Source organism: Larus michahellis, chromosome 4 (genome assembly GCF_964199755.1).
Source record: "Larus michahellis chromosome 4, bLarMic1.1, whole genome shotgun sequence".
Lineage (NCBI taxonomy): Eukaryota > Metazoa > Chordata > Aves > Charadriiformes > Laridae > Larus > Larus michahellis.
The window spans coordinates 29,504,719-29,793,076 of NC_133899.1; the positions used below are offsets into that span (position 1 = coordinate 29,504,719).

Genomic DNA, 288,358 nt, shown 5'->3' on the forward strand with positions numbered 1-288,358 from the left:
CCATGTGCTACAAGGAGTGAGTTTATCTGAGGGCATAGAGTGGGTAAAACAGCATTGTTCGGAGCTTTGTTTGCTTATTGACTTTCGTTTGATTCAAATTTAAGGCTTTTGTTGAGAAGTATGCTGATTTTTCTTAATATTCTGTGAACAAACTCTAGTGTGTGGGTGGCCGGTGCTGTGAAAAGTTTTTCCCCAGGTCTATGGTGTGACGCTTCACTATTGGCAGAGTCATTCTTGCACCATTTTAAGTAAATGAGCCATTTAGGGTTACTGGTTACTTTGGTAGTGACTTTCAGCTGGTAGATAAACTAGAAAAATGAATCTCGTATTGTTTTAAGTCCTTATTTCTAGTATAAAATATATATATTTAATGGTATGGGTGCTAAATAAAAATGAGAAGCAGAGGGGTTTAAAAAAGTGATTTCTTGAATGCTCAGTCTGAGTCTCAGATGGTATAAAACAGTGGAATTCAACATCCTAACTTGAGTGTCTTGCAGAAAAACTTCAGCTTTTCAGTTTCTCAGAGTTAGGACTTGAAACTTAACATCTAGTGTCTGAGGGGATGATTTGAATGACCAGGGTTTTGCTGCTGGATCTCTGCCACTGAGGTTCAGCTCCAAAATTTGTTTGAGGAGCCTGGGTCCTGCGCCGCTGGCTGTGTGGGGCAGTGGCTACTGCTTTTTTTTTCTTAAGCCTGGGTGAGGTCTTTGGGATTGTATGTGCCATTGCTTTTTGTTTGTTAATTTCTTTCAACACTGGTGGAACTGAGCCACCATTGCTAGAGTCAAAAGTGAATACAAAAACCTTTTGTATACACTCTAACTGTACTTCTCTACGTGTTGTAAGAAGAGAAATCTTTCAGTAAATCTCCTGTAGACTCTCCCCGCAGGTGCAGGGAGGGCAGAGTAGTTTCTGGCCTACAGAACGGTGTTTTTACTGCTTTCTGGATTGTTTGTCTTGCCATATGGCTTACCTGGTGGTAATACCTGTGTTGTCTGTTCTTTGCCATTTCCTCAAATGTGAAACAGTTTTGAATTCCTTCAATAAAAGTGATCAGAAACTACTTCCAAGTGCCTGCCAGAGATGAAGGCAACAGCATAGTGCTACAACCCTTCCTCCTCGTTATCAAGGCACTGAAAATCAGGGAAGAATAGCAGTGGAGGATTTACCTACTGCAGATCTTTTCCATGATTTTGCACTGTTGGTGTGTTGGTTTCCTTTTGTCAGTGAAGGTCTGAGTATTTGGCAGTATGTTGATGGAAGCAGCGGGACGGTTTTCTGTTTTTTGCTTACAGTCATGCTTGCTTTGCCCTTTTAAAACATAGCGTCTTAAGTTCATAGTCAGGGTCTTTCAGAATGCCTGAAATACCACCAACTGGTCTACACTTAGCAGACAGGTCTAGTGTAGATGTTATCACACGGTCGAGGTTGTCAGTATTTCAAGTACTTCCAAGCCTTTTTAGTAACTCTGCCATCTGTATAAATGCTCTTCCTTTCTAGCATCTCTGAAGGCACATCCTGGACCATTTTTGGGAGGGGGAGGAACAAATGTAGCTGCATACTGCTATCAGCAACTTAAATCTGGCAATTAAGTCAACTATTGGTTTGAAGGTGGAGGTGGAAGTGGATAATCCATCTTATTCCCTTATTTAATTGCCATCCCCACTTTCTGGTTGGTTTCCCTCTTCTCAGAAATGCCCATCAAGGGTTTAGTTAGGTTAGGCAAAGATCATGCTAAAGTATGTCCTTTGTAAGCCTCTAGAAGCTGAGAAGCACAGTTGCATCCTCTGTTTCTAGTACCAGCAGAAGAGAGGCCAGAGAAGACCATCCTGCTATCATGTGTAAGACTTCAGTCAGCAATGTAACAGCATGCATTTACTTATAGTTGTTTGCTTCCTCCTCTGCACATTGTGAAAGCAATGTAGACCTTTGTTCCTCCCTATCCTTGAACTATAATGTGTGGCATTTATAAGGCTGTTTCCAGGACTCTGATTGCTGATGGTGAAGTGGAAAAAGAAAAGTCAATAAATATTAATAACACTAGCAAATGTCAGTAGTGTTGCCATGTAAGCCCAAACCCTTCTGAGGTTCTTAAGAGTGTGTATGTTCACTTTGGTGTGCTTCTGACCTGAAAGGCTTGAAGACTCTTGCTGAGTCTATGTAACACAATGGATTAAATTCTTGAGTGTGTTCATGTTGTTCAGTAGTAATACTGCACCAATTTATGTTAGAAGGCTGGATTTCAAGTCAGCTTGCATGAGATATTTGGTACTAAAGGGGACATTGAATGACAAAACCCACTTATTTTTGAGTATTCTTTTTTTTTTTTCATACTGCAGAAGAGTATTTGGCAGTATTATCTCAATTTATTCTTGAAGAGCTTGGTGTTATGATATGCCAACAAAATAATTCCTACATGATTGTAGAGTGCGCGTTGTTAAGTAAACCCGAGGGGAAGTTCAGTGATGGTACATGAGAGCATCTAGATTTTCCTGATGATACTGCTCTTTCAAGGAGATGCAAATACTGATCCGATTACAATATGTGTTCTTTAAAAAACAAACAGCTTCAAAACAAAAACAAATCTCACAAGAACCTTAGCAAGAAGGCGTAGTAACCTGTTTCTAGCTCGCTGATGTCCAAAGGGAAGAATGTTCCAGATTACAAGTCATCAGCTCAAATGCTCCTTTTATCTTCACATACACAGTTATATGGGCAGGTGTTTACATGCCTCAAAAAAACCACCTAGGTAATGCATGGAAAGAACTTGGACCTTAATCATCTTTTCATGTTATAACAGCCCTTTCTCTTTTGAATTCGAGAAAGTTTGAGCATTTTGAGCCTTTTTTGGCAAACCTCCTTTGTATTAGAGCAGGCAGAAGAGCATGCAGGAGAATCTGAGTTTTCTGCTGAGTACTGATCTGAAATGGGAGATGCTTGGGGGTTTTATGGCATTCGGAACTACAAAAATGTCCCAGGAGAGGAGGTGAGCCTTTTTACTTTAACTAATGACTGAAAATTCAGGAAAGATGCAGGTTTCCAAATGACTATTGGATATGAAGGCTATTAAGGTTTTCGTCTACTGAGATTTCTGCTATTTAATTTAGAGTAAAAGTTTCTATGAAAACTAAGTTTTGAAATTACTAGAAGCATGAACGTGAAATCAAGTGAATACATGCCAGCGTATATATTTTTTTAAATATAGTTTATGTAGGTGACAAACACTTTAGGGTTCTTTGATGTGGAGCCATAGCCTCAGTTGATGTAAATTAGCACAGGTTCATTGAAGCTACGCCTGTTCATACCAGCCTGGGGGTTTGGTCCGAGATCTCGGAGCAAGTGCATTGATAAAGAGGAGCTTCATCGTATGCATAATCTGTCATTTCTTTGTGTTGAAGCCTGATAATACTGGGGCTTGTACAAAAACGTGGCCTTTTAAAATGTTGAGATATTTCAGTACTAAGACATTTGAAATGGCTCTGCTGGCACTGAAGAAGTGGTTTGAGAAGATCCATTCGTAGTTCCTTAAAGATAGCCAATACATAATAAACTTTGTGTGTGTTAGGAGAGACACTGTGCAGCTTCTGTTTAATTTGGTGTGGTGTCAGTGAATGTTTGTTAAGCATTTTGAGGAAAAATGTTACAACAGATCTTGTAACTCATTACTTTTAAATAGAGCCTGAACTTCAAGTGAAGGATTGAGGAAACTGAATCAGCAGCGCTGAGCTGTGCTATTATATTTACAACAGTGGGAGGTTTTACCAAGTGACTTATTTAATAACCTTTTCAGATCAATTTGTAATAATCCTGGAAGTCTTTCCTGAAAAAGATGATGCATTTTATTTATCAGAATTAGTTGTTTCACTGTCAATCCTCAACCAAACGAGATTGGTGTTACTTTATGAAAATTCTTGCATTTCAAGAAGCAGAGGAATATGAGGCCAGGACTCCTTTTTTTTTTCTTTTTTTGGAGCTTTTTTTTAATTTCATGCTGCTTGCAAGTGAGAATAGTAAATAGATTGTTATGTTAGAAAGAGAGTTACTAGAGGTTTAACTCCTTAAATTTGCCCCCTGCTCGCACCCGTTGGAAGAGATGGGAATATGCTTCAAGGAACAGAAGACTTGAAGTAATCCACATCAAACATAAAAGCTGCAGCTAAGCTAGAGAAATGAGAAGCTCTACTCTTGACCGCTTCGTGAATCTATTTGTTCTTTATTCATACAGAAAAATAAAATTTTGTATCTCCTACTTCTGTTTTGGTGGGTTTTTTTTTTTAGTTCCTAAAATCTTTGATCATGAAATACCTTGTTAACTGAAAGCAGTTGAGGAACACGAGGTGAAGGGATGAGAGCTTAGATGGAAGCAGTGAGGGAAAATGTCCAGCCTCCAGTCTGGAAAACCTAAATACAATGACATAAATGGTATATTTTAAAACCATGATGTAAACTAAAATTAGTTACTTTATCAAGAGTCTGCATCTGTCTGAAGATAGACCAGTTTGTGCCTAAAAGGTTGTTAAGTGAGAGCCTGACAGATGCCTTGGGGTTATCTTTTGCATCTTTTTTTTTGTGAGCCTGGTAGATGCAAAAGCAGAAGTGCTGAAGGAAGGGGAGCACTTAGTGGCTAGTTCTGTCAAGCCCATGTCCAGATAGCTCTTTTGAATAGCTGTGGCTTTTCTGTAATAATAAACACAATTTAATTACCATGTATCTTTCATCCTGAAGGGCAGAGCATAGCTAATTAAAAGAAAAAAAAAAAAGAGTGCTGTATTCTAGGAAAAAGCCAAGTAACCTACTTGAAAAAAAGTAGACTTTTCTTACAAGCAACCACTGTATGCCATATGGTTATTTTAAAACAGTAAATTACTATGCAAAAGTAAAATATCAGTGGGTTACGTTGTGTAGTAGGATGTAGCAGAATCACTTGACCACGTTCTGAATTAGAAATACTAATTTGGGAAACTTTTACCTTCTTACTCACACTTTCTAAGCAGGGAGGTAGTTGGGGTTTCAGGTCAGTTCAAGGCCAAATCCAGGTGACAGATAATCTTGGCAGTCTGGTCCTGTGCTGGCTTCAGGAGTTTCAGGCTCTGCTGCTGGCTCTTAGGTGTCATAATTTACTTCTCTGTAAAATGGCTGTTTATACAGACTTCACAGTCTTGATAGTAAAGACTTTGTAAGTTAATGCGTAGCTCAGTGGAGTCTTCTCGCTGCCTCTCCCCACTATCATTTTGCAAACGGCAGTGGGTTTCAGTGTTCACTCAGAAAGTTTGTGCTGTTGTAGCTAATTCAGCCTGAACTGCCTGCTTGCTCTCTTAATTCATTAGGTTTTTTTTCAGTTAGGGTTTTTTTTTTTTATTTGGTGGTAGTCAAGTTATGGTAAATGCCTGTAACTACCCTCATGTAAAGAAAATAAGCTGCTTTGTCAGAAGGTAACGCACAAAGGAATGAATTTTAAGAGTTTACATAGAGAAGTGTTGTCTCTGCTTGCATTTTAGGCTAGTTTCTGCAGTTAAATCTCTCTTAAATCTTTCTTACTGTATGGAAGGAATTTCTGATTTCTTTTCCTGAGTTGGATTACTGGGCTGTAAGGTTCATTAATTCATAATGAGCAAGACTTTCTTTTAGAAAATCACATGCTTGTGATTACACATGAGATTCGGATGTGGGGGTTTTTTGTTTGGTTGGTATTTTCCTTACAAGAACTCTACGCAGACTATAAAATAATGAGAATTGGTAAATGAAATTGGCCATAATGGTGAAAGCAATAATACTTAAAGTCATGTCAAAGCAAGAAGAGGCAAAGCTGTAACCCAGAGTTCTTCGTGAACTGGTAGCTGAGAGATTGTACTAATTCTGTAAGGCAGCTATAGAAGGAAGGAGCGCATCTCCTAACCAAAAAAAAGTAAAATTTATGGAGAATTTGCAAATACATTACAGTTCCCAGAAAGCCTGCCTATCCAACTGAAAATTCAGACTTTGCAATAAGTGTTTGAGAGCACAGTCCAAAATGTCTTTTCCCTCACCGTTGGGAGGAGTGCTTGGATACCAGAATCAAGTAGCCCGGTAAGCCGACACGCGAGGTGAAGCTGGTTCTCTGGCCCCTTTCCTCCCCCCGCTCCATTGCCTGTGTTTTCTCGTGTTTAAACAGGAAAAGTTGGGGCTACCATACAAGACCAACTGTAGTGGACCCAGCTGCCCCTACTATAACCTCTTCTGTCGTTTCCCTGATAAGCGATGTACAGTCTGGGCTGCTGCATTTTGGGTGGTGGCTGCTGTGTCTCAGCTGCAGGTCAGGCCGGACAAGTTACTGATGGACTGGGAGGCGAGAGGGGAAGGGGGCTTTTGGGGCTGCCTGTGACTCTGAGCCATGTTTTGTGTGGGTCTGTCTCAGGACTTGATAGTGTTAACACTGCAGCTCTGTTGCCCCTAATTGAGGTTGTTTAACATCAATTTAAAAGTATTTATAAGGGGATAAGGGGGCTAACTGGCAAGTTCTCCATCTATGCCAGGTGGAAGCTGAGAGGCTTTTGGGTATTGAGTGTGGGTTATATTGGGAGTTTTGCACGGGTTGTTTTGGTTTTGCATTTCTTCGGAAGAATACCTGCATCATTAGCTGGCCATATATTTAAATAACTGGATTTGATGTTCTCTTACATTATAAGCCTATTTTTCTTATGAAGTCGTCTTTAGGGAATTTGATTTACACTGTTTTAGTTGCTCTGTGGCAAACACTGAGCTTGCTTGGGACTTCTTTCCATATAAGAATAATTTAGTAAATATTGTGGCTAGCAGCTCTGTGCAAAATAAAGATTTAACAACCAGCAGAGAAAATCGAATGACTGCATATTCAGCCCAGTCAAAAGAGGAGAGCTCTGTTGTAATACCCTCTTTGGCATCTGCAGCTTTTAAGTGAGCTTGTATCTAGTTGGTATTTTGTTGGCTGAGGCGTACGATTGTGCTGTAGGCGAGAGTAGTTGGCGTGGATGCGCCTAGGGTTGAGGTCTTCAGATGGTCCCCATGAACACAGCCACTTGTGTAATGATACCTGCATTGGGGTGTTCTGCTGGGCCTCAGCTGCACAGCTGTACTGGCAGGGGAACTTGGTTTAGGCTAGGCAGGAGAAAAGAAAACCAATTTTGTACCAGCTGCAGGAATGAATTCGACCTTAAAAGCTAAATACCAGGCCACTCATGGGTCTGCTTTTTAAATTCAGTACCATCAGTGATGACATCTACTGTTAATGTATTATGGTATTGCAATAGCTACATCTTGTCTCTTTTTTTGCGTAATGAAGAAAAAATGAAGCAGTTTTATAGTGGATACCGTCTGTGCGACTCCATTCCTGAGCCAGATATTTCTAGTACTAGCTTTACAGTCTGAGGAGATGTTGCATCTAACATGTAAGTATTGTGTGTCTAGTCTTGTGCTGGCAAATGATGGGAATTAACATCAGAACTCAAAACTAGTTAAAGCTCAATAATGAGATGTTACTGGATTTGAAGCACATTATGCATTTGGATTATGTTGCTTCCACATGGTATACTTCCGTGAAACTGCTTAAGAACAGATGCCACGATAAATACAAAGCCAATCGATCGTAGGAAGCAGTTTTAAAAAGAAAAATGTGAATTGCTATCAGAGGATGCTTATAATTTTTTTTTTTTTTTTACAATGTGCTCAAAACCTGAATCAAGAAAGATGAGTCTGGATCAATTAATACATACACAATTGCTATTTTGCTTGGGAATTGAAACCAGTTATAGAGAAAAATCTATCTGATTAGAGAAACAGTAAGTTAGAATGAGAGAAAGGATAGAAAATAGACCACAGCACTAAAGCAACATACGGGGGGGGGGAAAAACCTAGCTGATTAATTGTGTTAATGTAATATTGTGTACACAATGTAAAATTTTCCTTGACACTGATTTAAGAAACTAGAAGGAGACAAAGTTGACATGCTACATATTTTAAGATACGACCATTGACCATTTTTAATCTAGTTAGTAATTTTTTTAATTGAAATTTATCAGTTACTGATGGCATTTTCCAGGATTCTTTTTGGATTTAGTTGCTGGTGGTAAATAAGTCAGGTTTAAATGTGGCTATTGATTAGTTTTACACTTGAGGAAATGAGAACCATGGGCTGTGTTTAGTCAATTGGGGAATCATTTGTGGAAATACGTAGTGGTGGGCAGAGGGGTCTTTGGGGTGGTATGGGGAACAGTGTATCATTTGAGAGATGCTTTGGCCCAAATGGTTCATATGACCGTAATGACAGGTCTTGCACATTGGAGTACAGAGGCTGTATTAACATCTGTAACTGGTGCACATGAGACTGCTGCTGGCGCGCTTTGTTCTGAAGGCTGTTGGGACAATTCTTGCTTGCTGCAAAAGCCTGCTGTAAAACTTTGTTTATTATCACCTTGCTATATTTTAAAGCCTTTTTGATTTGAGGCAGTGAGTGGGAGCCTGGGCAGTATCCTTCAGCTGAGGGCTTGGTTCAGCTGCAGTGAATCCTGGTGGTGAAATATCTTTTTGCTCTGGGTTGCTAGCTCGGGTATCTTTTGGAACTCATGATTATTCAGCTATTGCATGTAAACATCTCTTACATATAAAAAGTGCCTCGTATTGGATGTAAAACTGTCAGTGAAACACCACTTTCTGTGAGCTATGGCGCATAATCTGTTTTGGATTGCTTCTGCTTCTGTATTCTGGTGGCAGAAATACAAAATGGAAATGAATGTCTGGCACTGAAATTGTGCAGGAAACATCAGACCTGAAAATGCATGCAATTTCCTGTCTAGCACCGGCATTTCTGATATTTTCATTGCATGTATAATCCACTCTTCATCTGAGATTTTCTGCTGAGTCTGTAGGTGTTTCTCTTTTGTGCATGACTGGTAGCAGAAGGTTGCAGCTCTTAAGTTTTGGTTTGTTTTAAATGGAGCTCGGATTCCTGTTGTTCCTACAGAATGGTATTTCTGTTGTGAAGAGCATGAGTTTTACACACAGGCACTTCTGAAAATCTCTCTTAAGTTATATGACTTGTTTAAATGGATTTTGTACCAATTGCCGTCTCACTGCATAAAGTCCTCTTCCTTGAGCTCCCCTTTTTTCTCTAGTGAGAGAGAAATATATTTTCTTAATATATTTCACTTAAGAAATATATTTTCTTTACAGGAATTCAGCGTCCTTCATTTGACTGTACAGAAATTTGTGGGCAGGTACACACAGTGATTGTTGCTTTTTCATTTACTTTGTGCAACTAGAAGTAATAAAGCTTAGAGTAGTTGCAACAGTAAAGGATTTCTTTTTGGCTTTTTTTTTATTATTATTTGGTGGCATCCCATGTTGAGGCAACTCTGACTTCACTTGGTAATTAAACCTCATTTGTGACCTTTTTCCCCATTAATTTGATCCATTAAAGAAATGCTCTTTGAAGCTGGTAGTTAATCTCCCTGTTTAAATTGCTGGGTTTTACTCAGATTGGTTACAGCTTAGTTTTAAACAGCAGCTAAAAATAGCAAACTGTTGTGCTGTACAGTTTAAATATCTATCTATATTAGTAGCCTTTCTAGAAAGGAAATACTTAGGGAGAGGAGACTCTGCTGCTTGGACAGCACCGGTTGGTACCAACATTGCACTTGAGTTTTGCCCATTGCAAAGACAAGCAGCGCTCCAGCAGGCAGCACTTGAGTCCCTTACTCTGGGATTAATTTTTAACACCGTGAGCTTGATTTGAGGAGCGTTTCAGTTGGTAATTAATAATTCAATGGCCGAGAAATTTTGACTGTTTATGTTTAAGTCTGATGCTAAATGTGCTAAAGCCAGGCAAAGATCTAGAAACTAGTTGAAATACTTTCAAGAGCATTAGGCTTTCGGGAAGAAAATACAAGGGAAAGGTCTGAAATCACAACCTGTGAGGTTAGGATCTATTTTCATCGCTTGCGTTGTCCTTCTCTACATGCCCTTTGTGATTCACAGAGGCCTGACAAACTTGTAGACTTGAAGTGCACAGCGTTATTGCCAAAGCATGGGTTTTTTTAACTTAAAAGCGTCTGCAGTTGAAAAGGAAGCCGTGACAAGACTGCGGACGTCTAGGCAGATGCAAACCAATTACTTCCAGTAGTTCTCCCTTGAGTTTCTATTGTAGCAGGAACTTTCCGCAGGTGAAGGAATCTTGAATGAGTAGCTAATAGAAAAAAAAATAATCAGAGGTATAAAGGTGAATCTGTCTAAGGCAGCATAATTACTTGTGTTACCTTTGTCAGTGAAATCTGTGGTCCAAGAAAGAGGGCAAAAAGAATCCGGATTTTTTAGTATTGTTGAAGGTTAGACTTCTTGTAATGGCTGTTTCCAGATATACCTGTATGTCAGGAGCCTCAAGCTTCTCAACCAAGATATCCATGACTAGAGCAGGAACATCTGTTGTCACGGGGAAACTGAACGTGAAGAAATCTGCAAGACGGGAAACATTATCAGATATTTTAGGCTACCCTTCTGAGGAACACAAGCTTATATTCACAGAAACCGATAGAGCTATTGTATGTCCAGAATTTTTTACTACTATAAGACCAGTACTTTAGTTCTCCAAATAATCTCCATTACTATTACATTGATTTGGTACTGTTTCTCATTACATAGAAATAGTATTTCTGTGACCTAGTAGCCTGATTTTGCCACCAAAGGAAAAAACATAATCCTATTTAAAAGCTTGTACAAGCTTTTAAAACTTATGATTCTGAAAATCAAACTCCTAGCGCTTCTTTCTGCTAGCAGTGGCAGGGGGTAGGAGGGTGGGGTTGGGGGCTGGATGGAGATGCCGTACAGCTTTATGAAGTCAGAAAAAATGAAGGTAATCACAGAATGGCTTACTCTGTCTTTATCAGAGCTTATTAAACTTCTTTGGTGTTTCAGGGCATTCATGCTTCCAATGTCATTCTTAATAGTATTGTCACTTGCAAGTTTCTGCACAAACTAAGCAGGTTTTTGGCTATTATGGGTAGCACATCAAATAAAGGACTGAAAATGTGTTCATTTGGGTATGTGTTTGAGTGCTTGCATTAAATTTGGTTCATTATTTCTGGGGAATATTGGCTTTTTGAATCACTTTCCTCTATCGTCTGTGGTACCTCTCACAAGATGTGTGCTAATTAAAAAGTGCTTTAGCACAGATCTGCAGATTTAGCAATCTGAATTTGGCAGTGGTAGTATGTGACTTTTAAGTCTGGTGAAATTTGAAAAAAGTAATTCCTAAATTGTTAGTAGTAAATAGTGCAGTGGTTTATTCTCTGTCTTTTTCAACTAGTGACGTTTAGTCTCTTTATGATAACATTAAAAGGCATGCAACTTCAAATTATAAAAGCAGTGTTTATAGGCATATGTTTATCTTAAAACTTCCATGAAAGTCAATGGAAAAAGGTGATCCTACAGATCAGTGCAGCTGCCTTTTGTAGCTTGAGTGTATGCAAAATGAAGATAGGGTGCCCTCAGAAGGCATAAATGTATAAAAAGAAAAATGGACATTAGTACTGTATACTTGTGTATCATCCATTTAAAAATAAAAGCATGTTTAACTGCAGTGGCATAATGTCCTCGGGGACCAGAGCAACATTGAGTTCTTGTTCAAATGTAAGAAAAAAATTGGAGGATCCATCTCAAAACACTTAATTCAAAACTTATGTGACAGATGCTTGAGACAAACATGAACCAGTGTGGGTACTGGGCAAAAGGAGAATTACCCACGTTACTGACTGACGGAGAGTCTCGGTTATTTTGGGGCTTGCTCTTTGTAAGCTGTCCTTTACTTCATGCGTCCTGAGGGAGATGAGCCGAACAGAGGCAAGGGAAGGAGAATAGGGTAACTTCTTTACAGTTTTCCAGTATCGGGAGACTATGGAAGGGGCTATACTGCAGAAAGAGAGCTGGGAAAGAGACTTTTTGGATCACTTGAAAAGCAGGTCGCCTCATGCTAAATCAATATCCTTGCTTATCTGACCTGTTAGGTGTGCTTTGTAAGGATGGATGGTAGAAAGGGAAGAATTTGGAGAGTGTACGCAATAGTACTGGAGCATCAAGCTGGAAATAACTTATGCTTTAGTATTTTGAACGGTCTTAAGGGGTTAGGAAAGAAGAATAAAATGGGAATTGGAGGCTTAGAGAGGCAGCAGTCAAGGTGTGAGATAAGCATTTCGGGAGCAGTTCTGAGTATGTAGATGTCTGTTGGAAGAACTAATCTTGTTGGAAGCCTCTGTGTGTTTGAATTTAGTTCTGGCAGAGCCCAACTGCAACAGAACTCTATACACAGAATTACATTTACGCTTTTAGGCTGAGGTTTTAAATTATTCAACTTTGATAACTGTTTAATTGGCTTCTGGGTGGTTTAGTTTCAAATTTAACTTTTAACTTGCACAGAGAATTCTGTTTCCTATATTAACCCCAGACTTTGTTTATATAGGATTAGCTCGGAACGCAGAAAAGAGAAGTCAAGGGATGCAGCCCGGTGCCGAAGGAGCAAGGAATCAGAAGTATTCTATGAGCTTGCTCATCAGCTGCCGCTGCCCCATACCGTGAGCGCACACCTGGACAAGGCGTCCATTATGAGACTGACTATCAGCTACTTGCGCATGAGAAAGCTGCTAGATGCTGGTAAGGGAATAACATGGCAGAATCTGGAAAAGGGGCTGGAGGTATATCAAGGAAGAAGCTATTTCTAAAATGGATCAGCAGTTAAAAATAAATTAATTAATAGTTGCATCCTTTCCTATAGAAAGTTGGAAGACCTTACAGTAGAAATAGGCTATTGGTGATGGCACAGGAAAAATGGCCACCATTAAATAGACTTTTGCTTTTTTCCCTTTCTGTTCTGATGAGCCCAATTTGCTCATCACAGCCATAGTGCCATTTTCAGTCTGAGTTATTTGACCCTTGTCCCGAAGTTAATTTCTTGCATTTAACCCTCTTTTTTCCCCCCTAGAGTTGGTTGCTCCAACTGTGCTTTACCAAACTGTAGGTTGTTGGTGCAAGGCTGGCTTACCAAACTGTAGGTGTTTCTCCTTAATATAAACTGCAAGATTATTTTTTTTTTTTTGTAATTGTACTCCACTGACAGTGAAGTTTGCTGCATCTGTGTCTCTGCAGTTACACCTACCCATACAACTACAGGAGTATCTGAGTTGGCTCATGAACCAGTATCTGTACAGCAGGCCATAGGTGCTGTACTAATTATTTGTGCTCATGCATGCCTACTTATCCTGTACGGAGGAGTAACTTTTGTAGCCAGACTCTAAAATGTCCCCTAGGAAGCCCCTGAGAAAAGTTTGTAATGCCTTTTTGAGATAAATGCTAATATTTCTCCCGCGTAGACTTTTTCCTTAAGGTGGAAGGTTTATTGGTTTATGCATAAAAGCACAGACATTCAACCTCAAGCTGCCTTTCTGTGGTTTTTGATACCATTACTAGAGCTTGAAGAACTTAATCGATCGCTTACCTAATGAATATACTGGTTTTGAACAGTCTTGCAAGATTTACTCCTTGCAGACTGGTGCCAGAACTCATTCCTGATGGTAAGTGAAGAATGACTGGTGTTTACTTAAATGAAAATGTGTGGCTGCTTGTAGGTGAGCTGGAGACCGAAGCCAAAATGGAGAAGGAACTGAACTGTTTCTACTTGAAAGCTCTTGATGGATTTGTCATGGTTCTGTCCGAAGATGGAGACATGATTTACATGTCTGAAAACGTGAACAAGTGTATGGGACTCACTCAGGTGAAATACTGACGTTTCCTAAGACTGTTTCAAATCTGTAAAAGTTGTTGCATTTTTGTATGTGTAAAGTTAGACATTTGTATACCTCTCATTTTTTGCAGTTTGAGTTGACGGGGCACAGTGTATTTGATTTCACTCATCCATGTGACCATGAAGAGCTGCGAGAAATGCTTACACACAGAAATGGTGAGGAGAAAGAAAAAAAATCAATTTCATTTACCTATGGATAATTCCTTTTGGCTTTAGTACAGTTGGATATCTGCCAGAAAAAGGTGTTGAGAGAACAAACTAGTATGTTTTGCTGTTTAAATCTCAAAATAAACCTTGTTCAGAGATACTAACAGAAATAACCATAATGTTTTGGAAGATCCTAACTGTAGGAGAGATGAGACTTAGTACTCTTTAATCTAAAACAAAATTGACTAAAATGGTGTTATTGAGGGTGGAAAGAATTATTGTGCCTACAGGAATAAAATTAGAGGTAGATTGATTGAGAATTATCTTAAGCAATTGCTATAGAAGGATACGGAGAAGTTATATTGGTTCATTTGTCTTGGTCTGAGCTTGTCCTCACAGGACAACTTAAGCAAATGCTTTCTTCCAGAAATCTGTGGTGGTATACTAAAGATACTATATTTAAGACACTGAAAAACTAATCGGGGAATACTTGGACAGCCCCAAAAAAGGGCTTTGGGATTGATGCTTCTCTGCGTCTTCTAATTGGTGTATGAAATTGGTATCTTTTCACAGATTTCTGACTCTTCTTTTCTCCGTCCGAGGGAGTAGAACACTGTGTTCACTTATTCTGTATGCTTTTGAATTTAACAAATGCCCATGAATTACTACTTTTATGTCTTCTAAAGGTTTGTTAATGACTATAAAGACTTGGCAGCCTGCATGCCTCCAAACAAATCTGCTTTACTCAGTTGTTAGAAGTCTAAAATCTGACCTCTATAATTTCTGTTTCATCAAATAAGGGTTATATGGACTCTGAATCTAGACAGTGATAAATTACCAAGCCTGACCTCTGCTTTCCTGTAGCACTGTAAATCGGAAGTCTTTTATGTTGTCGTTCTATTTAATTCAGACGAAGAGACCTGATAAAGTATCATAGCAGTAAGGGCCCCAACTTTGATTTTGTAAGCGTTTTTCTAAACTCGTCTGCCCTTAATATTGATGTGTCTAAGGCTAGGTTAGACTCCACCCCCGCATTTGGAATACTGTAATGCATGCAGGAAGGGTGGGGAAACAACTTCACTAAGGCAGTGTAAAAACTGGTCCTGGTCTTGTTGCAAAAGCTTATTCTTAGAGTGTCATATTACTGAGTTTCATGCAAACCAACTGTCTAAATTGACCAGACTGGAATAAGATGTCTGGAAAGCATTATTACAAAATCTGTTTCGCAAATGAAGTTGGCAGACAAAAGTCTAAATTACAGTAATAATGGTGCATTTTTATATTTATTAGTATTCCCAGGTTGCTCTCTGCTGCTGCAGCTTTTACATCAGTGGAATTATTTTTGTTTTGAATTGAGTATTAAAGACTCCCCTTTGGGATTGTACAGGTGCAAATGAATACAAATGTGACTGGCAGAAGCTGAACTGTATTCTGATTTTATGAAGTTGCTATTGAAACTTTCAAAGCTGGCGATTTTAAAAATGATGTCCAATGCTCAGTCAGACCTGAGAAAGCTGTTCCATCTTTTACAGCTGCTTCTCAAAGCAGAGCCTTAAGCATTAGGAGTTGGTAACAATAATGTTTTGTGATCTTTAAGTTTCTAGATTGGTTTGACTGTTTTGAAAACATATTGAATTAAATAAGTTTTGGCTGCTTCTCTAAACTCTGGAGTTTTTTGTGTTTCCCCTCCTGCCCTTTACTTGAGGATATTTTGATGTGGCATTAAGTAGGCTTGTCCCTGTTAGTCTTTCCTCTGCTAGAAGCAATAGATAATGTAGTGTAGGGGCTTTAACATTTTTCTAATGAATCTTGTCAAACTAGCAGCTGCAGTGCAAGCCACCATGAAGCTACTATTGTCTGTGGAGGATGAGGGCAAGCTATTGTATTAACTTGTATCAGAAGTAAGCTCGCATGTTCTAAACTTCTACCCCATGCTATGATTTGGTCTTCACTCCTTAGCGCACCTCGGCAAACTCGCTCTTCCACTGCTCCATATCCGAGGTGCTTTATTTCCTGCTTCCACACACGATGAGCTGCTTGCAGCTCTCCTGATAGGATCGGTTTGCATTTTCTCTGCCCAGAATAGCCTAGCTACTTATTGACTCTGAAAGGTTCTCTCTTGTAAAGGCAAAAACTTAACTTAAAGCCTGCTGTTGGCAAGTAAGGCTAAAAAACGTAGTGCCGCTAATACTAATTTGTATTAGGATTTCTTGACTCTTTCTTTTTCTTCCCAGCAATGCTAATAATGTGTTTAAAAACTTGGTCCCTGTTTACTCAGAGTGTAAATCACTGCCAAAATATTCAGATGAATATAAACAGCAGAGTTGTTAATTCTGAATTTAAAAACTTAAAATACTGCAGTCCTGAAGAGCTATGGCCCCAAAATGTATTTGATTTGACCTCCATGCAGTGAGTTACTGATGCATTTCAGTGGAAACTGACTCAACAGTACTTCTTATTCTGCACATGCTTTTCTTGTCCTCTCTCACAATTTTAAAATACATTAAACTTTCAAACAGTCTCTCTCTCTCCCCACCCCTTTTCCTGAAATCTGGGAATGTGGAGATGGCTACAAATACAATACTGATCTTAAAGCATTGAATCTTCAGTTCTTTGCTTACCTTACAGTAAAACTCATTATGAAAAATGTTATTATCAAAAGTGCTGTTAGGTTTATCGATCTGTTTAATTTATTTTTTGGGTCTTCCCCTAGTCTTAGAGTTCTATAACAAGTTTGGGTTTGGGGGTTTGTGGGGTTTTTTTAATGCCTTTGGAAGATGATCCAAGAGCTCAAGAACTGGTTTGCTATTTGCTTTTGCTAGGTCCTGTGAAAAAGGGCAAAGAGCAAAACACGGAGCGCAGCTTTTTTCTCAGAATGAAGTGTACACTGACTAGCAGGGGAAGAACAGTGAATATAAAGTCTGCTACGTGGAAGGTAACAAATGCAAAGGAATACTTACATAGTTTGGCAGCTTCCTCTTCAGATGTCATAACACTATTATTTCAACATTTTTACTTCACGTAATAAGCTTGAGTTTCGCTAAGTACTTAACTAATTTAATGATTGTGCTTCAATATGCTGAATTTTAATACTGAATACATCACAGAGGTAACTGAAACAATGTTTTAAAATTAGTTTTTCAAAAATCTTTTAATGAGCTCTCCATTTTAAATTAGAGGTCATTTACTTACTAGAAATTATAATTACTAAATGTGTTTGCATAAAGCCTTGTCCTTTAAAAAAAAAACAAACAACTTGACACCACTTATGCTGATACCTGTTTTCTTTTGATTTGACACTGTAAATGTGACAGTTGAGGTCTCTGAAGGACTTCAATACCATTCATTCTGAAGCTGCTGGCTATCCCTTTTGTAACAGTTGGAACAAAAAGAGCACAGCCCGATAGCTTTCTGCAGTGAATGCATTTTCTCCTCTGGACAAAAAGTAACCTTCTACCGTATTGAGTGGTATTATGGCTCACAATTCTCTTTTACGACTTAAATTTAGTTATTCATGATTAAACAACTTCTTTCTTCTTTGCTGTTGTCTGAACAATTTCTACTTCAGAAAGGTTAAAAAAAAAAAAAGGCCACAAAATGCAAAACTTCTGTCTCTTGAAGACTGTATTTCATCTCTAACATCACTTCTGCAGATGATCTAAAATGGAGGTTGATACTGTTACCATAACTTTCAGATTTAAATAGTGAGATACCTTTTGCTTGAGGCAATTGCTTATCAAAGGAGAACAGTTCACAGAAATGTAGAAATGTCTAGCGTTGTTTCAGCCAGCACCCGAGAGGAAAGAGTTGGCAGCCTGCGTACTCATCGCAGTCTGCCTAGCGTGAGAACTGCTGCTCTCCTTCAGCCATCCATCTGAAAGCACTGCTGCCTTTCCGTTGTTGCTCTCCTGTCGAGGGGTGGGGAGGGGAAGGACTTCGCTCCGGGTGTGCTAATGGAAATACAGTTGTGTTGTCTGACAGACAAGAACCTGGTCTCTTTTTAAAATGCAACTTTCCCGTAGGTACTCCACTGCACTGGACACATTCGTGTATATGACACATGCGGTAATCAAACTCACTGTGGCTACAAAAAGCCTCCCATGACGTGTCTGGTGTTGATCTGTGAACCTATTCCTCATCCATCAAACATTGAGGTCCCCTTGGACAGCAAAACGTTCCTCAGTCGTCACAGTCTTGATATGAAATTTTCCTATTGTGATGAAAGGTAATATATATATACACTACTTAAAAAAGAATTAATTTGAAGGATTTGCATGGTTGGTACATGTTGGCTAGTGTTGGCCTTATACATTTACGTAGTTGTACTTGTTAACTTGATTCATCTGTGCAATGGAATCGTCACTTGGGATGCTTTGACTTTTACTAACTGATCAGGATGTCTTATTGAAAATAAGACAGACTTTTAAATGTAACGAGGGTTATTACTTTGGAATAAATCCTTTGCCTGCAGTTAACTGCCGGTTCAAACTGGTCTTTAGTGTAGTGGCAGCGATTAAATTGAAATGAGACGATTCTTCCAGACACTGAAAAAACAGGAAGGATTTTAGGTTTGTCAAAGATGGTGGTGCAATTTGGTGACTGAAAAGAGTGTGTGTGTAATACTTGTCAGATGCATTTCATTGCTACCACTTCCTCCCTCTCCCTTCTTCGGGAGATCGGTGTCTGCTTTCCCTAGTCCAACACCCCCCCCACCCCCCCACCCCAAACATACAGCTGTACTTCTAATGCAATACACCTGCTGTTGAAAATGAGATTTTCGTGTTCTGCTACAAATCATGGATGTAGTCAAATACATAAGACTGCTCTTACTGTCTGCTGGAAACTTAGCTTGACAAATCTGAAAAACAGAAGTGAAGGAAATAATTGTCCTGAGGCTTTTTTGTTTGGAGTTTTTTTGTTTGGTTGGGTTTTTTGTGGTTTTAATTGGGTATTATTTCTTACTGCCTGTTTCCTTTTCTTTATAACAAAAATGAACATCTGATTAGTTGCTGCAGGTATGTTAGAGATGTTAGTGCAAGTTACTTTCTGCCCTCTGCAGTAATTTTACCTTTCTAGGACTGATGGTGTCACAGAAAAGGTACTTATTTGGTCATTCTGCACGTAGAATGGGGCAAAATAAAAGCTTTCCCCTGGTTAGCACTGCCCTCTAGGGGCTGAAGAAAGTACCGTTTTCTTTAAGAACGAAGAATAAATCCGATTCCTAATTTCTTTTAGCTGCAGGTTTAAAACCATTGAAACATGTCGTTGTTATTTTGTTAAATTCTTATATTTGTGTAAGCTGGATATTCTAGTCCATAAGTAGCTGGTCTACCTTTTAAGCAAAAAACCCCAACCAAACAAACAAAAAAAATAACCCACAACCCTACATGGCAGGCTTTACTTAATCCTGTCCACCACAGGATGTGATTTATAAATATTCACTGAGAAGGAAAATCCTGCTGAAATTTCTCATAAAGCATAAAAAGCTATCATAAGCATAAAAAGTAGCAATTTCTTTCAAAATGAAAACTGCCAGTAACCCGAAATTGTAGCTAATGTGTATGGAAGTGACTCCTAGGATTTTTCTAGATGTGCAAGCATCCAAATGCTCTAGTAATTGTGCTAGTCCATGTCTGCTTTTATTTAGCAATTTTTCCCTGTGTTTTCAAGAATTACAGAGTTGATGGGGTATGAGCCAGAGGAACTCCTGGGTCGCTCAATCTATGAGTACTATCATGCGCTGGATTCTGATCATCTGACCAAAACACACCATGACAGTAAGTGAAAAGATGTATTTAATGCCCTCCAACTACAAGAGATGAGATGCGGAGTGGGGGCTTTCTTTCAATTGCAGATACGAATCTGCAGTGAATACTTATCTTAAATGGTTTTGGTTTTTTCTGCCTGTAATTAAAGCTGGTGTCCTTTCTGCTTTTAGTGTTCACAAAAGGGCAGGTGACAACAGGACAGTACAGAATGCTTGCTAAACAAGGTGGCTATGTCTGGGTTGAAACTCAAGCAACTGTTATATACAACACTAAGAATTCTCAGCCACAGTGCATAGTGTGTGTAAACTATGTGTTGAGGTAAGCTGAATGGACATCGCTATTCTTTGTTGTTATTTTTATTGAAGACAAAGACAGATTCTGATGGTGCTACATCTTTTTTTTTTTTTTATCTCGTTGAGCATGTGATCCCCTGTTGAATACATTATGTTACTATTTCCTACCAATTAAACTTTGCTTAGAATACTGCTAGTGCTAGGATTAGGAATTGTATTTGAAAACAAAACCATTTTTTGATCTAGTGATGTCAGTAGGAAGACCTCTGCAGTCAAACGAGTGTAGGGTCAGCCTCTTCTTAGTATTGCAATGGAAGAATTTGAGAATTTGTGTGCATTCTAGACAACTCTCTAATCTTTGTCCAGTCTGGAGCAGTTGATTTCACTAACAACTTTTAGTCATGGAATCAGAGCAGCATTAATGGTGTCTTTCTTAATACCATTTATCTTTTTCTTCCTTAGAATTCCTCTCTTAATTGATAGCTTCAACTAAAGGCAGATTTGTTGACTGTTTTTCTGCAATTGCATAATAGTCCTAAATGAGTTTTTCAAAACTCTAGTGAATGTACCAGTATCAATCTATCAACATATTACACAGTCATTTAAAACAAGAAAAGTGTCTTAGGAAATATCTTTTGTCTTTTTTCCTTACTTTCTCAATGCTTTCGGAAAAGCATGGTTTTTTTTGTTACTGTTTTGATAGCACCACAATTAGTGCTTGCTTTTTCTATTACATTTGAGGAAAGAATGAGTAAGAAAAAAAGAATTTTTAAAGCTCCTATCCTGGTAATTTTGTGGTGTGTGGTGTTTTGAGGGTTTTTTTTTTGGGGGGGAGAGGTTGTTTAGGGGGTCTTTCGCTTGGGATTTGGTTTTGTTTTTTTTCAACTTACAAAACTCTTAAGCCTGAATTTATTCCTTTTAGCTGTTCTTTGACAGTCATCTTCCTCTCTATCTGACAGTGGAATTGTTCAGAAGGACTTGATTTTTTCCCTTGGACAAACTGAGTGTATGCTGAAACCGGTGGAGTCTCCTGATATGAAAATGACCAAAATATTCAGCAAAGATGACCTGGATGATACCAACAGCCTATTTGAAAAACTTAAACAGGAACCAGATGCTTTAACTGTGCTGGCCCCAGCGGCTGGAGACACAATTATCTCTCTAGATTTCAGCAGTAATGGTGGGTGTGTGTTTCAATTGGAGAGCATGCTAATTAGTAAAGCTAGTATTTTACAGTAAATGTTGAAAAATAACCTCCCAGTACCACTTGCCTAGTGGTATTTCAGCTGCTGTTTAAATTTAATGAGGTCCATAGACACGCACGGTATTGTTACTTAGGTTGATGGTTTCTTTTAATTTTTATAGAGTCTGATGAACAACAATGTGATGAAGTTCCTTTGTATAACGATGTAATGCTCCCCTCATCCAGTGAGAAATTGCAGAATATAAATATGGCAATGTCCCCACTACCTGCCTCTGAAACTACAAAGCCACTTCGTAGCAATGCTGATCCTGCACTCAATAGAGAAGTTGTATCAAAGCTGGAGCCAAACACAGAGCCACTCGAACTTTCTTTTACCATGCCTCAGGTGCAAGAGCAACCAACCAGTCCTTCTGATGCAAGTACCAGCCAAAGTTCACCTGAGGTTAGTTACGTAATTTGCATATGCTGTCATTAAAATGTATGTGCTGTTGGGCCTTGTGGAGCAAATCTGGTTAAGGGTGCAGCCAAGACAGAAATTGAAAATTATTTCTAAGTTGTGACTTAGTTAAGCTCACGCCATGATCTGAGAAAAAAGATAAATTTTCATACTGAGCATTATCTTTTCATTAAAGTCTTGCAAATGCACACAATACCACCTGATAGAAACAGGAAGAGCTTGGGATTGGTCTCTCTAGAAGAGAATGGTTCGGAGATGACTCCTGTAAACAGCAAATTAGTTGCAATAAATTACTGTAGTGGCTACTTCCAGGTTCCATCTAATCATGTGCTTCCCAAGTGGGGTAAATTTGAATGTATACCTATAAATGTGTTTTCATTTTCCCCGTTTCAATTACGTGCAACTATAGCTTGGAATTAGTTTTTTACATTAGAACGTTTTTCAGAGAATCTGTAGATACAATACAAAATGATGTAATGACAGAAACTTTAAATTGCACTCAAAATGTTTTCACAGCCCAGTAGTCCCAACAACTACTGCTTTGATGTGGATAATGATATGGCTAATGAATTCAAACTGGAATTAGTGGAGAAACTCTTTGCGATAGATACAGAAGCAAAAAATCCGTTCTCTACTCAGGTAACGTACATTAACTTAAAATGCAGTATTATCTCAATACTTATTCTCAATGTGCTTCTCTTTCTCTTAGAATCTCTTCAGGAACCTCCTTCCTCTTTTACGTTTTTTTTTTTTTTAATTAAAATAAATTGCAAAAAAATATTGTAAGGATTTGGTAAAAGGAAGAGCCTTAATGAAGACATGAAGTCATAGCTGGGATGTTCTTACATATTTATAGTTTTTACCTCTTGTCTTTTCCAGGAAACTGATTTAGATTTGGAGATGTTGGCTCCTTACATCCCAATGGATGATGACTTCCAGCTGCGATCCTTTGATCAGCTATCTCCGCTGGAAAGCAGTTCTCCCGGCTCTCAAAGTGCAGCCACCGTTACCATATTTCAGCAGACTCAAACACCATCAAGTACTGCTGATGAAATAAAACCAGTGACAGAACGTGTGGATGACGTGAAGACGTTAATTGTTCCTTCATCTCCTGTCCACATAATCAATGAAACGAGTAGTGCCCCAGCATCACCTTACAGCGGGAACAGGAGTCGAACTGCGTCTCCAGTCAGAGCAGGAAAAGGGACATTGGATCAGACGGAAAAATCTTGTCCGGGAGCACCCAGTTTGCTAACAGTCACTCTGAATAAAAGGTATTTTAAAAGCACAGCTTAAACCCTATTATCTGTTCAAGAAATTAGATATAATACATTTTTAAGTACTGCCAACTGTTATATGTTGTCTTTGGCATTCTACTTCAAAGTTGAAATTCATACATTTAAATTTGGACACTTCAAACAATTTTGGGGTTTTTTGTATAATAAGCTTCCGTAAAGTTAATTTTGCAGTAGCTTTTACATAAACATCTTATGTAATAGGCAGCAACTGTATGCAAACTGTGTTTATAATTTTGTTCTGCTCTTGTATCTGACACACAGCCTTTTTAAAAGAATGCAGTAGGCAGTTTACAAGCACTTATACCCACACAATATTTCTGGTGCTTTTCTTGTCCACTTTGTTATGAGGTAAGAGGCGACTACAGTCTGTGTGCTACATGTATTGCTTTTAAAGCGAGCCGTATTTCATAATGGTGGACTGTGGCATTTGTAGCAGATATTTATCATGACAGAAAATTCTACAAAGTCAAATGTCAGACCTTTGATAAATCGAAGCTTTATCTGTACATAAAAATATTAAGAACAGACTTTTCCTCACCCTTCCCTCCCTTCTTTCTGTTGGAAGTGAATTGCTGAACTTTATGCTTTGTTTTTTTCTGCAAAGACTTTAAAATTTTTGTTGTAACTCATTCTGAGCTTCACAGCAAGATTAAAAGCTAACATTTGCTATGCTAATAGATAATGATTGTTGAAATAAGTCAATTATAAAAGAAAAGTAGTATAGTTCATAAAATCCGTTCTGTGATATTTGTATGTAAGTGTTCACAAAAGAAGAATGGCTTGAGGATAGTAGAAACGTCTTAACAGCCTGAATCAATTTTTCTTAGATCTACTGCAGTGGATGAAGAACTAAATCCAAAGATGCTAGCTTTGCATAATGCTCAGAGAAAACGAAAAATGGAACATGATGGTTCACTTTTTCAGGCAGTTGGAATTGTGAGTTCTGTTTTACCATTTTAAAATATTCACTTTTAACCTTACAATTTCTGAAATGAGGCATCGGTGCAGACTCCTGAATTTAGTTGTTGGTAAGCAGTGAAATCTTGGGATCAGAGATAACTAATTGTTCGATAATCAAATTCCCATATATATGCAGATACTCTGATTTTCATTCTCTTACTGTGAGCTGTTTCAAAAGTGCCCTTTATACCCAAGCACATTTCTTAATTAGGTAGAAGATACTCTTTTGTGAACATACATGTTCTTCAGTAGAATGTGCACAAATGTAAGACATCACATTTAAATTTATAATTGCCATATTTATTTCACTTTTGAATTCAAACACAATTTTCATGTTTGTCAATAGTGGAGATAGTATTCTTATGCTTCTTTCTATGCTTTCTTTTTTCTGTCGAGTCTGAGATTGCTTTATTTGATCAGATAACAAGACCATCTGAACCATAAGGGAATAGAATTCATATAACCTAGCAAATGTATGTTACTAGTACCGCTCTCATTTCGTGCACACCTCTCTAGTATTAGTGTGTGCGCTTGCAAGTAGCTCGTAATCATCTGTCCTAGATACTAAAAATAAACTTTCTAGGTATTCTTAGATTTGTGTCACTTAATTGGGGCTATCCAGCTTGTTATTTTCTGTAAAGGGTATTTTGGTTTCTATAATCTTTGTCTCTTACTGTCAGTTCTTAGTATTTTGAAATCTTGAGCTTTGCCATTACATACTGTTATCTCTCTTCTAGCCTTCATTGTAAATTCCCACTTCTCTTCAGTTTTTCTACAGTTAATTCTTAGTTCCTCTACTGCAATGTAGCCTTTCGGATTCTTTGTTTCTGTAGTGGTCCATCTCCTTGGTGTAGTCAACCATCAGGTCTTACAGTGCAGGACTACTGTTCTTCTTGAACTATGAGATATTCCTGTATTAGGGTTCTGGTTTGGGCATGAGACAAATCACTGTATACCATCTTTATCATGGCTCTCCTCTGGAAGAGCTGAGCAAGCTCTTGTATGTTCTGTTTTTTCTATGAGACAAGCAGACTTTATGTAAAATAAATAAATAATTAATCATATGCCATTGCTTTCATTTGCTAAATGCTTTGCACTTCCATGCATGTTGTTCTGTTGCTTCCAGTAGCCCTGTAGGAATGCACAGCTCTGCAAGAAACTTTACTGCCTTTCATTGCGTCTTTCTCATGTGATGGTGCTACAGCTGGCATAGCGCTGCTGATAAAATATTCAAAATAGCATGGATGTCATTAAATACACAGAACGCAAGCAGTTCTGTATTAAGTGCTGTAATAGTGTTCGGGCTTCTATGCTTAGTGCTTTTTCAATGCTTAAAGGTTCAAACTTCATCCTTTGCTAAACGTTTTTCTTTTTTCTGTACCTGACAAGTGTTATAAAGGTTTTGATGGTTTCTGCACCGTCAGAAGCTGAATTTTCCAAGTAGCTGGGTCTTACTGACATCACTTCAAGCAAAGTGCTTTTGTTGTTTGGCTTCTTTCTTCGCAATGGATTTCTGAGTGGATTAACTAGGCCTTGCACAGGTGCAGAAGAACAATTATGTTAAATCCAGGCTTATAATACGTAGTATTCTGGGATTGTGCAAAAACTTGCCACAACTGTTCAGCTGTAAGAAAGTAGGACTTAACTTTGTGAAGAGTGAAAATAAGTGAAGACAAAAGTAAAATACTACTCTCGTTTTCTAGAAAACAGGAGAATTAGACAAGGGCAAGATGTGTTGTAGTAAGACTGTGAAATAATGATCCGAATCATTAAATTGAAACGGACAAGCTAGGCCTTTTTTAATATGAAGGGCTGTATCACATTCACAGTTAAAAAAAAAAAAAAAACAAACAAAACAAAAACAAAACCCAAAAAAACCCCAAAACCCCACAACGAAACAAACCAGCAACAATGTAGGTGACTGACCTTACTATGAAATACAGCTTCTAAGTCCAAGTTGTTTAACTATAGTTTCTATTATACAGTTGTCTTTTTGACTCGCGTGGATGTTTTATAACCTGAAAACATATGTTCTTTACTATTTTAAGTGTTTGGGATAATGGCAGCACTCTGAAATACCTTTTTTGCTTTTTGCAGTAGTTGACTACTAACAAGACAAAACTTTGCAGATTCAACTACTTCTGCTAGCAAACTTGTACTAAGATGGCATTTTTTTTCCCTTCCATCCCATCTGTTTGAGTGGCAGCTGCTTCTTACTTATCCTAATTACATGGAGCCCTTAAAAGCTTTCTAACCTCCATATCTTCTATGCTGCTGTCAAAACAATATGCTAAGGAGCCATATCTGCAATAGAATGGCTTAGGACTGCGTTCCCCACAAGACTTGGGTCAGATGGCTTGGTGGCAATAACTGGAGTGCAAGCAGAATTTACATCTTAAATTTAGATAGAATCAACCTCCCGAGGGTCCTGAATCGCCTGTCTATGCTATTAGTTCCAGTGCAGAAAACCATTAGAGACTTCAGTGAAAACCTGATGCTTACTCACCCAAGAGTGGTAATTAAATGGGTGTGTATGTGTACGTGTACATGCTAATCTTGAGCATGGTAACTGATGATAACCAGGATTTAGTAATTGTTTTCTGTAAGGCAAGTAAGGTCTTGAAATCTGATTCAGTTTTCTTTTAAATTTCGAGGCTGGTGTACTTGGAAACATGTTTTCCCCGGGTTCTGAATAAAGCCCAGTTTAATTGTAACAATGCCTACATTAGTAATTGGTGACAGGAACTGTTAGTTTTGAAGAGGGATGTGGAGGGCTAGAAAGATACAGTATTCAATAAAGAAGATTTATTTTATTTCTTTGTAGGGGTCTTTATTCCAGCAGACAGGTGACCGTGGAGGAAATGCATCACTTGCTTGGAAACGTGTAAAGGGATGCAAAACAAATGGTCATAATGGAGTGGAGCAAAAGACAATCATTCTACTATCAACTGGTTAGTATTGGCTTTTTTTAAATACGTAGAGGGGGGTGGAGAGGGACCATGTGAAAGAACTGAATGACAAAAACATCCAAACTTACCTCCTTTATGAGCAGTTTTGGAGGAAAGGTTTAGCATGGTGAATAAAGTGTACTTTTTTTCCTTCCCCTCCCTCTTTAGACATAGCAAGTAAACTTCTAGGGCAGTCGATGGATGAAAGTGGACTACCCCAACTCACGAGTTACGATTGCGAAGTAAATGCTCCCATACAAGGCAACAGAAACCTGCTACAGGGTGAAGAACTGCTCAGAGCTCTGGATCAAGTTAACTGAGCTTTCACAATACTTGTTCCTTTTTTTGGACACTGGTGAATCATCACCTAAAGCAGTCTATTTATATTTTCTATATCTGATTTTAGAATCCTGGCTACAGTACTGCACTAATTCAGTTAGTTCAGTTTTGATCCCCTTTCTACTTATTTTGACAGTCTTTTTAATATGTTCTTTATGTAACAATAACTCAAACTATAGTGCGTTTTTATAATTCTTCGGTACATACACTTTTAAGTCCATTACATTTAAAACACACTTGCAATAGCAGCTTTGAAATATGCACCTGATTTTAAAAAAAATATTTATTTTTTGGCTGGGGAGTTGGTCACCAAAACTTATCATTAGTAAAATGTCAACACAGGAAAACCTGGCAATACTTCCACCCTGCTCTTCATAGGTAGTTGGAAGACTTATGCTCTCTTACTCTTTATGTTCAGATAAGTTGGGGTTTTTTTATTTTAATAATTTTTATAAGAAACAACAATGCTTTGCAGCAGTGCATTGTAGCCACAATCGCACAATATATTTTCTTAAAAAATACCAGCAGTTCCTCATGCAATATATTCTGCATTTATAAAAACTAGTTTTTAAGACGAATCCTCCTTTGTTTGCCTATGAAATCATGTTTAAACATGGATTATGTCATTATTTTAGTCACGTTGTAATACAAATTGTTCTTAAATGCTGTCTCATGCTTTTGACTTAAATGAGTGTGATTAGTCAAAGGAAAGGCTTTATCTGGAAAGGGCTAGCAGCATTTTATTTGGATACGTTCTCAATTTAGAGAGAGTTTGATGTTCTTAAAGTAGTCACTTTGCCAGCTTAAAAAAAAAAAAATTCCCTGCCTGTAGTTGTTGAAGTTAATGCTAATATTGTGTATGATCTTAAATCTAAATGTTCAGCTTACCCTGTGTGGTATAGGTGATATTTCAAGCAGATTGTAAAACATCTTGCATTGTTAGCAAAGTTTTATCTAGTACATCATTGAGTTGCTCAATATTTTGATGTTTTGGTTTTATGCACCTTGTTGCTATTAACATCCGTATGTTTTCATGTAGATTTCAATAACTTGAATATATTTAGAAGGCTTTTTATTTAGAAATATATAGTTGCCACAAACATCTTATTTTCCTATATGTACTGTACAAAACCTTCACTCGCTCATTCTTTTGCTCTTTGTGGTTGGATCTAACACTAACTGTATTGTTTTCTTACATCAATAAACTATATGTGGACCAGGCCCCCTTGGGGAGTGTGTTATCTGAGAGAAATGAGATAATTTATATTTTTGTTAGTGGTTATTGTTCATCCGTGTTCCCTTTTTAACTTAGAGTTGATTGGAAATCACTGCTTCCTTATTTTGATTGTAACATCTCCGCATTAATGATTTGAGCCTATTCAGTACTGAAGTCTCCTAGACAGTGTTGTACTACCGCTCGCCAAAGATGTTAAATTTTTAAATCTGTTATCACACCAGTTAGCAAACTTGAAAGTGAGGAGACAGCATATTTGTGTTACTTTAGAGTGGAAAGATTCTTCCTTGTTAACAGCTTAAAGGCTTGTCTCTGGAAGCTTTATCAAGGTAACACTGGGAAAGCAGGAGAAAGTAAAATTCACAAGAGTGATCAATTAAAAGATGGATTTTTATCACAAAACTGCATGATTAGAAAAATTAAGATAATACTTGTGATAAAGCTTGTTCTGCATTCTTGTGCTGTTGACTTAGTAACTTTGACTAGGTGACTTTTCTCATTTTGCTGTCATAAAACATGATGCTTCTGATACAACCTTGTAATGTGTAAATATGATCAAGATATTCTGTGCATTCTTCAAACTAGTTTTTTTTAAAACTTTATCTCTGAAAGAAATCAAACGTGGAGTGTCACAAGAATTATTTTGGAAACTTTGGTTTCATTGGACTCTTGGGTCTTTTGAAATCAGTATAATGGTATATAAGCTTAAGCTGTTTTCTAAAATTACTGTTACTGTTTCACTGAAATGAGCACTTTTCAAACTGACACAACTGTATCAAACTAGATGGAGACTATTAGCTACCAGTTAAAAAAAAGATAAGGCCCTGGTAGCAGACGACCGTTGCATACTTAGAATAGAAGTTCCACAAAGAGAGGAGAAAGCGTGTAGGTGCTGTAAGCTAAAATTGAAGCTTCATCCAGAGACCATTTTGAATATATACAGCTGCTACTGAATATTAAAGATTTTTAATGCAGCGGTTAAGTATACAAAGCTTATAAAGTTCTCTGGATAAAAGTAGCAGAGCTACTTTCTACCTGCTCTGTGAGGTCTCTTGGATGGCATTCTTTCCGTGGCATCCCTTTCTCTGTCAGCAGTTAAAAGGTTAAACGGTGAAGTTGCTAAAGGCTTTCAAGTAAAGTTGGGTTCTGCTTTTCTTACTGCCCTGGCAAGCTTTCAGCTGGCCTGGTGAGTTATTGTGGTTTTTTTATCTCCCAAGAGAAACTTCATACCTTCCTGCCTGATGTTGTTCTGCTCTCTTGACCTTATTTTTTGGAGGAGCCTGACCTGTTTGGAGCTGTCGTTTCCTCTTCGGTGTACTTTAAGAGGGCTGTACGTTTTCATAGAGAAAAATCCATGTTAAAAAGAGGAGGAAAACTTAAGTGACCCATGTGATTTATGGCTATGAGCCTTCCCACCTCTCACACTTTTTATTATGCGTAATAACAAGGCATGGCATCTTGTTTATTGTCTTAGTAAAAGTGACTGAAACAAGCAACTCTAGGAAAAAAGATGGGTGAAACAACCCCAAACGAACCTTCTAGAGACACTGAAGTGTGGAAAAGTAACAGTAATTGATTGCTCTGGCCTTGTAAAAGCTTTGCTAAATGCAGATGACAGTTCATAAAATCTAGTACACATTTTAGCTGCTTTTTGTTCGGTTTTACTTTTTTTTTTTTTCTTAGATTCCAGGAATACACAGCCTGATTCTAAACCTACTTTGTAGGACAAGCTTCTAGAATACATTACTTTCTAAATGTTTTCTTAGTGATTTTGAATACTTTTGTACTTGAGTTGCTATTTCTTAAAATGTTGAGGCACCATGTTAGAGCATTTATTCTTTCCTAGTAGTAAAGAAAAAAATGGTAGGTAAATATAGTGTTTCCTGCGGCGTATGAAATAAGCTAGATTATGTGGAAATGATAAACTGAGAATAACAAAGTTTGCTTCCAGAAGGTTATTGTGACCACAGCAGTAGTCAAGCCATGCCTTCTTTATGGCATAGAACAATTATTACTTTCACATATGGATTGTAATTGATGTTTTTATCAGCAACACTGATGATTTTTGTTAAAAAGTAAAGGCATTTTTAAACCAGTATTTGTGATGCCACCATTCATTCCTTTACCTGAAAGTAGTTAACTACAGCTGTAGCTCCCAAGTCGTCACTTAAGCCTGCTGTCCAGTAACTTGATCATGGGTGTAATACATTGAGTAAACTAAGGTAGCCTGCAGTCCAAAGTACACCTTTCTAACATACCTTCCTCCCCTGTAGTGAGATAGGCTTGGATGGTATGTTGATCTTTGAAAACCTTGGCCTGAAACAGAAACAACTTGCTGTTAAGTTTCCTGTTGTGTCTGTGTACATGTATTAAACTCTCCCCAAGTAATTATGAATTAAAGAATCACAGATTACGGCCAGAAAGAACAATTAAAACTTTACACATAATACTGGCGGCAATTTCAAGACTTCAAAGCTTATTTTGGATTAATTGGTCAACTCCGCTTCCAATGAAATACAAGCGTAGGAATAAAAAAAAAAATAATCTGATGATTACAGGTTAAACTACTGCATTTTTAAACAGCTAAACAATATGGCAGAAACAGGGGCTGTTAGCCAGTATCTCTTGGCAGGCTTTCTCCACTGTTACGCTGCCGAATGAACCATTTCCTTTGAAAGGTGCCTGTGGAAGCCGGAGTGGTGAGTACCTGACCACTGTGACCTGGGCTATAGCTGGACATGCTCCAGGTCGACCATCTGTTCCCATCCGTGCTGATGAGCTGCTACTGAACAGAACACACATCTCAAATGTCACTGCACTTAACGCACGTTATTCAAACTGTAAGTGTCCAGCATGAAAGTAAATATTTTGCAGGCCAGGAATGCTTTGTAGGAATACTTTTTATAGGAATTCATGTGAGTTGGGTATTCAGCTTTCGTTAAAAATACCGTTATCAATTAGGCACTTGGTTCCCTGGAAAGCTCCATTCTGGAGAACTTTTTTTTTTTTTTTTGATTCAAATTCTAGAAATGAGTTGTCATTGTCCTGCTTCCCTGTTTACCTTGAGCAAGGCTTGCCAAGTTACCAAAAAGTTAAAGAGTTTGCTACTGGACTTATACAGTATGGTAGATTTTGTGAATAATAGCAGTATTCTCTCATGAAGAAGTGGTATATTTTAATGGAATTCTTTTTTGGAACCAAGTACAACGTATTGCAATTGATATTTCTCTTGAAACATTTTGACATACTTGTGACTGTATTTCTTTTTGATTGTGTAACAGTAAAAAATTCAATAAAAGAGAGGGTTTGTTTCTAATTCGTGATGTCTGTGATCTTTCTGTTCATCTGTTATCCCTGTTCTAAAAGACAGAGATGGCAGATGGCAAAACCACTTTTTAAAGTGAACTAAATAACCACTATGCAGTATAACTGAAGCTCCTTGCACGTTTGAGGTCTGACTACCTTACTTTGACACTAAGCGTGCATGGGTTCTGTTTTCCAATAGGGTTTATAAATTCTCTCATGCCCTTACAGCTGAATCCCGTTCACCTTAGACACAATGGTTATCCTACCTGAATAAATATCCTACCCTACCCTAGACTACCTGCATGAACCAAAGAGGTTAAGCATACAATTTAACAAGGGACGGTGCAGGTTTTCCTGTGGGAAGCTTAAGAGAGAGGAGAGTGACAGCTATGGGGCAAGGGGGACGGAGAACGCTTATGAAACCTCTGAGTAATCAAGAATGCCCGTAGTAACAAAACAGAAACTAGTCTGAATCTAAGGTGACGTCTCCAGGTGAATTCTGTTCTTCTCAGTACATGCAAATGACTTCACAAGAACTTATGACTCTTGCTGTTTTGTTAAATCAATACCGCTTCCTATCGCACAGATTAAAAATACTTGCACCATTTTTGCTTGGTTGGGAAGTCGGAAAGCAGAAGGCACAGGCAAGTGCTGTCACAGTAGAGTATGATCCTGTTATTTGGTATTAGTGATAGGTTTGTACATACAGAAGTTTGAATACACTATTTAATAAAATATATCCATGATCTATTTTCATTAAAATCCATTAAAATGTGATTTATTTCCATGTTTTCAATTTCAAAACGTGTTCTATTACAAGGTAATTTTTTTTTTAAAAAAGGAGTTGTCTTGTGCCATGTGCAACTGGAGAACCCCCTGTTATTTATAACTATGCAGGACAAATGGCTTTTTAACTTGCAACTTATAAACTAGGAATTAACAGGGCAAACAGGACTTCATCCTTTTGTTTAGGAGTTAAATAAAAATATGAAGAAGATATAGCAACCAGCACGCTCTTGCTTACATAATCTAATTTTTTTTTGTTTATTTATTTTAGTTTGGAAGGCAGTCTATTAAAAATTAAAACGTACTAATGAAAAATCTGAAGGAGCACTAGATGAAAACACACAATAATTAGCCTAAAAATTGACACTGTATTTCATTGTATACACCACAGAAGGCGAATTCTACAAAGACACCCTGTTGCTTATTTTTATTATTATTTCTCTGCATTTTCATTCTTTACACTGTAGCCAAACTTTCTGCAAGGAAAGACTTAGCACATGTTAACATATGGGCACATCATCCTCATCCTCACTACATCTTACATCATCTTACACAATGGAAGTGTCATGACATGCAACCCCATCTGCCTAAAAAAAAAAAGAAATTTCCATCTAGCATTTCTTGAAGCACCACCTCTGAGAAAGCACAACACCCAATGCATGCTTAAAATACAAAAATCAGAAAGCACACTCAAGCTTTACAAATTCAGCACCACTCCAAAGACAAGCTCCTCTGCTCCTTTTAGATTATGGGATAACTCCTGTATCTAAGCAGGGCTTGGCTTGACCTGTAAGTAATGACAAACTCATTCCATGATGTGTCAATTATTAACTTGCTTGTGCTTTGAATCCTTAAGTCCAGTGTGATCGGGGGGAGTACATTATAACTGTTTTTCCCAACAGCATTGGCATTCTGTTTCAAAATCAGTACAATCTGTTGACAATCGGGTCACATACTGGATGAATGGGGTCACTGTCCTATGGCTCTAAACATGAATCCAAATGATAGATGAAAATGTCTCGTCTTTTCGGGGTGGGGGGTGGGGGAAGCCAAACCAAAACCCGGCAGGTGCAGCTCACCCCCCCGCAGCGGCTAAAACCTGCCCAGTTCATATGTAACAGCTCTGGAAATGCTTCTGTTCCCATAATCAATGACAGTGGAAATCAGTGGTGCTTAAACACAACAGCTGTTTAGCTGATGGCCATTCATTTCCTACTCATCTATACAGGCTGATAAAGGTTGGATTCCAGCAGCCTTTTGGGAAATATAATAAATATGGAAAGATGCTTTTGTGCCTGAAGCATTGTGGAAGCTACTGTCATTGTAGGAGCCGATAGCTTGAGGTGCCTAGCTTTAAGGAGCAACCTTTGGATCAATTAGTTGGTGGTAACGGTGAACTGGAGAACATCACAGTACCAGAGCCAGCAGAATTTACAATTTTGCAGTGCTTGATTAGTCGAGAAAGTGAAATGGTCACAGGGCGAAACACCTGCAGGTTTAAACATCCCAAAGGCAGCACGCAACGCACCATCCCATGCCCGCTCCCTACTTTTGCCTCTTTTCACCCTTTCAGTCCCCCCCCGGCGCGGCTCACAGGCTGAGTTCACACAAGCCGAGTTCGCAGCCCCTCTCTCCCCCCACGGATGCAGAGCCTTCCGGCGCGCTCCTGCCGACCCCGGGGACCCGCTCCCCAGCGCAGGTGCCGCCGCCGCCGCCCAGCCCCGCTCCCACAAGACCGCAGCCCGTCTCCGGACAAGCCCCGGCCGCGGAGGCGACTTCGCCCGCGGGCGCCCATCGCGGCAACGACGCCCTGAAACCAGAGCCCCGTCCCTAAACCCTCTTGGGAACTGCCGGAGGGGCTGCGGGGCTTCCCGGGGAAGACAGCGCCAAAACCGACTCCCCCAGAAAACACCTTGCCACCGCCCCGAGCCGCTGCTCGCCGCTCGCCCGACTCCCCCGCTACCGCAGGGCCGTACTCACTCGGGGCGCGGGGTGTCTCGGACGCCAGCGCTCCGCTCCGCTCCTCTCCCCAGCCGCCTCGGTCACCGCTCGCCCCTACGTGCGCGGGGGAGGAGAGCCCCCGCCGCCCCGCTCCGCGCCGCCGGCGAGGCCGCGCCCACCCTCCCTACGTGCGGCTCGGCAGCCGCGGCCCCCTCCCCGCCCGCCCGGCTCGCCCCGTCCGCCGCCTACGTGTGGCCGTGCATGCGGGGAGCCGGCAGCGCGCCGCGCCGGAGCTCAAAAAGAGGGGGTGGCCGCCCTACGAGCCCCCGCCCGCCGGATGAGCCCCTGCCCGGCGCGCTCGCTCAGGCGGAAGCGGGGCTTCCCGCAGTCGCCGAGCCCTGCTCCCCGCCGCCTGCGAGCAGCGCTGGGCGGGGGAACGCCCGCCGAAGCGGCCCCCTTCGCCGGGCACAGCTGGCCGGGAGCGTGGCGGCGCGTCACGTCCACACGGGCCGCGAAGCGCGGGCGCACCGCGGCGCTGCCGAGCCCCCCCCTCTCCCCTCAGCGAACCCCGCCGCTCCCGCGCTCCGGGCCGGCGACATCGCTGGGCCGGGGGAGCTTCTGCGGGGCCGGGGCACTCCGAAACCCCACGCCCCACCGGCATCGCCGCCTCCCTGGGGCTGTCGTACGCCGGCGGCTGCCTAGCCGAGCCTGCCGCCGCTCCTTCCCCACCAAACCCCTGCCTCCCTCGGGCTGCTTCCCAACTGCGCCCTGAGGCTAGCCGAAAACCCGTCTCGCCCGGCAAGGCGAGGGGATAGCCGCCCCCGGGGCGGATGGAGGGATAATCCTCTCACCGGCGGGACCGACCTCTCACAGAGAAGCCCAAACTACGTCTCCCCGGTAACGGGCGAGTGCGCATGCGCGGAAGGCTGCGCAGGCGCCCCGGGGGCGCTGTGGAGGGGCTGCGCATGCGCGCGGTGCGGCGGAGCGGGCCGCCGGCGGCGGCGGGATGAGCTCGGTGCCGGGGCTGCAGGCGGACTGTGAGGAGCTGCTCGGCGCCTTCCAGGAGGCTGACACTGTCCGCTTCGAGCGGTTCGCCGAGCTGTGGCGGGAGCGCCGGTTCCACACCATCTTCTAGTGAGTGAGGGGTCCCGGCCGGCCCACCCGCCTCTGGGCCGGCTCCTCGACGGCCTGCCCGCGGCGAGCCGCCCTCAGCGGCACCGGCTGGAAAGGTCCGGCCGCCCTTTGGCGGTCCTTTGGCCGGGCCCTTTGGCTGGGCCCCGCCTCAGGGAGCCCGTCTTCCCCTTCTTGAAGCCCACGGCTCCCCGCTGCTGACCTCCCCCTGTGCTGGTACAGGGGGTCTTAAAGGGTGATGTCGGTGAGCCGCGTTTCCATTCGGGCATGGCTTTTCGGGAAGGTTTGCCTGCCTGGCGTGTAGGTAAATGGCAACGAAGCATCGGTCCCTGTGTAATACTGAAAAGTAGTTATCAATTTTATTTTGTATATTAGTAATGCCTGTGATTGTAACACTAACACCTCAGTGAGCTTGATGCAATCCTCATGAGATTAAAAAATACGATTGTAGGGCATTGCATTTTTCACTTTAGGTCTAACTTAATACAGAGAATTTCATGCAGTACTGGGTGAGAGTTTAAGGTCTGTCTGTCTTTGAAGACTTCCCAGAACTTGAACCCTATGATAATATGTTTTAAAATACCTAAAGCTTGTTTCTGCATTATGGATTTTCTAAATTACTTGCTTTAACGTACTTCCTTTTGTTTACTTTAGTGGTAGAATAAGAGCTTTGGAGAGGAATAAGCTCACAAAGAAGACTTTAGAACTGGCACAGCAGTACTTCTTGCCCCCGTACGCATTCCAGATTCGAGTTGGTGCTCTGTACCTTTTGTACGGGCTCTATAGTACACAGCTTTGCCAGCCAAAACAAAAGGTAATTGTTCTTGAGGTTTTATTCTCGGGAGATACTCGATGTTAGATACATGGCATACCTCTGTCTGCTTTGTCATCGTAAATGGGTAGGGCATTTCCTCTCGCTTTCTTAGAATAAAAATATTTAGAACCAGATGGTCCCTTTGGAAAAGGTAGCCTTTCAAACACCTTTGGGTTTGAGAACTTACATGGTAGTGACTAAAATATTGCTTATGCTTCCTAAATTGTAGCTGTGGTGTCAGAAATCTTGTTTGCCGGATAGGAAGTTCTCTGTTCAAAAATGAAGACTAACTTTCAAAATGGCAACAGAGAACATGCTCATCAGCTATAGGGTGAATTCCATTACAGCCCCAATTATTCCTTAGGATTTCAGCAGCATGAAGACTGGTTGAATTATTTGCAGTTTCTGTTAGTCAGAAGTAGAAGTAAGTGGCATTTGTAAATAGGTTGAAAGGATGGATGTCTGAATGACGTGTCGCCTTGCTGCATTTATGTCAGGAGACTAGTGTATAAAGGAGTTGGAAACTCAGTGCAAGTAGAAGCGGTTTACTTGGGAACTGTGTGATGTATGTTGTGTTCATATGCACAACAGACTTCAAATTCTTTAAATAAGAAACTGGAGTTTAAGTATTCTGCAACAATGACATTACATCTCATATCTTAACTTCAAAGGAGTCGATACCTTTTATGGAGATTAATTTAGGGAATTTTAAAACCCCTGCTATATAGCAACTATTAGAGAGTCCAGGAATTATCAAAGCAGTTAACTGAGGTAGACATGGAGTACATGGGAGAGGAAGGAAAGCACAGAGACAGGGATACTTTTATGAACATTTCGCTGGTAGCAAATCATGGTATTAGTATTATTTCCTTATCATCTAGTCAGTGGGAGTCTCCTGGGTGTGTATTGTTTCAGGCATCCCGGAATGTGAAGGCTTAACTTTTTCAGATGTTGAAGAGGGCTTGTGTTTCATGTCACTGTCAAAGAAAGTAACTGCAGTGAGAATATTTAACACAACAATAAAATAAGCCTATCTGCATAAAATGTTGATAGTAGTAACAAATGTTATAGTAGGGTCCTTTCTGTAGTTCTGTGGTTATGTGACGTGTTATACCCTAGATGTCCAGGTATTGCGTGTAGTATAACATGATCACAGTAGTCAGCTGAATTCATTTTTTATTTGTTGAAATGTTCAGGTTGGTATGACAATACACAACTGTTTTGCTGCAGATCAGAATCTCACTCAAGGATTGGCCTGAAATCCAGAAATTTCAACAGGATTTGGTAGACTCCCAGCATTACGATGCAGCATACATCTTTAGGACACTGCGACTTGCCAGAGCATTCCATTTCACAGCAATGCCAAAGCTAGTGAGTTATTACATTAAAATTAATTTTTTTTTAATAAAATTTCTTCGGTTTTCAGTGGCTGGCAGTTCAACAGCACTCGTGTTTCATTTAGCTTTGAGGCTAACGTGTCTTGCTTCAGCTAGGTGGGTGACGTAATGCTTAGAGGATGTTTGAATGTAGCATGCTTATCACCTGAAAATGGTTTTTCAGTATCTAATGTTCTTATTAGATTTGAGATGTCTTACCATTTGTGCAAATGAGTCTGGGTGCTGGATTAAATTCTTGACTAGGGAATAATTTTTGAAAAGCCCTGACTGAGCACTTGACAGTGAAGCTGCATGCTGTTGTTGATGAGATGGTTTTAGGCCTTTCAGCATCTCTTGATTGTTGGATATGCAGTAAGAATTCTCAAGAGAAGATGCCATTTTAAGTTTGCTTTTAGGTTACAAAACACTGTCTCTTGCTTTAGCTAAACTACAGAACTAAGAAGAAGATTCAGGAAAATGAATTGAAAGAAGAATTTAAGGACCCAAGTAACAGAGTAAACAGCCTCATCACTAATGATGTACTGGAGGTACAGTAACTTTTAAACTACAGATTAATCACTGGGGCTTGTTTTGTTTTTCTTCTTCTGTTGTCCAAGAGCTATAACTTCCCTAATTAGCACAGTCTTGTCCTTTTTAAGTCTTCTTATGGAATCCAGACTAGGATAATAGTCTGTGCCAGCAATTTTACTGAACGTGCAGAAACACGACATTCATTTTGGAAGAATTGTGGTACCTTTTTCAATATTGAAATATGCTCTAATGTTTTGTAGTTTTGCCTCAGTAAGATGTAAAAGGGGAAGGGTATAAATGGTTAATTGGCACTTAAGCAGAGAAAAATGGATGATGGCAGGTGGGGGGAAGCATGTTTGTTTTGATGTGTCTGCAGGTTGCAGCTGGAGGCTTGATACTTGCGGTAATATGACTTTACTTACCTGCAAGTTTATAGCCTTCTCTAACCTTTATTTATCCTTTTAAAACTTGGTTTTGTTCAATATATAGTACATTTTATAAAAAATTGAGTAATCCAAGCCAGATATAGGCCTTATACTGCTCATTAGGACTCAGTAATAGATCTTTGTTTACAGGTTTTTCCAGTTGCTGCTAGCAAATATTTATCTTCAGTAAGGTTGACTACTGTGGTATAAAAATCAGTAATCTGTGAAATGACAGGGTGAGAAGACCTTCCTCAAAAGGAGGAATTAAAATGCTTCCTCCAAAGAGATGAAAATAGACCATCATATCAGAATGAAACCTCAGCAGTGATCCTGAGTATCACTGAGACTTCCTTCTTCGTTTAAATAATGAAAGATACTCCTTCTTCTTTTGTTTATTTGGTGGACTAATTGGAGAGTACTATGTAACAGTATTGCTGGGATCCCTAAAACTGAACTGATACAGAATCTGTTTCTAACATTCCTTCTGGTTCAGTAGTTTCCTTAGGATGGTTTGTATAACCCTGGTTTTGTTCATTGAGGACTAACATTGCTTTACTGCTGGAATCTTTTTTTTTTTTTCCTGAAAAAGAGTCTGTTTTGTTATTTTAGGAACTGATGAATATTCATGACCACTATCAGAAAATGAAGTGTGTCATTTCAGCTGACAAATCCCAGCCAGACAAGGCCCTGAGCTTGATAAAAGATGAATTTGTAATTACTCTTAAAGACATAACTTTGGAACATCAGGAATGGCAGCAGAATAGAATGGTAGGTAATATCAGCTATTATGCTGTGGCAATTTAACAGATTGTGTCAACATGTAAGAACTGTTTTAGTGTAGTTGCCTCTGTGCATGCTTCGTACATGTCAGAATTAAGTAGAAGGAACTGTAACACTGAAGACATGGAATGAGTAAAATGCTAGGCTGAGTTATGATATGGGGAGAAGGACATGGACTTGTATGTGGTGTTGCCTCTGTGATAACATAAGGGATTGCTGAGGGTTAAGCCCTGGAAGGTGTCCGTTTCAATATGGGTGTGTCCAGATGGTCGCATCCAGTGAGTGGATGAGCCATTAGCTAATGGCTCAGTGTCCAGATGGAGGTCGGTGACTAGTGGTGTCCCTCAGGGGTCCATATTGGGACCAGTACTGTTCAGTATCTTCATCAATGTTGTAGACAGTTGGACAGAGTACACCCTCAACAAGTCTGCAGACAACACCAAGCTGAGTAATGTGGTTGACATGCCTGAGGGATGGCATGCCATCCAGAGGGACCTGAACAGGTTTGAAAAGTGGGTCCATATGAACTTCATGAGTTCAACAAAGCCAAGTGCAGGGTTTTGCAGGTGGATTGGGGCAACCCCTGGTATCAATACAGGCTGGGGGATGAAGGGATTGAGAGCAGCCCTGCCAAGAAGGACTTGGGGGTACTAGTGGATGAAAAGCCGGACATGAGCTGACAATGTGCACTCACAGCCCAGAAAGCCAACAGTATCCTGGGCTACGTCAAAAGCAGCGTGGCTAGCACGTCAAGGGAGGTGATTCTGCCCCTCTGCTCTGCTCTTGTGAGACCCCACCTGGAGTACTGTGTCCAGCTCTGGAGCCCTCATCACAGGAAGGACGTGGGCCTGTTGGAACAGGTCCAGAGGAGGGCCACAGAAATGATCAGAGGGCTGGAGCACCTCTCCTGTGGGGACAGGCTGAGAGAGTTGGGGTTGTTCAGCCTGGAGAAGAGATGGCTCCAGGGAGACCTTATTGTGGTCTTTCAGTACTTAAAGGGGGCTTATAAGAAAGATGGGGACAGACTTTTTAGTAGGGCCTGTAGCGATAGGACACGGGGTAATGGTTTTAAACGAAAAGAAGGTAGATTCAGACAAGATATAAGGAAGAAATTTTTTACACTGTGGGTGGTGAAACAGTGGCACAGGTTGCCTGGAGAAGTGGTAGATGCCCCATTCCTGGAAACATTCAAGGTCAGGTTGGACGGGGCCCTGAGCAACCTGATCTAGTTGAAGATGTCCCTGCTCATTACAGGTGGATTGGACTAGATGGCCTTTAAAGGTCCCTTCCAACCCAAGCTATTTTATGGTTCTATGTATTAGAATGACCACAGGAAATACCTCTGTAACGCCTATCCTTGGATCGAGGAAAGGCCCTAGTGTAAGATTGATAAAGAAAATGGGCACATGTTTGAATACTTGTTTTGTTTTTCACAATTCTTGGATTTTAGCTGCCTTGTATATGACAGACATTCAAAAAAATATTTTGTGGGTCTTTTTTCAGAAATTATTCCTAAATGCTAAAGAAACTGATGAAATATCAAACAAAAAGGAAGAGGGGGCTTTGCTAGAATCAGAGGTAAGAACAATGAACTAGTTTGCTACACTATGCAGGTGAAATCTGTTAGTTTTTTGACTTCAGATCACAGGCTAAACAGTGTATGTCAAGGCTTGATAATAGCATCAAAGTAAGTTCTGGGAATAGCTGGTTGGGTTGGGTTGATGGAGGGTATTTTTTTGATTTTTAAATAGCATTGTTTTGTGTTGAGCTGTGAGCATTCACTACTGTAATAGCTCTTGGATGCTCACAATAAAACGCTATGGTCTCTTTCACATAAGGAGGGGAAATAGCTGTATTTTCTTGGCCAGACTCCTTTATGGCTCCTCCTGGAGTTTCAACTAAATGCAGTATCGATTTTTTTTTTTTATGCTACAAAATTCTCTCGTTTTACTTACTTGCTTATTTCAATTTTGAATTTGAGAAAGATGTGAAGGTTCAAATTTGATTTGTCTTCTCCTAGGCTTTGTGAAGGCAACCAAAATTATGCTCTGTCTTTTTAATGAAATTTGTACTTTTTTTTTTAAGTATCAGTTTGGCAGCATTCTAACATAGCTCTGATTCTAATTATAGAATTACTGCTGTAATGAGATGTTGCTGAAGTAGTTGTCTGATTTCACATTTCAATATTTCTATAATAGAATAAGAAATTTTTTTTACTGGTCTTTTGGTTCTTTGCAGGGTTCTGAAAGAGCAAGTGCGTTGGCTAGAATCAAATACAGGTCTTACTCTGCGGTTGTTGAGGTAGGTATAAAATTTGATGATAAGTACGTACTTAAAACTGTTGTTCAAAAATAAATACCAGTTTAATGTAAATGATGGCTCTGGAAGCAATGAGTTAAAATTGTCCTCTGCAATTCAGCCTTCGAATATTCAGGTTTCTTTAACACTGGGGAAACCAAAGTTCTTATTTTTCACGTTAGATTTATGGAGACAATGCAGATATGGTCTGTGCTTGGGGGAGTTCAATGTACAACATATCTTTTAATGTCTATGCTCTGTTTTTTAGGTAGATGGAATTTTAAACACATGGAATAAAAATACTTGTGAGTTTAATTGCTCAAATTTCTTGAAGCTTACATATTGGAATCTCTGAAGATGCTTGCAAAAGTAGAGCTTGGGGGTTGGGAGTCAGTTTGGAGTTCTTAGAAACATTATTTCGATAACTTCTACTTTAAAAATATTGTTGATTTTTCTTTTTTATAGCAGGCCTATGATAAACATTATGTCTTTCCTTGTTTATTAAAATCTCTTATTGGAAAAACACATTATTAAATAAAACAGAGCTCTGTAAGGTACAACAGTCCAGACTTATGAATACGCAGGGATAATGTTTTCTAGGCATCTAAGCAAAATATGAAAGAAGCTTTGTGATGCAGCAGTTTTTCAAAGTGTTCCTTTTGCTTGCACACAGTGGTGCAGTTCGATGCCAACAGAGAGTGGTTTGAAAATAAACAAATGTTTCATTACCTGGATTTTAAGTGACACATCCATTAAATCATAGAAGGGCATTTTCCTGTTAAACTGAAAAAGAGTAGCTAGTGGTAATCTTTCTTCTCTCCCTCACTGCTGTCCCCACCCTGACATATGAGGAAGTTGATGCCTCTGGTCCTTGCTGACTTGTGAAGTACTCAGTGACATACAGTAATATGTGGCTGTAGCATTTTAGCTTTTTTACATCATTCATGTGTATGTTTTGGTTCTAGGCTTCCAAATCCAGAAGACATCGTCAAGTAAAATTAGAATCCACTGAATCAGGATCGAATTATGGGAAATCTCCAAGCCGAAGTAAAAAAAACAGTAGGAGACTACAGCCAGCAGGGAGAGGAGATGCTGTGGAAATCAAAGGTATTTCTCCGTTGTATTCATGGATCTGGAGAGACTGCAAAAGTTTATCCATTGCTTTGCTAGAGGAGGCAGCTGGGTTAAATTTCAGTGTTGATTAGCGGAGGTAGAAGATTAAAGAAATGTTTTGTGACACCAGTATTGTAATTGAATCTTTCTGTTTTCCACAGTCTGGTCAGGTAAAAAGACAACATGAGAGCATGCAGTTTATAGTTAATATAAAGTTTTATACACAGTCCTGCTAATTTTTGTCAGGAAGATCATGTCCTTGGAAAAGCTTGTTCTGTGTGGCACTGTCTTAATTTTTCCTATTGCCATATAACCTACAGGCCGGTTAGTCTCACCTCTGTCCCTGGGAAGGTAATGGAGCGATTCGTTCTGGATGTCGTCTCCAAACACGTAGAGGAACAGGAAGTTATTGGAAGTGGTCAGCATGGATTTACCAAGGGCAAATCATGCCTGATCAATCTGATAGCTTTCTATGATGTTATAACAGGTTGGCTGGATGAGGGGAGAGCCGTAGATGTCATCTACCTTGACCTTAGCAAGGCTTTTGACACTGTCTCCCATAACATCCTCATTAGGAAGCTGAGGAAGTATGGGCTAGATGAGGTGACAGTGAGGTGGATCGAGAGCTGGCTGCGTGACAGAACTCAGAGGGTTGTGATCAGCGGCACAGAGTCCAGTTGGAGGCCTGTAACCAGTGGTGTCCCTCAGGGGTCAATACTTGGTCCAATTTTGTTCAATATATTCATTAATGACCTAGATGAGGGGACAGAGTGTATCCTCAGCAAGTTTGCTGATGATACCAAGCTGGGAGGGGTGGCCGACACTCCAGAGGGCCGTGCTGCCATCCAGCGTGACCTGGACAGGCTGGAAAGCTGGGCAGAGAAGAACCAAATGAGGTTCAACAAAAGCAAGTGTAGGGTCCTGCACCTGGGAAGGAAGAATGCCAAACACCAGTATATGTTAGGGGCGGACATGCTGGGAAGCAGCTCTGAGGAGAAGGACCTGGGGGTCCTAGTAGGCAGCAAATTATCCATGAGCCAGCAGTGTGCCCTTGTCGCCAAGAAGGCCAATGGCATCCTGGGCTGCATAGGAAAGACTGTGGCCAGTAGGTCAAGGGAGGTCTTCTCCCCCTCTACTCTGCACTGGTGAGGCCACAACTGGAGTACTGTGTCCAGTTTTGGGCTCCCCAGTTCAAGAGGGACAGGGAACTACTGGAGCGAGTCCAGCGTAGGGCAACCAAGATGATTATGGGACTGGAGCACCTCCCTTATGAGGAAAGGCTGAGAGAGCTGGGACTCTTTAGCCTGGAGAAGAGAAGGTTGAGGGGGGACCTGATTAATGTTTACAAGTATCTAAAGGGTGGGTTTAAGGAGGACGGAGCCAGGCTCTTTTCAATGGTTCCCAGTGACAGGACAAGGGGCAATGGGCACAAGCTAGAACATAGGAAGTTCCGTTCAAATACACGGAAAAACTTCTTTACGGTGAGGGTGACAGAGCACTGGAACAGGCTGCCCAGGGAGGTTGTGGAGTCCCCTTCTCTGGAGACTTTCAAGACCCGCCTGGATGCAGCCCTGAGGGATGTGCTTTAGGTAATCCTGCTCTAGCAGGGGAGTTGGACTAGATGATCTCTAGAGGTCCCTTCCAACTCTGAAGATTCTGTGATTCCATATAACAGACATACTGGAGATTAAGATATGTGTCTAACTGTTTCTTCTTTTGACAGATAGCTTCTATTTTTGAAGCTATCTTTTTCGTGAAAATCAGCCTATCTTTATAGTTTTGATAGTTAATACTATCTTCATGAAATCCAAAGTAAACCTTGCCTGTCTCTGTTCTGTTCCTGGGCTCTTAAAGGAATAACCTCTAATATTTCTGAAGAGAAAAGGATACCAATATCTTAAAGACAATGCTTTGTAAGGCTACTACCTCCACTATCACATCAGTCATTCTCCTTCCACCTGATACTTGTTATTTATTTTGTTCTTTTACTACTGAAATTTTTAGTACTTCCATGTGAATTAAAATATTTTGTCAACAACTGATGCAGTTTCAAAACTCTTTCAAATTGTTTTCTTAATCCCACTATTGCAATTATATTCTAACAGGGTAAGATTCGTGTAGTCTATAGTTAGACTTAACTTTTACCTTCTTGATAAGACTCTTTTTTTGTACTCCTGTGACTTGTTTTTTGTGGTTCTCTCCTGTAATTATATTCTATTTTTCCTGGTAATTAACATTTTAGCTAGGAATAAAAACAATTTTAAAGAGCAAACTTTTTTTAAAAGCAGGTACAGAGTTTTTAAGTCCAGTCTCTGGGACCTTTTTTCTTAATTTGAAAATGCACCCTGGAAGGAAATAGTTTTAACTGCTTGTATTTCTTACAGTTCTGGGTTATTTATAGTGATATAAGAAGCATTGGGGTGTCCCAGTGTGCCCTCAGTGAGGGCCCTTGTTTAATGTAGTCAGAAAAAGACTTCAAACTTTTAACAAGAATTATTATGGAATATTAAATGCATATGCCTATAACCTCCCTTTGAATCCTGTGGGAAGGATAGAATTTTGTGAGTGACAAGAACGGCTGGGTGAACGTGGGTGAAAATGCTTGTAAGAAAGAATGACTAAGTGAGGATATGGTGAACATCTTTAAAAGAAAACTGGACTGGGACCTCCTTTCTGCCTCAGAGGAGGAGTTTTTGAAAAAAAAGTTGATTTACCTGATCTAAAGCTCCTAAGTTAGTATCTTTTCCATTTGTGAAGCTTTTTGAAAGCATGATGCTGAGACCAACAACCTAAAGGATTAGCCATTTATATAGATTTTTGTTGTATGGTGTCACTTCTGTTAATATATTCTGAAAGAGATCAAGTGTCAGAACTTGAGGTCTGACTTGTTTTTACGTGACATTAGCATAAGACCTGGTGTGAAGGTACTTTGCTAGATCAAAAGAGGAGGTGAGGAAGGAAAGGCAGATCAGCTCTCTAATTCGGGTCTCTTGGAGAGATCCTATCTGATGTTGCTGATCTTTGGCATATCTGAACTGCCTAGTGATTTATTTATTTAGTTATTTTACTATCATAGAATTTATGTCATCTGTATTGGTGCAATTTTTTGCACATACTTTCCAGGTATTTGCACATCCCTACTTAGGCATCTTTTTTTTTTTTTTTTCCTTCCAAGGTTCTCTTTAGATCTCTTTACGTCCCTTTACGTCCCACTTCTGAAAACATAGGATATAAGTTTTCAGAAGGAAATCATCTTTCTGATATCCAGCTTTTAAACTGATAGAAGTTGCTCTGCCACTGAAGTTCATTTAAAGGATAAGTTAAATTGAACAGAAAAATAGTTTTGAATAAACTTTTATTTTAAATTCAGTGATTTAATTTCCAAGTTACAAAGCATTAGTTAAGCTTACAAAAGCTGACAGTTTTTCCTAAAAATGTATCTGCAGGTGAAATGCAAGTGGCAAAGGAAACTGTTACTCGGCATATTGGAATGCCTATAATTACAGAAGAAGAGAACCCAGATGAAGAAGGTACAGTGATTGAAATTCTGACAGACTCGTGACTTGTTTTTTAATAGCTCTCTACTATACTGTTTTTTTCTGAAACTAAAGCTGACGTTTTGGACCACGTGTTGCTGCCTTGCAAGAGCTAGTTGAGTTTTTAGCCTGTAAATTGTTGCATGAAAACTGAAGCTTTGCTCTGAGACTTTGTTACAAGCACACATGTGGTGGCAAAATCCTATGGGTCATGGTTTTTTCTATATAGATTTCATTATAGTTTGTTCAGAGTTAAAATTGGTCCAGTTAAAAGGAGACTTACTCTTCTGTAATACCAATCTGGCTTGAAGAGTTACAATGCGTAGGGAAAAGTGATTTTTCAGTCATTCTCCCACTTACAGAAGATACCTGTTCTAGTAGCTCTGGGAACTTATGTAATTTGCATTTGAGGTTAGAATAGCCCTTGCTGCCTTCATCTTTGTGGAAGTGAGGGGACATAGAAGTTTCCCCTCTGGCCTTATTTTCACCTGGGCAATGCTTCAAGGATTAAGTTCCAGTATACGTATACAGTAACAGCATCCCCTGCTATATTAGAAGTTGTCTGACGTCGTTGGGGTGGGATTCTGGGAATTGTAGGAGAAGAGTGGATGACTTTGCTGTCACTCATGTTATTGGAGATAATGTAATTTTTATTTGGAAGCAATGGTAAAGCGCGTTTCTTAAAGCTGATGGTGGAGTTGCTCTACAGAAGCATCAAATGCAAATAGTACAAATTGAGATGTTAGATGATCTTGAACTGCTCTGCAACTCAGAAGCTTCAGGGTCTGTTCTCAGTATCGCTTGAGGAGAACATAAGCACCATGGAACAGACACTGTACAAAGAAAATTGCATCCTCTTTATCTTGAGATACCTTAATGGGCTATTCTCTAGGAAGAGTCCAGTGAACTGCTTTGCTGCCGTGCCTCCAACATGGGTAGTGTTCCTGGGAGAGGAGTTGGCCAGCTAAAGGCATGATTTCAACTGGCAGTTCTAGCTAGTGTGAGACCGATGGGTCTTGCTTGCATAGTGGAAGGCAGACTTGATAGAACCAGAGGTACTGGTTCTTAACCTGAAAGGGTAGGATTTAATTAGGTTGCTTAAAGGGAGAGCAAAGGGTTAAGTACAACTTCTGGAAAGCTTTAATGACATAGATGAATGGGAGGGGTATATCTTTTGGAGTTAATTTACTATTCAAAACTGTATGTAATGGGAGGATATTTCATACAAGGGAGCATAGTAACTATTAAAATACATTTTTAGTGAGGTAGCACATATTTGCTCTTTTTAAAAGCCAAAGAGCATCTTGTACTGAAATGAGATTACGTTCTCAGATAACCTTTGTTGTAGACAGTGTGAATTCAATGGTGCATTTAATATTGTACTTTATTACTTATTTTTCCTTCAAGTTGTTGTGGACAAAAAGTTTCTTTCTAAATCAGGAACATTCTCCATTTCTCAGAATTTGTCGTCAAATTCTGAAGCATTAAAAATACCCATAAGCAATCTCTTCGGGTATTCTGTGCTTAATTTTTTGAGTATTCCATTTGTCAAATTCATAATGAAATCTTAAAGGTGTTCATGAGGAGTTGTAAGCTGTCAAGATTGAATAAGTTTTGAAGTACAGTATTTTGTTCATCAATAGAATTTTAATTGATATTTTGAATGCTAGTGTGCTATAGAATCTGGAAAGACTTTTTTTCCTATTTAAAACCTCGGGGAGAGAGGGATTGGGAGGGGATCTCAAGAGCTCATTTAATTCATTTCTTTTCCTGGGCAGAATTAATTCTACCTTAATCATTCTCATAAGGGAAGCTAGGTTGAAAAGCTTGCCAGAAAAATCTCTTTATTTCCTTTCAGAAGTATCTCTCCCCAAGAGGAAAAGAAGATGTTAGAGGCTTCAGTTGGAGAGGCACTAATACGAATGTTAATGACAAAATGTAAATGTCAGAGGTAACACAAAGTGCTTGTTTTGGATGCCTTTGAACGTACAACAAGAAGTGTCTGGGACCAGAATTACGGGTGATGCTGGAATGCTGTTAGTGACTGGTATGCCTTAGCTGTCTCATGGTAAAGCACTTGATGCCTTTATTCATCTAATGAAAGCTTCTTGTGGGAGACAAAGTTGCTGTGCCCTGTTTGAGATAGAAAGAGAAGACGGTTGCTTGTTCTATGTAGTTTGTACAATGGGAGTTATCACTTGGAACTCATGTTGATCTGCAATGATGTTTTTAGCTGAGGCTGTTGAAAGAACAGCTCACAAAATACTTGCTTGTATGAGGCATGTTTGGAATTAATTATCTTTGAACATAAAATTAAGGCTCCTGACTGTTTAAAATTAGTACAATAAATTATTTTTCACCGATTACTTGCTCCATTTTCTAGTGTGCAATTTCAGCAATGTTTATCATGGTTTGATCCCACAGGTGTGGGAAATGAACTTGGTGGTAACCCTTTTATTGTACTGTATCCAGCAGATCTGGTATCAGTGGATATTCAAATGAAGAAATGTCAAGTACATTTATTAATTCACTAGATGACCCTAAGCTGTTCAAGGACAGGACTGGAATTCAAAATGATCGTTACAAATTGGAGAGGTGATGTGGAAGAAGTGGGTGTGGAAATAAACACGAAGCTCATTACTGAGTACAGGTGCAGAATGGGAAAATAATTGCTAGGCAACAGTACTGCAGAAAAAAACAGACTGAGAATCCTAAGATGGAATACTTTCTGTAAACAATAATAAGCACTAGAATTGGTGTCATCGTTCAGCCCTGTAAGGGTATAGCCTTAAATACCTGCTTCTGACCAGGACAATTAAGAGGAATGTGGATAGTTGCTCTCTTTGGTATTTTCTCCAGTTGATCATAGGTGTACTATCAAGAAAGGCCAAAGGAGATGTCCTCTCCTACAAGAAGAAATACGAAGTAGAAATTTGAAAGATTCTGAATATAAAAGGGGCTTAAACTGGGTGAATTAGTTTTGTAGTATGACTCTGAAAGGCCAAAGGAATTGAAGTGCCCTTAGCTATAAGAAGAAACACTAAGTGAAAATATAAATTATTTGAATATAAAATGGGCCTGTATTAAATGCATTAGTTCGTAAGAAGGAACGGGCCTAAATGACAAACAGGTTGGACGCTGGAAAAACTACTAAGTCCCAGTGTTGCACTCAAAACCTTGTTACTGGGAAAAGAGGAAACACTATAATAAACCCAAAACCTTACTGTGTAGTAAACTGAACAATTTAATATTGTGTTACCAGCACAAACTCATTCTGCCTCTGCTCCTAATTTTTGATGAGCAGATATAAGAGACAAAGAGACCTCTCAAGGAAAACCAGACTTTTTTGGTAAAAATTGCCTGCTCATCTCAGAGCAGTTAGGATCCTGTTGGTGATACTGCATTTGTCAGTTCTGTCAATTCCAGCTGCTGGTGTGGGTGTGCAGGCTGACTGAGCAGCTTTCTGGTATCCTCACATTGCAAGGGACGGACAGCAGTATAGGTGTAATAGGGGAGCAATCTGGAGATGAGGTGCAGTGGACTACTTGAGTCTTTTCTTGGGAAACCCCTGGATGGCTAAGAAAGGTGTAGATGAAGAGGGAGCGTGCTTTCTAGGAGATATTGTGACTACAGCTTCAAATTCATCACTTATGAGTTTCTTCACTTAGGAAGTTGCTTAATGATGACCTTTACAGCACCTCTGTTTCTAGGCAACGGGGTTAAGATAGGTCTTCCAGCTACATGGTAGTGGGTTCTTCCCTTGAAGGGGAAACTTGAAAGTGATTTCTCTTTCTCTATTTCCCTCCAAGTTGCAGGTGTCTTTCTCAAGGAAACTAAAGATTAAACACAGCTGCAAAAGCTTATTTTTCACTTTCTCGACAGGCTGTTTTCAGCTAAATTGTTATTATTCAATATATATGGAATAAGTTTGTTTTAACGTATTTAAGGAATATGTTTAATACTGTTCCCTGCAGTGGCACTTTTCATAATGTGACCATCTTGTTTGCCTCTCCTTGTATCTTTGAACCATCCCAAGACCCAAGTAGGAGCACTTTTCAGAATTTTCGGTATTCAGTGACCTGAGTCTTCCTGCACACACTTCTGAAAATGATTTGCACATCAACATGACTTTACTCTTTGCCTGACCCCTATCTCTCAGGACTGCGAACTCCACCAGTGCATGATCGCTGCAGCCCAGGCTGCCTCCAGTCTTGACATCACCAATTAGCTCACTTGCATTGGTGACCATCAGGTCCAGCATCGCATCCCCTCTGGTGGGGCTGTCTGTTACCTGGCTTAAGAAGCTATCTTCCATGCACTCCGGGAGTCTCCTGGATTGCCTACAGCTCGCTGTGCTACTTTTCCAGCAGGTGTTGGGGTGGTTGAAGTTCTCCAGCAGGATGAGAGCCTGCAAGCACGATGCCTCCCATATTATGAAAACAAGTGTTCCTTATAAATTATATAGATGTAAAATGGAAGTTATACTTAACTATAGACTTAGGTATGCTGTGGTAGTATTTCAAAACGGTAATCCTGAGAATTTAGAGGCAGCTGTAAGCAAAGTTTCATAATGCTGATGTAATCTTTTAAAAATATAGAAAAGAAAATCTCTTTCTGCAGCTCGATGGGCTATTACAGGCTTTTAAAAACAGGAGAGGGACTTCCTCAAATGCTTAATGGAAGCACGCTGCTGTGTTGTGGCTTAACCCCAACAGGCAACGAGAACCTCACAGCCTTCTCACACACGCCCCCCAACTCCCCTGCAGAAGAGGGCAAAAAAAGTCAGGGAAAGGGAGAAAAAAAACCTCCTGGGCTGAGATAAAGACAGTTTAATATAAACAATAACAGAAAAGGAAAAATAACAATAATGATGTGGGTCACTTTCACTGCTCTGTGAATTGGCACCATCCAGAGCGGTGATTCTGCCTGCCTCCCCGCCAGCCCCCATTTATGTACTAAGCATGATGTCTATGGTATGGAATATTTCATTGGCCGTTCTGTGCTTCCATGAGAAGCTGAAAAAAGTGCTTGAACAGTGTAAACATCACTCAGCCAACAAACTTAGCGAAAATGATAGGTATTATTGACATTCCTTTCACAGCAATCACTGGAAAGAAAATTAACTCTTGCCCAGCTGAAACCAGGACAAGCTGTCAATAAAAACAAACAACCCTCCCCCCCAACAACGGTAAATGTAGACTTAGGAGGGTACTGTTTTCTAGTATGTAACTTCTCTCCTAGTTATAGTCTCAGCTAATACAGTGGTCAAAGGCTGCAAGGAAACTTCCTCTTTGTAACACCAGTCTAACTTCCAGCTGACCTGGTGGATGGGAGTGAGGCAACGTGACGATATGTATCTGGGCGTTGCAGTTTTTGTAAATAAATTAGAGAAATACGGTTTTGCTGAAACTTCTCTAAGAAATTTCTCTAAGATGTCAGCTGACAGTCAACTGACTCAAGAACTATATCCGCACAATAGTAATCACCACTTCTTTGGCAAAGCTAAACAGTCCCCAAAGAGGGAGTTTGAACTAGTGCTGTGCAATGTTTACAAGTATAATATGGGTGATGAAAAGCAGAATAAACTTTAAACACTTACAGGTGACATTAAGTTTGGAAACTGTTTAAGTGGAAGAAATTGTCCCATATAATTTTTATTCTTGCGATGGGAGAAATCAACAAGGTCTAATTAAGTGAAGATAGGTGCAAAAGGCTGCACTTGGAAGGACAGATGAAATGTAAATCCCAGCAATTCCCAGGGAATGTTTGTGTAAACAGCTATTCTCAATCTGGAGGTTTTTGCAGCCCTCAAACCAGAGGCAGATCAGCAATATGGGGGTGATGTGAAAAATTCCAAATGCCACGGATGGCAGTGGTGATGTGCATTGTGTACAGTTTGGGCAGGATGTGGACATCACCTCTAGAATAATTAAAGAATACTAAAAAAAAAAAAAGTCAACAAAAAGAAAACAGACTGCAGGAGAGTTTAGTCTGGAAAATAAAGGGTTTGACAGTGAACCGTCTTCACATTTTTGTAATGATGTGTTTATGCAAATGGTGATTAATTGTCCTCCATGTTCATTGAGACAGAGCTATACAATTTACAGCAACATGAATTTACTTAATAAGAGATTTTTGCGGTTAAATAAACAATTCGGCCTTCTAACAAACAGCAGAGTCACTTCTACTATAGGACTTCAAAACAATGTTGGAAAAACATTAGTTACGGTTGTCTGAGGTAGACCTAATCCTGCTTTGGAGAAAGGAGACCTCAAGGTTCCTTCTAGTCCTATGCTTAAATGTTTTATGTAACAGGACCCCATGCAGGGAGTTCATATTCTCTCATCGCACATGTGTAGCAAGTTCTTCAAATGACACAGATATTTTACCCCATCTTTTCTGGAATGTTTCATTTTCAACTTCATTCTACTTCTGGAGTTGCCCATTCACGTTTTACAAAGCTTGCTGCGTGGACCTGACTTCTTTACCCCATTTTCATCTTTTTCCTCAAATCTGGGTACGTGATTAAGCCTGGTAATGGAATACTTCCCTCCTCCACCTGTATGCAACCCAGCACTTGGAAATGGGACTGTAAGAACTTCATGAGCTACAAGGGGTTGAGAAATGTGCTAAAGCTGTATTGCTCCTAGCACTTCAGGACTTGGGTCAGCCTTCTCTTGGCTGCGAATAGAAACGTGCAAAGCGAAATTATCTTGCAGTAGCTTCAGCTTGCTGTAACAGACACCCAACAGCTTCCTCTTCAGTCATAGAAATGTAAACCTGGATATGGAAAACAATGGAGGACACGAGGGCCAGCCATGGGCTATTACAGGTTATCAGAGATGTGGAGCGAGTTTGCTTTTTTAGAAGAGAGTTTTGAATGTGTGATGGAAAGTGAGGTAGCGTTCAAACCTTTGAGACGGGCTGGGTACAACCTGCCGTGCCTCCAGATCAGTTTTTGACACGGGGCTGCCTGTTGACCGAGTCCATCCGAGCGTGGCTGGAGTTGCCGCGCCTATGCCCACGCTGCTAACCGGTCAGCACAGCCCCGAGGACTCGGGAAAAGAGACGGTACAAAATTTGGGAACACGGGATGAAGCCGCTGACCCTCCCGAGTCAGATTTATCCGCGGAATTTCAGAGTCCCGCCCGTGCCGTGCACAACCTCCCCCGGGGCGGCGGGTGCAGCCGCCTTTCGCGCGTTACCGCCGCTCCCCGCCCGCCCCGGGCAGCGCTCCCTCCCCGGCTCCCGCCGCGGGGAGACGGCAGCGCCGCTCCTTCCCGTAGCCCCGGGGGACCCCCCGCCGCCGCGCCCGGCTCCCCTCACCCTCCCCGCGCCGAGGCGGGGAGGCGCCGGGCGGGTCAGCGCGCCCCCTCCTCGCTGGCGGCGGCCCGGGCCGCCTCCCCGCCGGGCTCCGCCGCCATCCGGCAGCGAGGGCGGGAGGCCGGACCACCGCCGCCGCGGCCATGGCGACGGAGGGTGAGTGCGGGCGGCGCCGGGGGCGGGGGCGGCTTCCCTGGGGAGGCGGCTGAGGCAGCGGCCGCGCCCTTCCCCGGCCGGCGCTGAGGGCGAGGGGCTTTCCCTCCGCCGGCCCGGGCTGAGGGGAGCGGGGCGCTGAGGGCGAGGGGCTTTCCCTCCGCCGGCCCGGGCTGAGGGGAGCGGGGCGCTGAGGGGGAGCCGGGGGGACGGGCGCGGCGGGGTGAAACCGGGCCCCGCTGCGGCGGGGCTGCTCCTGTGGGGACCCTCCGCGGCCGCGGGGCCCGGCTGGGCGGGAAAAGGGGGTGTGTGGGGTGTCCTCCTCCTCTTCCTCCTCTTCCCCTTCCTCCTCCTCCGTATGGAGGCCGGGCGGCGCCGCCCGGGCTGGCGCGGGCAGTGCCCCCTCCTCCCGTCGGCGAGGTCTCACAGGGAATGGTGGTGGTGGTGGTGGTGGTGGGGATGGGGATGTGATGGTGTGTGCTGCCTGTGCCCTCCACACTGGAAGAGACGAGCAGGTGGGCAGACGCGGACATGAATTTTAGGGAGAATAAAGAAATAGGAAAGCCTACTTTAAAGATATTAATGACCAGGTGGTGTTGTAATTATGGGAGGCAGATAATGACAGAACCATGATCTGTGTGCTTCTTTGCTTGCAGAGGCTCGGAGTTGTTGGGTTTTCTGACCATGCTACAACACAAATGATTTCAGGGATGATTGCCGTCTGGTCTTTGATTGGTGAGGTTGTTGCCTGATGGCACGTACGCCCTGGCTTAGGTCTTGGCCGTAGCAGTGGTGCTGCTGCACCGAGGGCAGGTGTTTCTCTTAATATTTAGATAACGGCACCAGCGAGTAAAAACATGAATTGCTACTGTTACCCAGGGTCCTGGTGGTCTCCTCCTGATTTACTGTAGAAACACCAACATCAGTGCTTACTGGGGATTGCTAGGTTGATTTTGCTGTATATTTTGTCAGGTTGGGGGAAAATAATCATGTGGGCCTTTAAGAGATGTCAGTGAGGCACATACCAGTTCAACGTGGCACATACCAGTTTATAAGCTCTTGGGAACAAAATTCTAGGCTTGAGCTTTTCAAAAAGGTTGGACTTGGTGGGGAGTCTAATTTCTCTCTTCCTTTTGTCATTTGGTGATGTTCGTGTGTGTTTGCTGTTCCTTGCTTCCATTTGAGGCTCTGTCCCTAAGGAAGGGTCATCTCAGGCGAGGCTCAGGCTGATGTGAGGTGGACTCGTTTAGTGCTTTAAGGTGGCCGTAGGAGAATGAGGAACTGCCTAGTTTGTTCAGAGTAATGGTACGTCTATACCTAGCAGAATTTGTCCTTTTATTAGTTGGATACTCAAAGCAGAGATCCAAAGGCACTGATAGTGCTCAGTACATAATTGAATTATCATTAGTTTATATTTTATAGCATTTTACAAATTAATAAAAATATTGTGAGTTGGCTTCTCACCTCTGTTCCTACTGCACAAATATGAAATGGATAATTATACAATATTTAATTAGACATCTTTCTGACCCAAAAGTCAGCAGAGCTATTGCTTTGTTACTCAAACACGAACAACTCTGTCTCCTCCAAATGCTTACACGAGGTATCATTTATTTAATGTACCTCTTCATTTAATGTACCTCTTCTTCTGGTAGTAGGCTGAGGTGGTTGGTGAGTGGCTGATGAGGGTGTGGGGCAGCTGAGCTCGCACCACCCCGATGCTGGGCTGTTGGTTTTGGGGTCTACAGGGTGCTTGGATCAGCTGTGTGGACAGGCTCTCCCAGCCTGGGGTTATAGCTGGCATGAGAAGAGCAGCAAGTGAGATTTCATTTCGTAGTTTGTAGCTCTGAGCATCCAGAAGGTTGGTGTCCTTTCTAGCGAAGGAGAATTTGAGGAGTTTTCTGCTAGCATTTTAGCTCGGTCACATTATGTTTTTTTTTCCTCTTATTGTAAGTGTGAAGGGATTGAACCAAGAAAGCAGCGAATGGAACATTAAGCAGTTTTTTATGATGCTGTAAGTTAACTGCTCATAAACCTAACATATATGAGGGATGGGATTCACCATGAAGTATGATCGGTGCGTTGATCATTGCAATGGTGAAGTGTTGATACACTGACTGTAAGTGTAATAAGGCAGCGTGGAGACACATGCATCGTTTTACCATTCAGCTGATGAAGCTTTGGTGTGGATCATTATTTCCCAACCTGCTTTTAGCTGAGCTTTACTTGAGAAAGTTAGAAATGTTTGTTCTCATTGGTTGCTGTTCCTCATAGTTCCTTCTGTGTGTTGCTGTGCTGGGGGCTGCCACCTCCTCTCACAGGGCTACAGTGAGACCAAGCTAACAAACCCTGCTACGCTCATCTGACTTGGTCCAGAGCCATTGGAGTACTGTTGTTTTGTGCTCATTTTGTGTGCCAGTCCAGATCCGACAAACTTCTTTTTTTCCTCCCTGCTCTGTACCTCAGCCTTAGTTGTCTTGTCTTTAGAGCTGAGATAGTTGCTCCGGGGTGTACTGCGTTCAAGGCTACCTGTGTGCTTTGCGTTCACTGGGTTCCTTGGTGGATTGCAATATATGATCTTGGTAAGCACATCTAGCAATATATGATCTTGGTAAGCACACCTGGAGGTGCACAAATCTATGGGGCCGGATGGGATCCACCCAAGGGTATTGAAAGAGCTGGCGGAGGTGCTCGCCAGGCCACTTGGTATCATTTATGAGCAGTCCTGGACAACCGGGGAGGTCCCAGCTGACTGGAGGTTAGCAAATGTGACACCCATCCACAAGAAGGGCCGGAAGGAGGATCCGGGGAACTACAGGCCAGTCAGTCTGACCTCGGTGCCTGGGAAGGTCATGGAACAGATCCTCCTCAGTGCCATTACACGGCACATGCAGGAGAACAGGGTGATCAGGCCCAGTCAGCATGGGTTTGTGAAGGGCAGGTCATGCCTATCAAACCTAATATCCTTCTATGATAAGGTGACCCACTTAGTGGATGAGGGAAAAGCTGTGGATGTTATCTACTTGGATTTTTGCAAAGCTTTTGACACTGTTTCCCACAGCATTCTCCTGGAGAAACTGGCTGCTCATGGCCTGGACAGGTGTACTCTTCGCTGGGTAAAAAACTGGCTGGATGGCCGTGCCCAGAGAGTGGTGGTAAATGGAGTTAAATCCAGTTGGTGTCCAGTCACAAGTGGTGTCCCCCAGGGCTCGGTGCTGGGGCCGGTTCTCTTTAATATCTTTATCAATGACCTGGATGAAGGGATTGAATGCACCCTCAGTAAGTTCGCAGATGACACTAAACTGGGCGGGCGTGTTGATCTGCTTGAGGGTAGGTTGGCTCTGCAGAGGGATCTGGACAGGCTGGACCGATGGGCTGAGACCAATGGTATGAGGTTCAACAAGGCCAAGTGCCGGGTCCTGCACTTGGGACACAACAACCCCATGCAGCGCTACAGGATTGGGGCAGAATGGCTTGAAAGCAGCTCGACAGAAAAGGACTTGGGAGTGTTGGTTGACAGCCGGCTGAATATGAGCCAGCAGTGTGCCCAGGTGGCCAAGAAGGCCAACAGCATCCTAGCCTGTATCAGGAATAGTGTGGTGAGCCGGACTAGGGAAGTGATCATCCCCCTGTACTCGGCACTGGTGAGGCCCCACCTCGAGTACTGCGTTCAGTTTTGGGCCCCTCGCTACAAGAGGGACATTGAGGTGTTGGAGCGTGTCCAGAGAAGGGCTACAAAGCTGGTGAGGGGCCTGGAGGACAAACCTTATGAAGAACGACTGAGGGAGCTGGGGTTGTTTAGCCTGGAAAAGAGGAGGCTGAGGGGAGACCTTATCACCCTCTACAACTACCTGAAAGGAAGTTGTAGAGAGATGGGGGCTGACCTCTTCTCCCTGGTGACAAGTGATAGGACGAGGGGAAACGGGTTCAAGTTACATCAGGGGAGGTTTAGATTAGATATTAGGAGACATTTTTTCACTGAAAGGGTTATTAAACATTGGAATAGGCTGCCCAGGGAGGTGGTGGATTCACCATCTCTGGAGGTGTTTAAAAAAAGGGTAGATGGGGCACTGAGGGACACGGTTTAGAAGTGGCTCTTGTCAGGGTAGGCTAAAGGTTGGACTCGATGATCTTAAAGGTCCCTTCCAACCTCAACAATTCTATGATTCTATGATTCTATTCTATGATCTAACAGTTAACCCTGATCTGGTTGAAAATTACTAAATGTTTTGATGGAGAAGTAATAGCCTGAAGACGACCTGAGGGAAGCCTAATAGTAAAATGAATGATCTGGCACTCCTTGGACTTGGTGTACTTGTATTAAATTCCACTCAAGTATAAACGATGATTTTAATTGAAGTGGGGAAATGTGGATTGCTCTGTTTAGCTTTATATCCAACAGGCACCTTAGCAGATGCCAACCCTGCCTGTACTTGCACAGAGCAGTGGGACCATTGGCAGAACTGGGTTTTTTGTTGATCGGGAAGCTTTGGGAGGAGCAGGAGCATCCTGATAGCTCAGGTAGTGTTGACTTCTGTCCTTGTATCAGAGTTGTTCTTCAGAGGAGGGGATAAGAGCCACAGGGTCTCTCTTTTTCTGTGATTCTGGGCTGCCAGAAGAGGTGGTGGTGATGACTTGAGGTGATCAGAGATATGTGTTACAGCAGTCTGCTCTGATTTTTGTTACTAAATAATTCATTGTTCTTGCTGGCTGAAGGATCAGAAATGAGGAAGTTTGGTCTCCAGTAACTCTGGCATCAAACCGAGTTTGAAATGAGTACAGCTTGGACACAGTTCATCTTACTGCTAAAAAGAACAAAATACAGTGGATCATTTGAATACACTTCTAATACTTCTAATGGTAATAAATATGGTATCCTTATGGTATTAAGTATGTTCTGTACAATTTTAAACTAAAAATCTCCCAAGAGAATATATTTAAAAGAGGGAATATGAGTTCAGAGTAGGTTTTAAATACTGGAAATATATTGGCTTTCATTTGAAAGTTCATGTCATTCTACCTGTGTTTTCTTTTTCCTGGCCTAGGAGGTGTAGAGAAACCAGCAGTGTTACGGGGATGCCCATGTTCTTTACCACAGGTCTGTGGCATTGGAGCTTAACCGCGTTTCACACCAGTAACCCTGTTCGTTGCATGGATGATGAGTGTGCTGGCCATATTCCACCCCAAGGGCAACTTCACTCTGCTAATGGTCTGTTGGTTGTTTGAACAAGCTCTTAATTAAACAATCCATACCTATGTATTTGTATCACTTCATGTACATGGGTATCACCGTGATGTAATGCGGCACTAATCCTTATTAGTGCAGTAATAAGATCCCAGGAACAGTAACTGGATCCTGAGTGAATTATTCTCCTTAAAGAAGATGCTAGGAAGGGGATGCAGCTCTGGTATAGCAATACAGAGGAGGATACTCTTGTTCTCTTGGCTCTTAAGATCCTTGTTACTATGAAAATACAGGCAAGACTGGTAGGTGCTTTGTTAAAAAAAAAAAAAAAAAGGTGAATAAACTACCAACAACAATCCAGAGTCTTGTTGATTACCTTCCTGTGTCTTTCTGGATGGCATGAAGATGCAGCTCTTGAATTTTTATGGTGGTGTTAGGAGTTAGCATGCCTGACGCGCAGTCTGGGAAAATAGATAAAGTATTGCAGCTCAGCGTCTCTCAGGTGAAGGTGAAAGTCTGTTTTGTGGCAAGGGTGATCCCTCAGTACTGTGTTTTCTCAGGGCATCATAGCAGAGTGAGCTCTGTCTCCTGTAACGTGTGGTGCGGAGTTACTCAAAGAAGAAAGAGCCTGGAGGAGTTGTTCTGCAATAAGCTGTGGTGGTCGGGGTCTCTCACCTCAGGCCATGACTCAGCTGCCGTTGTGAGCCGGTTGCCCTAGGAAATTACTTCCTGCACCTGTATGCTTGATGCCTGACTGTAAAATTGCATATAACTGTGGAAGGCTTTCTTGAGTACTGCCACACTGGTGCGTATCATAAACCTGCTGTTGGAAAATAGTCAGAGCTGTTAGATTCTTTTTTTTATTATTATTATTATTATTTTGTTTATTACCTCTCTTGTTTCATTTTGATCTAGGGTTGCTTAAATCCTTGCTAATAATAGACCTGCATCACATCTGGCTGTGCAAAATCTTGAAAAACGCCTGCGTTGTGGAAAATATTGATTGCAATTGTATGTTCTTTTCTAAATACACGAAACAGTCACTTTTATAAAGAGCTTGTATTTGTGCTTATGCACCCATCCCCATGAGAAAACATGGAAATACATAGTCAGACTTCAAAATAGCTTGCAAAATAAATTAGAGAATATTTTAAATCAGTTTCCTTCCTGTTTTGATTCAAGTGGGGAGAATATTCCAGGGGTGCTGCCTCTGCAGAGAGTTTGTTTTGCTCATTGTTATTCGCAAAGACAGGGAACGTCATATGCCTAGGAGGAGAGGATGGGGAGTGCTTCAGATGAAGAACTGGGATGCAGTTGCAGGAGCGTAGGCAGTGTTCCTTCTTTGACAAAATAAAAGCTAAAGGGCCACTAGGCTTGTGGACCCCAGAGCCAGGCTTTTTGTAAACATTTTTAGAGGTTTGAAGACACAAATAGGGTACCAAACCAAGCATTTTCGAGCGTGTAGGACACGTTAAAACAAATCTGGTGCAGGAGCCTTGCTGATAATGGCTGTAGCACTGATTTAGTATGTTTAAGTCACACTGAAATGGGTCCTGTTCAGTGCAGATGGGCAATTAAGGAGAAGGTCTTGTGAGTGTGATGGTGCATCTGTGGATGTGCTGGGGCCCCGTGCAGGAAGCACTGCAGCAACGAGAACACTGTGAGCTGTGTCAGGGTTTGCGAAATGAAGTGCTGTGTCTTGCCTTTGCTCTAAGTAGTGATGCCAGCACTTCCTGAGGGACCCATCTGCAGTAGTCCGTATCATTTACTGTGTGTTACTTTCTTGAAGTGTTCTTTTGGTTCCCATGCACGTGGGAAACAAGTGTGTGCCATCTGGTCTGCTTAAGTCCTTCCATGGTGCTGCTTAGCTGTAGAGATGACTCTTATGTAAATAGGAGTAGTCATAATTACCAAGGGAGGTTATCTAAAAACATCAGGCAGCTTTATTTTGAAAAGTAGCTTCTTATGTGCCTTAGATAGGCTGACGTCATGATCAGTGGGGTTAAACAGTCATTAAGGAGACCTTGTGCTCACTTTCCATTTGTATGATCTATTGCTGACGGCTCTGATTGTGCACTGAGAAGGTTTGATCAATTATTCAGCAAGGGCTTGAGTTTAATTTGTCTTGGGGCGAGGAAGACACTAACACTACAAACTGGTGCGGTTAGTTGCTATTTAGGCACTTGGACTTTGCACTGACTGTTCTTTGTGTAGTTTTGGGAGATGAATTCCCGCTCAGAGGAGGATATAGTTATCAACCATTTATCCGACATGTATGCATTCAACGTATTACAGTGGTTGTAAACAAATCAAATTAGACCTGTTTTAATCAGTCACTCACGGATACTATGTTAGCTGTGCTATCCGGAGTGGACTTTTTCCCTGTTATGTGTAAGATAGACTGATGTTATCCATCAGCAGTGTGACCAGCTGCAGGACTCGGTTAAAGCAATGAAAAGGGACCTTTGCGGCAGCCTTCTCAGTAGGTATGAGGAAGATGAGATGCCATTTATGAAGTCCCAAGAACAGCAGCTCATGGGAATCAAAATGGAAAAGATTAGGAAGGGAGTTGAAAGAGTACGGGTAGATTGCAAAGAGCATATCCATATAGACATTGTACAAAAACTAGGATGCTTCCTCTGTGTGAAACCCCAGAGTGAGTTCTGAGACAAGAAGATGTCCTGATTTTAGGCCCAAGAAAATTTAGAGCTGTGCTTTTAGCCGTGTTGAAGTTTCAGCTGATTCAGAAGATGTACAGCAAGAGCACTGGAAAGGCATGCCAAGATCTCGTGTGGGTGAAAGGGTAAGCCTGGAGTGGAGGCAGAGCTGTGGGTCATGAACAAAAAATAGAGGCTGAGACTGGGAGTAAGGTGGAAAAGAGAAGAAATAATAGGTCTTCTAGGAACCTCAGGGAAATGGGGAGGACATAGAGGAGGAAGGGAAAATCATGCAAAGGAACAGTTGGAGGTGTGAAAGGAGGGTTGCATAAGCCAAGAGAGGGTCTGATTTCAAGAACAAAGTGTGTGATTGCATCAGAAGCAACTGATGGGTTGAGGAGGATGTAGACAGTGTTGGCCGAAGAAAGGGTATTGGAACAGTATCATGGAGCCCACTCTCCATATACAAACACAAAATTACACTTATTCCTGCCTCTGTTTGTGGGATCACAGCTGCATTGCATGCATGTGTGGAACAGCTGGATGGCATGTTTTAATTAACACAGGCCTAATTTCTGGCTTGGAATAAATTGTATGATGTTCCCTGGTGAAAGCTCCCAATGAGAAGAGTGCAGGGGGTCCGAGCAGCACCGGGGAAGGGTGAAGATGGAATGGGGCTGGTTTATTTTCTTTCTTAGGGTACCTCTCACCATTCTGACCCCTCCGTTTTGCACGTGCCTTTCATGTCTCTCTTGGCCCCATGCAGGAGGCCGGGAGTTGTGTTGGGCATCAGTCCTTCCTCTGCTGCTGACTTCTTCAGAGACCGTGGCATTTGGCTTCCCCTCCGTGCACCTGTTTCCCTTTGCTGTTTCTGTAGTGCTCTGTAATGAAACGTGTTATATGTAAGCTAGGTATTATTATTACCACCTATGTTATTATTATTATTGAGCTTTTGTGGGTCAAACGTACAAGATACTGTGTGCCTCCAAGGAGTGAGGGGTCAGCCTTAATTAGCCTTCATTGGCTTTGATAGGATTTGAAAGCATCTGGGAACTTGTGGATACTGCTTATTCCTACAGCTGGCAGACATGTTCTCAGATGGCTGTTACTTTAAAAAAATACAGTTTTGTGCATACCAAAACTACTTAATTTGGTGAAAAAAGGAGTTTTGAAACACTTTGGCAGTTCTTATGAAAATGTGGAAAATCAGTATGTGGTTTACATCTCAGAAGCATATTCAGATAATGTACATAAATTAAAAAAAAATCCTCCAAATGTCTCCCATCGCATCGTCCTGAGAACAAAGTGCTTGCACAGTTGAAACAAGAATGTGTGGTGACTGAACCTGTGGTATCTCACTGTGATTGAAAGAAAAAAGCTTTCAAAAAGAATTTATTGCTCTTTGGTGTGATACTTTCTGTTTTCCTAAGCATTAGCTCTTCAAGGTGGGGCGGAATTCTGGAGATGGAGGGCATCTGTACACTGCTGATTCCTGCTGGTATTGTGAATTTGGTCAGAAGATAAGCATTTGTCTGCAGCAAGTAATTTGTAATAAATTTTTCTCTTTTTCAGTATTTAATTTTGCTCTGAGACAGGGCAGCGAGGCTTGCAGCAAAGAGTAAATCTGAGGAGCGTCTAGTCAAGGCCACAAGCCCTGCCAACAAACAGACCGGAGAGGAGGTGGCAGCTCCATGACCTGGTACACGAAGGTCTGTGGCTGCCTTGCAGGCACTCCCTTTCTGCAGTGTTTGCCTGGCTGGCATATTGCGGGCTGTTCCAATAGTTTATGCTGTTTAAGCTGGTAAAGTGAATTATTAATTAACTAATTAACACACAGCCCTGGTTCACAGACAGACGCACGTGTGCCTCAGGTATTTGTGCGCTGGTGAGATGGGCATGGCTCGCCTGGGAAGCAGAGGGAGGACCCGTGTCCTGCTATGCTCTGCACTGTCACATGGCTGGCTGAAAGAGGTGGCAGCATCCAAGGGAGTTTTGCAGCGTTTGCTCTTCACCTCCGTGTTTTGTCATTTCAGGTGGGATTGCAGTTCCTGATGCAAAGATCTCTGGAGTTTTGTGGGGTCTGTGTATTGTTAAGATACAGTGACCATTCCTTTTTGATGGACTACTTAAGAATCGAAAGCCTGACTAATTGTCTGCCCATACCTCATTGTCTGCTGTGTCTGTGTGTTGGCTGCAGATATGATATACCTGCTTCCTTAGACCTGTGTTTCAAAGACTTTAGTGGTGCTTAGTGGTTTTAGACCAGATGCTTTAGTGGCTTTGCAGTGAGCTGTAACTGAAGTTACTTGGTCAGTGTTGTGTTTACCCTCTCTTGAGAGCTAACAGTGAACTACACACAGCCTCTCTTAGCCGTCAGTATAAATTGCTGCTTGTGCACGGGATGTTTAGTCGAGGTGTGCTTTGCAGTGCAGAAGGAAGTTAGGCACTGATGTTGCTGGCCTGATGGATGGAGGGGAAAGGTTTTTTTTCACAATTGGTTAACAAACTATCAGTAACTGTGAGCCAGGATGGTCGTTGGTAGGAGATGGCTCTGGCTAGTCATGATCAAGAAACACAGGTTTTTGTAAAACTAAGTGCGAGTAGAAAGTTCCCCTCTGGGAGAGTATTATAATGTGGTTTCTCAAGTTCTGAGGTTATCGATTGGAGAAAAGCACGGGAAGGAGCTGGGGGTAGGGGGGGGGAGGTGGCGGAGGGTGGGGGAAGAGGACAGACACTAAGCTAACGGAGGCCTTTGGAGAAAACAGATACTTGCTTCTGTGAGCAAAGATCTCCTTCAGTGAAATTAGGATGAGGGTCCTGCCTATAGGCTGAAGTAAGATATATGTGATTATAAATGTGGTTTTCCATAATATCTTTAAATGCCCCTCCAAACCAAGTAACTGTGTTGTTTAACACTTGAGTTGTAGTAAATAAAAGAAAAAAATCACTTGGCCCAGTTTCTGAGAATTATTTCAGTGGACCCACAGTCATGAGACTTTCCATCACGGAGGACAGGGCAGGCCTTAAATTGGGGAGTGGGATTCTCTGGCAAAACGAAACATCCCAAGGAAGTTCAAAAATACTCACACAGCAGCAAAGCCACTGCTTGAGTCGATCTGGGAGATGTTAGTGCAGGACTTCTGTTTGAAGAAGGCTTGTCTTTCTATGACGAGCACTAGTTGGAATATTTTTGGCATATGTCAGAACTGTATCCAGATCTCAGGAGCTTCCAGTGAATTTCTGAGAAGATGTAGTAGCTTTCCTATATTGAGGCTGGCTTGAGTTTTTTTTCTTTGTTTGGGTGACGGTTTTTTTGGTACTCACTTGTACTGGACAAAATGAGCCTAAAAGCTCATCAAACAATGGCAGAAGGGGAAGAAACACTGTCTGTTCTCGAGTGGGTATTTCTTCTCTTGTTTCCTAGTGACTATTTGGAACCAACATTTTCTGTCAATAACTTTTGTTGAAAATACTTAAGCTTTGCTGTTTGAAGCCCGTTTTGCGTAACATGCTATAGTTACGCTTTGTGCTTAAAAACTGAGTCAACCCTGAAGAACAACACTGTCACCATAAAAATCACACACAAAATGTTTGATGCGTGGGAGTTTTTTTGTCGTCTTTTTTGTTTTGCAGCAGTTGAAATCCTCCGATTTTCTTTCTAGAGGAGCAGATGAAAGGAAAGAAGGCATTTTTTTTCATTGCCACAAGGACTAAAAAGTTATTTGTTATAGCAGCTGAGATTCTCACCCCATCATTTGCTTCAGGATCCACACATTTAGCTAAAATACCTATTGTTGTTTGATGAAGGCTTAGAGTTTAGTTGGTGAAGTTGTGATAGTTGTGTTTAAACAGTCCTTTAAAAAAATGTGCATGCTCCATGAAGCTTGGGTTACTTTATTTTCTAGTTGCAAAAACGACTTTAGAAGTTCTATACCTTTGACCGTGCAATTATATTCATCGGCCCTCATGTGGGTGATACAGCTGTGTGGGGAGCCCAGCTGAGAAATGAGTCCAGGCGGTTTTGTTGCTGTACTTCGAAGTAAATGCTTGTTAAGGTTTTACTGAAGCTGTAATAGATGAGATGTACAAATGCTCATAGCATTTTGCCGCGATGCTTTGGGTTTTGTTCTGAAGTTTGAATTACTTGATTTGTTACCTGCGTTTCAGTGTAAAATTAATACGCATTCCCCCCAAATTTGGATTTTATATGGTTGTATATGGTGTATCATAGGCTTTTCAATGGAAGCAGAGTGCATTTCATGATCCTGAAGTCAGAAGACAGCCTGTAAACAAATGAAGGTGTATTCCTATTGCCATAATTTATGTTGGGAAGTTCTATTATGTTTTTTAGGGCAGTCCACGATGAGGGATCTGACAGCCTGCAGGCTTTTCTGTCTATGCTATTCATGATGCTATGTATCAATGGTGGTCAACCTACGTGGCTCCAAGAGCCAAAAACCAACATTTTCATGCAAGTGAGAACCATATGATGTGCACCTAATGTCATGGAAAGCCATAGTAAGGGACACTTCATGGCTGGGAAAATACAGTGATCCCACTGCTAAGTTACAGAGCCTTGACTGTTTGTACCTGATGATCCTCTCATTTAAGCCCAAATACTGGCAACCTCCCACCTTTTTGATTACCCAGGAACCTTATGGCTGGCCACGTGACTTGGTCTGTCCAAAATGACAAAACCCTCCAAAATGACCAGAGTCGTAATTTAGTGAAGACAAATGGAAAGTGCTACCCTGAAGGAGGAGTCCTCAAACTGATGGCTATACTGGCTATGCTGATACAACTCAACATGTCCCAGTTTAGTGCTGCTCATGGATTTCCTCTTTATCACTGGGGCAGGTGGTAGTATGTGATGCGAAAGTCAGGCAAGAGATGTGTTGTTCCCTGCCACTCTAAAAATTTGTTTATGTGTATCTGAATGATAATGCCCTCAGGCCCTGTGAGGAGGTGAAGATTAAAGTGTTGCCACGTGCTCCAAAACCACGACCCAGGCCTTGCAAGCTTGTAAGCTAATGTTGAAAAATCAGTAGTTTCAAGTCTCAAGAAGAGCACGTGTCTTGACTGACTCTGTGACTTTTAGTCTGCCTATCTCTGGTTTTCAGATATTTCTTCTGCAAACATGTGAGCTAGAAACAAAAATATAAAACAAAGCTGAGTTTCTCTTTTGTGATGACATGGTTCCAAGTGTTACAGAGTTAAGATGTACACCAAATAACTTAAATCTGATAGCAACTAGGGCAACAGAGCTGCAGGTCCCTTTTGTAGGGGAAAAGGAGTGGAATAAAGGTTTCCCAAAAGGTAATCTCAGGGGGGTAGGAGGGATTCTTGTGAGCATACTTGGTTTCAGTGCTTCCTCAGCAAGAACTGTGCAGGAAACCTAGTCGCGTATTTGCCCTGCTGAAGGCACAAGGACCAACCTCCAGAGCTCTGCTTTTCCCCTGTGCTTTCCCATTGCTTTCTTGCCTCTTCCCAGTTCGGATCTTTACTCTCCTTATCTTTCCCTGTCTCTTGCCTGGCAGAGGGATGTCATCAGAGATTCTGCTGTTGCTTTGGTTTGTGTTTTGTTCTCCCTTTAAACCAGGGGAAGGAGAGCTGTGTAGAGCTGGCCCCTTAGGAAGGAAAAGGAGCAGTTGCTCATACGGTGTTGCTCAGCAGCCCTTGTCTGCCAGGAGTCATCGAGCATCATTTGTGAGTGTCCCTTGCTGAAACCAGTAGATGAGTTCTAGGCAGTCTGTGACTTCTCGAGTTCATTTGGAGCATTAAATACATGACTAGATGATTCCAGAGTTGGGGCAATGGAAAATTAGGAGTTGGGCTTGGCTTACTTGCTCATGAGTTGGTGACACTGGAGGAATGTTTTCCTCCTAGACACTGCAGCAAGATCCATGATGAGCTCTCATCAGACCATAAACAGAATAGTCACACAGATACAGTGGTCAGCCAAGTGCTTCCATGGGAAACCCTGCAGCCAGCAGCCTGAGTGTGAATCACAGTCAATATGAAACATGGAGCAGCATACTGTGGAGGTGCGCCCCTTTCTGAGACTGGAAAGGGGAACCTTCAGGCTCCTGGACTGTTGCACATGTTCTCAGCAGTTAGCATCAGCAAACACTGGAGCACGAGCAAGAAGTCAAGATTGCATTGTCCCAGGTAACTCTCACTAATGCGTGATGGAGTTGCGCTCCTTTGGTCCATTAAGCATTTAAATGGAGCAGCTTCAGCAGAGTGTACTGAGGGTTATTGTTCTCCAGGAGGACTCCACAGGCTAGGGCAATGTGGATGCTGGGGTTCAGATCTTTCTAGGCAAACCCAGGACTTCTGAGTTTGTCTTGTAGCCACAGCCACGCAACTGCTGGAGGAAAGGGGATGCCCACTTGATCTTAGAGGGTGCTCCATCTTTTTGGTAATAGAGAAGCTCATCAGGAAACAGAGGCATAAGTTTCTCTGTCATGGGTTGTGGGAAGGATGAGGTATGAGAGAGTTCTGCTGATTTGGTTAATGCTGTCACGGTTTCTGTGAGCAGGTGGGTGCCTGGGGAATTTTAATGCAAAAATGTCAGATCCCCTAGGATTAGGTGTCAAATGACTGATGATTTTGAGGGCTGCAGTTTTGAATTTGGTACCTAAAGATAGCAATTGCGTGGGACTTTGTCACTGATTTCCTTTGAGAATCAACACTTTTCTGAGAACTTTAACTTTGGGATTCTGTTGGCATTCAATTCTAGTATGTAAATATTCATTCACCAAATCTCACTCTTTTGTGCTCTAACCCCTTTGCCTCCCTGTAGCATATACAGTGTAGCTTCAGCTAATGGAATGACAATAGTTACATGATGCAGAGCAGGGTGAGGAGTGTAAGGCCTAAACTGCACATGGCTAGCAATGTGTTTGTACTGTGATAATCACAAGGTAGCAGATGTCTTGCCCTCTCTTTTTATTTTTCTTTTTGAAACCCACTCCACTTGTTATTATAATTACTTGGGCTTATTATGAAGGCAAAAATAGCTTCTCTATTTAAAGAGAACAGATGGTTTTTCTAATGGTTTTTCCTTAACATTGAATGAATTGTGGTTGAGTCAGAAACTGCCAGCCCAGAAACGTATGTTTTCATTAGAGAAATACTTGATTAGGTTAATTGAGTGTGATTCAATGTGATGTACATTTGGCCAACTTAAAAGCTTTCCAACTTTGTCTTGGATGGAGATAACAGTATCTCAGTGTTTGCAGTTTGCTCAGTAGTTTGCAAAAACATTGCCTAAAGAGTAACAAAACATTGAGGGGACACTACTGCATTAGTGGACTGAATATAATCTTTTGTAAAAAAAAACCAAACAAAAAACCACCAAAAAAAACAACCAAACAAAAACTGCAACACAACTCCTGCTTCATTTTTTAGAACAATGCAAACAGGTAATGTACACTTAAGTCATGTCCGGACATAAAACTTGCGCTAGTTTAATTATGGTAATGTTGAATACACAATATGTTAAGCAAGGTGTGTAGTTTCCCAAAGAGCACATACCTGTATGTCATTGCAAGGGGTATGAGAACAGAGGTGAGATTCAGTATGAGATAAAACCAATATGAAGGTATGTGGTAGGCGTCTGAGCTCCCATTACAGTTAATGGAGATCTAGTCAGGGCAGCGCATGAATCTGGAGAGTGATTCAGCTCACTTTGAAGTATACTCATAATGAGTGCTCGACTGAGTGGCTGTCTGAGCTCCCTGGGCCGTATTGAGTGACGATCCACTGACTGTGATGGGAGCTGGGATGGCCAGTGCACACCTACCTGCAGGAGACTGGGTTTTGGTGTCTTCATTTGAATTGAGGTTCACCCACATCCATGTGGCAGCTACGTGCCTGTAGTTCTTTGTCTGCTGGAAAGACAAAATTCAGTGTGTCCAGATATCCCTGAGGACAGAGGGGCCAGAAGGGGTGCAGGTGAAGATGGATAAGCCAAAAGAACGTAACACTTTCAGAAGGATTGGGAAGCATTTAAAACACCGGGACATGTTTGCCCGTTCACATCTTGTTCCTGACAGTGAGGTCTTTGCCATCATTACTAAACAGCAAACTCCTTCCTCTTTACATCTGAGAGGCTTCAAAAGAACGAACCACATTCAAACCCAAACAAAGACACAGCTAAAGGCAGTCATGAGGACCCAGCCTGGAGGGAAGAGGTGGAGAATAAATCATAGAGTAAGTTCACCTTTGGGAAGCCCCTCTGTCATGAGATGGAGCAGGAATTTAGTTACACTGAGCCTTGCTAAGCTAAAGACTTCAAGGTTGTGTTTGTGATATCCAGGATAGTATAGCAGACGAGTCATATTTTCTATTGCCTTTTCTGTTAAAGTCTGAAGATCCCCTGAGCAGCCCCAGTTGTCACACAAGGTGCTTTAGTTAGGCCATGGAGTGAGTTTAATGTACTGTAATTTCCATGCAAGCTCAAGCCTCATGGGAGAGATGATGTGAAGCTCGGAATACAGGCAGACTTCAGGGAACAACCCTAAAACCCCAACCTCTTGACGCTTCTATGATGCTTGCTGGAGACTACGGGATCATGATATCTCCTGGAGACCTCAGTCCTCTTCCAGACTCTAGCATGTAGCCAGAGAAACTTTGAGTTGTGTTGTGTGCCCCTATCCTCTGTGCCTAGAAATGGCACGCATAAAATGCAGTCCTCGATGTTCCCACTGCCATCCAGCAGTTGGTCTGGGCAGCGTCTAGGACCATCTTCTAGCAATGCTTCATTTCTCTTGGCTGCATAAGACTTAATATAAACTCCAAACTCTTTGAGAAGGGGTCTTGACAGTCCTGGTTTTGTAATTTGCAGCATGTCTTTTAGCAACTGGGCAGTTTTCCCACCCCCCACCCCCGCCCCCCCCAGAGTTCCTTACTCCTGCTCCCTTTCTCCCATCTGGTTCATGAGGCTGAGACCTTCTTTTCCAGAGCTGAACTCACTATTACTGCTGTGATGCTGAGAGGATCAGCAGGTCAGCCAGGAGGCTGGCTCAGCCATGTCCCTGTGTCCTTCCAAGGGTGCTTTGTGTGTGTGTACCTTCAGGCACATATCTATTACACATTGAAACGAATCAGGTCCTGCTGCATTTGTGCAGTTTGATATGGACAGTGACAAATTAAACAAAATGGCTTCTGTCCTTATTTCATCCCCTTTTTGTTCCTTCTTTAGGCTCCAAGTGATTTTTAGAGTGTAAACCATCTCTTACTGGGAGCTTATCAGGGAATCCTGATAACAGCTACAGCCTTTGAGCACTGTTCAAGTACAAAGAATATATTTGTGTATTCCAAAGCAGAAAGGCAGACGTCATCTGTTGGGACAGTATATGGGCTGCTCAGATGCATAACTAGTAGAGGGGAAGCAAGAGGTTCTGAAGTAATGTGTAGAAGATGCTCTACCAATCCCAGTACAGAAGGACAAAATGTATCCAGACCACCTCCTGCTACAAGGGCGATGCAGATGTGTGCATGTGGTTGTTAGGATGTGGTATCAGTGGAAGATACTCGGCGTAGTTTTGATATGCTAGGGTTAGGGTATGTTTTCTCCTATCCTTGCCAGCTTATGAATGAAAGAAGTTGATGGCGGTTAGCTGCATGCAGATGGATGCGTACGTATAGCAGTGGGTTGTGTTGGGCAATCTTTCATTATGAATTTGAGAGAAAGGAACTGAAACTAATTTAAAATCAAAACAAAGCACTAATAGGAGTAATATCCATCTTTCTGTAGCACTGCACAGAATTAGAACACAGCAGGTCTGACTGCAGCAATTTTCCATCTTGGAAGGAGCCAGGTAGATTCTTTGTCCTGTGGTCTGAGGTACAGGAATAGTTGTGGCTTTGGGGAAGGGAACAAGTAAGAAAAAATGCAGTATTTTTTTTTTTACCTATAGATATAGAGATACTGATATTGAAAGTACTTCTTAAAATGCCTTATTTTAAAGATATGCCTTTCTAAATAGAGGCAGGGGTGTGTGGGGGGAGATACTGTCCAAAATAATACTGAAAACCACTTGAAGAATCTGAATCTGAACTCTTGTCTTAATTATTGGCCGTGCTTCAAATCTGGCAGACAGCACTCTTCGGTTTGGTGCGTTTAGAGCCAAATTTGTAAGAATCTGCGTCTGGATGCTGGAATGATGAAGTGACAGAGACTCTAGAGGGCAGTGCAGCATCCCTGTGATAAGAATACCTCCAGGGCTTTTTCACAACAGTCTTAGTATGCCAGATGATTGCTTAAAATAATTAGAAATAATATAGAATTAAATAAAAGTTTTTGTCATTATTATTTCACAGAAAGATTTGATTAAGGAAGATTTTTGTACCAAGATGACTCGACCCTCTTTTTAGAGGAACTTTGAGCATTGGACTGGCTGCACTTATTTTGAAAAGGTTTTAATCTCTTGAAAAAGCTTGTAGGATATTTGTATATGATTTAAGGAAACAAACAAACCAAAGCTCGTCCTTCCTATTCATCTAGCAGAGTCCACAAAAGAATTTTCATATTGCTTTCCCTCTCCTCCAGGCCACTCTCCTAATGTAACATATCCTTTGACTGGAGATGCTCTCTGTATTCCCTGTAGAGAAATAAATCAATAAATCATCATGTCATCAGAGTACAGCTTGAAGTGAAATTTCCCTGTGCTGGAAGGTTTCGAATTAATTTTAGGTGGGAGTTCAGATGTGCTGTACACACATGACTACAGATAGTATTACAAGGCTGCATTCAAACTGACAGGATGTTGATTCAGTATGTCAAGCTGTTCTTAAGGATGTTGAGCCACAACCTAGAAGCTGCTTATGCTGTCAGAAGGGGTTGGTAGCTCCTTGCTACCCAATAAACAGTTTGTGTGCCACTGACTAATTATCTACCGAACATTTGGTGTGGATCTTTGCTTTATGAGAGAGTTCACATTTCCAGACTGTGACCTTATAAGTCTCTGCAAAGTGAACCAAAATCCAGATCTTGCAGCACATGAGATGTGCAGAGCCTGTCGTTCTCTGAGCACTTGCTTGCTGTGAGTTAAATTGAGGAATCACACTCAGATGCCTCCACTTCTCTTTGGAAAGGTGCACGTGCATGTGTGCACACGTGCACACACTTATCTCAAAGGATGTTTTGGAGGGCATGCTTGGCTTACATGACCCTCTTCCCCTGATTGAAGGAAATAACAGGCACATACGGTAACATCTGCTGTTTTATAGCCATCAGCAAGGGTTGTTTCTTTGCCTTCACTGCCCTTCTGGAGGTGCCATAGGTTGCCTTGCACCACAAGCCTGTGCAGCACCTGCGCGCTGCCCTCACGGGTCCACGTACTGTGGGTGCACGCAGAGTCCGGGCATTGTTCACATTGCAGGTTCCTTCAGTGATGAGCATTGAGGAGTCAGTGCTGAAATCCAACAGACAGGTGCTTGAGCAAGGATCGTGCTACCAACATCGCTCTGTAAGTCAGTGAATGATAGGTTTCTATTAACTTTCACAGTAGCAAAGCTTCTTCCAAATAAAAATTGACTGCTTTTTACAGCAGGAAAGAGAACATTAATCCAAATAGTTGCTCTGGGTGCACGCAGAAATCTCTGTGTGGACTCAGCATTAAACAACTTACTCTCCTTTGCCATACCTTGTTCCTGTTTAGGGACTCTTCCAATAATGTAATAAAATACAGCTGCTACCTTATATGTGTAACGGAAATTACATTGCACACTTCCCTGTGCAAAGTGTTTTTAACTCACTTTTATACTTCTGAAATACATATTTGTTTGTTTGTTTTTTTTCTAAGTGAAGTGCACCTTGTTCATCTGTGCAAATTGGAGATGATGATAGGAAAAAGGAGAGCTGTGGGTAACAGAGGCAGGACTTTACATGACTGAGCTAAAAAATAAGATGCAACACGTTCTCATTTCAACCTGAGTAAAGGAAAATTGCTTATGCATACTTCCCAAGTAATAATTTTTAAAAAGTATTATTTTCCCTCTCACTTCTATCTGCTGTCTTTATTTTCTTCAGTTCTACCTTTAAAGAAAAGGTATATGAGATCTATAAATGCCACACTTCTGCCGTGCCATATTTCTCTTGTTGCAGCAATACCTGTCAAACCTCTCTCCAGTCTTTGGAAGCTGCTGCTGGCCTAAATCTGGAGACAACATCTTTTTCCAAAAGGGGGCTGTTACCATGGAAGGTTCATAAACTATTTAAGGGGACTCCTCTGCCCTCCACAGGGCCATGCAGTGTCAACAGCAAGCGTCCAGAGCAGAAGACACATCTTGTATGATGTGGCTCAGGCCCTCGGCTCCCAGCTGTGAAGTGCAGGAGCGTCCTGCCCTACCTCTTGTAGGGAAGATGCTGTAGTTGGGAGGGATGGCTGCAGACTGATGATCGAACAGCACAGTGATACCAAGGATGCGTTGCGCTGCACAGAGCACGATGAAGGTACCTGTGCTTTGTCAGTGTACATACAACATGGTTACATTTTTGTTTGATATGGTCTCTTCCAGACCACTGCTAATGCACTGCCTTCTTTCATTTTCTTCCCCTCAGTTGTTGTCCTTGGCCTTCCCCTCAGATGTGGTCCTGAGTGTGGTGGACTTTCCCCATTAGGTTTCCTTCCTTCAAATCCCAGGTCTGCCTGAGCCTGAAGTCAGGGGCAGGTCTTGCAACAGAGCAGGTATGCGTCAGTCTGATTGATTCCCCCCTAGGAAGTGCAGAGCGTTTTTCAGGGCTGGTGCTGAGGTTGGTTTGTTCAGCTGGCCAGGTGAATTGGACAAACTGTCTGTCAGACCACCCTGTTTTTCAGATATTGAAATGTAGTGTTTGCAAGTAGGAGACCTATTGGTAAGTCTTCTTGAATCTGATTGACTACCGCATGGTGAACGTTGCATAGGTATTACATAGAGATCACTGTTAATTTATGTTTATACCAATTAGTTTCCCTGTTTTCTTATTAACGAAGGTGTGACTCTAAAGTGGATTAACAGAATGATGCCAAATACCTGTGTACACATTCTTCTTGTGAATGAAGGTTGTTATTTCCTCTATGGATTAAAACTGAGCCACATGTGCTGTCTTACTTGATTTAGATTAAAGAGCATGAAATCAGCATAATTTTATACTGTTATTAATTAAGACTGCTTTGATTTTTGAAGACGAGAGATAGCCAAAGGGCTCAAGGCCATTGAACTGATATGCTGCAAATTCTTGTCTTCAGCATATTATTTTTTTTTTTGTGCACATCTCTGGCAGCCCCTTTAAAATAAGGGACCTTTGCTTCTACCCCCAGTATCTGCTTGGCATTCTCACGCTTTTCCTTTGACTGCCTGGTGCTCCAGGTGTTCAGAAGCTAATGAACAACAGAAGGGAAAAAAACCCCATTTTTTTCCTAAAATTTGAGTGTCAAAGTGCAGTTGTCAATTTTTAAACACAATGGGGCTTTTTATCGCTGTTTTTTCCCAAGTAGTTTGGTCTCCCATTAATGGGGGCTGATTTGCAGTGAACTTGGATGAGTTCTGCCTGTTTTGACAACAAAAGATAAAAACACCAACTCCCGCTAATGAAAAGTCCAAAAACTTAAAATAGATTCAGTATAAGTATAAGTATATAATATAAAAACTTAAAATAGATTCAGTATAAGCAGTTTGGCTATGAATGAATAAATCTCCTATGCAGTGCCTGGAACTTGAAGCTACCAGACGCAAAAGAAATTAATTGTTCTACTAATGAGAGAGACTTCTGCCTCACTCAGCTGGGTCAGTTGAGATCTTAGAGAATTAAGCAGGATGGCTCTGGGCCCTAAAGATTCTGCTGATATCACTGCTTTTGTAATTTTTGCTCTTCCAACCAGCAGAGAGAATGATGACCATTGGGTGTTTAATATTCTCCCTCTTATTAAAGGTGCGTTCGTGGCTTACAGGGTGGATCTGATGTAATCATCACAGCTCCCTGAGTTCACTGGAATTAGCCTTCTCCACTGGAAGACCTTACCAAAGTTTTAAAATGAAATGCAGTTCTCTTGGGCTAGTTGCAAAGGCTGTTCCTCACCTGCTGGGGCTACAGGCATGTGTCAACTTCAGATAAGATCTGGAAAAACACCTGGAATGGAGAGGCTAAGTGTACAGCAGTGCTAGCGAAGGTACAGCACTCTGCTGTGTCTGCTTATTCACCACACTTGTTCCTCAAATACTGCTGACTGTTTTAGTGCTGGGTGAAATGCTTTCCTGTCTGATACGTGAGAAAGCAACCACCAAGTCGTGTGATGGCAGGGCACATCCACATGTCAGTCACAGCATGGCAGGAACCCTCCTTTCATTGCCGAGCTGGTGATATGGGAGAGAGAGAGCGTGATGCTGAGCTTGGGGAGACTGCATCTTCTGGGGTGTCCTTTGATGGTGAGCCCTTTCTGGGGAGCACAGACTCATAGCTGCTTTGCTAGGAAGGTGTGAATTGCTGCTGCTAGAAGAAGAAAGTGCAAGACAGGGACTGGTGGGCGAGTCATGAACATAAACCACTCAGAGACTTGACAAGTCTATTGCAGTTTTGCCAAAATAAAATAGCTGATTCCTGGCTCATCCTGTGAACCTGTCTTGCCAGTAGCATGGAGTGGGGGAGCCATCCAAGAGTGCTCTGTATTTCTGTGCCCAGTGTCCTGATTGCATCCAGGAAGGATGCAGCATTATCCAAGAGAAAGAAACTAGGGTGGCCAATGAAAAGGGATCATGGTGTGCTTGAGACAATTACTATAATAGGAGCTTGCAGGTGCTTCAGCATGTGTCTGCCTTGGAGCTTAAATATAGTCGTTGCTAGGCTGGTGTGTAGGAGTGGGAAGAGAGAGAAGGACCAGCCCGGCACACTGGCAGAGGATGGATGCAGGGCCCGTCCGTGAAGCACTGGCAAACACGGAGAGATAACGAAGATTTCTAGTCTACCCCTGCGGCTGTGGAGGGAAGCATGACTGTAGTGGTTAGAAGAAATATCTGTCTAGCCAACATCTTGCCTCTGACAGCAAGCGTTGTCTGGTTGGAGCACAGGAGCGGGACTGACATGAGAGCTACTTCTGCTTTCATGATTTCTCCCAGCTTTCACAAATTGCAGTTCAGGTACTCCCCAAGCCAGGGATGGCTGTCTCTGCTGCAAGGTCCTGCCACGTCGCTCCACCAGGTTGCAGAGATGCAAACTTCAGGCAGGCAAGGTCACACTGCTTTCCTGTAAATGGCAGGCATGTGCAAAGTGTAATGGATAATCCCATGATGTCAATGACCAAAAGTAAACGTCTTGCAGGGTGTAATTGGTTTTTCTATAGTGTCAAGAGCTTTTACGTGTTCAGCATAAATATCTTTGCATTGATTGGGAGAAGGAGATAAAAATCGATGATTTACAATGCAGAAGTGCTTAGAACATGACATTAAAATGACTCTGGAAGACTTAGCTCATAGGGGACATAGTAAATACTCAAGAGGTACAGGAAATGAAGAGACTCTTCCCAAGTCCTGAAACCAAGCAATAAATTTAATAGAGCCTGTGTTTCTCTGCCTAATGGATTTTAATACTGACTTTCCTTTTGTATAATTATTCTCTTTTTCATTGTTTAGCTGCGGTTATTGGTCACTCATTTTTGTTTGGATGTTTAGGAGCTAAGGCTAAATGGAAACATTACTGTTTTGCGAGGAAACTCTCTAGCTTGAACAAAATGGGAACCAAATCCTATTTTGGCTGGCTTTGTACGCTAATCAGCAGGAGAGTGTCTTGACCCATGAGTTCTGAGGAGCACAGATAATCATAGAAAATGAAGCTGGAAGGGACCACAGGTCCATTCCCTTGCCCCATGTCCAGATGAACTGTGTCTAACTCACTCCTGACGGATTTTATATCTAATAGATACAGAAATTGGATAATCCCCTTTCTATCCATAGTGATTTTTTATGTTTCTCTCCTCTAATCTTCCTTTTTTCAGCCTAAATGGTCCTCCTTTCTTTATATCTCCTTGAGTGTCATGTTTCCCACGTTTCTTTTTTTGTATTTTTTTTAATGGGCATTTAAATTGTTACTTTGTTGTCAGTATGTTACTGGACACTAAATGCAGTATGTGTCAGTAGTACTGAGAAAAGAGGAAGGACTGCTTCTGGTGCCGCGTGCAGGAATGGTCACAGCTCCATACTGGCAAAGGTAACCAACTGTGTGGGCTGCCCCCGTGTAAGATTTCACGTCAGTGGAAGAGCAAGAATGTGCAGCCCAGTGGTGTCAGCTGGGTATGGCACTGGCGTCTCTTGGCTGTAAGTGCACTGTAGTTGTAGGGGACTCTTTACAGATGAAAGGGCTAGATCCCAGAGCTTACAGGCTTTTCTGTCTTTTCTGTGAACTAATCCTCAGCAAGATTTATTAGCTGTGCATTTCTGCCACAGCTAAACTGTCTCCACTACTTGTGCAAACTAGCTTGAAGCCAGCTGAAATCTCTGCTGCATCGTCTTGCGCAATGCTATGTACGAAGCAGAGGGACAGCAAGCCAATCTCTTCATCCTCTGTTGCAGAGATCGTTCCATGTCAGGCCAGGGGTGCCTTGTTAGAGCTCTGCCAGAGCTGAAGGCTTTTGCTGATAAGAGCGTTTGATTGCCAGTACTGCCCCAAGACTAATGTGTTCATCTTACACAAAAGTTTCACAGACTTTTTGCAAGCAGGAGCATCTTGGGGCTCATCTGGATTTTTTGGATGATTCTTTCACTTCCACCTTCTTTTCATATGAGAGAGTTTGATTTCTCTAGGGCTGGAGAATGAGACATAATTGTAATGGTTTTTGCTGCAAGTATTTATATACTATTTTCATATTAATCAGGAAAATCCTAACTGCCTTTCATTGCTGGCAGAAACTTGTGTCATGAGCTGTTCCCTGGAGAGGAAAAACGCTTCCTGGGGACTTCCAGCCCCTTGTCTGAGAATCTCATCTTGAGTTTGGGCTTTAAAGTAGAAGAAAATAATCACAATTTAGGGATGAAGGATCCCAGATTTGACTGGTGCAGGAGGCCATGTGATCAAGTATGCAAACGGGTTGCTGGTCTTTTTAGCTGAAAGTCAGATGTTGTGGGCTCACAGTTATGTGAGGAGTACAAAGCAGGAGGTCCCTAAAGTAATCTGCTGGCATCATGCATCAATATTAGCAAAAGACAGCATAAAACTTTATTCTTTTCTTGAAATATCTATAAGTAACGGCAGAAAATAATCAGATATTTTCAAGACTTTGCACTATGATTGCATGTGGCTACCTGCAGACATAAGGTAAAACACCACCTAGATCTAGTGTCTGTCTTTCTCAAATCTATACTGGGGAAGGAAAAACAGTTTGCTCAGGATTTTCTTCCTCTTCACTACACAGGTCTAGTTTGACTTTGTCTGCCTGCTTTAATTGTTGTTGAACAAAAAAGCTGTAAAAAAGCCTGTGGAACAACGCATAAATCAGTAATACATACAGAAAAATAAAAAAGTGTGTGCGTTCCCAAAGTGACGTGAGAACAACAGGAGATGTGATCTTCTGAGATCTTCCAACCTTTTTTCCCCAGAAGTTCTGAGGGAGCTCCTGTTTTTCCACCTGGCTGTTGTCAGAATTGATGATTTGTGCCTCACCATCTCCCCAGCCATGAGCTGCCTTTGAATCCAGTCCAGCCCAGCTCCTCTGCCAGGCAGACTGGTATGGGTGGTGCTGACTGTACACTTTATCAAGCACTGCCAGTAAACTGCTGCCCTAGGGTGAGGCCAGGAATACTTTTATTGTTAAGTTTTTAAGGAACAAGTCAAGGCTACTGCTGAACTGAGGATAGAAACATGCTGTGAACTGAAATAATTAACACTGCTTTGATCACAGAAATATGGATTGCTTTGTGTATGGGTATATAGGTATTACACAGTTTACAGGAAAGAGTGAAAGGTGTTAATGATACCTCTTCATTAACTTAATCCTTCCCATTGGCATTTTGGGCATTATGTCCCTGTTTCTGTGCCTGCCGCCAATATCGATGTGAGGTTTGTGTTTTACCCCATTGTGCCTGCAAGCTCTCCCTGCACACAGGTGGAGGAAGGTGCTATACAGGCACTCCATATAGCACCCTGAGCTGTGGTGGTCCAGTCCTGAAAGTGCTAATGCAATGCAAGTTATCATTTTATCACAGTTGTGCTTATTAAAGTATTTACATTCATTTGTCACAGAATTCCAGACAAATGAAGTGAGCCTGTCCGTGAGAAGGCAGGCTGCCTGCTCTGTGCCTGCAAGGGACCCTGGCGTTTTGGCTACCTGTTTCTTACCGAGGGCTGCCTGTCCTGTTGTGAAAGCTCTGGTTTCTGGGTTACTCCTGTAGACAGGATGACTAGATTAGCTGTGTTGGCTTGTTTATACCTGCAAAACCATGAAAGATGCAAGATTGCCTTCTGTTTGGTTCTTTGGCAAAAGCAATTCTGAACAAAGAGTTGATGATGCCTTTTGTTAAGTGATTAAATCTATTTTTCTCCCTCCTTAGCACTGCTTCTCTTGCTGTGTCTTTTCCATTGCTCTCCCTACCTTGTGATTTGATGAAGAGTGATGGTGGATCACTGGATGGAGTAAATTTATGACAGTTCTAAGCAAAATTTAGGTGGTCTGAACACACGGTTGCCACTGGTGAAGTAAAATCGCTATTGAAGGCAATAGTGACGTTGTGCTGGATAAGCATTTGGCATGCCACGTGTTATCCCCAGCCTGCTCTGTCTAGCCATTGCTTGTTTTCCACTTCAATTGCCAAATGCTAGCCCAGCTCATGAATATTTGTGCTGAGTCCACATGCCAAGGGATGATCATGTTAAGACCATGGAGGAGATAGGGTTGCAGGTATTACCGGGAAGCAGACAAACCCCACGTTCTCTCTACTTCAGTCCCAGCCAGTTCAAGATCGGGAAGGTGATGGCTGTGCACACATATGGAAGTTCATATTGGCTGTTAGGAATGCTGTAGATACGTGATGCTCCCAAGGGATGAGCAGACCTTCTACCTACTGTCCATGCACAGATCCTCAGCTGGAGGAGCGGCGTGGGGGCCGCAGTGCTCCAGGCTGTAGCGGGTTGCTCTGGGAAGGTGCAGGGCTGCTGACCCTTGTGCAGGGCCTGCTGGCATTAGCGAGTTGCTTTGTGTGCCACTGTTTCCCCTTGTCAAGCCTGCCTGGGGCGCAATTCATGCCTGATCTGACCAGTAATCCAGAGTGCTGCTGCTGCTGCAGCAGCTCCTGGGTGCCAGTGGGGAAATGCTTTTTGGCTCCGTGGAGGGGCAGCAAGAGAGGACATACTGGTTCCCCTTCCTCTGTCCCCCAAGGGAGCTGGAAGGCCCATTTCTGGTGGATGCTTTGGCCATTTTATGGAACGGTGCATTGTGTGTGTTGGGTTGGATTGTGTGTATTTGATTTCCTCTGAAGGGAAGAAAAAAATCCTTCTTTCTTACTCCATTTTTATTCCTGCCTGGCCGTTATCACCTGCTGCTCACTTCTGTCTTTTGCAAGCTATGGGTGGCCAGGCTGGGACAAACCCTGTAGCACTTTCCCTTCTGCTGTGTGCTCTTCTGAGTGCTGTAGAGAGGGTGGATCGCTGTGCAAGCACACAGCAGTGACTGGGAACATCTGTTCAAGCCAAGGAATAAGCAGAAGTAGTATTTTTTGCAAAGCTGCTGAGGGTTTTGGAGAATTGGAGTGTCAGATGAGGACCTTGCTGTCCAAGTCCCAGGGGTGGACTGTGTGTGATGGCACGCATTGGGGTGTCCCGCTGCCAGGTGTTGCTGCCGTGGACAGAGCAGCCCCAGCAGCAGGCAGGGCAGGCAGCATTCCCTGTCAGGGCAGCTCTCCTGGCTGTCTTTGCAGACCTGTTAGTGGGAAAGGGGAGGAGGCGAGCAGAACCAGCGTCTGCCCCGGCTGCCTGCCAGCATCTGCCAAGGGCAAAGATAGCACAGATGCTGCCAGTTGAGGGCATCTGCCTTGGAAGGGCACAGAGATCCTGTGCAGGGAGCCAGCAGCCACTAAGCCTGTCTGGAAGGCTTGGCTGCAGAAATGAGGTTAGCAGAAGGAGAAGTTCCTACAGCATGCCTACCAAGTGGCGGCTCAAATTGGCTCAGGATGCTGGAAACCACTTTTTAGCCTGGGCACATCTCCATCTACATCCAATCTGTGCAGCAACCAGCCATGCTAAAGAGCAGGGATATGACTCTCCCTGGGCCTGTCTTGTAGAAGGTGAAGAACCATTTGGAAGCTGATGGTTCAACCTCACTGTGTAAGGTACCTGAAGAGAGAGAGGAAACACAGGGCCCATGCCTTTAAAGATAAAGGAGGGTGTGTGGGTGCCATTTCCCCCACAGCTGAAGCTGTTGCAATGTCTGATCTATCTGTGGTTTAAGTCTCTCTTCAATAGCACTTCTGCTAAGGGGACAGTTGGGAAGAACTTTTGCTCCGTAGTAAACTTTCAGGGGAGATCAGAACGTGATTTCTCTTCTTTAGTTCATATTCTCTCAGCAAATTCTGATTTTTTTTCAGGTTTGATACTTTCGTTTATTTCCGTGAGATTTATGCTTTGAACTCTGATGACAGTGTATTCCTGATATATTCTTGGATTTATTTGGTTTTTTGGTTTTTTTTTTAAATTTTCATCACTCAGTCTTATTTCCTGGCTACTGTTTTTTCATAATCCCCTCTCCTATCTTATGTCCCCTCCTTATTTTCTCAGAAGTTCAGCACTGGAGTTTTTCACTGCTGAACCCAAGCATTATTTCTGCTATAGTACGTTTCTTCAATACTCTGGTAGTTGCTTAGTCCCAGATTTCTAGACATCTGTCTCATTTGCAATACCTAATGTTGATGCTCTTTACACTCGGGTGCTTTGCAGGCAGAAATCCATGGAAAGTGTGGACACTTAGCACTTATGAAAATTGAGTACCTTGTGTCTCAAGGTGGACAGACAGAAATTAAAGCACTTGTAAGTCGGGAGAACTTTTGGAAAATGTTTCCTCCCTCTCTCATTATCTTACTGTTTGCAAGATTGGGGTAATTCTGCTATGAAAGGTAGCTGTGAACATAGTGAACGGGTAGTCATTTTTTCTACTCTTGCAATTCATAATGACAGCGCACATCATTAAAACTCAGTGCATGCGTACCTGATATTAAACAAATTGGATAGCTCTGAGATTGCTTATTTCTTCCAGAGATACAAAGATGAATTGAACCAAACCAGTTTGCAGCCCGGCGTGTTTCAGCTCAAGGCTGCTAATGACGCATCCTAGAAACACAGAGCATCAGCAAGTCCTTTGTACTTTGCTAATATTTTTCCTGCAGTAACATGAGAGCAATTACAGCTTGGAAGGATGGGAGCTGGAAGGCTGGAGGAGATGAAAAAATTTGAAAAGGAAAACAGGATTTCATGAAGTGAAGGCAGGGGCTGTCTGTGGCTGGGTGTGGGAGCAAGGATCTGTAAATAGTTGGCACTGGCAGCTGCTTTTGAAATATATAGGAATTTGGAAGGAGAGAGGTAGAACAGCTGTGTGTATATATTTTATGGAAAGAGAAGGAGAGCAATGTGTAGTTTGTGAGGGAAGGAGCAAAAGAGCAGAGCTAGGCAGGAATCCGTGTAAGGGTTGAGAGAAAGTGGAGCACAGATAGAGTGAAGATGGGGAAAAAACAGCTTAATTCAAAGAGATTTTCAGGAATGGGTATAAACTATAGTGCAGCTGATGTAAAATTCAGTGTCTTGCTAGTGACTGCCAAGGAAGGGAAAATTGCTGTTGTCGCTTGCCTTCCGTTCCAGCCTGTCCTCCCTCCCCTTATTTTATCTTTTGATTTATAATAATAAGAAACTGGCCTTCCTAAGAGCAGGTCATGAGACTCAGCTGAGGGATTAAAGCCGAGTCTCTGACCTCTGAGTGTACGGTAATGCTTGTGAGTCATTGACTCATCCTCTGTATTGGCAGGTTGATGGATTCCTAACTATGTTGTTAGTGGCATCTCAATGTTGCTGCCCAAGTTGTGCCTTTTGTGTTTAAACTCTGACTTGGAGAAACAAGTTCATTTCAGGTTCTTTGTGCTTCTCTCCTCCTCCTTTTCTCAGCTTTTACTTCTTTAACTGTAGACTTCTTTTGACAGATCATCTCCATGGTAACTAACGGGACCGGGCTGCCTACAGAAATTGTAGTAATAAAGTGGTTGGTTTTTACACATGATGAAAAGATGATGAAGCACAATGATAGGTGATAAAGACACAGGTAATTGCTCTAGAATAATATTGCTGCCAAGAAGATGACTGAACTCCCACACAGAAGATGAACAGATGGTGTATTTATTGAAATTCATAGGCTGCGAGAAGAAAAATGTAATTGATGGCTGTGTAGGTTTTGTTTCAGTTTACTATATACTGAGCAGAGCTGGGAGAGTGGTGTGCCGGCAGATGGAGCCCGTATGCAGAGCCACCGTATTTTCTCACTGGAGAACTAGCTTTTTGCTTGAGATCAGAATTCCAATCAGAATCATAAAAGCAGCAGAACTGCTAATTGCTCTGATGCATTTTGCTGTTTTAGATCTGTCACATAGCCCTCTTTTATTTTAGAAAGGGAGTAACACTTCTGTAAGAACACTGGTGGTAAATTATACTAGCATACCAGGAACGTCAAAGTAGAAAGTGGAAAAGTGAATACTTGCAAAACTTGTGCTCAGTACAGGTTTTCCAAGACTGAGCGTGCATTTATATTAGTAAACGGCAGCTGTAGCTTGTTTGCTGAGCTGGTTGCTGGAGAGGCTCTGCTGGTAGGGCAGTCTGTTGTGCAGAATCCAGGGGAAGGCAAAGGCAGGGTGTTTTCCTCTGGTTGCTCTCTCTGCATTTTCAAGTATAAGATAAAACTGGTCAATTTGATGTTGAGGCTCTTCTCAAAGTGTTGTCTGCCTGTGCGGGGCAGTGCTACGGATCTGGTTTGAATAGCTACATTGCTGCTTTGTGGTGTAGCGCAGTGGTCCAAAGCATGGAGTGCTGTGGTCCTGCCACAGGGCTTGGTGCGCTCAGGTTCCCAAAAAGATTACTGCAGTGCTGCCAGAAGAACATTAATATCTGTGGGAATCATTGTCTGAAAGGCCTTTCTCTGAGAGGTACAAATAACCCTACTTATGACAAAGAGTGCCAGCTCTGGAGCGTACAGATTTTTTCCCACGTGTAACAAATGCTAACTGTTGGGAGAAATCCTGTTGGGAGGAACTGATTGAGCTAAAGTGCTGGTGGCAGACTGCTGCCTTCCCTGGGGTGCTCGCGGCTCCTCTGTTCTCAGCAGCTTTAGCACCCCTGTTGTGCCTCTGCTAACTCCCATGGTACCGTGATTTATTGGTGATAATGTCTGGGTGCTGTTTAGTACATCATGTGATTCTGTCTTCCTCTACAGTCTGGTGCTACTTTATTGATTGTATAACTCATTTTCTCATCAAGCTTAGTAAGGAAACCACTTCCCACTTGGGTTTACATCCAGCTGCACCTACTCACGTATTGACTACATTTGTAGGACTTGCATGCAAGGGCTTTGAGAGGGCGTATAAATAAAAGAAGAAACAGGTTCTTTGTCTTACAATGGTAGTGTCAATGAGAATGAAAATAAATGTGTGGGTAGCATGGAAGAAACTCTCTCTTCAGGACACTTTGCCCTAGGGAAGAAACTAAAAGTTGAGGGTTCATCAGCTGACAGTATTTGTGTCAAATTCACCCTTCTTTTTATCTCTTCCCTCCAGGTTGACAGGACCCCCACATCTTCTGTGGCACCTGAAAAATCTGATTTCCATGCAAATTGCTCCCATTTAAGTTAAAACATTGCTGTCATTCTTTTTTCAAACTTCTTTCCTTTTTTCCAGCAGAAAAGGAGGGGGAGAAAAAGTTACTTAAGTGATATACCTTCTCCATACAAGATTAAACAGAATTGCACTGGCAGTGGAAAGACATGCTTTTTTGAGACCTGTCAGCCAGCCACCAAGTGGAGCGTTACGTTAGAGACACCAGAGAGATGTACTATATTAATAAAGGAAAGAACAGGAAAGGAAAGGAAGAGCGTGAATCTGAGCACTGAAAGGAGACTGGCCGACCAGCTATATTTTGAGCAGTTACTCGAGTGCATGAAGTGTGGTTGGAGTCATATTAACCCAGCTTGGTGACTGTCATTGTGGTTCGTCATGAGCCTCCTGATTTATTTTCAGTGCCAGCCATTCCTGTTGATAGATCCAGGCACCTGAGAAGCCCTGCAGACCTTGTCAGGGGAGCTGGCGGCAGCAACCGAGGCACCTAGGCAGCCTGGTGGGGTTCTCTGGAGAAGATGGAGCAGGTCATCCTTCAAAGGATGAGCTTTGCTTGAGATAAAGGGCCGGATGTGTTAGCTTGAACAGATTTGTCAGATGCTTGGTGGTCTGGGTGCTGCCAGCTTCTCTCTGTCAGGCTGGCTTTGTTTGCTGTCCAGCTGCTGGCCTCTTTTCTTTCTCCTGTTCCTGCTCTGCCCTTCACCCCTAATTGAGTGTGTCAAGCAAAGTTGCTCAAAAACGTTTTTATTTGAAACTTATTTTCCTGTCAGCCAAGCCAAGAGAAAGGTAAATAAAAAGATACTGTCCTTTTTCTGGGAGAAATTCTCATTTTTGAAGTTGGAAGCTGAACTATTGTCACCCAGTTTGGGGGGGACCTTTCCTATTGCTTTTTCCTTTTCTACTTTACCTTCTCTCCCTTCTTCCTTCCGTCTCTGTTTCTCCCCCCACACCCATCTGTTTTTTCCCTCCTTGGCTGTGTGAAAACTGCCAGAAAGGTCAAGGGAATCTAAGCTGATGTGAAGATTTCCTCTCCAAGTTGAATGTTTTTCATTCAAAGATAATTGTATGTTTTTCAGTCTCCCTTCCCCCCAAAAGTAATGGCTGTTCTTGGACTGGTTTCTGCCTCTGATGGGCTAAGGCTTCTCTGGTTGTCTTGCCCATCAGGGCAGAGCTGGGCTGTCGCTCTATTCCCAGACCTCTCCATCAGGCAGCAAAGCCCGTCTGTGAAACTGTCTGTGTCTCTTGAGTGTCCCACTGATCACATGCAAATGGCTGAGGCTAAAAGAAGGATGCTGTTTTGCCATTGCTGGGATGACATTACCTGGCCAAGAGAACTACTGTATTTGTTTATTCTTGTGGCAGAGGAGACTCGACGCTGGAGGAGATCACGGCCTGGTAGAAGATTCATTACCACAGCGGTGACCTTTCCCTGTGCTGCTTGGCATGAACTGAGAGCACCTTAGTAAAATGAGCGTGAATGAAGATAAGGCTCCAGATTAATGCCTTGCCCTAGTTTAGGGGAGAGCCAGATTATGCAATATCCATGATATTTTCCTGCGGCTGAGTTGCAGGACCAAGGGACTGGTATTGACCGCTGTGTACAAAGCACACCAGTTGAGCTGGTGTGGTGTGCTGTTTGTTGCTGGGTGATTAGCAGTGTGAACTAGTTTTCAGATATCATTTCTGCTGGGACTGCTGCCCTTGAGCTTAAAGCAAATGATCAGAAAGGTTTATTTGACAGTAAAGCTACTGGAGCAGGTTATTTGTTTGATCTACCGAGTGAAAGCTGCAAACCAAGCGGTTAATTTTTCATCTTTTGTTAACAGCTTGCAATTTTATGGGTTCAGATTATTTATAAATTTAAAAATAATTTAAAAAGTTAAACAAAAAAGCAATCTGTGGTGCACTGCCAGAAGAATGGTTGTGCTGTGTCAACGCAAAGATCCCTGATGTTGACTGGTAGCAAGTACCTGGGGAGAATGTTTAAGAACAGAGTTTGGCTATATGTTCCCAGCTTCTGACAATCAGCAGTGTGGGAACTTTCTAACCCAGAAGTTTCAGTATGGCTTTTGTGTTTGATAGCCTGTGATGAACCCATACTTCCATTTTCTGTTTGCTTTTTGAACCTGTTTATGCTTCCAGCCCCTGCAACGTCCTGCAGCAGTGAGTTTCATAGTCTTGTGTTGCAGTACACGTTATTTCTGTGCATTGTGTTTTGTACTTGATACCTACTCATTTTGTTGTCTTTCTAGTTGTTTTCTAGAAAGGAGTAGTTACAATTCATTCCTTATTCGACACCTCCATACCACTTACCATTTTATTACCCCTCCATCCCTGCCCTGGTCCCATAATTACCCTTTCTCGGTCTGAAAAAGTCACCTTTTTTCCTTTAGTAGAAGTTGTCTCACACCCCTCATTATCCAAGTCGCCTGTCTCAGTGTGGTTCTATTATAACCTTTTCAAGACTTCTGCACTGTAGTGAAGAAAGGGGGTGCAGTATGGATTTGTAGTGGCAATACTAGTTTTGTGGTCTTATTCCCTAGTTTTCGTAATGTTTCTTTGTTTGCCTTGTTACTGAACACTGAGCTATTTTCAAAGAACTATTTGGACAGTCACCGAGATCCCTTTTCTGAGTGAAAATACCTGAGTTATGTCCTTCAGCTTCTCTGCAGGTACCACTGGTGCAAAACTTGGCTTTCCTGCCCTAGGCCTGTCATCATGAGTGTTCCTTGTACACCTTCATCATCTCTGACCCCACCAGCTCTCAGGGACGTCCTATTTCTGCAACACTTGAAAAAGCTGTAATGAAATTTTTATGCTGTTAGGAAGTTGCTTACCACAGTTTTTTTTGGTCCGCCCTCCTATGATTCCGCATTTAACTTGCCAGAAGTTCACAATCTTTTTTTCTTTTCCTCCTCTGAACATGATATTCACATTCTGAAGGGTATTCTTTTTCTCTTTTTGTCTTTACTGCCAGTAATTGCCTTAATCTGCTGTTTGACCCCAAACAACAAATTGATTTTTTTGTCATTTTAAAGTATTTTGAATTGATGAGATAAGTATCCTTGTGCTTTCCTATAGTACCTGTACATGGTCTCCTGTAAGTATTTCCACCTTTTTGGCTATTTCTTTTTACTGCTACACTGATTTTTATGTAGTTCTCCTTTTTCAAATCCAAGCTTATTGCTTAGATTTCTGTGGGCTTTTTTTTCTTCTATAGGGTGTTGAAGAATAGCTGCTCTCCTGTGTAGCTGGGTACTAGCTGCTTTTCTATTACAGGTTTTAAACTAGTTATTTATAATGTCTAAAAATACAGTGTTTTCATCACCCTGTCAAGACAGTTTCCCAGTCTGTGTAGGGTAGCTGTGGTTTCAAATCATTCCTGTTTTCTGTCTACAGACCCAGTCTCCTGTAGCCCTGTGGACAGTGTCACAATCTGGTTGGCTTTAAACTAATCTCAATCTGAGCTTTTTAACACGTCGCAGCATTTCCCCACTGGCTTTGTTTGCTCTAATGTTCTCCTGCTTCTGGTATTTGGTGACTTACAGCTTCCCACTGGGTTTTGTCTCCCCTTGAGGCTTATCCTGCTGTGTCCTCCTTACTTGAGTCCCTCCTTTCCTGCAGCAGCACGAGGCTTGCTCACTGGGAGGTGTGACATCCTGGGGACATCTCTGCACTCCTTGGCACAGCGCTTTTTGTCTCTGAAGATGGGGAATTGCCTGATCTTGTAAGCAAGCTGTCCTTTATTGTAGGAAATGTCACTGCACTGTTGTGTAAACCTAGAGTTTACCTTAAGTACTATGCACAGTTTTGGCCCCCTCCTTCCCAAAAGGATATAGCAGAACTGGAAGAGGTCCCACAGAGGGGACTAGGTCAACAGTGTGGACATTTCTGGTACTGAGCGTGACTGATTGACAAAGACTTGTAAACTAGGAAAAGAGATTAACTTTGGGGGATCATCAGATATACAGACTTATGTGAGTAGTAACGGAGAGGTGGGCAGGAAGTGCTTGTTCACTGCCTCACAAGGTTTGAGGGGTATCAAAGGGAGCTGGCTTCAGGAGGAACAGAAGCTGGACCTTCACGCAGCAGTTGGTAGATCTGCAGAGATGTCTTCTGAAGGGTGTGTTAGGTGCAAAAAGTTTACGTGGGTTTAATGCAAGGCTGGTTAAATACCTGAAAGAAAACAAGCTATGTGAGGCTCAAAAAAAATCCTTAGAAATGAACATGGTTGAAGGTGGGAAGGCTGCGCAGAAGAAGGCACATGTGGGTGTCCCGCTCTTGCTCTTTCCTTGGCATCCACTTATGGCTGTGGCTGGAGAACAGGCTGCCCATGGGAGAGGGGTCCTTGCAAGGAAGAAAGGCTCCTGGTACATTCTCATTTTATGCTGAAGCTTTTCCCGTAGGTTTTGATTTACATCTCTGATCTCCACCAAACCTCCACCTAATTGAGTAGATTGACCCTGGCTCTTACAGAGCAGGCAATTAATCAAAGACTGACTAATCAGCTCTCAATGGCTGGCACCTTGCAGAAAGTCTGGGAATCACTTACGTGCTACCTCTACAAACCAGTTTTATGCTCTGAGATTTATAACCAGGTAAATCTATTGAATTCTGTGGATTTACTGTAAACTTTAATTATTATAAGCTCTGAAATGTAATAAAAGTTACTTTACTTAGCTACCTTAAGTGGGAGTTTAAAAACTAAGTTCTGTAGATGCTTTAACTAATTACACTCAGTAGTTTTACCACACGATTAAAATTTAGCTGAAATCTGTCATCTCTCCCTGAAATTAAATACCTTGAAAACTGGCTGGCTGTGCAACGAAGTCTAAACTTGTTCTTCAAGGTTTAAAAGCAGTTTTATTCAAAGGTCTTAATTTTCATCTAAATCACTTCCTAAGTTAATGTTTGACACTGCTGAAATCTAGGACTTGACTTTTGAGCTAAGGTTCTCATTTACCAAACTGCAGTAGTTAATAATCGCTCAGTGATGTTAACTGACATCTATTAGGAGCTTTAAATTGAAGATGTACTGTGAAATAAGATAAAATTAAACAAAGCAAAATAAATGTGTACAAACAAGTCTTCCCGCACAGCCAAGCTCATTTATGTTAGTGCGGTCTGTGCCAAGGCTGAAGCAAAGGGCAGCAAAAGGATCTGGTTGGAGCCTGTGGCACTGTCCGGAGGGGAGCAAGTCAGTGCTGACATCCTCATCAAGAATGACAGGAGGAGTGATTTTTTTTTTTTTTTTTTTTTTTTTTTTTTATCGCCCTCCCCCGGCTCCAGCAGCCTGCCCTATGTACAGGCTCACAGGTGGTCCTCTGAGCCCCCTCCTAACTTCATTTTTTCTGCAGGAAGGGGGTAAGTGGACTGTACTTAGCTTGTTTTGTTGATGCTGAGTTTTGCTATGACAGAAAATCACATCTGTTCCCTTTCTGGTAACAAATGGTCAAATCTCTGATTTAGTAGTATTAATACACTTAACTAAATAACCTAAATCGCCATGGGCAATTATGTAGGCTGTCTCTTAATGTACCACAACTTTCTTTTAGTTCATCTTCTCACCACCTTGAACCCTGGAGGTCCTCTACTGACTTTCTCCAGTGCTTCCCACAACCGATTGACAATTGGAGCCCAGACACACTTATCGCTCCTATGTTGTTGATGGTCCTTGGTGCCTGTATTGTAGAAGCTGCCTGCTTCACTTGGCTTTCTCTTAATCACTTTTGTGTCCTTTTTGTCACTTCTGTGACCTAAGGCATGGTGCTGTCACTGAAAACACAATCTATTTATGCCCTCCGGTCAAATCCCAGGCTGGACCACCCTTGCAACTGTGACTTTACTGGTGGCGAATCCCCCCTGTACATTTTGCCTGCACTGTTAGTCTTGTGGCTGTCTTTTCACTGTGTGATTTTCTTTTTGTTGCTGGTAGATAACTGTATTCCGTTCAAGTGAAGTTGCACAGACTCTGGAAGCATAGTTGATCTGTTTGAAGTGTGGACTCCCTGTGCGTTCTGGGGCTTGGGCATTTGAATTTCTCTTCAGAGTTACTAAAAGTTTTCGAGGAGCATTGTTTTGATATCCATTGCTAAAGTATTCATTCCCCCCCCTGCTTCCTATCTACGTTCAGACAAATCTTTGTTTCAGAGCAGCTGGAGCTGGGCTGGGTTGTCAGCACAGCTTTGGCGTCCTCCTTTCCCCTGCTTGTGGTGGTGTGCTCCCCTGGCTGTCATTCACGTGCCCTGAGCGTGAACAGATGACAGTGCTTGCGCGTGTCAAGTACTGCGAAGGTTTTGTGATAACATTCCTGGTGTTCCGGGCTCCTTATTGGCTGCCTGCATTTGCTCGTGCATCTCCAATGGTTTTACTGTGTATCATGAGCAGCTGGTCCCCTTTCCTTCAGTCTGATACTGCTGCTTATCAGTGTCTCTGGGATTAGATTGTAGTGTTTGTACATGGTTAATGTTTGAATTGGCTAAAGCCCCTCTGGAGGCATCTTCCTTTTACTTGGCAGTGTTTTCAATCACTGCACATGTTGCTGTTTGCTGTTTTTTTGGTTTGGTTTTTTTTTTTTCTTCCTGGGGTATTTAGTTCTGTCTCCCTCGTGCCTGTCAAGATAGCTGTTAGGGTGGGTAGTTTCCTCTCTGCCTCTCATATCACTTTCCATGGTAGAGTGGTTGCTATTGCCTGTATTCCAGGTCTGTCTGTCTCGTTTGTCCAGCTACATTGCTTTAGCCTATGTGCTGACTTGGTATTTGCGTTCTTGTTTTGGTTCCTTACCCGGACAGAGCCATTGCCCGTGGCTTTCTGCTTGCATTTTTGGAGATCTAGATCTGCTCTTCTCTGTATTCTTTCTTGCAAGCTGGACTTGTGTGACCTACAAGCTCTCTAGTTTGATGTTTCCAAAGTAGTATGTGAACTCAGAACACTGATCATCTGTTTGTTGATTTCTGATCAAAACCTGCCATTTTTCTCGGGAATTCTAGCCTCCCTTCATCTCATCTGCAATTGTAATGGTTTTGTTGTATTTCTGGCAACGCTGTCTTTCAATGATGGAATATTATTTTTAAAAAGAAATCCACCCACCTGTAATTAGAAAAAGAAAATCCCTGCCATTGATTTTTCAGGTCTCTAAATAGACTTGAAACACCCTTGTGTACATAGACTTTGTCTTTGGAAATCTACCTCTTGTGGAGTTTGAGTTGGCCTGCCTGCTTGCTTTGTTTTCAGGGGCTGATGTGCCTGCCAGCCTGTCTTTGCTGGGCATCCCACTAGACCGAGTGCTTCTCCAGGCTTTCCTTCCTCCCACCTTCACTGTCACAGCAAAAGAAATACAGGTTGCAACAGGCACCAGAGCCCCTGGGGTTCCCCTGAAACTTCTGCAAATTTCAGAGAACGGGACCACTCAGATCCACTTCAGATACCATTAAATTAATGGGAAACTTTTTCACTGGAATAAGTGAGCCCTGGAGTCCAAGCTTGGGGTAGAAGTCAGTACTGGATCTGAAAACCCACCTGTGAAGTGTGCAGGTACACAGGATTGTAGCGAGCCTGGCCATCAAGCAGCACATACGGAATAGCCACAGGGAAACTGTTTGATCAAATTACTGATGATTTAGTAATATAAACAGACACAATTTCTCTCTTCGCATACTTTGGCAACCAGGTCAGATTTCTCTACTACAGGCCTAGTGGGCACGTGGATTTTGTTGATATTTTGTACTATAGGGGAAGCTAACCTTTTTGTTTGCGTGCAATGGCTTACAGTCTCATTTCAGTTAGCTTTGGTGTGGTGTTCAGGTAAACAAGGCCATGCATTTGGTCTGTGCCACTTCATAGAAATTTTTGTGATGAAATGCCGTGGAGTCCAGAGATGTGTTTAAGTGAAACACTGCATCTGCTAAGACAGTTTCCTCCTCTTTAGTTCAGGACCTTGTAATCTATACCTGTTAGCGAACAGCAGGTGAATGTGACTTAGGTAAAAATGTATTGTGTAAATATTTCTGACTTCACGCTTATCTAGCACAGGCATCTTCCTTCCAGTATAGTCTGCTGCTGTACTCTGTTAGCCCAGAGGAGTGGAGTACCGGCCAGACGCTGGGCGAGTTTGGTGAGATGTGACAGAGATGTTTCACTCCTATATTCATACCTTGCTAAGAGGAGTGAGAAGGGCACTGACCTGAAGTCTGTTTCATAAGCTTTTCCAGTTTGGGGGCTCTTGACTCACAGGCCTGTCTCTTGCACGCAGTTCTTGCTCTTCTCTTGTGTTCCTCTTGAATAAGGTTTTGTGTGCCTTTAAATTAAAAAGGCAAATTCAGATCAAGGAAAAAGCTCGGATGAAATACCCTCTCCCCTGTCTCTGAGAACTGCAAGCCTGGTGCACCTTGAAAAAGAAGAACTAGAAATCAATTTATGAGGGGTTCTCTCAGAGGCGCCTTGGCAAAGGACTTTCGGTGGAGCTTTGAAGGAGAGCGTGGCTGGCCGGGCACCAGCTCAGCAGCGGATGCCTGAAAGGGAACTCGCTGCTCGGCTGACCTGGAAGAATGTCGCGTTGCTGGGGGAACCGGCCGTGCCGTGGCTCCCAGGTGAAAGGATGTTTGATCTTTTAAATCATGGTGTAAATGTTTATGTGAAATACATTGTCCAGGTTTTAAAAATATCGGCTTGACATTTAGTGGGACATAAAGGGAATATTTCTACAGTTTAGCTGACGGTTGACAAATAATAATAAAAACTGGCTACATCTGAAAATGTATTTGAATTTCTGCCAATTGTGCTCTAGCTCTTTTAGAACAACGATTCTGAAAAACAAAACAAAACAAAACAGAAAAAGGGCAGTGTCAAGTTGACAAGGACGAGAGTTTATTCTCCTAACATTATTGTGGCATTATTTCTGGATTACTTTTTCCATTGCAACTTTATAAATGATGCATTCAAGAGTAAAGTTTAGAGTAAGAACTTAATGTGTGAGAGCAAGGAAAGCAGCTGAGCGCATGGGAGTCAGAATGGAAGACTTAAATGGTCTTCCATTTTCCTTCATAAATATGGCAGTCCTGATGAATTCTGGAGAAATTTGAATAAAAGTGAATAAACATCATATTACTGCAGAAAAGATGTTAGGGGCTACAGTGAAAGGTATGAAGGGAAGAGTTCAAAAGTAAAGGGAATAGGAGAATAATGAATGGGAAGAAGTTTGGAGTAAGTGACTTCTCTGGTGCAACACTAACTCAGTAGCAGTGGCACGGATGGAGAATGGTTCTCCTGGCTGCGTTGAACCTGAGACCTTCTTCTCTCTTTGGCAACTCATTTCACTGCCTCCCTTCTGGAGCTGCTACTTGGGCATTTATTTTCAGTCGTGCAGCATTGGGACTACGTGTACGTGCAGGGAATGAGGCACCCACAGACCTGCGTGCTGAACTGCCCCGGCCCCTTCCTGGTAAACCCGTCTCTGCAAATCTTCAAGGGATTGGTGCTGGCTTCTAAATTAGCAGGGAAATGTCCCACTGGCTTAGCAGACGAGGCAAGTCTCCTGGGCAGTGGATGAAACCTGCTCAATCAGTTGGCTTCAGTGACTACTCTGACATAACTAGACTTTGTGTTTCCCTTGTTGCTCTGCTGCACCCTTGCATATTTTTAGCACAGTGCTATGGCCACCGCCTCCTGCTCTGGGACCTCCTACGGCTGATCGCTGTGATCGCTCAGCCATGCCTGATACTGGCATCACAGAGACAGGGGGGGAGGCTGTGAGTCTGGAAAGAGCCCTGCTGAAAGGCATGTGTCCCCAGCAGTGGCCTTTCACCAGGGCTTTGTCCATCTTGCGCCTTTTGCCTGCAGCCATCACACAGCCCGGGAAGCCAGCTGCCCTCTTCGGTTGCCTGATCCATGAGGAATCTTGTGCGGCAAGAGTCATGTAAGTCAAGGGGCTTGATGTCTGCTCAATAAGGACTTCTCCCCCCGCCCCAGCTTGAGCTCTTTCGAAGTAGCTTTTATTTTGAAAATGCCAGTCTGGACTACTCTTCAGGGGTCTGCCAGGCAGCACCTTTTATAAATAAGATCATCAAAATGCCTTTTTGGGGGGGGAAAGAGAGTTGTATTAGGAACACCTGCAGAAAATTCCCTCAGGGAGCAGTTTACCTTAGAGAGGCAAGATACTGCTGATAGTGGATTAGAGCCAATTTACAAATTGCTGCAGGCAGTGGGGCCAGAAGCCCTTTTGATTGTGAGCAGCCAGGTCTGCAAGGCCCTGCTGAGAGGGGAGTGTACTCTCCTCCTTCCCCCAATTTTCTGTCCATCTTTCCCATGCTCTCTCATGTTTTAAGCATTGTGAGTAGCTTGGTTCAGATGTGCGATTTTATTTTACAGCCTTTCCATACTGTTTTTGAGGAGCACTAGATATTCTAGAAGCCGGAAACAACATTTTGCACTCATTAATAAATTGTTGGGAAGAGCTTCAGTTTCACTGCAGGTAGACCTTTCGCAGGCAGAGACAATGGGGATGGATTTGCTTGAATGCTGGGGAAAAATAACCTTTCTTCTACTGGGAATCAAATCTACATCCAAAATGCACATTCAAAGCAGCAGTTGTGTAGATAGTGAAAACAGGATGTGATCTCATGGTAAGTATCACAGAGCCTTCTTCATCAAGGTTAAAAAAAAAAAGAAAAAAAGAAAAAAGAAAAAAAACAGGAGTTGAAGTCCATTCTTTACTTTTTCTTTTTTCTTTTTCTTCAGCGAAATGTGACTTTATAAGAGACAGTCTCCAAGTTGAACTCTCCAGCTATTCATGGGTGTGTAGTAAGTATATGAGCAGGTAGGCATTAAGATTGGTGCTGCGCTTGCACCTTTTGCTGTAAGAACAGTTTTAACCTCAGTGTGTACAAACCCCATCAGCAAGCACAGAGGTGCTGGCGCAGCTTTGCTCTTCCAGCCTGGAGCAGGGCCTGGCTGGCCAGAGCCGTTCAGAGGAGTAATGACTGGTGGAGGCCTGGGGAGTACTGCTCCCTGGAGAGGAAGCACTTTGTTTTAGACTGAATGCCCGCTGTGATCCTTACTTTACTTTTTCACTGCAAATCTGTGGGAATCTAGGATGGAAAAGGTACATTTCTAAAGTGGATCCAGAATATTTATGACCAGAACGTGAATTTAAGCCAAGTAATAAATTGTATCTCTCTACAGAAGAGAAAAATTGCGTACAATTTCATGATAAATGAATGGCAATATTTTTTTTAAGGTAAATTTATCAGCAAGGTAATTGCTTGAATAAAGACCCAGCACTCATAAGGTGAGAGCAGGAGGAAAGCTACAGGTGAGGCAGTAGTTTTTAAACAAACCCTGTCAGAAGCGGCATAGGCTGCTTTATCTCTTGTTTCTGTGGCTAGCATTCCTTTGGTGGCTGTCACATGTTTACCAGCCAGCAGCCTTCCTTCTTCCTTGGGACATTAAATCAACAAGTATATACAGAGAAAAGAGCAAGAGCACGAGCACTACTCCTGTTTTTGAAACTCAGGACTGTGCTTCTCTTCAGCTTTGCCCAGACTACATGAACACTGCGAATCCTGAGGATTTAGCAGCCTGTCCTAGGAAGAAAGCTTTGAAACGTGTTATTTGTGAGAAAAGTGTTCTTGGGAAATTTCGTTGCTGGTTTGACCTGTCTTGCTGCTTTATGTAAGTGTGAATAGGTAAGTCGCTCATGTTTTGAATGTTTTGTGGCTATTTCTTGGTGAGAAGATTGCTTTCCTAGTTTGTTACTTTGGTGATAGTTACAGTTTGAAAAGCAAATTCTGTGTTACCAACGCTTGCTACTTTGGATTTGCTTGTTTGGTTTTCTTGAAGCACAAAGGTCTCGGAAATTGCAAGTAATGAAATAGGAGTTAGCCTTTTCTTCTGTTTTCTACTTTGTCATTGTGCTATTTCCTGCTGTCATTTCAGATTTTACTGTAAAGCAGTAGTAAGACCGTAATTCTAGATCCATAATGAATAACACAAGTGTGGAGTATTTGCATTCCTGTTAAGCAGAGGGCACATCTGATAGCTGTGCAAGGGAAGCCATGGATAATTGCAGGTATTTATGACTGAGGTAGGCTTAAAAAAAGACCTAAATGTAGCAGGATGGATGTGGAAGAAAACAGCTGAAGAGATCGAAATACAGTAGTAAGTAGACTCCATAGCTTGGCTCAGTGTGTCTGAAAACATCCAAGGAACATGCTGCACTTTATTCTTGTGGTCCTTAATGTCAAGTGTTTTGCAGAATGTATGTGGGGATGTTTGCCCATGTGGGCTGGACTGGAGCATCAGAACTGAAGAAGCCCTTGAAATACGTGGAATCTATTTTACTCTGTTGTATCTGTTTTGGCTAGCAGTTGCCTCTGTCTGCCTCCCCTCTTCTCACTCTTCTGGCTCTGAAGTGGCATGGCTCTCCATTTATCCCTGAGAATGGTCTAATGTCACAGCTTTTGCTTGAAAGAAACTCCAGGTGGAGGCTTTGAAATTTGTTAATGCAAATGAATCATCTGAGGCAGCGTTGTGGTCGCTTTAATCTGGAGAGGGCCCTTCGCACAGGTTTTGTAGTGCTGGGATCTGGACCTGCACGTTGCTTTTACAAAGGAATTATGGAGTGTGTCTTACATCATAAACATTTGTTTTCTCTGAAATCATTCCTGCTCCCCATTAGATCTGTGACAACTCTGCTTTTTATTTACGTGCTTTTGATTTTCCATGCCCTGTAGAGACAGATATTTTGGGCATAAGTCCCAGGGTCCATCTTTGATTCAGTTTGGCTGAACTGAGATTAAGCAAGACTGAGGAGTGCCTGGAGTAGAAAGAAGGTGGGATATAGGAGGGTATAAGGTGGGAAAGCACACATAGGGAGCCAGCTGTTCTTCTGGCTGTTAAAACCACCTCTGGTTCCCCCCTCCTTATGCCTGTGGGACTTCATTGCCTTTCTGTTATCGCAGATATTATCTGTTATTGTTTAGCTGAGCTATGACTTCAGTTCACACCCTTCTCCATGCAGCCCTAGTAACAAATTATCTGGTTTGTTATACTAATATGGATAAAGAAATGTTTATGGTGACGTGGTAGAAGGTGGCAGTACTTGCTAAGCTCTTCACTGTATTAAGTACATGACTCTAGAAACCACTGACATTTTTTTTTTACCCAAGCATTTGTTTTAATGGCTTTTGTTATTGTTAGAACATATTTTCCCAGGGCGTAGGTCACTTGGTCGATATCAGAGGCCTAGAAATCTTCCACAATATGCTCTTTCTTTGAAACCACACCCTGCTTTATGAGCAGCCTTCTTCCGCTTCAGGGCTTCCTTCTAAATACCAACAATTCCTCCATCCTGTTCCTCAAGAGCTGGAGCCTGAGCTTGATAGCTAGCCCGGGTCCCAGGGAGCTGTGTGGTGGGGCAGCATATCCTGTGCAGATGTCCTCCATATCAGGACAAAAAACACATAAGTGTCCCTCGCACCAATTGTGGCAATACTGTGTGTTATTCTGGCAGCCAACAACGTGTGTGGAATGAAACTCAGTGTAGGCCTGTGGCTTTTAGGTTCAGAGAGTGGTGTGTTAGTGTCCTTTGAGATGTAGGAAAGAATGACCCAGGAGGTGAAGGATAGCCTGAACGCCAGAGTTGAGTCTACAGTTCAAACACCCCAATTCCTTTTGGGAATTGCCTGGAAAGGTCATACTTACGGCCATCCTGGGTGATGTAGCACTGAGGGTTCTTAGATGGTAAATGGCTTTTCAGGGTCATGAATCTCATCACCACCAAATAGAATTTCTTGTCCTGTCAGCAGCGCGACTGTAGAAAATTCCTCTCCCGTCTGCTGTTCATGCCTCTTTTCGTGGCCCCTTTGTTGTGCTAAATGGCAGACTGATCGTCTGTCTTTGTGGCTCGACTTAAATGCAGGGGCCGGAAACCTTCAGTGGAGCTGTAGAAAGGTTGGTCTTGTTTCTACTTAAAAAAAAAAAAAATAAATTACTGGTTGTGCTTTTGGGGCTGAAATAGCTACTAAAGGTACCCTTTCAGCATTGCCAATTAGAAGTTGTAGATAAAGCAGGTGTTCTCTGCTGCAGTTTGACAGCAGTCCCCAGTCTAGGAAGGTCGAGAGATACATGATTGACCCATTTTTTCTTCTTGGTCAGCACTTTGCTGTTAACTGGATGTGTTTAACGGGAGCTGAAAAAGGGACAGAGTGGATTGAGAAGGCTCAGAACATGTAGCACCAGGCCTGTAAGGAGTGTATGTAACCAATATTGGAAAATTTATTTTTCTTTCAAAGGCCAGGAGTTGAGGCATGGACCTTGTGGGGGTCCTGTTGCCTGCAGGCGGCTCTCACTGGGCAGCTTGTCTCCTTGCTGCCTGTCCTCTCTGCAGCCTGCCAGGCATGTGCTGAATCCAGGTATGGAGCTGCTGTGTAGATAGCAAGCCTGTTGTGGCCTCTTACCACCCCCTCTTCTCCTTCGGTAGCTTCAGGAGATGTTCGTGGCCTACAAGGACCCAACAAATAATGTGTCAAGGAGGAGCCAGGGCTGGGTTCCGGGGGTGCCCTGCTTTCCGCAGGCACATGGCCTGCTCTCCGCACACAGGAAATCATCTAGGTATTAAGAGATTTGGTTTGATTAGCTGAAATCTCCTGTTGGCAGCACATTTCCAGTCCCTGGAGCAATGGAGATCAGACAGGTTGCCAAGGCAACGCACAGCCTTCAGCGAGGGGTTTACTGCTTCCTCGTCCTTGGTCAATTGATGGAGTAGGGTGTATTTAGGTCTTTGAAAAAAAAGCTGCTGTCCGGCCTTTTGCTGTGGTGAGTCATTCTGCCTTGGGTCAAATTGGTGGAACTAAGAACAAGGTTTTGTGGATGAGAAAAATAAGTACATAAGAGCATAAAGATCCCAATTAGATTTCTCTTTGAAGAGATGAGAGCACTTCAGTTCTGAGTAGAGGCAACTTATTCTTTGTTATCCCCCACAAATAAGAGAGAAACAGCAACTGAGATCCTCCTTTTTCCTCCATCTCCTCCCCCTTCCCCACTCTCCCAAATCTGAAATACTTACTTTTGTTTGCCGGAGGACTCTGTGCTCACCGTTGAATTCTTGACCCATACCAGGGATCCTTCCAGTTTGACCTTCTGTCACTGCTTTGCTTGTTGCTCTCTGCTCCCTCCTCTGTTGCAGAAGCCTTGATAAATTCAGCTTATATAAGTTTTCACTTCATTACATTATTCCTCCTTTTGCACCATCAGGGACATGAAAAGCTCATCATGTCACTGCTGTGAACGCCACTGAGGCAGTGGTGGTGTGCCGAAAGTCATTGTGTCTGTTGTTGCCTGTTCATTGATCTGGGCTCAAAGTCAGGGAGCGTGTTGGGACATGAGCATCTCTCACTGTGACTGTTCCCTGGCTTTACTGAGAGAACAGGGTTGTACCAGTGGTGTGCGGAGCTTTCTCGGAAATCTTGGAAGGGATGCGGTGTTCTCATATGCACGGTCAAGGAGGGAAATGCCATTGTGCTTAGTGTAAGGCTTGACTTGCTAAGTTAGTAAAGGTTTTTTAAAGTAATTCTGGAAGTGATAGGAAAGATGCTACAAGGCCAACAAGACCACACCTGGTGAGTTGAAGGTTGTATATGGGAGACAGCATCAGAGTGCCCTTTTTTGTTTCTCTTACTGTTGAGATAAATGTGGGTTGTGCTTAGCAGTAGATACCTTGTTATTTCAGGAAGAAATTGCACAAGCGAGAATTACAAAGCCGTCATTGCGTGGTTTAACATGGGGAGCCAGGCTGGCATTTTCTGAACATGCAGGTACTTCTGTTCTCTTGTGAGTGTGCACCTCAGCTGGTGTCATGTAGCATGGGGAGAAGAAAAGGAATTAAAAAATAAACCTAGACACTGCTTGCTGAGAGACAAATTCTGACCTTCTCTGTCATAAAACCAGGGTATGACCTTTGTAGACAGCAATTTGTATGTGAGAGGGAAAAATTAAAAAGGGTGGAGGAGCCTTTAAAAGTCTACATTGGCATCCTTACTTATTTACCCCTTTTGAGAGGATGGCAGTTGATAGATGTGTCACTGTGATGATGCATGGTTATCTTCTTTCCCTGTCTCAAAATACTGCATTAGTGATACCATGGCAACAAAGAAGTTGTCTTTAAGGAAAAGGAAAAAAAAAAAAGTGTGACTTCAGTGTTCCAGAAAGGTGGCAGACTGACGGCTCTAGTCTTCCCTTTCTACCCATAAAGTAGTGGTGGTGTCAGCTATGACAAAATGTATCCGATTATGAACTCTGTGTTGTACTGTGACTGAAAACAAGCCTGGGACATGGTCAAAGACAAACCTACTACAGTAAGAGCAGGCTGAGAATCTGCTGAGAAAACGTGCTCTTATTGGACAATTAAATTCTGTTTGAATTACAACTTTTTATGAAAAATACATCATCTTGAAAAAACCTTCCTAGACCCAAGTTGTGTCCTTACTCAGGATGGAATTCCTTTCTGAGCCAAGTGTGGTGATGGTGAGACAAACCAGATGTCCCTTGCTGGTGTGGTAGGTTTTCTGGAGGTGAGACAGTCAAAGGACACGTGGAAGGGGCAAGTTCAAATCTCTGTCCTGTTTGATTCAGACTTGCATTTGATTGAAGGTCTCATCTCTAACACAAGAGCCCTAAGCAGCAGGAGATTGGCTTTTAGGGACTAGCTTCTTTCTCTCATTTGATCTAATACAGATTATATAGGTAGTTATCACTACAGACTTTTTCTTGCTTTCCTACATCTTAGGTGAAAGCTTTGACCACCAAGTTAGTTCCTTCACTGCTTTGTGTGATGGCTGTTTTTACAATGGAAAATAGTTCCAATGTGCAAAACTGAGAATTTGAGCATAGGTCAGAGATGAGGGTGAACATTGAGATAGAGAAGAAATGACAGAGCAAAGACTTGTGTGTAAGGGTTTCTCATAGACTGTGGACTAGGAAAGTAATTTTCTGTGTGGTTCTGATTTTTCTTCACTGGTCTGGAGAAGGACTGAGACACAGTTGTGAATGCTGCAGTTTTCACTTTGATTATCTCAGCTGTTGGCCCTACTCTGAGAACAATTCTGGCAGGGACGGGTGGTGGTACAGGAGGACCAAGGCCTGGATGGGTACCACAAGTTTCATCGTGCTGTCTGAGTTAAACGTCTTCAGCCCTGACACGAAGGGGACCAGCTTTCAGTTCGTGAATGCCAGTTCAAGTGCTGTGCTGCTCAAATTCTCAGTCTCCCTGACCCTGTTAACTTCAATGAATTTTAAATACCGTGCTGAATTGGAGCCTTTTCTAAGATTATTACTAAGATTGATAATTAGTCTGAATCACCCTTTAGAGGCCTAGGTCATTACTTGAGTCACCTCCGTTTTACAGCGTGAATGCTCCCCTGTCTGTTAGGGTACACTTCTGTTTCCTTGTTTCATCTGTATTTGTGGGTTTGACGGAGAATTTATCTTACGCCTTCCATTTCTTAGGTGAGTGCCCTTTCTTGATGCCACTGCCTCCGTGTCCCCAGTTGCGCCTGATGTGCCTTCCCTTGAACTTGGTGTTGCCAGGAGGTGTCGGCCACCTCTACTGGATTGTGTCACTAAGAAGAATCTGGCTTTGGGGGAAGAAATGCCAGTCTTGTGGCTTTCAGGTGACCCGAGGTGACTGAGGAGATGCTTGGAGGCCTGTGGCCATTGCTGAGGTGTCATCTCTAGGCAGGTGCTGTACATGTTCTATTTGTGAGCCGGAGCCTTGGGGTGAAAAGTGAGGTATTTCCAGACACTGAAGTGCCTGCGTAGGTGGATGGGACTCTTCTTGATTGTTCTTTTGGGTCTAGCTTCCACCATTTTGGGTTGTGTCTTTGCCGTGGCTCCCCTTCTGTGGAGCAGATGTGTTAGCGTTTCCTTGCTTCACAGAGTTGCTGGGGGGATACACACATAGAAGCCTGCAAGGTGTTTGCGTACTGTGGTTATGTGGGTTGTAGAAGAAAGGGAGATGAAGTTGCTGTACTGTCTCCGAGACCTTTGAAATTGCGTGCCTATGTCATAGGCCATAAGGGCAGCTTAGATCTTTAAAGGTGACCTGCACATACATCAGCAGCAGCTATGAACGGGCCCATTCTTCCACCTTTTGATTAGTGAAATTTTGCAATCAAAGTTAATAAAAGTATAGTCAGGTCAAAAGCGACTTTCAGTCCTTCATATTCCTTATATAAAAGGGCTGGAGGGCTCGCTCTTACTATTTGTAAATCAGCACATAAAAATAAAGTGTGTGAAACTGAGCCTCGATGCAGGGCAAGTCCTCCTGCCTTGGGTGGGAATTTCACCCTTCTGCTGCGGCACTGAATGCGGTCTGATTGCATTTCTGATAATGTATTTGTGGAGCACCTTGAGGAGAAGACGAGGAGTTATACAACTGTTCCCTCACAGTGCTGTTAGGAAGGGTCGAGCCTTAACTCCTTTGAAATAGATATCAGAAGAGAGCTGCAATCCTGTGAAAACACACATTTATTTCTGAAGTGTTTGTGTATTGTGTGTGTGGTGCACACGAATAGAATTGCCACCTGTCCGAGGCTGATAATGATGATCTGGGGAGCAGTGGTCATGCGCTCCTTATTCTAGCAGTTTGCGGTATGAGGAGTCAGCGCCTACAGCTTCCCTTGGTCTGAATTTATGAAATGCTGTGTGCAAGGAGTTGCTTTACCCTTTGTGGCACTTTCTGAGCTTGCACAGATATGGACTGGTTAGAGGTTTTGCTATAATGGAAACAGTGTTAGCTGTGTCTCGTGAAAACCCCTACTTTCTTTTCTGTCTTGCTCTCTCAGAAAGATCCCATTAATTATCCTATTCCTTTAGGAATCCACATGTGGCACTATTTTCCTTTGTAACCTTGGCCTCAGCTTGTGAGTGGGCGAAGTGATAAGATCCTGATACCCACATGCTTTGGGCACTGGGTAGAGGAAGTGACTGAGAAACCTTCTTGGTGTTTCCATTGCGCCCAGCAGGGAACTTGTCCTGGCAGTGGGGCTGCTGTTGTCGTTTCACCCCACATAACTTCCCTTTAGTAGTTGCTGAGCCTTGCTAAGCACGAGGCTTGTTACAGACGGACTCCTGTGCTTTGCTGGGCTGTGACACTGCTAATAGGGATGAGGATATGTAGGTATGCAAGTAGGTGGAAACTTTCTAATACATCGTAATAGTAATAATAATAACGTGCACTTCTACTGCCTTGCAGATTTCGCTAGAACTTCTGCCCACGCATCAGCCTACTTGGTTCACAATGCAGTGTGCATGCTAGACAATTAGTGGTTGATAATGAAAAATGTCATGGGAACCAGCAGGAAAATCATAGCTTACTCCAAATATATAATGAAATGTAATTAGCACAGACAGTAAAACAGACAATTTATGGGGGTTTTTGTAATTAAAAAGTACCAGTAAACATTCCTTTTGCAGGAAGCTTGGTATCAAATGGAACGAAAGAGCTATTGTCTGGAATAGAATTTTATGCAAAATTTAACCCTTGCAAAGCTGAATGGATTAAAGTTTTCTTAATTGCAGACTTGCCGACTGAATCTATTGTGGCACTTCTTCCATTCATTCTCCTGGTCCTTGTCTGTCTGGAAGGGGCAAAGTCTGCTAGCAGAATTGCTGTGAAATCTGCTACAAGCCAAATACCTAGCCAAATTCAATGCATGTAACGGTGTGGCCGGTACTTCCCTCCTGCTCTTCCCTGACTTTCCCCTGAAGTCATCTTGTAGTGTGGAGGTAGCTTTGAGGGAGAGGCTGGAGCAAGAACAGCATGGTGAAATGCCTTGTGCTCCCTATGTCCTCTGTCAGATGTCTTCTGTTGATCTCACTTCCATCTCTGATCTCCTCTTTCCTAGTTTGGGGGACTTCACACTGCGCCTCTTGTTTGTTCTTAAGCAGTGTACACAAAGGAATGTGTGCCAGGAGGGCAAACACTGTTTCTTGGCTTGTGCTGTCACTGAGGGCAACAGAATGTGTGGACCCACTGTGGCATTGCACAAAGGCATCTATGGCATTAATTTCTTAGCTTAAAAATGGGTAAGCGAATGGGAGAGAGTCCTGGCTGAATGGACTGTTCATGTCCCAAAGCACATAGTGGCCAGTTCCTTCCCTGGACTTGGGTGCTCATGGTTTGAACCAACAGTTGAATGCATCACTATGTCTCCTCTTCTTGCCCTCAGGTACAGTTTGTCACCTGTTGCTGTAAGGCTGGGCATTTTAATTGTGTGAGAAACTCTGATGCACTCCCGCAGTGCTGTAATGCAACCGACACACGTGCGTTTCTGCTGCTCTTCCTCCCCTACACTCTCCCAGGCTCAGACATCCCACCACAAGCCAGAACAGAGGTCTACTCCAAATCAGTTTTACAATAATTTCCCAGGCCTAATCTTAGCCTAGAGTTTCAAGTCTGCAGAGAAAGCCCTTCAGCTGAGGGTTGAGAGCTGGGCCACGTGGTCAGGACTGTATGCAGGTGCAGCATGTTTTCCTCTTGATGATGGAGGAGCAGAGAGCCAGCATGCCTCCCATTGCAGAGGGATGAGCTTCCAGCTGGAGCCAGGTGCACAGACTGTAACATTTCTACCCACGTATGTGAGACAGTGCTCAGGTGCAAAATCACAGCCCTCCCTCAGAGACGCTGTGGCACAAACCTCTAGTATCTGGCACTCATAATGTGGGGGAGAGGAGAAGAAATTTCTGCTTAAAGCCGTGGGACAGGATGCATGAGCTCCTTTGCTGTGTGCTGCAGAAGTCCCAGCCACCTCCTCGCGGTTGGGCAGGCCCTCTTTAGGAGAGGGACTCTGGTTTACTGTGGATGCCATCTGTGCAGGAGGTGTCAGTTCCTGCCAGAGCTGTGGTGGTCTTTCTGGGACACCTTTCCCCTTTGGTGCCTACAGTGATGGGAAAGGTGGTGCAGGGATCTCAGCCCTTGTTGGCAGCTGGCTGGTAGTCTTTGCTGTTCAGGATGTATCGGGAGGGGTCTGTGCAGTCCCTTCTTACCTGTGCTCCCAAAACCTCTGCCTCTCTATGGACACAGTTGTTAGTGTTCAGCTTTGAAAGCTTCCTTCTTGGAAAGTGCTGCTGGATCTTTTGTGAGCTCTGACAGGAGGTGCCTTTCACATCTCTGTCCCAAGGAGCAGGGGAAACCTGAAAGGTTGTGCCGTGTCCTATGCCACTGCGCTACTACTTTCTTGTTCCTCTGTAACTGACCAGAAAACAAGAATAGATGGGCAATAATGCTGTTGTGCCAGTCTGAGATCCTTTAGGACAAGTGGATAGCAGCCGATAATTTGTCTCCAAACTTTCTTTCAGGATGCCTGGTCTAGTCAAGGGTCTGCTTTTTCCTCTGGGAAAGGTACCATGCAGGTCTGTTGGACAAAGAGGCACTTTGAGGATTTCTGCAGCTGGTGTGTAGCGTATCGGAGCATGCATTGGACAATTTGTGTTTAAAAATACTGGTGGCTTGCTTGTGCCCTGTCTGAGAAGGGGAAACCCTGGCATCTCCTTGGGCTCAGAGTTGAGATTTTATAAAAGGTCTTAATAAACAGTAGCAGTGGTGTCCTTGCCCCTCTATGTCACACGCTGATTGTCAGTTTGCTACACACCTGCTCCAACTTCTCACGTACACACGTATGCATGTGAGCTTGTGGGCACACACACACACACTTGTGCTGAGATGCGGTGATCCCAAGCGTGAGGTAGAGCGTAATCCTTCTTCCTGCATATGCTGTGCTCAAGAAAAGGAGTCAGTGATGGGGACCCAGACAGGCTGTCGTGTATATTCTGGGGTTATGGCTGCTTTGATTTATACTCAGCTCCTTTGATTTATACTTGGCTCCAGCAGCCACTTAATGGTGACTTCAGCATCTGAAAATAGCCAGAGTAGATGTATCACTCAGCCACTCTCGCATCCCAAGCCCTGCTCTGTGGGTTGAGGCGTGAGGGGAAGATAAGGCTGGTACGTGCCTGCCAAATTATCCAGGGAAGCTGTGGCACCAAATTTCAGTGCTGACAGGGAGACACACTCTCTTCATGGACGCTGCTTAGTGTTGGTGTGGCACAAGGGGGACACAGAAGTAGTCGCCTGACAAGTGGCTGTGCCCATGCAGAAGAGAGCAATGGAAATGTACACTTGATTTTGTTGTCATTTAAGCTACTGTAATTCAGTGCATGTTTCTGTTCCTTGCTTAGGCTGGAGTGAGCAAGGTCAGAGCCACCTCTGGAGTTTGCGTAACCTGTATTTCTCTGGGTTCAGCCCCAAACGCTTGTCTTTTTTGCATGTGGGCTGCTGCTATGCATTGATGATTTTTGTTTCCAATTGAGGCACATTGGCTTGTATTAATTTGGGATTTTTTAGTCCCCTAGATCATAGTCCTAGGGTGCACTATCAAGCCTGTAACTCGAGACAGTGTAGCTCTTCTAGCCTAAGCCTTTTGCTGAGTCAAGTCTTGTAAACTCCCAGTGGGATGTTTCACAGGCAGGGCTGGCTCTGTTTACATCTTTCCTCCTGCTGTCTCATCTGTGAGCTGCAGCTTTGCAATCACAGGCATCCCTAGTGTGCCACTGATGCTGATGATGTTTCATTTTTATGGGGTCTTTGACTTGAATTGAACGAGTGAACTTCACCCCTTCCTGGTGAAGTAATTACCAGAATAACAAGCCAATTTTATTTTTTTTTCAGATGGCACTTACAGTTTTTGACGTGTGTGCCCTTGCCATCCACATCAGATGATCTATGTAGCGGTTGTCCCTTGTTTTGGCATTTTGATATGTGTGAGAGAGGTGAAATGGCTTTAAAAGCTTTTTGCTGGCGCCTGTGGTTTGTTGCAGACCCAGCGGTACAGGCGGAATGTGATAAATTGAAATAAGACTGTTTCTCTACAGTTTAACTTGGGGATGTTGACGTATAGGACTAGATCGTCAGGTGGTGCGGAACCACTGTGCTTGTTACATGTGGCCAGACCTGACACCAAGGGAGCTAAACTGAATTACCTGAGCGGGAGGCTGGTCTTTTGCAGCAAAGAATGGTAATTACGTAGTGCAATAATATACTTCTTATTTAAGGGTAAAGTTACAGTTGAACAAAGATCATAGGCTATACGTTAACCTGGTTCTTAGTGAACGTAGTGAAGCTAGTGAGTACCATTATGGTGTAATACGATCGTTTTAGAGAAAATACACAAATAGTAAAGGAGGTGATGGGGCCCTTTGCCCCCCCCCCGAGCTAATCCTCCCTGCAGTCTCCCCTGAGAATTTACTGCAAGCTGTGCAGAAATGGTTTATGACCAACTGCCCTTTCTTGGCTGGGTCCTTGTTGCAATATAGATTGTCTCCCTTGAAGATGGTGGAATTCTGCATTGATATGAAAGTTTATTAAAATCGCTTGGAGTCTTTCCTGTGTTTGAGTTCATCATGAGATAGAAATTAAGACCTTAATTGGAACCAGGTTCGGTGTGAAATACACCCTGTTGTTGATGTTCTCAGTAGACGGCCCCAACGTGGATATCGTAGCCATTTAACACAAGTCCAAGTTCTGTTGAATTTCATTGTCATTTCTTCTGGGGAGAGGATGGGGAAGCAGAGCCATGGATGCAGATGTGGTTAAAACACATCTTTTTCTGGGCAGTTTTTCCCACTTGCTCTGATATTTTCTTTCTGACTTGCGGTTCCTAGTTACTCCTGAGGCCTTTGGGTTTTTGTCTGCATTTGTCTGTCTGGAGTCTTCATCATCCTCCCTGCAGTCCCCTTCCACTTCATCAACAAGAAGCTCTGCTTTGAAAAGAGAGGCTCCCATGCCTGGAGCAACACAGGAGAAGAAAGCACTACAAAGTCCAGAGTTCATGAGAGCCTTGGTAAGTATCACAGTATTATACCACCTTTGACGTACAGAGTCTTCTTGAGGCTTTGATTGCTGGAAGGACGGAGTTAGACCCATCTGCTGTGTCTTGGGTTATCTGTGTGGGAAAGCAGCAGGGTTTTGGATAGACTGTTGCAATCTCCAAAACTTGATCAAATGGATATGCAATTGCTACCATGCTCCCATTATCTTTGTTGTCTGGAGTAATCTCTTGAAAAATGGAGGGAACACTGGGGAAAAAGCACACTCCCCACTCTCTGTCTGTTGTGGCAATGTTTTGTTAATCTAGTGAAAAGAAAAATGTGATCAATTCTGAGTAATGGCACTGCCTTTCTGCTCACGAAGGATGTGCCTGTCCTGGTTTTCTTGTAGTAGCTGCTATGCGTCCTTTCATGCGCTTGTTCTTGTCTGGAAACATTATGTCTTGAGTAAACCCATGAGTCCTGGAGTCAAAATAACTGGGAGTTTTACTGTGTTACAAAAATAACATTTTAATGTTTCTTTAGCCATCAAAAGTGTATCCATTCTGGTAATGGTGGTAACTGAGAATTTGGTAACTTCATCATACATTTGTTTGTAATTTTGCATGTCGTAAGTGTATAATCATTGAAATAATCAGCCAAGAAGAGGCCTCAGAAGCCTCCCAATTAAAAGCTCTGCTTCTCAGTTGTTTCAGTCTTAAAGAAGGGCACAATCACAAAGTGTGGAGCCCCTGGAGGTTTTTCTGTTGTACGTTTTGCCTCGTACACTGAGTTCAACTTTGCTGTTGCAAAAGGCATGATTTGGTCATACCTTAAGAATCCAGGATTTACAGACAGTCAAAGGCTTGGATACCGTATGTGACAGGAAGTCAGTGGGACTGACTGCTTCTTGCTAAATGCATTAGTCCAGGGACAGGTACCAAAAAATTGAAAGTACAAATGGTACTTGAAATTATTCCCACCCACCCCCCACTCCATTGAATGCCTTGACTTTAATGTTTCTAAACAAAGACTGTGGGTTTTTTTAATAAGTTTCCTTCATCAATATTATTTTTAAGTCTTTCTTTCCTTCCCTTTGCCTCCCATCAAGTGGTGTAAAAATGTGGCTTTTATTTCAGATTTTAAGATGACACATCTCCCAGGAGTGTGTGGGCGTTGACATTCTATGGAGCTGTCACAGGCTATCATGTAAACACGTATTTGCAATGCTTTTTAAAATGTGAATTATTAATAAACAGAGTGGCTTGCTTTTTTTGTGTTTTGTTCCTTCCAAATTTTGAAGGACAAAAAATTGCTTCCGAGCTGAAACACTTGATGGCAATTTTCATTGCAGACTGAATCTTACGTGTGTGAGCAATAAACCTTTGAAAACATGGGTTTATAATGGAAACACTAATTCAACTTTAACTACAGCTGTGCCATACAAGCAAAATACCACACACATTAATGAGGTGCTAAATCTGATACAGCAGAGGAATGTGTTGTAATCATTAATTACAATGGAAGCTTAAAGTTGGAGCCTGCTTTTTCCATTCAAACAAAATCAGCTTGGCAAGTTGGAGCTAAGAGTTATTTAAAAGTATCGTCTCTATCTTTAGTTTAAATTTCACCGTAGCATTTTATACTTGTAAGGCCAATATGGAATATGTGTGTAGGAAATGCTAATGTTTTTAAAGGACAGCAGCATGAGAGAATAGATTAAACCCTGGGCTAACATAGCATGTCATATGGCAAATGGAGAAACCTGGAGCCTGAGCTTGGGCTGGGAAGCCAGGAAAGGCTGTTCTAGCATGGCAGTTGCCTGCTGAGGGAGCTCTCCCAAGAGGAGTGTTGACAAGCAAGAGTTTGTTTCAAATACGGAATCTGACTTTGCTGGGTAGAAAGAAGCAGGATGAGAGTGTTTGTAACGTGTAGCTTATTGGTTAGCATTCCCTTTTCCTCTTTTCAACTTGTGAGCTGTGTTTGTTACAAGGAGATCCTGATTCTAAAGACTCAACTGTTAACATGGAACCCATTAATGATTGTTCTTCCCATTTCTAAGCTCTCAAAGTGGGGAAATGTTTTTGCTTTTCCACATCTGGAATTAAGAACATTAGAACGTGTCTGTCCAACAGGACAGGGGACAACGGACACAAGCCAGAGCACAGCTTATGTTGCTTGTGAGGAAAAACTTCTTTACTTGGAGGGTGACAGGGCACTGGAACAGGCTGCCCAGAGAGGTTGTGGAATCTCCTTCTCTGGAGATATTCAAAACCCACCTGGATGCGATCCTGTCCAGCCTGCTCTAGGTGAACTTGCTTTGGCAGGGGGGTGGACTAGGTGATCTCCAGAGGTCCCTTCCAACCCCTACAATTCTGCGATTCTGTCTGCTATGACTATCAGCTTTATAACTCTAAATAGGAGAGAAGGCATTATGTATTTTGATCCCTCTGGCATGAATATTACATCTGCAATAGGATAAACCCCAATTTGCAACAGCATTGGTAAAGGAAGGCTGTAGCTTGAGCAGGTGTGTATGGGTTCAGTGCATGAGATGTTTCTCTTGTCCTTGGATCTAGTTGAATTTTGAGTTATCTACCAATAAAAAAGAGGATTGGTATAGAAACATAAGCAAATCTGTCTACTTTGTACTTTGTAGGTGCCCAGGCTGACATTCAGAAAATGTACTGTAAAGTGTCTTTTTGTTGTTGTTGTTTTTGTAGAGCCTGACCTCAGAATGAGGCAAGTGACAGAATGAAATAGGTGTTTCATTCTTCATGGCTCTAGGATTCATCTGGCTGGTTTGTTCCTAATTTAATTTTAATTGCACAGTTTGTGTCCTTATGAAAGGAACAAGATAAGGGAAAGATCTTTGTGAAAATGAAGAATTAATTGAAAACCTTTCAGGAGACTCCAGGACAAAGCCTCTTAATTACTGGGACACAGTGGACAAGGTTTTTGGTACTTGAGGCTTTTGTGGATCCTATTCTTGACTGCTTCATTGACCTTAGTGATGAGCCCATCTCTTGAGCAAGGATGTGCTGCCCTGATTGCCTCGCATTCAGCCGCAGGAGTCCATTCGCGGCAGGGGCTGGAGCTCAGCTGGACACAGCCAGCCTGTATTTAGGATGGACTTGACACTGCAAGGGACAGCTCAGAGCAGGGTGCAAACTTCATAGAGAAGCTGGTAAACACATAACCGATAGGAGGGTAGCACAGAGTTAACTTCACGTGTATCAGTCTTGCTTGGCTATGCCCAAGCATGTGCAGAAGGAAGCGGTGGTGGCATGAAGCAGTCCTGAGCTGACTGGAACGATGTAGAGCTTTGATGTAGGTCATGTGCAGAATTCCTGAGTGAGGGAAAGATTAAACACCACACCTTTGGCCTTAATGGAATCAACTGGAGTGGCTTCTTACAGCATTGGTAATCTTGCAGGTGGTGGGGCAGTGTGTGTGTGTGAGTGAAATTTCCCCTTGGAGCATCCCCCCATGCAAGGAAGGAGGCCCTTTCCTTGAACGGAGACCTGACAGATGTCAGTGGGGTATTGTGTTGAGACCACCTGATGCTGTGATGGTTTGGTGTCCCTTCCTGTAGTGTGAATTTCAGGACCAAGAGGTGGTGATGGTGTTGTTCTGTATGGTGTTTATAATGTTGCTGAGCCCTTTGCTTCAAAAGTTCATGGATGAAATGAACTTCACAGAAACGTGACAGTGCTGGGCAAACCCTTGTGTAAAGAGGTGTATCTAACCGTGTGCTTCAGTGCGATGACTCAAAAAAGAAAAGGACCCTCTTTGTTCTATACTGTAATCTTTTTATAATGATGTGGCCTGAGACCAGGAAAGAAATTGTAGTTTCCTGAGCTGTATACAAAAATATTCCAGTTGTGCCTTGCCTTGAACACTTGTTGTGATGTTAAGCATTAACTCCTGATAGGTGAAATCAGCTTAAACATCATGAGGCTTGAAGAAACGTTTTTTTTCCATTTTTCCTTTCTGTTTTATCAGCCTTGAGATTGCTTTCAGTTTATGTTCTCAAGCTGTTCTGCACAACCACTGCTCTAGCCTCTGGGGCTAGCAGCACACTTAAATAAACGGAGATGCAGTTCTTATATAAACCACTCATCTCCTGTAGCTGAGGGTTTAAGGAAAGAATCAACACCTATAACAATCAACAAAGGCAGGAATGTTAGCAGCACTGCCTGGATGTTGACCTTGCTTTGTCAGTGCAGCCTTGGGCCTGGCCAGGCTCTGGGGACCTGTCATGTGCAGCATGTGGCACCATCATATGCTAGCAGAGTCTTAGCTTCGTGTTTAGAAACAAGTAATGTGGGTGAGCGTGACAGTACCCGTCTGGCATGCGCAGTAGACTGGCTTCCTCCAACAGCATGGAAAGCCCAGGAATGTCCTTATCCAAAGAAATACAGCTGTGGTTGATCTTTGTAACCCTGATGCTGAGTACCCAGTAGCTCCATGGTCCTCAGCAAGGTGCAGATTGAAAATGAGTCTGGGGTTATTCATGTCACCTAGTCAAAGTATGTAGTTCAGCCAGGGTGTTAGGTTTGTTGACCAGCCAGTGGCAGGGGGAAGAGGAGCTTTTGAAATGCCCAAATGAAGCCGCTTTTCTAAATTTCTTTTCCTCTCAGTTGCTTCTACAGAGGCTCGTAGGATAGAGCTAGATGGCTAGATACGGGACAGTGTGGTTGTCGCCATTGATGCCTGCCCTAGACATTAGAGACCCTGGTTTGTAACAAGGCTGAATTAAATGAAGGATAATGAGTAGCTGAGGGAGCAGCCCCTAAGTTGGTAGGGGCACCTGCCTGCTCAGGTCTGTGCCTCTGAATGCTTTTAAATCATTTGAAACTAGGTCTGGTTTTCCCAGTGACCCCTCAGTCTCCCAGCAAGTCTGGCTGGACTGGTGGTTGACTTAGCAGAAGCGAAAGGAGGTGGGAGCTACAGACTTAGCCATGTGCGCACACGAAGGTGGATAACGCGGAATGGATAATCACCCGTTGCACTTGCCGCTTAAGGCTGTGGTTCCCAAACAGCACTGCTTGCACTGCTCAATGGTGGTCCACGCGGAGCAATTTCCATAGGCTCTGTAAGGAAGCAGTGTGTGGGGGGGAAATAGGAGTAACAGTAACTGAGTGACTCCTCAAACTGTTTCTAAAATATCTTCATTGTGTTAAACAGCTAGACATGCCCTCCCACTACTAATTTCCATGGAAGTAATTGCTCTGATTGACCCTGGCTTGTTCAGTTGCTGCAGACTGGGTAGCGTGATTGCAGGCAGGGTGGAGACTCGGTCTGTTGGGTCTGCTCTATGCAACAGCTTGACAGCACAGGTGGGTGGGTTCGAGTGGCGGTGTAAATTGGTGTTTCTCCAGCTTTTTGAACTTGTGATTTCCTTTTGGCTCTTCTGTCTTCATGCAAGCCGATGAATGACAGCAGCTCAGTTACAGAATGTGCTGTAATTTCTGACTGCAGGTTTATTCTTTCATTCCCCTAATCCAGTAATTACAGATGTTTCTCACTCCTTTACCTTGAAAGAGCACAGTTACCACTACTAACACCACTTTTCTAATACTCCAACGATCTGTGACTTTCTTTATGCTCTTTTTGTAACCATCAGTTTGAGAAGTATAAATAATTAAAGTTATTCATTGTTGCTTTTTGTACTACCACTAGGCACAGAACTGTTATTTTTTTGTGCCTATGGTGACAAGTGGCTTTTTAAACGCAAAGGACCTTATTTTGATTTGAAGGATGTGCCTGGCTTCAATGGAGTGACACTGGACTTAACACCAGTGCCGAGGCAGAATCTGTCTCTCCAGTATATCTAGGCCAAATATTACATTTAAGAAAGGTATTTCCATTTTCTCCATCCTGAAAATTCCCTCAAGTTTTGTATTAATATTTTGGTGGTGGTAGTATCTTAACTGTGCAGTCACAGATTCTCTGTTTTGTGGACACACTGGACACGAAACGGACACAATTCTGAGTTCAGGAAGTCTTACAGTCTAGGAAAAACCAAAGGTGTGAAGTAGTCAGCATAGGAAGTCTCCATCAGCTCCTCAGTCATGTTGCTGGTGGAGCTTCTGAGCGTAATATTTGGATGCTGGTCTTCCATGAGTATTTTTTTGCCTGAATTTATCACCATATACTCTATATGGTGGAGAGACCTGGGCTTTTTGAAAAAGGCTCCACAGTTTTGAATGATTAATGTCACATTTGCATAATTCATTTTTTCTTCTATGCCTTTCCTTTTCTCCCCATCCCACTGAAACTATGAGAATCAGTAATTGTCGCCTTTATTTTTGACAAAAGGAGAGCATGCAACAAAGGAATGGGAAGAAAGGAGGAGACACCATGGGGCTAAATGTTCTCATCAAAACCACTTCTGTCATTTGTGTATCAATTTTTACAACTAATTTGGCACAGCATCACTAATAGTGAGCTGCCCGCAAAGACAAGATGATTTGGGAGTGAGGAATAAGTCTGCAGCCTTCCTCTGCCTAGGCTAAACCCCGTGCAGCAGTGTGCATCGCTGTCTGTCTGATCTCATCTTTGTTTTCACTTCACGCTTTTGGGGCTTGCAGGACCAATGCTCTGCAGCAGTGGGTTTATTGCCTTGTTGATTTGTAACCCATGAATGTTTCCAATGAGATGTGTGTAATTTATTGGCATAAACCATTAGATCTTCCTTGAATGCCCTGGGGTTTCTGAATCACCAGCTGAAAACTATTATTACAGAGCACATAATCACTTGGAAAGTACCTCTGTCTTCTCTTTTTTTTTTTTTTTTTTTGTGTGTGTGTGTGTTAAATTCAGCTACGTGAATAGCATTTTTATAACACGTAGGCCAAAAAGGTACCAAGGTGTTCTGTATTTCTGTTTTGTTTTACCTTAGGGAAACTTAGGCAGCAGTGACACTCACAGTTGATGTGAACCTTGGGTGCTGTCTGTGAACTTTCCTCATAACGCTTCTGCAAGAGGCTCCAATCAACTGAACAGCTTTAAGTGCACAGACTGGTTTTGTCACTGTGACAATTTTAACTGGAAATACAGTTTCATCGTAGCAATGTTTGGTTATCCTTCACTGTGAGGATGGAAGAGCTTCCCTAGCATCTTGTTAAACATGATTCTGTCAACGACAGGAGGAGTGAAGAGTCCAGATTGTTCCCAGAACCAGGATAGGGGATTTCTTGGCCAGTGCTACTGCTGCCTGCCTTCAGGGGAGTACATTTCTAATCTCCCCTCTGCTTTTTTACATGTGGGCTAATTGGGCTCTAGTCCCAAAGAAGGATCAGGCTCATTATAGTTTTCAGTAGCTTAAAAAGAGATATTAAATCATCTTACCCCTCTAAGCCTTCCTTACTCCCTCCTTTCATGAACAGCAAAATGGCTTTCCCTTTTGCACAGACCCTCCATGTTCTGGGCATCAGCTTAGATTCACGCCTTGGTTTAGGCCTTCCCTTCATGGTAGGTCTGTAACACTGCTTTTCATAGGCGTCCACACAAATAAAGCTCCTGTCCAGGGATATGATCCATGGCATGCCAGGTGGGTATGAGGGGCTGATGCTGTCTGTATGGGATCAGGAAATAAAAGTAAATTATCAATGTCTTTAATTAAAATTTCTGAGAAGTAGGGAAGGCAGTAATTGTTCCTTTGGGTACCTGTGGTGTGGCTGTCTGAACTGGTGACCCAGCACAGTGCTCAGAGTTTCAGTTGTGGACAGATGGATTCAGCAGCTTGCCCAAACTGCTAAAAAAGCTTCTTGGTACAGTTTTCTTGGCAGTGGCAAAAGGAGTTCATCTTTCTAAAACAGTGATGTGACAAAGATGTCTTCTGATCTTTGGAAGCTGGGAGCTGATTTCCTCTTCTTGTGCCTCTACACGGGACAGTACATTCCCAGGCAGAGAGGTGAGGCTGTGGATTTCTTCCTCATCTGGTGTTTCAGAAATAAGCACTCACTTGAATACTGTTCAGTTGTTACGTGCCGGGACGCTGTTTTCAACCTGTGATCTACAAGCCTCCCTACAAGGGAGGAGTTTGGTAGAAAAATTTTGCAAGGGCCACACACAAAGTGACTGAAGAAAAGGAATTTTGTGCCTACGCTCTACAGCAGCTTGAATAAGGGAAATCATTGTAAGAAATGCACATCTGATGGCAATTTTTTAGGACCCTGAATATCAAGAAGATTGAAAGACACTTTGCTAAAATTACAAACCTCTGCATTGTGGTAGTGTTTGAACTTCTGCTAATAGTCTTCTTTTTTTAGCCATATAGTAATTGCACCTCTCAATGGGAACGCTACTCAGGAATAATGATCCTATCAAGACAAGGGAATATAGATTGTAGTAAAGGTTATGATGGTTTCTGAGAGGCTTAACATTGATCCATTTAGCTATCTGATTTTCCAAGAGGAAAAAAAAAAAAAAAACAACTTTGAGTTAAGCAGGCGATTCAGTGTGAAAATCTTGTGGTTGGTTTTAGAAGATGGAACTTGAAGTGAATTTACTGTTTTTTTTTCTCTCTCTCTTTTTTGGTGAATGCTTTTGAAAAGAAATGGATTTTTTTCCCACACATTTTAAATGCACTTCTCAGTTCTTTTATTTTTTTTCTAATGCAAGTCAAAATTCTTAGAGGATTCAAAAGTAAAAATCCGTTATGTTGAAAAGCCCGTGTTGTGAAATATATCATAAACACCCCGTTAGAGCATTGCCTGCTAATTAAAGGAGAGCTCGCTCCTGGGAAACAGCAAGCCTATAACACAGCTCAGCCCTCTTTGATCCTCTGTTAAGTTTGTGAAAACGTTGCCCGCCTAAACTTGTCTGCAGCTTGTTACACATTTTCTCCATCTGCTGCAAGACCAAAAATAAGCAATTTATAATTCAGTTGAACTCCAGTTGTTCAGTATATCACTGACTGTGGAGTTTTTGGTAAGAGGGTAAGGACGAGAGGAAAAGCCAAGCAAAGGCTAAACAGAGTCAGGCACCCTGGAAATTGCGTTGCTTTTGCCTGTGGGCATTATGTAGGCAGTGGATTGCAAGTTGTACAGTTATGGTGCAGGTGTTACTGCAAAGTGGTTCAGATTTTTTGGGTCTATCCATTAGCTATAAACTGAAATCAAACCATTTGTTGGGGTTCTCCAGCTTTAATCCAGACAAATTTCCATGTCTTGGGTAGCGTTGTGGATGTGTATGTACATGTGTGTATGCGTCATGATTTCCCCCAGCCTACTTACAGCAAGATGATCAGGGCAACTACTTCGTATATGAAAGATCCAAGTTCGAGTCTTATCTGACGCTTTGAATGACTGGGTGACCACATCCAAGCCCTGCAGGTGACTGTAGATCACCTCTTTAATTCCGTGACTAAAGTGAAACCTCGCCTTGAAAAAACTCTGTCTGTCTTTATGGTTGTGATACCAACCTCCCTAATGCGGAGTCTCTTGTGCAGGACTGCGATGCCTGCCTGAGCCGTGGCGCAGTCAGCGACAGCATGCAGGAGAAGTGGGATGGCTCTGTTGGACCAATTGGGTGTTAGCTCTGAAATCTAATAACAAGAGGAGCGAATTATTCCCTGTGCAAATATCACAAGTCTATGTTCTGTTGATTTTTAGAACAGATCAGCGCTTCACTTTAGCACCCATATGTTTTATCTGCATTGGTTAGCTATCACTCCTGGATGCCTGCATCCCTCCAAGGGCTGCTGCTGTCATGTGTCTTGCTGCTGAGATGGAAGCAGAGCATTGTGAAGTTCTCCTTTCATCGGAAATCAGAGATTCATTTGCTGTTGCCTGTAAATAAATTACAGGTTAAAACTGTATCCAGTACTTACCGACCCAAATTTATCTTCTTCCGTGCCAGGGAGAATCTCGCTGTTACAAGTACCATCTCCTCCCAGTGACTTCTCTGGTGCTGTGACTTACCAGTAGCAAACCTGCTGAAAATGTGTCGTTTTGAGTGTGTAATCACTTTAGGTCTATGAGAGAATAAGTTGCACAAAGCAGAGGGATTTTGCCAAGGGCAGGGTAGGAAAGAGGAGAGCTGATGAAGGGAGCAGCTCACCTGGGAGGTTATGCCATGACGTTGTCTGTTCTTTGACAAAGATTTAATGTGTGGCAGGGAGCGTTACCTGGGTGCCAGTGGCTGAGACAGAGCCCAGCGGTTGACAGGTGGATACTGGAACAGTGAGTGCCCTGAGGGCTGGTAACAGCCATCAGCTTTTACAATGGCTTTGCTAACCTACATTCATTTACTGCTCTTGTTAGGACTGTAATTCCTAGTACATACTGAAGCTGGTAGTAAACTTGTCGGAAGTGTCTGCAGTGTAAGTCAACATCACTGAACAAAACTATTCGGCACAGGTGTTTAAAGAAGTAAAGACCTCTTAAGTCACTGATGTCATCTGTAAAAAACATTGCTCACCAAGCAAGGTGGGATCTCCTTAGTCCATGCTCCATTTAAAAATGCAAAACACTTGGATTCCCACTACATTTCTCTGGAGGCCATTTCACAAGGTAATATACATTGCTGCTGAGCTTATTTTCTTGCTGCTTATACTGTGTTTACCCTTTTGTAGTTCAGTTGCTCCTAGACCTCTAAATTCAGCAAGACACTGGTATTAATTTTTGAAGCTTCTTTTTCTTTCTTTTTAGTTGTCTCTTAGCCTAAAATCAGCAACTATTTAATTCTTTCTCCCTAAACCCCATCATCCTACTTGTAGGTTTCTCCTTCTCAGAGTTCCTAAAAGAATATCTGTCTTGTGATAGTGTGGGAAGATGTATATCGGGCAAAAAGGCACCTTAACGTTCTGCAAGTTATGTTTTTATTTAGGGTTTAGATAAGTTTTGAGAAACCATGTCATATTGACATGATAGCAATGCTTTTGTTAAGTTGTTTCTCTTCCAAATAATTTCATACCTATAATATTCCACCTCCTGTAGTTGTTTTTTTTTTTTCATTTCTGTGAGGGGCAAAACAACTCTGGCTTGTGTTCCTCTGTGGGCGGAGGCTTCCTCTGGGGGCTGTGGGCTTCTTCAGAGCTTTTTTGGAGCAAAGCGTTTGAGGCAGTTGTCTGCCATGGGCTGGTTCTGCATGCTTTAGGCCTGTCACTTTAATCAATCAAAACATAATTCTCCCCACATTCTCCACCCTTCGATTTTCCCATCTGGACGTGCTAAAGCTAAAGATGTAGTGAAAGTCAGGGCCAGGAGACTGTTGGAGATTTTTGACTGCAGGTTGTTTTCTACTTTTTTTACCAGGTCTGTTGACAGCTGTAACCAGAATGCGTGCGCTTCAGAAAAGGTACTTCTGTTCCGATGTTCTGTGTTTTTATTTTTATAAAATTAGCAATTGAATGAAAGCTTTTCAGATCTCTGCAGGAATATGTGTAATTTGTCCATCACTTCTGGATTTCTAGTGGTATTCTCAATGGGTAGAAGTACTTTTTCCATTTCTCCTCTCAGTTCTAGACATCTTATGTAGATAGTGTGTCGACAGGTGTTGATGGACAAGCAATTTACAGTAATCTCTTATGGTGCTTATTCTATAGCTCCCTGAATTATAAGTGACATGCTGGCAAAGCTGAACAACTGATCACCAGATACTGGCATAGTGTTAAACATGGCTTCTGAGGCTGCTCAGAATTTCCTTCAGCCGTTGTCTTCTTGGATGTCTCAAATATATGAAGCTATCCAACAAGCAGGGGACTCTATATCTGCTTCACTGCTGAATTTGAGTGGAGTGGGTCGTAAGTCAGAAGAAGAGAGGAACCAGGACTTGGAGAATAATGGAGGAGTTTATGAGGATTATTCTGAGGAATCAGATGATGAACGACACCTGGAGCTCTGGGATGGGGAATACTTATATCCTAGAGAAGATGGTCCTGGTCTTGCTTCACAAGATTTCCCTCAAGGCTCTGACACGGGCCTGCAGAGGCAAAAAGAGGTTAAAAATACCAGCAGCATACCAGAGCAGAGTGTTGAAAGCACCAGGTCTTCAGCAGCCAATGGATCCTACTGGATGAATGAAGATCTCCAGCCGCTTGATCAGCTTCCTCCCATCGCTGAGGAAGAAGGTGAGCCCTCTATGAGGATGGGAGGTCATAAGCACAACCTCAGCTTGGGTGGCTCCTTAAAAAGTAATAACAGCAAGGCAAGTTTTGCAGGTAAGCAGCTGTCACGCACCCTGACAAGTGTTATCGAGGCCTCTGTTTTCTGGTATTGATTTGATTTAGTTGCTAATCTGCTCATTATGTTCTGTGTTATCTTTTTTTGCCACAGCTAAAATAAAACTCCCCATATCCCAAAGAAGCGTCTAACCTTTCCTCTTCTGTTTCCAATTCTTCTCTCATTTGTGAGACTAATTTCATTGAAATAAGTGGAAATGTCCCAGGTGAAATGCTGCATGTTAGAAGGCAATCGGGCCCTGTTGCTGTAGCAAGGAGTATTTTTCTCCCCCTGTATTTTGTTTCTGGTAGTAGGACCCTTCAAAGGGAGTGTTTAGCCTTAAGCCTTTGCTTTGAGAACCATCTGCCTTTGCGTCATTGCTATTAAAGTTATATATAATCTCAAACCTTGTTTCTTTGTGCCAGAAATCTCAAGATGTTACTGTGCCATGTGCTGTGAAATGCTGTACTAAAAAGCCAGCCGTATCTCATGATTTTATGGATGAAAGGTTCCCAAATCGCTTTCCTCCCCTCCCACCACCCCCACAGGCTTTTCAAATAAGACTGAAGAGGACAGCAGGCAGGAGATTATGGGAAGGAGAACTGAATTTGATATTTTCAGTTCTAAACAGGTCTATGACTTCTGATCGTTAAGTGACGTGAACAGCTTTTCAGGTGATTGTGTTCAGGACTGAATTTCAGCCACGTGACTTGTGTTCACTAAATATCACCATAAACATGGCTGGAAGTTACCTAGGTCACAGAGGACTGATGGAGACGTACGTCCCATCCGCGAGCAGGAAGGCTGCAGTCCTGCTGATGCCACCCTTGGGTCTAGCTGTGTTAAAGCCGCTCTTTACGAACATCCTAGGAAAGGGCATAAGGGAGGAAAGGGAGGGCAGAAATGGGTCTACAATATAGAGCTGATGAAGAACTTGAGATTCACTGAGGGTCTTCAGAATTTGGCTTCAAATATCTAAATCCTTTTTTTCTTTTTGAAGCAGGCAGTAGATGCTATTGAAAATGTGTGTTTTATAATGACCAAGAGCTTTTCATCACTATTAGCTTCTAGGGAAGTCTTATATATTTAGCCTTTTCTGTGCAGACTGCGGAAGATCAGCCTGTTTGTTTTTGTATTTAATAGGAGTATCAGACTGAGAGCGTATAAACCTTGACGGTGTTCTTTAATGAATGTTAAAATTAGCTCTTTTCTTTATTACTATTCCTCACACTGTTATGGCCAGGGAGTAAATAATTAAAAAGAGCTTTTGGTCTAGCTGTTCTGTCTCCCAAACTGGGACTGCTTGTTTCATATTCCAAATGAACGATTGCCAGTTCTCAGGTTAAGCACCCCAGAGCTGTATCTCTTGGTGCCCAACCTCTAACCGGTACAGATGCCCTGCCTTCTGGTACCCCTGTACATTGCCTGTGCAATATCCTGCCCACCGGCTTTTTTCATAGGCACCGAGTCAATGCTGCAGGGCTGGATTTACTGCCTGTGCTTGGATTATGTGTCCAGTGTGTGCACAGGTGCCATGGAGCGGGGCATGTAGTGTCCTTCCAGGGAGTGCTGGGGCCATGGCTTCTCCTGGACGAGTGCTATCCAGGGCGCGACCTTGTCTTTTGCAGAGCCTGTACCCCCAGGAGGGGATGTTACAGTGATTCATGGCAAAACCTGGAGGTCCTCAGAGTAGGCTGGTGAGCAGCCTTGTGCCAAACGCATTGTTCTGATGGTGGTCTCCAGATCATGGTCCTGTCTCTGGACTATGCCCTTGCTCACAATGGATCGGAGAAAAGGTGTTGAGCCCTTGGGGAAAATGGGGGCCAGGAATGGGCTGCTGTCACTGTCAGAGCAGTTTCTCACCTGCAGTCTTGTCTTCAGGGACATCTGAGAAAGAGGGTCCTTGGGAGCATATGATGGGCCAGATGAACTTTCCAGGTGAGAGACACATGGAGTGAGTCAGATGCCAGAGTGACCTATCACTGCAGCTAAAGGAGAGGGTCACTCTGAACCTCTCTCCCAGCTGAGAGAAGGTACTGATCAAGTTGCTGTTGGACTCTCTCTTAATGTTTATTGGCTTTCCTTCTCAGTAAGCTGCCTAGAGCCATTGTGGGCTGGAAGGCTGGCCTTACGGAGCTCCCGAGCACCTACGTTGCTTCTGCCTAGAGCTCTCTACTTCCACGCAAAGCACTTTAGAGGGCATTGCATAGCTTTTTACACCAGAGGGAATGTCACTCCAAATGCTTTCAAATAGTTTTTTATCTTTTTATCTCTGCAATGCACTGCACAAAGGGCCATCCAGTGGTCTCAAGACTTTATAGTCATGAAGTTGGCTGTTTGAGAGTTGGAGGGCTGGGAGCTGATGCCTTTTTTCTCAGAACTGTGTTGTATAATAGGAGAGAAAGTGCTGAACTATGATTTGAAAATGTCTTCTGCAAGTTCTTTGATGTAGAAGAACTCATTTTGCTCTTCTAAGTCACCCTTCACTTCCAAAACACACACGTGCTTTTCGTGTTTCATTTTTCAACTCTTTATTTCCTCTTTTTCCTTTAGATTCACTCTCTACCATCAAGAGTATGAACTCTGATGGTAACCTAGACATGCAGAGAGGCTTTAATACCCTGGCAACTTAGAATTTCAGTCATGGATTAAAATGATCAAGAGAAGATGTTTGAGGTATCCTTATTTCTGTTAGCTTTGTTACATAACCCTAAGTGACAATGTAAGCGAGCATATGGACTTGCTGACATTCAGCAAAGGCATTCAGTAGCATCAATATTAGCTTTGAACATTTTTCCTTCCATTTGGCATTTTTTTCCCCATTTCTGCAAAATACGTGTTTCCTGTTTATCCTTATATTCTTTTCAGAACATTGCCTTTTGACTTTATTTCACTTAATGTACCATATTTCTCTCCACAATAGAATATTTTAAAGCTAAATTGGCGCAAAACAGTAGCAATGCTGAATGCTTTTTGTTACCATGGAAATATTTCTGGGCACTTACTGAAGACCTGGTTGCCAATAGTAATGTAACAGAGAAAATAGATATGCTTCATTTAGCAGCCACTGGTGATTAAAGAGCCACAGAAACCCGTTACAAGGTCATTCCAATATATAGTTTATAGGGTTTAGGGGGAATAAACCCCACCAACCCAAGGTGAGAATCATTTTGTTTTAAAAAAGATGGAAAACAAAATCCAATAGTTGTTCCCCTCTCTTAAACTTAGAGCATACTTCTGAGATGAAATAAAATAAAATTGCACTTAAAAAACATCATTACCCCTTCTCCTTTTTATCAAATATGGTTTTGATCACATTTTTGCCTCCTAGGAAATGTTTCCTAGCTCCCAGAGTATCTTTTCTGAGGCCCCAAAGCAGCACACACATTGAAAACCGTTTTTAGGCTTAGGGATCTAATAAAATATTTGAGCAATTAAATTCTTGGGTTTTTAAGTCAAATGTCTGTTGGATACTGTGGGGCATGCTAAACAGCAGGTTGCAGGTTTGGCTGCTGCTGAGTCCTGGTCTGTACTTAAATGGTTTCAAACAAATGCAGGGAAAAGTTTTTTCACTTTGGATGCTTTTGATCCACAGTTTAAGAATGAGGAGGTAATTCAGCAGGAAATATTGCAACACCAGGTGTTTGGTTTAAGAGGTTAATGATGGGAAGGCAGACCCTTCCATGCATGCAGATGCCTGCCACCATTTGCACATCATGTAGCTGTAAATTTTGCAAATAGAGATGAACTTGCTCTTGCAGTTTCCTTGAGACCCTCCTTCATTGTCTAACTTCAGTGTTCCTGATAGAAAAACTGTCTCCCGTTGCAGAACGGGGAGAGAGCAGTTTTTGCATCCCCCCGCGGCTAAGATACTGCTGATCAGCTGACTGGGGGTGGCTAGTGAGAGTGTGGCTGCAAAATCCATCATTGCACATTTGGCTTAAGAATTGAAAAAAAGCAGTAGAGCAGTAAGCCACTTCTAAAAGTAGTATACTGCAAACAGAGGCGTAGAGCTGGCCAGTCCGTCTGCTTCCCATCCTGAATGTATACAGAAAAAAAACAATGTAATAATGAAAAAGCTGAAGAACAGCAATAATTGTGCCCTGAATGCAATGGCTTTAGCCCAGTTCTTCCTCGGGGCCCAAGTCCTTTGCAAACAAAAAGTCAAGGAGACCATTAAGTTAGCAGTTTCAGCAGACGTTGCTCTGAAAAGGCATGGGGACAGACATGCCAGCAGAGCTGAGTCTTCTGAATCAGAGCTGAAATATTTTTGCATCACAATTCTGTGACTGAAGAGTCTCCCGAGCTGTCTGACACTGTGTTCATAACACTAGTGTAATTTATAGGTGAGCAGTACACTTAAACTACATGAAGTCTTTGGAGACTTTTTTCCATCAATTAGACAATCTCAGTGCTAGCTGAAGATTGCATTTCAGTTGCACTGAAATAAATTCTTTGACCTTGGAATACTAGGAAGTTTGATGTCCTAATAGGAATCTTGTCTAGATGGCTAGATAGTTATCCTTAATACATGTGTAAGGGGAGGCATGCCTCTGAGGCTCTGGGAGTTTTTAAAACTAGAAAGCACTATTGTATTTACTTACCTTGGCCTCCAGCTTAGCAGGGTTCATTGATTTTTGCCAGTAATTGCTGTAGTAGAGGAAATTATTCTTTCTACTGTATATGAGCAATCCTGACCTCAGTAAATGACCCTTCATACGGCCAGGAATTCCTAGGCAAGAAGTGAGTTTTCATTATGTCCTATAAACCCGTATAGCAAAATATATAAAATATACCCCTAATAGAAAGATGTTGCTTGCGTGATAAATAAAACTTCTGCTTGAACCTGAGACTAAAATAGATAGGTGGCCAGTTTCCATGTAAAGATCGTAAGTGTTGATGAATTTTATCGCCTGTCTGGCTACAGAGCCAGCCAGAGCTCTAGCCAGAATGTAGCCCTATAAAAATCAGTGCCTGTACTGAAACCAGGACATTTAAAGAGGCTGTACTGAATCAATAGCACCACTAGGATTGAGTGAAGGAAAACAAAGACAGACAGTGGACGCAAGCACTTCACAGAAAATGCTCCTGGCTGCTTGAGTGGAAGAAAGCGCTAATGTGACTGAGGATATGCATCTGGTCTCTGAAGAATGCGGTACGAGCCCGCAGCTTTCTGAAATGAAGTGCGGATGTGAGTTTGCATTGAATGCTTTCTCTCTGGGAAATTCAGAACCACTCAGAAAGTGTTCATGCCCAGACTTTTGTCTTTGTGTAGGTGGTACATGTTTCTTTTTACGTTTAAAGTATTCCTTTGCAGTTCTGTCTTTTCAAAGTTTCAAATTATAAGGGATCTTAATCCATGATGCCAAAACTAAGTGGTGATGAGAGTACACAGTAGCCCTGAAAGGAGGATGGATTGTGATACGTGAGCTTTATAGCTGGGGGAGTGAAGCCAAAGAGAGTGGTTCCAACCACAAATTTCCAAAGGTGTTACCATTGCAGGCTCTGTCTTGGGCCTGTCAACATTGCTGTTCATCCTCAGTTGGTCATTTTAGACACAGAGTCTTTGCAAGCCCACGGTAGATCAGGAGTTTGGGTTTTCACCAAGTTCCTTGTCTGGTGGGTAGAGCTTCCTGTGCCTAGCTCCCTAGGGAGCATGAGGAAGGCTACTCTGTTCAGGAGTATTTGTCATCTGCTCTTGACATCTAGAAGGTTGCATAAACCGTCTGGAGAAGGGCGTATTTGAGAGGAAGAAATGGCTTTTGCCATTCAGTGCAGTTACAGAACAAATTGTGTGAGCGTGTGTGTTTGCGCGTGTATTTTCTGATCCACTTTAGCGAAGTGGCATCCTCATCCCACTCCCCATATGGCAGTTGCGACTCTGTCTTCCTCTGGGAAGGTTGTTTAGGACTCAAGAGGCTTCATTTACCAATAAACAGCATCTTGGCAGCATCTGGGAAGTGCTGCCTCTCTCCTAGAAACCCTGCCTCCTCACCTTCCATCTCCTACTACAGGCAAGGCAGGTGTGAATGATCTCATTGTGTTGTGGTGGAGGTTACGTGCAGGCATACTAGCAGCACTCTGTACAGAGCTGGAACGTAGTATTTCTGTGTGCTGATACAAACAGTAGTACTTTTTTTTTTTTTTTTTTTTCCCCCCCCAGTTGTTGCTCACTTGGCCCGTTTTGTAGGAGGGTACTTATGCAAAGCCATGATGGCAGGCAAATGCTTGCAGAAGGGAATGAACATTAGGACTTTGGGAAGCATAGATAATCCATCTCTGTTTCTTCTAGCCTCTTTGCATTGCTTAACAGCACAAAAAACACTAATGTAAGCTTATATGAGATGGGATCACTCTGCCAAAAGGTAAGATGGTGTTGGTCCTTGCTTCTTGCCGGGTAGGGGTGTGGATATGACTTCCTTGTGCCCAGTTCATTTTTGGCTGTTGGCAGCAGCAATCATTTTAAGTGGCCTCACAGACTCCTGAAACAGTTTTAGTAACCAAGGAGAAAGACTGCAATGAAAGAAAATAGGGAGATTACAGTCATGCAGGAAAAAACGTGCAGTTTTACAGACAGTGAATGGCATTGTTGGGCTGTGTGGGTCTTCCAGGTAATGAGGAAGGTCTGGTTGGGCTGTATCTCTGCGGATGCTGTTTGCGTGATTCTCATGCAGTCTCCTTCTCCTGAAGAAAGGCTTCCTCAGTACTTATTTGTAGAACAACATGAATGACGTATGTTGAATCTTACACCAGTCCATAGCAAAATCTGTAGAAAATCCTATGAAAATAGCTGATTCTCTTATGGCTTCATCACTCTGCCTAAAGGTTCCCTGATCTTCAGGCGGGTGGTCCCCTGTCTAGAAAGCTCAGTATCCATGTGAGATGAAGCATCGCTGGAGGGACTCACTGCGCTGGGCATGAGTGCTTGCCTACGCAAGCTGGGCACTTGGAGACATTTCTCTCCTCAGGCTGAGAGAGATTTAAGCCCATACGGTTTATACATAGCAGCGTAATCTGCGTGGGAGTATTTTCCAGCAAATAGTATGAGAGTGGTGTTGCTGGAGAGAAAGCTCTGAATTTGGATTAATGAGAGCACTGAGGTTTGCTGAAGCTCTGTGTCACAGGGTCAATTTTGGGGTCTGGACTTATTGCCGTAAATTATGTAGCTTTAAAACCATTGGGCCTGAGGGTGCAGTTTTGCAATTGTCAGTAGCTGATGTAAAACTGCAGCTGAAATATATTGTCCTTCCCTGATCACACAGTTGTGCTACTTTACATGTCTGGCCTCGTGAGCGTGACACTGTGTGGTGAACCAGACCAGCTCATTGCTTCAGCTGAGAGTTACCAGCCCCTTCCCTATTACATTTGAATCAGGTGAGTTAAACAGGTGATTGCTAAAACTGAAACAAGGGGAAGTGCAGAAGGGAAGGAAGACAGGATTGTCCCTTTTGAGTGACAGCTTGGGTACTGAATGCATGTGAGTCTTGTTGTACCACATCCTCACCCTCTGCTGCTGCTGAAGTCTGTGATTGTCCCTGCAGTGCCATGGAAACGGTGGTGTTACAGTGGTGGTAAAGGGGGGCTGTGGTGAATCAATCCTCTGGTAGCAAACAGGAAGTTTCAATTAGAAAAATTAGTGGGAAAATACATATCTGCCTTGTTGCAATGCAGTTGTTATCCGTAGCAACCCCAAACAAATATCTTTGCGAAGGAGTTGATTTCCACCGTGCTAATCATCAAACAAAGACTTGTGGATGTGAAGCTAATGGTTATAGCCGTGGGTGCTATGAACGGTATGTAGTTGGCATGCATATGCTGAGTCTAGCAGGTTGTAAGTGTGGTGTAGCAAAACTCCACTTTAAAGAGAAGCAAGAGTCAATGTCCTGGGTTTCCTGGGCATTTCCTTGGGCAGTTTGCTAGGTGCTAGGTGGAAGGCCATTTTCTGGAAGAAGCTAGCACCAATTCAGAAAAACTTCCTTAAATGTAGTGGAGGGAGCTTACATAGTGACCCCCTTGCACTACAAGAAGTGAGCATCCAACCCAAGCAAACAAGTAGAAGAGGCAAATGGTGGGAAACCTGAAGGAATTCAACCCATTGTGCTGTGAAAGCAACCAGGAAAGCTGCCATAAAAATAATGCTTATACAGTGAAAGTTATTATTTGTTGGGAGGGAAGGGACAGTGTTTTCTAACTCGTTGTCCGTAGGGATCTGGCAGTTTGTTTAGTTTCCGAGTCCACGAGCATTTACAGTCCTGCACCCCAGAGCATACACAGCTACACCTGTGCCCTGCAGTGTCCCCAGCATAGACACAGCATCTGCTGACAGAAGGTGCTTTTCTGCCTACACGGCTGCATGTTTTCTTCAAGCAACCTAACCTGGGCTGGCAAAGGGGTGTAGGCTGACTCACAGATATAACAGCATCCACACCAGGGGTTTTCCTGGCTTAGCAGTGTCTCCTACAGCGTGTAATCTCCTTTTATCTTCCACTTCTTCACGAATCCTGGGCCTGTGCTAATAAAACCCAGTAGCATAAATAAAGCCTGACTCATGCTTACTCCACATGTAAAATGTAAAGCAGGTGATTGGGAAAATCAGGGATGATTGTGCTTCTGCTTCTTGGCTGCCATTTCCTTTAGCTATGGAAGAACCTCAGGCAGCAAAGTGAGATTAAGTTTGAAGCTGAATCCCATGTTCTTATTTTTAAAATCCAAATTCGGGCGTAGGAAAAAAGCAACAGGAAAAGATGTTGATTTTCCTGCTGTTTGTCGTGGGCAGTTCTCTATTTCTTTGCACAGCAGTGTGCAGAATTGGAGTTTATTGCTCTGACTGCTGTATTGTTCGGCTATGGAGGTGCTTGATGGTCAGAGCCAAATAATGACTTGTTTCTGATTACTCTCTGACTTTTTGTGTTTGCTTTTTTTTTTTTTCTTTTTGTTGGAAATGTCACCTGGTATGAAAGCTGCAAAGTTGTAATTCGCTCTGCCTGCATCGCGTGCAAACACCCAATTGTGTTTGCCTCGGAGAGCTCCCAGTTGGTTTGGTCATGGGGTGAGGACAGATGAAGAGGTAGAGATTGATATGTTGCAAAAGCAGGACACTGTCACTTAGAATCATAGAATTGTCTAGGTTGGAAGGGGCCTTTCGGATTATCGAGTCCAACCATCAACCTAACACTGACAAAAACCATCACTAAACCATATCGCTAAGCACTACGTCTACATGTCTTTTAAATACCTCCAGGGATGACGATTCCACCGCTTCCCTGGGCAGCCTGTTCCAATGTTTGATAACCCTTTCAGTGTAAAAATGTTTCCTAGTATCTAATCTAAACCTCCCCTGGCGCAGCTTGAGGCCATTTCCTCTTGTCCTATCGCCTGTTACTTGGGCGAAGAGACTGACAGCCCTCTTTCTACACCCTCTTTTCAGGTAGTTGCGAGAAGGTCTCCCCTCAGCCTCCTTTTCTCCAGGCTGAACACCCCCAGCCCCCTCAGCCGCTCCTCGTAAGACTTATTCTCCAGACCCCTCACCGGCTTTGTTGCCCTTCTCTGGACACGCTCCAGCACCTCAATGTCTTTCTTGTCGTGAGGGGCCCAAAACTGGACACAGTACTTGAGGTGAGGCCTCACCAGCGCTGAATACAGTACACTTGTCACTCAGTGAAGAGGGGTGGACCTTATGTTTACCACTGGGCACTAAATGGCTCCCTGGTTGGTGTACCTACCAGAAAGGGACAAAACCAAACTGGCCTGGGTGCAAGGAGAAAGCCCAGATGAAGACAGCCTTCTGTTCGTTAGTAGACTACCAGTTGGTGTTAGTCAATGGTGCCCAGTCACTCTGGACAGTCTCTGTGTCCATAATGGCATGTGTGGAAGCACGAGTTTACTGTATCGCAGTGCATTCTCCGTCAGTTGTAAGTATATTTGAGGTCAGGGTGGATGTTTTGGATTTTGTTTCTGTTTCATAAAAAGAAGGATTTTTGATGATCGGATGTTATCTCGAAATAGTTTTGAGCATAAATGGGCTACACTCCTCCCTAGTCAAACCCATAAATCAGGTAGTTGAGTTATTTTGTGCTTTCATTTAAACTCCCAGTTCAAATGGTTGACAGCAAGAGGGAGAAGATGACTCTAGATTGAAGACACTGCAAATCAGAGCTGTGGTTGCAAGGGAATTGGTAGCAGCAACTCCATGTTTGTTGCTAAATGTCCCCTTTGAAAAATGTTCCTCCTTTTTACTGAGAAGCTTTAACATATCCGTTGTTTGCAGTTTTCCAAAATAAAAGCCCTTTTCTCTCTGTGTGCAGTTCTGGGGTTTTGCTGAGTTAGGAGCTGTTGCAGATCCTCTATGTCATCCTGATCATGAAAATTTTAAGGCCAAGCCTGTGTGACTGCTTCTATAATAGCAAAGAACATGGCACAGACTGCTCCTGGGATCCTCCAAGTATATGCATTATGCATAGATGTACTGATATTATCTTTGGATATATGATCGAATACATTTTTTTTTGTATAGTACTTCTGCTTCCTTCAGGGCGCGGTGATCTCCCATTGAAACTGTAACTGACTTCTGTAAAGCAGAAGAAAAATCTTTAAGAAGAAAGTGGACACACAAGGGCAGCATTAAATGTATAGAAAAGCAGAAATTTGGCACTTGTGGACTTTTCATTGTTCAGCCAAAATGACTGTTGTTTGTTGTTTGTTTTTTTTTTTTTTTAGCCTGCAGGCGGACAGGATGCATACAGTACAACTATATTTTACACCTACACTGTGTATTTTATTCAGTAAATTTTGTTCTTGGGTAAACTTTGAGCAAATGATAAGTTATTCTTTATACTTGGTAACACTGCAGAGAATTCTTGAATTATTTATTTCATGCATTTTAGCTTAGTGTATTTGGATGCCTGTAAGCTAACTTTGAAACTGATAGGGTGTTTGAAATTTGTGAATAAATAGTGGTAGTATGAAATACCTTGCCAGAAAAAGAGGTCACCCTCCTTCCTCCCCTCTAGTCTCCTCTGGGGATAAAAATATATAAAAATCCCACATACTTCCTTATGAGTGGTGGGAAGCCGATTTGTAAAACAGATGCTGCATAGAAGTAATTGAGTTAAAGTTGGTAGAAATGTGTATATGCTACAGAACATCTGCAGATCTCACGATGTATTCATTATCTTTCCAGAATTTAGATTGTAATTATGGGTCCTTTGTTTAAGCTTCCGTGGTGATATACAAAATGTTTCCCCCTTGTCCTTTCCTAATCAGGACACTTGTATATTTGAATGGTTAATGTTTTTCTCTCCCCTGGGTAAAGTTAGTTTTATTAATACAGAGATATTAAGTTGACACGGAGCTGTCTGCTACTCAGGCAGAGATTCAGCAGCAGACGTATCAAGCATTTGCTACAGATTCCCCAGTGCCACCATTTAATTAGCCTGTATGCTTCCAAATGCTAGTAAGAAATAGCATCCAGTGTCATAACAAGTGATGCAGTCATGCTTTGGGGATTTGTAAAGTTGAAGGCAAAGTCAGGCGGCCAGTAATACATCAAATGGGGCAAACTCCTCCCCTCCATCCTTTCCCCCTTCCCCTTCTGTCCTAGAAAACGGGCTGTGGTCTATTTTGCAGGGAGTTGCATGCAGGTCACCCCAGGGACCCTTACAAGAGTGGTCCAGGAGTGCTGCATCCCCATGGCCTTTGTGAAGTTTCTGGTAATAACCAGAATTGTACACAACATTAATGTGCATTTATTTAAGTATAGAGCCTCATGCCCATGATGGCTTGACCATCATGGACCTGGGATTTTAATGTTACGGTTGTTTTAGAAAATGGTGAAAGATATGGCTTAATTACTAAAGATGGTATTTTACTCAGGATTTTTGGGAAGCTGTTTGAGTGAAAAGTGGACTTTTGTTTATACTGGAATAATTTTTATTTTTTATCTTAAATACCCCAAAGGTATACACATATAAATTGAACCTACTGGCATTTGCCAAGCCTTTAAATTAATTTTGTAGAGGTTACATGAGCTGCAGGTAGTGAATTGACAACGCAGTTGGATAAAGAAAAAGATAATGGATAAAGAAAAAAAAAATGTTTAGTTTTATGTGTTTCGATTATTTGAATAGATCGTAGCACATTTAGGCCGTAGGGTTGTTACATCTTGAAATAATTTTTATTTAAAAAAAATTCAAAGAAACTTATTTTTAACAGCTTACATAAAAATAATCAATTTTTATGACAGCTGGTCACTGACCATTTACGAACTAATGTCTAAAACCTTTTTCATTTTTATCAGAATGGGAACACTTAGCTTTTTCCTCCAATTGAGAGCAATTTTCTAGAAGAAACAGCAGGCTTATTGTCAAACTGTGGCAAATCAGACCAGAGGGTCAAATCTACCAGTGTGGCAGCATGGAAAAAGCCAGCTTCTGCTGGGCCGGTGGTGGGAGCAGTTTGCTTCGGTACTGCCAGCTTCCTTGCTCTGACCTCTCTGCCCAAAGAGCTGACTGCCATCTTCTGTGCAGCAGCAGGTAAATTTATGGAGCAGTGATAGCAGTTGTCATTAAGTTTAAACTGCACATTTTTAATAGACCTAACATAGTGTGTAAAAGTAGGATCCGGCTTCCCCACCTGTAGCCATGTGGTTGATGTAAGTGAGAGTTGAGGTGAAAAAAGGTGCTTTCCCTCCCAAACTGGGCAGTGTCACTGAGAAAGCTGCCCTTCACGCGTTTGTCTGCAACTCTCATTTGTTCAGCTGCTTGGGTTTGCCATAGCGATTATCAAAGCGAGTCTTGGCAACCATATCGTATACTTCATGGTCAAGAGCAAGCAGCGGACCGACCACAGTTGACAGCTGGCTTATTCACACGCATGGACACAAACATGCACGTACACACCGACTGCCCGTCGTCCCCACCGCTCCCTTCCCTATGCACACCGGTGGGTCAAAACGTCCTGCTGTTGTGCTGCCTTGATGCTGATGGCAGGGAGATCAGCAAAATGCCTCTGTATTTTCATCCTAACAAAGCAAGGCCAAGTATATATAATATGTATTGAACCCTCCTTCCCCCATCTGGCAGATATTCACGCACTAATGAGGGTGCAGTCATCTCATATTCAAAGCACGTGTTGGTAGCAGGAGGGGAAGAGCACTCACAGGCACGCGCTCAAATGCGTATCTTCACTTTTAAAGGTTGCAATTTACATTGGTCTCCTGAGTTCCTCTGCTGCTGGCAGATGAAGTCAGTGGTGCTTGTTAGCCATGTGCTGTATTTATGTGTTCATAGTATTACCCAGAGCAGGTTACGTCTGAGTTGTTTTTTCTGCACAAAAGAAGTTCCCTCTCCACCTTAGCAGGAGCTGAAGGGGAACGGAAGCATGACCAAGTTTTCAAGACCTTTGCTTACTACTTTGTCTTTGCACATGCTAATGATTTTACGAGTGGTTCTCTATGTGTGTTGTGTTTTACTTTGTGTTCTGCTTTGTTAAATATCTTCATTTAAAAAAAAAAAAAAGAGTAACGTGCAGAGTTGGGCAAGGTCTAATAATATGTAAATGTTGTTGATATATTATGACATTCACAGGCTTTCCAGAGGCTGAAGAAGCAGGAGGTTCTCATGATCAATCCCCAGTCATCCCTAAACCCTTGGTACCCTTTTTCTCCCCAGAAGGTCCATCTGAGAGCTAGAAGTGTGTCATGTCATCTGGCTTCTTGGCCAAGGGCAGCAGACTGTCTAAAGCCCGAGTTGTGTTTTTCTCCCAGTAAACAGTTACACGGAGGATGGAGAACAGATAGCATCTTCAGGCAGCGGTGATGAGGTGATTAAGCAGTGCAAGATCTCTGTGTCATGCTCACAAAGTTTTCGGGCAGAAGTATCTGAAAAAGCAACACCAGCAGGTGTGGAGCATAGACGCAAATTCAGCCGTTTGCTTTCCAGCCACGAGGAGTACAGTACGGAGGGATCTGAATGCAAAGGTACTGTTGGCATGAAATAAGATTAAAGAAGTTGGAGTCTTTAATATACAGTACGGAGGCATCTGAATGCAAAGGTCCTGTTGGCATGAAATAAGATTAAAGAAGTTGGAGTCTTTAAGATCTGTAGCCTCAACATGGAGAGCTTCTTTTGTGGTGGAGAACAAGCCCCGAATCTTGCTTTCTCTCTTGCTAAACTTGGTTTCCTTACTGGTTACCTGCAGCTCATTTCTCAAATACTTAGAGGGAAGTCTGGATCCAAGCTGTATATGGCTTTTGAATTCTGGCTTCTAATCCTCATGAGTTTTCATGGATTTTATTGCCAGTTTTGCCAGAGTAAAGACTGCAGGACTTCATTCTAATTATTTTTGGTCTGTGCCACTTAAGTCATTTGTTTAGCAAGCCTTTTAGCAGAAGTTGAATGTCTCCTTTTGTAACAGTTTTGCAAACACAAGGTGAACAGTGAATGAATTATGCTGTATCGTTTGCCAGCACATACGCCAAATGTCAGGCAATGACAGAAACTAAAAATTTATGGCACAGAAGGGAAGAATTTTATGATCTTCTATGGACTAATGTAATGACTCTTTTATACAAACAGAGATGAAATGCATTTAAAAATGTAGCTACTTAGAAAATTGGCCTGAACGCATTCTAAAATCTGGAGCAGTTCATTAGGGGGAAGAGCTGTGAAAGTGCCCCTTGTTTTTCACTGCGTAGAATGCTTTAATTTTGAAATACAATTGCTTGATTTTGATGCACCCTCTGATTAGAGCGATCATTTCAAGATATGGCTCTCCGTCAAACTCTTCTTCTGGCACAACATGGTGCAGAGTTGCTCTTAGTTTTCTTTTTAGAGGTAATATTAATATTGTTTAAATAGCTGTTCAGAAACTAGATGTCGAAGCCTGCTTTTATTAAGACCTTTGGTTCTCTGCCCCATTCCTCATGACGCTCAAGACTAGACCCTTCATTACAAACAAATGTCTATAAACTAATCCTGAGTATGTCTGGTCTCCTTCAAACCCAGAAAGGCTTCCAAGGCACATAGAGCTGCTGTTACTGGGTGTACAGCGATAGTTACGCTCTTCCACAGCTCTAAATATGAGACATTTATCTGGGAGAAAAGCTGAGGGATTGGGGGAAATCCTATATAACCCCACACTCTGATACCTCCCAGTTGCCGGTCGGAGATCTCCATGTGTGTGGGAGTCCATTTTGGCCCCTAGCTGGTGCCGTGATCACAAAACACAGAAAAGTTCGTGTATGTAGAGCCGTCATTGTGCCCTGATGACATATCAAACAGGTTCAGCTGAGCAGGTTCTCTGGACCTTTCTGGGTGGGAGGGATGAAGTATCTTTCAAAAGTACTGAGTCCAGATTGGGATCACGGTACTTTCAGACCTTCTTTAGGCTATGCTCAAGGCTTCTCTTCTTGTGTTCTCTTTAACAGACCTTTTACTCATATAGCCGGTAGTGTTCTTTTCTTACAGAATCAGAAACATGTAACAAACTTAGGCATACAACGAAGTTGAACATCTTGGAGACCCCTGAATAACTTCTCTCACACTGAGCCTCAACATACGGCAAAGTCTTCTCACATCGCGTTCTGACATGAGATTTTCCTTGACCCTCTGTTTCTGCTATCAATGTCACGACAGTCTGTGCTAACGACTCGTCTAGCTTTAACTTTTCACCTGTTAAAAATCTTTGTAGTAACCTGAATAGAGCTTGGAAAGAGGAGTGCACTGCGGGAAGGAAGTGTTTGGAGGATGCTCTGGGGAGCTGAATGGCTTGAATGCCAGCTCTGCCCACAGCCTCTCTGCAAATCACCCTGTTAATAAAGAGCCTATTTTGGTTCTGGAAACATGGAGTCTTCTCAGGCTATTACCCAGCATGTGGTAAATTAAACAATCTTGGCCTGATTACATAATGTCACTTGAAATTTAAGATCCTTTTTCTCTTTAACCCCTAAAATTTACAAGCCATTTTTTGTTTAGATTTACTGTAATTAGATAATGATTCTGCTCCTCTGAGGCGCTTCTAGGAAGTTTTTTAGCACTTTTTGATGGCTAATCTCAAAATAACCAGGGGCAGAAGCACTGCTTGGTCTCCCTGCATCTGGTTTGGTTCAGTGCGGAGGAGCACATGGTGCTGGGGTACTGCAGAGTGGTTTGGAACTGGGGCTGTAGCATGGGCCAGGCATACTGCTCTATGAGGGCAAATATGCCTCAGTCCCAGTAACTCATATCTCTGCTGCTGTTACTGTCTTTCAGGAAGAGGGGTTTGAAAATCACTCCCAGTAGCTAGGAGGATTTCAAGTCCAGAAGTACCCAGATCCATACAGAAATCCTTTCATCCTCTGGGCCATATTTAAACAGGTTCTTAAATTGCAGCGTGTGTTTATATGCAATCTAGAAGAATGGATCAAATTTCTTTCATTTTGGAAAATCACAAAGAAAAGACAAGACATGCTTTTTCTTGTAAAAGCACAGTGATTCACTGCAGTCCACAGAGCAAACATTGCCTTGGTCAGCGCAGGTAACAGGCACACATTAAACTCCTCATCTCAGTGTTTATTGCTGGTCAATGAACTATGTAGTGTTAATTTAGCAAGAAGATCTACTAGGCTTCATCTTTTAACTCTGGCAGTGTGTTTTAGGAACTGATGAGGCCTCTCAGGGCATTTCTTTAGCACATTGTAATGCTTCATAGAACTGAGAGATTTTGCATCATTGAAAAAGAAGAAATATACTGTAGGTTAACCAGGCTGTTTACCTGCCAATGTAAGGGGGGACTTCACAGCGTTTTGCAGCCTGGTTTTCAGTGTTTGATGTGCTGAGTGTTCCCTGTATCTTTGGAGAGATGCTTCCATGTCCCTGTATCTGTTAGAGTTCTATTTGGAGGTGGTGCTCATCCTTCCATCTGACAAAAGTCACAGTTTCTTCATAGCCAGTTCTCCAACCTTGAATGCAGGCTTTCCTGGTTTGTTGGTGATTTCTGTTCCCCAGAATTGCCTTTGCCTCCTTCTTGGCTTGTGGGCACACATGGCACAATGGGGAAAGGTTGGGGACAGGACTGAAAAAAACATCACTCTCTTAGTGTACAGTGCTATCGGCCCTTAATTTTAGAATTGGCTGCTATTGCCCTGCAGGGACTCTTGATTAATTAAGGTTCAAATAGTTAGGTAATGCTGTCTCAGTGTATATCCCTGATGCTGTGCTGTTTATTCATGTCAGGTATTCATAAGACAGTTGACATTTTCTTCCTTAAAGATCTCTAAGGTAAATTACAGGCATTTTACTTCTCTGACCTTTTCCTTTACATGAAAACTTTTGTTTTGACCATTTTTTTTGTGAATATAATGTTAGAACGGATGTAATTGGAGAGACGCAGTTGTTCTAGCCTGTATAGTTTGGCTATTACCTGTTATGATCCTCTAATGCTGGTATTTATAACAGATTATCTCTTACCAAACTACTTTAAATTGAAAGAAAAAGCCAGACTGTTTCACTAAATGATTTTGGTGAATCACCTTTTCCCTTCCTTTCCCTGAATACTACACTTGCTTTCCTAACACATTCATTTTTTGACTGAGTCTGAGAGAGATGGCTTGCTCTATTAATATATTTCTGGAGTTCTCCTGTTATGAATAGCTTTTTATGGCTTTAATGTACTTTTTGAAAATTCCTCCATTATTGATCTAGATATTATCCCAGCAGGAGTCAAAACCACAAGACAATTGTGTGGGGATAATTTCTTACTACAGTAGCATTTTATTCTGAAAGCCTGCTGTGTGGTGTTTGCTTTGATGGATGACCCACTGTTTAAAATGCGTGTTACACATTGGCTTGCTAATTAAATGCCTTAAGGAGTGCCGGTACCCATTCAGTCTCAGAATATTTGTGGAATTTCTGTTGTTTTATTTCTTGCTTACTTTCTTAATGTTTACTGCTTTCTGTTTTCTGACTTCGTAGAGAAGAATGGGAGTAATGGCAAAAAATCTAATTACTTTCTACCCTCACTCAAGAGTTTCAGCTCAGGTCAGAGGCAAGACAGTGTGGGTTCTTGGTTTCCGGACTAGGTCTGCCAGATGGGTGGATGAGGAGGAGAAGAGGTGGGTTTTGCATTTCAGAAGGGAGTGAGAAGACCACTCACCTCGAATTTGAGAGATATGAATTTGGATCCCCCTCTCCTCCTGAAGGACCATCTCCCACGTCTCAGAAGCGGACCAAAATTACCAAGCTTTGAGGTGCTCTCAGACTTATCTGTTGAAGTGCCCATGCTTGAAGCATTTTACTGGGAGGGAGAATGTGAAACCGTTCATAGTTGAAGGAAGGGGATAAAGTTATTCTCCTAATCTCTGAGCTGTTAAATTGAAAGAGCAGCCAAGGAGAGGGACAAGAACTTCTGCACACCTCTAGGAAATGTTTCCAGAGTATAATCCCCGTTCACCTTGTTGTTGTGGTTTTTGTTTTTCTTTTTTTTTTTTTTTTTTTTTTTTTTTGTGGAGCAGGTATGAATCAGAAATGGCATATTTGCTTCTAAGGCCAAACATGGAATTTCCTCTTCTCAGAAAGATTTGGGCTTTCTGTTCTAGACAGAAGGTTGTGTAGAGAATTATAGAATGGCTTGGGTTGGAAGGGACCTTTAAAGATCATCTAGTCTAACCTCCTCCCCCCCTGCCCCGATCCAGTTGCTCAAAGCCCTATGCAACCTGACTTTGAACACTTCAAATAATAAGGCATCCACAACTTCTCAGGGCAACCTCTTCCAGTGTCTCACCACTTCATAGTAAAGAATTTCTTCCTTATCCGATCTTAATCTACCCTCTTTCTGTGTAAAACCCCATCACGGCAGGCCCTGGTAAAAAGTTTCTCTCCATCTGTGTGCTGTAAGCACACATTGCTGGCTCCTGTCGTTTTTCATCCACCAGTTTCCCCAAGTCCTTCTCTGCAGGGCTGCTCTCAAACAATTCATCCCCCAGTATGTACTGATATTGGGAATTCCCCCAACCCAGGTGCAGGACCTTGTACTTGGCCTTGTTGAACTTCATGAGGTTCACATTGACCCACCTCTCAAGCCTGTCCAGGTCCCTCTGGGTGGCATCCCTTCCCTCAAGTGTATCAACTGGGCTTGGTGTAATCTGCAGACTTGGTGAGGGTGCACTCGGTTCCACTATCTATCAGATAGTCCATCCAGCAAATCCATATCTCAATAATTTAGAGACAGGGATGTTGTGTGGGACCATGTCAAAGGCCTTACAGAAGTCAGGTTAGATGACATCTGTTGCTCTTCCCTCATCCACCGAGGCAGTCACTCCATCATAGGCAGCCACCAGATTAGTCAGGCAGGGTTTGCCCTTTGTGAAGCCATATTGATGAAGGTATAATCAGCTTCCTGTCAACCATATGCCTTGACATTGACATATCTTCCAGGAAGATCTGTTCCATGATCTTACTGGTCACAGAGGTGAGGCTGACTGATTGACAGTTCCCAGGGTCCTTTCTACCCTTTTAAAGAATGGATGTGAAGTTCCCCTTTTCCTGGTCACTGGGGGCTTCACCTGACTGCCATGACTTTTCAAGTATGATGGAGAATGGCTTAGCAACTACATCAGCCCATTCCCTGGGATGCATCCTATCAAGTCCCATGGACTTGTGTATGTTCAGGTCCCTCAGAGAGTCTCAAACCTGATTGCCTCCTACAACGGGTAGGACTGCATTCCTTCAGTCCCTGCCTCGAGATTCAGAGACTCGTGAGATGTGGGAGAAGAAATTGCCAGTGAAAACTGAGGCAAAAAAGTTGTTGGGTACGTCAGCCTTCTCCATGTCACTTGTCACCAGGTTCTATGTCTCATTTATCAGACAGGAATGAAAACATCAATTCGTCTAAACCAAGCATAGCGTTTTCTATTGTCCTGGTTTGAGGTAAAACAGAACAATTTTTTGTTCATTAATTTTACTTTTTAGCGAGGCCTCTTCTAACTAGATGAATTCTGAAACTAAGAGCATATTGTGCAGAAACTAGTCACTTTCAGAGTGGTAAGAGCTATGTTTATAGTTCGTGCTAAGGAGTGGTATGTAGAGAGGCTCTTGCTTATACTTACTGCTATAGCAACCAAGGTCAGCTCACTTTGTTATTTGCCCCACTGAAGGGTTGGAAGTAGAAAAGTGTAGAGGGCTTGCACCTGTGGGGTGGAGCGGACAGGGCAGGTTACCCAAAACTGACCAACAGGGTATCCCATCCTGTCTGCCCCATGCTCAGTATAAAAGCTGAGGAATCAAAGGGTCAGCTCTCTCTTTCTTCAGTGGCCGACGTTCAAGGAGGAGGACTCTGTTCATCTGCCTTTGATCCCCATCTGTGCGTTCCTGAATCCAGGTCCCGTCTGTCGCTGAGTCCAGTCTGGGACTTTCCCGGTGCCTGCTGGTGACGTGATTGTCACCCTGGGATCTTGATAAGGTTTTGTATATATATTTCAATATCTTATTATTTTACTAATATTTTCATTAAAGTAGTTTAGTTTTTTCTAAACTCATAAATCTCTTTATCTCTCTCTCCTCTCCTTGAAGAGAGAGGTGCGGTAGAGCATCTGTCATTGGTCTGTGTCCGGTCCGACCCAAAGCACTTCATCTGTTAAGCACAGTAATTAATACAGTTTTTAAAAATTCGAGTTGGAGATCAAATTTGAAAAAGTAGTGGCCCTCTTGAGAACAAACCTGCAGGTTTGAGGATGAACAAGCATGTGGCCCTGTTTGGGCAGGGGGGTGTACAAGATGATCTCCAGAGGTCCCTTCCAATCTCGATCATTCTGTGAAACCTTTAAACCCCAAGTAGCTGTGTTTGCAAAGGAAGTAATTCTGTTTTCATTACTGACATCAGCTGTCTGGAAGCACAACTTGTTTTCTTTTACTGTAACTGCTCCTTGCTTATTTGAAAGAGACGGAGGTAGAATTTAGCTTTTTGTGTTCCTAAAGCAAGGCCTGGCGTCAGATGCATTAGGAGGAGGAAGGTCCCTGGTTTTCTTCTGAAAGGGCTTGCAGAACACATTCAAGGCCAAATCGTGATGTTATTTTCCCTGTCCCCCTGCACATGTAATTATCTGTGTCATTCCACCCAGAAAGCTCTCACTGATGCCTTCAAGTAGAGAAAAGTGGCCTGAGTTCTAAATAGAGACTTCAATGGTGCAGAGAAGGAATCTGTGGTCTGAACCAAGAAGATTATTTTATTCTCATTAATGAACCTTGCTTTAGCCCATGGAGTAAGTGTGTAGGATCAGATGAATTAAAACTAATAAAAGCAGGCAGGAAATGAGGGAACGCGTCTCCTCTCAGTTGCCGTTGGGACAGTTTAGCCCAAACAGGGGATTTGGAGATTCCTAGGAGCTTGTGGGGCTGGTCGTGCACACTCAAGCTCTCAGGGATGGGTGATAGGGTCATGGTGTCACTCTTATCTCCATGAAACTCCTTTCCTCCCCAGCACCCTCCCTTTGAGGGCAATGCTAACTGCTGTCCTTTCCTCCTCCTCCTCCTGCGTAGAAGGAAGTTGCTGTTCATCAGGTCTGTGCTGTGCTTTTCTGTAATTTCTCTCACCTGTGTTTTCATGGAAGCTATTGGAATATCCCAGACACTCCATGGATAATTGCATTTGGTGGTTAACTTCTTCAAGTAAAGGCAACTGGTTTCTCAGTTCAGGATGGGATGAGAAACAGTCAAGTCCACTCCATCAGATGCTGATTTATACAGGGTTTCTTGTTTTATTAAGTTCAGTGCTGCAGTACTCAGAAGTAGAAACTGTCTCTTGCACATGCACTGGAGATGAAGGGGGAAAAAAAGAAAAAGAAAGGAGAGAGAGGCACATTTTGGGAGGTAGAGGGGGAGGAATTTATTCTAATCCCTCTGAAATTATTTTCTTGCTGAAAACTGTTAGATCTGGATGGACTAAGCCAGCTGAGTTACCAAGACAACCTATCCTATTCTGAAGATGACCACGTATCTGTTGATTCAAGAACAACAATTGAGAGCAGGGGCACTGGGCAGCATAAAGGGCCTAGGATGGAGTCCAGCACTGCTGATGGCGTTAGCCAGCAAGCCACAGAAGGACGTTTGGAAATGGAGACAGCATTTACCAGCCAGGGATTTGAAGTAAACAATGCTACTGACAGCTCATCGGCCTGGAGCCCTGAGGTATGGTGAATTGTCTTTTATTATACATGGTGTAAGCTTTTGAAGGATATTGGGGGCCAGTAATGTTAGGGGAGAACCGAAGGGAAAACTTGATCAGCACAGCACAAGATAACGGTACTCCTGTGTGCATGAACATACACCTCTAGCTATGCGTTTCCTCTTTTTCTTGTATTTTACCCCTTGCTACTAACACTCATTCAGAGAAGCTGCTTTATTGCTTGATTTCTGACTGCAATCTTTGAACTGAAATTGGAGCCATTAGCTGCCTGACAGCATTTGCTGTCATTTAGCAATGGCCCCGGGCTTTGTTACTGGCTATATGTGCAGGGTGTGTTTCTAGGGAGATGGTGTGTGGTCACTGCATCAGATCCACGCCTCTTTTTCCAGGTGGTTTCTGTGGCTTAGACAATGGGAAGCATCTGGAAAGCTGGGGGCAACTGGTGGGGGTGGCCGGTGACTTGGCCAAGTGACCATCACTCTGGTCCCCATTGACACCAGGCATCCATCCAGGGAAGAAGAGAGCCTGAGAGCTCCTCTGCTTTCTCTTAGTTCTGTACCTTTATTTTGAAGCCTCAACAAAACATTACAGATTTTAAAGCATTATAAACACCTGATGACTTAGCATCCCCCTTTTCTCTTACAATCTTTCTGCATGATGCATTGGTTTTCAGCATTATTTTACCACAAGATTAAATTTCTGAAAAAATATCAGCTTGCATCAGACATATTAAAAGAACAGCACAAAGGTCACATCTTCTGCCTGAGTTAAAAGAGACCGTTCTTCAGCTGTGGAAATTAATACCTCCATCACACTCTGAGCAGCAAGGCTTTGAGGGAAGGGTTCCTTTCATCAGAGCATGCTGCCTGCAGCCAGTTAAAAAGATGGAAAGCAGTTCCTCGGTGCATGTGCTCCAGCCCTAAGGGGGGTTTTGAACAGCATTTTGGTTTGCTGCATAAACCAGTCCCACAAAATACTACACAACACATGGGAACTCTGCGTGGCGGCAGCCCTGCCCTCTCTGCTGTGTACCTCTGACACGCACTGTTTGACTGCCCATCTGAGGCTCATTTCTCCTTTTCCACTTTTGATGTACATCGCCGTGGTTCACATGTGTCACTATGTCTCCAGTGTCCTCTTATATTTCTTTGGAATATGTCTCTCGTTTTGCTCCTGGTATCTACATTTTAAAAACGCAAAGAATGGTTATAGCGTCAGGGGGCAGATATGCCCAAGTCCCAGTTTATCTGCTACAAGCAGCTTCTCATCCAAAGGTATTGTGTGGATTAATGAAAGACTTTTTATTGCAGGAACTAAATGTTCTGAAATGCCAGAAATGTCCAAGCGCTATTATGTTCCCCTCAAAGGAACTCTCTTTAGAGACAAAAATGATAATTTTATGCCCCTGCAGCGGAACCACAAGTACCATTTCAAGCCTTGTCCATAATTAGCTGCTCTTTCAGGTTTCTCTGGCAGAAATGGACTTATTTCACCTGGTGAAGTAGATATTGGCTGTCCTGAGCAACTAGGTTAGACATACAGTATCAATCGGTATACTTCGCTTGACATCTCAACAACTGTGCTGAGAGAAGGGAAAGAAAGAAATTCAGACAAAGTATCTAAAACCCACACTTTTCTTGGATTCCCGTTTAATTGTCTGTATAACCAATACATTCAAAAAGGGCGCATAGCCTCAGCTGAGCTCTGAAAGCCAAGGGGAATTCTGTCAATGACTTCCACAGAAGAAAGACTGAGTGTCTGTAAGCTTTGTGTGCTGGAAACCTCTCCAGGGGTGAGTCCCAGATAGCACAGTGCTCTCTGAAAGGGCCAGCCCATGGGGTCTCTAAAGCTTAGCTGTCCATGGAAAGGTCACTGCCGCAGAGTTTGACATTTCTCTTTCCCTCTCTGCCTCCAGTTCACGCAGTTTTCTCTGCAGTGGATGTGGCCACAGCTATAGTAGCACAACTTGAGATTTCCTGAAATCCAAATCCTTTCTAGCTGTCCTGTCAAAAACCAGATAGCTCACCTTCAGTCTGCCCTGCATGCTGCCAGGAGATGCTCAGTCCTGTTGGGGCAGGAAAGTGCCTCTTGGATCTTTGTACCTGTGGGCTTATGATGACACACAAGAGTTTGCATTCTCCAGCTCAGGCATGTAGATGAAAGCAACGTTATGTCACAAGCACAGTTGTCTCCACACTTTAGCAGCAGTTCTCAAATGTGCCTTGATTCTGTCTTTTCAATAGCAAATACACAGATGAAAGTGGGGAGGGATGAACGTGTGGAGGGAAACATGAATCAAGCTCAATCGCTTGCATTTCATTTTTAAATATTATTTCATCAACCAGACAGAAATAACTTAACAGCTACAGAGAGACACTTAACATTTGCATAACGTCACGTTCTCTCCAGGCAACCTGGCCTGCCTTGCGTTTTTGTCTTTGCAGCCTGCTGTTCATACAGAAAGGCATTTTTATGGGCAACCAAGTCATTTTGCGTGCTGTCCAAGCTCTGATTTTTCTCTCTTTGACATTACTTCTGCAAGACGTATGACAGCAGGTCTCCATCACTAATGGGCACACATGGGCTTTTGTATTCACGTGCACAAATCCCTTAAACACTTCTGAAAATATGAAAAGCAGGATCTTCACACATGATGGCAGATGAATCCGAGCACTTGAAAAGTAGATTGACAGGAAGGAGATATAAATTTTGAGGTTTGTCCGAGGTCTAGTTTGAGACATGTAGCACCCTAGACACTTCTGAAGGGAATTACGTCAGAAGTCCTACGGCCTATCATCTGTACTTTAAACAATAAGATTCCTATGTTGAAAAGAAGTGTTACTTGAAATGCGAAAGAAGATAAATGTTTGAGGAGGAGGGTGACTCAGACTGCTAGTGACAGGCCTTAATTCACCTTCTGGCTATTAACTGAAAATCTTTCCCTAGTACAGTGTATACTCATGTTTAAATACAAACCATTGATCACTATAGCAACCCCTTTATCACATGAAGCACATTCTACCTCTAAGATAAAAAAGCACTTTTGAACAGAAACGCACACACCCACTCGTCAAAAGGTAAGGTGAACATCCATTTTTTTTATCTTGTTTTATCAAGATGATTTTTGTTTTAAAAGTAGGTAAAAGATTGTGTGTGAATTGGTCTGCACATGTTTTGATTGTTTATTTTGAATTTTTATTCTGAAAGTATTAGTATCGAAACTGAACAGGAGGAACAGATGCTTCTTTTGGGAGATTTAAAAAGAGAATAAAGAAGCAGTATGTATTTAATCAGACTGTTTTTCTCGATTATCATTGCTTTAGCTGTAGGAAGAGTATTGAATTATAGGGTAGCATCTAGAAATGGAATTTTCATTCTACAAGGAATTCTGACATGGTGATTTCCCCTCCCATCAAGTTGAACACAGTGCTTATTTTTTTTAATTTCCAACAGATCAAAATATCCAAAAAATCAGCAGGTTTGACTGAATTGTTTGATTTCGGTCATGTAAAAAAAATCCATTCTGAAAAAATTCCAGTATGTGTTCAAAGTATAGGTTAAGTTGGTTTTTTTTAATCAAATCAAATAAAACAAATGTATTAATGCCTCAAAATTGACATGAATTAAATTAAAAAAAACCAAAAACTTTCATTTAGTTTTTCCCTATGTAGAATTTTTGCAAATTAAGTGTCTCCTGCAGCACACTTAAATATTGATTAAATTTTTTGTTGGAAATGTTTCAACAAGTGCTGTTGCTTACTAGATTGTATGGGGAGTATAACACAAAATCAGGCAGTTAACTAGCACTGGCTTTTCAAGAAACAGTGGGATCCTTATTTTGCAGAGCAACTGCCTACGCTTACAAGCACAAGTGAGAAGAATATTTTTTTTTAAATAGAGTTGGGATCGCGGAGGCAGTTGAACTCCAATGGAGGTTTTACTTCTTGCTTCTCTTTGCAGGAACATGATGAAGTGAGCAGTGTACCAGCTCATCATGGTGCTCATGATCCCATCTGTAAATGTGGTGATTTAGATGTCGTCTTCAACTATAAAGCCTCAAGTCAAAAGCTAGTAGTTACTATCTTGGAGGCCAGGGATATCCCAGACAAAGACCGCGGTGGTGTGAACACCTGGAAAGTGCACATAGTCCTGATGCCTAGCAAGAAACAGAGGGGTAAGACAAGTGTTCAGAGAGGACCCGTCCCTATTTTCAAGGATAAAATTACCTTCAGTAAGCTGGAGCCAGAGGAGTTAAGCAGCCACGCCATTCGTTTCCGCCTCTATGCGGTGCACAAGATGATTGGAGAGAAGATGATGGGAGAGCAGTTGTTCTACCTGAGCAACATCAGCCAGGAAGGGGAAATGAGGGTGACGTTGGTCTTGGAGCCAAGGAGTAATTTGAGCGTAAGTTTGATGAAAGAAATATGGAGTCCATAAAGTTGTTCACCTGGTGAATGGGGACCAGCTGTACCTGATATCTTTCATTCAGGGCTGTTAGAATGCAATGGGTGGATCTGTCCTTCTGTCACTTAAAAAGTTATCAGTAAGGGAAAGCAAGGGGCATGTCTTCCCTACACAAAGCTGTGCCTTATTAACAAAGGCTGAGCTAGCAAACTTACACAAAATCACGTGGATGTACTACATCTACACAAGTCATCAAATGCTGTGCCGTGCAGAAATAGTAGGTTGGTCCTGGAACCACCAAGGCTAATTATGTCTTAATATTGACAAGGACAGTAGTTCTTGTGCACTGTTATGTTGGTGGACCTGTACTACTGCCAGTACAAGAGCTACCTCATTTGTCACTAGCTACTAGCTTGTGGATCTCTGCATTGTGCAGTTTCCATGTCACCAGAATGCTTAGTGATGTTCCTTTTCATGACAGATGGAAGTGGAGAGGTGGGTCATGTGAGGAAGAACTGACTGTGCTGCTTCATAATCTCCCATGCACATCACAGTTGTATCCAGCTCTGGCTATGCCAATCAATTTGTGTAGATGAGCCCTGTCATGACTCATTGTCTACAAAAAGCTTGGTGAGAGGTTGTGTGCACAAGATGAATAAAGCATCATACTCCGGGTGAAGAGAGGGTAGAGAGAGCATCACCTTAGTGAGGAAAGAAAGTAAGAAAATACACAATACATGACCAAAAAAACCCAAGCTGCAAAGTGCGTTCCATCCAAAAGTCATTGTCAAGGAGATTTACTGTGCATTTCATGTAGTAGGATGTGTGCTTATCTCAGAGGCTTTGATCTATAGTAGTGACAACACATTACACGGAGTTCCTCATCTTTAAAGAAAAAGTTCAGAGATGTGTTTTTGTAAAAGTGGTGCTCTGATTCTTCTGGTGCCCCATCATAATTCATTCTTAGTCATTGTCATCTCTTAAGAGAGATCTTACTAAACAAGGCTACAAGATATAAATTAAGGGAGGGTGGTGGTGAATGTCCTGATGAGACTTTCAGTGCTCTTTCCCTGCAGAGTGCAGACTCTCAGCTTAGTCTGTCAGCAGTCTCTCACAGTGATAGCGCTTCTTCAACACAGTCCCTGTCGCATGGAGGGGTGCCAGAGCTGCTCGTGGGATTGTCGTACAATGCCACTACGGGGCGGCTGTCAGTGGAGATGATCAAAGGCAGTCATTTCCGAAACCTCGCAATTAATAGGCCACCTGGTAAGTACTTTCACTGCTATTAAATAACACCATTGAGTCAAAATTTGCTTTTTATTTTCTTCCTCAAGATATTCAATTATGTCATGTCTGAGCTGTGTTTCCTTGCAGAGTATCTGATCGAAAATTAAAAGCATTATTTCAAGTACGTCTGCTGGTAAATTTTACAGTGTAATTGGAGGCAATCACATGAAGACACAGCTGACAGGACAGTAATACCTGAGTGTCTCTTTTATTGCATATACCTTTACAACATCTGATTATGGCAAAAGTGCTATTATACCCAAAGCACAGAGTACTTCTCAGCAGATCCATAAAAAGAAAGGAGCTCTTTTCAAGTGATTATATGTTACCACGTGACCTACAGAAGCCCTGCCTAGTGCCATTATGTGTTTCCCAGGCCTGTATTTTCTTGCTTGTGCTGCTGAGCGCTGGGTGACCTGGTACTTTGGGCCCTTTGGGGGTCCTGCTGCTGTGATTTCTCCTCTGCCGCACAAGAAGATCTTCTGCAGAGGGAAGATTTGATAGTTGTTCTTCTGGGTCGCAACAGTTGAGTTCCCGTCCTCCAATACCTAAAGGAAAAAATGGAAATTGTTTTACAGTAGGTTTAGGTAGTGCTTGAGCTGTAGTTAGTCCTTGAAAAGGAGAGTGGATGGACAGTGCTAATGTCCATCATGTAGATGAGGTCATGCAGCCATAGTGCCTGGTGTTATCTGCTTTGCTGCTGGGGTGCCTCATTCATGGGTTGAACCGCAGTGCTATATTCATCTCGTATTGTCCTTTTGTCTCCTCCTGTCTGAAACCAGCAGCTAATGGCAATGTGAAATAACATTTTTTGTTTGTTAGTGTTTTTGCTTTTTGTGGTGTTGTTGCCTGCCTGTCAAAGGTAATAATAACCTTTGACAGTTCCTTGCATTCACTGGATTTGACATAGTGTGTCCAACTTGCGAAATGCTAAGATGCTGGGCTCTCTGTCCCTGCACTAGCAAAATATTTATGTGATATTTCAGTGTATGGACACAGAAACTTACATTTCCACTAAACTATACTTTAGTATGTTACTGAAATAATCTGTGTCTTCTGTCAGTCCCTTGAGAATTAAGGGCAAGTCTATGCAACAGTAAAACACGTGACACCAGTCTGTGTAGCCCTAGCTAGTCTTGTGTTAGCTGCGGCAGCATCGGTCTCCATGTGAGTTACTTAAACACATGTTCTTCTTTGCATGTACATGTTTTATTAAAAGATTTCAAGTTAGGTCCTTTTTAGTAGTTTAAAGCAAAGTTAGACAAGAGTTTTACCACACACTCTAGCAAGCAAGCTCGCCGGTGTTCATTTATGCTGCAGTGTAGCTACATTCTAAAATTTTATTCTCAGAAATGAAATTAAAGTAGTCCCAATATGGGTCCGTGTTAATTTTCTGCAGTTTTTTCTGGCATGTTTTCATGTATCTACCTGTGGTCTTGGAGTTTTGTCTCTTAGCTGCCTGAAGATGTGGATTATGCAGCACTTCTGTTTTTAAATCAGGCCCCGCACAAGTTATCTTGTATCTGGCTGGGTCGGGCATATGTACTGCCCACTCTTTTCCCATAAATGAAATGTCTTCACTGCATAGAACTCAAATAATTGCCTTCCAGCTTACTACCTGCAATATCATGACCAAATTGCTGTCATTTTTTGGTATTCTTTCAACAAATATCTTGCAGGGTGCGTGTTGCATAGCTCCATGTGTTGCAGTAAGCTGAGCAACCCTATAACTCATTGTGAGAGCTGGGGAGTTCTGTCTGTCCTGGGCCTCTGGTGGAATGGGGTTTGGCAGATTAGCCATGTGTGTGCAGGTTGGCTTTCAACGTGGGAAAGTTTAGCTGCCTTTATTGGATGTCCCATTCAGCTTTTTAGCTGGTGGGAGCACCGGAGTGCAGTAGTTTGGTTGGCAGCATCTTTAAACCTGATAAGCATTTTGGTTTTGCTGATGAGATTAGAAAAAGAGCAGGTTATGGGAAAAAGAGGCGTTCCTTGAGGGACCTTTCATTTTAAATTCTGCCTCAATTTTCCATTTCTGTGTTTGTAGGGCTTCCTAGTCTAATTGGTTTGATAAGCTGGCCAAAGTCTTCTGTCAGCCACCCAAACTAATAGTCCTGACATTTTTTCATAACAGTCTTTCCATCTTTGCTGTTAAGGCCATCCTGAGTTGTTTCTTCATATCCTTTCTGTATCCAGATCAATTTTAGCATTGTCAGACCAGTATCTCTCAGTATCAGGTCAGTTTTTAGTTGAAACACAGAAATTCAGAAATGATTACAGGCAAGTTCTGAGCCCATCACAATCTGCTTCTTTTATTCCAAGTCACATCGTTGCTTCTGCGTTCTGCATTGTTCTTCTGTGCCTATAAAGTTCCCAGTAGTGTGGGGAGAAAAGGAAAGCCCAGTGAAGCAGAAATTGAACGAAGTTAAAAGGAAGGAAGAAAACCAGCAGTTGTCTCAGGCGCTGGAGTAGCGCTTCACAGATAACTCCTGCAGGCAGTGCGGAGGAGTGCTGTGAGGTCCGATCGTTACTGTCTGAAACATGCCGGTGGCTGAAAGAGATGCTCAATAAGTCCTTCACTAGGTGAAGACTAAACTGCGCTCTCCCTTTCTGGAGGGTAAGCAAATAGCTCTTGTGTTTTCTCAAATACGTCCTATCTGCGGTTCTGTTGTTTGAGGCTCAGAGGGAGTGATTTATTTCTTTAAAGTATCATGGGGATTTTGGATATAATAGCGCTTTCGGACACTTAAATACCAAGCCCAAACTGTTATTCAGGGCAGCCATTTATGGTAAGACTGAGAGAAGTCAACGGTCAGAATCCATCTCCATCCCCAGCTGTGCATGCACAGAGCCTATGCAGTACCCATATGTGGTCTTGTTGCAGCCCAGTGGCTTGAGTATTGTCTGCTGCTGACAGCTGCAGCTATGGGGGATGACAGGAGAGTCTTGCACAGCAGCAAATTCTCGAGCTGTGCTTTTTGCCCACCTCGGCCCTCTTCTCTGCCACCTGCACTCCTGCACAGGTGAGCTCAGCGTCTCCTGCAGCGTACGTGCTCCCTCCTTGGCATCCTTGCACAGGGATTTCACTGTGCGCGGAAAAAGGAACTGGACTGGGGCACTGGTTATTGTAGGTGTTAAAGACTCTAGAGGCTAAAACAAATGGTTTTCTGGAGAAAGAAAGGAAGATTGTGTACATCTCTCAGTTTTTCCTGGGCACATGTCACTTCACTTAAACCTTCAAACTGAGTCAGGTAAATATCAAAGTCATGGGTGCTTATATGGGTAATAACTGGGTTAGGAAACAGCTGGACAGCTTACAGAGACGTAAATCTTGCAGTCAGTGTCTTCTCTTCAGGTCACATATGTGGGATTTAAAGATATTTTGGTCAAGGGTAAGTGTCCAGGTATTGTTCTGGGGAACATGCTGAGTTATAGCCCTGAGTCTACAGTCCCTGCTCACACAAATAGATCCATTATCACTCAGAGCACTTAAGACCACTCAAGAGTATGGCTGCAGCATTGGACCGTAAATTGTCAGTGTGTGCCAAAAAGCCTCATGCAGAAAAGCATCTACGGTTTTGTTAGATGTGGACACCCTCGGTGTTTTAGTGCTAATGGCGTGTGTGCTGTGCACCTCATTCTCTTTGGTTCTTGTAAAAATCATTAACCTGTGCTAGCATTTTGTGGGGCTTTGTATTTTGGTCTGTGGTATTGTATCTTCTTAGATGTTTATTATACAAAAAGTAACAAGAGAAGCCTACGCCACTGGCAGACACATCTTTAAAAATTCATAACCAGTTACATACTATGTCCTGGTAGTAGTACCTTGGGATTGTAGTGATGGACCAGGAATCATTTGTGCTAGTCAGTGTACAAACACACAACAGAGAGATGCCCACGTGATGTTTAATCTTCATCAGCTACTCTGCCGGCTGCAGCTCTCTCTCCTGTAGTCCAGCCTTCATTCTTTTCCCTTCTGCGTTTCTTTTGGGGCTTATGTCTATGTGCAGTGCAGTTTGAGAAGAATTATTGTAAAAATATTCCCTCACCTAAGAAAAGTCCTCCAAGCTTTTCAGCAGCTGCAGAATTAATCACACATAATAATTACATCTGTACACGATCATTATTATACCAGCAGCATATTAACCCCATTAAACAAATACAATAGCATTAATGCTGGAAAAGACAGGAGGGAGGGAATAAGCTATCAGGATTTCTGTTGGGAAAAGGAGAAGTTCTTGGAGTAAAGACTAGTCTGAAAACAAACATCTACCTGAGCCACAGATGATAACGCCAAGTACAGAAGATACTCCCATAGAAAAATTAGGATCCTTATCTGGTATTTGTTGCTCTGCTATCAGAGTGCTTGAAAGCCATTAGTGGATTTTAATTTATCAACTTGTTTATGAGGAAAGTTATCCCTGTTTCATTCCTGGAGAATGAAGGCACACGTTAATTTCTTTAATTACTCCCGATCAGACCAAGAAGCTGAATAAAAAAACCCCAACTTTTAACCTGCATATCTTGCTCTGAACTTGCTTGAGCTCCTAAAGCTTTGTAATTCATGTTTCCATCTCATCAGTAATAGAAGGGGGATCTGTACCAGGGTGAGCTGGGGTGGATTCAGTCCTCCAGAGAGCCTGGTTAGCAGAACAGTAGAGGTGCTGGGCAGCTACTTGCTGCCAAGTACTTGCCAGTCGGTCACAGTAAACTTGTACAAGACCACCTCTCCTTCTGCATCTTTTTGCTGCCTATCCTTAAATATAGCTTGAATAAACTTAGAATAAGATCAGCTGAGAAATTTTTGTTCAGGGTAGTAAAGATGAGGCCAGCTGCAAGGAGCCCTGGAAAGATGTTGCAGTTATGAGCAGCTGGGTAGTGAGGTGGAAGATGAAGTGTGGATGAACGTAAGGTATTGCATGGGGGCATGGGTGAGATTCAAACTTAATCTGGATGGACTAAGAGCCACTTGTGAGTGAAATATTAGGCTTATAGTAAATAGCTCCAGGAAAATGTCCACTCAAGGGTCAGCAGTAGTAGTGAAAAAAAAGCAAATTAAGGGTTAGAAACATACAGAGGACAAAATGAAAAATTCATATTTGACTGTAAACATACAGTCATCAGTGTAATGAATACTCTGTACAGTTCTGGCTCCCTCTATTCAAATAGAATACAGCAGAACTGGAAGGATGTGGTGAGGAGTGTCCGAGACACAGGGGTATGGGAACAGCTTCCGGGAAGCTGCAGCTGAATAGACTGTGCCTCCTTCGATGCTATGACAAAGGGAGACAGGGGAAGATCTCATGGAGGTCTATGAAATCGTAAGTGTTGTTGAGAAAGTGAATTGTCAACAGTTGTTTGTTGTCTCTCCTGATACAAAACCAAAGCATAGTAAAATGAAGCGAGAAGGTAGCGTGTCCTGAAGAGGAGACAGCTCTGCAGTTATGCTGTTGAGTTCCTCACTATAGAACGTCATGGATGCTAGAAGTCTACTTGAATTCGGTACAGCACAGGACAAGTTCCTGAAGAAAGTTCCACTGAGGATCATTAAATATGAAGACGCTGCCTCTGACTGAGGAAGTTCTTGAGTCACAAATTGCTGGAGAGAATGGGAGGCTGGGAGTCAGAGGGAATCAGCATATTTGCCGTATGTTTATAGACTTACTAAAGCATGTGGTATTGGATGCTGTTGGGTGGATGGACTGGCTTGGTACAGCTCTTCCCACCCCGTGTGAGACCTGGGCCTGATTAGGCTCAGAGAAGCAAGATACAGAATGATGGACTTTTAAGGAGCGATTGTGAGATTTTTGTGGGGGATATTGCACGATAATTAGACATACGATGATAGTATGCAGTTATCCAGTAATGTTTTCAATAGTTTTATATTTCTAAAAGGTCTATGAAAAGTATAATTGATGTTACACTTGCAGGGTATAAAAATGAAGATATTTCCGAATCAAAGGAGTGCATTTGCAGTAGAATGTATGGTGATGCCTTTTGCATTCCCAGAGCTGTGAACAAGAAAAAAATATATTTATTATTTTTTCCCCTCCCAAAACAAGGAGAAGTCAAAGCCATTGCTTCCAGGGTAGAACTCTCCTAATTCCAAATTTCAGTTGGAGCTGAATGCTTAGTGCAAATCTGCAGTGACTCTACAGAGCACTGTTTGCAGGAGATCTGATGACAGGCTGTATAATAAAGCTATACCTGGGGTCACCACTGATGGAGGTGAGAAAAGCCAGGCTTAAGCATCCTTACATCATGCGCTGCCGTTGCTGTTGCTGAGGTGTGCATTCATGCGTTCTGATACACTCTTGGTTAAAGTTACCACCCCCTCTCTGAGGCAGCAGCAACGCATAAAGTCCAGTGTATGTTATGGGAAGAGTTGAAATGCCCTTATTAGAGGAGAGCCACCTTGTGCATCTGGAGCGGTGTCTGTGTCATGCTGTAGCTGTGTAAGCCCAGACTAAAGCTGTACCTCCTGAGGGCTGGAGGGAGCAGGGAGGTGGTAAACTGGCTCCAAAGCCCAAAGAGTGTCCCAGGTAAGGGCTGGCACTGCAAAATGGAGCAGATATGTGGCAGCAGAGGAGGGTTACCAACCAACTGAGCTCAGAGGCTTTCTGGAAGCACCTTTCCTTCCAGAGAGACCAGGGCATTGCTTCCAGGGAACCCTCGTCTCCTGCACCTCTACAGCCCACCTCCTTGCATAAAACATGTAATTGGTGCTGGCAATTCCCTCCCCTCAGGCCAAACAGTGCTTCCAGGGAGCTGTGCACTGCTTTCTGCTGCCTTTTAAATTTAAAGTGCTGCTGGTCTGTTCTCTGATGACTCAGGTGTCATGAAGGCTGCCAGATCCCAGCCTCTCCCTTGTGTGATCACAGCCAGCCCCAGGAGAGGGAACCTGTGCATCAGAGACTCGGTGGAATAGGAGAAGGAAAGTTGGCTCCTCAGCATTGTAGCAGGCAGCTCTTAGCTCTTGTGTGATTTATAGAATAGGCCACAAGCTGCATCTGGCCTAATCCAGACTTTGACAATGTGGATTTGGGAACAAAAGCTTGAGTCTAATTCTCCTTCCTGCTCTTTTCTCAATCCATCTGCAGTGAGCCAGGTTCAGAGCATTCCTGCCCCGCTGCTGGTTTAATGGGGAGGTGAAGCCATGACTAACGGAGCAGTGGCCTTCTGGGTCTCAAACTGAGACCTCATGTTGAGCTGCGCTGTACAGAGCGGCACAGGGTTGAGCTCTGGGGCTGCTTTGCCACACAATGCTGCCGTCTATTATGTAGGCTAGGAGTGTGGGCATGCCAGCTGGGTCAAATTAAGCTCTAGGCCCAAGGCTTTATTTTACTGCGGGTGTTATTAGTCTGGATTGCAGCACGCTGACATGGTTATACTGCTTTTGGAAATGAGCTAGCTTGCCTGGAGCGCGGGTGGGAAAGTCTGTACACACTATGTTGTACCCTGCAGTCCACAGACCCGAGGAGTCAGTCATCTTTGGTTGTTTACTTCCTTTCTAAATATAAACTCAAGCAGGGGGTTGGACACTTTTGTATTGCACTGTTTTTGTTCACAGGTCAGCTTTATTAATAATGGTGGAGCTCAGGAGAAATGAAAGCAGAATGCACGCTATGGTCCCCGCTCCAAGAAGGAGAATGTATAAATTATGGTTGATTATTCCCCTGAGTTGTCATTATCAGTTAGTTCCCTTAGAAGGATGATGACAGAAATGGGTCATTAGAAGAATTGCAGATAAACTGATTGCCTTTGCAGATGAGCTCTGGAGAGGTGTTGTATGGTTGGGGCAGTGTTGATGGAGACAGAGCAGTCTGCACGAGGAGAGGTTTGGCCAAACCTCTGGAGTAAGATTATGCAGTACCAGCCCAAAATGTGTCTGGTTTCTTGCAGCATTCCTTGATTTAGTGCTTTTCACTCTGGTATTAAATGCAGAAGTGTTGATATTTTATGTATACGTGAACATTGTTCAATCCACTCATACCAGAGGTGAAAGAGTAAAAATGATGTGTAGCAAAAACTTCTGTTCCAAAGCCTATATGGAACAGAGAGCCTGGCGGATGTGGTGCTAATATTGGTCTTGGCAAAATTAGACTTTGTTCCTCCTTCTTAACAGACTTTTGTGTAACCATGGGCAAGCCACAGTCTCCGACACTCCCAGATATTAGGAGGTCTTGCCCTTCTTCATGTCAGTGAGATAGGTGCCTAAATAGAAGGTGAGCACTTAGGCATTTTAAAGAATGTAAGCCTTAATTTCTCTTCTCCTTTTGTGCTTGACAGAGGTGGCATGAAAGTAAATACACTGAAGAGCGTAAAGTGCTGAGATACCACAGTAATGAGGCCATTACTGAATCTGAGCATGTAATTAGCTGGAAAATGTTTGCCTTCGTAATGAATAGATGCTCTCACACATACATTCCTCAGTAAATATTCAAGTTCATCCTTGCTGTATTCCACTAATTTTACTGTGTATTCGGGGATGGATTTTCTTTGGCAAAGCCAACCAAAGGCGAGAGCTTTCCATCTCAGAGGTCCACCCTGGAACACAAGGAGAACTAGGAAGTGTTTCCTGATAAGACACCTAAAAAGATGCTACAAGGAGCACAATGCAGTAAGGGCAAAGAACAATCTTAAAATGTAGTTAGTGAAGCAGAATAACAGTTCAGCCTTACACGTACTGGCTCTGCAAAGCAAATTTCAGATGCTAAATATATTATCCACACCTACTCTTTTATTTCTGTTCAGGCAAGCTTGATGCGTTTGGCTGGTAAAATACACCCAGTGGAATAAATCTGAGAAGAATTAGCAGCCTGATTTAGTTGTCACTTGCGCTGGTTTTGTGCCTGTGTTTACAAGGGGATGAATAGGGCTCCTGATATTAGCTCTGCCCTGAGTGTAGTCTCCTTCCATCCTGCACATTCTTGCCTAATCCAGATGATACCCGCAGAATCCCCACTGCACCAAGACAGGGCTTTGGTGCAGAATTATGTAGCAGATCTGGTGTGTATTAAAGAAAAAGCCTGATTTTCTGACATTGATCTCTGTTGGATTTAAGTCACTGGTCTTATGATGCTCAGTTTTCTTTAAAGCCAGCTATATTACTCCTCACTTTCAAAAGCTGAGGCCTAAGTTAAGGATGTGACATCCTAGAGTTTATGACTGCAAGAAATTAATCTATTTATTGCCTGGAAAATTAACTGGGACATCCTGAAATGTTGGAGTGAGTCCAGCAGAGGGCCACAAAGATGATCAGAGGGCTGGAGCACCTCTCCTATGAGGACAGGCTGGGAGAGTTGGCGTTGTTCAGCCTGGAGAAGAGAAGGCGCCGGGGAGACCTTATAGCAGCCTTCCAGTACCTAAAGGGGGCCTACAGGAAAGATGGGGAGGGTCTCTTTATCAGGGAGTGTAACGATAGGGTGGGGGGTAATGGTTTTAAACTGAAAGAGGATAGACTTTTATTAGGTATTAGGAAGAAATTCTTTACTCTGAGGGTGGTGAGACACTGGAACAGGTTGCCCAGAGAGGTGGTGGATGCCCCATCCCTGGAGGTGTTCAAGGCCAGGTTGGATGGGGCTTTGAGCAACCTGGTCTAGTGGGAGCAGGGAAGTTGGAACTACGTGGTCTTTAAGGTCTCTTCCAACTCTAACCATTCTATGATTCTATGAAACAGCATCCTATGAAGTGTTTTAGCTGTGGCACTTGCGTTAGCGTTAAAACCTAAATCATCTGTAATGGAGACGTTGTCTACTAGATCTTTGCTGAATTATGTCATATGCTGCTTTGATGGTATTGACTATAACGTCATCTCTGTAGGGGATTGCTTAAACACATGTACCTGTGGTTAGGTGTGATGAATTGCACCTGGGGTGTCAATACTGGCAGCAATCAGAAGGATGATAGCAAGGTTTACTGAGAGGAAAATCTAGACCTCAGTCTAGACTCAGGGATTGGTTTGGAAAATGCACTGACATTATGTAGAAAATATAAGCTTTCAATTTGAAACGAAGAAAAATTTTAAAATTTGAACAGGGAATTGTACAAATGAGCTGCTTGTTTGTCTTTAAAAATCATCCTGATGGAGATTTTTCAGTATTTTGAAATCCCCTCCTCACAAAAAAGAGGATGAACACATTAAAAAAATCCATAAAACCCCTACTCCCCACCTATTTCTATTTCCAGGGAATTCCCTGCAGCCTCAGACCAGCAACCAGGACTTCCACACGAGGAGCGCTTCAGTGTGCGTTGTGGTTTGTCAGTGCAAAGCAAAGTGACATCTCTACGAGTACTGCAAGAGATTGTGTCTGGTGGTTATCTTGTGTAGTTTCACATTGAGTCGAGCTAGAATAGAGTCCCTTTTGGGCTTTGTGTTTCTGATGGGTCTGAAGTTGTTATAAAATTCAATCCCTCAGCACCGCCAACATTGAATATTACTGTGGGAAGCAGTCCACCGCTTGATAAAGCAGTTCCTTCCTTCCCAGATACAATCAGGAAATTATTTCATGTCAGAGGTCTGCTTTTCTGTCTTAACGAGTAGGTCTTTGTTGGCAAGATCTACTTCATCTCCAGTGTTACGCTGGGAGCCAAGCTGGCACCCCCAGCTAATGATTGGACTGAACTTTCCCTGCAGTAACTCGATAGCTGTACAGCTGTGCAGGCTCACAATTTGCTCCTCAATTGTCAGTCTCCTGACAGCTTTTTCAGTGGAACAGTTTGAGAGGAGCGGAGAGCCTTGCTTTGGAGACACAGAAGTGTTTTTCACACCTGAAGTGTAATTTCACACCTTGTGTTGCTCAGTAGATAAGTGCGTAAAATAGCACATCAAACGGGAACAGAAGAGGATAGATATGCTGTAGACAAGAGACGGAGGCTTGTTATTTATTTCCTATCTTCAGCACACTCTGAAATAATACTCACTTGCAGAAACCCAGGCACAGATTATGAAGGGGTTAGGAGGGGACTTTTCAAGCTGAGTGATCTGTTATCGTCACGTGCAGAATGAGGTGAAAACTTGAGCTAGGTCTGTGGACCATTGGGACCACAGAGCACTTCCTGAGACCCCAGTATTAGCGACCACATTAACAGAGGTAAACTAATTAATACAGGAGGCAGCAGGAGTTTTGAGGGTGTGTTTACGGGAACACAGACGTGGACCATCCCTTCCATGTATCTACTAGGCGTTTTTACTCTTTGTATTGACTTAAATAGTGAATAAAATTGACCTTGAGTCCACCAAAAAAGTAAGATGAGAATTTGGAAAAAAGCCTTGAAACGATCATGCGAGATCAAATCATTTCACTGTGTATGCAGGTTTCCCTTCCCTCTTTTTTAGGACCCTTTTCATTTGTTATCTCAAATAATAGGTCATAGAGGCATTCTTCCAAATGAAAGTGGTGGAGAGGCAAGCGCAGCCAAGGGAAGCCCTGGTAAGACAGCTCCAGCGAAGCTTGGTTGTGAATTGGTTGTGAATTGAGTTGCTGTTGAAAGAGACAGGAGCCATGGTGACAGAGGATGCAGAGAATGTGGAGTTACTGAATGCCTTCTTTGCTCAGAAGAGCCGTCTTTACTGCTCAGGCCATGCCGTCTTTACTGCTCAGGCCAGCCCTCAGGAGTCCCAGACTTTGGAGGTAACAGGGAAAGTCTGGACGAAGGAAGATTTGCCCTAGGTTGAGGAGGATCAAGATAGAGATCAATTAAGTAAACTGGATATCCACAAGTCCATGGGTCCTGATGGGATGCACACGAGAGTGCTGAGGGAGCTGGCGGAAGTCATTGCTGGGCCGCTCTCCATCATCTTTGAAAGGTCCTGGAGAACAGGCAAGGTGCCTGAGGACGGGAGGAAAGCCAATGTCACTCCAGTCTTCAAAAAGGGCAAGAGGGAAGACCCAGGAAACTACAGGCTGGTCAGCCTCACCTCCATCCCTGGGAAGATGATGGAACAGCTCGTTCTGGGTGTCATCTGAGGGCATGTGGAGGAAAAGAAAGCTATTGGAAGTAGTCAGCATGGATTCACCAAGGGGAAATCATGTCTGACTAATCTGATAGCCTTCTACGATGGCATGACTGGATGGATAGATGAGGGGAGGGCAGTGGATGTGGTCTACCTTGACTTCAGCAAGGCATTCAACATAGTCTCCCACAGCATCCTCACAGGGAAGCTTAGGAAGTGTGTGTTAGATGAATGGACAGTGGGGTGGACAGAAAACTGGTTGAAAGAGCTTAGAGGGTTGTGATTAGGGGCACAGAGTCTAGTTGGAGGTCAGTGACGAGTGGTGTTCCCCAGGGGTCAGTACTGGGTCCAGTCCTGTTCAATATATTCATCAATGACCTGGATGAAGGGATAGAGTGCACCCTCAGCAAGTTTGCTGATGACACAAAGCTGGGAGGGGTGGCTGACACACCAGAAGGCTGTGCCGCCATACAGAGAGACCTGGACAGGCTGGAGAGTTGGGCAGAGAGGAACCTTATGAAATTCAATAAGGGCAAGTGTAGGGTGCAGCACCTGGGGAGGAATAACCCCATGCACCAGTACAGGTTGGGGGCTGACCTGCTGGAGAGCAGCTGTGTGGAAAAGAGACCTGGGAGTCCTGGTGGACACCAGGATGACCATGAGCCAACAATGTGCCCTTGTGGCCAAAAAGGCCACTAGCATCCTGGGGTGCATCAAGAAGAGTGTGGCCAGCAGAGATTGAGGGAGGTCATCCTCCCCCTCTACTCTGCCCTGGTGAGGCTGCATCTGGAGTACCGTGTCCAGTTCTGGGCTCCCCGGTTCAAGAAGGACAGGGAAATGCTGGAGAGGGTGCAGCAAAGGGCTACCAAGATGATTAGGGGACTGGAACACCTCTCTTATGAAGAAAGGCTGAGGGACTTGGGTCTTTTTAGTCTGGAAAAAAGAAGACCGAGAGGGGGGATCTTACCAGTGCTTATAAATACTTAAAGGGTGGGTGTCAGGAGGATGGGGCCAGGCTCTTTTCAGTGGTGCCCGGGGACAGGACAAGAGGTAACAGGCACAAACTTGAGCATAGGAAGTTCCATCTAAACAGTAGGAGGAACTTCTTTACTTTGAGGGCGGCAGAGCACTGGCACAGACTGCCCAGAGAGGTGGTGGAGTCTCCGTCCCTGGAGACATTCCAAACCCGCCTGGACACGTTCCTGTGCAGCCTGCTCTAGGTGACCCTGCTCTGGCAGGGGGGTTGGACTAGGTGATCTCCAGAGGTCCCTTCCGACCCCTATCATTCTGTGATTCTGTGAGGGAGAGGAAGGGAAGGTGCAGACACACCGTTTGATGTGGAGAATCCGTAGAGATGCTCATTGTTTCTGTTGGTCTTAGACAGGCTTGTTAGGCTTGAGAACCGTATTTCCTGCTCTTTCCAAGAGAGTGGGGCTGAAACACATATCAGTTTCCTTCCTTTCTTCTCCCCAGCTGAATATGAGGAAAACTAAGAGGTGCTTTCACCTGCTGCTTCTCATCCCATGGATTTTACTAAGGAGAGCAGTCCAGCCCTCCTCTGGTATTCACTGCAGACAAAGCTGCTCCACTTGGAGATTTTTTGGGTGTTTTTTGACTGCTTGGGGCTTTCATATTGAGTCTGTCACCTGTGACACACATATTATTTACTTTTTTTTGGTCCTAGACACCTACGGAAAGCTCTGCCTGCTCAACTCTGTGGGCCAGGAGATGTCTCGCTGCAAGACCTCCATCCGTCAAGGACAGCCCAACCCCGTCTACAAGGAAACTTTCATCTTCCAGGTTGCCCTCTTCCAGCTCTCTGATGTCACGCTAATGATCTCCATATACAACAGACGCAGCATGAAGCGCAAAGAGATGATTGGCTGGATTTCTATGGGTCAAAACAGCAGTGGAGAGGAAGAGCAAAGTCATTGGCAGGAAATGAAGGAGTCAAAGGGGACACAGGTCTGCAGGTGGCACACACTGCTGGAGTCCTAGTGGTTACCATGGCAGCCTGTGGGTCCTGGGACTACGGGCTGTCTTCCCTTATTCTCAGTCAGCAGAAAACAGCTATCCCATGGCAAGCACCGTGTTCTGACAGGTCACCTACACTTTGACCTGACTTTTCAGTGCCAGCAGTCGTGGGTATTAAAGGTGGGAAGGCCTGGGAAGCAAGTTTAGTTCTTATCTTTCCAGGTTGTCCTGCATTTTCTACATCCAAAATAATTAACCCTGAGGAGAAGCAATGGGAATACCTACAAAATCTTTTCCTTGACCATTGTCTTGCTCATTTTGTCATAGACTTAGTCATTTTGATGCTGTTTTCTTCGGGGGTAAACTCTCTCTTCCCTCCCTCCCCTTATTTATATTAATGAAGTTTGCAAATATTCTTGACACGCAGATAGCTCACAGAAAGGCTAACCTGCATGCAGATCACATCTCTCCCTTCTCTTATTGTGTTTCTAAGTCCTAGAAATAAGCATTTGATACCACTGTAGACTGGATGATACATTTTCCAGGCAGCATGGGAAAGCACTCTTGAATTCTCTGTCAACTTTTAAGTGCCTACACATTACTACTGTTCTCCTGTACTAACAACCGATATTAGGACTAAACACTACCAGTATTTTTAATTAGGCGTCCTGTACACTTTTTAGCCTGCATTGCCATAGGTTTGCACGAGAGAGAACTAGAATCAGTTTTATATTGCAATTAATACAATGCATGTTTAAATGCTTACTTGAAGTTCATGGCTTCTGTCATCATGAATACCAAAAAAGAGCAGAACAAGCTGCACATCCACCTTTGTGCCTGAATCACTCTTTTCTGCATCATTGTTTTGCCCATGTGTTACTTTGAATGAACCTTAATTTTAAAAACAGAAAAGCATTTCTGTGAGCATTACACAGGAAGGCTTTAGGCCCATGATTTCTCTGCAATTCAGTTAAGCGCAGCTCAGTTCGCTGAGGGCTCTTCTTCAAATGTGTTATCCCATAATATCTTCTTGGGATCTGAAAGGGGACTGGTTTTGGCACACAGAGCAGTAGAGGATGCCAGACCATGTCACCTCATCTTTGGGGCGAGCTCTCCTGCAGGCAAGGAATAGGATCCAGAGGAGCCCTCTGGCTCTGCTGAACTGATGCCAGAGAAAAGTATTACTCTTCCTGCCTCTAACTGAAAACAATGCAAGGAGCAGGCTTGGTGGATGAGGTGATGACACTTTTATGTAGTTACTTTTCAGACTATATTGTCATTTTCCATTTTAATCTTTTTTCCTGTTTCGGTGAGTTGAAGTCACGGAGATGATGGGTAGGGGACATGTCTTAGTCTGCTACCTGACTATTGAGAGTTTAGTGGTTGTTAGCTGTTGTGATGCTGTGTGTGGCAGCAGAGGATGTTCATCCTCTAGTGTAGTGATGGTACGTAGGCAGTAAGGTGCTGAGATCTTCAAATACTATCAGCTGCCCAGTGTCCTGTTCTCTGCGCTCTCTAGGAGAAGACTGGCATTTCTCCATTCCTGCAGATGATAGCAAGACAGAGGAAATATTTCGCTGAAGAGGTTTGTCTGTAATGAATAACTTCATGTTTTGTTTTTGTCATTTACTGAGACCTGGCACCAAATTCTGCCTCCTACTGCACCACAGCCGTCTCCTTCCCTTCAACGGTGCTTTGCAAATCTAACTAATGCAAATTTTGGCACTGGCTGTTTGACCAGAATTGAGCCTCGGTGCTGGCTTGCATCACCTCCAGGCTAGTCAGAGCCTGCGGGGCAGTGGTGTGATACACGCAGGTTATCACTTGACGTGATACACACACGCTTTGTCTGTCCTCATGAGGCAGACGGAATAATCTGCGCGTAGAAGGACTTCTCGTATAGGTGAGACAAATTATCCTACAGGCCATGGTTTTATATATTCTTATCACTTACCTGTCTGAGCATCATTTTTTCCAGTGAGACTGGTGGGTATCCTATGCAGGAGGGTTGTCCTCCGTTGCCTAAATAAGCTGGTGTAATACCTGCTTTGCACTACTGGGGCTTTGTATCACAAAGCAGGATCTAACCTGAATACAGCTCAGCAAACAAATACATTTTTGACAAACAAATACATTTAATGCTGCTGTATTACCAATGCAAGAGAAAATTAGCATTTAAGTGGTAACCAGAAGAATAGAAATGGGGGTTTTTTTATCAAGTAGTTTTCTTCTGGAAAAAAAAGTAGAGGAAACAGCCCAATTCAAAAGGTGCATTTGATGATTTCAGTTGTTTTCCAGTCTCTGTGTCTTGTTTCCTGAACTGCGTAAAATGTATATACAAGTGTTTGTAAGTCATTTTATTATCTGGGATGTGAATGTATAATAAACTAATTGAGATTCTCTTCATAACTTCTTGAACTTGCAAAGTGTTGCTTATGCTTAATGATTAGCTAAGGGAAAAGTATAAGTTGATAATATGTTTCAGCAGTGAACTAGAGATAACCCAGATTTATAATAGCATGATTAAAAAAAAATTCTTGGAAAAGATAATTTTAAAAAGCAATGAAGTAAACTGGTCTTGGACTTCAATGCCATTTTCACATCAAGATCTTTTCTGAAGATAGGAAAGCATTAGGGGAATTGAATTCTAATGTATAATTTCAGTGTAGAGTATTGGGAGACAGAGGAAAGCAAGTGAAAATAGCTTTTTCACTTACTCTAAGGTAAAACTTTGCTCACAGATGGAAGCAGGTTACTGCATCCGTGCAACAACGTTTTGGCCTGATGTTTTACCAGAAAAAATTGGAGAGAAGGGAAAAGGGATGAGGCAAAGGAACCCTTGGGTTTTCAGAGCTGCTGCTAAAGCTGTTGGCACATCCCTGCCCTGAGCAATGCATTTGTGAGGTTCATTAAGTTCCTGCTGAAGCAATGGAGGAATTTAGGAATCTTGGGATGAACACAGTGCTGGGGGTGCTCATACTTGCTAGCTGTACTTTGGGGTTTTTGTTGCTTTTGTGGTTTATTTTTCTTTTCAGTATCGACTGTCGATGAAATGAAAGCTTTGCAGCAGCTCCCCTGTATTCCAGAGCTCCTGTAATTCTTCCCATTGACAGACTGAATCAGTCATTGCTAATATTGATAGAGGCTGGGCTTGTGCTCATGGTCTTTCTTATGTAAATACCACTGCCCTTTCAGTCACTGCTTTAACCCCTTGTTTCCTTTGGAAGTGGCTGACGACTAAATTTCCAGAAAATTTTCCATTCCTTGGGAATCTTGACTCGCAGCTGGCTCTCAGTTGGTGGTGGTCAGTAGACTTGGAGCCCTGTGCTCTGCCGGCCTCCATCCACGTGGATGCTGATATTGATGCCCAATCTCTGCCTTCTGTGGGGCTCCAGGAGGGGAGGACAGTCGTGGGAGGGCCGTGAGGAGTTCCGTGAGCGGGAAGGCAACAGCTGACCGGCTTCTGGGAATGCTTGGGTGCTTGCAAGTCCCAATGCTTGGAGGTTTCCTAATGCACTCGTGTTTTCTAAGATAGTCATCCCCTTTTGCCACCACTATCTGTAATCCCCTTGTAGCTTTTTTGAATTTTCTTCTCTTGGGGGGAAACAAAAAAAGCCTGAAAACCCCCAAAACCATTGTGTGGGAAGGAACTAACTGCGCTGGCATAAACCCAGGATATTATGGGCAAGTGCTCTGGATATGTCTCTCTCTCTCCCAAACAGCGTCGTTCAGCTAGTTGCAGTCTGTTCCTTCCTTGGTCTCTCTCCAGCCAGCACGCCCCTGTCCTGCTAGGCTCTGTGCTATTATTTTATTTTCTGTTTTTAATGTGTATCGACAACAGAACAGAATGATCTCATCACGTTTATATTCCCTGTAATAATGCTGCCTTTCAACTGATGCCCACAGGAGTGAGTACCTCTTTTAGCCCACTGAGCTACGGCTGTATCTTACTGAGGTGCTCATTTGTAAAGGCTTTATCTGGACGATCTGCTATGTCGTTTGATTTGTTTGGGTTTCCTTTTTACCAGTGTCTTTAATTACCTGGACCCTGCTGTGGCCTCCTCACTCCTGCCGCTATGGCCTGTCTGCATTTCTCTTGCAGGGTAGTGTGGGGTGTGTAGCTCCTGGGGCACACGGACAATACTTGCATTTATTTTTAGTGGCTGCAGATCCTGAGAAGTTATTTGGTGCTTTACGTAGTTGACTGATCTTCAGTCGTGAATGTCTTTAGATGTTCTTGGACGTGCAGAACCAAAGGCTGCCATCTGCTATTGATCGTTTCTCCAGCATAAAGCCTAAGGTAGCAGCTTGGCAGATGAGCGGGCATTTCCTCTGGTGGCAGTTCATTTTCTCCTTCAGTTGAAGCTGGTGATGACCTTGGAGCTAGTGTGCCTGCGGAGCTTTCTTTCCATTCCCCTATTTATCATCATCTTTAATCTGTATGATCACTGCACTTCGTCTCTCTGACTCTCAGCAGCCTTCTGCCCTTCAGCACAAAAAGTGGACAGAAAGGCTGAGCGAAGAATATGGCCTTTGCTATTGCATTATCCCTGGACTGAAGGGGAGTTGACTCTTGGAGGGGTCATCTTCAAGTTATGATGCTCATTATCAAGACCTTGCTCAAATTCTGTCTCTGCTCTCTAGTCCACTTATGGAGTTTGAACCTTGTTGGCTGCGCTGTGATAACTTTTAATAATGCAAAGTAGTGACACCCATTCACCTCAATCTGGACGGAGTTAATGACAGAGAACAACCTGTTCTGTATTTGCTTTCTTCTTTTTTTTTTTTTGTAAGCATCCTGTTCTGTAAAAGGACAACAGACCCTGAAGGAATTGGTATGCAGGAGCATCCGCTTTCCATTTAAAATGTACGAAGTGTGATGTTTGCATCTATGGTTTGAGGGGAAAAAAAAGCAGGAGGCAGGGTTTGTAGAAGAGCTCACAGTTTGAATGAGGCAGGTTTTTCCTTTCAGCTTGCACTACCCCAGCAAATACATTTCTTACACCCCAGGCAGTGATGCTGGCTCCCAGCTGATCCGCTTCCGTGATAAAAGCAGCCAGAAGCTGACAGATCCTAAAGCTTGGAAAGACATCCAGGATAATTCAACATAGCTGGTTTGGGTGTTTATTTGGAATCCGGTGCAGATTTAACAAGCTGTCGTGCAAGAAATGAAAACCCCAAGCAGTGGCCGGGAAGGTGGTGGGGAGGGAAGGCTCTCGGCATACTCATGCTGCTGTGGAGCTGGGAGCTTGCTCACTCTGTACTCCAGGAAGCAGCACAGCTGGGCTGTGGTGCCATTAAGCCTGAGCCGAAACCCGGTTTCTCAACACGGTCCCTTAGCTCTAGATCTGCTGAAGGCATACAGCTTTTTTTCTTACCCCCCCCCCCCCTTTTTTTTTTTTGTTTTCAGTGCAGAGTGGCTTCTGCCTTCCTACAGCTTACACTGTAGGCCTTAAGAAACAAATGTGTAAATATTTTGTCTCTCACGGCAGCCCAAGGTCATCTTTCTGGAACAGCAAACAGGCACAGAATCCAAAGAAGATCAGTCTGTCATGTGAGTAAGGTTAGCATCTGCACTTACAAATGACAAAGGCTATTAATCCTCATGCTGTAATCCCCAAGCTGTTTGCCAGCTGGCAGCAGGAAGATGTTCCCGCTCAACCCACACAGCTATTCATGTTTTTTCACCTTTCTGAAGCAGATATAGGTCAATACTTCAGCCTGGATAAAGAACTTGGTAGATACCATTCATCTCTTCTAGCATTACAATCTCTTCTCCACACAAGCCATCTGTACCAATGAGGGTGTAATAGGAGAGCTGCGGGCTGGGCTCTCCCTGTGCTGCTGCTCCCCCAAAATAGAAGGCTGAAGGTGAGATTTTTTTCCCCCCTTCTGCTCCTGAGCTTCTCATGGGAGGATAAATTTTGAGATCTCGCTGCAGAGCTGAAGAGCCTGAACAAAGCTCTGTCACCAGACAGGTCTTTACACACAGAGCAGGGAAAACTCTATGCTTGTCTTGAGGCATTTTCAATCCTAATTTGGGAACCTGCACGGGATTTGGGTATTGCCCCTCACAAGGACTTAAAACCTGAATCCTACGAAGTAGGGTGGCAGAGCGCTGGAACAGGCTGCCCAGAGAGGTGGTGGAGTCTCCATCTCTGGAGACATTCAAACCCCGCCTGGACGCGTTCCTGTGCAACCTGCTCTAGGTGACCCTGCTCTGGCAGGGGGGTTGGACTAGATGATCTCCAGAGGTCCCTTCCAACCCTATGATTCTGTGAGTCTACCACTGAGGAAGGAAATATTCTTACCGTGCGTGTCAGCGATGCAGGTGGGCTTTGGTAGTCTGTGTGGTCTTGCATAACGAAAAACTGTACAGGCACCATGTTGCATCCAATGAGTATTAGGCAGCAGAGGCTGGAAAAAGTCGGAAGAAACACAAAAACCAGATAGGAGCTATGAAGCTCCATTCAGACCTGTTAGTTGCTCTTCTCTTTAGAAAATTGGAAAGCAGATTGTTGGGATTTACTTAACAGAAGTGGTTTAACAGAAATCGCAGCTCCTGAGGCAGCTGCAGGTGCGAGGAAGTGAGGACATCACCTCCTGGCTCTTGAGTGTCCTCCTGGTTGTACTGGGTCACCATCAAATAGATACCAAATACTCTGGAGGTGCCTATTCCCTGTAACATCATACCCAGTGTGGGCTCATCTCATCGAGTGACGAGAGAGGAAAAGCTGATCTTGGCCATGGGCGAAGAACAAGAAAGATTCAGGATTCAGACAAAAGCCAAATTCTTTCCTGAGTCCCACGATCATTAATTAATCTTGACCTCCAGGGAAGGCATTTTATTGTGCCAAATACTTCCCTCTCCCTTACTTTCTGAGACTTAGGAGAACATTGCAAATCAAATTTCTCTCCTCGTTAGCAGCTGGGAAAAATCATATAATTTTGCCAGCTTTCCTCATCCCTGTTGTGTCTTGTTAGCACCTTCCAGGTGCTTTTCCTTCATCTCCATCATCGCATCTCCCATCCTCTCATTAGAGATCTGCTCTAAGGTCTGTGCCTGGTAGCAATATTTTATGTTCACGGTGCTCAGGATAAAACCTGTCCTCCGATCTCTTGCTGTCACTATGTGGCACCTCAAGCACAAGTTTTCCAATTAAACCAGAATCACATCTCTCCTGTAGTTGTCTGCTGGCACTGCTGTGGTTTTTGTCTTGCTGGGCTGTATTCTCAGCTGTAGCTTCATTGACTTTTTCCCAGCAGAGAGTTTTGTTTGTCAAGAAGAGTAAATGAAGTGATCATTTGGTAGATTTAGCATTTAAATACTGCGTGGCAATTACGTGTGTGTATATGAAAATGGTTTTTGTGGTAGAGTGGCCCCAGGCATTTGCATGAAGCACGTCTCAATGTGTCTTTGACTGTTGATTTAAATATACTGTATATAATGAGTTATTTTTAGTATGTATTGGCTTCTTTCTATGTCGGAATGATGTTTCTGGCAGGTGCAGGTTTTTCTTGTCTCGGCTGCTGCGCTCACAGCTGGACAGTGGCTGCAGTGCGTGTGTGTGGATGCAGGATGCGGTGGCTGAGGCGTGTGTGTGCCCGTGTATCTCCTCTTTCCTCCACGTGTCCTGGGATGTGGCAGTCCTTCCCCTCCACCGCCTTTGCGGGTGGACGTCCGTCGCTGCTGGGATGCATTGCTGCAGGACAGCGTTGTAAGCCCACTTACTGCGTCTCCCTCCCGGCACGTAGTAGAACAATCTACCTTTAAGGGTTTTTTCTATCATTGCTGTTGTGTCCTCAGCACAGACCATGGGCAGGTGACGAGCCGGTTGGTATTCTGAGTAATTCAGCCCTGTGGCTGAGGGTGCATCAAGAGTAGTAGGGATCTCAGCTCTCCTTTCCTAGCCTGAGATGTACAAACACAAAATTTATCTATAAATCAATCACTTTAAATAACGGCAATGCAGACAAATTAATAAAAATACCAGGTCCTTAACTTCTGTTGGTGCAAAAGCAAGTCTTCTAGAGCTTGAATTTGAATTATTTTTATGATAACTACATCTATAAAAGAATTGTTCATACTATGAAGGTTATAAGGAACAAATTCATAAACCCTTTTCACTTTTGTAAAGTTCAAAGATTTGCACTGAAAACTGTACCTTCAATCTACTTAATAAATGGCTGGTATTGACTGGTGGGGCCACTGGAATGGTATAAGCATCATTTCGCTTGCCGTGTGTGTGACTGAAAGAGATAGCTGAAGTGCAAAACTGTGATAAAAAAAAATGAAAAATACGATGAAAAGATGTTTGGATATTCAACAGGAAGAGTGGTATGGGTTTATTCTTAGCTTTTCGTGTACTTGACAATGAAACATTTTTATTCTACTTAAGTGCTAACGTGCATGATCATACAATATATTGCCTCTCGCTAATTATATGCCGCGTTAGGAATACTAATGTCTAGATGATATCTGACTGGGGGAAAAAAAAAAAAAGGCATTAAACCCAGCTTCTGCAGAATTCTGGGCTGAAATTATCCACACACACATACAACCATCCACACCTTAGAAACAGTCTTATTTTGTTATGGTGAACGCTGTTGTTACAGGTTTTTATCAATAAAATAGAAGCAGATGGCTCATGTAGACATGCAAAACTGGCGTATCTTCCTTTTTGTTCGTATTGTGGCAGAACGGAGTGAATATGCATCTAGGAGAGGTGGACGTGTTTTGTTCAGAAAAAAGATGCAGGTGTGCGGTGCATAATACATAATGGGGAGGGCTGGGAAATATCCCTCGCCTTGGTCCCCCTGTCTGTCCGCACGGACGGAAGGGCCCTGTGGTAGCAGGTGGAGGCTGCTGGGGGCTCCGGGGGATTGAAGAGGTTCCCGTGTCCCACCGTGTCTCTGCCTCCTCCCTCAGTATATACCGCCTTTCAGTCAGCTCTGTGTGGAGAAGGAAAAGTGCTGGCTATGTGTTTGGTGTCTGATGTTCCCCCCGTCTCTCACCAGGCCCTGGCAGGAGTTGGGGAGCAGCCTCTTGCGCCCAACTCTCTGGTGGTCCCTCAGCCATCATGTCTCCTATGTGCCCATGGATGAGTCAGTACCCGTGCCAGGGCATGTGGGGGTCGATGTCCCCCATGTTGCCCCCTGTGTGTAGATACCAGCTTCGTTGACATCCTAACCATGTGTATGGGACACTGAAGGATGCCCCTGTAGCCATTGGGGTGGCCATGGGGCGGATGTGTCTTGCTTTGGAGACAGAGGTAAGAGCTCAAGCATTGGGCTGGAGAGCTGAAATTGGGCTGATGATTGATAGGAGGCCAGGCACATCACCGCAGTGGTGAGGGGTACGTCTTTTTCTGGTGGCCACATATAAGCACCTGCCTTTTCACAAACACCAGTTTGTGTGTGTGGTATACTTCTGCCAGGTTGCAGCTGTAATCCATGCCTACGTTAAGGCAGAGAAAGAAGCTCAAAAAATTTCCTAATTGGTGATTTTGAACTGGGGATGGTTTGTTCCTCTCAGAATAGCAGTGCCATCTTTGAGGAAGACATGAGAAACCACGATTTCTCAATCCCTGCTGGCATCCGCAGGGCTGGCTTTCCAGGACCAGCCCAGAAATAGAATTTCTTTTTCTGGCAACAGTTGGTAGCTTCAGTCTCTGGAAGCCTCAGCAACGGTGGCAGGTACAAGATGCTTCTGAGTACGTGGAAAGCCCAGCCCAGAGCTCCTCATCTGAAAGATGGTGCGGAACTGGGGTACACTGAGAGCCTCAGAGAGGCACAAGGCAGTTCAGGAAAAAATCACCCTACTTGGTGTAAATCGGTGGTGAAATACATGTTTTGCTAAGGACTAACTTTTCTGGGATGGCCAGGCTCAGCTGAGAGGGAAGGGGGTGGGAAAGTGCTGGTGAAGTTTTACATTTTTGGAGACCTCGGCATCAGGGAAGGCTGCAGAGGGGAGGCTGGGGGTTTGCTCTGGGCTGCAGTCAGCCCCCCCCGGCAGGTCCTCTGGGCACAGAGGGGGATCTGCAGAACCAGATACCATCTGTGAGTTGCTCTGGGGTTTGGGAGCTCAGGTGGGCGCTGCTGCCGATGTGGTGGCACAGCCTGGGTTGGTGCTGGCCTGATAATTCCTAATACCATTTCACCCCATGCATTTTTCTGAAAACCACTTAAAATTCACCCTGCCCATCTCCCGGCCTTAGTTCCCCCCCCAGCCCACCCTATTTCTCCCCTGTAAACCCAACTCCGAGGGGTACTGGCAATTACTCTAAAAGACTTGGGGACACCACACTTGCTTTGCTGTTCCCGCAGCCTCATGATGTCCTCGTGGGGATGTCCTCAGCTGCCGCATGGTGACAGAGGAGCTGGTGGTAATGTCACAGTGGGTGGCGTTTTCTCAGACTGCTCACCAGCCCAGGGCAAACCGAGGTGGGGTTTGATTCATTCCTCCAGGCAGACTTGCCTGTGTCCCCGTGCGAGCTCGGCACACGCTACGGTGAAGCTGCTGGCATGGAGCTCGGGGGATGGGCCATGTATCTTGGTGCCGAGATTTAGGCAGTTTGGCTTAAATGACTGGTCTGAGGCCACCCATGAAGTTGGTGGTAAAATACTCAGGATTTCTACGGGCTTGGGGTACAACACCACTGTGGAAATATGATGGTGAGCCTGGCGATCCACTTGTTGCTGCTCCTGCTGGGATGCCCACTGTACAGCACGAGCACGTATGGACCTTGCTGGTCTCCCCTGGGGCTCTTGGTTGTGTTTTGTTTTATTGTTCTGATTATCCTGTTCTTCCTCTAGCTGCATTTTAATTTCTTGCTCAGAGCGGCTTCATTCCTTGGCGAAGCACCAAGTATTGTTTTGACAAGACATCCCTGATGTCATCCTAATTTTGACCGGTTGGAAAAGTCACATTTTTAATGTCAGGAAACTAAGTTTTGAATTTCAACGAAAGAGTGATATCATTTTTCATGAGAGGGTGAAAGCGTTCCCACTTCTCCATCAGCTCAGTCGAGGCTGAAGAAGCTGAGCTGTCTGCCATCTGTCTCCTCGCCAGTCTCTCCCCCACCATCATAATATTTGAACAGGTTGGCCAATTTCAATCACAGTTGAAAGAAGGGTAACTGTCTGAAAGACAATTATCCTTCCACAAATTTTGTCACCTGGCAGAGGATCATTTACAGAGAAGCAGAAAGAAGTAGGTTTGATGGCCAAGGGTCAGTCGGCTGGTCCACCATGACGGTGTGCAGCTCCAGACCAGCTACAGTGTACAGCTGTCTCTTGTGCTATCTCTGGCTGAGCTGGATGTAACCAGGGGGATGTGCTGGAATTTGGTTGTTGGTGGTTGAAGATGGAGGGGATAAAGAGCACAAATGTGTAGGAAAACAGGCTTCGTTAGTTCTGCTCTTCCCCACATTGTCCCTGAAGTTTGTTGAAGGTTTTTTTAAATGTAAAAATGTAAAAAAAATTAACAAATTTTAAAATGCTGACAAATCTTCTACGATCAATGGGAAGACAGAGCAGAAAAAACAGAGTTCTAGTACAGGAAAAACAGAAGGAGAAAGAACTGGGCTTTTAGGATGAAATGCAAAGGCTGCATTTTAGACGCAGGGCGGATTAGTCTCCCAAGTCATCTGGTCCCTCCGAGGCTGGCCAACCCTTGGGAGGCATGAGCAGGGTCCAGAAACTGGAGCTACTCGCCTCACGTTGCTGCAACATGCCAATGGCTGGGAAAGCCTTTGAGGGTCTTTTTCTGTCGGAGGCAGCTGAGTGGGCTGGGCCAGGGATAAAAATCGTTCCAGGATGTAATGCCTCGCCTCTCAAACTGCTCAGCGTTTCAGGTACAAATGCTAAACATTTCAGGTATGTTTTATCTTTTCAAAATCCCTTCTGCGTGCTGTGTTTAGAAATACAGCCTGTGTAGGTATATGCTGCCTGGGAGGGCTGGTGCTTTCATACACACCCAGCTTTTGAATGTTTGGTGCTTAAATTCAAAAGGACACGTTAATTTAATCCATTTTTCTTTAACAGTTGGCTTGAGGAAATGTAACTGCTTTGAAATGAAGGAACTGATTTTTTCTAATTCTGTGAGGCAGTTAAAGTAAAGTAAATGCTGAAGTTCTGGTGGTTTATATTCCGAATTGCTCTAAACCATATAAAAACATATAGCACTGACTATACTAGATAATCTTGCTTTCAAAAGACTAAAAAAACAAAGCCCCCCCCCCAAAGCTACTCTTATATTGTCTGTCCAGGTTTTATCTTATGCAGGACACATTTGAAGTCTTATCTTTTCAAATACTATCACCATCAATAGAGACGTTGGTCCAAGTTCACAATTCTGTTTAACTTCCGTTGCATTAAAACATGGTGCGCTTCAGCTGGGCAGCAATTCCTGGCCGGGCATCCCTGGCAGAGGGGAAAACTCCTCTTCATGCGGGGAGGGGAGGTGATCTTTTGTATTCCCATGGCAAGAGAAAGGGGATGGGATAGGGTAGGTGGGATGGGATGGGGCATCTGCTATTCACCTTGATGGAGGTCCCTTTCAACCAGCAGAGCAACGCTGGTTTGTACTGGCAGGGGATCTGTTTCCCTGCACACTCTGCCCCCTCGGAAAGGAGACAAAGAAAAGCAGCTAGACTTCGGATTGCAGAAGAAATTGCTCCAGGCTGATCAGGGATTGGGAATGCTTCTTGGAGCCAGCTGGGGAAAGATTAGCCGACCTTTCGGCTGTAAATTATTGCCAGCTAATAAGTCCTGCTTGTGTGCTGACAGGAGAGGAAAAGATGTGTCTTTGCAGCAGAAATTGTGTTGAATGTTAAAAAAAAATACAATCAATTTCAGGAAGACTGGAGTAACTAAGCCTGTCGTTCATTCAGCTCTTAGATGCAGAGTAGGTGCTTCTGCGTCTTCCTTTTCTATCTCTGCTTACAGAAGTGATATTACTGAATTAATTATGACATCTTTGTGAAGAGCTGAAGAATCGTTCAAGTCTTCTATTCAGCAGCAGAGAAATGTCAGATTCATCTCACAGTAAATTTAAAATTACACCAACCTGAACTATCGCTACTGGCAGCATAATAATAAGGCGGGTAATCAAAATCAATTAAATTCCAGTGCCTTCCTATTGTCCTAGAAAATTCAAATTTGAAATTAGTTTGAGTTCGTTTGACTTCTTAATAAAAGAAGCAGAGCTTCAGAGATAATTTGAAATAAGTATATGGCCATGACTGATCGTTTCTCAAACTGCAAAGACCAGAGGAGCTGTGTGCGTGCACGTGCGTGTCAGTGCATGCTGAGTACCAAATACAACCAGGTACTCAAAGTCCCTGGAGTGACTGGTTTGAGGCTGCTGTGTTGATGTACGTTAGCTGGGACTCGGGCCTGCCAAGACTCGGTTTCTTAAAATTTAGGTGGTGTTGATCAGGTGAATGCCAAATGAAGTGTGCCTCCATTCCCGCTGTGTAAGAGGGAGGAGAACTAAGCCTGATGCATGCTGCTCTGTAGGACTTCGATGGAGATCCTGGAGCAACCAGAGGGAGGGGAGCGCTGTGTGTCCTACCAGCAGTGACATGCCCAGATATGATGTGTGGGGCATCAATCTTCCAGATCACTAGAGAACAGAGGATTGCCCAGGAGCTTCAGATGCTGCCAAAATGAGCCTGTCCCCATAGCACCTTGCCTTGTTTTTGACACTGGCTGAGCCTTTGAGTCACCTTCAGTAGTAGGATGGGGCATGGGCTGGAGTGAACGACCGCTTAGACAGGGGTGGCCATGGCACGAGCATGAGAGTCTCAGGAGCAGTGGTGGTATCTGTGGTAGTTGTGTTGTGTGGACGTAGACACATCTGGGAAGCAGAGAAGAAAATTTCTTGTCTAAGGCGTTTTCCTCTTGGAGGAAGGTGCTGAGCAGAGCCCACGCAGGATGCTTGGGCTGATCTAAGCCAGTGTTGCGGTGGTAACATCAGTGCAGCCATTGGCACCAATCTGGCTTGACAGAAAAGCTCATCTCCTACGGCCCCTTTCACCAAGTCTGGGAGTGGCACAGTTCTTCTAGGGAAGAGTCCTACACGTAACTGGCTGGAGAAACTAATTTAAAAAATTATTTTTTTTTTTTATATCTCCTATCTGCCAGTATCCACTTACAGAGTTAGGATCTTTGAAAAAGGGATTCCCCCTCTTTGTGCACACTGTCTTATGCAGGTAAGGTTTTCCTTACTCCTGAGTCTTGCTGGCTGGACCCTTGGTAGGGAGGGTAGGCTGGGTCTGATGTTCACCCTATTGTCATAAGGAGTGTGCTCAGCAATAAAATCCCTGTCTGGCTGAGATGCTGGAGCTGCTCTATCTCACAGTGACCTGCTCTTTTGTTTGGGAGAAGAGAAGGTTGGAGTTGCTTTACTGTGTGCCTTCTATTCCTGCAGCAATCCCAATTTCTGCCCGTGGGTATTTCAGAGCGCTGTAGTGCCTCTTTGGGATCCACGGTGTATATGCCACAGCCAGAGAGACCCAGGGTACCGTGTTGTGGCATCCCAAAGGCTGAGGGAAAAGCCAGTGTGCCAAGATGTGGTGGTGGACATGGGGGAAAGAGGGAGCAATGGAAGTTGGGAGGGAAGAGTGTCCCAGAGAGAGAGTAGAAGAGCTCAGCTCTCAGCGCTTACTGCCAGCAGTCCCAAATTGGACTCACCGCTCCCGCCGCTCCCTCCAGCCTTTCCAAACACCGGGTTATGCTTCTCCCTGTCTTGCCCCGAAGCGGGCAGAGCTCTCGCCCTCTCCCCGTGCTGCAGCGGGCACCCGACGCCCCCTGTGGCTGCCGCTCCGCTCCGTCCATCCTTCAGCCTGCCCGGGTGGGGGGTTTTATGCCCCCTCTCCCGCCGCCCCCGCCCCGAGGCTCAGAGCAGGGCTTCCCCCTCTGAGCTCGGGCGTTTCACATCCCCGTCCCCTGCCGCCGTGCCCCCGGCGGCTCCTCACCGCCTTTCCGGCTCGGGGTCTGCTCCATCCTCCGGCTCACCGGGCAGCCCGGCCCCCCGCCCGCCCCGTCCCGCCGCGGAGCATCCCGCTGGCGGGACCTCCCCTTCCCTCCCTCCCTCCCTCCCTCCCCGCGGCCTCGAGCCGCGCCGGTGATGGGGAGAGCGTCACCGTCTCCTAGCAACGCTCCTAGCAACGCTCCTAGCAACCGGGCAACATCTGCTCCCGCTGGACCAATCCGCGCCGGGAACATGTGGGAACCCACCTCCGCGGGCTGCGGCCGGGAGGTGATACGCTCCTCAGTGGCTGCAGGGACCCGCAGGAGCTGCCGCCACCACCTCCATCGCCACCACCTCCTCAGGAGCAGCAGGCGGCTCCGGGCAGCGAGGGAAGGACGGGGAGCAGCCCTCCCTCTGGAGCCGGGGCTCGCCGGGTGAGTGCCGTTGAGCTGGCGGTGGCCGGGGACAGCGAGCTGTGGGGTCGCCTGTGGCAGGGAGCCGGCGTGGGGCTTCTGGCTGGCATCCTTGCTGGTGGCATCTGCCCAAGGGGCTTTAGCAGGTGGTTGTTGGCGCGGAGTAAGTTTTGTATTTGTTTGTGAGCTCTCGGCTTCGCTGCATCGTGGAAGAGGGCAAAGAGCTGAGAGGGAGGCATCCACTCATCCTGCAGCGCTACGGGCTGTGGGCAGAGGTGCCTGCCGCTCTGCCGGACTCTAGCATGCTCTATGAAAGGTCATTTTAACCAGAGTCGTCTTTTAACAGTCAAAGCTGAAGTCCGAAAAGTAACCATAGCTACTCTTTCATTGCCCGTTAGCGAAGTATCATCCTCTGGGATGAGACAACTATCTAAATATAGATGTCTTATAGCTGCGAGACATGAATACACACACATACAGGCTCTCTGTTTCTTTCTCTCTTGCAGGGGTTAGACCTGTTTGTTTTCATTCATATACATAAAAAGTGCGAGTTCTGCGGGTCTCTGCAAACACAGGCAAAAGTGCAGAGTTTGGGTATGCACATGCATATCTGTGATCGTTTTTCCCCTGGAGTGGGAAATATTCTTACTACAGGGTGCTAAATGCTCCCTCCAGAAGGCAAGGCATCAGCTGGGTATTGCTGCATCTACCTGCAGCCTAGAAACCGTACCATATGTAAGGCAAACGCTGAAACATGCACGCTGCAATAATTATGTTAAATAAAAATGGTAATCTGACTTTCCCCAGACCTGTATTACTCTGCAGGCAGTGTGGGTGTGTATGTGCGCGTGCGATAGGAAATTAATGCTACTACTCAAAATAATGGTGTGGTTTTAATAGTACTCCTTTAGCTTTCCTCCGAGGCTGACAAGAATTAACGGAGAAAATAATGTGCCATCTTAAAAGGTGGTGTTCAGGGCAGTAATCATGTTCTAGCTCAGGAAACTTCCGGATATTGAGAGGAGCAAGCTGTATTTTTGCAACATTTGCTCCGAGAAGATTACAGCTGTACCACTGAGAGACTGAAAGGATTTTTCTTAATGTTTTACTTTCCTGATGTTTGAAAGGGAGTCCAAGGAGCAAGGTCAAAGTTAGGGAATTGGATGTGACATCAGAACTCTTGTTTTTCGTGTTATTGCACCCTGTGGGGCTGCTGAAAGAGCACTCTCCTGCAGTCCAGCTACTTGCTGCGTGTGTCCTGACTTTGTCACCTGAGCCATGTGTGGTTCTCCTTGATCCAGCATGGCAGGTAACCGTTCAGCAGTGCTGTGCTGCCAGAAATGCTCGCTGAGCCCATGCGGGGAGGAAATCTTACCAGAACTGCTGAGATTATCCCAGGAAGACCCTTGGCAGATTGACTCCACATCCTCAGGTCACTAACAAGTTCGCAGACTTCAGCTGGTTGGGCTTGTCTTCAGAGCGAGGGGAATTACTTAGATTAGTGTTGAAAGGGGGTGAAGCTGGAAATACGATTTTATTCTGTTGATAAAAGTAGTGGGACTACAAGGAGTGAGACAGGAATAGTCACTCAGTCCTTAAGTCTCGTGTGTTTATGCGCTCATGAGAGCTATTCAGGTGCTTGTGCCTTGCACACACGTGTGCCCAGGGAGAATCCGCAATTAGGGAGATCTGCAAAGCAATTAGCAAACTAAAAGAAAGGCAGTTTTAAAGCGCAAAGCCAGCAGGTCCAGCCAGCAGACAACGGTACGGTTGTGGGTCTCACCTTTCTGCGGGTCAGTTAAAGGAGGCTCGCTCTGCCTGTGTGAGGAATAAGACCCGATACTCCGGAAAGACTGCAATCGATTGGCAGTCCGTGTGGAATCCTGGAGCTGGCATGTGTTTTCAATCCACATGTTCACCTGCCTGTGGTCTGGTAGCTTTGCGTTATCAACTGGGAATGCCATAGTGGGACCAGCTGCTTTCCCTGCCCCTGAAGAAGGGAAATGCAGCAGCATCGCAGGTGAGATCAGAGGAGGGTTTCAGCTGAGCGCTCCCTAATCGCGAGTGCTGCCAAGGTTAGAAATGGGAGAATTTATCACTGCAGTTTGACAGCAGTCACAAGGACGTGATGATATTTCCTGCCATGCCGAAGTCACATCTCCTGCTGGTAATAAGTGCCAATTTCTGTGTGCTCAGAAGCCTCAGGTTTTCTATTTGTGCATGCAAGAGCTGCTCAGACATGGTTTCCGTCTCAGCCAGCTTTAGCTTGCATATTGATTCTCTTCCCTTACACTGTGATAGGAAACCCTGCAGGGCACCGGCACATTTTACTCACCCCCTTCTGCGCTCAGTGTCGGCGGGTCTGGCTTGGCCAGCGAGCCTCCGTGCTCCCCCCTGCAGACATCTGCATCAACAAGCCGATACTACCTGCTCGTACAACCCCTTTCACTGCAGCACCGAGCAGGCAGGGATGAATTTTCTTCCCGAGGAAAGGTAGGAGGGGTGGAGGCACAGGCAGGTGTGGGAACGCTCCCAAGGTCTCACATGCGAGCTCTGGGGCAGAGCTGCTGTGCAGACCTGGGGCTTGCAGGTCCCTTTCCGTTGCCTGAGATGGAAAAGCACAAGCTTTGGGTTTTTTTTCCTGGATGTTCAATCATTTGTTAAACCCCATCTTGCCTCCTGGCTGGGCTAGCTTGCAGCCCTGGGGAAATCACCCGGCACTAATTTGTGCCGAAGAGGGGCTCCTGTCGCTGGGGTAATGCAGAAACTCAGGGGCCAGATAAAGAGAATTTCTTGCAATTTGCAGTTCAAGTGCAAAGTTGCCGTGTTATAAATGTATTTCCAATCCAATTTAGATAAGATAACCTTCTGTCCAAACATGCCTAATAACTCTGCGGGTACCATACCACAGAGTGCCGTAATTATTCCTGGAGAAATAAATAGGAACAGGCACATTTTGCTCTTTTGAAAGTACAATTAAAGCCCTCGTGAAGCTGCATTTGAGAGATCCAGGCTTGAGACAGAGGCATCTATTCCCTCACTGCCGCGTGTGGGATTTATGCTTCAAACTCCCATTAGCGTTAATGGCAGCTACAGCCGCCGTGCTCTGATGTGCCGTGCATTTAGAGCAGGCACGCACCGGCAGGGTGTAAACACTGGCCGGCGTGAGCAGACAGCCCCTGCCCAGTGGCTCCCGAGCCCTGGCAGCGCTGCTCGCTGTTGCAAATTTTACCGAGTCCTTGGTGAGTAGCAGAGGGCTCGCAGCTGAACACTGCCGGGATGCTGAATGCACTTTTCCGAGGTTCATCCAGGCTGGAAGGACAAAGCTCACACTCAGGACTCAGCGCTACGCTGGTTAGTCCCCGTGGGGAAATTTGGCCCTGTGCCTTGTGGTGTAGGGCTGAAAAAATGTAATGTGATTAAGATGTATCTGTCTCTGAGCTTGACTGAGGCGGAGGCAGTGACTCATACCACCTTGCTGTAACTGTCAAAACACTTGGCTCGCGAGAATAGCCTTCTACACAAAAAGCACTGATTCAATATGTTTATATTTAAACAAAACACTAAGGGTCTGATTCACTGCGGCATTACTACAGCCTTGTGTGCCTGTAACCCTGGCCAAGCAGCTTTTTGGCACGCACAGAGCCACTCTGCTCCGACTTTCAAGCTAAGTATTAGAGAAAGGCTTGGTCCTTGCAAGCCTCCTGCAAGGAGACTTGCCCCTCGTAGGCTTGAGTGTCGGCACCGGTGTCAAGGACGCACTGCAGGTCATGCTCTCGTTCCCCTGCACCTGCAGACAGATGTGTGGACATCACCAGCAGCAACAAAAGATGACAGTGACAACAAAGTGGGTGGTGGTGGGATGGCAGCTACACAGAACACGAGAGCAGACCTTTAGCTTCTGTGGAGCAGCCCTGAGATGGGACTCGCTTGCCTTCAGTTCACTTTTTCGTCCTGTTACTGCAGGTGTGCAGTTGAGCCTCCTGTGACGACTCGTGGGAGCTGCTGGGCTGGGGAAATGGGGGCAGATTTGGAATTGCTGGAATATGCTAACAGCCAGTGTGATGTTGAGCAGCTTGTGGCTGCTTCGCTCTTAGAGCGTAGACTTCCACTTACAAGTGAGAACACCTTTAAAACCAACCTTGCAGCCTGGCAGTGCTCTTGGTGTTCATTTTCTGGTTGTTTCCCTTCCTTGCTACTAAAGCAAGTTATGGAGGTTGTTATAACTGTGCCGCTTTGTCTGATCCTGTGAGGGCTTTAGGAATTTTAAATACAGCCAACAACCTTGCATCCAAGGGTATGCCCCGGGCTGGCGCTGAACAGCACCCCAGAAAAGGGGTGCCAGTTGGATGCTTGACGAACCCACTGCTAGGATGGTTGTATGTGTTCCTCTCCGAAATACAATTCTTTCCGTCTGCTTCTGCCAGCCAGCGTCAGAGCCTGGCCCACAGCATGTGCTAAAATGCAGCCCATCCTTCCTCTCTGCCTCCTGCTCTCCCTCACTCTCTCTCAGGCCCAGGGTGCCAGCACTCCCACGGCTCCTTGCCTTGCCCTCGGCTCCCTGATGTTTGCTGGTGCCTCCAGGACCACTCGTGCTCAAGGGATGCCGAATGTCCCACTGTCACCCTCTGTCTCCAGGGCAGGGAGAAGGAGTGCTGTGGCCAGCAGCAGCAAAGGAGGGTTTTGCACGGAGCCAGCGGAGCTGCAGGACTGAGCGGCGATGCTCTGCATGCTGGGGTTGTCTGTTCTTCCCCGGCACTTGGGCTAATTTTCTGCTTACGCTGCACACAGGCAGTGCTAGGTTTGTGCTACCAGCCTTTTCACTGAAAACCCCTAGGGAGCGAGTTTTAGCATTCAAGAGGCTTGGCTTGAAGGGAAAGGATGGGCCCATGGTTGGCTCTTCAACCTGTATGCTGGGTTTGGCTCCTTTCCCATCCCTGACAGCCTGGGTGGCTGTGGGAATGTCACTTTGTCTTTCCGTACCTTTCTCTTCCTCAGAGTAGTGTGAGGAAAACTGTAATGTTCTCCCACCCCACGGCACTGGGAGGATAAATGCGCTTGCACTCAGATAACACAGCAGAGGTGTTTTAATCTAGGAGAACCGGGGGGTTAGCCTAGGAGAACCTAATATCAGAGTAATTGAATGTCCAGGATATCCAGGCTCTGGTGTAATTCAAATACTAAGATAAAACCTGCTAACAGAGGAGGCTGCTGCATATGAATTTAAACCAGTGTTTACAGCTATTCAGTGCTAATAGAGCTGTGAAGAGCGCAGCCGTACCCTTGCCCTCGAGAGACGAGGTTGGTACAGGGAGCATCTCTGGTGTGTGCAGCCATCCAGGTTGACTTAATTGTAGCGTTGCCCCACTGCAAGAGCAATGGTCCCTCTCTGAGCCCTCCTGGGGAAATGCTGCTGTTGCGTGTGATCCATGTCGGGCTGGGTCCCAGAGCAGCGCTGGCCATCTTGGCTCCAAACGAGGCATTAATCTACCAGTCAACAGTTTTCTGCCCAGATTTGTAACATCTTTTGTGGGAAGTCTCCATCCTCACAGACTCGAAACTCAGGCAGAAAACACAAGAAGACTCTCGTATGCCCAGATTTTCTCTTCAGCCCCTTCCTGTTTTGTTTTTTTTTTTGATGTAGGAAGGAAGGTAGAGCACATTACTCCTTCCTGCCAGTGAAGGAGAGATGCCACCAGCCCCTGCCACAGTTGCGTGGGTATCTTTTCACTCCCACCTGCAACTAAGACTCAAGGAGGCCCCCATGCCCTGTGGCAGGATCCTTCCAGTGACATAAGGTCTGTGTTTTCACCTATGCAATACTTTTTCACTTTTCTACTGTGGCAGAGAAGCAGTCCAGAACCAAGTCCTTTATTTCCCCAGTAAAAAAAAAAGTTTCAAATGTCCCCATAAGGAGATCTCAATTTGGGGAAGACAATGTATCCCGTAGGACTTGACTTAAGAGTTATTCTGAAAAGTGACTCTGGATGCTTTCTTTCCCTGGACTGCCTTTAAAAGTCAGCATCATAAGTTTTAAAAAAAATAGTTAATCTAAAAGCAAACAACTGAAATTTCTTTCAAAAGAGAGGGTTTGGGAAGTGATGATGCCACCTGCAAATGCACATGCCTCTTTGTATTGTCTAGTGAATAGGAAAACAAAACGCAGTCCAGGCTCTCATGGGGACCCCGTGTTCACCAGCCTGAATACCACCAAAATTACAGATCTCATTAAGATGCTGAATTAGCACCATGTCACCTTTCCATAGAGATGAGCAAACTCAGAGCAGCCAGCCGGGCCCAGCCGTGGGTGTGCAGAGAGCCCTGCAGGGCTCTGCTCCGAGGGAGCAGACCTCCACTGGGCTCTTGTCACAGGACAAAAGCCCAATAGTCCCTTCTCTTAGCCCAAAGGCTGAGCGTCTGTCCTGTGTGCCGTGAAAACATGAAGCAACCCAGAGATAAAACCAGCTCCATCACCCTCCCACCCAGCTGGGGCTCTCCTGCTTCCCTGGGTCGACACTACCATCTAGTGAATACGCTCTGTATTGGGTTTCCAGGGAAGCCGCGGAGCTCTGCGCGTGGTGTGTAGAAATTATAACCCATCCCCTGTCCCATGTGCAGCTCAGTGTGGTGCAGGGACCCCTGTTCTGCAGACGGGTGGCCCCATCCTGGTCCCTCCTGCAGCACATGGAGACCTTTCCGGCTTGGGCATCTCTCTGGCCTTGCTCTGCGAGGCTGTGGTTGGCCGGGGGCACCCTGCTTGGTTTGTAGGACCTGGAAACCCTGCCGGACAGTGGCAGCATGTGTCCAGCGCTGTGGTTGTCAATCCAGAGCAGGGCCTCCTGTGCCATCAGGGCAGTGCCTTGGAAATGCCTTCATATTTGCCAACCTCCCAGATTTTTCTCCCGTGGGGTGAGGGCTGCAGAGAGTGAGTTGAGGCTGAATGTTGTCCTGGCTGCGTCCCACCTCTGCGCCCCACCTTCCCCTACGCACCCCAGACCGCGACGTTACAGCCAGCGTGGCAGCAAGCGTTACCGAGCCTCTTTTTCTTCTTGTTTTGTGCAGAGCTGATCTGATCGGGGCCTACCAAAGACATTAACGACGTCGAAAGTAGCCTACTTTAAGAGAAAATATGCAGAAGAAGAACATTTACATCAAGATTACCATGAGTATTGTCCAAAAGTGAGTAGTGCTCTCATTCCAGACCCCATCCTCCCCCGGTTTCGTTCCTCGATGCTAAAGACCCATTTGCTTCCTCTTTACTCCCCAGCACCTGATACTACCTGAGGACCGGACTTGTATTCTAAAACTTTCTCTCCAGAAACTCCGATTCCTGGACGACCCAGAAGCCTATCTCCGTAGGTCTGTATTAATTAACAATCTGTTGAGGAAGATTCACCTAGAGACAGAGAGGGAGAGCTATGAATACTTTAAGGAAGCTCCCTGCTATAGGACTGCTTACTCTGACGCACGAAAACGGCTGAAGTTTATGGTACAGGAGTGCTGTTCCCAGTCACTCTATTATGAAGAGCTGCATTCGTATCGCATCGTGCCTTACTCTGCAGAGAACGCCGTTTACGGAATGGGCTACACGAGCAGCCACTTGGAGCAAAATTCTCAATTGCTTATTTATAAAATGAATTAAAGTAACTGTTAGACCCACTGATGTTTGTTTCTGAATGCTTGAACTGCTTATTGAGATGTTAAGATGAGGCACTAATTGCAGATACACTTGTGCTCGAAGGCGGATGCGTTCAGAGCTGAGTGGAAGGTACTTTGAATAATGCTCTGCAGTCCCCGCTGTTAACCCCCTGATTATGAAGTACCTTGACGCGCAGACAGAGCTGGTGCAATACGGAGGTCCTTATGCGCAGAGACTGTGTGCAATGTGTTTTGTAGAAACAAAGCTGCATTTAAGTTATCTGTGTGTAGATACAGACGTTCAAAATCACTTTGCAGTTAAATTATGCCATCCCTGGTGGAAGGGGAGCCCCTAAAGCAGCGGAGTAGTCTAACAGTGAGGAGTAAAATGCAAGTTATTTACTGTAAAAGTACAGATAGAAAGTTTATTTGACAAATGCTTTGATCATGAAGAAGTCAGTGCCAAAGGAAACAGCCTTTTGCTTAGGATTTTCAGAGTCTTAACTCGCTTGCTACTTACGAGACACTCCATACTGAGATTTGCAAGGGTTTGGTGTTGGTTTTTTTTTTAAATTAAAATAATTGCATTCACCTTTTACTTATATTATCTCTTAGCCAGTATCTACTTTGCTATTTTAATACAAACCAGAATGACTCACGGGAAAGATTGTTTCTTCAGTCAGTGTTTCCTTGACTTCATTTGATTCGTTCCCTGGCTGTTGCCCTGATACTTCTTTGCATGCTAATTTGCTGTTTGGCCAGAGGTTCACATTGGTGCTAGGGAATAGACAGTAATTTCTTTCTATGTGGAATATTAAAGGCAGAAAAACAATGATAACTCTCATAGATAGAGAATGAATGTATCTGACAAAGGTTAGTAAAACCTCAGAGGTTCTCCTGATGAAACTGCTCAGCATTAGTAATAGTGTTTCAGCTTAGGTGAAATGTCTAATTTCAATCTGGGAATTAACCTTAGAATATGTAAATAGATATTTCGCAAGCTATGGCATGAGAGATGTTCAGCAAGAGAGATCAGAGAGAGGACTGCAAGTGGAAAGTTTTATAGCTGCAAAAGCTACGTCATGAAAATACCAAAGAGTAATATAAGGGAAAAGATGATGCTCCAGCAATGGGGTCAGAAGCAAAGATTGCACTATAACCTGGGGAAATGTGATTAACGAGCCTGCAAACTGCCCGATACTGGTACACCTGCAGTTCAGCTGCAGGTGACTCACATCCCAGAATTGCTGAACAAACATGCGAGGTGATCCAAAGCCTGTCAAAGTCCTACAGGTCTGCTGGCTTACAGTGAAGAAACCGGCTTTGCCTTGCTGGCTGTCACCACTTTAAAGCTTTAAAGCAAAGTAAATAATAGCGCACACTCAGCTGGGGGCAGATATGAATCTAAGAACCTAATTTTTTATTTTGAAAGGCTTTGCTCATGCAGATGTGGCTGATGCTATTTCTGAAGCATTATGCAGTACGAACAAATTCCGTTGCTTGCCAGGGATGTGCTTCATGTAGGATTCCTCCCGTAACCCTGCTTAGAGCATCCTAGTCATGCGTGTTGTGTATATCATTGCAGCTCAGGCACCTGTTAGTGCAGGAGAAAAGACGGAAAGGCAGGAGCAGGAGGTGTGAAGAACAAAGTTAACTCCAATATCAGTAGTTAGAAGCCGGTGCGGGTTTAGGAGACAGAAGGAAACAGTGAAATCCGGGTATTTTTTTAAATGAAAAGGAAAAAAAAAAAAGGCAACAGTCTAATTCAAAACAAGAATAACCTGCAAACTAGAGAACATAAACAGCACAGATATTGTGGGAAGGCTGGAAAAATAGGGCAGTGCTGTTTGGGAGGTGCTATTAGTCATGATGAATGTTCAGGTTTTTCTTATTTTGAGGCAAGGGTGTCTTTAAACCCTTGGTCAGTGTAATTCGGTGTCAGAGCTGCTTGGCTATGTGTGGTTATATTCCTGCTGCCCCTGGGCTTGCACCAGCCCGAAACCATGGGAACGATTCAGCTTGCATTTGGCATGGTTTGAGAAATTTTCAGCTGAAAGTGGCTGTGCCCATCTCCACAGGGGGTGGCTGAAAAAGGCCAGGCTAATTCTCAGGTGTGTGGAACGGCCCTCATACCGCCAGTAAAAGCTGGTAGCAAAACCCGTGGGCTGATGATATGATGGCTGTTGTGAGAGGTGCCATTATCCCCCAAAGAGCTCTCTGGCCTCTGCTGGCACCTCCCGCGCCTCATGCGGGCTGAGGGGCTGGGCTAGGGACATTAGAAGACTGCTAGGTGGTAAAGGAAAATTACTTCTGTCTTCTGATTTTTCAAACTATGTAATTTTCCGCTCTGGAGTGATCTGATTTATGCTTTTTTTTTTTTCTTCCTGTCCATTTTCGCCTGAATTCATCGTGATTTAGCAGCCACATGAAATGCTAAAATGCTTTTTTTTCTCTCACTGACCTACTTCGTTATATTCAGAGGATGGTTCCGGCCTGAAAAAACAAAACTTTTAATGTAAAATTAATAATGTTTCAGTGGAATAAAAAAAGCTCAGTAGGATTAAAGCCTTTAACCTCACCTGAAAAAACCCATTGCCCCCGTCGGATTCACCTTTGAAGAATAACTTCCTTGCCTGCTGGAAGGGGCAGATATTTTGTTGCCCGTTGAAAGCTTCTCTGATAAGGTGTTAAGAGTTGAACAGATATAACAGACAAAAATCTGGATCAGAGAACAAAACTCCTTGGGCTACCTATGAAAGAAGATAATATTGTACTCATGTTTTTCTCATGCATAGTTTTATTGAACAAAAAACATTGTCTGATTTTTTTTTATTTCTGCTTGCTCTATGAGCTGTTAAAATTGATGATTACTTTCTAGAAAACAAATTGTTTTGGTTTTTTTTTTTATGGTTGACTTTTTGATATGAAATTGAATCAAAAGTCCACAATTCTAAATATTTTAAGTCTGCTCAAGTTTTTACTGCCTTCCACTTTGCGCAGTGATTTGTGCTGTTGAAAAGTGGGTCTGAAATATTCTACTTTAGTGCTTAAAAAACATAGTTGATACGGTGATAAAGAAGTACAAGTGCAATAACATCGCAAGTTACTCCCAAAATATTTAATTTGTCACTTTTTGACTTATATACTGATTTTAACATTTAGTTACCAAGTTACTAGGTACCAGAATTTTAATACAGCTACATACAGTGATTTTTCTTTTTTGGGTTTGTAGCTACAATTCAGCTCTTCTGGCTTCTGATGTGTGAATCTGTCTGTAGGTGGTCAACTTTCAGTGATAGATATAGGTGTATATATATATTATTATGACTGCAGTAGGAACTCCCACATATGGGCTATGTTTGCACTGGATGTAAAGAAAGTCCTTCCTTCCCTTTGACTCAGTTGCCTTGGAGATAGTATGTTCATCATCAGAGAGAATATAGACGAGCTGGGTGACAAGGACAGACTTGGTAATGATTTTGAAAATGACTGGCTTAGGACAATTCGTTTTTGTCTCGGAATAGCAGCGCACTTGACTGTAATTAGTGTTTCAATGAGTCAAGTTTGCTTTGTGCTGCTTTTCCCTAACTGGCTGTAAATGCCGGGCCTGATCCTGGATGCAGAACAGGAGGTGGTGGCTCCCTGGGAGGCACGGCGTGGGGTCGCCTTCTGGAGCTGCGCGAGCTGTGGCTGGAGGCAAGGGGGGTACAGATGCCCCGAGGCAGCGTGGCTCTGCGGGGCAGCATCTCTGCCTGCATGACTTGGTGCAGACACCCCAAGATATTGGGGCCCTGATCCTGTAAACGCTTCAGTTATCATCTAAGTTTCTTTGCACAGATCCTCTTGCTGGAGTCAGAGATGCTCCTCGTGTACTTGACGCTCAGCATGTGTATGAGTGTGTGCAGGGCGGGGGCTGCTCTTCACCGCAGAAGTACTCCTCAATTGCCTAATTATTGGTGAAAGTGATTGTTGAGCTGCCGCTTGAGTTCTTGAATACGTTTATATTGCACTGTAAATTGAACTTTTGTTTTTTTTTCAATGAATGTGTTGAGTATATGGACTATCGTGCCTTAAAGTCCCATCCTCATACGAGCCTTTGTATATGTTCTGTAAATCTGCAAACCGTGTATAGCTGATAACTCTGTGCACTCTATACAGATCTGGTTGGGTACTTGACAGGGCCTTGGGAAACACGACCCTGACCTCAGTTTGCAATGAAAACAGGGGGGATAGGGCAATTCACTCTTCTCTTCTTTTTTAGATTGCTTTCCTCTTCGCTGTTCACGAAATTCTGTTTGTCTGGTTTCTGTTGTAAGTGGATTCTGGGTTACCTACGATGCCAGATGCCCCTCACAGGAATCCAGAAAGTTGTAAAAAAGTTGTCTCCAGCTTTTAAACGCCATCTGTACAGCATGCTCTCAGCAGGGAATCACAATTGCATATAATAACTGTGGCAGATGTTGTCAAGTATATCATCATATATTTGACATGATTAACAAAGCAGAAAAGGGAACACCTATTTCTATTGAAATGCATGAGCCTGCATTATGTTAACTACATGGTGATTATACACCACTTAATTGGAATAATACCTACTGGTTCTATAACAAAAAAAAATGGCTTTTTAATGTTTAAAATTACTTGGGACCTGATTAAAGGTTTTTATGAAATTGTTTTCTAAAGTGAATAGTAGAAAAATGTATATGTATTTTAAATATACATATGATGTGCATGTTATTAATAAAGATCTATTTCTATTGAACCAGATGGCCTCTCATTGAATATATGCTGCTTGGTTAACAACTAAAGTTACTGAAGAAAGGTTTCTAACACCATCAATACCCTGAAAAATTTTAAACCCGCAGATTCTTTGGAGGACCTGGATCCCTGGGATGAACTTGGGCTCGTCTGACACATCTGATGCACAGAACTGGAGCAACTCGTCTGGATGCCATGCAAACTCTGGCATTCACTTGTCTTACCTGGATCCCATCCCAACTTGCCTGTGGGTTTGCAAGACCCTTCTCCTTTTCTTTGTTTATTTACTTTATTTAAAAACGTGCAGAGAACCATTGTCCTAACGATGTTCTGCAGGGTACCTTCCAGATGCTGCAGAAGGGTGAAAGATAAAATAGGTAGTTACTGGAGTGGTTCAGGAAAATATGAATTTTTACCAAAAAAAAAAATGGTTATAAAGGAAATATCTCCCCTCCCTCATCCTCGGGGCTTTCCTTTTGTGATCGTTTTTCCTGAAGAAACTGAAACAACCCCCTGAAAACATTTTAGGGATATTGAAAAGGAGAACGATTTACCAAAGGATGAACTTTCGCCACTGCATAAAAGCCTCTTAAAGCAGCAAGAGGGAAACATCTTCCAGGACTGGGTACTTCTGTGCCCACCTCCAGCCAGGGCTTGGGTACCATCTGGAGGTCGGAGGCCCAGCTTTTTTAAGGACCCGAGCATTGCAATCAGCTGCTGTAGGCACAGCAGTAAATCAGCCACCTCGTCTGATGGTGCTGCATGAGGAGAGAGCAGCTGCATGTTGTCAACCTGAGGATAGCTCTGAAACCAGTGATCCTGATTCCCCTATATACTGTGTTTTAATGTGGTGTTAACAGGATTAAGCAGCCACCACCCAAATCCTGAGATGTGCTTCATTAGACACCACCCTTTCCCCATCTCTGAACCTCTCCTCTTTTAAGCCAAAAAGCAATACCTAGACCTTGGCATGGGTACATACATGACTTACAGGAACGGGCTGCTTAAAAGAGACAAGCTGCATGTCTGCAGGTTTGTCCTGTTTGCTCCCCATATTATGTGTGAACTGCCAAGGGCCTCTGGGGTGGTGTATCCCTGGCACAGAGAGATGAATTCAGATGGCCAAAACTCGTCCTAGGTCCTGGGTGGGAACTGCTCCCTCTGAGGATACACCACACTGGTAGGAGATACTGAGCCGTGGGCTTGGTCCAATCTTGGAGAAAACTGCTTTAGTGTGGAAATAAAAGGCAGCGTAAAAGCTTCTCACCTCCCAGTGCAGCCACACCATGTTGTCCAACCCATGCAAATACTTTCCCACCAGGGATATTTTCGAAGTTGTGGGAATCATCCTGTCACAAGGCAAATTCTGCTGCAGACTGAAAGCAAGGTCCTCTATGCCAATTCCTCTGATACTAAAGGAGGTGGTGAAAGCATCACGGCCAGACCACCATGGGCTTGCTTTGCTCTCATCTGTATTTTCTTTTTTTTTTTTCTTCATGGCCATTTGCAGCCAGTTTGAACTGAAGCAGCTGCTGGGCTGCCCTACCTTGGCACTGCCGGCCCAGACTCGTGGAGCAGCTGGCACAGGACCCAGGGAATCCAGCTGAAAGCTGTAATTCACCATTACATCCCACACTCCGTGCATTTCAGGGCTTAATTAATTCAGGCCCTAAGATAAGCAGTGCTGTGCGCCAAACTAGGAGATGCTTTGCGCTCCTGGCTGAAGTGTGCTGCAGAGCATTGCAACCTCCTGGCTTTTCTAGCACAGCGGGAGAGTCTACACTGCCTTGCTGCTTGCAGGCTGATGTGCCACTGATGGTAAATTATCCCTAGCTGGGCTGAATGGTGCCAAATTGTAGCTTTTACCAGTGGAAGGCGTCTTTCCCTGAAACAAACTGCTTAGAGGAAATTGTTGTCAATTTGCAGCAAGAAGGGTTGTGGGTAGCATCTGCTGTTGGGGAAGAGGAAGGATGGCTGGGAAGGTAAAGGTCTTTCTCCCTGTAAGGTGCCACAATCTCCTGTTCATAGTGGGGAGCCGATATTGCCCTCCCACGTTATCCTTTGAGGCTCAGGATTATGCAGACATTTAAGCGGTGCCGAGTCCATCCCATTACACCATCCCCCGTGGTGCCCTCCAATGCCCAGTGCTTGCAGCACGATCTGGGCATCTGGTGAGCCTGCGACCCCCGTTAGGGTGCCAGGGGGAGCCACGGGAGTTTTGCAGCGTACCCCCATATACAGGCCGGATCATCAGCCCCATACCCAGAGAGGATTCCCAAGGGCTGGCTGCACCGGGTCTCTGCCAAAGCTCTGCGGTGCAGGCAGGGTTTGCAGCTTGAGGTGGTGTCATCCAGGGAAACCTTGGGATTTGGTAAGTGCTTGGAATCACGGGGTGGGACTGTGTGAATGTGCCCACTGTGACACTGCCATAAGGACTTAAACATCCTGCATCGTGGTAACATGTATTAATCCAAGTCCTGCATGGCCGGGTCTGGAGGGTGACAGCCCCCCAAATCTGTATCCTTTGCACCTGTAATCAGAGCGCCGTTACTGACGAGCCCAATGAGATGGGCCCCTTGCTTACAGCATTAGTGTAAATAGCTATTTTTCTGCAAAATTTTGTGTCTGTGGCCGATGGGCACCCTTTGGGGGCACAGGTCCACATGCAGACAGCTGAGGTGAAGACATGTCTGCTCTGTCAGAGGGCCAGAGGCCTGTCTCTGGTTGCTGCTCAGACACGTGGCCTTCAGAATTCAAAGGGTTTTGTGGAAGTACCTGAATTAGGACAAAAATCTGGGCTGGAAGAGGTGGAAGGTCTCAGCTCACAGGAGCCTTGCACTTGCTACCAAGTAGTTCTTCACATGTGGTTGTTTTACCTGGTAATTTGCGTCTTGGGGCATGGGTCCGAGTGAAGTAGTGACCAGGGGCTGATGGACCAGCTTGGCAGGGTCTGCTCTTGTCCCACTTCAGACAAAAAAATCAACAATGCTGCGAGCGCTGGGAGGGAGACTTGTGACAAGGGTAAAAAAAGCTCACGTGGACCCGGCATTTGCAGTTCCGAAGGCTGGAGATGAGTTGGAAAGCGAGGGCAAGCTGCAGCTAACATGGGGAAACGGTGAGTTAAACACTGATACCTCTGAGGACTCCAGTCAGCCCTGCAGCATGCCTGGTCCCGACTCCCTGGGTCCCACCCCCAGCAGAGGTGTGCAGGGCAGGCTTTTTGCCTGAAGATGGCACTGCTATATTGAAGGATTGCTGGAAAATAGCTGGAATAGAGCTGTGTGTAAAACTAGGCTGGGAGAACTGAGGTACGGGCGCAGTGGCGGGTGCTGAATGGGTTGGGGCTCGAAGGACCCCGTTTCCCACAGACAGACAGCCCCAAACCAAGGCTCCCGCTGGACCTGTTTCGCAACTTAGTTTTGCATTTTTCCTTAGCGTTTGGAACCAGACAGTATCCAAATATTGCTAGTTTGGTGTAAACTCTTTCTCTTCTGCTCTCTTAAGAAGCAGTACGGTGTGTGCTGGTTGCTGGTGTGTTGTTTGCGTAACAAAATACAAGGAGCTGCTCTGACTTATTCACAAGAGACCTTCTTCATATGCTCATTTTAAGAGGGTGGACGGGACCACGACCCAGGCTTTGCCCAGGTGCTCACAGCAAGTGAAAGCGTGGTGGCCAGAGCCACAAGGTGTGAATCAAGTTGTCTGTCCTGGGCCTGCCCCTCCTTTTGCTTCTTCAAGGACCTGAAGTAACAGCAAATATCCCTATGCTGTGCGGATAAGAATTAGTCCATATGGTGGGGGAAATGCCCCTGGATGACCAAGATCTCCCAGGTCTGTTGTCTGAGCATAAATACTGGCTCTGTTTCAATGCAAAGGTGATGGGAGACTGACTGCAAATACGGTGAAATGGCAGTGATGTCTTCCAGGGATCGAGACTGAGCATGAAGTAGCTCAAAATCTTGGTGGTTTGGGCAGTACCTGGATGCCAAGAGACTGAACAGGCAGGATTGGGCCTCAATTAGAATCGGAGGGTGCCCAGACTGCCAAGGCATGGCACACCGTGCATTTGGTTTGAGGGGCTCCTGGGCAGAAGAAGGACAGCCTGCTGGGCCAGATGAGGGTGTGCACAGAGAAGCCTTGCTCCTCTGAAAGCTTCACATGGCTCAGCTTTGTGCTTATTTCTGTCTGTCCTCAGCCCCTGAACTGCAGTCCTCGCGGGATGGAGCCCCTGTGCCCACTCGGAGCTGGGGGTGGATTTAATGTCTTCTGTGCACTGGCACCCCCAAATGCCATCAGGAGAGAGAAGCAGCAGCAGTCATTGCCCATTACGATAATTCTGTCTCCTGTGCACACACAGGAAAAATGCAGAGCTGTGTGTCTATATTTTCACCACTGGAGGGCTATATCTACCTGCAGACTTTATTTAGGTTACATTAAGCCCAGAGCACCTGTCACCTTGAGGAAAGTGTTGTACCAACGTGATCGGGGAAGGCTGAAAAGCAGAAACTGTTTTCTTTGGGGAAAAACCTGGCTGTAAACTTCATCGGTTTGCAGTGAAAGAGCTTTTTTTTTTCCCCTGTTGGAAGCTTTGTCGTTAGTTTTAATAAAGGAAGTGGGTTGGGAGGGAAGGGGAGAAATTGCTTCAGGATAGCAGGGCTGTGAAAATAGGAGCTTTAGTTTGTTTTGAGCTGTGTCCCCTCTTTCATGAATAATCTAAGTTCTGGGGCCATGTGCCATCGGAGGCAAGGAGGTTCTTGATCTCATGAACACACTGCCAGCCATTTATTTTTGTGTCGTGACTGCACTGGCTGGTGGGACCCTGAGGCTCAGCTCCTCTGATCTCCAAACCTCAGCCCTCCTCACAACCTGGGGGCTTGGCAGGTTTCTGCAGAGCCCGTCTGATGGGCTGAGCTCCCTTTTTCTGGTTAACTCATTTGCGAGAAACGTGGCAGGCGAGCAGCTCGAGCTTGACAAAAGAAATGTCATATCTGCAGATGCTTTTAAGTGCGTTGAAGAGTTGTGCTTCTCTGGGGGTCTCTACTCAGGCTGTTGTGATTTTTTTTTTTTCAGCTTCACACAGACTTTGCAGATTTCTATTCGAGCTTTGAATTCCTATGGCTTACAGACATATCAGAGGCACTAGAAACAAGCAAGCCAGGTATTGTCCCAAGCCATGTTTGTCCCTTTTGTAATTGCGGGGTGGCTCCTGTGAAGTTTGATGATTGACTATCTGGCAGTGCTCTCTTGGTGATGTGAAGTGCTTGGGATGACTCCCCCAGTGACAATGCTCACTTGGCAGGGTGACTTTGTTGCTCGCCCAGTTGGACCTGTCATCGCTGCCTTTTTCTCGTTCTGCCTTAAGCCCACACCTCTAAGGGTCTGTGGAGGGACTCGGTTAAAAGCAGTAAAGTTCCTGCCATGGATTGAATAAAGCTCTGCTTGGACTACAGAGGGCAGCAGATTGTTCGGAATACAGTAGACTTTATCCCATGCTAATTTTAGCAGCTGCAGCTATGTCGGAGAAGTTCACTGCAGCAGAGAAGAGGAATGGGACTCCAGCGCAAGGACCAAACACCAGCAGGTCCACCCTGCTCGCCGATGGTGGTTGGTGGGGCATGTTGCTGTTCTCCACAAACTCCCGTGCAAATGTGCTTGCCAGTTCACGTGCCAGTTAGAAACTACCTGGGATGGAAAGTTGTGCTTTGTCTTTTCCAGGCTGCAGTGTGATATTCAAAGTGGTTTGTTTTTTTTTCCCCCCCCACATGTGTATGTGCTTTCTCCTGAAAAAACAGAGGAGCAAGGGAGGGCTGCCAGGCAGGTTCTCCACAGATAGTCTTCTGCGTGGCTCACAAGGGGTTGCATGTGTTCAAATCCCTCTGCACCTGTGCGTTTGGTGCTCCTGGCTAGGTGTTGGGTATGGTGTTGTGTAACTTTTTCAATAAAACCTTTTGGGGACTTCTTAAAGAAATCTTTCATGGAACTTCAACTTTTTGAAAAGGCCATTCTAGATGAGACCTTTTTGTGCTGCATCTCTCTGTTTCTCTCCCCCTCCCCTCCCAGATGACCATGTTTCCTTTAAACTCCTTTGAAAATATCAGCTTTGATAAATAAATCAAACAGCATTTTACTTCAGAATCACTAATGGGATCTGATGCTGGTCAGTGAGTAAACTGTTTCCTTTGAAACCCTTGTGGAGAGGGAACCAGTTGCATTATATATCTTGTGTCCTTGTGGCATTTATATTTTTGGAGCAAGACATTCCATTTTTCTGGGAACTAATGGTATTATTTTCTTTTCTGTATGCAGAAGCTGGGTACAAATGTGCCAGGAGAAACAGCCATGCAGCCCTGTTGGTCCCTGTTGAAATGCTTCTGGATCACCTAGAGCTTTTACAGCCCTGTAACTGGTGGCAGCGTCTCTCCGTATCCTGCTTAATGATGGACGCTGATATGGGGAAGGCCAGCAGTGCTTGCTATTTAACACAGTAGGAATGAATGTGCATGAATGGAGTGAAATATAGGTCTGTCCACCGTGTGTGCTTCCAGACAACCCACTGTTGCCTTTCCTGTCTATAGGGTGGTGGGTGTAGGAGAGTAGTACGGAAGGCTGTGCTATAGATGTCTGTAAATGTCTTGCTTTCCTACGCATGGCAGCTTCTGTTCCAGTTAAAACATACACGTAAAAGGATGACAGCAGACAAGACCCAGCTGGGTTAAGATATTAACACAGTGAAACAGGCATTGGACTGGCTGTTTTGGGTGGTCTCCTCATTTCAAGGATAGCTTTGATAGGGCGGTTAAAGGCAAAAACTCTGCTAAAGCCCAGGTGGATTTGGACAAAAAAATAGCACTGCATTGTCATTGCTGGGAAGGAGTAGTTAATCTTTTTAATGGAGTTACTATGGGGGCTTCAGCTAAGCTCAGAAGGAGCTGCTGTGTGAGATTTTGGTAAATTCCAGCTGGGTTTCCATCTTGGGCTCCATAAGGGGTGACTGCAGGGCACCTCTCAGAAAGCAACCAGTCTTCATGTGGAGACTCTGTCCTTTTCAAGTGGACTGTCCCAGCGGTCGCAACCACTTAAACAGGTGGCTTTTTTTTTAAATTCCTTTTTTAAAGTGTCTCATTTCTAATTGGAACTGGTCTGGACTCAGCTTGTAGCCACCAGCATTTTGTTAAGCCTCTCTCCTAGATTAAGAATCCCTTTTAAGTGCCCGTTATCTTCCCCATGTGCAGACAGTGTAATCAAGTTGCCTCCCACTCTCTTTTGAGACTAAACAGATTGATCTCCCTGTCTGTGGCTAAAAGGCCTTTTCTAAACCTTCCATCAGAGCTTCACTTGGATATTTGGGGCTGAAATGGGACCGTAATCACTAAGTGAGTCTTAGGCTAAAGCGATTTTCTAAAGCATGACATGAAGCATTAAGGATTTCTTGGCCACTACAGAGTGAAGTCTTTTTTATCCACTTTCTTGACTCTTGCCTTTTTGTGTTTGTTTCAGTGGTTTGGACACTAAGATGCAAAATTGATTCTGGATATATCACCCTACAATGGCAAGAGACAGGTGTGTTGGCTGGGGGTGCAGATCCCTTTGTCAGGACCAGAATATTAACAGTTCTCATTAATTTCACATCACACCAGAGAAAGAAGATGAAGACAGACGCGTCTGCTGGCAGGGGCCAGGGAGATTGTGAGTTCAGCTTTGAACTCGGGGAAGCCTAATGCTCAGTCTGGCTGCCAGTGTGATTGCTATAGGGCAGAAGGTATTAGACAGAAGGTTATATTGGTTCCCTGCTGGGGATAGTAACAGTTTTTCATTGCCTTACCTGTGATAGATAAACAGTATCCTGAACTCTGACATGAAATTCTCCACAGGTAAGATATCTGTTCCCCCTGCCCCGCCCCATTGAAGGGTATAAAAATTACTGCATATTAAAAGAAAAGGTAAAAAAAAAAAAAAAAAAAAAGAAAAAAAAAGTGGGCAACTCAGGAAAGAAAACAGGCAGGAGAAATAGCCCGCATTGTCCCTTGAGTGTTGCTCAAGCTGCTGTCTGTAATCCACTCCCTTGTGTCTTGAGAGCGCTGCAGCTCGGCGCATCATGCAAGTCCCGAATGCCTCGGTTCCCGCAGCCAGCGCCCGGCTCTCCGAGACAGCTGAGGTGTTAGGGATCAGTGCTAATCAGGAAATCCTGAGCCTGGAAAGTCTTACCCTGTCCCTGTAATATGAAATTCAGAAACTCTGAGCGTTTCTGTCGTCAATGCTGGAAGCTGCTTCTGCAGAGCAAGAACGGGAGAAATAGCTGTTAAATCAACGTCAGATTAATATTTATAGTGCTATGACTGATGAGGAGACAATTTGCCTTCACATTGATACCTAAAATCTATCCTGATCTCTGTTGCAGGAGCTGGATCTGCTCCCCCAGCAATGCCTTGTGTTACGCTAATGCTGTCCAGACCATGCCCGGGTTAGAAAATCCCCGTGTTGTAAACCGCCTGTGTGTAAAACTCGGATGACTTCAAGCAGCCCTTAAGGCCTGTTGACTCCTTCTTTTGAAGCAAACTTCTACTGATGCAATGCAGACTTTAAAGTGCGTGTGGTGGGACGGGGACTGGGACTGGTGGTGGGGAATGTAGGAGCAAGTGAAGACCAGAAAGGGGTTTAATGGTGACTTGTCACACGGGTGAGTCTGTGCAGGCGGCTTTGCTACTGGCTGGCTCATTCCTAGGGATGAAGGAGAAATGCCGTGAGGAAGCAAACCCAAAATATAGCCCTGTGCAGTAAGAATTATGGTGGTGCATAACATACATACACATATGGTATACGTCTAATTATACTCCTGACAGTAGCTAAGAAGGCAAGGGAAGCATATCATGTACCCTCTTATTACCAGCAGCTGCTTTTTCATCCCAGTTAGTTACTGGTTTATATTCCTGTCTATCTCTTACCAAACATAGTAAGAACAAATCTCCAAGATTTTTAATAACTATAGCCAGAACGTAACAGGCAGAACCCCTTTTTTTCCTAGTGGCTCCCCTGCCTTCCACTGAAAAAAAGAATGTAAACTTTCAAACTTCCCTTGTGTGGGAGAGAAAAGCCACAAAACAATCTGCGGCTGCCAACTTATTTTTCAAGGTCCAAATTAAGGAGAGCTCAAGGACTGAATACCAAAACCCAGAAATATGAAGACAACAAATGAAACCAAGGGTAGAGCTGTGAGTCTGGCCACTGTGGGTCCTTTTTGAGGGGATAGGAAGTGTGTATGGTTGCAGATTTAGTAGTAGGAAGTCAGGCATGCTTCACCTCTCTGAAAGGATCAATAAAATAAGGAGTTTTTCTTTCTGAAGACCATAGAAATAATGAAAATTATGAGATGAAAGACAGCACTTCAGAAATAAGTGTACAAATATGACTGTACACTACTAACTCATGGTCTGTTTTGGTGAGTTATATTAATTAGCAAACTTTGATTTCCTAGTGACAGTTCTTCTAATGAGAGTACCTTGCATCTTCCTGGTGAGTAACTGAAGTCAAACATTCATAACAAGCAAATGTGTTGGCCATGAAATGTCACGGTTAGCATGTGGCCATGAATGTTTTGCAAAACGAAATGTCCCTTAACAATTCATTAAGTACTTTTTTTCTTTCTGTCTCATACACTCTCATTAATTTGTCAGCTCAAGGCTATTTTTTTCTTTTAATTTTATATTTTTGTTCTCTCTGAGGATCTTTTAACTACCTGTCCAATCTCAGCCTGTAGAAAAAAAGCCTTTCCAGAAAGTTGTGCCATGAAATCTTTCTGCAACAGCGAAAGGATGACTGGATGACCTGGTTGCTCATATCCCAGCTGAAATCATCACTGGAGGTAAATTTCCAGGTGTGAAAGTTTGTTTTATCCTGATGACACTGAATGCTCCTGATGCTTTCTGCTCTGATCTCACACAGACTTGACTGTGGCAGTGCCCGTGCTGCGGAGCTGCTAAGTGTCAGTGTCTAGGAGCCAACCCTATCCAGGACACAAAGTAAAAATTACTTGGCGGAAAAGTGAAACCTTCATCCTCTTTGGAGAAAGCAGGAGAAAACAGGTAGACGACATTTGGGAAAGATTGGCTCCTCTCATTCAAGGGAGTAAATTCTTCCCCAAGGTGACTGCTGTGCGGCAATGAACAGGGTGACCCTCATCTTAAAAAAAATCAAACCTGTAATATTGCATATTATTAATTGATTTAATACTTGCTTGTTTTTCATGCACTTTACGGCTGTACACTTCTGTTTCTCAGTGCTGCCGTCAGACCCGAGGAACCACTGGGGTAATAAATTCCACAGATAACTTTGGCTTGGGGCCAAGTAAACTTTTTGGGAAAAAATGAAACAAAACAGAGAATCAAGTGGTAGAAACCTACAGGGTCTGTTTATTATATATTTGGTGAAGGAATTAAGTGCATAAAATTGCTCCTTCCTTTGCGATGTGTATCTAGTGCTGTGTTATACACAGGAGCCCTAGAACTGCAATTTGTCATTTGCTCATAGTTTGTACATGGTCCAGTTTTAATCCTCCTTGTCCTGCAGCTTGTAATGAATACCGGTTGGGTCCAGTCCAGATGTGAACAACCCTACCGTCTCCCAGTAAGCTGGCTGTGCAAACAAACTGGATGCACAAAGTGCACTTGGGTAGGAGAAATCACCCCTGTGGGCTAAATTGAGGGTTACTGATGACTGTTTAGTTGTGGAATAAAAAGATTATATAGCCATCTTTGTGCTTAAATGAGGGTGTCAGAAGCAAAATTCATTACCTCTCTTTGTCATTCCTCCTTTCTCTCCCCTCTCTCCCCAGGCAGCGATGTGCAGGTTGGTTTGTATTCTGAAGCCATGCTTGGGTTCACGTGGTCTGGGTTCAAGGCGCTGTGCTGCCCCACGTCCCTGCGCCAGCCTGGGTCAGTCCTGTCCCTCTGATGGGCTCTTCACACTTTTGTATGATGGGGACTGACCTGACCCTGCCTGGCAGCAGGGTGTAAATCGTGGAAGGGATGTTCCTGCGAGCAGCAGCAGTACGAGCCCTCAATCTGAAACAACAGTCCACTGATGCACGTGCGAAATGCGATGCTTTCTGCCATGGGAGAGAAACGACTTCCACAAAATGACTGTGGAACAGCATTAAACTCGAGTAAAGAGTTGAATTAATCACAGGCGCCATCAGTGTGCTGGGGAGGGTGGCACAGATGAAGGAAAATGAACCACCGCTGAGAGCTGAGCCAGCGCCCGGCTGATGAGGTGCTCTCCCGTCTTCCAAGACACTTGCAAAAGGATCGCTCTCCCCCTCGGAAGTAAGGTAGCTTTTCAAATGTGGGGAGGAAGATGACAGTAAACATATGTTCTGCTTCCCTGTTAGCTGCTGCCTGAGATTTTGCTCCTCCCGTGTAGGACTGATTCTTGATTTGTTTCCACACATCTCTTGCTGTGCCCAAAAGCAGGAACAAAAGGGCAGAGGACGAGCAGAAATGTGAAGACCAAGAGCAGCATTCACCACCCACAGGCCTTACTTTTTTTCTTTTTTTTGTAATATTTTTATGCTGGGTAAGGCTGCATGTGATGAGAGGATTTATTGATCTAATTCCTTGTTCCTACTTGGTCACTGTATCCTTTGGTCCCCTGCTTCTCCAAAACACGTCTCTCAAGCTCATTTCAACCATCAGCTGGTACTTTTTAGTTTCCATGTCTGAAGTATTTCTGCCCATGGTCCCTGATAACTCTCATATCTCTAACAGCATTTATTTGTAAAAAGAGATATTTCTGGACCAGATACCGAGTTGCTTTCAGAGCTTTGGTGCAACGCAGCTTCCCGGACTCTTTCCTTCCCCTGGGCACAAACGGCCCATGGAGGAGGTAAGTAGTGGTTTAGCTAATTCCTGTGCAATCAGAGAGGTGTTTAAACCTTTCCTGCAATACACTATAAAGAAGAATTTTGTCTTGAATGGCAAACAAAGTGCAGTGTAGTTCACAAACAGGCTGATGACCTGCTATAAAATGGGTACCAACTACCATGAAGTCTTAGAGGTTTGCAAAGCCTTGGCAGCCATGGATTCTTCATGGCCAGACTTGGATTTAGGCCTCTGGTTTTAAATAGTGCCTCTGGGAGGCACAACGGAAGAGAAAGCAGATAACTTGCTTTATAATCTTCTCTTTACAGGTCTTGGTCACAGTCTTCTTGAGGCCTTAGCGCAACTCAGAGATAGGAGCAGTACCAATAGGATGTAAAAGCGCTTATGCAGGATAGTAGACACTGCTGAAATGTGGCTCTGTGCTGTTGTTAGATACAGCTCTTTAAAGGTCTGCATGGGACTCTACATATCTAATGTGATCCCTTATCTTGAGTTTGATGCTATTTGACTCCTTGCTTATGGTGTTCTGCAGAAGATGGAGGCTCCACCATGTTCTCCAGCCGGTATATTCCAGTGTTTCATTCTACATAACATTTGAAAGCTGTCCCTAAGGGAGACCTGAATTAGGCCTTACTGCATTTTAAGCCTACTGGCCTATTCCCATAGAAGGGTTTTACAACCTTTATTTGTGCATTATCTTTTACATGCTGGCAGGCTCATCCCTCCCCATCTCTTCTTATCCACTCTAGACTGCAGAAAGTGCAGCTGTAAAAATTTGTTTCTTAGCAGGCTGGCCGTGGATCTTGGAATGGTGTCCTTTGCTCTCTCTGGCTCATAAAAAGCCCTGGCTCTGGGGAAAATGCAGGCTAACCGGTGTTTACCTACTTTTAATTGGATTGAATTACCACTTGCACTGGAGACACTCCAGCACTACTTTTTGGCATCTTGACAGGGTGCTAAAGCTCTAGCCATCTCTGCTCTGGTGGCACTGCCACTTGTAGGGACACCAGCAAAGACATACAGGTGCCTGGACAGATTAGACTGGGCACATTGCCCACTTGTCAAGGGGCCAGCATCTTACCTCCTGGCTCTCTGACACCTGGAGAAGCTGATCCACCCCAGACCAGCCCCTTATTGCCTACAGGTAGAAACCCAGTTCCTTGAGCTTTCTCCCTGCAGCTCCCATCATGAGCTCAGTACAGCTGTCCTGCAAAAAAGGGTCAGAACACATTTTGATTTGTCTTTCTCTCTCCTCTACGTTAACAAACCATAAAAAAACCTCAAAAGTCCTGGAATATTGGGGCACCTGAAGTTTTCACCATACTACAACTTGGGCTGTGATACCAGCCGAGGAGGTCCCTCTCCTCAAGGAAAAAGGGAGGCAGACTCAGGTGGTGTTTGCTCACCCTCTGCCATAACGTGCACAGGCCAGAATCTTTTCCTTTGTGGACACCAAGGCTGTGCCTACCCCAATGTGCACCCATGCTACGTGTCACATAGCTCTCATCTTCAGTTTTGTCCTGGCCTAGGCAGTGCCAGATCAATGCTGCCATTGCTTCATGTGTTGCTTGGGTGTCTCTCTCCTGCAGACCCCTCCTCTAGCTTCTCCTTTTTGAGTCAAACAAACAGTGTCACTGTGTGTCACTTCTGTGAGCAGCTGCGGGACCCAAGTCCTCTTTGGCAGAAATGTTGCCTACTTTCTCCCAGCTTACTCTTGCAAAACCATCCAGTTTGCCTCCTTGTCTAATGCTTTAACTTTTTTGGACTGCTCTTCCAACTCATCATGTGCTCCTCCGTGGTGTCTGTGTACCATAGCTCCAGGGCTGCCATATATAGAAGTATTGGTGTGCTGTAGCAAGGCTAAACATGAGAGCAGTCAGATTTATTTATTTTCTTTGACTGTAACATTTGCCTTCTAGGCAAGCACTGGGGACCTGCCGCGTAAGCAGTTACCAGTTGAGCTCAAGAGCCAAAGTTCTGCAGCTGGAGTTATAAACAGCCTCTTATCTCTGTGCTGGACACAGAGAGTGAACTATTTAACACATTTACCACCCTGTTTTAAAATAGTTTTAGAAATTGCAAGTGTATGATGAAATGATGTGCAGAAACAGTTCAAACAAATTTTGCTTCTACAGCTTCTGCTAAAATCAGTAGTAAAATTCCTTCCCCCTTCCCCCCCAAAAAGGTTGTCTTGGCTTGTTACTTGCCTGCAGGGTTAGTGCCAGATGGATTTAATAGCAGGTACATAATATCCTGCTGTTTAAGGGTTTTAAATTTTTTTTAAACAAAACCCCACCTCTTCTCCCTTTTCTCACTTTTTAGAAGGCTCACATCAATTAATAGGCAAAAGCCTGAGTTTTGCTATATTCTGCTAATCTGTGGTATTTAAAAATGGCCTTACCCTTTTCTGGGATGATGTATTTTTTTTTCCTTGGGTTTCACTTTTCTTTGAAATAATAAAAGTGAAAGTCCCAAATCTCCCTGAGAATCTTACAGTTATTTTCCTACCATTGCAGCTCAGTCAGTAGGGTTGTAACTATAGATGACGATCAGAAATCATCCCGATAATGAAGGACAAGAACTACACGCACCCTGCCCAGCAGGAATACGACTGCAGTATACACTAGAAATTAATTTAAGAGAAAAATATGAGCCATTAATTCTAATTATAATTCTCAGCATCTTTTTCACATACAACTTTGTGTTAATTTGGCTTTTACAGAGTGTGAATGTTTGTTGAGGGGATAAAAGGAAGGAGAGATGGAAAATGTTTTAGGATACAAATGAAGAATGGCCCGGTCTCCTGTCCCTGATGAAGTTAGAGGTTAGTCAGGGTCTGAGGCAGGCTGTAGGTCTTTGCATCATTTTTTTAACTAAGACTGCAGGAAAGCTTGTTTCTGCTACCTACAGGACTACCTTATGGAAAACCAGAGCATGGCACTTCCTCCTAGGTGAGGAACTGCTCTTAGATGTGATAGGAGTGCTCAAAAACTCCTCACCTTGCAGCTAAAGCCTGTTTTGTGCTCAGGCCTTCCCCTGCTGCCGCTCCAAATCAGAGAATAATCACGTTAAGGACAGCTGAACCACCAATGGGCTTCATCTAAATTCTTTGCCTGTAAAGCTTTCTTTGCAGAGACATGCAGGCCGTTTATTTCAGAGGTGCAACGATCAAAGGCACAATACAAAGATTCAATGTTGCTGCGTGGTGCAGAGGAAGGCTGGAAGCAATTTGAGTCGACTAAAGTTAGAAACCGTCCCCCACCTCACGAGACAGATGTGAGCTTTGAAGTCAGGGAGATTATCAGCAAGACAATCCAGTACAGCCAGTTTCCCTCCAATGCAATTTCCAATTTGCTGACTCGATGCCTGTTGCTGGATGAGGACAATCTGCCCAGTCCTGTGGCCTGCCCTTGACAGAGGTCAAAAACTGATGTCAGAAAATGTAAAACACTTGACTGAGTGATGCCGAAGTGTGTTCCTGGAAAACAGTCCTTCCCGACCAGAGCAGTTTGTGATCAATTTAGGCTGAAGATCAAAGGAATTTAAGGTCCTTCTATTTGCCTGCTGCCTGCCTGCTCTGTCTGATGTGGACTGCAGGAATAACCACAGCTCTGTACAGAGCTAAGATCTTCTATTTATTAATTTCAGTGCTTTGGCTTGTGCCTGCTGGGGCTGGTGGCAGGATGTTGACTCAATATGACCACCCCATACAGCTGAAGGAATCCTGTTCACAGAATAAATGGTCTTCTGTTGCAAGGCCTTTATCTCTGACTTGCACTGTAGATGGGTGATGGCTTGTTTGGGGATAAGACACTGCTCTGTCTCTCTCAGCTCTTCAGAGGTGGAAGCTGTGGTTAAAGAGTGCAAGCAGAAGCCAGATAAAATTCAGATCCCCCAGAAACTGGAAAGAGCAGCTTTGATGAAGCCACAGTTTTGCACCTATGCAAACTCACTACCTCTTTGTCACTTTTTCTTTTTTCCTCCCTGGGAGAAGATATTCAGCTCAGCTGCTTTGTGCTGTTTTGATGAGTAACCCTATTATTGGGGAAATCCCTGACGTATACGTCTGGCTTTTCAGACTGCTCCCTACTGCAGACTCATAACTTCTAAGTGATAGATGACTGCAACACAATCTGTAATCCACGTTATCAGTGAGGCAGGCTCTGTTCTAGAGATGCTATCTTACCTTTCCAAATAGTGTCATGGCAACACTCCCAAGTTTCAGCCTAATGGATCACTGTAACAGCTTGGACGGTTATCCCTGTGCAAGTATTTTAAGCACCAACTTGTGTACCTAAGCCAAGCACAGCCTGAAACAGAAACCACTGGCCATGGACCCATTCTGCCATGCCCAAATGTCTGTTACAAACCAGCAAATGACTTCATCCTGCTCCTAGTGTATTGACCCAAATAAGGTTAGTCAGGAGGTTAAACTCCCTCAAAAAGTCTCTAATGAAGGGTCTTCCAGTTGGTTACGCACCCAGAAGGTAACTTCTGTAGAGGAGGCTCACTGCTCCAGATCATCTCCCTACACTCCCTCCTTCCATGTCTGTGTGACACCAGGTGGCATTGACCTGATGGGTTACCTTGGCCTTCGTAGGCAATTTTTCCTCCTTTCCTGCCACACCATGCAGGCAGAAGGACAGTACTGATGTGGGGCATGGATACAAGCATTAACCAGCAAAATGGTGGGAGATACCTGGATTTCTGGGTTCTTGCTTCGAAGATGTCAAGTATAAGTTCCTCATATCGCCACTTGATCTCCCACCTCTCTCTCCAGTTCATTCCTGGTCTTCTCTGCCTCCTGGTTTCAGTCTTCCTATTTCCTAACCAGTTTATATCCCTGCCTGTAACTTGTCCCTTTGCATGTTAATCCCTCATTTTTTCCCACCCATCTCTTGCCACTTCTGCATTTGAAAGAGGACAAGGTGCTTTCTCTACTTCCCGCATGCCAAGGCCCAGGAGGACACGTTACCAATGAGAGGTCCATCACTCCCATCCAGACTTGGAACTGCCTGCAGTGATGTTCAGGTGAGATGCAGGGAAAGTCTCATCTTCCATGGGAGCTGAGAACAGGGTCCTTAGGTATTTTAGAAGTTGAAATACCAAAAATCACAAACATGGATCTTCATGCGGTGAAGGAAAGAACAGGCAGTTGGTGAATGCTAGCCCCTTTCTACTTGCTGACATCTCACAGCACAGGTATGCTAAAGGTTTTCAAATAAAAGCTTAAAAGTCCCTTCTTTTCTCCCAGATCTGGCACCAAGGACTGAGCCAATATCTTTCTGTAATTTTCTTTCTTTCTTTTTTTTTTTTCCCTTGGAAGCCACTAACCTGTTCGGCTTTAAATGCTCTCCGAAAAGGCTCCCTGAAGCAACTCTATGAACAATTCAGCACAAACACTTAATGTTAAACTGAATAATAGAAAGAGTTGGGCAAGCTTAATACCAAAAGGTGTTGTAAATCAGGCCTATAATCTGAGCAGGTCTGGCACATAATTAATCTTTGGGGAGTCTCTGGGTAGCAACTCTCAGGTTGTTAGTCAGTAAACTCCTGCAGGTCTTCGTGAGTTTGGGATTAAGCTCTGTGTGTGAATAATCATCTAATTAATCACCTCAGGCAGGGGTTTTACAGACCTTCAGTCCCCACTCTTGGAACAGGTGTAAGCTATGCTGAAGTGCCATTATATAGTTCACTGCCAACTCCAGATGTCTTACCGGCACTGGGAAATGCAAAAACTGATCACCATGAGCCAGGAACAAAGCATTTTCCCCACACTTTGTGTTGCTGTCCTGTGCAGGGAGAGTGAGAGTGCCTGGAGGAATCAACCCTAGTTTCCCATTGTCTGTGCACAGTGCTGCTACAGCAAGCTAACAGGAGTCAAGAGAAGTTCAGAGAGAAGGTAGTTTTCATCGCAGGTGGTGCAGGAGGGTTTGAAGTCCTCATTTATTACAGAGGCAAACTCTTCTCAACCGTGAAATGAAGCCAGACACATTTGCCTTGAGATGATTCCTCAAAATGATAAAACATTAAAGCCTTTTTGACGTTAACTTACACAAAACCTAACGACCAAGGCTATGACAGGCCACTTGCATTCCTACGGATACCTATAAGCCTTTCTTATTCAAGTTATCTGTATTTGAGAACTCTTCTTCCATAATTATTTTTGCCTTCTCAGGACCAAGTACAGCTGTGAGATGAATGTGTACTTCAGACCCATTTCTGAGTACTTTTGCATCTTGCTAAGGAGAGGCAGCCTCTGGCATAAGGGTGGTAAGGCCACAGGTGATTTCTCCTCTGGGTTGTCTGCTGAATGTAGGCTGTGAAGCATCACCCAGAGTTGTGGCTCTTTGACCTGAGCTCCAGCTCATCTTCTCCATGGGTGCTCGCCCATGTGAGCAGAGAGAACTCCTGCTCATCCCACCCTGATGAGGACAATGCTCAGAAGAACAACTGAGCTCTGCAACTGCTGGGCACATAAAGGCCAACAGTTAATGTCATTTGAGAAAGTTAGTTTCTCCTCCTTCATTAGAAAAAGCTCTCTAGTAGCACCCAGAATATAATATAGCCTCTAGATGTGGCTGCATGCTGCAGTTCTCAGGGAAGCCCCTGTTTTCTTGGTAAGCAACAGAGAGAGAGCTGGAGTCAAAGCTGTGGAGAGCTGTTCCGTCTTTTGTAATTTTGACTATTGTCATAAGAAACTGGAAAAATTTTGTGATGCAATTCCTTAAATAGAAGTTTTCCAGGCAAAGCCCCTAATATATGTTTTTGAAACTCTTCCATAGATAAACCATAGAAAAGTGTCTTATAAAATTGTTCCCTGAAAGGAAACCGTTGCCCAGTTTCTGCTCTTTCACTCTGCTGCAGCTTGCTAAATGTTTTAATGCCTTATAGTGATTTAAGTAAGAAGAAAATTAGCATTAATATTCATAATAGAAGCAAATATCTGTTTTAAAGGTACTGTTCTCCACAACAAGGACATGGATTTAATAGGCTTTTACTGTATTATCAATAGCACAATGCTGTGGCATTGATCAACAGCTATAGGGAACAATCCGATTACTGTTCAATTGAGTCAAAGCAATTAGTCAGCTTAGGCCGGGGGGGTGGGGGGGTAATGCAATCAGCTGAAAATGTTCAACAATCAGATTTGCAGAGAGCTGAAACTCACGCTTTCTTTCTTTCTTTCTTAGCTGACTCGGAGATCTCATCCTAACTAATGAACATGGTCAATATATGATGAAAACCCTCAAAGTCCCTTTGAAATCTATGGCCAAGGTAAGGATGGCTTGTAAATGGGCAAGTTATTTTTGAGATGCACAAGCACATGGGTGTTTCTGTACTTGATCTTCTTTTAGTGTGTACTTAAGTACTAAAATACATTTAGACTACAGAATGAAGAAATACGTTTCTTCTTTAAAAAAGGAAAAACAATCATGAAAATTTATTGTTAGATCTGAGGTATAAGGACCTAAGTGATTGTTTAAGTTGATGGTGATGTAAACCTGGGACCTTTTGGGACTGGCTAAGCAAAAAACTGTTTAATCAAAGCTTTTCCTATAAACTGTGTATGCTTATGCTGAGGTCACTAACATTTTCTGTAGAGGTTTTTCTCTAAATATTTTTTTTTTTGACATGGCTCTGCATTTTCGTGCTTATGTTGCCTGTGTTAAGTAAGAGATGAAAAGATTCTAGGTAAAATGCTATTTCCGAGCATCCTGTGTTCTTTTGTGTAGCTTAATGATCGTTTGAGCAGAATTAACATAACCAAAGCATTAAAGACTGAAATACTTTAGTCTCAGGCTGAATGAGTAGTTGATGGGTTATGGGTCTGACTTCTGTTTCACAAGTATTATGCTCCCTTTGACTTCATTTGGGATTGTTGCTACTCAGACTAATGGCATACAGCATCCAAATGAGCTTTTTTCTAGTTGAAAAAATTGGAAAGGAGTGCTTCGTAACTCTATAGAGTTTTGCAGTTCAGCTGTTCCTATCTGAGGATGATCTGCTTACATATACATTCTGTTAACCTGCTTTAGTATCCTGAAATAATTGACTGAATGGTGCTGTTGGGTTTTGTGATGGAGAAGAGCTGACACGTTGCTGCAACGTAAGATGAAACACAGTCTGAATAGTTTAACTCTGGAGATGCTAATCTGACACAGGTGTTCTTCAGGTATGGTCTGATGAAAATCTCTGGGTCTTGATTCCATTTTCTTGAGAAAAGTCAGAAGATAACTTGATTTTTCCAAAGGCTAGATGTAATCTGTGTTTGAGCAGAACAGCCCAAGGGATGTTTGTAGTATAATAGATGTGGTTCTTTCTGCACTGAGCCAAAGGAAAGGCTGCCCTAAAGCCAATGTCTTTTGAACTCAGTTCATGACATGATAGGGAGGTTATATCATAGTACTCTAGGGTAAGGCTGTAACCCCAAACTGACCTGCCTTCTAAGCTTGCGTTGGAAAGGAAGTGTTAGATTTCTCCAAATTAAGTCAAAATGTAGAAATAATGCATATGTTGGGATTTCTTGAAGGTTGAAGTAAAACTGTGTCATGGCAGCTCCTTTGGAATTCAGCCTTTTGCCCGCATCTTTGTCTGAGATGTTTTCTGGACCACATACTGGGGACTGCTCTTGAGATAGATAGGAAGCTTCACTTGGAGCAGTCTTTCATTCAACTCTGTAAAGTTAGGTCAGGAATCTATCAAAGTGAGAGCTTGTCTGGGGAACGGAGAGTAGTCAGGGTTTTTCCTGTTTGATTAACAGGTTGAAGGCACTGGTGTGGAATGGAAAAGCTTGCGCTAACTTCCAAGCTAATGTACTGCTCTGTGTGAAAATACTTCCACATTAATAACAAAACGATGGGATTTACAGACTCTCTCTTGTCTCTAGTGTTGGTAAAAAAGCTTAATAAGCCCTTATCTTGCATCTTCACACACCAGAATGGATTTACAGGATGGGGAGGGGAGAGTGGAAGGAAAAGAGACCTCGAGGTCCCTCCTTCAGAACACCCCACTGCAACATCAGCCATCTGGCCATTGAGTTCTATTGAAGGGGAAAAAAAAAAAACATTATCCTTTGAAATTCTGAGTGAGAACAAAGTCTTTAAGTGTGAAAAAAAGACTTCTTCTTGCTTCTTAGGTTACCTTGAGGCTGTTTCTGAGTTCTGCCCATTTTCATCCATGCATTCCAAAGAATTTGGCTCTGGCATTTTAAGGAACTGCTGTAATGCTGAGTTAGAAACATTTGGGGAAGACATGAAAATAGTATTCTAGACTGTTTGTGACACGCTGTGCCATTATGAACTGCTGTATAATAGTTGAATAAGAAATCAAGTGAATGAGCTGCTCTATTCGTGTAAGGCTTGCTAACCTATGAATAATGTGATCACTACAGACACAGCATTGTAAAGATTTTATAAGCATCATTAGAATATTTTTATCTGTATTTACATGTCTTAGAAGGAGGAAAAAAAGCTACTGAGGTTGTAGAGTCAAACTTTCAGCACTAAAGAACTTGGCTCTGGGTTCTGCATTTCTTTCTTTTATTTTTTTGTTTGGATGTTGCTTCCCTGTGGTATGAAATGCTGAGTTTTAATTTAAGAAGAGAGCAAAGAGACTGGGTACTATTACACTGCCTCCTTATCTCTTCTGTGGATGAGTCTTCCTATGCTGCATGGAGCCATGAAACGCTTGTAGTATATGAGCACCATGAAAGGAACTTGTATAACAGCGCCCACCTGCCCAGCCACCTCTCTCCTTTCCAGTTATGCTGCGTGTTCCTTGAAGTCTTTCTGCTCTTCACAGAGAGAGAAAGAGGATGATTTCATGGCTTTACACTGCCGGAGGGTGCCTTGGTGGTGCGGACTTTCCGTCTGCCTGTTGAATTCCTACCTAACGCTGAGCAAACCCAACTCTTCCCAAGTAGCCACCAGCTGTCCTCAGCTTTCAGGACCACCGAGAAAACTGGAGTGTGGGAGGGAGTGTGGCAGCTTTCTCTCTTCAAGGGAGAAATCTCTACTACCTTCCCTGCTCACCTTGATTATGCTGTTCTGAAGTTCATATCGCTGCTCAGCTCTTCAGTTACTGTAAGTGGTAGCAGGGGCAGATTGTCACTCACTGTGGGCAAAGGCTGGAGGGAAATGAGCCATACCTTCACAGCTGCCCCCTCAGCAGAGACAGGGGGACTCAGGACTGTGCTCCTGGGGGAGGAAGAAGAAGCCCCAAGCCTTCCTGTTCATCCTCTGTAAGCTTGTCTCCCTTTGACATCCTCCCTGTAATGTGTAGCCACCCTATTTCACCCATGATTGCCCTCTCAGTAGATTTCCTGGCCCACACCCTCCAAATATTGGCTCCATTTGCCTTGTCTTCCGTGCAAATCTGTTGTCTGCCGTTTGCAGTGAAAGCAAGGGAATGGCCCTTGACCCTCACTCAGATTCTGTGAGCAGGTGTTAGGAGAGGTAGGCTGACGCGGTGTCTGTGTACGCCCCTTGCACTACTGCAGGGCAAGTTCATCAGGCTATTACATGTTAGAACCAACTTAGCTGCTAAAAATTGCAGGGCTTGTTCCTTATGTGAAAGAAGTTTCTACCATCTTCAGGACTTGTCTCTGGGAGGTCAGCTGGGTGCTGTAGGGGAGCAGGCTGGCTCCTGAAAGACACATGAATGGGAGGGGAACATGAAACTGATGATGAAACAGACCTTCTGCTCTTCTGTCCTGCCTCTGCCTGCTGCTACTTGCCCCTGGGGACTGGGAGGGCTGGTGGGAGGCTGTTTGCAGAGCAGGTACTGGGGCAGCCACAAGCATGGCTCTTGGGGATCCAAACAATGCGTTCCTTTACAGGTTGTCCATCAGTGCTGACTTCTTGACTATCCTTCACCTGTTGTGCTTGCTAATGACTACAATCGCTAGATTTTATTAATCATAATTTCTATTTTGACTGCATCTTTCAGATCCAATTTGCAAAACCATTCAACAGGTAAAAGCAGAGTCCTTTCCCAGCAGAGCACATAAATTTTCTATGGTGGCAAAATTGACTTAGCCCTGCTGCTGGTTGCATAGTTACCCCGCTAGCACAGCTGGGGTGCGACGGAAGCAAGCTGGGCTCTAACTGGATCCCTGAACTGAAAAATTCTCTGCATGGTGAACATTTCAACACAATTGAGGGAATGATAAACTTTGGGATAGGGGTAGGATCGAGCATCCATGGGTAGGAGAAAGGATAGACTTTATCTTTAGAAAAGATGGCAAAAACTACTATCTTGGATTAAAATTAAATTTTGTTGGCTTTCCCAGTAGATCCAAGTCTCTGTTCTGGTAGAATGTGTACAATTCCTTTCCTGTGATCTTCTGAAGAGTTATTTGGAGTCAGACAATTGTCGCAATAGGGGTCTGGCAATAGTAAAGTTATGTGGACTGTCTGAAAACCTCCCTCTCTGATGCTCTTTGATTTCCACCCTTTAGATAAGACACCACATGATACATCAGCTTAGACTCAGTAGCGCTCATTTAACTAAGTAGAAAGAAGCAAGAGCATGGATCGTATTGATGTGTAGCTGTGTATGTTACTCAGCCTCTGGACAAAACTGCTGCTGCTTATTCACCTTTGTGATTGATCGCTACTGCACTATGTTCTTTCATGTTGTGAGTCACTTACCAGACAGGACAGCCCTTCTCTGTCTACTAAACATTGCGCAAAGGTTGCTAATTGAGTGACTCACTGCAGTGGATCATTTTTAATGTCAGCACTTTTTTGCTGATTTATCCAGGTCTCACTTTGGATGGGGTTATTGATGCTGTGGGACACTTAAGCATTTGATTACAGTGAAAGTCTCCTTAAAGACGTGACTCACCAAGCTGGCCTGGTAACCAGACCACAGGCTTTTCTAACAGAAAAGACTCCTTCTCTTGATCCTGAGAGCTGTATTGTTTTCTATTAGATTGCCTCTTGCTTTGTTACGTCTGACTAGGTATGTTATGCGATAACCTGATGTGTGTTGGTGCTGTGCAGATTGCCCAGGTGGGCAGAGCTGTGGAGTCCTTGAAGTCACTTGAGCCAGCCCAACTCTGTTGACCAGCAGGTTACTTGCATATCTTGTGTCCTGTGGCTTTTTGTGCCCATGTGCATGGAGGTATGAGAAGGTGGCTTTGAGAAAAGGGGCAGCAAACATGTATTAAATGTAGCTAGGTTGTTTGATGTACTCCACCTGTTGTTTCCTGGGCCCAGAAAACACTTTTTCTCCCATGGCTGTGATCCTGCTTTTTATGATCTTGTACTTGAGATGTATTTTATGACCATTACTTGAGGTGTCTCAGCCCTTGGTGCAGCACAGTGTGCAGAGCCCAGGGGAACTCAGAGACAGCTACGTACATCTATGTTGCAGAGCATGGAGCTGGGCAAGGACGCAACTGGGGCCTGGAGGCAGCAAAAGTCTGCTAGGGCATTTATTTGCTGCTGCTAATATAATCGTGTTGTGCATCTAAATGCCAATCTGGAGATAGCTCTGTTTGTCTCTCACCCCACTTGTTAGGGATAGGCCTTTAGTGTCTCAGTGATCTTTCTGCAAAATTAGGAAGTGCTGTTTATTGCTCCCTTCCTCACCCCTGCCTCAGAGAAGTGTGATTCATTAAAGGTGTTCAAGTCCCGAATACTATGGGGAGAAAAGTCTAGAGTTCCACGGAAATGGATTGTGAGGACACAGAAATAATATCTGTTTTGTAGTGTTTCTGCTGTCACTGCATCTCTGGGGGATTCCCTTTCCCATTCACGGTTTGCTAAGCTTATGCTATCTGCTAGGGGTGTTCTTGGGAAGCTTTTAGTGCCCAAGGCTGTGCAGTGCTCCCGAAACATGGTGGAAGTTGGTGTCTTCAGTTGCATTACTTGGTTGAGAAATTGCTGATGGGAAGATCTGCACCAATACATGCTGAAGTGTAAAGACTGGGAAGGATGTTGGATTGCTTAAATCTATTCCAATACAGTTTTGTTGGACATGCATTTCTTGAGGTCTCTGGATTCCTGGTCAGCATCTCTGAGATGATTGTCTGGCTTTTGTCATCCCAGCTTTAGCATGAAGACAGGCAGTGAAACAGAGCTCTTCTAGGCCCTTCTCTATTGCCTGGCATTTTGACTCCTAGACACACTGAACTCCACGAGGAGTTCTGTGCTCAGAGACTGGGTCTAAGCAAAGAGACCACTCTGATCTTTAAGATGAAGAGACCTCTTATGCTTGCTTGAAGCGGGAAGCATGCAAAGCTCACATGAGTGCCAGAATAATTTTTAATAGATTCCAGCAAGTGTGTGTGTGACTTTTAGACCTGAACTATAAGGCATGAGGTCTTCACATGAGAAGGAAATACTTTCTTACTCTTCTTCCCAGCCAGGTTCGGTTTGTGGTCCTCATTATGATGAGTTTGGCAAAACAACAGTCTGTTCGTGTTACTGCTGGTTCAGTTGCCACAAAAATTCCCATACAGACAAAGTTTTGAGAGTTTCTGGCAAACTTGGTTTAAGAAGGCAAAGCCCATAGCTCCTGCAGATGAATTACCTGTACCATGGGTAGGGAATATAGCTCTCTGTATGTATCCCCAGCAATTCCTGGATGCTGCTTGTATCTTCTGTTTTTTTCACTGTTAGCCAACAGAACTGCATGATTTATTTAAAGTTTCCCTGATGCATGATTAAAAGTCAGCAAAGTCAAGGAGTCCTCAACAAAGTTAAGATCCTCTAGAACATGGTCAGTAGCTGTCTGGGGGAATGAAAAAATGAGCTGAAAACCTAAATATAATTTAGCCACAATGCAGGTGCCTCTATATCCGCTGGGAATTTTTCATTTTCTTCTATTAGGTTTTGTTATGAGCTTTATTCATATTTGAGTCACACGTAGGAGAAGTTTTAGATCTTTCATGTCAGACTATAAAGAAATGTAAAAGCAATAAGTTCTTCCAAATATTGCATTCTAACCTTCAGGTGGATCGCCTACTATTATCCCACTAATGAGAAACAGTAATTCTCCCCAGTGTATTTACATGCTGCATCCTTTGAACTCACAATCTGCAAGCATTTTAACTCCTCATAGAAAGAGTCATTCACTTTCTGCCTCATAAACAAATTGAAGAATTAATTGTAGACTGAAAGAAAAGGGATGATTTTTTTCTTTTACAGCCAATATTGTGGAAGGGATAAGATACCCAACAGTAATGTCTCCCCACCATTTGGCTCAGGAGTATGCCTCCACTTTTAATTAACCATGAGTACTTTCAAGTCCAGATTTGCCAGTGTTCTATATTGCAAAACTTGTGAGAGTGCCAAAATTTGTCTCTCTGTGTGTTTTCAATCACAGTGGCACTGGCCAAAACTCTTCTTTATGTGGTTTCTGACTACCGGACTTGGCTGGAAACAGCTAAGCTTCAGCCCAGCTCCAGCTATAGTAAGCCTGAATTTTCCTGAGCACAGGAAATCCAAAGATGGAATGAGACCTTCACATGGAAGTCCTTCAGCACACACAGGATTGAAGGGAGAAGGCCGTTAACTAGCACAGTCCAGACCCATTGCAAGTCTCAAAATAGTCCCATCTTCTGAAATTTCTAGCCTGATTTGGAGCCTGATGCCTCCTTGATGTACTGGTAGTGACAGTCACAAGCGTCTCTGTGCTTGGATGTCCACTCACATCAAATGCAACAACTAGGTTACATCCTGGCAGAAAGTTTTTAGGAACACTGGGATAGGCAACGATGACAACACTTTAGCAGACTTTCAGAACTGCTGCCTTGTTCACGACTGCCAGATATTGGTGAGAAAAGCTAAAGCTCAGTTAGAATTAAATGTAGACAAGGATATCAAGGGAAACAGCAAAACTTCCTATAGGTACATTAATGGTAAGAAGACGACTAGGGAGGGTGTGGGCCCCTCAGAAAGGAAACGGAGGAGCTGGTAACAAGTGATATGGAGAAGGTCAAGGTTCTCAACGACTTCTTTTCCTCAGTCTTCACTAGCAAGGGCTCTAGCCACACTCCCGGAGTCACAGAAGACAATGGCAGTGGTTGGAAAGAACTGCTCATTTTAAGTGAAGATCAGGTTCGTGACCATTTGACGAACCTGAAAGTGAACAAGTCCATGGGACCTGATGAAATACACCCATAGGTACTGAAGGAACTGGTGGATGAGGTTGCTAAACCGCTCTCTATTATATTGCAAAAGTCATGGCAGTCTGGTGAGGTCCCCACCAACTGGAAAAGGGGAAACATAATCCCCATTTTCAAAAAGGGAAAGAAGGAGGAACCAGGGAAGTATAGGCCAGTCAGTCTCACCTCCGTGCCTGGTATGATTATGGAGCAGATCCTCCTGGAGGCACTGCTGAGGCAGAAGAATAACAAAGAGGTGTCTGGGTACAATCAACATGGCTTCACCAAGGGCAAATCGTGTCCGACAAACCTGGTGGCCTTCTATGAGAAGGTCACAACATCAACAGACAAGCAGAGAGCAACTGACATCATTTACCTGGACCCGAGCAAAGCCTTTGACACTGTCCCGCACGACATCCTGGTCTCCAAGCTGGTAAAATACAGGACTGATGGACTGACAATTCAGTGGATAAAGAACTGGCTTGACCGACACACCCAAAGAGTGGCTGTCAATGGGTCCATGTCCAAGTGGAGGCCACTGACAAGTGGAGTCCCTCAAGGATCAGTACTGGGACTGGTCTTGTTTGACATCTTTGTCAGTGACATGGACAGTGGCATAGAGTGCACCCTTAGCAAGTTTGCCAACGACACCAAGCTGTGTGGAGCGGCTGACACGCTGGAGGGAAGGGATGCCATCCAGAGGGACCTTGACAGGCTGGAGAGGTGGGCCCATGCCAACCTCATGAAGTTCAACAAGACCAAGTACAAGGTCCTCCATCTGGGGTGGGGCAATCCCAAGCACCGATATAGGCTGGGCAGCGACCGGCTTGAGAGCAGCCCTGAAGAAAAGGCCTTGGGGGTGCTGGTGGACGAGAGGCTCAACATGAGCTGTCAGTGTGCACTTGCAGCCTAGAAAGCCAATCGTATCCTGGGCTGCATCAGGAGAAGCGTGTCCAGCAGGTCAAGGGAGGTGATTCTTCCCCTCTACTCCACTCTCGTGAGACCCCACCTGGAGTACTGCGTCCAGTTCTGGAGCCCCTGCTACAAGATAGGCATGGACGTGCTGGAACGTGTCCAGAGAAGGGCCACGAGGATGATCAGAGGGCTGGAGCACCTCTTCTATGAGGACAGACTGAGAGAGTCGGGGTTGTTCAGTCTGGAGAAAAGAAGGCTCCGAGGAGACCTTATAGTGGCCTACCAGTATCTTAAGGGGGCCTACAAGAAAGCTGGTGAGGGACATTTTAGGATGTCGGGTAATGGTAGGACCAAAGGGAATGGGTTAAAACTAGAGATGGGTCGATTCAGACTGGACGTTAGGAAGAAGTTCTTCACCATGAGGGTGGTGAGACACTGGAACAGGTTGCCCAGAGAGGTGGTGGAAGCCCACCTCTAGAAGATATTGTTTTCCTGATCCTACTATGGGACTCTACAGACTTATGACCTGCATATGCCATGTTGCAGGACTGATTTGTATTTGAGTGGAGGCAGAGGCTTCAGCTAGCTATGTTCCATATCACAAGGCCTTCAAGGCATTTTCTTTATAAACTAGGTAATATATTTGTAAAGCTGTAGCCAGAGGACAGTACTTGGCACTGGACACGTAGGCTGTACACCAAGGGCATTTCACACAAGGCAGTGTGTCTGCACTGTTCTCTACAGACTCAAGAGGACCCAAGAGAGTTGTGTCCATCTCAGATGGTTTCCAGAAAGCTAACTGTGCTTACCTGGATTTCTGATGTCAGGAAAGGAGAGAAGAGCATTAAGGCTTTAGACAAGAATAAAGCAAACTTACGATTCTTCTGAAACCCCTTAAGGAGGAGGAGATGAGAGGAAAGAACAGTGATTAAAGTAAATTTGCAGTCTCATTTAATAAGTTATGACTGGGCTGGGGAAAAGCTGGCAGGAGAACATTTCTGAAGCCTTTAAAAACAAAACAATCCCAGCTTGATGGGAAAATCTTTGAGCCTTCCAGGAATAACTCAGATGCTATCAAGGATGCTATATTTTGTTTCCTTTCAGTAACGTCTATGGGTGAACCAAGAACAGGGCTCACTGTGCTATGTGCTGTATAGACATATTAGGCTCTTGAGATGGTTCTGAAGAGCTCCCTGGGCAGGAGACGTGGGGTGGGAGGTGACAGGGGAAGATAAGATGTAGGAGATAAGGAGGAAAAAAGAGTAGCCTTGGTAACTCTAAAAAGAAAGCTAAAGTCAGTTGAAGTTAAGGGTTTTTCCTGAGTTCCCATCATCTGCCTTGTCTATATATCCTGCATTTACAAATGTTTTTGTTAAAAATGATCCATTTCAAATGACATGAATCCCTGTTTTCTGTAATTTGAAAGCTTTCAATGCTTCTTAGCTTCATTTTGTTGAAGATCCTCAGACAAGAGGATTCTCATCTTAGAATAATCATATGCTATTGGAAAATACACACTTATCTAGCTTCTTATGTAGCTCTCTTCATCAGTGTTCTCTTCCCAGAGTACTTAATCCTGCCATCCAGAGGAGTAAGGCAATTTACTGGAAGGCAGTTTGCCTGTGGGATGAGTCAAGTTCTCTCTCTATAAAGGGTATACATTTAGAGAAAAGGTGATGGTGGGATTGGTTGTGATTGCTACCAAGGAAATCCTCTTTCCATTTGGTGGTAGAGAATGTATCCCAGCATATTACTGGTATTTCTTGCCAAAGGAACCTGTAACACAAAGCTACCTGTGAATATAAGAAATTGGAATATTCTTGTAATATGGCCCTTCTGTTTCTAGGAACATTGCTGCAAACGTGTAAAAAGGCTTTGCATGGCACAGAATTTAAACAGCTTTTTAAAAACCCACCTCAAGTTAAAGCTGCAAGATAATCCAGTATCGCGTAGGCTTGAAAAAGTTGGACAGATATGAATTTAGCAAGGTGGATCCTTTGCCAGACTGTACTCTCTCTGGGAATAGGCCAGTAGGAAATAGGCAGTAGAGAAGGGACTATCAAAGTTTTCAAGGGATGATGGTGCGGGGCAGATTTCTTTGCAGCGCCAGGTCCTGGCTCTATACCAGGCCACCTTCCACTTGGCAGAGGTTTGCATTGCACAGCCTGGGCAGGACCCTCTGCAGCAGAGTTAGTTGCTAGGTTTCTTCACCGGGGCTTCCTAGCCTGAACGGTTCTAACGACTGCATTTCCTACAAAAATGTGTGAGTGCATACTGTTTTAGGGTTGATACTGGGTAGAGTACACTTGTAAAATATGAATTGTTTTATGACTACTGAATTCTCTTAAATTCCTGTAAATAAAAGATGGGAACAGATTTACTGGTGGAAAGCACCCTATTTCAGCAGCTTTTCTCAGCCCTAGACAACTGTCATACGGTTGCATTACTTTATTTGATTTGTAAATATTGCAAAACATGATGAGTTTAAATTTTTATGCTTCAATGAGAGGCTGTGGCTGCACTACCTGGGAGGATTAGGCTGCGAGCTTGAACACCAACCCCAGTAACGGATAGAAACATACAGGAGACATAAGGTAGGTGGCTTCCTAGGCTGTAATTGTTCGTCAGCTGCATGGCTGCAAATGTCCTTTCCAGGTAAGAAGGTAGAAACAGAAAACTCTTGACTACAACATAGGAGGGAAATTTTTCCTTTTTGGGCAGAGCAGTGAGAGATGATGGTAACAGTATGAGCCCCTTTTCTCCTCCATCAAAAAAAAAAAGGGCTAATGGGTCATATTTGTTTTCCTTTTCCCTTTTATGTGATATCTTATTGGTAGGAAATGCTTTGGTTACAAATTTCAGACGCAGCAGAGAAATAGCCTTTGTTTGTTCTGGCTAAGCCTTTCCCAGAAATTGATTCCGAAGCCCCCAGATAATGCAGGTGGCCTCTTGCTGTATTAAATGAGTCTAAAGCTGCCAACTGCGAGATGTGCTGAGCTGGCCAGCCCTAAGCCCATTCACATTCATTCATTTAAGCAACTTAGACAAATTCCTTCACTTGTAAGAGAATCCCTACATAGTTCATAGCTTTGCTGGAATGGTATAAATCCTTAAAATTTGAAGTAAGGACGCTTGCTTGATGCAGAACATTTGCTGTGGTGGAATTATGTTAGCAGTTGTGAGCACCTGGCTCGCTCAGTGTGTGGTGTTTGATTATATGATTAGCCTTTTGTGAGTCAAGGAATAATTTCCACACTGACTGTCTTTTTGTGTAGTTTTTCTTTCCTAAATTGCTTGCATGGTGTATATAAATCACACAACCAAACTGCATATGGAGCGGACTTGCTTTTTGGTTTGTGAAGATATGAAATATGTAGCCCCTATTTTGCATTCATAGAGGTCTGAAAGAAAGAGTGTACACTTTTGGAAAGCAAGCTGAAGGTATTTTCAGCATCTTCATTTTTAGGTGTCTGGCTTGAGAGATTTTTAAAGAATTTCTGCTCTGAAAAATTTATTTGAGTAGACAACAGGATATGTGTAAATTCAGGCAACTGCAGTCAGTAGTGACTTCAGCAATTCTGAGGCCAGAGGCAGAGAGATCTACAAGACTGGGCGTATGGAGGACTGACGCTGGAAATTTCAGGATGGGTTTATCACCCTTAAGCCAGTCATCAGGATTTGTCTTGCTCTGTTTGGCAGTCATGGCTGTGTCAGATGTAGGCCTCCCCTGGCTCTAGGGGTCGCTTACTGTCCTCAGGAGTGACCGGGCAGGGCACTTGTACCTCCTGCATGGTCAAAAATAATGTTTTTCCCCCAGGTATCCAGTAGTAGAAGGTGAACAGCTTTAATACCATTTTATTTGCTTCAGTGATGATAGGTGGTACTCTTACACAGAAGAGGTGTTAGCTGAGAGCAAACCCACACCAAGGTGGCACTAGATGATATGGAGTCACCTGTCAATATATGTACCAATCTTCCAGGCCTTTTAAAGTCATGCACAAGGGAACACAGCTTAGTTTGCTGCAGTTGTGCTCAATGAAGTGTCAAAAACCTGTGGGATCAGTGCTGGCTCTCTACGTCCATCTGTGAGTATTTTGGCACAGCATTTGTTCAGGGAATTCTCTGGGATTTGGCCTGTTATTAGCAGTTCTAAACTGATGATTGCTCACAAATCCTTTTTAATGGATACAGGGACTTGTATGTGTTTAATCTAAAGCCTGATTACTTGGGCTTTAGGCAGCAGGGATGAATTTCACCCAAAATGGTTTGGGATGTAAAAAACTGTGCTCTCTGATTGGTTCCTAGTATTACTGCATTGGAAATACATAGCGTTTGGCTGGCTGAGAGGCATGTATAATACGTACCGGTACAATTATCACAGCTCTTGGGGGATAAAATTGCTTTGCTCTGACCATTATACCTCACTGCATACCTAAGTATGCAAAAAAACCCCTGGAAGTGTACTGCCTGTCATGTCTTATTGCTTAATGATGTAGCCAGAGGCAGACCTGACATTAAGGCCATTCTTTTCTCCCAGTCGGGAATGCATCTTTAATCCCATCAGAGCAGATGCATTTAGAAACTGCAAAGGGAGCTTGCTCAAAGCTGTCACTTTGTTACCTTAATGAGCCTATTCTTCAATCAAGGTAGTTTATTCTCCGTTAGCTCAATGATAGCGTTTGAATACTGGATATTTATAGTGTTAGGCCTGGGCTCTTAACAGCATAATGGCTGACAGCAAGCATCTCTGCTTCCTTAAGCTGGGTCAGCTGGGCAAGGGGAGAGGTGGGTAGGATGGAGGGCACCAGACAAGCTTTGCAATTTAGACTGTTTCAGGAAAGGAATCCTGAAAAGCTGAAACCTCAGTAATTCCCCTTCCTCCTGAGCAGGACACTACTTAACTAATCACGCCAGGCAAGGAGGGGGTAAGGAAAATAAGAGTGTAAAAATTAGTGCAAGCTTAGCGCTTGCTTTGGAAGCAAGGACTGCGGCACAGTATTGCGCTGACAGTGCTGGGATTCACCTGCCTCTGTCAGCAGCACTGCCAGCTCCATTTGCTTTGCTTAGTTTGGCTTTGCTAGTCTTGTTTTGCCTGCAGTGCTCCTTTAAAGTAATGGGGCTTGTCTGTGGCAGAAGTACTAGACTGGTGGCATGTAGTGTTTGAGGAAAAATGTCTTCTTCTATAACATTATCTTACTTTTTCCCCGCTCCCTTCTATTACCTCAACTCGTCGGTTTTCAGGAATTAGGTGTGACTAGACAAGATAAAGAGAGTGTGTGTGTTTGTAGTGCATATTGAACGCAAACTGGAGCTATTGTGTCAAGCCTTTGAGTGATTTCTGTCAAGACTCTCAGGACCTGAAACTGTATCCCCAAATTCATGCCCGGCTAATTACAGATTGTTCTCAGGTCAACATGGAGAGGCAAGAGTTTTCTCATATCTGAAAGCCATGAAAATGCACTTGACCTGGCCATAGGGTTTCCATAGTCTCCTCCTGAGGTTGCTCACGCTGCTTGCACTTGCCAGGGAAGCAGAGGGCACTGCCAGCCAGCTCTCTGTAACACTTGGTGCTCGGCCCATCTTGCACGCTTACCTGTTATTTTGCAAGCTCTCAAATGCCTGCTTGCATGCTAAGAAAAGGTTGCTGTACATCTTTTAGATAAAATATTAATGAGTTGTTGAAAATGATCAATAAAAGCATCCAACCATGGCTATGCAAAGAGGCGATTTAGAGCTTTACAAACACCCAACCTTTCTCACCGAAGGAAAAGCTCTGCCAGCTGTCCTTCCTGACACCACCAGCACTTTGAAATCAGAAAGCAGCTGTTAACCTGCCCACAGGTTGGAGAGGAGGCAGCAAGACTGACAAAACACCAGCAGTGCTTGTTAGGTGATCTTGTGAATATTACTAATCTCTTCTAGTTGTGGAGCAGACTTGTGTTTTTCTCCTTTGAGATGCCGATGGTGAATACAATGCTGGATGAAAAATGCTTCTTGCCCAAACATGTTTGTTCTTTAACCTGGCTAAAAGTTACTTTGTGTTATGATAAAAGGGAAAATTCTACACCTTGTGTCTTACTGTTCAGTGAATAAGGGCAAACAGTGATGTCCCAGGCACGCAGGCAGTGATTCCCACTACTTGTTTTGGAGAAAGGCTCAGGGCTCAGAAGTTTGTTCCTCCTCCCCCCAGCTATGCCAGCTGATCTACAAAATGGGGTTTGAGTGCTCAGCCTGACATAACAGGTAGTTTGAGGAGCCTGCCCTCATCTCAGTTTTAATCATCACACTGTCATAATGCAAATAACTTTGGGTGTTTTTGGAGGAAGGTCACTGGATCAGTAACAGTTTCCCCCTGGGACCTCTGACATATTTGCGAGCGCGTGAGAGATGTTTGTGCATGTTTTATCTATCTTTGTGCACTTATTGCTTCTGTGAAGAAAGTGCTTGGGTGTTATTTTTAAAAAATACATTTCCTTAGGCCTTGTTTTCTTAAGAAAAAGAGGTAATGCTCCATAATTGCATTCAACAATGCATCACATCAAAATTGTCTCTAGTCCACAGCCTTGTGCTTCAGCTGTTCTTCTTTTCCAGCTTTAAGAAAGCTTTACTGTTGCTCATGCCCTAAATACATGACTCAAGGAAAAAAATCATAAAACCAAATCAAAACGATATTTTTTTCATAAATGACACCAGACTGTGTGGAAGCTTGGCATCACCATTGATATTGCAAACAAATCTTGTTTATAGTAATCAAATAACCCAGTGATGTTTCTGTGCCAGTAAAGGAGGCACTCAGGAGGACAGTGCACAACAAGCACCACCTGTGTCTGCTCCTACCTGAGATGGGCTATTTTGTAGTCCAAAACAGTGTCTTGCACACTGTGGCTGGAGCTCTGAACTTCTTTCTTCAAAGTGTTTATACGGAGTTGTCCTGAGGGTGATGTTCTTCATACTGTGGAGATCTGGATAGGGTTTGGACTGGAGCTGGTCAGATCAGGCTCATATGCTATATATTGAAGGGCTGCTGTCCCCCTTCCCTGGAGGGATTCAAGCAGATGCTACTGAGGAAGGGGTGGACAAGGATGAGAACTCATTCCTCAGTGCATCTCCCTGTTGCTGCAACTCTATATGGGAGAAAATTGCAGTGACCCCACTTCTGCCTGCCAGAGTTGTCTTTCTGGCTGACTTATGTTGAACTGTGCTCTGGGGTGGTGTCACTGGACCACTAGTGAGCACTAAACATGTCCCTTATGGGCTTGTACTGCTTTACTGCTCTGCAGCACAGGGATGAAAGCAAGCTCTGCTGAGGCTTTATCCTCTCCAGCCACTCAGTTTATGTACAATACATATTATGTACAATACATTTTTCTTGCCAGGAGAGGTGTGGGACAAGCAAGGTGGGAATCAAAGCAAACATTTTGTTTCCTTCATTGTTGTATTCCCAAAGAAAAGCTCCAGGAACTATACAGAAATATACTTTCTGTTCTTGAATATTTGGGCCAAAGCCATGAGTTGGATTGCAGAGAGCAAGAAACTAAGGTTGGTGCTTTTGGGTCAGATGAAGATGCATCTTCCCTCATACCTTTCCGACAGGGGTGAAAGAAGTGTGTAACTGTTGGAAGAATTAAAACAAGGTTTTCTTTGCCAGATACCTAAGCCAATTTTGCTTTCTGTATGACTGCATTTGGTGGTTCCCGATAAATACAGCACAGAGTGGTACCTTCTCTCTGTCCCACAGGCAGACAGCAAAACCTACACCCTACACATGCCCTGCACAACAGATTTCCACCAGAGGCTCCAGGTAGGAGGAGACACACTGTCTCCAACAGACTGAAATTTCCATCCATGAATTTGTGTGGGTGGCTGTCCAGACATCTTTCATTTGGTACCCGCTATCATGTTAGAAAAGATGGGAAACAATTACGCACAGGTTGGCATAGAGGAGGTATTCCTGAAACCTCTGTGGATCCAATATAAATTTTTCCTTCCTCTTCCACTTATCTCTCTTCCAGGCTTAAATCACCTGGTCTATTTAATTGCTCATCCCTCTGACTTGCTGTGTCATCATTCCATGGACTTCGTCTCATCCTATGCTTTTTTCTGACAGAGTGATCCTAATCAAACCAATGGGTTCGTGTGCAGATGCAGATTGTTGATGGACATTGGGTTGTTTTAAATGGGAGCCCAGGAACCGCAGACTGGTTTCAAGAGTACTCCCACCACAGTTCTTGCTTGGCTGAACAAACCTGAAATTCACTGAGTTCATGCCCTTGCTTAGGGCACTTTTGGTCCCTAAGCACTAGTGTCCCCCACCACCTCCATGTTTTGGGGTTTCTAGTGCCAGATGCATTAAACAGAAGGCATTAGCTTTATAAATCAGTGAGTATGAAGGCAGGCAAAAAGCTGAGTGGGAGCTTCATTTGAGTCCTTGAAAAGTTAATGGTTATGTCAAGTAAAAGACTACACACTTCAAGACCTGGCATGTCAGTTGCCCCTTGCTAATTAGAGTCAAGGGAGGAGAAACCATTGCATCAAAAGTTTAAGTCCAAGTCTTTATGCATTTATTTACTATTGTTTTGCTGGCTTTTAAACTATTTGCTACTACTCATCCCAAATTCATGAAGTACTATAAATACTCACACAGATAAACTTCATTATTTTTTCATAAAGGACAAGAAATATAGTTTGGAAATTCAGTTTAGTAATCATGCTTCCAAACAACTGAGGGCTTGCTGGGTTCCCATTAAAAGCCTGTCAGATGGTGCCTATGCTCTGAGCTCTGGGTGGCCTATTCTGACTGTAGGATGGAAAAGCTAAATGTTTCTAATTAGACATATTCCCATATGTGAGAGAGACGATCACCCTCTGATGGTGTACTTCATAAATTCTCTAAGGCTGTGGGAAATGCTTGCTACCTATTACCACCTGCCAAGCTGCATGTTTGACTTTAAATCCTAGGTCCTCTTTTCGGTCCCTTCATGCTGCCAAACGAAATGGTTTTGGTATAAGTAGGAACTGAATTCTGCCCATTTGGTAATCGTAGGAAACGGCTGCTCAAAGTCCTTATTTCCTATGACAAGCAAACAGCTATCTAGGGCATCCTTCTTCCCCAAGACATAATCAATTATATTTTTTCCATTCCTGACATACCAATTGCTTGACACCATGCTTAAACTCCTCCTTCAACAGGACCCTGATACCTCCTCACCAACCCATCAGCTGCTTTGCTGAGTGTTAGAAACGTTAAAGCTATGCCAGCTTCAATTTTCTTCTGTTGTAAGTTAAACTTACTACTCCTTGCCCTCCCCACCCTGGATGTGGATAAGAGTTTATTTCCACTGTCTTTTTAGCTGTCTTCATATATGTGGATGTCACTCTGTGTCCTCTTAGGCTTCTCTGTATTTCTTCGGAGGTCACATATTCTGGATGTCTGCATCTCATGGTCTCCAGACTCTCTTCAGTTAGTTGACTGTATTGTCAACTAACGGGTTGGCTGGATGAGGGGAGAGCCGTAGATGTCATCTACCTTGACCTTAGCAAGGCTTTTGACACTGTCTCCCATAACATCCTCATTAGGAAGCTGAGGAAGTATGGGCTAGACGAGGTGACAGTGAGGTGGATCGAGAGCTGGCTGAGTGACAGAACCCAGAGGGTTGTGATCAGCGGCACAGAGTCCAGTTGGAGGCCTGTAACGAGTGGTGTCCCTCAGGGGTCAATACTTGGACCAATTTTGTTCAATATATTCATAAATGACCTAGATGAGGGGACAGAGTGTATCCTCAGCAAGTTTGCTGATGATACCAAGCTGGGAGGGGTGGCCGACACTCCAGAGGGCCGTGCTGCCATCCAGCGTGACCTGGACAGGCTGGAGAGCTGGGCAGAGAAGAACCTAATGAGGTTCAACAAAAGCAAGTGTAGGGTCCTGCACCTGGGAAGGAAGAATGCCAAACACCAGTATATGTTAGGGGCGGACATGCTGGGAAGCAGCTCTGAGGAGAAGGACCTGGGGGTCCTGGTAGGCAGCAAATTATCCATGAGCCAGCAGTGTGCCCTTGTCGCCAAGAAGGCCAATGGCATCCTGGGCTGCATAGGGAAGACTGTGGCCAGTAGGTCGAGGGAGGTCATTCTCCCCCTCTACTCTGCACTGGTGAGGCCACAACTGGAGTACTGTGTCCAGTTTTGGGCTCCCCAGTTCAAGAGGGACAGGGAACTACTGGAGTGAGTCCAGCGAAGGGCAACCAAGATGATTATGGGACTGGAGCACCTCCCTTATGAGGAAAGGCTGAAAGAGCTGGGACTCTTTAGCCTGGAGAAGAGAAGGTTGAGGGGGGACCTGATTAATGTTTACAAGTATCTAAAGGGTGGGTTTAAGGAGGACGGAGCCAGGCTCTTTTCAATGGTTCCCAGCGACAGGACAAGGGGCAATGGGCACAAGCTGGAACATAGGAAGTTCCGTTCAAATACACGGAAAAACTTCTTTACGGTGAGGGTGACAGAGCACTGGAACAGGCTGCCCAGGGAGGTTGTGGAGTCCCCTTCTCTGGAGACTTTCAAGACCCGCCTGGATGCAGCCCTGAGGGATGTGCTTTAGGTAATCCTGCTCTAGCAGGGGAGTTGGACTAGATGATCTCTAGAGGTCCCTTCCAACTCTGAAGATTCCGTGATTCCGTGATTGTAGCGCTGCAGATGGGAAAATCCCAGCTTTGCCTCAGCACCGGTGAACGGGGTAGAAGAAATGTTTTGCATAGGCAGTGCTCCTACTTGTGCATCCCAGTATAGTGTCTGCTACAGTGAGACACAACTGAGTCAAGTTTCTTTTACAGTTGCAAGTGAAGCTTCTAGCTTAAGAAGTCATTTTAATTGACTTGAGCTCTCAAAGTCAGTGCTTATGTGTCCTTAAAATTTTTGCATTGAGGCAGTCTCCTGTTCATATCATAACAAACTCAGGCTGATGGAAAACAGGGGCTTTCATTTCTTGCTTGTGGTGGCTTGGTACAAGGTCTGTTGTGGTGATGGGGGGCATTGCTGTTACCCTTGGTAGACTTTTACCTCAGACATAATCGGACTCAATTTTTCATGAACAGCCTTTTTTTTATTTATTTTATTTTATTACTGTACTCATTATACCCCCTTAAATGATATTTTAAACTTTGGTCTGAGTCATCAAGTAGGTTTTCTCCCCTCCCACCCATTTGTAATATTTTCTAGATATTCACTCAGACTAATGCTCATTAATTTAGGTTCCAAAATTAATAATCCCCTGATAAAATACTCCAGTTTAAATTACTCCTTAGGCTTAAGGCAGGTGTCATGTGTGAGTCATAATGTATTCCCACCACTTTGAGAGGAATATTGTTCATAATGTCACATTCAGAAACATCAAATTATCTGCTGAATATTTAGACACGAGTGTATATTTGGTAACTAGAAAGAACAGATATAAATGAATGTTCCAAAATGCTATTACTGTAGTGATACTTGTTAGGTGTTTTTACTTGTTGGCTTCAGTATAGCAGTTTAAAAGTATCTGAATTATTTTCAGAGTCAAATGGATAAGACACTCTTAAAGGAATGCTTGTAAACACTTTCTAAACTAATTTTCTCGCAGGCTGGAAGTACATTGGTATGTCCCTCAGCCATGCCTTTTACAGGTTGGTCTGTACTAAGCTTGACTTCAGTATAGGCAATCTGGGAGAGAACAGGTAAACGTGCTGCTTTGTTATTGTCCCATTACTAGTTTTCAGGATGGGTCTCAATGTCTTGGCTTTTCTAGGCTGCCTTTATTCCAAACTCTTCTAGCTTCTTCTTTTCTAGATCAGGCTTAATGTCTAGCCTGTGCAGTGCTGGGTATCAGGTCTGGATTATGGAGCAGACTCTATATTTCACACATGTTGTTTTCACACATTACTGGTTTTAGCACAGAAGACACCCTTACACCATTACCTGATTGCCCCCAGTAAAGCACAAGCTGTGCACAGCACACGATGTGGTCACTCCTGATTTTGAGCAGAGTAAATCACTTGGTAAATAAGGTATTAAGGCCAAACTTGAATAATAAAGTTGATTAAAAAAAACACCCAAATACCCACAACCCCACTGAACTTCTTTATATTATATGTTGTAGTGAAGTAACGGGCTGGAATGAGTCTGAGACTAGGGTGTAATCTTGATATTGCCTACAGTACCAATAAAAGTATGCCAGTAAACACCTCTAAGCTTTCCTGCAGAGAGCCTGTTACGTTTTGTCTCTTGGAGAAGAGGGAATAAGGGATTGCTGGGGTGTGCCCAACCCCTCAAAGGAGGTACCTTTAGCTGCCTGTTCGCTCAACCCACATCCCACAGGCACAGAGAGGGAGAGACTGTGCTGCTGGATTGTGGCCAGCGGATCCTGCAGTCAAGCTCCTGACATGTCAGCTTCTGCTTGTGGAAAACTCCATCTGCAGGTTTACAGGCTGTGATGTCTAAAGACAGATTGGCACCAAAAGCCAAGCAGTGCCCCTGCCAAAGCACTGACAGTTGGAGAGCGTTAGCAGCATCCCCCAAGCGTGCCAACGTTTTGAAATTAAAACCAGCTTTACCTAAAGCAGCGACCCAGAGCCTGACATGTTCATGTCCCCTTCCCTGGGGAGGTCACCTGGGGAGGCCACCCGTCCAAGTTGGCACTGGAACCGAAGGAGTCACGTAATTTTGCTTGTCACTCTCTCAATTAACGTGTCAAGGAGTCACAGCAGCTCTGGAGGTGCCCAGGTGTGGGTAATTAAAGAACACAATGGATCTGTCAGGACTAGTGAGGTGTGTTGGCGCGGTGGGAAATGCAGGCATTACCAACATGGTGCCGATGGCCTGTGGGGTACATCAGCAGAGTGGGTGCAGCGGGAAGGACAGGCTCCGAGTTAAAGGCTCAGATTAGGACCCTTCAGCTACACCAATGCAAGGGAGGGAAAGTAGGTAGGAAGCAGGGAAACCCTGTGGACCTGCAATTCAAGAGGGATGAGATCAGTGAGACATGGTCTACCTGTGAATTGTGGTGCTGAGGATGTACCTAGAAAGTGGACTTGTTACGTGGGAAGATGGAAAGAACGGGGTCTTTGGAAAACAGAGAAAACTGAAGGAGAAGAAAAACAGTCCTCGATTGTGTTACACGTGTAAGTGGCTTCAAAGAGTGGGGGAATAATCTATTCAAGTACGTGGTGGGTAGAATCAGTAATAATGAATTTAAATTAAAACAAGGGAGGTTTAAATTAGCATAAGAATTTTGGCTCCAAGAATAGCAAAAAACTGGAATAGGAGGTGGAGCCTCTGTTATTCAACCTGTCCTTAAATTCTTCAAACAAAATCAGTTGAGGATGGCACAGGCAGAGATAGATATATTTTTATTTTTTTTTATCCCCTTCCCCCCCGCCTTATTTTTACTGCAGGCTCGTAGGGGAGCAACAAGGTACTTATGTCTGTTTTTCCTTTCCTCTTTAAGAGTGGGACTCAGCTTTGTTACCTTGTACTTCCTCAAATCATCTCTGTTTAGGTGGGGTCATGGTCGGAAATGACAGCCTTCAATGGAAGAAAGGCTTTATTTTTTTTTAGAATGAAACTGTAAATTTAGGAGTTTTCCTTTGATTTTTGGAAACTAGTGTCTAATCCTTCCTTTATAAGAAGTGGAAAAAAATTACCTCCTGTTTAATGGACATGAATCTTATTCTTGATTCTGCTCCAGGCTTCCCCTGTTACCTTGAGTAACTCTCTAGTTAGTACATCAAGGCGAGGACAGTAATCTTTATCCTGCAGAAAAAAGGGCAGAAGGAAGCCTGTGTGATTGTACTTTCTTAGTGGCAACGGCTATTTCTTCTCTATACTGCCCCTAATATGTGGAGACACAGTCACACTTGAAACCTTCATGTGACTGCAACAGGCAGTAATCTTCCTTTGTCAAGATCTGGGATCACCGATGTCATGCAAACACAAAAAGCTCCCAGACAACACTTCGTAGATGAAATCCAGTAGTAATGTGTTTAAAGAGTTCAGAAAAAATAGAGGAGTAACGTAGGTGGACATGCTCACATAAGCTTAAGGCTTTGTGTCTGCAAGGCAGGTGTTTGCTGGCAAGACCTCGTCAGGCATTTCGGTACCGCCCTGTGCAGCCTGCTGGTCTTGCAGCGCAGTGGTTTTGAGTCGTCAGCAGCTGCGTGGCTTCATTTGGGAAGCAGTGTCCCCAGAATGGCACATGACACCACTGCAGGGATTTTCGTTCTGTAGCAGGTCTGTGCCTCTGCAAAAGAGGGGCTTTATAAAGCGTCATTGCAGGGGAGAAAGTTTTTCAGGCTTGGAAAGTGAGACAATCTTTCTTTTCATTGCTGTCCTAAAATTTTTGACTTCTCTTTCCTTGAGAAACTCTTTCAGTCTACATATCAGGATCCTGTAGCCCTTCCATGCTCATGTTTCCTCATCAGCTTTGCTCCTGGGGACTCCAGAAATGTCACTGGTTGTGCTGCGCTGTGAAATGGCCCTGTTTACCCTGCAGGCAGGACATCCACAGCGTGCTAGAGAGATGTGCAAGTGCCCAATGAGTCTCTGCTGGCCAGGCAATCTGACAGTCAGGTGGGGACGTACTGCTTTTTGGAATGGTAGATCCCCGATCTTGCTCAATTTCCATCTTCTGGTGTGGTCCTTAGGGTTTTTTACCGTCTCATGTCAGTATTTTTTTGTGTGCTTGAGTTCCTGTTATCATCTCAGCAACTTCTCTTCTGTGTCCCTCTCCTTTCCTTGCATGGTGTTAGCCTACAGACTACTGGAGGTCACCAACAGTTTTCCAGGAAAGAAGAGCCAATTTTGCACAGCTGTAATGCGCACAGGCAGGCAGCTGAATCTTGGGCTGGAGCTACAGAGTTCTTACCTGATGTAGTTTATACATCAGCCAATGCAGTCTGTCTTGCTAATCTGTGTTGAAGATGCTCATGGTAATTTTTACAAGTGAAGTGCTGGATTGCACTTGAATTCCTGGTATTCCCTTCCTTTCCACCTGGTAGTCAGTAGATTCCTTTGTTAGGGACTGGAAGCTCTACGGGATGATTTTTTCTTTTTCTTTTTTTTTTTTTTTTTTTTTTTAAGCAAAATACCAAAACCAGTCCCAGGGACACACTGTGACAGGGACTTTCAGATACTGAAGTAGAAGGTACTTTTAAAATACACGCTCATTAGCCTTGATTCAAAATTCTCCGTGTCTTGGAAAGTGGCAGTGGAAACAGCTTTTTAGCCTGGAGAAGTGTTGGTCTGATCCTGACTTCGTAGTGTCAGTCTGCGCGTGGTGTTAGCATCTGTTTTCTCTGGCACTGAAGCTGGAGCAATGATGAAGCTCAGATGGGGAGAACGCAAAAAAGCGGGATGGGCTGAGCCCCTACAGACAAGCGCTGAAGTATTTCTGTTCTTAGTTGGTCTGTCGTTGTACAAATCCATTAATTCCTGTGACGTTTCTATAAGCTTATGAAAAATTTTTTTTCCTTTCAGAATTTGAAACCCTGTGACTCTCTTGTTCCAATCTCTTCCCCATCATCAAGCAAATCCCAGGACTTTTCCCTGGGCACTTTAGAAGGCGACAGTTCTGTCTTTACCCGTTTAAAGCAGAAAACTAAAAAGAAAACTTTCCTGCTGCAGAGGGAAAAAAAAAAAAAATACCAAAAAACCTGGCACTGACAATAACAGAGAAATGAGATTGTGCAGGGTGGGTGGGCACGTTCAAGGTGAGACCTCTTTGGGGAATCATTCTATTTCAAAGGGACTGTGCTGAGACAAGCGTGCTTTCTGAGAGAGGATTCAAAGAGGAGCAGGAGAGCAAGGGACTGAAACACTCCCGAATTTGACTGTGGAACCAGCTTCAAGAAGAGAGCAGCTGAGGCAGTGAAATAATAACCACAAGAGACGCTGCAAAACCTTTGAGTTAAAACTGTTCTGCTTGAATGGTACTGCTACCAAGCACGCTTTTTTAGGCACTGAAAGCTTTGCCAGGGATAAAGGAAAAAGAGACAAGGGACCCATAGAAATCATACAGCAGTTTGACTGTCTAGTTCTTAGTACGTGGAAAACTTTTGGATGCGGTGGCAGTGGCAGCAGCAAGAGCATGAAGTTGGATAATTCAGTGTCTTCCTCTGTTCCCTGTTTTTGTGCACTGAGCAAGGGTCTAAGAGCACTTGTGGTTTCTCGTGGTATCTGAAACCCCAGATTTCACTCAACATCTGCTTTTGGGCTGGCAGTCCCCTCTGGAGAGTTCATTTCACGTCCTGCTCTGCATGTGAAAGAGGTGTCTGTCTGTCTGAAGGGGTAAGATCCCATCTTGCAAAAATGCTTATCAAGCTGTGCGACAAAGCACGAGGAGCTGAAGTGAGAAGTGACAATCTGCTTTATGCAGCAGGGAAGCACTTGGCAAAGCTGCAATTTATAAATGAAAGAGTTGCCAAGCTTTTTGTTTTAATTTGTTCTGCTGACTTTTGCAGAAATGTAACCTGGGAGACTGTAGGACGGCTCCTCTGTAACAGATTTCTGTAGAAAATGTGGCATAAAAGAACAAGATACGGTGGGGCAAATTCCCAAATTCTCAAAGGTCGCTTTATGTTTGTTGTCAAAGTGAAGAAAGTCTGAAGTGAACATAATTGTAAATGATAGGGCTTTAGTGATTAACAAATCATTTAAAATTCTTGATGGGGCAGAGGGAGCTTGGGTCTGAATACAGTTACTCTTGTAAACAGGGACTTCCAAAAAAAAAACAAACCCAAATGAGCGTAAAAGATCATGTGGAAGATTTCAGTTTAGTCCCCATTTATATGAAGTCAGCTGGATTATAAGAAAGCTGGTCAGAATACTTTTCTCCAAGCTTTTTTTCTTCAGAGGAAAACTAAGTTGCCGTCAAACAGCAGAAAAGTGCCTATAAGGCTGCAGGTTTATTTCTGTTTCTTTTGGTGGGGAACATAAACAAAATGCTTAGCTTCAGCTTAGATTTTACCTTGACCAAAAGACTACAGGTTGTTTGAGCTGACTTGCAGCTTAACATTGCAATTGTCAAGGCACAGCGAGGGCAGCACAGGGCATTGCAGCCATCCCACCACCCCAGCTGGGGAGCGGGGCAGCCCCACCTGGGCATTGGGCACCTCAGTGGGGACGGGAATGACGTGCCAAGGACAGGACACCAGCCCGCGAGGGGATGTGGGTGCAGAATCACCCCCACGTGCCATGGTCAGGCACAGACATGGCATGACCGTGCTGGGGCTGGAGCTCTGCATTTCTAATGTATTAAGATCTGATTTTATCTTCCATGTTCACTTTAATACCAGACAAATTGTCTTGTACCACTGTGTTCTCGTACCACAGCGTTTCGTTAACTATGGGGGGGCGGTAATCACACAACAAGGGAAATATCACACACTGGAGGTTTTGCAGGCAGACTCAACTATGAGAAGTTCTCACATCGTCAGACAGTGTGGACACCATGAGGAAGCAATTTCTCTGTCAAAGACAAAAAGGAGGAAGTTCCTTGCTTTGCGCAGGGAACAAGATTCAAATATGCTTTTATTTTTATTTTAAAAGTACATTTCAGTTCACTTCAGAGTCTATCTCTCCAGTTAGTCTTTCAGTCTGTGTTCATCTTTCAGATTTATTTAATATTTGGGGTTCCGGTCTTGCTCAAAAAGGCTTTTTAATTGTTCCTGGATAGGCAGTTGCCTTTTTTGCAGGTTGGTTGAATTCTCTTTGATAATTAGTCCCGTGCCAGATACATAAGTGAAATAATCTTCTGACCAACTGAAAGTCCCTCGCAATGGCAAAGTAGCTAATTAGAAAACATCCATTTTCCAGCGCTCTGTTCGATCTGCATACTTGCTTAGTACACATTGCTTGGCTTTGCTGATTTGCCGTCCGACTGCAAATCTCATTAGGGCCAACGGTGCAACAAAAATCAGGTCACTTCTTTCTTCTTTTAAGACCTCAAGTTTAGGCAAGTCACTATTAACCGCAACCCTCAACTTTTATGAAAGTCTGAATCCTTAGAGCCTGCGGCAGAGATGCATGAAATCTGCTCATTGTAAATAAGGGAATAGAGTGCAGGTTTTGGATATTAAGAGGGGTAAAAAACAGTGTTTGATATGGCTTTCTGCACTTAGGAAAAGAAAGAAAAATCGTTAATATACTTAATTCTCTGTGGCACAGCACACCACCAGCAAAAACGAGTCTCAAGCAGATTGTACACTATCGGAAGTAAAGGAATAACAGCAAATGAGTTTCAGAGCAGAACCTGTTAAACAAAAATGAGAGGAGAAACCAGATCCTTGATGAACAAATCTTCGGGAGCTGTTCCGAGTCAAGCATGTAACACTTGCTTTTAACCAGCTTTCCCAGTCAAACCTGGGAATTGCCTGGGGCTCTCTCCAAAGCCACCACCATTCAGAACATCAGACGCTGAAAAAAAACACGCGTTTTAGCATTTAGCATTTCTCCGGGTGTTCGCCTTAGCCAGAATAATAGTCTGTGCTTTAGAAGGTGCTTCAGCATGAAAACAAGTTTCCTGCATATCTATCTTCAAAAGGCAATTCAGTGAGAAACAAATTCTATTCAAGCTCACTGAAACTGCAAGTGCTCAGCTGACTGGAAGGTGGGGCTATTTCCTGGTTTGCATTGCTCGGGGGATAAGGTGACTGACATGGCCAACCCCTTTGGCATTGCTGTTCTGAGGGATCCTAATGCGAGAGAGAAAAATAAATACCACCATGACGGTCAGGAACCGAACAGTGATTGATACTTTTGTTTTCTCATTTTCATTCCTAGACTTCTGTTCAACAAACGGTGCATGGAAATAATTCCTCCCCTCCCAGCAGTTTCTTTTTTTTAATGAATGACAATTTTATATACTAAAGCATTAGATGTCACTGCATCGTTCTGAGCACACAGACTGTGAAATTCCTATGGCGCTTGTCACAGGCTGTGCACTCCGAGTTGTCATACTCTGTTCTCAATGGTTCACGATTGCATGAAATAATCTCTGACTAAACTTGACCCACATAAAATTCTATCCTTCATATCTCTACTTTATGCAGGGCAGAAGTTCTGATAAAGCTTTATACTTTGACATGTTTATCTTCTTTTACACGGCAGATTTAGCTGGTGTAGAAGTGTTAAAGGACTTACTTTTCAGTCAGCAGCTCCTGAGGTAAGGCCCACTCTGGGCTATGTGAGAGTTGTCTTCACCCTTTTCCCATCCATGCCACAGCTTCATCAAGTCAGCTGAAGCTCTCTGTGGTGGCAGTGATGCATATCCTTATTTAAAATAAGATATGTGCATAATACTAAGTATGTGAGGGAGGCCTGTGAAAACTGCTGACCTACGCATAGAAATTATTTGCCGTGTCAAACACAGTGCCAAGGATGCAAGTGATACTAAATTATTATTGGTTTTGTTTGTCTTACAATTACTCAGTCTTCTTCCTTGTTAATAATTGCCCCATCCCTGTAAATGTTCAAAGTCAGGTTGGATGGGGCTCTGAGCAACCCGATCTAGTTGAAGGTGTCCCTGCTCCATCCTGAATATCTCCTGCTGCGTACTTTAAAAAAAAAACCTCCTCTGCACTAAAGTCAGTTCAGTAGCTATTAAAAGTAGTCACTGACACAAACTCCATTTCGTTCGTGAAAATGTTTTGAACAAAGCATTGATTCTCCAGTATTTATGGAAAAAAAAAAAAGATAATACCTGTAAAATGTTGGCATCGGTGCTATTTGCAGCATGAGAATGACATACATATAAATCGTAGTTTATTGTCACAGTCTTTCATACGGTGCAAGAAGACTTTGCTGAAACCTGAATTAATCAATGTAGCATATTTCCTCTCTCTAACAGATTTGCTTTAATGTAATCTGAAGTGGAACAAAATCTGAAGCAAACCTTAGGCCTAAGCTATAAGGGGAATCAAGAGGCAAAAAAAGTCTTTTATGACATGAGGTTAACTACTTTAGAGGGGATAATTAATATACGTGTAGGCAGAGTCTGGGGAAATCAGGATGGGTGCCAGGGCCTCAGTGCAAATCTTTCCATGTAGTCTCCACCACATCTGCATTAGACCTGGAGACAGAAGTCTGTTGCTGCATTTGTAGGAAAGATTCTTACAGGCTTTCACGGGAGGACTCTTTCCCTTCTTACCCACCATGGGGTGGGTGGAAGAGGCCTTTTACACTGACGGATTTGCCCCTGAACAGCACAGGACATATCTGGCAACATTTTGGCAAACCTTCATCTGCAGCTCCTCTAACAAGTACAAGGAGAGCAATCGCCTGACAGCTCTTGGCCAAGCATCTGAAGCCACCTTTCTGCTTCATACACCTTCGTGTTTGATCAATAGCTGGTGGAAAGTTAGAAACTTCTTCCCTGATCCTAGCCCAGGTAAGATGTCATCAGTCCCAGGTCTACCTATGTACATCCACGGTGAAGAAGACTTGCCAGTGTCATCTGCTGTTTTAAAAGGTGAAGGGAAGTAAATCTCCATGTCTCACTTTGTGAAGTGGTGGAGTGTCTAATTCACTTGGTTTTTTTTGAGTTGCCCAGTCTTACTGGCAGGAATATTTCAAAGGTGTTGGTCACCTAATTGAAGGTGAATTGAATTCAGTGAATTGAATTCACCTAATTGAAGGTGAATTGAATTCAGAAAATAAAATCTGCGATATTTAAGGTGGGGTGGGGAAGATGTCTGTGGAACTATGAAAACTTAGGAGGGAATCCTTAGGGGAAGTTCCAGAAGGTGTGAAACCTGCTTGCGTATCACTTGGTGGTTCTGCTGAGAAAACTGAAAATACTGGACGTTTTAGATTGCCTAAACATCGTTTCGTCTCTCTCAATACATTCAAAGTATTCTTTGTTTAAAGCGTCTGGTTTTAAAAGTTTTACCTCTCTTACAACATGTAGGAGAGCTGCAGTGTCCTAGACTCAAAGGATCTGCCGCACTGGATGGTGAGATGAATCAACCACAAACTACACAGGATCATTCAAGTCCTGATAACAGGGTACCCCATAGTTGAATTGCTCCGGTTCCAGACAACTGCGATGTCACTGAAGTGACACCAGAGTAAAACAAGAGACACAGCAGTGAACCAGCCCAAGAATCCTCCTAGCTATTCTTTCCTTTTTCTTTTCTAGTTGCAAAATTAGTGGCAGCCAGCAGGGATCAGTGCTGTAATTAGCCTTGAAGCAGTGAAAAGTAAATGCTTTAGCAATCCAAGCAGTGTTCTGAAACTTTAACAAAAGACTTGAAAGAAGTGAAAAACATCATTCCAACCCATGCAAAAAAAAAAAAACACCCTGAAGTTGAAATACACATTAAAAAAACAAAGACGAGGAATCAACATCAAAGTTTACTGCACGACAAGTGCCAGCTATAACAACACAGATATCAAAGCCGAGTTTAGAAACACCTGATCTGAAAGAGACCCCAGCTAAACAAACACCACAGGCCTCATCAAACTCCCCAAAAAAGAAACAGGAATGAACAACAGACAAAAAAGAAAGAGAAGGTGGAATTCACGCAGGTGTAATGGATCACACAGTGTGAGGATCCACACAGGGAAAAAGGCACGGGTAAATAATTACCCACAACACCTGACACACTGGAAACAAGCAGCAGATAACATACAAATGCTAATAATTCAGAAAACAAAATCTGGGATATTTGAGGTGGGCTGGGGAAGATGTCTGTGGAACTATGAAAACAGGAGGGAATCCTTAGGGGAAGTTCCAGAAGATGTGAAACCTGCTTGCATATCACTTGGTGGTTCTGCTAAGAAAACTGAAAATACTGGACATTTTAGATGATTGCCTAAACATCATTTTATCTCTCCTTCCAAGATAGCTAAGTGTAAGTCGGGAGCTGAAATTTTTTGGTCAGAATATCTTTCTTATGCAAAACCAGAGGAAACTCCCGCTACTCTTTCAAGGAGAGCTGGATCTAAAGTTCTGTCCGCAAGGGAGATAGAGCCCCTACAAATCCTGTTTTTAGAATTTCTGATTTGGGTTTGTCCAAAGTTGATATTTGTTCTTCTACAATTGAACAGCACTCTGCATTACCAAAAGAGGATGCAACTCTTACTAAATATCAAATGAACATTCCAGAATATGAACCAAAAATGTCATCTCTTGCTGATATGAATCTTTCTGCAACAGATTCTGAAATTTTAAATGGAGCTTATTCTTTGGAGAAAAAAAATCTGAAACCAGAAGGGGAAACACCGGCTCCTGAAATATCTACGGGTAACACAGAATGTACAGTTAAAATACATAAATCCTGAAACCCAAAATTTAGAATTTCTTGCTGTAAGGGAAAACTGTCAGAAAGTGACACTGGTTCTAAAGTGGAATCTGAAACTTCTTAGGGAAAAAAAAATCAAGTTCTGCTGATGAAGATATCATTCAAAAACCAGATATTAAATTCCCCAAAGGAGAAGTGTCAGCTGAATTGAGGAGCCCTGAAATAAGAACCAAAGGATCATCGTTTGTGGATGGGAGAAAGATGAAATTGGAAGGTGTTCAAAAGAAAACTAAAATGCCCAGGTTCCAGGAGCCAAAGTTTGGAATCTTCCTCAGAAAAGGGAAAGGGCCAGAGCCTGAAATCTGCTCCTGAGAAACAGAAATTGAGCTACCTCAGCCACAAATGACAGCTGAAATAGCTGACGTTTCTGTGCGAGTTCCAGCATCAAAACTTAAATTTCATTTGTCAGATCCTGAAGGAGAGGGAGCTGTTGAGAGCCCTGAGGAGAAGGGAATCAAATTAAAAGAAGAGCAGAAGATAAATGCTGAAGAAGTTGAGACCAAGGAACATCACGGATGTTTTTAAATGCCAAAATACAGAATACTTGCATTGAGCTTGCCACCTGTGAAAGGGGAGGGGGGGCTGCAGGAAGGCAAGGCTGATGTTGAAAAAAGTCTGGAAAAGCCTCAGGTAGGCATTGACTCTGCCAAAATACAAATTGAAACAAATATTCTTGAAAATACCTTCCTTATTGCCCTATGCAGCTACTGAAATTACGGTTGGAAAAAGAGGCATTCTAAAATTAGGAGATTGTGTGAAGAGTTCTGATGTTAATTTGCTGGAGATGGGAGGAGATATTTCATTACCTGCAAAGAGAACAGGGATTAGAATGAATATTCCAAGAACTGATATTTAAGCACAGTGCTGATGGAAAAAAATTCAAACTTCAGAATTCACTGGGTCTCTGGCAGAATTGTTTAAACCAGAAATAAGGGCTTCAAAAATTGACAAAGCCAGCAGTTTACCAAAAAAAAAAATAAATCCCTATGTGTGCTCTGACTCTTCAAGAGCACAAAGTCAAATCACAAGATATAGAGATCCCCAAAGTAGAAAGCTCTACTGTGTTAGTTGCTTCAGAAGTAGAATTTAAACAATCATCAGCTGAAATTTCTGTGGGAGAAAAACAGGAAAAAATAGATGTTAGTCTTCCAAAGGAAGAGCTGGACACTTAAGGTTGAGGCAGCAATTAAAACAGGAAAGTTTATGGGTGAAATGAAAATTATAGGAGAAGACAGGCAATGAAGCTGATTAAAAAGGCCTAGATGTGAATGGTCCACACCAAAGGGATCAGAAGATGCTGCTTACGTTGCAGCTAAGCTAGAAGATATAATAGTAGAAGTTTCAGGAGTGAAAATGGATGTGAAAAGTGTTAGAGTAGATCCTGAAATAGAACTTCAAGTGGAAAGTGTTGAAAAGGATGTGTCTGCAGGAGTGGAAGAGCGTGTAGCAGAGAGAACACAAGAAAACTTATCACCTAAAGAGACAACAACAGACCGTGAAAAATGTGGAGTTGATGGGACCCTACCTAATGTTCCACTTTCTCGAACTATCGTTACACCTTCAGCAAGAACTGAACTGATCTTGTTGGAGGAAGAAGGTGGTAATCAACCAAAATTCCTGGAGATATGACCAAATAAGGATTGTATTTTATCAATCTCCATTGATGATAAAATAATAATCTACCCATGCAGAGAAAAAAGTGTTCTTAATTTTCTAAGAACTGAGAATGAAGCAAAACCTAAGCCTTACATTTATAAGCACTTTGTTATTACAGCGTTTACCACATAGGAATTCTCAAGTATATGGATGTGCTGTACTGTGCACTGCTAACTATTTTGACTTGTTCATACCTGCCCAAAGGGAAATAAATCATCACTACTATCTGCTGAAATGTCCACATAATGACAGGATGGGTTCTGGATGCAGTGGGAAGGGTTACAAACAGATTTGAGACTTTTCACCCATTACGATCCTGAGTTTTATGGACGTATGTGTGCAGACATGCCTCTTTTTGCATCCTCTACTGTCTTTTCCCATATTCTACTTAATACAGGGAAAGCAGACACAGCAAAACATTTAGAAGTTGGCTTGTGAAGGAAGTGTATTTGGTTGTCAGACCATCTCTAACTTGATGCATTCTTCATTCCTGCCTCCTTGAGGTAGGGACAAATATTTTAATGAGGGCTGCTGGCAGCCAGTGCTCCTCATATTCTCTCTGAAGAGGCTGTTTGCCTAAGTATTAGGCTTGTATCATTTATTTGGATCATGCAACGTTTCTCTGAAACTTTTCCCCTCTTTACATGTCATTATTCAATAGACCCAAACTTGCCGTGTCAGACAGCAATAGCATACACCAGAACCGAGGAAGAGAATCACAATCAAACCAGCAAAACAGAGGCCAAGGAAACGTACGGTGCGTAAGGAGGGATATCCCGTTCTAGCAGCAGTTCGTGCCCGCTCACAAGGCATCCTCCATGTGAAGCTTGCCCAGAAACGCTACCCTGCCAAGCAACTTATTGAGCACTTGCAAATTTGAGTTTTCTTCTTATTCCTTATTCCTGCAAAATCTGCCCCCCAATTTTTTTGCTGATTACAGTGAAAATGTAACTTTGAGTGCCATCTAGAGGAGCACATACAAGGAAAATACTTCTGTTGGTTGAACAAGTAATTTCTCAAAAAGATTTTCAAACTGACCCACTATTCACATGTACTTATTTCTGGGCACTAGGAAAAATTTTGCCAGAGGCTGTTCTTGCATACGAGTATCAATACAGCACATGGTCACTTGTATTTGTTGGTACTGGATAATAAATCTGTGAAACAGAGTTAATGAAAACCAGCTGGGCCGTGTTTCTACTTTGCAAGACATTTTAATTACTGAATAGAAATCTCAAAATACAAAGCAGGATCTAGGGAGGAAATGAGGGAGGAGAGCACTAAAAGCAACTCCATCTCAGTATGTTTGCATGTGTGTGAATACTCATGAAATTTCAGTGTTTTCTGTAGATATAAGTACGTGGCTTAAAAACCTGCATTAGTAACAACACACATTGCTTTGTAAAGATGAATATATCATCCCTGCACTGGCGCAGGGATGGAGAATGCTGGGGCTGACTGCAGCAAGGGAAGGGACACCGGGCCTCAGCATAACAGCATGGTGGCAGGGCAGTGGTCAACTTCCCAGCGGGGAGATGCTCTCATGGCCCTTGCAAAAAGGAATTTATCCAGTGATGAGGAACTGTCCCCTGGAAGCCGCTAGCTGAGCCTAACAGGCTGCTGGTACATGCTAGTGGTTGAAAGTGGAGGTTCAGCTGCACATCTGAGCTGTGGATTGGTCATGGAAAGCGCCTCACTTGGAGTGAACTCAGACTTAAAGTATGCATTAAGATCCCTGAACGGAAGAAATGAAAAAATAGTTTGGTTTTGAGGTCAGGTTTGTAGGTGAAATGAGTCAATTCCTCAGCTAATATTAAATGATAGCATCCCCAATGGATTGAAGGAACATTTGCTAACCTCATGTTGATGTTACTGTGCCTTCAGCTGCAGGATTTCTTTTATCTTTGGATGAGTTTTACCTGGGAGGTGAAATTTTGTTTTGAAACCTCTGAGTAGTACAAGTTGGACTGATCATAATTTTGTTGAAGCATGTCTACAGGCTCCTAAAAATCTTACTGGAGATGATTTATGATCTTAGAAAAGGAAGATATATATATATATATAAGGGACCAAAAAAAGAGGATTGCTGGAGTGGTCCCTTCACTGTTGAGGAGCAACATTCTTTGAAAAAGGAAAATGATCTGATCAAGCAAGAGAAAAAAACGTTAATCAGCTGGGGTGAAAATGTGTTGGTTGTGTGCCTGTGTTTTGATGCATCAGTGAAAACACACTAAATAAACCAAATATTCTGAAATCTGAGCTGCTGGGCATTGTAAACTCACTCTCCAAAAGGCTGCCGAATGCCACTTGAAATCAAGAAGTAATGAGGCTGCCATGTGCCTTTCTGGATGGCTTCCTCCATTAGGCTACACCAGAACTGGCACCCCTACCATCAATACTGCAGTGGCATGCATGAAGGGTTGGGTGGAGAAGGAAGAAGTGGGTGTTGCTTTGGCTTGCAAATTAACGTTGTGGCTTAAATGCCACATCCCCAGCTGTTTTCTGCCATGGTTAGCCTCAGTGGGGAGTGTGAAGGTTCACAAAGACTGTCTGTTCCCCACATCTCCTGCTTGCTAGGAAAGATATTTCACACTGAAAGGGAAGAGTGATTTCTGTCCCCTGCCGCCTTGCATGGCTATGCAGCTTAAGCCATTATCTGCCTTTCTTTTAAAGTTCAGTTTTAAGAGATTAATATTAGAATACTTAATGTCAACACGAATAGGAACCTGTCTAGGTCTTGTTCCAACTTCCACTCCCCATTGCCCACAGCATAACTGATAAAAGTCTTTCCCCCTGAAAATAATGGGAAGATCTGTATTGGTCCTATCTCTATGTGGGGAAGAAAAGCCCCAACTCCCATTAATGTCAGTGGAAATTGTTAAGAGGTCACAGTAGTCACTATCACTGTATTAAATATGAGCGTTGCTATTGCTCTTGCAGGAATAAATATTAATGTTTGTAATGCCACAGCTTGTGTGGTTGGTGAATTTTAATGTGCCCAGCAGAGATCCCTAAAGGTGAATTACTCCGCAGAATCCATAACAATCTAAAGCCTTTTCTTTCTGGTAATTTAGAAAAACAATCTTGCTCTGCTGCCGTAGCTGTTGGTTTTCAAGGCTTTCATTACCTACAGAGAAATCATGTTTGACACAATACTGTAGTTATTGAGAACACTGGTTATGTTACACAGCGCACCTAATACATCAAACTCCACGTATCCCTTGATGCAGACAAGATAATTTCTTAGTCTTTTTCTGAGTCATGCTGGACAGATACATCATTGGTGGAGACCACCAGAATTACAGTGGAGAGGGCAAAAGTATAATAGAATAGAACTTGTTTATATATCAAACAGTAATTTATTATTTTTTTTTTGGCCATAGATAGGTAATTCTATGACTTTAGCACCGTTGTATCATCTGTTGAACCAGCTGGTACCTGCTGTTGATAGTGACAGGATGCTGGAAAAAATAATCCTCTAGTTTTGATCCAATTTTCTGTCATTCCTAAAAGCAGTCTTTACTCGGAAATAAAAATATGCTCCGTTTTGGCCATTATTTTCATATGTGAACCTTCTGTAGCAGTAACTCTGTTCTTTAGGGGAGAAGCATACTTCAAGTTACATGAAAATGCGTAAGAAGACAAACATGACAAGTGTTACTAATGATGACTTAATTCACACCAACATCTCGATACTTCTAATTGCTCTGACTCTCCTTCTCTACGTTTTAGGAGATAGGGAAAGAGTAAAAAACATAGTAAAGTACCCTCATCCATGAGGAAAGTGCTTTAATCAAAGCAGTAGATTTTTACCAAATAAGGATGCTCCCGGAATGAAGGAAATTTTGTTACCTGTGCCCCAGACTATAATTCATAAGTGAATTAGTTGGGACAAGGGTAGGCATGGGTGGGGATGGTTCACGATCTCAATGAGGTTTAAGGGAGAACAGGACCATCATTTTTTCCTTGAGAGAGTGGGTTTCTCATCAAGAAATGCAGTGTGTGTCTAATAAATTACAGATTTATTAAGAATCCCCCTAAGAATATTCAGAATGAGATGAAAATTAATTCATTATTCATTAGAAAAACTGCTTAGATTTGGAAAGTGTTCGTGGTTTGGATTAATGTGCAAAGTTATCGAAATAGCACTTTCGGTTAAGCAATCTGCTAAATTGCTGCAGTAAGGAGATCGTCACCTGTCTGCGTGCAGTTTTCTGCAGTTATCAGGACGTAATTGCATTGCAGCTGCTTGGAGTTCTTTGCTGATGTCTTATGTTTTAAATGGTCTGTAAGGTAGTTTTCCTCAAAGACCAAAGTAGCCTTTCTGCCTTAGCAGTCATGTGCTCACACAAAGCAAACGCATCTGATACTAGTTAATGTATAAGAGCTCAGGGCTTTGTTTTGTGTGGAGTTCGTAAGTGAACAAAGCAACTCCTCCTTACTGAGAATTTTATGCTGCTTAAGGCACCTCCCATGGTGCTAGAAGCATCTGTTGTCTGGTTTTAATGGTATTCTTCGTAACACCCTTGTATGCAACCTTAGCCTAGAGCCCTTCTCCCTCCCAGGTCCCCACTTTTGCTATGGCCTATCCCTTGCTAAAGTGGTATTGTCTGGTTGTCAAAGCTACACTGGCCTAAGCGTGCTGAGATAGTCTCTGTGGTTTTTGAAGTCCCTTTGCAGAGGCTCGGAAGAATCACCACTTGTTGATTTTTGCCCAGTACAGGTTCTAAGTCTTTTCTCTTTCCTTTTTTCAGTGAAAAGTTTCTGGTGTTTCACCATCTGCGTTAGTTTTCCTAGTTTGCCATTGCTGGAGGATTGATATTTCTACAGCAAAGTCCCATTTTCCCCATCTAGAAAACCAGCTTATCCTTTTTTGTTTCCCAAAACAAAATGAGAAAAAGTTTTCAGTATTCAGGAAACCTTGGAAATTCTCTCCCTGCCCCTTGTTATTTGCCAGTAGAGAGAGATTATGAGACTATTTTAGCCCAACACTCGCTCATTTGGATTTCCAGCCCCTGTGTTTCTAGGAATTTGTCATTGCCTCAGTGCAGTTGTTCTGGTCTTTTCTGGTCTCCTGACTTTCCCTCGGGGTTTAATAAAACTTATAGCTTGATATTTTCTCAAATTCTTGGGTGCCCTGAACAATCACTTTTAAGGCATAAGGATATAATAATGATTTTCAATTCTATCTTGTTCCCTTTATATCCTTCCATCAATAAATGGATATGGTCTTGTAAGAAGGTTTATATGGAGTTGATAAGTTTATTGAAACCTATTTTGACTCAAAAGTAGGCTATCCTTCTCTGGATATGCATCTCCCAGGCTGTGTGAGCACTTGCTGTCCATTAGGCCTAAATTCTGCCAGTATTTATGCAAGTGTTTAATTTTACAAATTAATTTCACTGGGACTGTCCCTGCATAAGCTTTTGAGGAATCAAAGCCTTCACCAGCTTTCTGATGCTGTGTCCTTCCTTTCATGCAAATCCTCTCTACTACGAGGTGATGTAGTAATATCTTTAAGGAGAGACCCTGTTTAAAGTTTGCTCCAGGACAGGCATCTGAAAGGACTCTCTTGCGTTCCCTGTGGAGCAGAGGTGGGCCTGTTGGCTCTCTAGATGACCACGTAGGAACATGGGGCTTCATGTTGTGCTCCTGTAGTCCAGTTACTAGTCAATAAATTACAAGAGTAGGAGGAATGTGTGAGGAGTCTGCTGCAGGAAACTCCTGCTCAGTGCATCATATTTGACTGATATGATGTGCAACAGAGGCGTTCCCAGTCCATGAGGGAGTGTGAGGTTGATCCTTGGCATGAAGATAGGAACTTGGACCTGGAGGAGGTGAAGTCTTCCTGGAGCAGAAGAAACCACGTATGAGCGAGGCTAGGGCTCTCTGTCAAGATGTAGGGGAGCATCTTGCAGCAAGGAGCATTCCTAAGATAGAGAGATATCAGTTGCAAAGGATGAAACAGGAGAGGTGAAGGGTTGTGATGAGGAAGGGCCTATAACACCTGGACTTGAACGCTGGCATAGGATGACCTATAGAGCACGTGTAAGAATTCATCTCCCTCCACTGAAACCCTGAATTCATGAGGAGAGAGACCAGAACAGGCTTTGGGTAGGTGGCCCCTGTTCTTTTTAGCCCAAAGACAAGCTGTGATGCAATGCTCTTCATTGAGAGAGCTGAAATAAATATTTCCCTATTTTACACGTGGAAGGAGATCCCAGTTGTTTTGTGGTTTACTATAGGAGTGACAACCAAGTCCCTTGATTTCCTGGAGACAGTTAAACCCTCCATCCTTGAGAGATGGGAGCAATGAGTGAAGAATCTGGGCCATGTGTCTTTGTCATCTTCTGGCCTTGGGGTAACCATATGTAGGTTTGCTTTCTTTTTTTTATTTTCTTTATTTCCTTTTGTTTTTAGGAGGGGAGTGCATGATAAGGCAGAGGAAAAAGAAAATATTAATGTTTTCCAAACACAGACCTCCAAACATGGGTTTGGAACAAGTTAAGTGCTTTCTATACAGTAAAAATAGTGTTTGGATTTCTCCTTCTCATTCCTTTGCAAGCTGTGGCTGTGCACACATGCAAAGTTATTGCAACCCCAGTATCGCAGTGGATCACTTTAAAGATGAAAATATGCTTTTCCAAATTAAACCGATCATGAAAATATGGCCTCGTCTGGGGATGCTCTCAGGCATCCCTCAACATTAAAAGCTTGAATTCAGCAATTTTTTTCAAGTGTCAAGTAATTCTGTTTCTTCTTTGGATGCTGCTTGAAGTGGGTGCTTAACTTCTGCAACATGGGAGTAGTCTTGTCTCATTAATTTTTAGCCCACTTCTATTTCCACATACAGAAAAAAAAGGGCCATACAAAAATGACGAATAGCTTGCTTTCTCAGAATACATCCCTCAAGTTTCTGGAGCTGTTCATTTCTGTACCAGTGATAGATCTTGAGCTCTGGCTTTCTATGTAAAAAGCAGGATTATTATTATGGGGAAATGACAGTAACTGATGAATATGTAACTTTATCAAGATTGTTTTCATCGTGCTGCTATGATGAAGAATAATGTGTAATTAGAAAGCTGTGTTGAAGTTTTTAGTCTGGCATTATTCCACATCTTCTCTGACAGGCAGGCTTATTAATGTCTTAATTTCAGTTTTGTGATTGCCCCTTGCTAAATCCATGCCTTGCGGTGCAGTACTTAGTCTGATCATTTATTATGTTCTCCGTGTCAGTTAGGAGATGACCAAAGACAAGAGTGTGAATTCAGTAAACTCCAGAACCCTGAAAAGGTTAAAATCCTTTATCTACATTTAGATACAATTTGGAATCCCTTTGGAACATAAATTAGAGGAGATTTTTTTTTTTTTTTTTTAATTTCAGAAATGGCTGAAGCTTGATGAATGTTGTAAAAAAAATGTCTAAAATGTATTGGCTATTGCAGGTTTCACGTCATCATCAGCAGTGAAAGATTTAACTACATTTTAGCATTTAAACTGTCACCATCAGCTATCCCCCTTAGAGACTTCAAGTTTCCTTAGGTAAAAAATTTTGCTTTTTTTAAATGATGATAGAAACCTATTTTCGTAATAGATACTGCAATAGAGTTCAAGTGAAGGCCACAGCAGAGCTGGGAGACAACATTTCCCTGTGAATTGTACTTGCTCCTCCACCTTTTTGATGTGAGCTCCTGGCAATCCTGCTGGGCGCTAGATTCCTCTTCTGGAGCATGCTTCCTTGCGGGGAATGTGCTGCTTCCTTTCCGCTCTCCAACAGTAGATGGGGATGCTCCATTGACAGAACAGATCCTCTCTACTGCCTCAAAATGTGATGAAGAATTAATTGTAGTTATTTAGACTTCAGACAAAAATGTCATCCCCCATCCCAAAGAATCTGGTGCATATTAAATATCATCCCAGCTTATCTGAGTTCTGCTGTGTGTGTACTTTGAGGCAGAAACATGACAATTTAGAAATTACAGCCTGGAGCACCTCTTGCCTTTTTTTTTTTCTTCTTGTATTTTTTTTTCCCCTTACATTATTCCAATTGAAATAATTGTGTGGTGGATAGTGGCTGCTGCAGCTGGCTAGAGGATTTAGGAAGCTGCATTTCTCCCAGGGAGCGTCACCATACATTTTTCAACACCACCCTTCACATTCGTTGCAGTGATTGCTGCCTTGTTGCTGGATATCCTGGAGTATAGAGGGACTGGCATCACAGACTAAGTCCTTTTCCCACATTAGGCATAATGAACTCATGTTGGGGGTGACAGACAGTGCTAGGATCGTGCTTAGTGGGAGGGGCATAGTTTAAATTGTCTAAAGTGGTAGGGAATGAGGGTGTGCATGTGGCTACGGAGGGTATTGACCTGCATAACTGGTGTTTGCAGACTAACCTAAAAGGCTTCTTGGAGATGTTTCTAGTGAAGTTGGTGCTGATGCTGACAGGAACATCTACGGCTCTGAGGCCACCTGTGGCTCTGAAGAATGGATTAGGATTGCAACAGCCAACCTGTTCATCAAGTAGAACTGGGGTTTGGTAGATGATAGATTGTCTTCTACGTTGGGGTTTGCCCCAGTTCCCCCAGCCCTGTGTTGCTCACTTGCTTTTCACATACACTGAAGCCTGAGCCTCTGCACCAGAACAGCAGCGTGTTTGGTCTTTGCTGATACAGAAAGTCATTTATCTTCTTGTGACTTGCTGTGCAGAGCAATAAGGGTTTCAAGCAGACACGGCTTCTGGTTTCTGGAAAATAAGCTAACAAACTCCACTTTGCAAGATTACCATTTCCTCTTACTATTTTTGGAAGTGTTTATTTTAGAGCCATGAAATTAATCTCAGGAATGCCAAGCAACACTTTAAAGAAGGAGGGGTGATGGGGGCCTGGGGAGGAGGGAACTAGAGGAGAGCTTATGTCACCGAGTTTTCTTCGTGTAATTGAGTTTCTTCTTTAATCACAAAACACCAGTCATCTGGCTCTGAAATAACTGTCATTGCAGTTCACCCATCTCTCTTCTGATTTCTGCCATTTTTGGCAAATAGTGCATACAGCACAAAGGCCCTTGCAGAGTTATTAATCATGTTTGGCAGCCAGGCTGCACTAATCTACTGTCTGGAAGCACAGAAAAGTACTAACTTGTGTGTTTTGAGACGTAGTGATTAAAGCTCTTGATACCTTTCTTGCTGCAATGAGAACTGCAGGAAAAAATGGATGACCATGGAAAAAGCAGAACTCCTCAGCCCTTCCCTCCTGCCCCCAGCTCCAGTCTGTACTGTGCTGGGACCAGAGCTGGGGACAAATTTACACTGGTTTGTGGGATATAGTAGGTAGCAAAGCACTGGGGAAGTGGTAGCTGTGGTGGTGCAACGCAGCTGTCACCTACCAGATGGATGGGAAAGGCAAGGCTTCATACGCCTTGCCTATGGGACCTAGTGATTTAGGAACTGGGAAGGATTCAGAACTTTCCTTTCCTGATTCCCATCAGGAATTTTGAAACAAGGTTCTCAGTTAAAGGAGGGTATAACTTGATGGTAAAGGGATCAAAGCCTCTTTCTTTCTCTGTAGCCCAGTGGCAACACCCTTCATGCCTACATCTGTAACGCGTCAAGCATGGAAAAGTGGTGCCAGTAATTCAGAACTTGCAGCCAGCAGAAACCAACTGCATGTGTGTGCCTTATTCTGTCGATCAGATGTTCACAAATGTCAGGCTTGTTCACCTACAAGGAAAGTCATTGCTTTGGCTATAAACACCTTCAAGCTTTAGCTGTGAAGTTCAGACACTGACATACATTAACTCTTTTATATTTGACAAATGGCTCCAATCTGTATAGCAAGGAGAAGCTGACTGCCAGCTCTGAAAAGACTTGCAGTGTCTCAAATCTGGTTGCAGATATTTGGTCTAATTCTATGACCCAGCATGGTGTGAATAGAAGGCAGATCTGTGATTACAAAAGGTCAGATTGCTTGTGGCAGAAAGGCCTGTAGTGATTCTTCATTTCATTGTTGGCCGGCACATAAATGCTGTGTGGGTTACACTGAGCAATATAGTGGTACAAGCTGCTCTTGGGCAGAAATAGTATAATCCATCCATCAGCTCTATTATTTTCATTCACTCCCTTTTTTAGTCATATACAGTGCTGCAGTTCTGTTAGGAACTTCCTGAGCAAGTGGATTTTAAAGGAAGGTTTCCATTTGCCAGATAATTGAAATGAAAGGTAATGGTGTGTATCACTTCTTGTTTAGTGGAAGAAGTGGTCTAGGTAAAGGTACTTCTGACTGAGAGTGTCTGGCTCCTTACCAATGGTAAAGAGTTTCTTAAAGACTGCTAGTAATTTGTTCAAGGTCTGCCTAATTCATTTCCAAGAGAATTAATGCACTTCTTTTTTAAAAAAATTCAGAAGTTACTATGAAAGTAATAAGTCAATGTGAGCTTCTTATTTTGCCTCACAAATTGAAGCTGAGCGTTTCAGGCAACTCCCGGATGCCATGCTCAGAACAGATCTTCTGAAAGAGAAGTCCCATAGCAGGTTAGGAAGGATTTCAGTGGCCATTGATGAAACCTTGCATGGCTGAATCTCAAGTGAAGAAAGCAAGTGTTAAGGCTCCTGTGCTAAGATCTCTTACTCTTAATTGTTCTAGAAATATTTTAATTGTACTGGTTTAAGATGGGGGCAGGGTCTTGCTGAAATAACAAAGAGTATCTGAACAGGGCTACCTGCTGAAGCTGACCCTGCTTGAGTAGAGGCGTTGGATGAGATGGTCTCCAGAGGTGTCTTCCAGCCTCATCCTTCTCTGGTCCTGTGGTTCTGTAATAGCAGAGGACCTGAGCTACCAGTGCATTACACCACCTGCTTCCATCCTAAATATGGAAAAGCCATTGAAAACTCAAAAGCAGGGCTAAGAAAATAACTTAATGCTTCAAGAAATGTGATCTATCTTTTTTTTTTTTCAGTCTGAGCTGGTCTTTCGTTCAGTTACCTTTTGAGATTTTTCAACACAGTAGGAAATGGCATAGGCAGCAGACTTGTTTTCATGGACTTTATATATAATTGCTTTAAACTGTATTAATCTACTGCCCTGAAAACATAATAGAACAGTAATGACTCAGTGATCTGCAATTGAAATGAAAAGAGATCAAATTCCCTTTTGTTGCTGTAGAGGATAACATTGCTTGTTGCATCACATAACAGAGAAATAGGTCTGAGGTACCTCTTGAATTTCGCGTTACACAAAGTGATAATTTGTATGAGGTACAGAGAGGTCCAGTCTTAACCTTCGTAGTTGAAAAACCTCCTCTGGAACAGACAATTTTTTTAATAACAAAGTGTTTTCCAGTAAGACATGATTTAATGAAAATCAGAATCATTCATGAAATCACATTGATTTCATTTTCCTCCTCACGATTTCTAAGAGTTTTGGCCTCTATTTAGTTTGTATTTCAGATATTGTTCTGGGGTTGATGTATTATTTCTTTTAGTTTCCTGTAGCTTCTATTTTATGCTTTTGTTCTCCAGGTTCTACTTTTTTGTTCCTCTCCCATTAAGCCTGGCTCTGTTTTGAACCAAAACTGTATTTACAATTTCTATCTATTCCCCCTTTTTCTTTAGAAGTGGTCTATGCTCCATAGACCGGGATGTAAAGAAATTTCCTAATTATGATTTTCATCTGTGCCTGCCTGTTATACGAAGTATCATGAGGTGTCATTGGGGATTTGTATGGAGACATTGGATTTAAATTTTCAATTGCTGAGCAATTCTTCTTCTTCTTCTTCTTCTTCTTCTTCTTCTTCTGCTTCTGCTTCTGCTTCTTCTTCTGCTTCTTCTTCTTCTTCTGCTTCTGCTTCTGCTTCTGCTTCTTCTGCTTCTGCTTCTGCTTCTGCTTCTGCTTCTTGTTATTAGTGAGCAGACTGGATGTTACCCCAATAAAATAAACTAGTCTGCCACTGATAAGGTGCTGAACACACCAGCGAATTGCACCATTGCTTAGAGCACCAAAAAGGGCTCTACAATTGCTTTTCTTGTGGATGCTCTCCCGTTCTGCATTCCCAAGCAGCCCTGGCCCAATTAGATGCACAAGCAGGTCTATAGCGATGCTGAAAGCTTTATACAGGGACGGGCACTGCCGAGTCCCAGGGTTCGCATTTATCCAATGGGTTAATGTCAGTGTTGGATTTCCTAAGTTCCTGCAGTGACATCTCGGGTGAGCTGGCTCTGGACAGCTTGCTCTGCATTTTAAGATGAAATTGTGGGATCATCTCGAAACGTTGAAGTGTGTGCTTGTGTGTATTTTGGTGAACAAAATGTGAGTGTTCACCAATTCCATTATCGTGTAATGCAGGGGAAGGTGAGAGGGACTAAAATGGCTTTCCTCTGCCCTATGCTTCACCCTTTCTGGTGGTGATTCGTGCTCCTTTCCATAAAGTTTAGGAAGAAAAATGTGGTTTGGTTCACCCAAAATTGATTCTTTGCCCAGTGGGGTAAATGCTTGTGTCTGAGGGTGGGGAAGAGGGGAAGCATATTCTTCACAAAGTGTTCAGTTCCAAGCCCAACCAGCTGAACCTGTTAGAGTTCGAGAAGGTGTGAGTACTAGCTTAATAACAGTGCAAAGTTAAATTTTGTCTCTGTTTCCTCAGTCAAACAAACCAGAGGAATTCCAGTGGAGGGACGAAAAGCATAGCTGATGCAGGAACTGTTCCCTTTAATGAGGTGGTGAGTTTCATGCTAAATATGGGTTTTTACTGTCCTGAAGTTGTGCTACTAATTCGATATTTTGCACTGCTGCTGCATTTTTATGACAGCACGTCTTAAACTGCAGTCATGAGCTGTTAAATTCTTTTAGCCAATATGTTTCTTTTCATTTCATAGAGTATTTTTATAACATATTGAAGCAGCAGTCGCTTCACCTGCCTGAAACTTCTGAGCTCAAAAAGATGAAACTCATAGTTGGGATTCCCTGATGAGCAGCCTGCTTTGAAGAAAGGTGAAGTGGGACCGGAAGGATCCTTCTCAGCCTGGATATAACTGAACCAGGTAAAAGATAATCTACAGCGAGCTGTTCAGTAGGAGTTCCATGTGGTCAAAGTCATCTAGTTAAAATAATACCATGGAGACTGCTCTCCATCTGTCTCCTTCCGCTGGCAAAGGAACCATATATTTAAGCAAGCAGTAACTGTTGCAAATGGTACCTCTGCCAAACTTTTTTCCCTGAGCATCTTCTGACCCACGGCCACATCAGTCTGGGACAGAGAAAAGAGGTTTGCAAACTGCTGACTGTATATGCTAAATGTTTGTGGTGATTAATTACATCCCCATTGCTAGGAATTGTCTTGCTGCTTCCATAAACTCTCAGCATAGAGTGGCTGGGACCCAGGCAGTTTGGTGCTGGGGTGCTTTGATTCATCAGGAGTGTGGCTATTCATACAGAAATCTGCCACTGTGGCCCTACTGTTGCTCCCCAGGTGTGAAGCAGAGGTACTGAAGCCAAGACTCCTGTGGACGGCAGTGACCGTCATAGCTGCAGGATGCACAGCCAAGTGTCAGAAGGTCACACCTGGAAATACAGCGGGATCTCAAAGCCGGTCTTTTCTGCTTTCCTGTGCCCAGCTGTGCAGAGAATAAAATACAGATGAGAGAAATAGAGCTGGCGCTTCTGAGCCCCAAAGTGGCAAATGCCATTAAGATGATTACATTAAGCTGAAAAACCTCAAATAAGAGTTTATAGGTGTGTTTGCCCCACGGTGGTTCAGTGGAGAGAAGGGAGGCTGGTGCAGAAGATACACGGAGCAGCATCTCCTCTCTCCAGAAGATGTAAAGGGTTATGACATGGTGGGTCATACTGCTACAGCCCTGTGACAGCACCGCGTCCCCTTCCCTCCCATATCCACCCCACCATGGGACTTCTGGGATCATTTTATTTAATATCTAGTTGAAATAAGTTCAATATCACTTTGCAAAGGAAGGGTAGGGGTCTGGAGGTGTTGTGTTCAGTTCGTGCTGAATTTTGATTTGTATCTGAATGTCCCTCGCAGCCAGCTTAGCTGTTTAAATAATAGAAATATTTACAATTGTTTTCCCTTATTTGAAGTCTACAAATATCTTCGGTCCTATGCCTTTATCTACAAGCATTGGCTTTCACATGCAAATCAGATCATTGCCTGAGTAAATAATGACTAAGATTCTTAATTTTCTTGTTTGCAAAAGTACGACTTAGCATGTGAAAAATTTAGAGTTGTATAATGTATATTGAGCCTCGTCTCCCCAGGCACTGGAGTGGCAGAAGTCAGTTTCTGCAAGGCTCCAACATGTAGAAAGTGATTTTCCGTTTCTAGTGTGACTCACTCTGGTATCTTCCATGACAATCTTTCTTGTCTGCTAAATTAGTGCATTAAGTCATGGAATCTCAAATATTCTGAAGCTGGCTTCCAAGGGAAACTAATTTTAGCTCAGACTAACACTGGGAAGAGGCCTTCTGGGTCATTAGGTCTTTCTCACTGTCTTCCAGAAGGCAACCAAAATCTGTCTTGGAAGAAGTTAGAATTTCCCTTTGCCTCTGTTCTTACTGGAAGATTGTCCAGAAGATCTCTGCTCATTTTTACACGTTGAATATATCTTTATTGTTATGTAATCACAGAAAAGGTCTGGAAAGTACATTTTCAAGGTGTCGTATCTAATTGTCAGTTTATTTTGCATGTAAATTCCAGCATTTCAAAGAGTGCAATTAAATATTCTGACTATCATTTAAAATATTTACAATTCTCTTAGTCAGATAAGACTCAATATTTTATTTGAAGATATTCCCTAGACATCTGCTTTTTTCTAGCCCATATGGTGGAATGTGTGCCGCATCTCCTCTGTACGTTATGCCATATAATTGCTGCCAAAAAGGATTCTAAGTTACTATCTAAAGCAAAGCAATTCAGTAATCTGGCAAAAAGCCTTCCCAGAACTCTCATGTTTTTTGCAATCTCTGAGGAATCAGACATCAGTATCATATTCTGCCCTTTGTTTTGAAATAGGTCCTATGGAAACCAAGGAGATCCAGTATGTACTTTTTAATGCAGAATTTAGTTCCCTAAGTGCTGGTTGGAAGTATCTGTGGGTGATGCCACTGAGAGAGCTGTTGAGTGTGAGAATCTTCTGGCATGCTTTTTTTGAACAATGCACATTTATTACACAATTATGTCACGATTCTTCTGTTGGATGGCAGAACAAGCATGCAGACACTATTATTTAGAATGAATTTGGATTACTGTCTCTCATGTGAAAGGTTAGTACGTCAGTATGGTGCCCTGCACCTGAAGTTTCTTAGGATGTTTATTATCAATCACCATCTCTTAGTAAAGTGTCTGTTGAGCCGTGGCTTCAGCCAGATACTTACTGGATCTGACAAACCTGTATGCATAATGTCTGCAGCAATACTTAATGGATACTTAGGCCTAACACAAGAAAACTCTGAGTAGAAAGCTTGGAAACCGAGGAAATCATTGGTGGTGCAGTAGCTTAGTCTGTGAGTCTTTTGAACAAGAGCAAAGAAGTTATTCAGAATCCTCCAGCTGACCGGTACCTGTCCTGCCAAGGCCCCATCACCTGTGGATTTTTTTCTCTGTTCTTCTTGGTAGTGCACCCCAAAGGCTGCAGTGGTTAGTAACTGGAGATTGACTAAGAGCAGAAACATACACTGATGCCATTTTGTTGCTAGAGTTAGCAATCGTCATTCTGGACTTAGACTTTCTCTGCAACATTTTGGGGGAATCAGGTTTGGTTTAGACTATTCTCCAATTAAACCATGATTCATAAACCATATTCTGGTACTTCAGATATATTAAAATGGTGGTGCTCTATTACTTCTTGTGTATAGATGTGGCGCCAAGGACTAATGTAATTAAAATTCGGAAATTTGATTAGAGCCATGCGATATCCCGTGTTCACATCCTAAGTGTGGGTTGCCTTTTGCTCACAGTGGAGGTGTAAGTGTGTAAGAGTGGATGTACATTTTAATGAGAGCTTAAATCGCTCAAGGCATCGTGCTTTAAAACTGCTGTAGTATATTGTCTGCTCTGCAACAAGAGTCCCTGAGACTCTCGTATTGAGCTGTGTCAGCTCTCCCTGCTCTGGGAAAGGCTTTGAGAAGCTGTGCACTGTCTGTCGCAAATGAGGGGGCTCTACTTTGATACCAGTGTAGGTTATTCATGAGCTAAACCCAATGTAGGCATCCAGTTGAGTTTAAAATTACTGTTGAAATGCTTCTGTAGCTGGTGCTCAAAGGATATCTTCTTATAAGCCTCTTCGTTCTCCTTTGTTAACGATGTCAGCTTCCTCACCATCCCTATGGAGTCAGCTGCAGTTACTGGACAATTAACGTAGAAAGGCATGTGTAGGATGTCAGCTCAATAAACCTGTTCTTGCTGTGTTGCTTATCAGCTAGGGTCTACTTAGCTTCATGCATTTATGCTGGAGGCAAAAGATGTTTGCCTTACTGTAAACGTTATTTTCCTCTTCTGGTGCCTAGCTCAAACATGATGTCTGCTACAGAAAAATTGCAGGGAAGAATTATCGTGCTTTTTAACAAGGTGGGGAATGTAGGGAATTCTCTCTGTTTCCATCTCCCGATCTTGAAAGAGGTGAAGTGAAAACGTCACCAACCTGCTAAAAACTCATTCCGCTTTTTGCTCACCTTAACCCTTTACGATTATTTTTCAAGAGTTGCCTATTCATTTCCCACCACTGAGGGAGAGGTGTGAAATGCCCCTTAACTTTGTCTTGCGAGTAAATCCTGTTGCCGCATCCTCTCAGTTCCGCTGTACCGTATGAAGAAGACCTTACAGAGTGTTTCTCAGTTGTTGTCCCTATTACCCATCTGTGACATTTACTTTCTCTGGCTGTGATTCTTGTCCCTTCCCACACTCAACAGGGGTGGATGGTGGGGAATAATTACACACCTTTTTATTTAGGTTTTGGTGCTTTTCACCTGAATTTTTATAGGCCTCTTGATATTCTGAGGACCTGTCTTTGCCTTTCCCAAGTGTATAATTATTCTTGTTATCTTTAATTAATATGTGCACATAGGTATGCCAAATTACTTCCTTTTCTTTCCTTACCTTATTATAGCTCTTGAATAGGGGCAGTTCTGTTATTCTTTCTCTGGTGAAGTTCCTGGGAGTAGTTGTGTAGCTCTTACTGGGTGAGGATCATCAGCACAGATCTAATACTGACTTTCCTGACCGGTGCATCAAAAAACAAGGTGCTTTGGGAACAGCAACGCATACAGTTTGCATTAATTCCACTCTTTGTTTTCCCATTGGCACATGATGGATTGAGGACCTGACGTTTTTGGGGCCTCTCTGTCCTTGCCTAAGAGAGAGCTAACGATAACCTGGACATTAGCCAAATATACACATTTGTGCTGTGATGTGGGCTTGCTGCTTTTGGTAGGGTCATTGTCCCTGCTAGAAAGCCCAGGTCAGACGGTAGCTTGCTGAAAGATGGCTTAGCGAATCAAAGTGAAATAATGCATTTTCAACTTCTTTTTCTTGTGTTTGAGAGTGACAATATAAGTTATGTTCATTTACATGTACGACCTGTACAGTAATGCAGGTCAGTCTGACCTGTAATCAGAGTGTGATATGCCAAGACCATCTCTAGTGTTGGAGAAAGCTTTTATATGACAAAACATATAAATATATATATGTGTATGAATATATATTAGACCCCAATTTATGGAGGCTCTTGCAGTGCTATGCTTTAAGGGGTAGCTTAAGGGATATGTTGCACCTGACTGTTCTGAGCATGGTCAAATGTGACAACAAATTGTAGAAATCAGTACCCATTAATAAGCACACCAAAATAATGCAGATTTCAGGAACACATGCGTTAGGGTTTTTGCATCTTCTTGGCAGACGAAGGAGCTGGACTGCAAAATTTTGCTGTTGTATATATGTTGTTCGCCTTTAAACTTCTCCACAGGGTGTCAGGAAAACCACTGGTGACAGAGCTCAAAGTGCCCCTGTTGTTGGGAGCGAGGTCTACTTTCCCCTTACTAGCAGTACAGAGATGCAGCCAGCAGTCACCTGTGGGCAAAGGGACTGGCCAGAGAGGAGCATCCACAGCTTGGCTAATGAGCACCAATTAAAAACCTGACCTGGTGTGACCTAGCATGGGAATGAAGGGTAGAAGTTACACGTGAGGAGCAAAAGGAGGAAAGCTTTTGAAGTAGCCTTTTATGCAAACAATGCAAAAGCCTTTTACTTGCCTATATTAATCTTGAGAAATTAGCATTTAATTTCTGTAATTAGCCTTTCATGCACTCCAAGGAAGCGAGCGTACACTTACACACTCATTCTCATTTCTTTCAAATCTTGAAGGCTTGCCGTTCGGTTGCTAAGGGGAAGAAAAGATTTTAGTCGGAGATGAACAAAAAGCAGAACTTGCTCCCAGGTGTTGGTGAATCACCAGGGAATGAAGCTTTTTTAATAATGTCTAGAGGAAGGGAGGGGGGAAGTGTGTGGGTGTAAATTTAGTTTTCCTGAAAGGTGCTGAGCCTGACAGCCCAGGGACTGCGGTCTGGTGAGTGCAGAGGAACAGTGGGGACATGGCTGGCCGCTGCGTTCCTGTCTTCTCCCCCACCACCTGAGTTATCACCTGGACAGGATGGTCCTGAGCACCATACCAGCACCCTGGGTCCTCACCTGGGAAACGGCCAGCGTGGCTTGTAACATGGATGCTCATGCGCAGGCAGACGGACTAAGGCAGCTCATCTGCCACCTATGAATGATGCCGTCCCCTTCTGATACGTGGGTCAATGCAAAGGACGAATTAAGGGAAATTAGGAGGGGTTCAGTGCCAGGCAATGAGTGTATTTTACAGGCAAGGAAGCTTCTTGTGGGGAGATGGCCTGAAGGGAGGCTGTTTAGCACAGGAAAAAAAAGAAGTTTTTTAAGAAAGAGAATAGAGCAAGGAGGCATGAAACCGTAAATCATGAGAAAATTGATCAAGATTTTGTATTTCCTTAATTTCAAAAATGGGGAGATGCTAGATGGAGCAGAAAGCTAATGAATAAAAAAATGAGAACTGGAATGAATACTCCCACATGAGTTACTGATCCTTGATAACTGAGTCTATGGAGTAAACCTAGGGACTTTTATGGCACAATTTTCCAAAGTTACTACTATTTCTTAAATGTATACTAGACTTCCTATATTTGCACCATAAATCTGATCCTGAGAGTTGCATTTTTAGCCCTATGGCTGAAATTCCCCTGTCAGCAATTGATGCAGATCAAATTTTGAACTTCAAATACATGCAGCAACCCACAGATCAAAGATTGTGCATGGAAATCTCAGCAAACGTCCTTTGAGTAAAATGGAGAAAAATCTGTATTCTGCTTGTAGGTAGCTTGCAGACAAGAAGAGCAGGGGGGTGGAGAACAACTCGAGTAGTTTATTATGAAATATCCACTGGGATGTAGTATGTTATCTGTGGCTGAACATTGTAAAGGACTGCTGCAGCTTTGCCAATAAAATAGAGATAGCTGAGTACTAATCACCACCCAGCTGGAACATTCTCAGAAAACAGATATAATTATTTAGGCTCTTTAGGCTTCAAACCTTGATTGTGTCAAGAAAGACATCCTGCAATTATTATGTGCCAGGTGATCTGTGTTACCTCTCTATAAGGGGTTCACACTTGTCTGCTGTTCCATCAGCAGCTTCTGCCATGAGACTGAGATGTGTTGCATCAACTTATTCCAGATCAGAAGACCTGGTCTGACTTGAACACTTGCTGGGGGATGGATATACCATGGCTGTGTTCAGCCACCATTGCAACCTCCTGTTTGATGCCTTATGCCATTTGTGCTCCTTTCCCCAGGAAGGAGTTTTTCTTCCGTCTTACCAGTCCCTCTTGTGTGGATGCTGTGGCTTGACCTGGCTAGGGGCAGCACTGGTAGTAGCATCCAGCACACATGTCCTCCTGGGCATCCTTCTCTGCACCCACCTCCCTACAGGAAACACTGAAGGAAGATGGGAGTTGTGGATTAGCAGAACTTGACCTCAGGTGCTGCTGAAATTCAACTAGTCAAGCAAGGTAAAGGGCAACGGGCAAATGAGAAATTTTCAGGACAGTCCTCTCTTTCTCAACCCACCAAAAAAAGCAGCTGATATTCTGTGCTCTCTGACTGACTGTGCCAAGCCACCACTTGGAGATGGATGTGGTGTCCTTTCATCTAGAAGGAACTATAAGAATTAAATACCTTGGTAGCCAAATGTCAGCTTGGTTAGTCAATAATATTGCTTCTGACTTTCTCCTGATGCTCAAATACTGCAAAACTTTGCCAAGGAGATTATTTTCTGCCCCTGTTTGTTTGGGGATTTGGAAGCCTTGTTCTTTCACTTGCACACAGTGAATGACCTTGTCTTTGTCCTTCTGTTCTGTAGTGGATAAACTTCACAGCTTTTAATACCTGTTAGGGTTTTAGTGTGGTGCTCAGGCTTTCCTCTTGCAGTATGACTGGTATAAAAAGTGTCTTCCATTTTGAAATATTCTGTTAGATTGGAGTTTTAAAGACACATATTCGCGTCTTTTTTCTTTTTTTTTTTTTTTTAATGTTCTTTGGTATGATTTCCTTACCCCACCGCTCCTCATGTGTCCACCTAGTCAAGGCTCAGCTGAGTCTGTTGCTGGTATCTCATGTATCTCATCTTGGTTCTGTGAACATCATTACTGGATGTGATGTACACTCCAGAAGGTTGTTGATTATTTTTAATGCTGTCCTGAAGCTCGTCAGTGAGTTGCCTAGCTCAGAGCTGGAACTGGAGCCGTTCCCAGGCTGATGAAAAATTTTTAGCGAGGGATTGGAGCAGAGTCATTCCTCCACCTTCTAATATCAGAGATGAGAAGCAGGCTTGTCTTGCTTGGTCTTGCTTCTAACAGTCTTGCACATTTATGACAAGTAAGTAATTTAAGACTGGAAATACTACCTGTTAATTCCATCGGGAATCAATGAGGTAGATGAAAACTGTATAGTTCAGAAACAGTGAAAATACAAGGAAAGCACTGCAAAGTTACCAGTGCTTGGAATTTTTTTGTTATTCCCTGCAGATAAACACAAAGCTTGATGATTCAGTGCATCTGCAGTTTCACAGATTGGAGATTAGACAGAGAAAACAACATTATATTGTTATGCAAAGCCTGCAGAAGGTGGGAATATAGTTTCACAACTTCTGTGGGACATAAACTGGTAAAATCTAAGCAAAACCTCATCACATTGGATGAATTTGATTTGTTCAAGAACAAAATGTGTCAATTCAACACAAGTTTTTTATGAAAAACTTCTCAAAAAAAAAAAAAAAGTTTATAACCGGTCATTTTATTCACTTCAGTCTGTGACTTCTCCTATATAATCTATGCTCAATAGAGAATCTCTGGTACTTTCCTTGCTTCTTTCTCCCTTTGCTTCTTGAAAACAGAGCACGTGAGAGTGTAGGAAAAATACCTTCCAGTTCCTGAAACATTATTTCCCATAAGATTATTATGACAATACCCTGGCAGTATTTTTGTGTATGTGTATATGCACCTTGAAATGAAAATGCCAATAAAAACAGAAGTCAAGAACTAGAAACAGAATCTAAACCTCCAGGCACTTCTTAAGTCTAAGCTAAATTCCCTGCAGGGCCAGTGCTGGGAAGAGACGTCGTGAAGAGCAGCTTGGAGGGGAGTTTGACAGTGAAGTCACTTCAAGCAGTCACCTCCACCTGCACAGGACTGAAAAAGGTGTCTGAAAGGAAGACACCAGAGTGCACTGAGCATCTGCTACTGCACAGGTGTGCTCGATGCGAGGGGAAGGAGTTACCATCAGAAATAGTTCAAACATGCCTCTTACAGTATCCTGTGCTTTCAAAAGCTCTGAGAAAGTAACGATAATGTGTAGCACAAGCAAGTTTCTGTATGCTTGTTCATGCTGTTCTGTCACAAGTACCCATCTGTGTCCTAAAAACTAAGATCTCAGGCTGCCTATCATGAATCCTTTGGCATAGCCTCTGAGGTGCTTCCCCTGGGTATGCTGAGAACAGCCTCAGGATACTTAGAGCATCTCCGAGAGATCCGGCGTTTGTTCTGCAGGACCTACAGTCCTGCGGTCTCGGTCTCTCAACAGATACTGTAGGAAGTTGCGTGGCATGGCTCTTGCTGCCACAGAGTACTACTCTAGTATGTCTTTTAAAAAGCTCCTGGCCTTTGAGTCTACATCTACACGCAGAATAATACGTGGAGCCCCAACCTGGTAACCCACCGTGGAGTGTTGTCACAGGACCTGCCCTTGCATCCTCTGTGTCACTTGTAGAGACTGTGTGAGTTGAGGAAAAGGCTAGTAGTGACCACATCACCCCTGACAACCCCTCAGGGTGAATTTGTAGGGCAGCTTTCCAGTGTGCCTGACAGCCACAACAAGGCCAGGGCTGGGAGGCTGGAGGGACATAGTGCTGTTGTGGAGCTGTTTCAAGATAGAGGACATTGCTCAATTTGTAGCCCTCCAACCTGCCAGTTTTGGGGATTGAGGTTATTTGCTCTCTGACAGGAGCTAACCGTTTACTGTGAACATGAAGAATCTTCTTTAAAGGTGTCCCCAGGCAGAAGAGCTTCATAAGGAGAAGAACAAAGATCCCCCGCTGCTGCCCACAGCTGTGAGCTTTTACTGTAGTCTGTAGCAGTCATGGAGTCAGATTACGTTAATATGGGTGAATTTAGTGTCTTATACTCCTTCACAAGGGAGCTGGCTGCCTTACTTAGTTCTGTATAAGTTAGAAAATAAAGACTTCTTGCAGTGTTGCTCTCAGAAGGCAATATGCAATAGGGAAATGAAAATATTGAGCAGGTGGCTTTTGAGTTGATTGCTAAAAGCCCTGTCTTCAGGCTTGGATGCTCAGATATGCCAGCAAAATTGCCCATCTTGGATCTTTGCCTGCCCCAATGGTATACATGTGGAGACAATTTAGTTAGGATCTAAGCTTTTTTAGCCATATAAGCTTTTGTATTTGGTGTTAGTGCACTGGTCCATGCAGAAAAAGAACTGATTCTCATCTTGGTCTAAAATTCAGATCAATCAAAATGAAACCCTTGTGGTATTCTTCTGTTTTGTTTTTCTTTTTCCTTAGGTCTGTTGAGAGGACTTGCAGGATTAAATTCTCATATCGCTACTTCCTACAAGTTTTTTTAGCAAATGAGCAAAACCACTGACTTCATATAGTGCGTTCTCTATCATTTGAAGCTGAAGCACCAGGATTGGAAATTTTCCTGGAAGCTGTCAATCAGAAGCCTTGTGGTTATCAGGTGAATGATTGGGTGAACCTCTATGAAGTGTCACCCACATGGTTAGAAGTTAGATTAGGCTGAAAGGTCAATCTTTGCTTCATCTTGTGCTCTCTCCAAGGTCTAACGACAAACAGTTTTTTCATCCTCACTCCGTGCTCTAATTCAGTGGTGGTTTTGTAAATCTGCATGGACAGAAAGGAGAATAACTGGTCATCTATTCTGATGTCCTCCGTAATAAAGTCAATACTGCTTCCCAAACCGAATACTTACGTTATTTAAAAAAAAAAAAAAAGTTTTAAAAAAAATTAAATTTAAAAAAAATTAAAAAAATCCTACCTTCAGTTAAGAATTACTTTTAAAAATGAGTCCACTCGTTTAAGGTTTGGGAGATAAATAGTCATTCCCAAATATTAACATCCTTGGGATTTAACCAGGTTTTTGAAGTTACCTTTCACAAGCCTACATTTAAGGTTTGGTAGAAAAAACCTGCACACTCCCACCATGAAGTTCTGCTAGACTTACTCTCTAGTTTCAGTCTTCAAAGCATGCGTGGGTGGTGACTGAGGTAGATGTATTGCAGAGTGAATATAAACGCCAAAAATATTAAAGCTCGTCAAGTTTAATATTTCTATAGAAAAATGTATCTACTCCTTTTCAGTGCTGTAAAATGCTGCAGTTGGTATTCAGTTGTATTGTTTATGGAGACTAAGAATCAACATGTGCTATTTTGTTTGGTTTGGGTCTGATTCCCATATTAAATTTGTTGTGGTTTGTCCAGAATTGGAATATAGTATTCCTTGCTGAAAATAAATCCATATTCACATCTTGTTCATATGTGTATAGGGCATTTCTTAGAAAAAAAAATTTATTTGTGTTTTAAATGTAATAACTACTGCACATTTAAGATATACTGTTAATGCTTATTCTGCAGGAGAAAGCTTTACCCTATTTTTTAGTAGGACTTAAAACGATTACCGTTATTTTCCCGTACAGTAAGGGGTGGAAGTTTTTGTATGCTACAAAACAGGGGTATATGACACTTCATTTCAGATGCTGTACCATTTTGTCACCTACTTTTATGGATACTGAGACTAAAAGCCTTGTTTGTGGTAGGTGCTGCACAGACACTTCCCCGAGACGTGATCTATGCCCTGATTACGAATCGAGAAGACAGAACCAGTGCGGAGTGAAGTAACTTTTCTCAAGTCACAGAGGAGATCAAGAAGAGAGCTAGGAACAGGAGACAGGTATCCTACCAGTCCAAGCCAGACTGTATGACTTCTTGTGATGCATAAATCTGAGACTTTCCAAAGACTTGCAGAGTATTCTATTAAGCGCAAAGCTTTGCTGGTAAAGCAATAAATCAGGTGGTCTCTGAGAATGGCAGCTAACCAACAACATTACGATAACTAATTACTGTTCTAAGTGCAAAAAAAGCACCTTTAAATAACATTGTTGTACCTGTTTAAAAGCTGACCTTCAGCAATGACTGTGGTAGTTCGGAGTCTGAAAGTGTTAAAAATCTGTTATCTGGAGAGCAGGCTAGCTGACAACAGATGATTATTTTTCTTGCAAGCTGTTTTGTATGTGTGTGAAAATATTGTTTGAGAAAATTGGGAACAACGCATTACCTATTAATCTATGTATCATAGGAAATGTGGCAAAGCACGTTAAATAACTACTATCAAAGCACTGCACTCATCCCTACTTGTTTGTCTCAAGCTTGTGTGGGGAGTTAAGTTACAATAACAATTGGCTTCACCTGTGGTTATCCCTCCAGCTTATTTGTCTGCAGTTAGCCTGATGGGCTTGGAAGAGCAGCATCTTTTTGATGCTCTTTATCTTGACCTGAATGAGACTATACAACTAATTAGTGAATTACTATAGCTTCACAGAGAGAAGGAATTTCACCTATCCTGAAATATAACCTTTTTAAGCAAGGTACTTAAACATATGCTTTTCTTGAAGCAGTAAAGAAATTAAGAGAACTAGTATCTTGCTTTATCAGGTCATAATTGGATAGAAAATGGAGGATTTCGATAAATTGTGTATACTAGAATGAAAGTTATAAAAGAAACAACTGGATATAAGGCAATTCTGGAGATGGCAGCTATTGGGCAAAAGAAGTAGAAAAGGTCATAGACTTTTGGGAACAGAAATCGCATAACAGTTAGATTTGACCTTGTATATTAAGCTCTGGAGGTGAAGGAAAGTGCTAGGCTTCTGAATGTAAAAAACCCAGCTTCCCCAGAATGAGGGAATTGATGGGCATATATAATTGGATGTTGTCACTGTAGGGTCATGGTGGAGGCAGGGAGGTTAGCATGAAGGTAAGACTGCAACTAATGATGGCTCAGCAGAACTTGATCTTTCTGGAAAAAAATATTTACAGGGGCTGGAATGACTGTGCCTAATAAAGAAATTATGCATGCAAATTATGAAGAAAAGCAAGGCTTATGAAGAGATTGGGAAGCTTACTAAACATGGAGATTGACCACAGATACAAAAAGTGACTTTAAAGAATGAGAAAAAGAGAAAATCACTTTAAAATAACTTTAAAAAAATATCTTTCTGATAGAACCCTGAAAAATTGGTGAAAAGGGATGTTATGTACATTGGTTACTGCATATTCAAGTGGAGGTCAAAATACGTTTGCTACACTAACGTTTGCTAGAGGAGCCTTTGAAATACAGGGATGGGGAACTCATGAATTTTTCTCTCACTTGTTTGGAGCAGACTGCAAGGACTCTGGGAAAATGATAACGTATCCACATCGCACCAGTGCATGAAAAAGGCTTTTACACTACGCTGAAGATTTGCCAGTTTACTACAAGGGCCTTACATCGTGTCTTCAATGGTGCTCAGTGCAAATGAGGTACGGTTATAGTTTGGGGTTTCTCTGAAGCATCTTGTCTCTTCTTCTAATTTTCTTTGTGGTTTGTTGCTTGAGGTTTTTTTAGTGTTACCTCCTTGATCTTGGTGTTTGCCACAATGTGGTTTCATTAGGAATGCTTCAATTTTATTTTTTGGTCCACGTGCTTGTAATAATGTCTTCTCCAAAGGTGTCTGAAGGAGTGTGCATCCTCTCTGAATGTTGTAGTCTTTTTAACTTATTTTGTTACGTTATTGTGCCAAATGGTATTTGGGCCGTGTGTGTGTGGGGGGTGATGGATTTCAGAAGAACCTTAGACCAGATTTTAATGATCAATTAAACTTGTAGGGGTGTCATGAAATATATCATAGGGTGATTTGTGATTTAGGCTGGAAAGGACCTGTGGAAGTCCAACTCCCTCTGCTAATTAAGGACAGGTTATTTCAGGTTGCTCAGGACGCTGTGCAGTTCAGCTCCGAATATCTACAAGTGTGGAGACTCCAGCTTGGGTAACTCATTTCAGAGTTTGACTACCATCACCAAGATTATTTTATTTTTTTACAAGTGTGTATGTATGTCCCCACTCTCTAATTGGAATTACCATTGCATCTGTTTTCTCTTGTCCTATCACTATGTACCTTGAAGAAAAATCTGGCCATATGTCTTGCTAGTAATTTACCTGAACATTTCTACAGTGAGGAACATATTTCTTCCTTGAGGTTTCCTGTAATTTTAAGCGTGGAAACACCTTGAAATGTGGTATCAGGGTTAAGTTGTGTTATACCTTAAAGAACTTAGATTATAGAAATTAACGCCCTGTGAATGGCTATAGACATAGGATTGTTCTATGCTGCTTGTTTGTGCTTCCTTCCCCACCTCTCCCCCCCTCCCCGCTCCAGCCCCCGGCAAAAGACAAAGTAAGATAAAATGTGTATATAAAACTCTATCAAATGCACTGGTGCATGCAGCTAACTGGGAAGCAATTTTACTTCACCCACAGTGGCTGCTGGTTTTATTCTGTTTCAAAATGGGTCAGTCTCAGGTTTGTCAAATAATCCAGTATTTTTCCAAATGAACAGATTCTAATTTGAAATTGATAACTTCCCTTTAAGTCTCTTTGTGTAAGAGGTGCCTATGTGCAACATCCGCTATCTATTGGTATATAATTTCAGTGTACTCTTAGTGTAAGTTATTAATTAGGCTAACGTAATGTTCATAACTGCCTAATTTAGACCTGCTAAGCTCTAAATGCAGATATAAACTTTTTCTTAAAATTGCCTTCTAACTTATAATCAGTGTCTTGGGACAAATCAAGGATTTTCTTTTTTTTTTTTTCTTCCCTTAAAATCGTTTTCTCCTCCCCTTACACTATATCCTAAGTGAAGCTCAACTAAAAAATAGGGCATTTGCAGCCAAATTCTGGGGAAGCTGTGGGACATGAGATAGATATGTACTTGGAAAATTCCCAAGAAAGACTACAGGTGAACAATTATCCACAGGGAGCTATTGCTTAAGGCAGGGAAATGGCAGCTGTGTGGGAAATTGTATATATTTGGATGCATTCACAGGGCAATTGACTGCAAAAATAAGAAATTAAGGAGGTCACTCTGGAAAGTGGTACTGATGACTGCAATCACCAATACCCTTCTTTCATCCGTACCTCCTCCTTTCTAAAGTTGCTAAAGCAACAGTGCTATTAGCATAGTTTGGTGGGGTTTTTTCCTTCATTTATTTCATCTGTTCTGGTTTTTGTTCTTGAGTAGAAACAAAGAAGATGTAATTTCGAGTTTCTATTGTGGTAGCTGAGGCATGGTATTGAGATTAAGAAAGCAAAGGAGGCAAAAAAGTGTCAGGTTTCTCCAGCTGCTGGTGTGCTGGTGGGTTTTCCTACTTGGTATCTCTTTGCTTTGCGCAGTAGCATGAATGAGCGCTGGGGTGCTGGTTCTGATTTGCAGCCTTCGTGTTCAGCTTCACACCTTTAGTGGGGTTTGGCCATTCCCTTAGTGCTTTCTAAGTGCAACCTCGAGGCTGAATTTATGAGGGAGATTTTTCAGTGTATTGCAACTGGCTGGAAAATTCCAGACATAGTTCCCTTGGAATAGATTTATCTCCTTGTTGTTTAAATCTCACGAGAAGATGAGGGTATCCGTGAAGGTTCAACACTGTTTGAATTAGTATGAAATTAGAAGCCTTGTCGTCAACGCTTTGCTCTTTAGCCGGTCTCCAGCCATATCTAGTCACCTGGCTGGCAACAAATTTTGTCCTAAAGTTTGCTGTAAGGAATGAGCCTTTCACTAGTGCTGGTGACGGGAATCTTCTGGTTTATAAAACATTTCCTTTTGCCTTCACAAGAAAGGAAGCCCCAGGTGAAAGAACACAGATGTCTTCAAGCCTTGAAAGGTGACCCTCTTCCTCTTGCAAAGTCTTTCTTCAGGCTGTCCCATGCGAGGGAGTGTGTTAGGCCCTGAGGTTTTCGCGTGGTTGTAAGCACTTAATGACGAGCCGCATGAACCAGACACAGCCTGGAGTGGTCTCATTCAGTAGAGCTGCTTTGTGAAGCCACATTGACTTGCACCAGCTGAGGATGTAACCAAGTAGTTTCCTGCTTTAACCTCAAAGTCTCCTTGTTAATACAGCAGTAAATACACTCATTGCAATTAAAATTACTACTTCTTCTCAGGTAAACAAATGCTGAGGTTTGTGCTTTATCACTTTGAAATAGGATTTCCCCAACTTTGTTAATTAGCAGTGTTGTCCGAACAGAAAGAAACATATGGCTTGTGCCATGCTGACTTGAAATCTTTGGAGTCCCACTGGAGAATAATTAAAGTGATTTTGATTTACTGGCATGATGAAGTACAAGCCATTCTCTTTTGGCCTTATGTCTAGAAGCTCTGAGACAGTAAGGTACCTTAGCAGGAGAGCCGTAATAATTAACATGAGCCAGATTGTTATTATTCAGGTAGTTTTGCTGCCGTTAACAATCATTTGTAATTATTAAGAGAGTTTATATAATCCATGCAAAATCTCACGTTTACCCGTCTCTGGAACTGCATGGTTAATTGGGCATAGTTTAGACTGAACAGTTGTGAGACTCCAGCATTTCGGTTCTTCTTGAAATCAGGTAGGCTATTATAATGAAAAAAAATTTCTCCTATAAAATAGGATGCTTTCTCTTTTTTTTTTTAACTGATAACACCAAGAAACGTACCGTCCAGTGCAGTTTTGCAGAGGTATATATTTATCTTTGTTTTTACCTTCTGGAAACAGTTGAGGAAAACAGATGCACGTGGAAAGTGCAGATTTCTTCATTGAACAAAAGGAAAAATTTAAAATGAAAGTTTTGACTAAAATATTCAATAGTAGCTCAACCTTTTCTCTGGGAAACAGAAAATAACAGGTGTTCATATGAGTGAAAACTCAGCTTCCTCCTAGGAAAATATTTAGGCACAATTTTTACCCAGCATGGATAATTCACCCTGCTCTCGTTATGTTCACTATGAACTGGAAATAACGGAACCTGCTTGCACATCACTGTAAATTTTACTCCACAAATGGCTGTTTAACAAATGTCTGTGTCGTCTCCTGCAAGTTACCGAATGTAAACATGAATGCTGCTGAATAAATGGGAATTAAAGTGTGTAACGGAGGCAGTGGGTGTCATGAATATACACTGCTTAGAAAATGCAGAGTAAATAACCGATGTCAAAACCTTTGTTCAGAGGCAAGCGGTATGAAGACTGTGAAATAGGAAGAGCTTGAGCTTCTTGACTGAGAGAGTCCTGCCAATTAATTTTCAGAATAGGTTTCTCTGGATTCTATTTAATGTAAGCTTTTGATCATGCTCTAAGATATCAGTATGTGGATCTGCATAAGTTGAAACTAAAGCCAAATCACAGTTTGGTCTAGAGTCAGGTTGAAAACTTAGGTGCGTGTGAGGCTCTGGCTGAAGCTTAAAAAGTGGAAAGATGTCTGGGATCAGGTGTACTCATGAACTCTTGGTTAGATACAGTCTGATGAGAATGGTTCCTCATGAAGGCTTCATCCTGCACGGGAACTGGAATACGTTCTTCTGTAGTTTTGATGTTAAAATTGTTTTCTTTTTTTTTTTTCTCTCGGGAGGTGCGTCTGAATTGTATTGTCTGAGCTATAGGACTCAGTTTATACTATAAATGAGATATTTGGGAGGTTTTTGAAAGTTTTAAAAACCACTGTGTCTTTAAACTTGGTTTCTTGTAGTTAGTAATCGAAGGTTACCAGGCTCTAGATATCAAACCTTCTAAATTGGTGTAAAAATCTCACCTCATAAATGAAAAATTGGTGTTGGTTCTGTAAATTACTAAATATTTCCATGTGCTCCTTTTTCAAGAAAGTTCTTGGAAATCTGCACTTTGGGAATTTTCCTTTCTAATGTAGATGGCTGACTTTAATGTAGAGAACTGTCTCTTTTTTTTGAGGGGGGGAAAATACATCCTGTGCCTCAGATTTTACTTGTTTTATCTTACTAGGGCCAAATCCTGCCTTGCAAGGAGCTTCTTGTGTTTTTCTTGGCCCAGCCTATTAGGCACAGAAATCAAGCTTTCTGTTTTGGACCAAGTCATAGACCTCAGGAAAGTAATTTCTTTCCCCTCCTTGCCAGCAATCTCAGAAGGCTTAATACTTATTACTTAAATGTGAGTCAGAAATTAAACAGGATTTTACTGGTGTGTGATGCTGTATATTTGAAGAAGTCACAGAGGATCTGTGCACGAAGAATCAAGGAGCCTTGTGTTTTGTATGGGAATTTACCACACAGCTCTGTGCACTGGTAGAGGGTACTGTATAGGCTTTGGTGCCTAATTATCTTACAATTAATTGAAAACCATTCTGTTCCATTGCTCGTACTTGTTCTACTCAAACAGAAACTGTAAAACTGAACTGAGCCCAACCTAAGCGTGAATCTTTGCCTCTCTCTCAAAGAACGTAGCTCTCTTTCAAAAATGTAATGGTGTGTGTGACGCAGGAGTTGCCATGGAAAAATACATTGAGCCAATCATTCATGATTTATTTATAGCAATTAGAAAGCACATCCCAAGATCCAATAGTAACTTTGATTTTAAATAAAAAAAAAAAATCCAGACAAAGGATTGAAGCACATAAATTGTTGGGAGCATTTGGGAGTCTGTATGGTTAATACATTATTTAAAAAATTGACTGCGTATATTCCTGGAAAGGGCCTTGAAGTATCAGGGCTGCTGGTATTTGCTTCTATACTTCTGCTGCTGATAATGTTATTACTGCTGTTGTATACTTACCATCTGTTCAGTGACTATCTAGTGGGTATAGTAAATACCAGTTCAAAGTAAGATTTTTCTTCTAATCATCTCTTTTTGAAAATGTTTGTGTAAAAGTGCATGCTTTGGAGAAATCTGTACACCTATATCTCGCTGGGAACATGGTGCCCCAGGTCCTTGGAGCTGGATGTACTTGCCTGTGATGCTTAAACTACAACGGGCAATGCATATCATCACAAAGTGATGCCTTTAAATTGCATTCAGGTAGAATTTATTTATTTATTTATTTTGATTGAAATTAACTGTATTTCAGTGTCAACCTTTTTCAGGTAACTGCTGAAGCATCAGAACTTCTGTTGGTATCCCATATGTACTTTATCTATGGGCAATGATGAAAAGCAAATGCACAAGTCTTCAGTTTAAGTATTTATATGTATTTGTTTAATGGGTGGGCACCCTTCAGGGTTTGTTCCTTCTCCAGGGACATGTCTTATGGAGATTATGACTCCATTGGAGGCCAAGGAACTCCTCTGGAGTTTATTGCCCTTGTCCTTCTATCATTATGTGGCTTGCTGAGTTTCATTTCAATTTGGCAGTGAGTCAGGAGTGTCAGCTCTCTTTGATGTATAGCTCCCTCAGAGGTTAAATCAATACTGTTTTAAGAATATAGCTTTCTTTCAATGAGGCTGTTGCTGGGGAAATTCCTGCCATTTTTCAGCTTTCATATTTTGCATTGAAAATTTAATGTTGAGGAACAAAATCTACATAACAAAAATTTGAAAGCAACTACTGCATAGCTGGTTTTAACTACCCGGAGTTAATATGTGGAGTAGAAAACAGGTTTCACTGCCTTGGAGCTGGGTATGTAAGAGACTTTTCTCAATAGAACATGAGCCTCGTCTCATTCTCTCCTCGTTCATAGGACTGATGGAGATCTACTTTCCATTAACTGATTTTGTATTTATCTTTTGAGATCTGTTGACCTTCTCAAGTCTTTGTGTGGGGTGGGAAGAAAGATGGGCTTTAGCTGGTTATGTGCATCGTCAATCACCCAATAGGCCACCCAAGGGCTGCACTTGGACCCCTGATGGGAAAGGCTGCCACACTGCTGCTGGAGCACATGGACTTATGGTCCTGTGCTTACAATCAGTTGGGCTTCTTCAGAGTGGCTCCTTACTAGTGAACATGCCTACATCTGCTCTTGCAGCAACCTACACTTGGTCCACCACTTCTTGCCAAAGGGCTGGAGGGCTGTGGGCCTCCAGTGCAAGTGAAGGGATGAGTGTTTGTAGGGATGAGAGGGAACAATCAGAAGGTGGAGGCTTGGGTAGGATGCCTGCGATTGTCAGAAAACCCTTCTGCAAAAGAGAGGGTCTTTGAGAATTATGCTGGCCATGCAAGCAGCATGAGACAGTGGCTTCAAGGCTTGTCCGTCCTTGAGCATCCACTCTGAGCACTGCTGGTTTCGATCACTCAATGCATTCAGCTGGGTGAGGATCTCAGCCCTCAACTGTCTCTCACATCCTTGCTTGATTTGGCCTCAGACTAATAACAGCTGCCCTTTGTTGGGTTTTACTGTGTCACTTATGCATGCCATAGACAGTATCTCACTAGTGTGGTGTTTCCTTTGGCGTGAGGTTGGGATGACATTTTGAGCTGGGATTCATCAACTTCAACTAGTAGGTATCTGCATTGCAAGCAGCTGATCTGACTTATTGTCTAGATTCCCTTCTAAATTGATGGAGAGAAATGGATGTTTTTAAGAGGGGATTTATTTCACACCATAGCAGCTATCCAAAATCAGTCAGATGAACCTTTGAAGTTTCTATGTCTTCATTGGTCAGAAAGGAGTCTGGACGACTAACTTTTTCTTTGCCTATTTAAATTTTGTCTAGTTGAATCCAAATCTTAAAATCTGTATTCTTATTCCTTTAAGCAATATTTTGGTCAAAGGAAGCTAACACTTAACAGTGGATAAATTGCTCTGCGTTTGTTGCTTTTGGGACAAAATTTGCTAGTCACGGATTCTTGTTCTGGATTAATTGCCCTTAGCTTTTCTGGTGATACAGGAACATGGGCTTAAGTGTGAATGCTTGAGCAGCTGAGCCCCTAAAAGGCCCCTGAGGTTGCTATGACCAAATACTTTAAGAGGCTTTGGAAAATACCAACCCATGGCCAGCTTTAGTGTTTGGTAGGACGCAGAGGAGCGTTCTTTTTCCTTCCCCAAAAGTCTGGTTAAGAAAAGACACAGATTCATCTCACTTCTCAAAACTTCTTGCTTCCTTCAGAAACTCTGAAATGTTCAGCTGCCTCGGGCCCCAGCAATTTGCTTGGTGGGTGGGCTGCCTGGGCTGGCTGTGTCTGCAGGAGAGCTGCTGGGTAGCTAGAGCTCCTGAGGAAACTGTCTGCTGCCTGTCAAAGCTTCAGTGGCATCAACATGTTCCTGTGCAACGCTCTTGATCCCTCTGTAAGAGCGTTTTTCTGACAGAAATCTCTTCCATCTGAAAATCTTCAGCCAATTTTCGCAGATAGCATGGATTCACATGCTGAGTTATCTGGAGAACGTGCCACGTGTTTATTGCATTAAATAGGGTGAATGTGCAGAGGGAAAATATTCTCCAAGCCTGACAAGATGGATAATTGAGCTTTACACCCTTCAGTGAATTCCTTTTGTCTTTCTCCTCTAGCTGGTGATCTCAATTTAGCTTTTTCTTTCAGCACCTTGTGTTTGTGTACTTCTCCATCTCCAGTGCCTAGGGTGCTATGCAAAATTGTATTAATAGCCACCCGCAGACCAGAGATGTTTCCCATCGCCCACGCCACACCCGGTAGCTGAAATCTGCACCTCTGTAAAGTAGTTAATGGAGGGATGGAGCCGGGGTGGGGGGGAGGGGGGTAAGTATTAAAGTCCATTTAATTGAATGGGTCACTCTAACTGATAATTTAGCACCATTTGAGGTAAAAATTAGCATGTCCATGAGAAATCAGTGACTCATTCTTTGTTATAGCTCTGCCTCAGAGTCCTAGGAAAGATTAGCGCACCCCAAGCACAGGGCAAGTGGGGAGAAATGGGTAGCCTGTGTTCTCAGTAACAGGGGGGAAGATGCAACAGCTAGGTGTTTTGTGGATTTTGTTTGTTTTTTTTTCCTTTAATAAAGCTTATTGCAAGTGACATCTTGAAAAATGTGAAGTTTTTCCCCAGCTATGAGCAAAAATAGGAGCCAAAGACTAAAGTTTCAATTTCCCTCTTGCCTTCAAGTCTCTTCTGTGGAGGGTAGCACAGGGTGCTGGGGTGTTGTATCCTTGCTTCTTTGTGCAGGAATTCAGACTCAAACCATTTTTATTTATTTATTTTTTTCTCCTACCCCCATTGCTAAGGTGGGCAGGCTTTTCCTCCTCTCTTAATAGGAACTCCGATATTTGAACACCACAGTGTTGTCCATTGGTCTCTTATTTGCACGTGGTACTAACATAATTGCACTTCTTTTTAGACACCTTAGATTTATGTTTCAGCCAATTTTATAATACTGCTGTGTTTGGAGTAGGAAAGCGAGGAGGTTTGACTCTATGCATGGATAGATCTCTTATACCACCTGCACCTTTATTCAAAGCTATGCTTCCTAGAAGTAGCCATGAGATGCCAGATGTCTCATGTTGTGCACTTCTTTCACCAGAAATTGATTATATGACTCATTTACAATCTTGAGATGGATTATCTTTGTGCTTATATACAGGCAAGATATCTTCATATTTTCAGCTTGCTGACATTAACTGTATCACAGTGAAGATGCCAATTGAATTAGCTGTCCAGTGAGATTTTTTGAGAGCTGGGAAAGTAACTCTGCTTCCTGCTGTTTGGCATATGCATGGAGGTAAAAGTTGCCTGGCAGCTCAAAGAAATATTTAGAAGTGATCTTTAATATTAAATGTATTCAGATTGATTTTTAATGGTTGTAAACAGAAATATCATTCCTCTGTCAACCAGGAATATGGGTGGAGGATGCTTATGGAAGTTCAATACCCTCAGGATCTTCCTGGGAGGACTCGTCACTAAAAATAATTTTTCTCTAAAAGTCAGGTGAAAATTCTCAGTGGAGATTCTTTAGGTCTTGGCTGTGAAGACTGGAGCCAGCTTAAGACCACCTTGTCTCCTGTGTTGCTTCTTCCTGCCCCCTCAGTTTTACCAATATGGTCTTTTGGAGCTATGCTGTGTTCAGAAATGATCCAGGTAAAAATATCTTTCTAGAAAAGGAAGGTAGGGAGTTATTTTTAATCTCACTTGACCTCTGATATTATTTTTGTGCAGAATGTGGATATAACTGTTAGAAATTAGCCACTGGGGAAATAAAAGTTACAGAAAGCTTCAGAAAGTGGCCACTCTGCAGAGAAAAGGACATTTTGCCTTAAGTCTTGGACCTGAAGGATTGAAAGCTGGAGAAATGGTCTCTATTGGAGCAAACACAGACAAAGCACTGCTATAAATGCATGGGTAGAAGGTTGCTGGCAAGAGGTGCATCATGCTACTCTTAAAGACTCTTAAAATATTTCCATTCAAATTGTTTTGACAGAAAATGTTTTTTATTAAACGAGGCTTTTTCTGCAGAAAGCCGCCCTCCCCGCTTCCCTTTATTTTAATAAAAGAAAAAGAAAAAAAATCATTCAACTTCTTGTCCAGAGATTGTGATCTGGCGCTTGCAGAAATACCAATGAATCAAAAAGTACTAGAGTCCGAAGAGGCTTATGTATTTTGAGAGTGTAACTGAGGAGTCCAGTCCATGTAGGAACGTGAGTCAGAGTTATGCAGGGTCTGAAATGCACTTCCCACGAGGCACAGAGGGGAAGATCTCAACTACAGTTTCCTAGACAAAAGCTGTCAGGTTTTTGTTTAATTTTTCTAGCCTAGAGTCAACATTTTCCAAGGTAGAGCTGTCAGTTCCCTGTTACAGCTGAAGAGGCAAGAAATGTGTTGACCCAACCATAGCATGGGCCTCACCCGCACGCCCAAACGCTCTGTCTCCACACCAGCTCTGAGGATTTCTGCAATTTCCACCCTTCCTTTTTTTTTTTTAAGCTCTCTTTGCTTCATGTGACTTTCCAGTCATACTTCTTATGCTCAGGTTTAAAAACTTCTAAATACAAATGTAAATAAATAGTTGGGCTACATGCGCCCTCATGTGAGAGAATGTTCTTGTGCTCTCAACAGCTGTAGCGCATGAACATTGGCAGTGCCACTTGCTTGTTCTGGGGAGGGCAGAGCATGTGGGGTTGGCTCAGGGCAGCAAAGTGCTGCAGCCAACATCTCTGCAGGTCATCGGCAAAAGAAGAAAACCACAACCTTAAATTATGTGCTTGTGCTGGCAAAAGCAAGAGAGCACAGATGTGTACTGTGGTGTAATTGGCAACTCAAATTGACCTGCAGCCACATACAGCTGAGAGATGTGTGATGGACAGGGGCTGCTTGTTTCGTGGCTGGATTAGTGAAACACTGGTCAGCACTAGGGATGTGCCTATCCCAAGGTAGGTTCTGCTGTCCTTTGAGTCACTGAAGAGACCTTCTTTCCCCATGCAAAGCTCAGCTGACAGCAGTCAGACTTGCATCCTCTGAATCTTCCCTTAACTCATTCGTTCCTTCTCTAAGTTAGTCTCTAAGACTAAGTCTCCTTGAGAAGGTAAGACTGAAGCACTCCTGTATGTCCCAAACCAGTTTCTACTGATGGGACCTGGAATAGGAAAGGAGTTTTTGTAGCCCAATGACGCTAAGCATGTGCTCAGTAGTACCATCCTATTTTTCCCCGAATGCGTTGCTTTGGAAGATACTGGGGTATGAATGGTTAAGGCACTTTTATTTTGTATGGGAGGACTACACATGCACTAAGCAAGCACTTTAATATTTCATGAAGAGTCCATCTCCTAATGGCAGGAGTGTTTCCAAACCTGAGGCTATCACAGGGGTGCCAGTGTTGATGAGAACTAGCAGATTTATGATTCCCCCTGCTCACTACCAAACAGGGAATCATCAGAAATGAAGACGTAGGTCTTGCAAGAGCTGATGTGGGAGGCAGAAATAAAGCTGTTCAGGAATTGAGCGCACGCACTTTTGTGTTTGCTGTGAGTTCTCTCAGGTGGGCTGTGGTTAAACAGTAATGGACCAGTGCCAACCTCATATCCTTCATGGACTGTGCATATGCTCTTGTTGGCATCCAGATACAATTTATATTTAACCAAATACATGTTTTCATATGTAATTCTGATGTTCCCGTATCAGCCAGGAGACAGTTGTTACAGGATTCAATTGGTATGTGCTTGGAAGTATTACCAGGTTCACCAATATTCACCCCTCCTGGTGTCAACAGAATGTCTGGCCACTACCATATTCTCAGGCAGCAGCCAGGAATTTCGGCAGGATGCAACCTACCAATGAGTGGCTTGAGTGATTCATGCCCTTGTGTTGTGAAGTGCTATTGACTGAGTGTTGTGACTGTCTGTGTCTCTCCTGGCTATGTCAGTCTGCAGAGGTGGGGACATTTGCATAGGTCATAATTCTTTGTTACTGTATTTATTTTTTTTTCTATGCTAGGACAACTTGTATTTCATTTTTTGGTTTGCGATCTTTGCCCAATTACCAATATGCAAGATTTGGAAACATAGCCTGTTGGACAATACCTGTTCTGCTCTTGCTTCTCGCTGCCTGAAGCCATTCCAGATCCTCCACAGTGGTTGTTCTTAAACAATTTTCCATCAGCCTGTGCCTGCTTTGTCCTCCTCCTTTCCTTTTTCTGCAACTGCAGACATCTGACTTCACCTCTTTCCTCCACTAGCTCTGTCTTTCCATATTGTGAGTGGGTTTGGGTTGAGTGCAAATTTGGGGAAAGGTTTAGCTGAGCCTGGCCCTAGGGTTGAATTAATTTTGGAACATGCAGTACCGTGGTACCTAGAAGAGCAGTGTTGAATGCTGCTTGCACTGTGTCCAGAAGGAGAATAAACTAATAGCTTCAGCAGAAGACCTGTTTGCCATAGCTTGTGTATTCTCCAAAATCACCGAGAGGAGAGCAGTGTCATGCTCAGTTTGATGATTTATCAAGTGGACAATTTCTTACTATTTTCAAACAGCACAAGTGTTTCAGGAGGGAGGAAGCTAATGAGCTTTTTTGCATCAATTAAGATATAAAAGATGTCATCTATCTCTTCTTTGTTCACCTGGATTCAGATGAGATGCAAGAAAAAGCTAGAAATGAAACCCAGAGATTTATTTTGTTTGTTTAATTAGTAGTAGGCCTTGGATCTTGGTTTGTGACTCAGGTTTCTGTTCTATTCTATACAAATCCCCAAGACTTTGCCTCTCTTCTTTTCAGCTGCTTGCTGTATAGGCTATGTATAATTCTGGGAGAGAAGATGCATATGTTATTAAAAAAAACCCTCAGTACGTGCTAGGTCATCCTCAAACCTATCCCAATCCTGCATGTAGAAAGTTATGCAAGTTTTACTGTTTTAAAACACAAAGTTTGAGGAAGCAGCTGCTAGGCTTGGAAAATGTACAGAGCAACCAAAGCAACTGGTGCACCTATGCACCACTTTGGTGGGTTGGACAAGACTTCTCCTTTAGGAACCCAATATTGACTCATATGAATGTGAACATACACCTGAAGACTCCCTGAGAGCCAGAACTTTGGCAAGTTCATATGACAAATAGTATAAATTGCAAGCGAGCACAAAGCTCTCTGCTACTGCATTAGCTTTTAGTCTGAGATGCTTTTTGTGGGACTGCCAGGCTGAGTCATCAGTTGATGGACAGAGAAAAAAGGTACAATGCATATCTATCTTCCCTTGCTAAACATGCTGTGAATTAGAGAAGGAACTTTTGTCTGCGAGTATAAACTTCCTTTATGTTGCTTTACCGCAGACCGAGGAGGTAAAAAGGGCTCATTACCAAACTTGGATGGACACTAAACTTGATAATGTGTCTCACTTCTTGCTACAACACGGAGCAAAAAGAACATTCCTGCCTCGAAGTCTCTGTGGACGGAGCTGAGGTGCTGACTGGCTACAGAAAGGCAATTTGCAAGTGCTTGTGGCTGTTTTCTGTAACCCTCCCCAGGTGATGCGGCATGGAGAAAGAGGGAGGAGAGGTCCAAAGTGGTTCTCTACAGGGAGCATCTGTTAGCAACGTGGGAGGGAGCATGGTGGAGGATGTAAGTGGTGCTGGGGTTTGAAATCATAACCACTGTAGACTGGCTCCTGGGTATTTCTTGCTTTTTGATTAATCTGAGAGATAATAAGAAGAGCAACAACGCGGGTGGCTTTGAAACTGAAGAGAGATGATTTAGATTTGGTGAGATACAGAAGATGACCTGGGTCTAAACTTTTTGTGTCAGGTTTTTGCTCATAAAACAGGCATAATGATCTTTTTTGCTCTTGCCCACCTTTCACTTACCTTTATTTTAAATGTTTTATGTAAAAAGACCTCATATATTAATTTCCACTTGGCATAATGGAGGATGCATCACAGTTGCATTTCTTATCGCTGCTGCAAATACCGGGAGTGTATTGCTTGCAAAACCTTTTTATTGTACAGTTCCATATCATTATAGAAAAATCAATGAACTTGTAATTAAGACTTTAAAAGAAATGTAGGCTAGTACCTTAATCCTAGATCAATTTGCTTTTATTTCATAATAGCATAAAAATTTATCTGACAAGAGCATTACTAACTAGTTCGGTTTTTTGATATCCAGATATAATATTTAAGAAAAAGTACAATGAAATGATTTATTGTTCATTCAGCCTGAAATACCTTACATAATAATAGGCTTCATTAAGAAAGAGGACTTGAAGGCACCGTGCTTATATTAAAGGGGGGGAAAAAAGGCCCTAGATATAGAAGACATTTCCTGCATCTGAAAATCTCTTGTCACTGTGGAAATCTAAAGAACGTATACTATTGGTATGTGGTTTTTCTCAGGAATGTTATAAATATTTGAACAACATCAAACAGAACAGGAAAGGAGCACTGTTTTAGTTGTGTACCTTTTTAGAAAAATAAAACAGATCTGTATCCAGTGAATACGGACTGGCGTCAGACAAAGCTCAGTGCTGGTGGTATTTAGTCTGGGATATTCTGCTAAGCAGCATTACAGAAACCATGCGTTTGAATACAGAAACCTATTACATGGTTTCTTCCCTCTCGATGCCCTCCCATATCCTGTCTTCTGGTTTGGGAAGAAGTGGCCATCCATGAGAGGCGTAAACCAGAGGATGGGACTTCTCTAAGCAACGTAGTCCTTATGCAAGGTCTGTTCCGTCCAGTGACGGGATATGGAAATGTTTGTCAGGAACTGGATGTAACGTTTTTGCTTCCAGTTTTAGGTGCCATATTTTTAAGCCCAATGAGGTTATTTGCAGCTCTCCATTTGATATTATTTCTACACTTTGCAGTAGCGTTTGTTTTCCAAATGTGAGAGCTCAACTTGGCATTGTGGAGGAGAAGCCCTAGTTTCTCCAGTGAATTTGTGTCTGGATCCAGTTGACAGACAATACCTGAATTCACAAGTCATTTAATTGTTTGCCTTTATTCCTGGTTAGGCTTTATCTTAGCAGATTAATTCCAGCTTCTGACGGGGGAGACTGTTTATTTGAAAAGCCAGGAGGTTGTCGCAGACAAAGCAAGGCAGTGCTTCATGCTGAAACAGTTAACGGTGCAAATCACAGTGTATTCTTGGCCCATGTTAACACAGTTTGGCCCTTCAAAATAAGCATCCTGCCTCATGTCAAAGCTTGGATGTGAGTTAACAAGAACCTCTGTAGGGACTGTCTGCTACATGCATGTCCATACCAGTGTGTCATACCCAACCTGAAATGAAGCTGTAGCAGATCATCCTCTGGGAACTGGTGCGTTCCAGCGCAGGGTTTGGCTGTATCTTGGTATTCGTGCTGGAGGGACAAGGAGGGAGTGTGGCTTTAGTGTCACAGCAGTCTCTGTAAGTGACAACCTGTTGCAGCCAGGCTGCCTGTCTCTCTCTGTCCGGGCAGTTTCTGTGGTCTTTTGTTGCTTTGTCAAGACAAACTCGCTGCCTTTCCCCACTCCTGCCTGCCTGTTTTTAGCTGTGAAAACTACATGTTTCAGCTCTGACATTTTATTTCACTGACTTATGGCCAGAGTAGCAATTAATCCAGTGGGAAATAGGAGCAGTTTTAATGTTTATTCAGGCTGCTGATGGAATAGTGCAGCGCAACTTACAAGCCTAGATGGACCCCAAATACCTTTCTTTGACAAAAGGCACCACCAAGCTACTTTGGTATGTTAGAGGAGGTTACCGTGGCTTGCAAATATTATTAGCAAGCAGCAGAATCAATGGTTGAGACCAGTGTGTGGAAAGGTATTTGGGCACATCCATTTCTTCTGATTGCTTGTAGGGGGCGACCTTTAAAACCCAGCCCTAAATGTCCCTTTCAAGGGCTTGAGGTCGTCAGTGTGATGGCTGACTTGGAGTGTCCTGTTGCCTAGTCAGCAGCTGAGGCAGGTAACTGAGCATGTATTACCACATCCTCCATATCCAACCAGGAAAGGAATCAGTAACTTAAAACCAAAAAGCCAAGGAAAGAAGAGGAGGGTGGATTTCCTGGACCAAAGGCCTGTCTGGTTCGCCATCCTGCCTCTGGCAGCAGGTGCTCAGGGGAAAGTTGTCCTGGGTCCTTACTGTCCTTTTAGCCACCAGTGATGTCTTCATCTTTAGTAGGCCAGGGTGGATTTTCCTTCCATGAAATATTCTAGCAGCTTTTGAACTCTGTGGATGCTTCTGATGTGTGTACCTCCAGCAGCAGGGGATTAGAGAGCTTAATTTTAAGCTGTTTTGATAACTGCTTCTGTTTGTTCGCTTTAGAGCCTGATGCTGGCAAGGTTCATTTGATGCCCTTTGGCTCTTGGATTGAGAGCAGTGGTGAGCAGTGCTTGCCTTCTGTGTGCTTGGAGTTGTATGAAGTGCAGTCTAAAGCAAAGCACATCTCCCTCCTTAGTGTTCCTTGCCACAAACACCTTGCTGCTCTCAGGAAGGCTGGGGTTTTACTCTGGGATGCAAATAGATGCCAGTATCTGCTCAGGAGTCAAAATATTGAATGTGGTGTGATGTCAGTAGAAGAAAAAGCATTTTCCTTCTGTATGTGTAGATGCATTGATAGCACCAGTCCTACCTTTTCAAATAGGTCTGTAATTAGAGCTAGTGTCCAGGAGGTACTCACCTTTGCTTTCTCACATCTCCTGTCAAAGAGAAATTTATACCTGTTTCTTCAAAATGGCAGGAAGGGGAAATACAGAGATAAAGGGCTATTTTGAGTTAGACCTCTTACTAACTTATGGTGAAATTGTCCCATTCATGCAGTATTAAATATCAATGGGAACGATCCCAAATTATTGTGTGGTTTCAGAGGGAAGTCTGGGCACCAGTGGGGCAGAGGAAGATCTCCGGATTTGGGTTTGTGCTCCAGTCAATGTCAGGTTTTATCTTATACAGATTACTCTGCCTGCACAACTTGCCGCCTTCTGGGTGGCATCAGAACTGAGAAAACTTCAGAGGTCCACAGCAGAAAGGGAACTAGTTTCATTTAGGTTATGATCTAGCAGTGGAGAAGCTCTGGGTTTTAGGACAGCAAGACCGAATCCAGCTGGACATGGTCTGGTTAACATGCAGACAGCGATGAAAAAATTTCTGTCTTCCAGAAGGTGAACTTTTCGCTATGTTGATCTCCAAATATAGTGATGATTCAAATGGATGCCCAGTGATTTTTATCAATTGTACCGTCAGTATGCCTCTGGTGTGGGTAAAGTATCAGAGGTAAAGAACCACAATAGTAATGAAAGGAAATAATTGACTTCCGATGGACAGACGGATAGATAGCTTCCCCCTTGCTCCTTATGACTATACCTTAAAGCCTGCTGTCTTATGGAGAGTATTTTAGTGACTAAGAAGATAGAAACAGCAGGTGAAGTTTTTCATTTTTCAGGAAATACTTATGATATTCCACAAAATCAGGGTGTCGCCCTCAGTTTCCTGGTGCCTAATAAGAAGGGAGATCATGTTGAGGCAGTACTGTTTTGGGATCTTTCTTCTCTGTTACTGAAACATGTTACTATTGAAACTGTAGGAATCATAATACGTTTTGAGATCTCTTACTCCTGTAACAAATTGGCCGAGGGGTTCAAAATGTTTTTTGAGAATTATGTATGTACACACACTGCCAAGTGGCATCTGTTGTGTAAGTTTAATTCTGTTTGGAAGTGAAGGCAAAAAATGGGCAGTTGTGGCTGAGAAACGTTTGTCTTCCAAAATTGAATGAATGATGAGGTTTGAATTTGAAATATGAGAATTAAATCACTGCTGGAGTAGAGGAGACATTGCTGTCAAAAAGCATATGCTTTGGGACCATGTCTAGAGAAAAATTGGCAGTTTTTGTGAATCCTTAGCTTGTGTTAACAAAGCCAGTCTATTGTAGGTGGATTGAACTCCTTTACAGGATGTGCTTTGGGGATGATAAAATCTCTTTGAGATCAGAGAAGAAACAGCACAGGACCCTGGTCTACTCACAACCAGACAGTTTGGGTGCTGCTGTGTTCTTAAATTGATTTTTCTGGCAAGTGAAAAGTGATATTTTTTTTTCTGTTGAAAACATATAGAGCTATAAAAATAGTTGTGCCTTGCATTTAGAGATGTAATAAGTTTAAATTCCATAGGTGAGAGACTTCCTCCCCTCATATTATCTGACATGTTTGGTAATAACCTCTAGTGCTATGCCGTCTGTGTCATACTGTTGGAAAGGTGCAGGATGATAAAATCTGATATTCAGTTGCCTGCTTCTGCTCTTCTTTATTAGAACTGATATGATACAGAGACTGTAAGTAACCTAAAGCTTCCCTTTTGAGTTCAAAAGGCAGAAGATCAGATTTAGTGATGAGTCCAATACTCTACAAGCAGGTCCCTTGCAGAGGTCGGGGGAAGGGAAGTTGATTTACCTGTTGCCTGAGCATGGGAGGATCTGGGCTTGAGTTCAGTTTTCGAAATAGAAGATTAGTGTTTTACCAGATTGCTGCTCAGGATCTGATCTGGTCTCGCAACAGGCTACTTGAATCACTCATTGCCTTACTATTGTAATTGTGTAATATTTCAGCCACTTCTCTATATGGTTCACATAATAATGGCCACCGTGTCAATAATAAAGGCTCCTCCTGGAATGTGCCAAACAAAAATGCTATGCTTTTCTGTAGCAACTTCCTGTGGTATGAACAGTGGTTTATACATAAGTACAAAGTAGTTTTAGAGGGCTGCTGTCTCCAGCTCAGCTTTGGGATGCTGGCTTCGGAGTTGTTTTTAAAATTTATTAGTCCACTTTGACTTGACTAGACTTCTGGGATGGCCTTTCTGGCATCCGTCAGCATGGGAATGACAGAAATAAAAACATCCCTTTTTTCCCCCCACCGATTTCAAATGCTTCAGAACTGCTGATTGCAGCATTGCCTGAACAGGAGGGAATTTTTTCTGCATGTTGCTTTTATCCAAGGTTTAGATTAAAGGCACAAAGAGCAGAGAGTAGCTCACGCAGGTACAATGAGCAGAAGTTTACCCATGTTTCTCTGCTGTGGTGGCGGGTACTTTCGTGTCTTTCTTAACGGGTTCCTTGTAGCAGTCCAGACAGAGCCAACAGTGGAAAATGCATATGTTTTCGTAAATGCAGAGAGCTTTGCTTTGCTGTTTGCATTGTGGACCTACCCAGAGGGTGTGCTGAGAAAGTCAGTGCTTGTGCTGCTAAGGGCATGCCAGGTGT

At 43.2% G+C, this 288,358-nt stretch overlaps 3 protein-coding genes and 2 long non-coding RNA genes across 10 annotated transcripts; 4 read left to right on the forward strand and 1 right to left on the reverse strand.

The window, feature by feature from the left end:
• Positions 1-2,870: 2,870 nt before the first annotated feature.
• On the forward strand, positions 2,871-28,433 carry HIF1A (hypoxia inducible factor 1 subunit alpha). Its single transcript, XM_074583708.1, has 15 exons — positions 2,871-2,986; positions 12,461-12,651; positions 13,623-13,768; positions 13,870-13,954; positions 16,768-16,880; positions 17,968-18,170; positions 19,616-19,722; positions 19,884-20,031; positions 20,966-21,186; positions 21,372-21,652; positions 22,184-22,306; positions 22,547-22,941; positions 23,793-23,901; positions 26,750-26,876; positions 27,042-28,433. Exons 1-15 carry the CDS (start codon positions 2,886-2,888, stop codon positions 27,191-27,193), a joined length of 2,502 nt encoding a protein of 833 aa, XP_074439809.1. The 5' UTR covers positions 2,871-2,885; the 3' UTR covers positions 27,194-28,433.
• Positions 8,541-34,665, reverse strand: LOC141742151 (uncharacterized). The gene is made up of 3 exons (XR_012586606.1): positions 34,519-34,665; positions 10,370-10,461; positions 8,541-10,195 (listed from the first exon to the last, which is right to left on the reverse strand). It is a non-coding gene; the product is annotated as an uncharacterized LOC141742151 (long non-coding RNA).
• A 754-nt stretch (positions 34,666-35,419) lies between these two features.
• Positions 35,420-48,846, forward strand: SNAPC1 (small nuclear RNA activating complex polypeptide 1). Its single transcript, XM_074583716.1, has 10 exons — positions 35,420-35,613; positions 36,265-36,424; positions 37,655-37,795; positions 38,244-38,348; positions 39,366-39,524; positions 41,040-41,114; positions 41,775-41,837; positions 42,800-42,941; positions 46,394-46,477; positions 48,342-48,846. The coding sequence occupies exons 1-10, from the start codon at positions 35,486-35,488 to the stop codon at positions 48,374-48,376; spliced, it is 1,092 nt and encodes a 363-aa protein (XP_074439817.1). The 5' UTR covers positions 35,420-35,485; the 3' UTR covers positions 48,377-48,846.
• A 4,958-nt stretch (positions 48,847-53,804) lies between these two features.
• Positions 53,805-172,086, forward strand: SYT16 (synaptotagmin 16). 6 transcript variants are annotated; one of them, XM_074583709.1, is made up of 9 exons: positions 53,805-53,962; positions 109,343-109,521; positions 120,754-120,796; positions 121,044-121,658; positions 135,422-135,634; positions 143,560-143,816; positions 147,775-148,218; positions 149,295-149,484; positions 163,143-172,086. In XM_074583709.1, the coding sequence occupies exons 4-9, from the start codon at positions 121,115-121,117 to the stop codon at positions 163,454-163,456; spliced, it is 1,962 nt and encodes a 653-aa protein (XP_074439810.1). In that variant the 5' UTR covers positions 53,805-53,962; positions 109,343-109,521; positions 120,754-120,796; positions 121,044-121,114; the 3' UTR covers positions 163,457-172,086. The 6 variants fall into 6 exon arrangements, with proteins under 6 accessions (XP_074439810.1, XP_074439814.1, XP_074439815.1 ...); XM_074583711.1 differs by lacking the exon at positions 53,805-53,962 and adding an exon at positions 96,377-96,420; XM_074583713.1 differs by lacking the exon at positions 135,422-135,634.
• Positions 172,087-178,646: 6,560 nt separating this feature from the next.
• Positions 178,647-191,222, forward strand: LOC141742154 (uncharacterized). Its single transcript, XR_012586607.1, has 3 exons — positions 178,647-178,843; positions 185,885-186,001; positions 186,090-191,222. It is a non-coding gene; the product is annotated as an uncharacterized LOC141742154 (long non-coding RNA).
• Positions 191,223-288,358: the final 97,136 nt, after the last annotated feature.

Excerpts from the sequence above, each read along its gene's own strand:
- HIF1A (XM_074583708.1), top strand. The coding sequence starts at position 2,886 with ATGCAGGAGAATCTGAGTTTTCTGCTGAGTACTGATCTGAAATGGGAG. Across the intron at positions 13,769-13,869 it reads AGTGTATGGGACTCACTCAG|TTTGAGTTGACGGGGCACAG; the intron begins GTGAAATACTGA and ends CATTTTTTGCAG. Across the intron at positions 23,902-26,749 it reads TTTTTCAGGCAGTTGGAATT|GGGTCTTTATTCCAGCAGAC; the intron begins GTGAGTTCTGTT and ends ATTTCTTTGTAG.
- SNAPC1 (XM_074583716.1), top strand. The coding sequence starts at position 35,486 with ATGAGCTCGGTGCCGGGGCTGCAGGCGGACTGTGAGGAGCTGCTCGGC. Across the intron at positions 36,425-37,654 it reads TTTGCCAGCCAAAACAAAAG|ATCAGAATCTCACTCAAGGA; the intron begins GTAATTGTTCTT and ends GTTTTGCTGCAG. Across the intron at positions 42,942-46,393 it reads AGATGCTGTGGAAATCAAAG|GTGAAATGCAAGTGGCAAAG; the intron begins GTATTTCTCCGT and ends ATGTATCTGCAG.
- SYT16 (XM_074583709.1), top strand. The coding sequence starts at position 121,115 with ATGGCTTCTGAGGCTGCTCAGAATTTCCTTCAGCCGTTGTCTTCTTGG. Across the intron at positions 143,817-147,774 it reads CATCGGCCTGGAGCCCTGAG|GAACATGATGAAGTGAGCAG; the intron begins GTATGGTGAATT and ends TTCTCTTTGCAG. Across the intron at positions 148,219-149,294 it reads AGCCAAGGAGTAATTTGAGC|AGTGCAGACTCTCAGCTTAG; the intron begins GTAAGTTTGATG and ends CTTTCCCTGCAG.